The sequence below is a fragment of the Chiloscyllium punctatum genome, chromosome 44 (assembly GCF_047496795.1).
Source record: "Chiloscyllium punctatum isolate Juve2018m chromosome 44, sChiPun1.3, whole genome shotgun sequence".
Classification (NCBI taxonomy): domain Eukaryota; kingdom Metazoa; phylum Chordata; class Chondrichthyes; order Orectolobiformes; family Hemiscylliidae; genus Chiloscyllium; species Chiloscyllium punctatum.
Window position 1 is genome coordinate 6,900,930 of NC_092782.1, and position 262,428 is coordinate 7,163,357.

Consider the following 262,428-nt stretch of genomic DNA (forward strand, 5'->3'; position numbering starts at 1 on the left):
AACCACATAAGGTGCTATTAGTAAGGTTTTTCAAAGTTAAATGAGAAAAAGATATATTTTAAAGGAGCATCTTAAATGAGGAAAACAAATAGAGAGCTGGAGCGGCCTGTGGGTAACACCACTTCATTGAATGGTTAGTCTAATGTTTATTTACCACTGAGAACAAAATTTGGACCCATGAAGCAGACCAATACAAAATCGTAAATTTTTTTGAACTTTATTTTCCTTGGCTGTATAAAATAGATATGCCCCGAACTTATATCCCAATCAAGGAAATAAAAGGTTCCAACTGATGGAAACCTGAAGTTCATATTTTGTTTTCTGTCAGCCCACATAAACTGATCCAGCAATCATTCCTCAGAATAGGTTGCCAAAAGGAAAGTCTTACTATGAAATACTTAAATTCCATTAAGGTGAATAAATGAAACAAACATTAAAGCATTTCAATTCGAGGAACACTATATTGGTGCTCATGTACAAGATGCTCTGAATTGCCATTGTTTGGAGCTAAGGCTGCACTTGTTAAACTGGATGAATATTTGTTTTCAGTAATGACAAAAGCCTAATAGGCTTTGCTGGCTAGGCATTACTTGCATAATGTCATTGCTGATTATCATAATCATTACATACTTGAAAGCCAACTGTATTGCAGGCAGATAGCCATCATAATACCTTATCTGTACAAAGTGACATTCTGGGCAATGCGTATTTCAGAGCAATTTGTAGTTTTAAATCCATGTATTATTTTACAGTCGCTAAATGCAGCTGCTTATATTTGAATGGATTTTAACACCACAGTGCACATAGATGATCAATGTAAAACTCCTTAAATTGTAGAAAATTTTATCTGCAATTTAGATGTGTCAACAGTACTATAACACCCTTTATTACAGAATGCAGAGTGTATGTACTGTATTTAGCTAGTTTCCCTTCAGGGCTCAAATATTAACAGAGGCTCCATTTTTTTCCCACAAAAAGGGACAAGAATGTGAGTGAATGGTAATCATTGAGCTTCAGACACTGCGGTATAATAAGAATGGCTAAAAATATATCTATATTAATTCATGAACAGGGTGTGGGGACTGCTGGCTGAGCAATGGGGGCTGATTTATTACCCAGCCGTAATTGCTCTTGAGCAGCTGAGCTGCCTTATGGTAGCACTACAGTCCGTGTGGTGCAGATACATACAAAAAGATGTCAGGGAGGGAGAATATGTCATATAATCACTTTGCCTCCATGGTCATCTGTCTCCTGCAATGTCTCCTGTTCCGAATCTCTTTCTCACAATCTCTACTGTATGAGTATGTATCACATATCAGAATGTAACATTGATATCAGCAATTGTTAAGAAGAGACTGTGAAGAATGCACAGAATGGTCTGTTCTAGTGAGAGCTGTACTCCAATATATAACAGAAAGACTTTGCATAAACTGAAAAGAGTCAGACAGCAGTCACTCACCGTTGAGGAGAAACAATCACAGTCCACAAACTATCGAAAGACACAAGGGACAAGTGCAGAATGGAGCCACAAGTCATGAGCCTTGAGGAAACATAAACTTAACATCTCCAAGAAACTGGCTAAATAAAGAAAGGAAGGAAGAACTCATATTTATATCATGGTTGCCATGAGTGCAGGACATCCCAAAGTGTTGTTTAGCCAATGATGGCCTTTTGAAGTGCAGTCACTACTCGAGTACAGGAATGGCAGAAACTGATGCATGCACAGCAAGATCTTGCCATGCTACAGCAATGAGAGATAGTATGGAAAATAAAGAACATGAAAGTATGGGAAGGGTTAAAGCATGAAGACCACTGGCAATCTGTGGTCTGTGGAAGGCAGGATGGAATAAGAATAATGAAATGTTCTTACACCAATTAGCAGAGTAAGGTTAAGGCTGAAAGGTCACTATGGCGAGATGAGATAACTCAAGTAATAAAGCAAGTTTCTTTATTAAATGTTATTATGACAGGATTGGGACCATAAATATTTGGGACATGACATTAAAATATCTAATTAATAGTTAATAGAGTCAGCTTGAGACAGGAGACTATTGTAATAGATGGAATAGCTAAATATCTATCATGACAGGTTAGTCTGGAATAGAAGATCACTGTAGCAGAGTTAGCAATAAATATCTAACCATGACATTCGAATAGCATTAAGTAGAATGTACAACTAAAGAGATAATGGGAACTAACATCACTGGTTTATTGTGTAGCTAGAGTGAGGTACTTTGATTAATACAGTTGGACATGCTGATAAGCTAACAAAAAAATGATAAAAAAAATATAAAAATCCCCTGACCCTGATATTCATGGGCAATCGAAGCTGCTTTCTCAGTGTCATGGTTTTTTGTTGCAAACAAAGACCTACTTCTTGAGGAACTCTCTGCGTCTTCTGATGATTCTCTATATTTTCTCCACAACAAATTTGGCGCTGCGAGCAGGGTCGTGCAGAGACACACCTGGACAGAGGGTGGCAATAACAGGGTTCTTCTTGGTCCACTGGCGGCTCCCAAGACTGACAGAATAAGGGTACCCAACAAAAAAAGTTCGCGTTTTTGCTGTGAATTTGGACTATATTCTGTTGGCTTGGAGTAGTCCTTGGGGACTTGAAGGTGCAGTAACCTGCTGGAGAGTTTCTCCGATCCAAGATTAAAAGGCGAGGGGTTAATTGCTGCTGAAGGAGACGCGGAGAATTGGTCAAGAAAACTGCACAGTGGGGTAAGGAGTGAGTAAGAATAGAATGTAGCAATTGTCTGAGTTAAAAATTCCATGGTGGTGTATATAAGACCCTATAGATAGATAGGGCAGAATAAGTAAGAGGAAATTGTTTTACAATACCCTATAGATAGATAGGGCAGAATAAATAAGGGGAAATTGTTTTACTGGAAGCGCTGATCGACCTGTTTAGAAAGCCAGCAGATTGGTAGCGGATGATTAAAAGTAAAATAGTAGAGAATAGTCATAGTGTTATTGTGTTACTAGACTGTTAAATGTTTTAGATCAGGCCTGTAGGATAACAGGATTTTTGGAAATGAAGAAAGGATCTGTTTAAGTAATTCTCTGGCTGAGAGAGATTGATTTGAGTTCTTGTGTGCCTGTGAGTGAATGACAGAGAGAGAGTTTATAGTTTAATCACTGTGATCTGATTTTATGCATAATTGTTTGTTGGTGGTGAAATGTTTGTGTTTTGTTTCCCTGGAGCTCGAGATCCAGGGGTATTTTGATTATATTTTGCACTGTAAGAATTTAAGATAGTTTCTTTTTGAGAGAGAAATTTCTCAAGAAACCGTTAGTGATTGGTGCATTTTGAAGTTGCAGTGTTGGATTGGTTTAGGCTGAATGAATGAGAGTAGGTTGTTTGTATTAACTAGCTGCAATTGAGGAAGCTTAGGAATAGATGGATTGGTAAGGGACATTTGCAGGTTATAAAGTTAGGGATTGCCTATACTATTGACAAAGCACTACCGGACTTGAATGGTATGAGGAAGTGATTTATGACAGCAAAGATAATACGTTAGCTGGACTGAAATATATCGTAGGAAGGATAAAGGGACTGCAGTTGAGATACTGAGTAAGAAATTTCCAGTGGCAAGAAATGATATTGTAAAAATTTCTGAGAAATGGGAAAAAGGAACAAAGGATTTATTGACTAAATGGTCAACAGAAGGTACCTTTGATATACATATGTGCAATGAGATGGAAGGACTAATTAAGAACTATAAGCCAAAAGAAAAATCTAAGAATAGCAACCAAAAGAGGGATCAGGAGATGGAAATACTGAAACTTTTCAGGAAAGAGAGTGAGGAACTGAAGGTAGCTTGTCAGGCCCCTGTGGTGACTAGGAAAGCTGCAAAAGAACAAGCTCAGCAGTTTCAGCAAACAGAAAAGCAGGAATCAGCCTCCGCCAACCCTCGCCCCCCATACCCAGATGTGGAGGAGTTAAATAGACCTCCTCCCTACTCGAATGAAGCAGTGTCCAGTAATAAAGGGAACAGTAGAAATAGAGGGACAGTTAGAATGGAATGGTAAGCGGAAGACAAAAATGAACTGAGGGAAAGAAGAGAAAGAGAGAAAAGGGACAGGCAGGATCAAATAGAAGCAATACAACGAGAGCAAGAAAAGCTGAAACATGAGCTAAGTGTACTGCGTGGGCTAAGGGAACAAAAAGCAATTGAGGAATACTCATTGTGATACGAAAGAAGGGCTGAAGAGAAGCAGTGAAGGTGACGCAGAGCAAGCAGAAAGGGATGATGAGAGACACGGAAAGGAAAAGGCCCCAGCACCTAACGAATGGGAGGAATTAGAAATAGCATCGAACTCAGAGCCCGAGGGGGATTTATTGAGAAGTAGTGTCGGTAAAGGGAAAAAGGGCAAACAGGGAAGGATGCTACCGCTGCTTATAAAGGAGGGGAGAAACCGACAATACAATCCTTGGGGAACTCAGGATCTGGAAGGGCTGAAGAATGCGCTGCCCAGTTTACATGAGGGAGCAGGAAAGTGGATCAGGGCTTTTGAAGATGAAACCACCGGGCAATTGCTGGCTATAGGAGACTTGAAGGCACTGCTGGTGAGGTTGGTAGGGCTCCCGAAGTTAAAAACAAATAATGGTCCCAGCCCATTTGAAAAATGCAGCAGACAATCCAATGATTGATGGGGTCGGGTTTGATCAAGTGAGACAGAATGTACGGCAGGCCTCAAGAGACCGTTATCCACCCAAAATGGAACCCCAGGCTCTAAGAGGGGATCCACTGGGAGAAAGTGAAAACCCGGCTGCCTACTTGGAGAAACAGTTAAAGAAGTGGAGGCTGGAAACAGAGCAAGACATAGAGACTAATCAGTTGCTGACCACAATGTTCTGAAATTCTATCATTGAGGCAATGCCCTCCCAAGTCAGGTCAAGGCTGGAGGAGGTGGTGGGTCTGATATCACCAATGAGTCACCAGGAATTTAGAGATCATGTAGCTCATGCAGTTGAAAGGTTTCAAAAAGACAAAGAGAAACTGTCTGAACAGCAGGAGGAGGTGCAAAGGCGTATCTGAAGCAGGACAGATTTAAACAACAGCCTAAACAGAACCGCACTACCCCAAGGACAGGGACATAGGGATAGAGGACTAAGGTACATGATAAATAATCAGGCTCAAGGGGGTCCAGAAATGATGTGCTGGGGTTGCCATCAACCAGGAGAAAGTGAGGACTGCAGACGCTGGAGATCAGAGCTGAAAATGTGTTGCTGGAAAAGCGCAGCAGGTCAGGCAGCATCCAAGGAGCAGGAGAATCAACGTTTCGGGCATGAGCCTTCCTGCAGAAGGGCTGATGCCCGAAATGTCGATTCTCCTGTTCCTTCGATGCTGCCTGACCTGCTGCGCTTTTCCAGCAACACATTTTCAGCTCAGTTGCCATCAACCAGGACACTTTAGGAGGAATTGTGCTTATTGGACCAGGCCCTCTTTGCCCTACAATGAACCTGGATGGCGGGAATCCCCAGTGGCCACTTCCCAGACACCTACAGGCCCAGCAAGACCTGTTAACCCATATGGGATGTGCTAGGGATGCCCTGAAAATCTGGTTGGGAAGGGGCACTACCCTGTAGTAGCATGGGAGGCTGATCCAGAACCAGTAATAGAGGTTAATATAGAAGGGTGGCAGACACCGGTGGTGATAGACACTGACGCTACATACACTTGTGTACAGCCGCGATATGCCTCTCACCTTCCATGTCAAGTAAATTTGTTAAAACTTAAACTTAAAAAAAGGTTCTCAGGGAAACCACAGTTAACTCAATTTACAGCTCCAGTAAGATTAGAATTGGAAGGTAGGGAGATAATTCTGCCAATATTAGTGTATAAAGAGACGTCAATTAACTTGTTAGGTAGGGATGCTTTACCACAGTTAGAAGTAAGATTGGAGAGCATACAGCAGGGCTTGGTCATTGAAAAGATCAATACACAATTAGTGATGCAAGAAGTAAAAGATGTTAATGTCTGTCGGAAAGGGGATATAGCAAGTGATATTCAAGACATTTGAGGGATGTGGGAAGCAGAAGTGTTGACGATGTTAACTAAAGCAAGACGACCTAAGTCTGAGCTGCACTGTACAGTGATATTTGATGAGTCTCAGGGTGAGGTGTTAGAGAGGCAGTGACAGCAGGAAGTCACTGCTCCACAACATTTGAGAAGTGAAGCAATAGTGTTCGGGGAGCAGGGAGCGATCTTGCAAATAGAGAGAAATGCATTCCTGGAAAAGTGGTATAGTGTACCAGGCACCGCACCACATGTAACCTTACTGGTAAATAAAGGATATCAATCTAAAGACTTAGGACCTATGGCCAGGCATGTAGAAACAGTTAGGGAATGGCATATCCTCACGACAGGGGTTTGGGAATCCAGGGATGGCAGCTATATTAAAATCCTAGCATGCTGCAACTTGACAGGGAATCCGAAGAAAGTCAAGATAACACCCCAGCAGAGCATGACAGTGGAGGTAGGTGATCAATATGGTAATGAACAATTGGACGCATTACTAGCCACTTTGATACAGATGTGGGGAGAGAGAAAGCAGTTAGCCCAGTGGAAAGAAGGAAGAAACCAGGAGCTGGGACCATAGTGAAATATCTGACGAATGAAGTACCCTAAGGTTTGGTATACCGTCGGAAATTAGTTCAGACAATGGCTCTGCCTTCATTCAGAAAGTAGTTAAGTTGGTGTTGCAGTCTTTGAGAATCAAACAGAGGTTGGGTGCGTGTATCATTCCCAGTCCCAGGGTATGGTGGAAAGGATTAATGGGACATTGAAAGCCAAATTAAACAAGAATTGTGCAAGCACCAACCTTAATTGGTTTGATGCGCTGCCATTGGTGCTAATGAGTTATCGCATGCAGACTAATCGCATGACCAATCTAACACTGCATGAGATGCTCCCAGGTAGACCTATGCCAGTGCCCAGGTGGTGAGGCCCATACAAAGGACCTAGTTTGGAGCGGTTAAGCGTAGAACTTAAGCAAAAATGCAGCAGCTAACTATGATACATGAGACTATCCATCTGCAGGAGACACAAAGGGAACCGACACCTGTTAATGAGAAAGGACCTATTAACCCCAGGGATTGGGTGTACGTGCGGGTTTTTCGAAGACGCTGGAATGAGCTGAGGAGAGAGGGACCTCTCATAGTGACTAAGGCATCACCCACCGCCATCTAAATGGAAGGACGACACACATGGTACCACCCTAACCATTGTACTAAAGCACTCCCACCGGCTCAAACTAACTCTAACACTGAGGTAAGTGGAGCTGAGGCTGAGGAACTTGGACACGGGCAGGTCACACAGGAGGCTTGTACCCCTCAGCAGGGTTCCGAACAAGGTACAGGTGAAGTTCTTGGGATATTGATCATTCCAGAAATGATTGTGATGGAGATGTGGAGCATAGTTCTTCTAGCAGCAGGGATGGGGAAGACATGAGGGACGCCCATGATACCCCCCCTCTCTGATGGCAGGACTGCATACTCATACTTGGAGACCATTAACTTGGCAGACCTGGACTGGTATTGCCAGGGTCATTCAGGCTGGGAGGCCAAGACGTATTAGAATTGCAGACCTTACTGCCCTAACATGGTTACGCGCCCTTGACAATCACTGGCATCAATGTGCAAACTATACGGCCATAATGATGGCTAGACAGGGACTGTTTCCTGTGTACAAAGGCAACCCCCTCATACTATGTTGTCCATATACCTTAGAGCTTGACCACCTGTACTCAATGGCGTTTGCAGCACTCTAGCCGACCTCTTAATCCAGATGATTCATCAATTTCCAGGCAATCTCATTGCCCGTTTTGGTGCCTCCTACTTCAGGCCTCTACGTTTTATCAGCAAGATGATATGGGCAGGCAGCAACTCCAATGGTGGTGTGACTATAGTACCCCGTGGTCCACCAGTATGACTAATCGCACATTCCCCGTGGCTGCTTTTAGGATTCGGGAAGGGTTGAGTTTTAAATGCTTTAAGCAAAATGGTTCCACACCAGTAGGCTATTTTAAGGGTCTTTGAGGGAATACGATTGAATTAGAGGTGGACACCACATTTGGGACTGTTATAAATTCTCAACGTGTCCCACTGGCAGATACTTGATGGCTGTGTGGCAAGAAAGAAGGGTTGCACCCGACACTGTCCGCTGACTGGAGTGGCATCTGTGCCCATGTAATGCTCCTATACGAGGTAGTTATATCACCACACACGCAGCTTGATGCTACATTGCAGTCAGCTTTGTGCCAAACTAAGCGACGGTATGTCCCTGATCTGACGATTCAGATTGATTGCACAGGACAGCCAAGAGGTATTCCTAATGAGTTTAAGCCCGCAATGAGATTGCTGCGGGCTAGGAGGCTCTCATCCCAATGATAGGGGTTAGCAAGAATGCTGAATGGATTAATTACATTTATTACAACCAGCAGAGATTTAGTAATTATATTAATGATGCCCTTGTGGCCTTGGGAGAACAATTGGATGCTACTATTAAAATGACATGGCAAAGCAGACAGGCCTTATACTGGACGCTGGCAGAAGAAGGTGGGGTTTGTGTGATGTTTGGGGAACAATGCTGTACCTTTATACCTAACAACACTAGCCCTGAGGGATCTTTTACTAAAGCAATAGAATAACTAAAGAATCTAAGACAGGAGCTAAAAGACAATGCGGGGTTTGGTCATCAGGTTTTATAGCTGATTGGTTGAATAATATATAAAGGTCTTGGGGAGCATGGTTTATCAAGATTGGTCTTATTGTAGGTGCGGTTCTGCTTGATGTCGCCTTCGCCTTTTGTTGTGCTTTACCTTTTACTAAATCCTTTTTGTTCGCATCACTACACGGCAGCTTGTGGTCATTTCAGCTACCCCAGGAAGTATTTACTCCACTAACGGAACCCCACCGCTCTACTATTATCATCTAACAATTGCCACAGTGCAAGGAATATGTCCACATGGGGATGTCGATGATACTTCTGAAGAATATGAGTCCTAGATTGTGAGGGATCTTGGGTCTTTTTTCCTGTTCTGGTTATTGGAGGACAGGTTTTTGGCCCAAGGGACCCTAGGAATGGAGGAAGAACCCTTTAAATCTCAGACCCCAAAAATTATTTAGTCCGTGTTGGGACCAACATTGTTTGTATTGGGAACAAGAGGGGCTGAGCTTATTGCCTTATTTCTCTAGATGAGACCAGTAGTCTCAAAGGGGGGAATATGGGAAAGTTGTTGTGGTTCTGTTCGCCGAGCTGGGAAGTTGTGTTGCAAATGTTTCGTCCCCTGTCTAGGTGACATCCTCAGTGCTTGGGAGCCTCCTGTGAAGTGCTTCTGTGATGTTTCCTCCGGCATTTATAGTGGCTTGTCTCTGCCGCTTCCAGTTGTCAGTTCCAGCTGTCCGTTGCAGTGGTCGGTATATTGGATCCAGGTCGATGTGCTTATTGATTGAATCTGTGGATGAGTGCCATGCCTCTAGGAATTCCCTGGCTGTTCTCTGTTTGGCTTGTCCTACGATAATAGTGTTGTTCCAGTCGAATTCATGTTGCTTGTCATCTGCATGTGTGGCTACTAAGGATAGCTGGTCGTGTCGTTTCGTGGCTAGTTGGTGTTCATGGATGCGGATCGTTAGCTGTCTTCCTGTTTGTCTTATGTAGTGTTTTGTGCAGTCCTTGCATGGGATTTTGTACACTACATTGGTTTTGCTCATGTTGGGTATCGGGTCCTTCATTCTGGTGAGTTGTTGTCTGAGAGTGGCTGTTGGTTTGTGTGCTGCTATGAGTCCTAATGGTCGCAGTAGTCTGGCTGTCAGTTCGGAAATGCTCCTGATGTATTGTACTACTGCAACCACTTGGACCCAACAGCACAGAAACCAACAGCCACTCTCAGACAACAACTCACCAGAATGAAGGACCGATACCCAGCATGAGCAAAACCAATGTAGTGTACAAAATCCCATGCAAGGACTGCACAAAACACTACATAGGACAAACAGGACGACAGCTAACGATCCGCATCCATGAACACCAACTAGCCACGAAACGATACGACCAGCTATCCTTAGTAGCCACACACGCAGATGACAAGTAACATGAATTCAATGGGACAACACTACTATTATAGTACAAGCCAAACAGAGAACAGCCAGGGAATTCCTAGAGGCATGGCACTCATCCACAGATTCAATCAACAAACACATTGACCTGGACCCAATACACCAGCCACTACAGCGGACAGCTGGAACTGAAAACCGGAAGCGGCAGAGACAGGCCACTATAAATGCCGGAGGAAACAGCACAGAAGCGCTTCACAGGAGTCTCCCAAGCACAGAGGATGTCACCTAGACAGGGGACGAAATGTCTGCAACACAACTTCCCAGCTCGGTGAACAGAACCACAACAACGAGCACCCGAGCTACAAATCTTCTCCCAAACTTTGAATATGGGAAAGTATGGGAAGGGTTAAAGCATGAAGACCACTGGCAATCTGTGGTCTGTGGAAGGCAGGATGGGATATGAATAGTGAAATGTTCTTACACCAATTAGCAGAGTAAGGTTAAGGCTGAAAGGTCACTATGGCGAGATGAGATAACACAAGTAATAAAGCAAGTTTCTTTGTTAAGTGTTATTATGACAGGATTGGGACCATAAATATTTGGGACATGACATTAAAATATCTAATTAATAGTTAGTAGAGTCAGCTTGAGACAGGAGACTATTGTAATAGATGGAATAGCTAAATATCTATCATGACAGGTTAGTCTGGAATAGAAGATCACTGTAGCAGAGTTAGCAATAAATATCTAACCATGACATTCGAATAGCATTAAGTAGAATGTACAACTAAGGAGATAATGGGAACTAATATCACTGGTTTATTGTGTAGCTAGAGTGAGGTACTTTGATTAATATAGTTGGACATGCTGATAAGCTAACAGAGACATGATTTAAAAAAATATAAAAATCCACGGACCCTGAGGTTCGTGGGCATTCGAGGATCTGCTTTCTCAGTTTCTTGTTTGCAAATAAATGACCTACTTCTTGAGGAACTCTCTGTGTCTCCTGGTGATTCTCTATATTTTCTCCACAACAATGGCAAAGGGATGGAACACGTCTTTATCTAGTTTATCAGCCTGAGACCAGCATTGGTCTTCAATATCAACAGTAAGCAGATATCTAATCTGCATACAGAGAACAGAAATAAACCATTACATACCCTGACCCTAACATTTAAGGGGTGGAAATGAGAGAGTGTTTACACACTTAGGAATCTGGGAATACCTAAGGAATCAGGGAATCCTGGAAATGTAAAGCTTCGGCTGAATTTTAATGGAAAACAGCCATGAGTAATTCTTAGACGATTTCTACCCAGCATTTGTCACAGAGATAGAGATGTCCATCTTCCACAACACAGTTAACAATTGAGGCCAAACTAATATTGCCGTCCACCCACCCCGCCAGTGGTTCCTGACATTTGAAGAAGATTGGAGCCTTGTGGAATGCTTCTGAGTGGGACACAAGGAATGCTAGAGGGATCAAGGGAGGAGAGTTCACAAGAGAGGAGAGGTGAGAGGCTGAGATTGGAAGGCAAAAATCTTAAACGGAGAGGAGTTTAATGAGAGCTAGGCCACCAGAAGGCAGAGATTGTGAGCGGGAGATCACAAAGAGAAGAGATTGCTGGTTCAGAGTTCCAGAAGTGGAGAGAACCCAGGAGAGGAATGAGCAGAAGGAGGAAGAGGTGACTGGAGGCAGAGACAAGGAGGGGGGGAGTGGAATAGAGATTGCAGGAAGGAAGACAAAATGCGTGCCGTGTTTATCATCGGGAAGAGATCAAGGGTAGGGAGAGATCATTGGGAAAATATCACAGGGAAAAAAAGTTGTTGGGAGGAAGAAATTCCAAAGATGAGATCATCGAGATGAATGATGGCGGGGAGAGTTGCTGAGTCAGAAACAAAAGGGGGAGAGGTCACAGGGAAAAGATTAAGGAAAGCTGAGATTGCAAGGTGCTGATGTAACTTTATAAATCACCAGCACGCTTAGATACAAGTTATGATCAATTATTCAAATATAAACAGCGAATGCCAGACTTAAGCAGTTTAAGACAGTTCTCTGAAAAGTCACAAATGTTCGCTCCTTCATATGCAATTTTAGTTACATACTCATACCCTTTACTCAATTCTAATCTTGTCAATTTACAATAACATGTTGAACAGATGTCCTGACAAAAATGCATTAGCTCCTGCAGTGCATGCAACATGCAATCTTTTTTAATCCATCCAAGGTCCTCCATTATTCTTCGGATTGTACAGTCTAGGCAATGTTCTTGTTTCCATCACACACACTCCCTAATCCAGTCCTTTACCCTAATCTCATTCCTAATCCTCTCTACAGTGCAACTGCACACCTTCTGTTCCATTCTTTTCTGCTTCCACCTTATATTACAAAAAGACACTTCTAACTGAAAACTTGTTGTCCATCTTTCTGGCCCTTGGTCTAACCTAAGGTAGCCAACTAAGTGGTAATGTCACTTCCCTTGCAGTTCACCACCATAGATACTGGCAAGATATTGATATTGTGATTTGTAGAGGTACTTTGTTCTACAATCCGTACAGATTTCACAGGCACTTATCTCATCTGCCCAGCCCCTGCAGTCTCCTAATGCTTTTTCTGTGTCTTTTTGGTGCGATAAACCAAATATGCCAGGTATGGAACCACTATCAATGGAGCAATAACCAAAACATGGGAAATGATCCTAATTCATTTGAGCTCAAATTCCAAAGCTTCTTCCACCAGAAGAAGCATCTATTTGGCATCTATTTGGTTGACATTGTCGACCAATGCCCTGTCTTGTTGCAGTGTGTCTTATGCTCGAGACAATCCATACACTCGCGGCACCTCATCTCGAATACCTGTAAAATGGTCAAGCAACAGTGGGATTACATAGGAAAACTGGTTCAGGTACCTTCGTGGGTTTGCCTTCTTATGCCTGTATGTTAACTGCTACTCTACGGTAGATTTCCATCCATTCTACCTTGCCTATGCTATCTGGTATCTTTGGTTGTAAATAGGACAGAATGTAGATACAGACAAACCATTATGAACTGTCAGCATTCAACTCTACCAGTTAAAACTTGAACTACCTTATAAAACTCTCCTTCAGCATCCATGCACACGTAAACAGACACAAATAAAAGACATGGGCGATTGGCAGATGGAAAGATAGTTCAGCAGTCCCTGGCATGGGGTTCACTGAGATGGTGCCCTAGCTTGCCATGTCCTTGATCTTCCTCCTCCAGCCACTTTCACTTGCTTGCAGGAGACACTGGGTAACTGGTTCACGTTTATAACCTCTCTGTCTCATTGGTTTAGAACCACAGCTAACAGCAACTGATGAGGGAAAATAGATGGCTTTCTTTGGACTTCTGTTTTTTTTTAAGTGTGGAGAAAGATCAACACTTTCCATCCAGTGTTCTGATGGCTTCTTATGAATCATTCACACCCAAACGCTGTACAGCTAGCTGGAGTGAATGGCTGGCAGGCAAAGTGCTTTGGCATCAACAACTCATCATTCCCAAAAAGTTTGTTACCTGTTTGTGGCCACAACTCATTCATACTCACCCCTTGGTTCTAGTTCATCTACAACTCAACCCACCCTCAATGCCCACCACCACCGCCCCCCCCCCCCCCCCCCCCCCCACTTCCCATGCTTGAACAAACATCAGTGTAAACTACACTTAAAACAAGTGTTGGTACAGGTTGCTCTGCTATAATACACATTTGGTTAATGTTAATTCACTGTAACACAATTGATGAATTGGGGTCATTGTTTCTATAGCACAAGCTTTTAAAGCATGTATTGGTGATAACGTGATTCCGGACCCAGTAGTATATATGGTGTTACTATTACATGATTTTGTTATAAAAAGGGTTGCACGAGAACGGAACTACCGCATTATAGCAGAACTGACTGTAATTCGCTTTTAAAATGTGCAGTAGCCCCTCTGTAATCCTTGAATTTAAAGCAGTGTTGTTTTCAGCTCACAATCAACATTACAGAAAGATTAAGGGTTATGGTCCTTACATTGCACAGGTTCACATATCATGAATTGTGATTGTCTCATAAGGCCCCATCCATTTTGGCATGAATCCTGGCTTCATCAATGCAACATTTACCAAGGTGTTATCTCTTACACTGCTTTCCTCTTCTACAAACAATTTAGCTCTCTTCCTCTCATGGGTCCTATTTACCTCAGGACCAGTCACAACCTCCTCTGGCAATCTCATTTCCCTTCATTAGCTCCGACAGAATCAATCTAGTTGATATACTGTGGAAGGAGTCGGGGTTGGTAGGATAGACACATAGGACTGCGTCCCTTTACTAGGTAACAGACTGGACCATCCCTGCACTGCCTTTTGTTTGGCTTTAGCTAATGGTCTCTTTAATATTCTATTCATTTGCTTGCCATGCCTGAGTTCCCTAATTTGAATCTAATTGTAATAGCCTGGCCCAACTGGGGATTACCTCTTCTACGATTACTTGATCAGCAGTTGTGTTTGAATAATCTCATGTGGGATAGGCCCACCTTGTAAATTGACCAACAATGACCAAACAATGGGTCTTTCTGCAACTCAATGGAGGGTTCTGATGAAACCTATCAATCCACTGTCCCTATCTTACTTCCACTTTGTTAATCCAACCCTCGGGCAGGTACCATGAGTGAATCCATGAGGAAAGGCATCATCACCCTCGTCTACAAGCGGAAGGGGGAGAGGGAGGAAATTAGAAATTGGAGACCGATCTCACTGTTAAATGCAGACTACAAAATCTTGTCAAAGGTCATCGCCAACCGGGTCAGGTCTGCTTTGGGATCGGTGATCCACCCGGACCAAACCTGTGCTGTACCGGGCAGGAAGATCTCTGAGAGTCTCGCACTCCTCAGGGATACGATCGCCTACGTGCAGGACAGGGGGGTGGACACCTGCCTCATCAGCCTGGACCAGGAGAAAGCCTTTGACAGGATATCGCATACATATATGAGGGATGTCCTCTCCAAAATGGGCTTTGGGGAGGGAATCGGAAATTGGATCAGACTGCTCTACACCAACATTGTCAGTGCAGTCTCAATCAATGGGTGGGAATCAGATAGCTTCCCTGTAAGATCTGGAGTCAGGCAGGGATGCCCCCTCTCACCCACCTTGTTTGTGTGTTGCATAGAGCCATTTGCCGAATCCATCAGGAAGGATGCGAGCCTGAGAGGGGTGACTATTCCTGGCAGCGGGGGCCTGCAGGTTAAGGCCTCCCTGTACATGGATGACGTCGCTGTTTTCTGCTCGGATCCGCTGTCCGTGCACAGACTCGTATGCATCTGCGACCAGTTCGAACGGGCCTCGGGGGCCAAGGTAAACCGAGGCAAGAGCCAGGCCATGCTCTTCGGGAACTGGGCCGACCAATCCTCTATCCCCTTCACTGTCAGGACTGACCACCTGAAGGTGCTGGGTATTTGGTTCGGGGGGGCTGGGGCGTGCGCCAAGACCTGGGAGGAGCGGATCAGGAAGATGAGACAGAAACTAGGCAGATGGGGGCAACGGTCGCTCTCCATCGCGGGAAAAAACCTGGTCATCAGGTGTGAGGTACTCTCAGTATTGCTATATGTGGCACAGGTCTGGCCTATCCCCAGGACCTGTGCCGCCGCAGTCACCCGGGCCATCTTCCAATTCATTTGGAGATCAAAGATGGACCGGGTCCGAAGAGACTCTATGTACAAAGACCGGTGCAATGGGGGAAAAAAACACGCCCAATGCCACCCTCACCCTGATGGCCACCTTTGTGTGTGGCTGCATCAAGCTGTGCGTGGATCCCCGGTACGCAAACACCAAGTGTCACTACGTACTGAGGTTCTACCTGTCCCCGGTGTTGCGAAGGATGGGCCTGGCCTCGCTGCCGCGGAACGCTCCGAGTAGTTGGACCGTTCCGTATCACCTGTCCTTCGTGGAGAAATTTATGAGGAAAAACACCTTTGACCACAAGTCCATCAGGAAGTGGTCAGCACGTAGCGTCCTTGAGACCCTTCGGGAAAAGGAGAGGGCGGATCCTGTCGAGCGGTTCCCTGAGCAGACTGTCAAAGCCATTTGGCAGAATGCCTCATCGCCAGAACTTTCCAACAAGCACCAAGACGTGGCTTGGCTGGTGGTGAGAAGGGCTCTGCCTGTGAGATCCTTTATGCACGCCCGGACTCTCTGCCGCACCGCACGCTGCCCTCGAAGTGGCTGCGGGGGGGACGAGACTGTCACACACCTCCTTCTGGAATGTGCCTATGCAGAGGAAGTCTGGAGAGGAATGCAGTGGTGCTTGTCGAGGTTCGTCCCGAGCAGCGCCGTGACGCGGGACTCCGTGCTCTACGGCCTGTTCCCCGGGACTCACACCGAGACGAACATTAACTGCGCCTGGAGGATCATCAACTCGGTGAAGGACGCTCTCTGGGCGGTCCGAAACCTGTTGATCTTCCAGCTGAAGGAGTTGACCCCGACCGAGTGTTGCAGACTGGCACATTCCAAGGTCCAAGACTACGTGCTGAGGGATGCGCTGAAGCTTGGGGCAGCTGCCGCCAAGGCGCGGTGGGGAAAGACCACCGTGTAAAATCGGCCTGCCGAAAGAAGAACAGGGGGCCCATGCGGACGTTTTTTGGGCTCTGCTGATGCCTCAGCCAAATATATGTATATATACAAGATTGAAAAATGCACAGGATTGTAAATGCGAATGACAAGGATAAAGTCGAATCTGTGTTTGTAAATATGGACATATGTATGGCATGATCCAATGTACAGACCATCAAATCATTCTATGAATAAAGTATATTTTTGAAATAAAAAAAAACCCTGTAGCCAATTGCATAATATTTATGTAGCTACCATCCAATTCTAGAGACATACTTAACATCTTTTGGCATTTTGGTCCAAACCCCTAGTTCAACAGTTTTGAGTACATTTCGATCATCACATTTGGGAGCTTCCTCTCTTGAGGACTGCACATAGGCATCCCAATTTTGCTCTGCATAATTTACTACAGACGCACCCTTCTGGGAGATGGACACTGTACATCACCAATTGTTCCTCTCTTACCTAGTTTCTCCCCTCCCCCATTAATTCAAACATAATCCTATGTTAGTCATTGGTGCATTTTCCACCTCAGCTCTTTCCCCTGAATTGTGCTCAGCAGGTATTGTATCCCAAAGTTCTGACAGCCACTTAGCTTTTACTGGGACATGAGGAAGCTCTGCATCTCCCTCCATTTGGGTCACAACACTAGGTTATTGCTCCAGGGCTGGAGCTGGGGCAATTCTCTAAGCATTCTCTGCTTCTTCCCTGGATGAAGTAGAACATTTGTGATCTTTTCAGCCACATTGTCTGTCTCCCTTTCTTGTCTTCTATTGGTGACCTCCTCACCCTTAGGTGTCGTAGTCTTTCCTTTCAGTCGTTGTGGACATGGGGCTATTTCTTCCTCATACAGGGTACCAGGATTGCAGTGCTTTCAAATGGGTCTGGTTATTTCCTATTGCTGTTGCATCTTCTTCTAAACTTCCCCAATGAATTTTCTCCTCAGTGTCAGTGGCAGGGGACATTGCTGCACTACCTGATGGTTTCTTTCCCTTAGACTGTTGAATGTCAGCACTCACTTGTCTGCACGGAGGTAAATAGGAATGGTCATAATTGAGATAACTCCACAATGGCCAGTATCTCAACACCAAGTCACCCTTTATTAACATGTCGAGAGTCCTTGACATTGATCCAGCTCTGTCAGAGCCAGCTCTCAGAGTGAACAGAACCTCCGACACTCCTGTTCATATCTGTCAGCCAGGGCTCCCGGATTGGACCATGTTAACAGCCCTAATCAGGGAACTCATAATCTGGCTCACCTTGTTCCAATTACTACAATAATCATGATCCCATTTTGTTACTTTCTTTCTTTTAGGCTAATCCTCCTCTTTTTCTCTCTCATTATTGGGGGCGGGAGAGGGTGTAGGTGGAGTGGGTAGAGGGTGTGAAGGAGGTTTGGGTTCATTGCATTTTCCTACATTTTCTTAATTATCTTTTTCTGATGCTCCACTGAGAATCTCATTATGGATCCCTACAATCTCAAGTCAGGGGCACAGCAGCCTCCTTCTTCTGAAAATATCTTGAGTCTCTCTTCTAGACTTCTACCTTCTCTGGGCAGTCTTCGTACACCAAACTCCAAAACTTCAGCTGATCTGTTCCATTAATGGAACTAACCAATCTGTGTGGCTTCAGCCTCCTATCCTGCTCATGTCTTTCTGCCTCCTTCCCCTATACCTCCTATCCTGAGTCCTGTAGATTCTTCTGATATTACCCAGGCCAGTCCCTGATGCTAACAGCCCTAGCTATAGACATACTCACCAGTTTGCAATTCCAATCCCAGTAAGAAACTGCTTACTGCAGCAATATTGTTACACAGTGACATGCCAAAATTGGCAGGTGACTCTGGTAAAGGTTTTTAATAATTCATTTAAATCTACACAGGGACAGTCAGTCTTAGGTAGTACTCTGAAAAGCTGAAAGGGGAAATATTTAAAGGGGACCTTTTTCATGCAGAGGATAGTGCATGTATGGGATGAGCTGCCAGAGGAGGTGGTGGGGGCTGGTACAACTACAACATTTAAAAGGCATCTGGATGGGTACATGAATAGGAAGGGTTTAGAGGGATACGGGCCAAATGCTGGCAAATGGGACTAGATTAATGTGGGGTATCTGGTAGGCATGGACAAGTTGGACTAGAGGTTTTGTTTCCATGCTGTAAGTCTCTAGGACTCTATGACTCTATAAGTGTTCATGCAATCTCCACTGTTATAGACCATACCAGACCCCTCTCAAATATTTTAAGAAGGTATCCTAGACCCTAAATTTTTCTTACTTTAAAGTCAAATATAAAGTGTCTGTTGCAAATGCAATGTGATTAGTCAAACTACTCAATGTTAAACAAGACAATTTATTTAAATATTCAAGTTAAAATACCAACCAAAGACAGAGGAATTTAGAACGACAACTCATTAGAAACGTAAACAAATAATACATATAGTAACTATTCCTAATTAACCGTTCCGATATAGTAACATCCCATAAACACACCTCTTGGCAAAATAGGAAAATTCAGACATAGATTCTCACATTCAGATCTCCAGTCCAGGAGGAAAAAACATCAAGAGAAAATTCAAAGTGTTGCAGCTGGGAGACATTCACTGAAGCTTCCAACACTGTTGAGACCCCATAGTTTCTGGTGCAACGGAAAAACCAAAATTGTGATATCCCAATCTGTGAGAGCTGGCCACAACCATTCAGGCTGTTGACAAAAACCCCAAGGCCTCCCCAGCTGTTTGCACAAATGGTTTTAACTAGCCAGCTCGGACCCTCTGCCCTACAACTTTTCTTTAAAAGAAACCAGGACATAATAACCTCTTAAAGTGATAGCACTGTTGCAACACAAATTTATACACATACCATTACCAAATTCTAATCTTGTCAAATTAATAATCATGTTTTGAACAGATGTTGCAGCACCAGACGACTTAGTACCTACATTGGGAATTGTTCTCTCTACAATCCAAGATTCTCACTGTCTCATCCCACTGATTGTGCAGTCCATACTATGTCCTGCCTCTTATCACCCACTCCCTGACTGAACCCTTTGTCCTTTGCTCTAGTCTCATTCCTTGTCCTGTCTAATGTACACCTGTTGATCTTCTACTCTGTTCTTTTTCAATTACATCTTATTTTGCTGAATGATATTTCAAGCTGAAACCACTTCACCCTTTAAGAAGAAGAGAAATCGCAGGTAGCAGAGATGATTGATTAGGAAAGGTAGCAGGGAGTGAAGAGTCGCAACAAGTAACAGATCAAAGGGATGGGGTGATCATGAAAAAGAGGCAAATCATGAGAGGTGCATCTAAAAGCAGCACTATTTAAAACGCTGATACAATGAATCTGAAATCTTACCTTCCTTTGCTGACCAAGTTTCTTGAGGCCAAGGAAGCCTAACTCATAGTCCTAAAAGTCAAATGCCAAAATATGAGGAAATAAGCGAATTTTGCACATTATAATTAAGATCTCTGGAGCCAACAACTAATCTACTGTTGTTGAACTGCAAACAGGTTCTTTCACAATGTGCAGTATCATGTCACCAATTCCAAAACCCACTGACTGTTTTCAACTCATTCAGCAAGGTGTTAAATGTTACACAATAAATCGATGTTCAATAATGTAAATGCGTAGCATGGAATATTCTAGTACACAGTATAATTTCAGCATCAGAATTAAGCATTAAACAGCGGCATCTTGAAAAATGTCTGTATTACAGAGGAGGAGCTGCTGGACGCCTCAATACGCATAAAGGTGGATCAATCCCTGGATCCTGATCAGGTATATCTTAGAACTCTGTGAGAAATGAGGGAAGAGTATGTTGGGCCCCTGCTGAGATATTTGTATCGTCAATAGCCATAGGTGAAGGGCTGGAAGGCTGGAGGTTGCCTTACATGATGCTACTGTTTATGAAAGATGGTAAGGAAATGTCAGAGAACTATAGATCAGTAAGCCTGACATCGGTGGTGGGCATGTTGTTGGAGGGAGTAGTGAGGGATAGGATTTACATGCATTTGAAAGGCAAGGACTGATTAGTGATAGTCAACATGGCTTTGTTCAAAGGAAATCATGTCTCATTAACTTGATTGAGTTTTTTGAAGAAGTAACAAAGACAATTGATGAGGACAGAGCGGTGGACGTTATTTATATTAACTTCAGTAAAGCGTTCAACAAGGTTCCTCATGGTAGACTGATTAGCAAAGTTAGATCACATGGAATACAGGGAGGACTATCATTTGACTCAAAGGTAGAAGACAGAGGGTGGTGGTAGAGGGTTGCCTTTCAGACTGGACGCTTGTGACCAGTGGTGTCGGCTCCACAAGGATCGGTGCTGGGTCCACTGCTTTTCATCATTTATGTAAATTTGGATGTGAGTATAAGAGGTATAGTTAGTAAGTTTGCAGATGACACCAAAATTGGACAGCGAAGAAGGTGACCTTAGAGTAAAACAGGATGTTGATCAGATGGGCCCATGGGCCAAGGAGTGGCAGATAGAGTTTAATTTAGATAAATGCATTTTAGGAAAGCAAATCTTAGCCGGACTTATACACTTAATGGTAAGGTGCTGGGGGTGTTGCTGAGCAAAGAGACCTTGCAGTGCAGGTTCATAGTGGCTTGAAAATGGTGTTGCAGGTAGATAGGATAGTGAAGAAGCCGTTTGGTATGCTTTCCTTTATTGATCAATGCATTGAGTATATGTGTTGGGAGGTCATGTTGTGGCTTTACAGGACATGGGTTAAGCCGCTATTAGAATACTGCATGCAATTCTGGTCTCCCTTCTATAGGAAGGATGGTATAAAAGTTGAAAGAGTACAGAAAAGATTTTCAAGGTCATTGCCAGGGTTGGAGGACTTAAGCTATAGAGAGAGGTTGAACAGGCTGGGGCTGTTTTCCTTGGAGCATCGGAGGTTGATGGGTGACCTTATAGAGGTTTATAAAATCATAAGGGGCATGGATAGGATAAATGGACAAGGTGTTTTCTCTGGTGTGCTGGACTCTAAAACCAGAGGGCATAGCTTTAGGGTGAGAGGGAAAAAACTTAAAAGGGAGCTAAGGGGTAACATTTCCCACTCAGAGTGGTGCGTGTATGGAATGAGCTGCCATAGGAAGTGGTGGAGGCTGGTATATGTACAACATTTAAAAGGCATCTGGATGGGTATATGAATAGGAAGGGTTTCGAGGGATATGGCCAAATGCTGGCAAATGGGATTAGATTAATTTAGGATACCTGGTCAGCATGGACAAGTTGGATCAAAGGGTCTGTTCCTTGCTGTACATCTCTATGACTCTATAACATTGCTTCCAATGGGCAGCCTGCTTCCCTTGTCCATCTTTCTGTGCCCATGCCCATTACACTCCTGCCTCCGACCCTCAGTAATCATCTGGCCCAGGCATCTGAAGGCTATGGCCACCAGATGTTCAACCTTGGCCTGGCCTTACTGACAGCCTTTTCGTTTAATCCAGTGCAATCTATTTTATCTCCTAGTCATCGTTATACCACCTTGAGAGTGGAATTTTTTATTTCAATATTTGTTAAAATTTATAATGTATTTCTCTAAGTATTTGCCATTGCTTATTGATCATCAGGCCTATTGCAATTATCCTCTCCTCATCTTTTCCAGTTACAGCAAAGGGGGGGGTTACTGGTTCAGTGGCAGCCGTCCAACTTTCAGGCCAGAAGCTGCTGATTCAGGTCTGACCCAGACTGAATGGCTACAAAGACAAGGTAAAATGTAGCTATAACAGATTGATTCTCAAACAATCACAGAGAATCCTGGTCAAACTCAGCAGCTCTGAAATTCACAATCCTGATAATGGGTCATGCCAGACTCAAAACATTAACGATCTCCGCAGATGCTTCCACATCTGCTGAGTATCTCCCAGTATTCTCTGTTTGTTTCAGATTTCCAGCATCCACAGTATTTCCCCTTGTGTTAGGTTGATTCTCTACCTGTAAATCCTCCTGCTTTGCCTTTGGCAAGAGCTCAGAGAAGTAGGGTTTCCTGGTCAGCCAAAATAGTCAGGTGGCTGTGACACAACAAACTCCCCATGTCAAAAACAAAAACTCCACATATAGGTTACCATCAAAGGGAAACTTTGTTCAAAGGGATTACCACACCATCATTTTCCCTCCTCTATTTTTCTGTTCCCGAAGCCTGCAAACTGAGAAACTTCAGCACGTCAATAATTCTGAGTCTGGTCAACTGGTAAACTTCACTTTAGTCATAAGTGCACGCCTCTGGCTTCAAGGATTAGTAGTTCGAGTTTGTTTTCAGCTTACCGACTTTTAAATTGTGTGAAAGGATCCAGGCAATAAACACATTGGTCTAAAAATCCCTAAAGCTTAGCTGGTTTACACATTTGCAAAGGACCCTTTTCATTTCATCTCTCCATCATTTTATTTCTTCTCCTTGTCCACAGTGCAAGTCAGCCTCACCAAAGAAAAAGCTCCTAGTTACCAGATACCTTGATAGAAATGCCTGACACGTATACACCTTGTCAGCAACATCCCAGTGAACACAAAGTCTAATCTGTCCCCACGGTGTTGGCACATAGCTCATTGATGTGCATCACCCTTCCATGCTTGTCAGGAACAAAAAGAAATACTAAATGGGCTTATTAATTCATCACTTTCTGTATTTTAATCATGTCTACCAGGAATAGCCAGCAAGGAGAGAGAAAGTACATTTATTTTCCAATTAGGCTGTGATCTATGATCTGAAATCCATGTTGCATGGAGTCTAAAAAGAGTAAATTAACCTGTTACAGACTTATAAGTATGACAGGCTCCATAAATAAAAAATGCCTATCAGAACAACCTTGACCTGTTATAGCTTAATTCTTTGAATTGTCTTTAAACTGTATGGCCGTGGCTTGGGATAAACTAAAGTTAAAGAAGATTGGAGTTTAGGTTTAAAAACTATTGCAAACCCAGTGAATCCGTCATTATTCAGGGAAGCTGTTTTTGGTGAACTCGTATATCTGTTTCCCTCATTAATACCTACATTTGAACCTGGAGTTGATTACTTGGCAGTACACTGGAAGCAGATTCTACCAAAAAAATGAAATCACAAATGCAGGGCTTTGGGGACAGTGATAGTACAATGGGCCAAACAGCCTCTTTCCCTGAAACATGATTCAATTTTGTTGGACCGAAGGGCTTGTTTTCACACTGTAGGGATTCTATTAAAAAAATTATATTCTATCTTTGAGTTTGCTGCAAAATTATCAAGGGCTTCCTTTACATCTGAATAAACAATCACAGACAAAGTTTACAATTCAACACAGCTGATGAAAATTTTTATTTTCCTTTGAATAAATTGAAAACCATTACATTTAATATGATCAGTAAGACAGATTCATAGTTGTTAATGAAATTTTGCAATTAATCACATTGACAAGGAATGCTTGCATAGTAAGAACTAACATTAGGTTGGGTATTGTTATTTGTGAAATGAATGGTCCGCTGAGAATTCAGTACTGAAATAATGCCAGTTCTCAATAAAACACTACGTCCAGTTACTGTCTTTCATGTTTCCATTCATTCACATGTATGAGCAACACATGCACATTCTTGCATATCAATGACTTTATGTTGGAGCACGGTCCCATTCAGACATCGCAGTGGCACTAACAGTGGTGTTGATGCTGTCGCTGAACAGCAAGTACATTCATTCTGCACACCATCCTCCTGCATGGAATAGGCTGATTTGCTTGAACAGCGTCCCTGAAAATTAGAATGAGTTTGCAATTGGTTAATGACACGACAAGTACTTTCATATTGTGAAAACCGCTTCCAGTTTCATTACTTGACATGATCTGTACTTTTGAATAAATAGTGTTTTCTCCTTCTTGAGGTGAGAAATTCAACTTATTTGTGATATTGTAGAGGATGTGAATGATGCAGGAATGGACCATATATATGAAACAGGACAATTCTTCATGCAAAATGCCCACTATGAACCCATGGAGCATTATTCATTCAAAACTAGGTTTAGAAAGGATTGTATGAACTCTATCTCAAAAACACACCTTAACAAGATCTCAAAAATGACTTATATAGATTTCAGCAATGTACTTTATCTGTATTTATAACAAGATCATCATCATCATCACAGAATCATCAATACCTTAGTCAAAGTGATTTCAGAAGACTGACCGTCGTGCAAAGTATATTAGCTCAATTTCCACAAGCCAACAACCCTTGTGACATTGTCTAAGGTATTTGAATAGGTTAGATTCCCTACAGTACGGAAACAGGCTCTTTGGCCCAACAAGTCCGCACCGACCCTCCGAAGAGTAATCCAAACAGACCCATTCCCTTACTTCTTACTAATGCCCCTATCACTATGGGCAATTTAGCATAGCCAATTCATCTGAATTGCACAGCTTCAGGTGTGGAAGGAAACCCACACAGACACAGGAAAATGTGCAAACTCCATGCAGCTAGTTGCCCGAGGCTGGAATTGAACCCAGGTCCCTGGCACTGTTAGGCAGCAGTGCTAACCACCAAGCCACTGTGCTTCCCCTGTGTGTAGATAGTGCTGTGTGGTAAACCCGGCCTCTGAAAGTCACAACAAAAGGAATCCCAGTCAATTATATACAAATAGCAATCTTTTGAGCTGCACTTGAGACCAAATCTGAGGAGCGAAAGAGCAGTGCAAATTTTTTGCTGTCTTATCCACATCCTGGGAACAACACACATCAACAAGATGTCAAGAATTCAGGTGCGGACATCTGGAGTTTATTTTGCTGCAGTCATGAATTTCCCTCCATTAACTCCATGCACAAACTCCTCTATTTACTCTCATTGCACACAGTTTGGACTGGCCATGCACCATCACAAGATTACTAATACCTTGTTTCAGAGCATTGCTACAATTGCGAGGTTAAGGAGAAGGACAGTGTATCATGGTTTGGATCTTTAAATTTAGGGAAAACAAAGACTGTTGTGTGCCTTATTCTCAAACCTGACAGTAAGTCTGGATGATTTATTTGTGTCAGATTGAAGGAAGGCTGAGATTGTTTTACTGAAGTAAAGGGGCAAATCATTACACTTGGGACAGTAACAGCAGCCACTGCGCTCAGAATGGATAGACGATGAGCCTCCTGAAGTCCCAGAAAGGTGCTGTAGGTATCTGATTATTAACTGCTGAGTTACAAACTGTCCACTTACTTCTGCAATGAAAGAAAGGTAGGGTTCAAGGATAGCTAATTAGCATTTCTATCCAGACCGAAGTCTAACATATTTCATGTTGCCAATGGGAAGAGGCTAGAGCAAGTCATTGTTGAGATCAGTCACTACATGACTTTTTAGACATTTATTGCAGCAAAATTTTTAAAACATGAAATTTTGTTGCATCATTCTTTCAGCAATTTACTGCAAATTAAAACTCGTCAAACATTATTGGACTCTACAGGAATCATAATAATGACCAAATCTCTGTAAAGCAGAAGAAACTATTTTAAGTAACTTTCTGTTTACCGGGTTGGCCTCCCTCCGTTATAATATCCCAGATAGTTAAGGAGTTTTAAAGTGGACTCACTGTTATAATGTATAGAACACTGCCATCAGATAAATGACAACATAGTCCCTTTCAGTAATGCTAGTTGTGGGGTAAATATGTGGAAAGGGACACTGCACAGACCCTTCTGCATTATATAAAACCATAGCAACTCTTATGTCCATCTGTTCAAGGAATATTGTAAATGGTCTTCCCTCTCACCTAAAATGTGACCCATCTGATAGTCAGGGCAATTTACCCCAATGTGTTGAATTTCTGGCATGTGTTTGTCTGTATGAAAGTGAGTAGGAAGGGTAAGTCTTTCAAATAATTTGATCAAGTATTGAATAGATCCAACTTTATGATCTCAGTGACCTTGTGCAGCACCACCCTGTGGCAAAGTCTGGTAATGCTGCCACCATCATGCCTCTGGAATTGTATCTTGTCATCTTTACGGACCTGAATAATCACCAAGTGAAATATGCAGCACAGTCACAAGTCTGCTGAGAATAGCACACTTGAGACTTTTCATTAAAATAAAGTCATATTACAAGGTTAAGCAGTGCTTATGATGTGACTTTGAGACAATTCTAAGAATCCAGACCTCAATGCTGTGCAATAAGTCTTTCTACTGTGACTTTCATGTGTACATGTTCTGAATTGTATTAGTGGGACTGAAATAACTGCAGTACCCACCAAAGTTTTAATTCAAATTAATTTCAAAAACATAGAGAAACTGTTTGGTTCCATGCTAACATTTTTAACTTAATAATAGCCCCTAAAGTAAGAAAATAGTTGTGTGTATTAAAATTACTGAAAATATTCACACACAGCATTAACATATGTAGGTAAGTACACTGGTTCCAGGCACCGATTGTAGAAATATGTTTGAAGGGTGCACTGATTTTTGGATAGCCAATTCGTTGGAAATATCTCCTGGGTATTGTTGCAATCAAAAATTCATCGGACCCACAATCCAGAATATAGGAGGGCCATAGTGAATTTTCCCCCAGAACGCCAAGGGCAATTCAATCACAATAGCATTGGGCAAAGCTGCTCAGTTACAAGAGGAACAAGGGAATAGGGAGGCTGAAAATGGGGGGGGGGGGGGGGAAGGTGGAAAGCAGGTTGCAAGGGAGGGCAGGGAGAGGGAGAAAAAGTGGAGGAGGCTGGGAAAGTTGCAAGTGGGAAAGGGAGAGGTTGAAAGGTTGGGGGAGAGCGAAGGTCTACAGAGAGGTCAGCTGCAAAAGAAGGGGAAATAGGGAGGCTGCAAATTTGGAAAACAGCCTTAATGCCATCAATAAGGGAATACCCAGCTCACTAGGATGTGGGAGCTCACTGAGCTTACTGGGTTCGTTGCAAATCACTGTATAATCACCAACAGAGGGCACCATGTTTTGAAAAGCCACTATATGGGGAGAAATTGTCATGAATGCTTTTGTAATGATCACTGTGCCAACTGTTAAATTTTAATCTGAGATTGAGATCTGAGTTGCTGGAAAGATGGGAGTAACTGCCTAGCTATAGTTCGTTTTAAATTTATTCATAGAATGTGGGCTTCACTGGCAGGGCCAGCGCTTATCACCCATCTGTACCTGCCCTAGAGAAAGTGCCGATGAGCTGCCTTCTTAAAATACTGCTTCCATTTGATGTAGGTACAACCACACAGTGTTGTTAGATGCAAATTCCAGAATTTTGACCCAGTGTCTAGCAGCTTTGCCCTTTACGTCTTCACCATCCAGTCAGTCATTATGTTTTTCAACTACTCTTGATGACAGATATTAAAGTCACCCACTTACAGCACATTCTGTGCCCTTATCACCCTCATGGCTTCCTCCTGTCTTGTAGCTTTAAGTTTAATGGCAGTTGAAAATTATTGAGGAGACTGACAAATTCTTCTAACTGTTTTAACTGTTCTAGTTCTTCTGTATGAATTAAAATCTGCATATGTCAACAGGAGTGGAGAAGATATTGTTACAATATGCATTGTAAATATGTGTTAATGGCAACAAAAAAGGAGACTTGAAACGGCACGGTGGCTCAGTGGTTAGCACTGCTGCCTCACAGCACCAGCGTCCCAGGTTCTGTGACTGTCTGTGTGGAGTTTGCACATTCTCCCCGTGTCTGCGTGGGTTTCCTCCGGGTGCTCCGGTTTCCTCCCACAGTCCAAAGGTGTGCAGGTCAGGTGAATTGGCCATGCTAAGTTGCCCATAGTCAGAGGGAAATGGGTCTGGGTAGGTTACTCTTCGCTGGGTCGGTGTGGATTTGTTGGGCTGAAGGGCCTGTTTCCACGCTGTAGGGAATCTAATCTAAAAACACAACAAGTAGCCTGAAAATCAAACAGCAGTACTTGACAAAATCTCAAGAAGAACCTTCTAAAAACTTATTGGGTCCTGCTACACTCATGAAAAGACTTGCTTAAGCACTTTGATTTAGTTGTTAGTAAATAATTGAAGATGGTGAGAAAGCTGGTGGAATTGTTGGATGTGGTGGGTCATCCGCAGGCAAGAGGTCATGTAACAAAACTATAGGGATTCAGAATGTCGATCTCAGTTGATGTAGATAACTTTAGCCTGCAATTCTCTGACATTACCTTCAAACATTGATTTCTTCTGGGAGCTTGGGATGGATACAATTACTCCTCTGTCATTCTAAAAGCTATAATTTAAATGCAGATTTGCTCTATAACATCCACTGACCCCTAGTCCTTTCCCTAATGGTCAATGCAATGTCTTAAAGGGTCAAGTATTGCACAGTCACTGTGGATTAATATGGGTTTTACTGCCTGGGTTGACCATATTGATGCTGATTTGTGAGAATTCCAAATCAGTAACCGTGATTAGGTAGCCATGATGACAGCTGAGACCTGCTTTGGCCAGGAGTGACATTCTGAGTATCAGCTAATATTTTCCTTTAGTGATGATAATTGTATCATAAACCCATTCATTATATATAGGTCATCCTCACAGTTGAGATTCTTGTGATCGATAAACTTATGCCCCAAGTGATGCAGTTCACTGAAGCACAGACAAACCCCACAAAGGATGAACAAGAACAACTAACTGGCTTGGGATGGAATTTGCAAAAGACACAGTTCACCTTGTCCTACAATTGTGGGAATAATGAAAAGAATGGGACACTAATGGCATAAGAATATAGCACCAGGACTAAATGTATTTATGCATGAAAATACACATCTTTCAATTAAGACTACTCAAGGGAAATGATTGGAAGATGTTCTGCCATTAGAAGCTAGTCACTGAAGGAGGCATAACTATTCAACTTATAGCTGAAAAAATTCATTCATTACTAAAATACCATGCTTATTTATGGTTTTGACCATATTGTTGTCTTAAATATGCTAAGAAAATTATTGCAGGGAGGAAAAAAATAAAACACTTCTGTATGCATGATCCCAAACGCATTGCAAGCACTTTATCGTGATATGCATAGCATATGCATGGGCTACTTATTTTTATGCCTATTGCGTGCAATTTGTCCCAGTGCATTCTTCACGCACTTGCATGCGAAGCAGCTAGAGTTCAACATGTATCTGAGTGAACTGAGCTTCTTTGGGAAAAGTGATATGGAATAACAGTGTACTACAACTGATATGTTTTAGAAACTTGTAGATGAGAAGAGACTGGACATAAACATGAACACGAATTGATTTAAAAAGTTGAGAAAGTTGATATGGATATGGATTTCTTCTGGGCATAAATAAAGCAATAGAATATAAAAGCAAATAGAATGTACGTAACACTGCAATGCATTGACTCGGCCAGGAATATTCTGGACATTTCTCGGCTTATGGAAAAATATAAAGACCCTGATAAAGGTATGGAGGAGGATTACCAGGTGAGTGAGTCATTTTAGTTATGAAGAAAAATTGGATAACCAATACTTCACGGACATAAAAGAAAATATATTATAAAGGTACAAAAGACAAAAAATATGCTGAAAATCACACCAAGTCAGGCAGCATCCATGGAGAGACAGCAAAATAACGGTTCAAGTCTAGATGACCGTTCATCAGAGTTGATTCTGATGAAGAGTCACCTGGACTCGAAATGTTAGCTTACTCTCTCTCCGTGGATGCTGCTGACCTGCTCTGACCTCCAGCATTTTTTGTTTTCAGAACAGATCTCAGCATCTGAAGTACTTTGTTCCAATGTGTTGCTATAAGGGAGTTGGTTTTCCATTTCAATGCTATAAAGAGTGTCTTACCTTAGTTAAGAACACTGCCCACCCATCCCAGTATCTCTTCATCTATTGGGAAGTGCAAAGATGGAACACAGAAGAAAATAATTTATAAGAACACTCAAAAATGATCTTAAATTGTAATTAGTACCTCACAGTAATGCATGTAAACTTCTTTTTCAGTCACACAGTCGTCAATCCTAATATGTTTAATTATTCCAGTTATCTTTCTGCACTGTTGTGGCTTGTACTTGCCTGAAAGTAAAATAGAATTATAGAAACATATTAGGTAGATAAAGCCATGAGTTAGTTTATTTATGTGCTGTAGGGTGGAAATTTGAGGAATCCACTATCTCAGCTGAAAACATCACTCAAGTCTATCATCACTGGATGTGATTGACCATTAACTAAGTATTTATTGCTGGACCATTATTATGGTCCAGATCTTCCAACAGGGAGTCTCTGCTGCAAAGCAGAGTTAGGAAGCTCACGTTGGAGCCCTGCAGATGTCTCAATGCAGCTGACTCCACTTGCCTGGGAAATTGAAACTTCCAACTGGCAATTAACTGGATATTGTAGCCTTCCAAGATAGTCCCAGACTGGAGTGGTTCTAAGTTATTTACCTGAACAGATAGCGAGGAAACGTTGGAGAGATTAAGACCTGCTCAACCTCTTAGTTAGCTATAAAACTGAGCTGCCTGATCACATCCCTAAAGCCTTGCCATGGGCACGCAAATTCTCACCCCTGACCTCACCAAACCCAACTGGGCCCCTGAGCCAACAGCCAACAAAAGGTCTGGAATGTTCTGGATGGCATCCCACCCAGACTCCTAACATGGAGCAGACAACCCACAGACTCCCCCTTCCCAGTCCATCAGGAAGCCTCGTCAAAAGTGTCCGTTACTACAGCGGCCAGGAAGAATGCAGTACTCTCAAACCATTGCCTTGGTGAATCATGGACTCGGGAAGGGTTCAAGTGGAAGAACAGCACAAAATATTTTAAATACATCAAAAGCAAGTACAGGTGTCCCACTGTATCCATGGGTGATATGTTTCAAGACAGATAGTAGCAAACTCTATCATTTAAATGGGAAATTTACCTCCCTGGCAGCCCTCTGGAATTATTTCTGGAATGTTCCATGTAATATTTTTGCGTTGCAGTAAACTGCAGATAATTGAAACTATGGAAACCGAATCCACAGATATGGAGGTTCTATTGTATGTTGTAATCATGGAGAGACAATCAATTCCACTTGAGATTGAATAAGCTGCTCCAAAATGACACACTCAAACTGTCTTTTGATTGATAAGAGTTTGTAAGAGACCTAAGCTGAAAAGTTTGTATAGAAAGTTTGTGTAAATCAGGAACATCCCCAGACCCTTCCACTCGACGCTGGACGGTGGAGGATGTGCCCTCTCTCGATCACTGTGCAAAATGCCAGCAGAATTAGTTCTGTCGCAATGCCTTGAGCCCGCATTCCTGTCCAAAATGTCACAATTTAAAAAGCGGTTAACCCACATGTGAAAATTACTTTGGTCGTCCTCTCGTTATGCCCAATCTCATGCTCTTGTTTTCTGCCCCCCACACACTTTGTAATCTGCTTTATCAATGAAATAACTTTATATTAAAAGTATTTATCAACCCTGCTTCAACAATAGTTTCGAGCAGATAATTTTATATTTGCCTGCGTCACCTCCTCCGTAAAATTGTGAGCTCCTCTTCAATCTATTTCATGATTAACTTTACTCCCACTGTTCCCATCTTCTGCTGTGTAGCAAAATTAATCTAGCGCCATTTGCTTTAATAGAACTCTTCATAACTTTGAGGACAACAATAAGGTAATCTTTTCACTCCCTCTATTTCAGTATATAAAGCTCTAACTTTATAATTCCCTTTCCAATACATTAACCATCTGTTGCATTATATTAACCATTCATTACTTAATCCACCCACAAATTGCATTGGCATTTTACTGTTGACTTACACTGAATGCTCCATATTTTTAGGTGCACAACTTAAAATAATAGGACAGCATGACACGTTGTATAGTTACTCACAGGAGAAGCAACAGGAACTATCCACGCGGACAATTTCACCCTGCATATCGAAGGAAGGGGAAATATGTGAATTAAGGTTCATGTTAATACTTAAAAAGGTTTTCCTCATTTACAACTTCCAAAATGTAGTCAAGTTCACAGAAGGTACTCCCACTTTTCTCATATTAAAAATTCTCTCTGCACACAAACTAACAAATGCATCATATATACAGTCTTACCATGCACTACTTATGTTGGAGGGAAATGACTACGAACCAACGTTATTACCATCAAAGATTTCACTGTTGGAAAATACTGAGGCTGAAAATCCTTCTGACCAATATCCCTGCATAAAGACTGGCAGAGGCCCCTTGCTGATCTCACTGGCATTTATGCGGGTCCCTGGGAGCTTACCTTCCTTGGAAGGGATTAATGGGCAGCTAGGGTGGTTTCTCTTGGATGTCTGACTACTGAGTCCATAGGAACAATGTTAGTACTTGGGCGGGGTGGCAGGGTGCTTAGAGCAATCATTCCCCAAGTCAAAAATCCGCAAGCCTCCCAAGTGGCGGGGGGGAAAGGTGCATGCATGTGTATAAATGTTCATCTTAAAGAAATGTACAGGGGTCCAGGCTGAAATGCAATGCAAGAGCCTACAGTTAACACCATTTCAGCCGTGTCTGCACAGGGGTTGACATTGGAAAGATTGTCAACAACAATTGCCTGGAAGGAATGGGAACAAACTCTTTTGTCAACCCTGCAAGCACACTCAATGTAGATCTCAGCTGGTGTATTCATCTCCTGAGCTATTTCTTGGCCTTTGCAACTCTTGTATAAAGTAGTGGTTCTAAAAGAATTAATGCTGCAAACTGTCTTAAGCTCCACCCAAAAGGATGATTTCATACAGTCTTCATTAAAGAGTCAAGCATCAAACTCCCGATCCCAATGGGATCTCATCCCTGGCTTTTACAAGTCTCGGTTCTTGTGTCTAACTAGCTACTGTAACTTGTGGCTATTGCTATCATGCAAAAAACCACACCTTGTCATGAAGATTTGCTGTTAAGACTCACTTGCAGCCCATCCTCTATCCTTGCTAACTAAGTGACCCCTTAGGCCTAATATAGAAGGGAGAATTGGTGGCTTCTCTACTTTAACCATGAGCTGATAGTGGCTGGTTCCACAACATTTATGACATGTCAGCCTCCTGCCAGACAGTGCTGGGAGGGAGAGATGTTGTAAAGGCTGAGAAATGTCTTTGCTGCTACCTGAGTGGTCAACTACAAACATTTCAGAGCAGAGACTGCACTCAGATCACCATATTGCATTGATTACATTTTAGAGGTTTATCAATTTCATTCTGCACATGAGTTAAGTCAACAGGAAGAAAAATAATTGTTTTGGTGGACAGCCAGTTCCATAAATATAGGAGGATTACAGCTGAAGTCACACAAAATGCTGACAAAGTAGAACCACCTTCAGATAGGATACTTCAGGTTAAATCCTTAGAATCAAAAAAATAAAGAGACTGTGGTTTTGTTCTTGATGACTGTTCATGATGCCAAAAGTGACCTTTTTCATTTGTGCTTAGCTGGTGATCTTATGAGCCACCAGCAACACCACTGTGAAATAATTTTCAGCTTGAAAGATTCCAGTTTAATTTAACAGAAGTCCATCATTTAAAGACATTGAGCACATTGAGTCTTACCCCTCCAGATATGCATTCTTCCTTGTCAAGTGGAGTGCATTGGACTGTTCGTTTCTCTGTAGAAATTTCTCCATTTTCATTTACTTTACATCTGTATGAGTCACAGTCATCTTGTATACTTTCATCTGCCTGTTAAAACAAAACGTTCTTATTATACTCATGCTTCTTTCAAACCTATTTTTTAAAGACTTAAGACTTCATTTTTGCAATAATCTTATTGAACACTGGTGAGGCCACAGCTGGAATATTGGGCGCAGTTCTGGAAACCGCCTTGTAGGAGGGATGTGATTGCACTGGTGTGGGAAGAAGCGAGGCTACAAAACAGATTCACCAGAATGTTACCTGAGCTGGAGAGTTTTAGTTATGAAGGGAGATTGGATAAATGGGAGCTGCTTTCCTTGGAGCAGGGGTGACTGAGTGAGGACATGATTGAGATCTATAACATTTTGAGGGGGTTGGACAAGATAGATGCAAATAAAATGTTCCCTTTGATTGAGGGATCAATGGTCGGGAGCAAAGACTTAAGGTAAGGGGCAGAAGGTTTGGAAGGGGTGGTGAGGAAAACCTTTTTGCCCAGAGGGTGATGGGAATCTGGAACTCACTGCCTTAAAGGGTAGTAGAGGCAGAAACCCCCATAGCATTGAAGAAGTGTTTAGATTCACACTTCTGATCACAAGGCCTACAAGGGTAGGAGCTAAGTTCTGGAACATGGGATTAGAGTAGTTAGGTGGTTGTTTTTGACCAGCATAGACTTTTTTTTTTTTAATTTCAAAAATATACTTTATTCATAAATGATTTGATGGTCTGTACATTGGATCATGCCATACATATGTCCATATTTACAAACACAGATTCGACTTTATTCTTGTCCTTTACAATCCTGTGCATTTTTTCAATCTTGTATATATACATATATTTGGCTGAGGCATCAGCAGAGCCCAAAAAAACATCTGTATGGGCCCCCTGTTCTTCTTTCGGCAGGCCGATCTTACACAGTGGTCTTTCCCCACCGCGCCTTGGCGGCAGCTGCCCCAAGCTTCAGCGCGTCCCTCAACACGTAGTCTTGGACCTTGGAATGTGCCAGTCTGCAACACTCGGTCGGGGTCAACTCCTTCAGCTGGAAGATCAACAGGTTTCGGACCGCCCAGAGAGCGTCCTTCACCGAGTTGATGATCCTCCAGGCGCAGTTAATGTTCGTCTCGGTGTGAGTCCCGGGGAACAGGCCGTAGAGCACGGAGTCCCGCGTCACAGCGCTGCTCGGGACGAACCTCGACAAGCAGCACTGCATTCCTCTCCAGACTTCCTCTGCATAGGCACATTCCAGAAGGAGGTGTGTGACAGTCTCGTCCCCCCCGCAGCCACTTCGAGGGCAGCGTGCGGTGCGGCAGAGAGTCCGGGCGTGCATAAAGGATCTCACAGGCAGAGCCCTTCTCACCACCAGCCAAGCCACGTCTTGGTGCTTGTTGGAAAGTTCTGGCGATGAGGCATTCTGCCAAATGGCTTTGACAGTCTGCTCAGGGAACCGCTCGACAGGATCCGCCCTCTCCTTTTCCCGAAGGGTCTCAAGGACGCTACGTGCTGACCACTTCCTGATGGACTTGTGGTCAAAGGTGTTTTTCCTCATAAATTTCTCCACGAAGGACAGGTGATACGGAACGGTCCAACTACTCGGAGCGTTCCGCGGCAGCGAGGCCAGGCCCATCCTTCGCAACACCGGGGACAGGTAGAACCTCAGTACGTAGTGACACTTGGTGTTTGCGTACCGGGGATCCACGCACAGCTTGATGCAGCCACACACAAAGGTGGCCATCAGGGTGAGGGTGGCATTGGGCGTGTTTTTTCCCCCATTGCACCGGTCTTTGTACATTGAGTCTCTTCGGACCCGGTCCATCTTTGATCTCCAAATGAATTGGAAGATGGCCCGGGTGACTGCGGCGGCACAGGTCCTGGGGATAGGCCAGACCTGTGCCACATATAGCAATACTGAGAGTACCTCACACCTGATGACCAGGTTTTTTCCCGCGATGGAGAGCGACCGTTGCCCCCATCTGCCTAGTTTCTGTCTCATCTTCCTGATCCGCTCCTCCCAGGTCTTGGCGCACGCCCCAGCCCCCCCGAACCAAATACCCAGCACCTTCAGGTGGTCAGTCCTGACGGTGAAGGGGATAGAGGATTGGTCGGCCCAGTTCCCGAAGAGCATGGCCTCGCTCTTGCCTCGGTTTACCTTGGCCCCCGAGGCCCGTTCGAACTGGTCGCAGATGCACACGAGTCTGTGCACGGACAGCGGATCCGAGCAGAAAACAGCGACGTCATCCATGTACAGGGAGGCCTTAACCTGCAGGCCCCCGCTGCCAGGAATAGTCACCCCTCTCAGGCTCGCATCCTTCCTGATGGATTCGGCAAATGGCTCTATGCAACACACAAACAAGGCGGGTGAGAGGGGGCATCCCTGCCTGACTCCAGATCTTACAGGGAAGCTATCTGATTCCCACCCATTGATTGAGACTGCACTGACAATGTTGGTGTAGAGCAGTCTGATCCAATTTCCGATTCCCTCCCCAAAGCCCATTTTGGAGAGGACATCCCTCATATATGTATGCGATATCCTGTCAAAGGCTTTCTCCTGGTCCAGGCTGACCAGCATAGACTTAATGGGCTGAAAGGCCTTCTTTGTGCTATAGATCTCTACGACTAATCAGTGAACATTAATGAATTCTGTGTTCCTGTTTTCAATCGTTTGAAGTCATTCTGTTAGAAAGAAGGGAGAGGCAAAAAGAAAGAGAGAAAGTGAGGAAGAGCAAAAGTAATGTTGTATAATAAGATAGACTTTTCAACATATTCCAAAGTGTTGTCAGCTCAGTATTTTATGACATATATTCATAGTAGTAGCTGGGAAAATGTAATAGCCAATCAAAACACAACACAGACCACACTAGCAATAAGATATTTGACCAGAAAATGTATTTTTAGTGATACTGGTTATGCAAAAAGTACTGGCCAGGATATCAGATGAATATTCCAATCCTTCTTATATTGTGTCATAATATTATTTTACATACACAGGAGAGTGGGATCCAAGAGTGATGTTAATCTATGAGTGCAAACTTGGATTAACATCATGTCTGAAAGACAGTATCTCAGCCAGGCCATCATTCCCCAGGCATTGCACTTAATTATGAACTTGGATATGGGCAAAATTCTCCAGCATAGGGCCTAAACTCGAAATCTTCGGATTCATTCCTAAATGTGCTATTAGAGAGTCAAAAACTGTACCTCAGAGAGAGTAAAGAGTACCTGAGAGAGAGAGAGTAAAGATACTGCATTCAGTATCTAAATAATTTCAAAAGATACCTTTAACATGACCACCGTCCCATTTCCCAGATGGATAATGCACCTTGTGGCCAGGCATATTCCACAACAAGAACCCTTTTCCTTCTTCACTCTGTATCCCTGCAACAAACAGCAAAGCAGGCTCTAAATAAATACCTTAGACAATTCTTTTTTGGCAGTGTCACTGTTTAAGTCTATAGTCATGTGGCATGTCCTGTTTACCAATATTACTAAATGAATGCAGTGGCATTTTTACATTAATCACTATGTTTAATATTATTCCTTAATATTATTTTTATTCACTCATAGCTCATGGGTACCGTAAGTGAGCCACCATTTACTACCCATCCCGATCTGCCCTGGAGAAGATGGTGATAAACTGCCTCCTTGAACCACTGCAGGTAGGTAGAACCAGAATGTTGTTGCCGGGGGGGGGCGGGGAGGAATTCCAGGATTTTATCCCAGTGAGGAATATTTTTAAGACCTTTGGAACGTGTTTCAATGAAATCTAATCAATAAAATTATTCAAATCTATTTGTCACCACTCTTTCAACCAAGGGCAAGCTTCACTTTTCTTTAAACACAATGGCTTGTCTCCCATTCATTCTCATTGTATAGCAAGATCCAGTATAAAGAACATATGATTTTAGAGGTCACTGTTACACAGACCAGTTGCTTTGAATTTATTTTCAAGAGGTTATCTGCTGATAAGTATCATACCCAAAGTTTACTTCCTTATTGATTACGATCTAACCAATCATCAAAGTTAGAAAGTTAATAAACAACCCAACAAGTGGGAATTAAGCTTGAAGGAAAATATTTACTCCACAGAACAATATTTTCATCAACAGGTAGTGTTTGTAAATCAGGATTCATTAAAAAACACTCAACCATCAGCAGCAATCGCCTTGACACAATATTTTTGCCATTAATTTTAATATTGCACAAAATGCACCTTTTTAAAAAAAAATCTGTTCTCACAGAAGTGAGAAAATGAATGAAACAGGCAACCACGATACCTTTCATTGTGGTGGAAGGCTGACTTTGTCAGATAACGATCATTATTTGAACAACTTAACATTTCGAACCACCGTAAGTTGAGTCATGTAAGGTGACTCAATCTTACAAATACAACAAAATTGGCATGTACTCAGCAGATGCTATCTTCAGCCATACCATGCTTTGTCTGCATTAAAAGCCTCATTTTTCCCTCCACAAATGCACTTTAAATCACCTTATAAATGGGCATTCTAAAGTAAGGAAGTGATGTGAGCTATGTTGCGAACATGCTCAGGAGTTTACGACAGGTGGAAGCAGATGACATTTCAACTGGTAATCACTCAAACCCCGGGTCACAGTTTCACTTCAATACCCGTCATTTTTGGAGAAATTTTGAGGGGGGGGCCTTCTGTATCCCCACAACCACAGGTCCAGACCATGCACAAATGTTTCAGCAATTGAGTACTGCCGTGACACAGTTAATGAAAATTAACATCTGAAGAGGATCTTACATCAGGGCAATTTCTGCAACGTTTGGTGCTACACTGAAGTGAGTGTGTATTTGTCAATCTGTCCACTTCTTTTGAGCAACGGCACTCAGTGCAGTCATCTATTTTCAAAGTGTCTCCGGCCTTGGGAAAAACAAAAAGAGAAGTTAATTCGCTTCCAATATTCAGGTGAATATCCTATAAACTATTGAAACATAGGTGTACATTATCCTGGAAGTTTAAGGTGCATCACTGATTTTGCTTCCAATCCTATTTACTTCATGCATGTTTATATTTAGTGAATAATAGTTTTGTAAATCAGCTTCAAGTTTCCATAATCTTTATAGTTAGAGTTGAAAAGGGTGGCACGTGAAAAGCACCAGCAGGTCAGGCAGCATCTGAGGTGCAGGAGAAATTGAGGGCCACAGATGCTGGAGCTCAGAGTCAAAAAGGGTGGTGCTGGAAAAGCACAACCGGTCAGGCAGCATTCGAGGAGCAGGAGAGTCAACGTTTCAGACTCTCCTGCTCCTCGGATGCTGCTTGAGCTGCTGGTGCTTTTCACGCACCACCCCTTTTGACTTTGTCTCCCAGTCTATAGTCCTCATTTTCTCCAAATCTTTATAATTAGTCGATTGATGGCGCCACCTTTTGTGGCTGATGTGGCTGCTCAAACATTGGGAGCCTGAGTGGAAACTTACAGTAAAACACTGTAAAATATCCAAGGAGAGTGGAGCATGGTAGAGATTTACCAGGTGGAAAATTAGCTGTAAATTATTTTTAAACTTGCAATGATAAAATCAGAATCGTTAATTCTTCAATAAGAATGTCTGCCTGCAATTCTGACCATTAATAATGTGCTGACTCAAAGTCTCTGTCAGCAGAAAAATTGATCAAAGGCAAACCATCGAGGTTCAGAATGTAAATGAACACTCCCGATGATTCCAAGGACACGGTTAACTTTTGATTATGATTGGCAAAAGCTTTAATTTTGTGCATTTTTTGCTGTTTTCTGAACGTCTCCATTAAGTCAATTACTGTTCGTTTAAACACTCCAAAGTATCCATGATTCTTAAAATGAGGAATGGGAAACTAGAAATTATGTGGATGATATTCGAAGGTCTTTATTTTCATTGGGAATAAAACCTTTGTTAATCAAGCAGATAGATCAGTGTCTTCAGAGCCAATTGAGGATTTGTACTCTAATATTTACAAGCAACAACATAAATTATGAAAACTATGGCAGACGCGAATGAAGCATATTCCCACTATGAAGCGAGAGAGAGTTTTTTTTAAATTATATCTGTATTAAAGGATTCCAGACTCTGGAGAACACAATGGACATTTTATCATTCTGACTGCCTCAAAATATTCAGCAATGTCTAGATTCTGAATCAAAAACAGCAATTTGCTGGAAAAACTCAGCAGGCCTGATAGCATCTGTGAAGAGAAATCATAGTTAACAGTTCGGGTCCAGTTCTAAGGAAAGATCAATGGACTCAAAATATTAACTTTAATTTTTCTTCACATAACCTGCCAGACCTGCTGAGCTTTTCCACAACTTCTGTTTTTGATTCCGATTTACAGCATCGGCGGTTCTTTTGCTTTTTACCTCGATTCTGAGTGATTGCTTTATCATTAGCTGCCACAAGATGGAGGTAGCAACAACCAGAGAGTTAATCCTGAAAATCTGGCTCCTGAGTATCCAGTCTTTTCAAGGCTACATCTTGGATGCTAAATGGTATCTACCCTGCACACGTTTCTGGTGCAAGCCGTGCAGGATGTTATTTTCATGAGATTGTTATTGTGTGCAGGGAGTAGGCCCATTAGAACAGACAGATTGTGACAATCATCAGGGTGTATGGCTGTTTTGACGCCAGCATTATCAATTTGGAGTTCAACATTACAGCTAATGCTGGTCCTGGAGCATATGTTCAACAAAACACAAGATCCAATAGCAACGCTTTTTAAAAAAGATCATCAAAACTGCTTCCGCATTATTGATTCCTGGCTGCTGCTGCACTTGGTGGTTTTCAGAGTTGTTTAAGGTCATTGAAGTGTTTTTTAAAATTATTTGTCCCTGGGATGTGGGGAGAGTTCCTTGTTAAGAGTATTCATCTCTAACTGCCCTTGACAGGATGGTGAAGAGACATTGTCTCAAACCACTGCAGTCATTGGTGAGTAGGTATGATCACAGTGCTGTAGGGAAGCTGGGAGGTGCTAATGGACTATGCACTGATTTCAAAAATCCTGCACAAATGGCCTGCTGCGAGATATGGATAACTTTTCAGAACCCAGGTCATCAGTCATTAAGCCTATAAATACTGATTAACACAATTCGTTAGAACATAAGGTCATCAATCTAATACATTAACTATGCTTGTCCCTTCATAGATTCTATCTTACTTGCTGAAATTTTCCAATATTTTCTATAGATACAAAATTTTCTATAACTTTCTTGGACAAGGCTTATAGGGACGGGGGTCTTGTTCTTTATGTTCTCTCTCTCTCTCTCTTTAATCAACTTTACAATGGCCAGTACTCTTTTGCAGTTTTCTCTCTGAGTCTTTCTGCAAGCATATCAGTCTACAATAAATAAAAGCAAATTACTGCGGATGCTGGAATCTAAAACCAAAGAGAAAATGCTGGAAAATCTCAGCAGGTCTGGCAACATCTGTAAGGAGAGAAAAGAGCTGATGTTTCGAATCCAACTGACTCTTTGTCAAAGCTTAGCTGATAGCTAAGTTCGGTACCCTTAGGGAGGGCCTCAACCAGGACCTTGGGTTCATGTCACATTACAGGTGATCACCATTGCACTATACACACACACACACACACACACACACATACACATGCACACACACACACACACACACACACATACTCCTACACACACACACACTCACACACACACAGGCACTCCTATGCACACATACACATGGACACACATATACACAGACTCGCACACAGACACCCACACACACCCTTACAGACACACACATTCCCACACTCACACATGCACCCCCTCACAGACTTAAGACACTCTGCACTCACTCTACACATGCATGCATTCACTTTCTCACACTCACAACCCCCAACCCAGACAGATAGACAGACACACACACACACAAACACACACACACACGCACGCACAAAGATCCACATGCACACATATATTTTGTGGGGTGAATTTGTACTTGCAGGGTTACATTGTACTTTGCTCAAAAACTGCATGAATTTATGTAAAACTCAGTTATCTCACTTTTTAGATTAGAATCAATCTAAACATCACGTTATAGACAGAAAACACAGCGGGCCAACACCTTCAACATATTGTCTAGCTATCACCATTGTTGACAGCTAACCTGAGAATGAAACTTTTTTTTAAAAAGGTTTTGTGATTTACACATGAAGGAAGTGAAACTATCACTGTATTCTAACAGATGAAAGGCTTAACAGACAATCAATTTTTCAATGTATAATTTCAGTTACATCACACTGTAACTTTTTGCTATAAATTCAGTGTGTTAGGATCGAGCCCTCCACTATCACCCGATGAAGGAGTGACACTCCAAAAGCTAGTGTGCTTCCAATTAAACCTGTTGGACTATAACCTGGTGTTGTGTGATTTTTAACTTTAAACACAAGAGTTCTGCTGCCTGAATTAACCTTTTTTCTTGAGCCCGCTAGATGGCACTCTGCACCAGGCTGCTTGTCCATGCAATCTCAATTAAAGTGCAGGACTTGTTTCATAACATTTTACAGTGAAATGTAACAAAACATCCATTGTCTTACCCCAATGCTGGTTCCATTCAGTATGCAAACGTTTCCTGGAACTACAAAAAACATGTCGATTAATATTATTTGTACGATTAAGAGCTAATATAAAATCTTGAATGTCCCATTACGTTCATGCTCTACTGTAAGTTATAAAGCATGATTTAGTGGTTATCGTCCAATTCAAACATTAAATATCAAATTTTCACACAATTTATATTGGTTTCTAACTTTATGCCTCTTATGATTATTCTTGTTTCTACAATACTGATGTAGGAACATAAGACTTAGAAGCAGGAGTAGGCCATTTGGCCCATCAACCTGCTCCACCATTTAATAAGATCATGCCTAACTGGATTGCAGTCTCAGATCCACTTTTGAATCTCAGCTGCTTTGTCTATCAATAGTCCATCTTTGGTTTGATTTGATTTATTATTGTCATATGTGCCTGAGTACAGTGAAAAGTTCCTGTTTGGGCGCAGTACAGGTAGATCATACTGTACAAAGTGCATTAGGGTAATAGAACAGAGCGAGCAATACAATGTTATGGCTGCAAAGAATAAGATCAACATTAAATCTGAAATTTGACAGGTTCATTCAGACGTCTAATAACAGCGGGGAAGAAGTTGTTCTTGAATCTGTTGGTATATGTGTTCCGACTTTTGTATTTTCTGCCCAATGGAAGAGTTTGGAAGATATGACCTTACTCAGCATTGAGTATCATATCACAAGGGCAGGTTCCAAACCCAAGTGCAGAATTTCCACCTGGTGAGAATAGTGATGCAGTGGTATGAATGAGAGGTTCATTGAGGATCTGTTCATCTAATGGAGTAACATGTTAATTCTCTAACCAAGAATGCAATGTTCAATTAGCCCGTCAGAATAGGAATGAATTTGCTGACCCTCAAACAAGTGAGCACTTACAGCTGGCAGTGACATTTTTTATTGCCTCACTGTAATTCACAAAACAGACACTGACAGACAATTGTTTGTTTTCTTGGCATCGTTGTGGGCATGTTCGCTGAGCTGGGAAGTTGATTTGCTGACGTTTCGTCCCCTGTCTAGGTGACATCCTCAATGCTTTAGAGCCTCCTCAAAAGTGCTCCTGTACAGTGACTCTGGAATTTATTTGGTTTCATTTCTGCTGCTTTTGGTTCCAGTAGATTGTTGCAGTAGTCGATATATTGGGTCTGGGTCAATGTGTTTGTTAATGGAGTCCGTGGATGGTCGGTATATTGGTTCTGGATTAGTGGTGCTGGAAGAGCACAGCAGTTCAGGCAGCATCCAAGTAGCTTCGAAATCGACGTTTCGGGCAAAAGCCCTTCATCAGGAATAAAGGCAGTGAGCCTGAAGCATGGAGAGATAAGCTAGAGGAGGGTGGGGGTGGGGAGAAAGTAGCATAGAGTACAATGGGTGAGTAGGGGAGGGGATGAAGGTGATAGGTCAGGGAGGAGAAGGTGGAGTGGATAGATGGAAAAGAAGATAGGCAGGTAGGACAAGTCCGGACAAGTCATGGGAACAGTTACTGAGCTGGAAGTTTAGAACTAGGGTGAGGTGGGGGAAGGGGAAATGAGGAAACTGTTGAAGTCCACATTGATGCCCTGGGGTTGAAGTGTTCCGAGGCAGAAGATGAGGCGTTCTTCCTCCAGGCATCTGGTGGTGAGGGAGTGGCGGTGAAGGAGGCCCAGGACCTCCATGTCCTCGGCAGAGTGGGAGGGGGAGTTAAAATGTTGGGCCATGGGATGGTGTGGTTGATTGGTGCGGGTGTCCCGGAGATCTTCCCTAAAGCGCTCTGCTAGGAGGCGTCCAGTCTCCCCAATGTAGAGGAGACCGCATCGGGAGCAATGGATACAATAAATGATATTAGTGGATGTGCAGGTAAAACTTTGATGGATGTGGAAGGCTCCTTTAGGGCCTTGGATAGAGGTGATGGAGGAGGTGTGGGCACAGGTTTTACAGTTCCTGCGGTGGCAGGGGCAAGTGCCAGAATGGGAGGGTGGGTTGTTTGGGGGGCGTGGACCTGACCAGGTAGTCGCGGAGGGAACGGTCTTTGCGGAAGGCGGAAAGGGGTGGGGAGGGAAATATATCCCTGGTAGTGGGGTCTGTTTGGAGGTGGCGGAAATGTCGGCGGATGATTTAGTTTATGCGAAGGTTGGTAGGGTGGAAGGTGAGCACCAGGGGCGTTCTGTCCTTGTTACGGAAGTGTGTTTATAGATGGAGTCCGTGGATGGTCGGTATATTGGGTCAGGATCAATGTGTTTGTTAATGGAGTCCGTGGATGGTCGGTTATATTGGGTCAGGATCAATGTGTTTGTTAATGGAGTCCGTGGATGGTCGGTTATATTGGGTCTGGGTCAGTGTGTTTGTTAATGGAGTCCGTGGATGGTCGGTATATTGGGTCTGGGTCAATGTGTTTGTTAATGGAGTCCGTGGATGGTCGGTATGTTGGGTCTGGTTCAATGTGTTTGTTAATAGAGTCCGTGGATGGTCAATATGTTGGGTCTGGGTCAGTGCGTTTATAGATGGAGTCCGTGGATGGTCAGTATATTGGGTCTGGTTCAATGTGTTTGTTAATAGAGTCCGTGGATGGTCAGTATATTGGGTCTGGGTCAATGTGTTTGTTAATAGAGTCCGTGGATGGTCGGTATATTGGGTCTGGGTCAATGTGTTTGTTAATAGAGTCCGTGGATGGTCGATATATTGGGCCTGGGTCAGTGTGTTTGTTAATAGAGTCCGTGGATGGTCGATATGTTGGGTCTGGGTCAGTGCGTTTATAGATGGAGTCCGTGGATGGTCGGTACATTGGGTCTGGGTCAGTGCGTTTATAGATGGAGTCCGTGGATGGTCGGTATATTGGGTCTGGGTCAGTGCGTTTATAGATGGAGTCCGTGGATGGTCGGTATATTGGGTCTGGGTCAGTGCGTTTATAGATGGAGTCCGTGGATGGTCGGTATATTGGGTCTGGTTCAATGTGTTTGTTAATGGAGTCCGTGGATGGTCGGTATATTGGGTCTGGGTCAGTGCGTTTATAGATGGAGTCCGTGGATGGTCGGTATATTGGGTCTGGTTCAATGTGTTTGTTAATGGAGTCCGTGGATGGTCGGTATATTGGGTCTGGGTCAGTGCGTTTATAGATGGAGTCCGTGGATGGTCGGTATATTGGGTCTGGTTCAATGTGTTTGTTAATAGAGTCCGTGGATGGTCGGTATATTGGGTCTGGTTCAATGTGTTTGTTAATGGAGTCCGTGGATGGTCGGTATATTGGGTCTGGGTCAGTGCGTTTATAGATGGAGTCCGTGGATGGTCGGTATATTGGGTCTGGTTCAATGTGTTTGTTAATAGAGTCTGTGGATGGTCGGTATATTGGGTCTGGGTCAATGTGTTTATAGATGGAGTCCGTGGATGAGTGCCACGATTTTAGAAATCCTCTGGCTGTCCTTTGTTTAGCTTGTCCTATTGTTGGTGTGTTGCCCTCATTGAATTTGTGGTCCTTGTCATTTGTGTGTATGGCTACTAGGGACAGCTGGTCATGGTGTTTAGTGGCTAGTTGGTGTTCATGGATGTGGCTTGCTAGCTGTCTGCCTGTCTGTCTCATATAGTGCCCCATGCAGTCTCTAGCATGGAATGTTGTAAACTACTTTGTATTGCACGTGATTTGTATAGGGTCTTTTGTTCTAACTAGCCACTAAATGCCACAACCAGCTGTCCCTGGGAGCTATACACACAAATGACAAGAACCACAAATTCAACTGGAACAACACATTGATCATAGGACAAGCTAAACAGAGGACAGCCAGAGAATTTCTAGAAACATGACACTCATCCATGGGGTCCATCAATAAATACATTGACCCAGACCCAATATACCAACCACTGCAACAATAACCAGAACTGGCAACCAGGAGCAGCAAGAACGAAACAAAATAATTTCTAGAAGACATAGTACAACAGTGTTTAACAGGATGCTCCACAGCACTGAGGATGTCACCTAGACTGGGGACAAAATGTCTGCAGCTTGGCGAACTACGTCAACTGGCACCCGAGCTACAAATCTTTACGCAAACCTTGTTTGCTTACTTGTATGAGAGCTGGCTGCCATTTTTGTCCATTAAAATCCAGGCACATCTATTAGAGGAAAGGGAGGTCTGCAAGTGCTGGAGATCAAAGTCAAGGGTGTAGTGCTGGAGAAGAACAGCACGTCAGGCAGCATCTGAGGAGCAGGTGAGTCAACTTTTCGAGCATAAGCTCTTCATGTTTCCTGATGAAGGGCTTACGTGCAAAACTTTGATTCTCCTGTTCCTCAGATGCTGCCTGACCTGCTGTGCTTTTCAAGCACCATACTGTCGACATCTACTAGAGGGGGTTTGAAAGCAACCAGTTTCACAGCCTTCCCAATACTTCACAGTATGGCTATGTGCTGAACTCTGACCAATAGATAACACTGACAATTGACATGCCTTGTCACTGGCTGAGAAGAAAACCAAAAAAAAATCAAGCACGTGTGACTTTCAGTTCCTTTCATTGTTACCTCCTCGAAGATCAGAAACACTTGTTGAACTGCAGCTGCAGCAAACCAGTTAGAGTTGAGTATTTTCCCTGTGGGAAAACAAGCAACAAACCAGCACTTTCTCCCAAGTGCGAGGCATGGATGGTAACCAAATGAGTCTCAAGGCCCCTAAACATAATGACATAGTGTTTGTGAACCACAGGAGTTCATAATTAATGACCAGCCACAAGGGACCCATTCGATGAAAGCCCACTCCCCAGGCAGGGATTGCTTATTTTCAAGAAATGTTCTGTACATCTGCGAATTGAAAGAGGACCAGAGACAGAGTTTATTCTTCCTATCACCTATGGGAAACTGAGAGTTGACTAAACAATCATTAACCTCTAATTTCTCAACATTAACCGTTAATACCGATGCTGCACCCTAATAGGATGACTCTCAGTAAAGTAGCATCATTCACTTCAAAAGATTCTCACAGCTATCATAATCAACCAAAAGACATCTAAAATAGAGAAATTAATGCTAGGTCCAATTACTTTGGAATTGTATAGAAAAGGTACTTATTGTGACAACTATTCTGATGGGCATCAGGGCCAAACTTGCGGCCTGGAATTCTTAACTGGTAGTATCTCAAAAAGCTGAAGCTTGTGAGCTCCATTGATTTGTTTTAATTGACAGAAAATATATAGACTGTGTGTCCATTATGTATTACAATAAGCAGCTTGGAATATTGTACCATGTTAAAGATGGGATAGAAATGGAAATTGATGTTATGGTTCACACTGGGAATGAAGCGTCACTGTATTGTGTGTTTTTATGAAGCCCGAGTGCGCTACTTATTCCAAAAGAGGATAATGAGCTGCTATTTGTAAGAACTTACCACATTGGCACATGGGACAACAGTTTCTGACTCCATTGCACTTCAGCTCATAGCCGAGAGGACATTTGGGTACATCAATATGGGTACATGACTTGTTTAGTTCATGCACAATCACTTCCCCATTGAGCTCCAAGCATTCCATTGTGATACATGGATCGTCCAGGGATGGCCATCGTTCACCAGCCTACAAGATAACAGCAACTAGTTATACTTCACTAATACATGATACCAATTGAAAGCAGATATGTCTCTGATGGTTAAGTTTTGAATTTTCACACTTGGCCCTCCCATCCATTATCTACAATCAATTTGATTGCGCCATAATAAACTAAATGTGTTGTTTCTGTTTTTACCTTTCTCATAAATACGGATAGTTTGATCATTGCATCTGAAAATCGGAACCTGGTTAATCTAATTAGATCATCGAGCTATCAGACACAGGAGCAGAAGCAGGACATTTAGCCCACTAAAACTCATCAGCCATTCAGTGAGATTAGGGATGATCTGGTCATCCTCAACTCCACCTTCTTGCCCTTTCCTCAAAATCCTTGATTTTCTTACTGACTAAAAATCTGTCTGTCGCAGCCTCGAATATATTTAATGAGTCAGCTTCAACAACTCTCTGTAGCAATGAATTCCACACATACTCTACCCTTTGACTGAAAGAAAATACTCTTCATTCCTGTCCTAACTGGGAGATGTGAGACTACACCCTGTGGTCCTGGACTCTCCCACAAGGGGGAGCAATTGCTCTGCATCTACCCTGTGAAACTCACTAAGAATCTTACATACAATGTGTTTCAATGAGGTTGCCTCTGGTTCTTCTAAACTTTAATGAGTACAGGGCCAACCTACTCAATCTTTCCACATAAAATAAGCCCTCTCTAATCAGGATCAGCTTAGTGAACCTTCTCTGGATTGCCTCCCATGCCAGTATATCTCTCCTTAGACAAGGGGACCAAAACTGTTCAGAATATTCCAGTTGTGATCTAACTAGTGTCTTGTATAGTTTCAGAAATAACTTTCCATTTTAATATTCCATTCCATTTTGAAATAAAATGCAACATCGCATTTGCTTTCTCTATTACCTACTGAAATTGGATGCTAGCTTTCTGTGATTTATGTACGAGGACTCCCAAGTATCTCAGTGCCACAGCTTTCTATAGTCTTTCTCTATTTCATTAATATTGACCTCCTCTAATCTCCTTGCAAAGTGCATAATATCATATTTTCCCACTTTCCACACCATTTGCCTCCCCATCTATTTTTATGTCATCCACAAACTTGACTCTAGTACGTTCAACTCCCCCAGGAAAGTTATTAATATATATTGCAAATACCTGCAGCACTGATTCCTCTGCAAAGCCACTAGTTCCAGGTTGCTATCCTGAAAATGCCTCCTTTATCCCAACTGTCTGTCTTCTGTTATCCATGGTAATACACTACCTCACCGTCCTGAGCTCTTATCTTATTAAGTAGCCTAACACCTGCTACCTTATCAAATACTTCTGGAAATTGAAATACCTGTATATTATTTTCACTGCTTCCCTTTTATCTATCCTACTTGTAACGTCATCAAAGAATTTTCATAAATTTATCCCCTGCATGAAGCCATGCTGACTCAGATTGAATATCTTATGTATTTCTAAATGTTCTCCGATTACATCCATTCAACTATTGAAATGTAAGATTAAAATATTTTAATAACAGCTGTTACCTAATTAGCCTACTGTTAACTCTTGTTTTTCTCTGACTATTTTTGAATAAATGGGTTACATTGGCAGTTATCCAATTCTCTGTTCCTTTTTAGTTTTAAATATGGTCTTGCTGACAATCTTGATACTATTTGCTACTTTACCCTCAAAGTTTATTTCCGCTTTTTTTATTTTTTATGGATACCTTTTGTTCATTTTTAAAACTTCTCCAATCCTCTGGTTTACCACAAATATTCACCACTGATTTTTTTTTCAAATTAATGCTATCCTGAACTTCCCTGGTTAACGATGATCAGGGCACCATCTTCCTAGAATCTTTCTTTCTCAATGATGTGTATCTTTCCTGTGATACATGAACTATTTTCTTGAATATCTGGCATTGTCTCCAAGTACCTTTTCTTGTAAACTCCTTTCTTGTCACTCTGCCCTCATCCCTTCATAATTAACCTTGTTTAAGTCTAACATAGTTATTTCTGACCTACATTTCTCTGTCTCAAGCTGAATATAAATTCTACTATGGTATACTCTCATTTTTCCAGGAAATCTTTTATTAAATCTGCCCCCTAACAGATCACCAGATTCAAAACAACTGATGTTTGGTTGGATCCACAACACATTGTGCTAGGAACCTGTCTTGAATGGACTCTTCTTTAGGGTTATATCCTCCAATTGGACCATCCCAATTGACATAAAGATTAAAGTCTCCATGATGGCTTCTTTTACATACCCTAATTATCTCCTGATTTATTTTCTGTCCCATTGTATTGTCACCTCTAGGAGGGCTGTAGGCCACTCCCATTAGTGTCTTCTTCCCCATGATATTTCATACCTCCATCCATATAGATTTCACGTCTTCAGATTCAAGATTATTTCTGGCTATCTGGCCTATTTCATCATTACTAAAAAGCTACCCCACAGCCTAGTTAGTATCATTTTGACCTCTGATTCAAATGTTGCGATGAAGTCCCAAATCAATGACTTAATGTGAATGAATGTCAATTAATGCTGCAATGCTGTTGATTGTTCATGAGGGGGACATGCTAAACCATTTAATCATTGAGCAGATTGAAATTTTATTGGAAGTGATACTAAAAGTTCAGTTCACTTTATTATTTTAAAACAATTTAAGTCGCATTCTTATTTTCAACTTCTGAATCTACTGCATCTACACACATCATCTCATTTTCATTTAAATTTGACTTAATTCAGCCAGAATTATACAAATATTGGGATTGCATGGTTACACTAAGTAAGATATTCAATGTTTGCTACTATTTGTTTAAAATTGACGGAAATATCGGGCACATGTTCAGTTCAACACAGAAGTTGAGAAATTACTGTCTGTGGTATACTCTTCCTCTGTATAGTAAGCTGTTTAAAGATAGAAACAATTTTGGATGATCTGCTTTGATTTGCCAGCATTTCCCCCTCTTTTAATTTCAGGTTTAAAGGATTGAATCTTCCTAAACACAACCGAATAAAGTTCCCGCAGAAAACTTTGAGCTGAATGCAGACTAAATGGTTTCTTCGGTCAAAAAGATTGTAGCTACTCACTTGATAGACAGTCTTCTGTGGAAATGCATCACCTCTGTTGAAACCATCAACTTCACAAACTGCAAGTTTGCATTTTCCACAACATGCACCTTCCACATCTCTATAGATCTGCCCCTTTATAAGGAAAAAGACACTTTTAGTCGTATCATTCCAAGCTTTGACTCTTGTTTGTGACAAACCCTGGAAACACAATTGGTTTTGACTCAAATGTATTACTGCATTTCCTTCTGGATGTTCAAGCCACAGGCTCATTAGAAAACAAAATACAGCTGTTAGCTTTGTCCTTGTAGTAAGTAGAGAGTATAAAAAGCAATTAAAATCAAGATAGTTTGTTTTATTCGTTCGTAGTAGGTAAGAGTCACAGGAAAGTATAATATTTGTTGCCCACCCCTCATTGCCTTTGAGGATGGCAATTTTTAAACCGCTGCAGTCTTTCTAATGCAGGTTTTCCCACAGTGCAGTCAGGAAGAGAGTTTTGAGACAGTGACAATGAAGGAGCAGCAGTAATGAATCATGTCAGGGTGATATGCGACTTGGAGGGAAACCTGCAGGGCGTGGCCTTTCCATGTATTTACCAAACCAGTTCCTCGAAGTGGTAAATGCAGTGGATTTGGAAGGTGCTAGGAAAGGAGTCTTGGGAAGGCTTTACAGTGCACCTTGTATGTGTTGCACACTGCTGCCACTGTGTACCAGTCATGGAGGAAATGAGTTTAGATGATGATGAATGATGCAAGTTATGCAGATTGTTTCTTTTCTGAAGGGCATGACCTTCTTGAGTGCTGTTAGTGCTGCACTCCTCTGGGCAAGCGGAAATATTCGATCCCATTCTTGACTTTTTCCATTGGATAGAATTTGGGAGATTAACAATTGGGACACTCACCATAAAATTCCACCATATTCTGCCTTGCCTTGTAGCCAGAGTGTTTACCCGGCTCAACCCATGAATTTTCAGCTCAATGATAATCCTCAGGAAGTTGCTGCATAAGAGGCCAGAACTAAAAGGAGTGGGAAAGGCAGGGAGGGGAGGAGAGGGTAGTTATATGAGGTGGGGAGAGGTGAGATACTGAAAGAACTCAAAGAAAAGGATGTGCACTTTAAAGTCAAGGCACTGCCAGACAATGAGACAAAGTAGGCCTGCAGGACCAGTGGTGAAACAAGTTAGGTGATGACTTTGGAGATTGCTACAGAGTTTTGGATTAGTGAGTATTTGGCAGATATAGTCAAGTCTAGTGGTAATATAGGTGTGGATGAGGATTTCAGTGGTAGATAGATTAGGCAGGGTTAGGAGTGAGGATATTATAAAGATGGAATCATATAGTCTTGGTCAGCAGCTATGGAGTCAAAAGTCCTATCAGAGTGTGACAGGATGTTTCTCTTGTTGACAATCTGGTTCAATTTGAGGCAATGGCCAGGGAGATAGTGAGGCCAGAGACAGCGAGACCAAGGTTGTGGCAAAGTTCAATGGCAATGATTTTCCCGATAGAGGAAGTGCTTGTATACTACTGAATATCAGACAAGCAGTTTGACTAATAAAGGAGGAAACAAGGTGTGAGGTAAAGTTGGTCATTATCAGAGTATATATGGAACCTGTTGTTGTCTTTTTGGAGACTATAGATGAAACACAGAATTTTGGGGCACCAAAGACAATGGTAAGGGAGAAGGAAGGGAAGCCATTTCAGGTGATTCTCTGATCACACATGTGCTGTGTGTCTTTCCAGGGAAACAAACCTCACTTATTTAGCACCTCATCACATCTGCTGGATGCTCCACAGTGCTTTAAGATCAAGGACTTACATTTTGAGCTGTAGTCAGTTATTTAGGCAAGGTAAGATAAAGCTAATGGATTAGTTTTTCAACTTGAGTCATATATGATGGTTGGATATCTTATTCCTAAAACTTGAACTGTATTGAATTGCATATATTCAGTTGGGGGGGTCAGTGAGTTCAGTTGGCTGGACAGCAGGTTTGCGATGCAGAGTGATACCGACAGTGTAGATTTAATTCCTGCACTGACTGAGGTTTCCATGAAGGATTATCCTTCCTAACCTTACACTTTGCCTGGAGTATCGGTACCTTCAAGTTAAACCACCACCAGCTGTCTCTCTCTCTCTCTCCCTCTCTCTAATGAGAGAGCAGCCCTATATAGTCCAGTTGTACTAGGGTGACTTTATATATTAAGAATCTTATCTGACTGTCACAATGTAAACCATAAATATCCTCCACATTACATGAAATGTTTACAGCAATCTGAATCCAGTTGAGATTTGAGTTTTCCTTCTATTTCCTATTAAATAAAAAGTGTATCCAATCTTCTTTTACTTACATTTGGACAATCTTTCATGCAGGTTTTAGTGACACACTCCACTTCATGAAGTCCTGTGACAGTGTTCTTCCTGTCAGTGCAGGTGCATTGTTGGCAAGACTCCTCCCATGTCTTTCCAGTCATATAGACAACACCATTGTATACACAGACCTTCACATGGTAGGTATCAAATAATGTGCACATAAAACATTTTTGCATGTTAATATTATAATATTAATAATTTATCTCTTATATTAAGTTGATAGAGTAATATCCCTCATATCAACATACTCACACACTAATATACGTAAAAGTAACAAAACAAATTTAATTCAAACCAACACCTCATCTATAACTTAAGTGGCAGTCTATGTGATGTGTAAGATATATTGTCAACGTTACAAATTCACATAGCCATGTTCACACAGTAATTTAACATCACAATAGTATGTAAACAGCAATTTAATTTGGTCTTCACAGTACCATACCCTCCCAATGATACACCCTTGCTCTGACGTATCTTCACTCACACATCCATACCATTTCCTCGCAGTCATTAACATTTCAATTATAAACAAAATGAGGTTCACGACAATAACATGCACAGTTCTCAGTTACCTCATTAGGTTCACAGTAGGATGTGGTACAGTTGCAGTCATTTATAACTGACTTGACTGAATATCCAGCAGGACAGGTTGTGACCTCATTGCTACAACTGCAAGCACATTCGTATTTGTCACAACATTGTGTCTTTATAACAGACAGTGTTCGGTGAGGTGGGCATGTTATGGACTTGGCTTCACATTGGTTCCGGTTGCAGACTGAAAACAGTGGAATATGGATTAGTATTTATAAAGTGCCGTTTTAATCCTTTTAACATTAATTTTCTTAATTGTATCTCGGAGATGCTTGAACATTAAGCTGAAGGCTTTCCCTCAGCCTTGTAATCATGCTGCAGGGCTACATTGGGCAGATGGCTTTTCATTAGGAACCATCTGGTGCCATAAACCTTTTTCTTTACAACAATAACATTGAATTGGTAGAAATCAACACTTTTCCCAGTTAGCCAATCAACCATTAAAGTGTGAGTTTCATTAGAGTCTATGCAGCAGGGGTATTCTTGTGTAAGGTTCGCTTCCCAGTCCAAGTGAGCTCAACTCATTCTATTGCAATGGACAGGGCAGTGAAGTATATACTAGGATGGGCCATCCATAAGCTTATGAAGGAGTAGCTTGACACCAAAATTACCTGACAATGCTTATAAAGGATGGTGACTAATGTTTTGTATTAATGCTCCTCTGAACAGTGATAATCTCATTGTGGGTAAACAAGGCCACTTCAAGAACCACTTCAAGGGAGAGTCACTCCGTCATATTCAGTGTTGCTGGAGCTGGGATGAGAACCTCTGAAAACATCAAACGGCTTTCTAGGATGCTTTGTCAAAACTTCACCAACACTCGAATAACCTTCCCTGAAGATTTTACTTAAAATGATTTGAGAACCTCATAGGAATAAGCAACAGGAAGGGAGCTCTTTTGGGCATGTTCCTAGGAGACACCTTGGTCTGAATGATACATGGGAGATGAGTATGAGGCTACACAGCGAAGGATAAAGGGACAGGAGGATGACGTGGAGTCCTTCCCTTTGCAGGTCCAGGACATCTCACATCCCCTGGACCTTTTCCATCGCGATCTTCAGTAGCACATTCAAGATTGTCTGTATAAGTTCCCCCAAATCTCAGCCGTCCCACACATTTCACACCCTCAGTAGAACCGGGTGTGAAGACCTTCATATACAATGCACAAATTGTAACTGATTAGCACTTGAGTGTAAACCAGCAGGTTTCTGGTTTAGCATTTATAGTCAAGTCAAATTATAGTCATCAGTATCAGGACCAAAATTGCTTGCTAAACCTAGACTGATAAACAGACATTAACACAGCACCAATCAGTGATTCTTTTCATCTGAACAGCAAAATAACCCCACTACTCTTTAATTACTCAGACATAGTAGAAGAACAATCATGGGAAGGATTAGGCTCATCTCAAATGTTGTAACTGGTGTGTTCCAACTATTACATAAACATGTGGGTGGCACAGTGGTTAGCACCAGAGATCCGGGTACAATTCCCGCTTCAGGCGACTGACTGTGTGGAGTTGGCACATTCTCCCCGTGTCTGCATGCAGGTGCTCCGGTTTCCTCCCACAGTCCAAGAATGTGCAGGTAAGGTGAATTGGCCATGCTAAATTACCCGTAGTGTTAGATGAAGAGGTAAATGTAGGGGAATGGGTCTGGGCAGGTGGTGGGTCAATGTGGACTTGTTGGGCCAAAGGGCCTATTTCCACACTGTAAGTAATCTAATCTGCAGATAGCCATTTACCATTCAGTGCGAACAGCCATCTGATATAAATACATGTTCATTGTAGCCTTATCTACAAACCATGATTATTGGAAAATTGTGGATATTTGTCAACAAATTTCTCCCTATTCTGTGCACATCAATTGAATTGTGGGCACATATGCTCTGATCCTCACTTTCATGAACTAAGGTAGCAGATGTGAGAAAGTTACCTTCTGCAGTCCACATTAATAAAAATCTACACCATGTACAGTGTTGACAGAGAAGGTTTGTATCCATGCAAAGGTTAAATAATAGAAGTAATATTTCAAACTGGCTTGAAATCTCATAATTCTTCTAATCACTATATAGAATGACATCAACAAGCACTTAGAGTCATAGAGTCATAGAAACAGACCCTTCAGTCCAACCCGTCCATGCCGACCAGATATCCCAACCCAATCTAGCCCCACCTGCCAGCACCCGGCCCATATCCCTCCAAACCCTTCCTATTCATATACCCATCCAGATGCCTCTTAAATGTTGCAATTGTACCAGCCTCCACCACTTTGTCTGGCAGTTCATTCCATTCCCGTTCCACCCTCTGCGTGAAAAAGTTGCCCCTTAGATCCCTTTTATATCTTTCCCCTCTCACCCTAAACCTATGCCCTCTAGTTCTGGAATCCCCCACCCCAGGGAAAAGACTTTGCCGATTTATCCTATCCATGCCCCTCATAATCTTGTAAACCTCTATAAGGTCACCCCTCAGCCTCCGACACTCCAGGGAAAACAGCCCCAGCCTGTTCAGCCTCTCCCATAGCTCAAATCCTCCAACCCTGGCAACATCCTTGTAAATCTTTTCTGAACCCTTTCAAGTTTCACAACATCTTTCTGATAGGAAGGAGACCAGAATTGCATGCAATATTCCAACAGTGGCCTAACCAATGTCCTGTACAGCCGCAACATGACCTCCCAACTCCTGTACTCAATGCTCTGACCAATAAAGGAAAGCATACCAAACGCCTTCTTCGCTATCCTATCTACATGTGACTCCACTTTCAAGGAGATATGAATCTGCACTCCAAGGTCTCTTTGTTCAGCAACACTCCCTAGGACCTTACCATTAAGTGTATAGTTCCTTCTAAGATTTGCTTTCCCAAAATGCAGCACCTCGCATTTATCTGAATTAAACCCCATCTGCCCACTGGCCCATCTGGTCCAGATCCTGTTGTAATCTGAGGTAACCCTCTTTGCTTTCCACTACACCCCCAATTTTGGTGTCATCTGCAAACTTACTAATTGTACCTCTTATGCTCGCATCCAAATCATTTATGTGAAGATTTTCTCGATTTAAACTCTCTGATCAAATCAAAAAGCTGCAATAAACTTTGCAAAAATACCTACCATTTACTTTTGTGGGCTGCCTAATGTAGCCGGATATACAGATATATCAAATGAGAAGGGTTATTCATTCATGAATAATGGGCGTATTCAAAAACTTACCACATTCATAAATTGGTTTGCATTCGCCTGGATTTTTCAATGACAGAATAGTTCCACCTTCACATGTTGGGGTGGGTGGCTGATCACAGCTAAGCAAATCACAAACTAAGGAAATGGGAACAACCAAGACTAAATTATTCTCATAAACAAGCACTGTATGAAACATTGAACAAATAACACAACAATTTCAGCAGTAAAGTTTGCCAAGAGTATTTCCCCCTAGTCACGAGCATACCAATATGCCACATGAGCGGAAACAAATGCAGAGAATGCTGGAGAAACTCAGCCTGTAGAGGGAGAAACAGAGTTAATGCTTGGAGTCCAGTGTGACTCTTCTTCAGAACTGAAAGTTGAAAGACCAGAACTTTATAAAGTTTATTATAAAGTTGCCAAGTCCAGACAATACATCTTGCTAATGCTGTTAATGTTTAAATCCAAAATACACCTCTTTAATCAAAAGCATTCTCTAAATTTATCTCAGTAACTGAGGAAGGAAAATAATCCATTATGTAGATATTGACCAGCTCTTTTTAATGTACTATTCAGATACAAACTGCAGTGATCTCTTATTGCTCACTACAACAGAGTGTGGATTTTGGATTAGTGGTGCTGGGAAGAGCACAGCAGTTCAGGCAGCATCCGAGGAGCAGTAAAATCAACGTTTCGGGCAAAAGCCCTTCATCAGGAATAAAGGCAGAGAGCCTGAAGGGTGGAGATATAAGCTAGAGGAGGGTGGGGGTGGAGAGAAAGTAGCATAGAGTACAATAGATGAGTGGGGGAGGGGATGAAGGTGATAGGTCAGGGAGGAAGGTGGTGTGGATCGGTGGAAAAGAAGATAGGCAGGTAGGACAAGTCATGGGGACAGTACTGAGCTGAAAGTTTCGAACTAGGGTGAGGTGGGGGAAGGGAAAATGAGGAAACTTGAAGTCCACATTGATGCCCTGGGGTTGAAGTGTTCCGAGGCGGAAGATGAGGCATTCTTCCTTCAGGCGTCTGGTGGTGAGGGAGCGGAGGTGAAAGAGGCCCAGGACCTCCATGTCCTCGGCAGAGTGGGAGGGGGAGTTGAAATGTAGGGCCACAGAGTGGTGTGGTTGATTGGTGCGGGTGTCCCGGAGATGTTCCCTAAAGCGCTCTGCTAGGAGGCGTCCAGTCTCCCCAATGTAGAGGAGACCGCATCGGGAGCAACGGATACAATAAATGATATTAGTGGATGTGCAGGTAAAACTTTGATGGATGTGGAAGGTTACTTTAGGGCCTTGGACGGAGGTGAGTGTGGCTGGTGTCCATACTTACCACAAACATACCGTGGGCAGCACTCATCAGCGTTCCGTCGTAATGTTGGCTTTTCACAATCTCCACATGAGGGGACTATAAAGAAAGAGGAAAAGAACAGGTAACACCAATATTTGCAATCAACAATTGAAAGAAACTTTAAAGGCATGCAGATTGGACTTTGTGGACTATGACAAGTGTAAAATGTAGAAATGTCTGCCAGTTCTTTGAAGAATATGTTTGGAGTGTTGAGGTTATTGAGAATATGAGTTTCAACTTATTAAATCTTAGATTGGATCCATGCACACAAGTCTGCACTTTGCCTGTTTTCTACATGCCAGCTCTCTGCAAGAGGAACTCACTTAGTCCTACTCCCCTTCGTTATCCTTGCAATACTGCAATTTCATCTTTGTCTTCGGATAATCATCTAATTCTTTTTGAAGGTTTGGATTGAATCTGCCTCCACCCTCCTCTCGGGAAGTGCATTCTAAGTTCTAACCATTCACTATGTAATGACGGTTTTTTTTTTCTGCATAGCATCACTGGTGCTTTTATCATTTATCTTTTGGTTTATTCATTCATGGGATGTGAGGGCATCGCTGTCTGGCCAGCATTTATTGCCTGTACCTAGTTACCCGAGAGAAGGTGGGAGTGAGCTGCCTTCTTGAGATGCTGCAATCCACCTGCCCTGGATTGACCCACAATGCCTTACAGAGGGAATTTCAGGATTTTGACCCAGTGACAGTGAAGGAATGGCAATTTATTTCCAAGTCAGAATGGTGAGTGGCTTGTAGGCAACTTTCAAGTGGTGGTGTTCTCATGTATCTGCTGTCTTTGTCCTTCTAGATAGATGTGAACATGCATTTCGAAAGTGCTGTCTAAAGATCTTTGGTGAATTTTTGCAGTGCATCTTGTAGATATACATAGTGCTGCAACTGAGCAACGGTGACAGAAGGAATGGATGCTTGCAAATGTGGTGCCAATCAAGAGGACTGCTTTGTCCTGGATGGTGTCAAATTTCTGAAGTGCAGTTGGTGCTACATTTATCCAGGCAAGTGGGGAGTATTCCCTCACACTCCTGACTTGTGCCTTGTAGATGACAACAGGCCTTTTGGAGTCAGGCCTCCCGCAGTATTCCTAGCCTTTGACCTGCTCTTGTAGCTGCTGTGTTTACATGATGAGTCCAGTTGAGTTTCTGGTCAATAGTAGCCTTAACTCAGGGCTCTCTGTTTCTTGATCCCGTTCCTCTTTATCAAAATTTCTATACCAGACTCCTCAACTTTGTACATCGCAATCAAATGTTCTCTTAATCTTCTATTCTTGAAGGAAAACAGCCCCATCTTCTCCAGTCTATTGAATTGAATTGAATTGAATTTGTTGTCATGTGTATCAAGGCACAGTGAAAAGCATTGTCTTGTGAGCAATACAGCCAGATCACAGAGTTAGGTAACATAGATAGATAATGAGCATTGTGATTCATGACGGGAGTGTGTGGTTGCAATATTGAACATAGAACAAAAAACATAGAACATTACAGCGCAGTACAGGCCCTTCGGCCCTTGATGTTGAGCCGACCTGTCATACCAATCTGAAGCCCACCTAACCTACGCTATTCCATGTACGTCCATATGCTTGTCCAATGACGACTTAAATGTTCTTAAAGTTGGCGAATCTACTAACGTTGCAGGCAAAGCATTCCATACCCTTATTACTCTCTGAAGTTAGTGATGGTGTGAGCTTAGAGTGTTGAGTTTGGAGTGTTCATATTTTGAGGTGCAGGCACTGATAGCAAGGCATTAGTTGCCAATCCCTAATTGCCCTTGGAATGAATGGATCGTCCTTCAACTCCTATTTTTGAGGGCAATTAAGACTCAATCACATGATTCTGGGTCTGCCATCACATTGAATCAGATAGTTTTTACAACAATCAGTCACAGTGACTCTGAATTAGTAGATCCAGTGACATTAAGACTTTGCCACCTTCTCCCCAACACGAAAAGATCAGAAGTGATGCATAGCAGGATAAGTTGCTGAAAGAATTAAGGAAGAAGGCACACAGCCACTCTGGGTGTCCAGGAAACACTCTCCTACCTGAAGCTGGAGTGTGAAGTTAAATGGCAATGTTGGGAACAATAAGAGTATTGATCAGAGCGTGTTAAGGTTAATGACAATGCTATGGCTATTAATAGTGTGAAGTTGATGGGAATATGAGATTAGTGAGAGCACGAGATTAATTGCAAGTGATGCTAGAGTGTAGAACCTTGTGGCAGCATGATTCCCAGTTTAATGCATATTGTTTCACCATCTTGATCAAAGCATTTCATTTCACAATGTGTGAAGTAGTTTGGTGAGATAGCCGAGCATCTAATCATCAAAGAAGAATCTACCCAAGAAACTAGTGATAAATAAGCATATGCGTTGAATCGTAGAGCCCCTATAGTGCAGATTGAGGCCATTTGATTCTACTGTTTGTACCACCGCGCCAAGGCATATCCTGCCCAGACTCACACCCACAATCTTGCATTTGCTACGACTAACCGACCCGGACTACACATGCCTGGACAGTTTAGCATGGTGGGTCTATCCTAACCTGCACATCTTTGGATTGTGGGAGGAAACCGGAGCAGTCGGAGGAAACCCACGCAGACACGGGGAGAATGTGCAAACTCCACACAGTCAGTCGCCTGAGGAAGCAATCGAACACAGGTACTTGGTGTTGTCAAGCAGCAGTGTTGACCACTGAGTCACAATGCCAGCCCTTCAATTTGACCTCAATAAAATCATATCCACCAAAGTGCAGTGCACCCAAGGATGATAAAGAGTTTCGGGTAGTGTGAAGTGTCTCTTACCTGTGACAGTAGGACACAATCTGTTTGTGCAGTTAATCTGCCTGTTGTCTAAGCACGTGCAGAACTGGCAAGGTCGGTCATGTGGTATCCATGTATCCAAATGCTGAAAAAGAAAGGACAGTTACTAAAACCCCTGCCTTGTCCCAAATTGTTACATTGTATTTTTGAAGGGATTGCTATACTGTCAGCAGCATCTGTCACATCATTTTACTTTGATTTAGTTATTTTTTTCATGCTCTTGGTCCTTTACATTCAAATTGATTTCAAATGAATATAATTGGAACACTGCATGCAATTCTGGTCTCCCTACTATAGGAAGGATGTTGTGAAACTTGAAAGATGTACAAGGATTTTACCAGGGTTGAAGGGAGATGCTGAATAGGCAAGGGCTATTTTTCCCTGGAGCGTCGGGGGCTGAGGGGTGACCTTATAAAGGTTTGTAAAATGATGAGGAGAATGGATAAGGTAAGCAGACAAGGTTTTTTTTTCCCTAGGGTGAGGGAGTCCAGAACTAGAGGGCATTGGTTTAAGGTGAGAGGGGAAGGATTTAAAAGTAACCTAAGGGACAGTGTTTTCATGTAGAGGTTGGTGCGCTTATGGAATGAGCTGCCAAGAGGAAGTGGTGGAGGCTGGTACAATTATAACATTTAAAAGGCACCTGGATGGGTATATGAATAGGGAGGGTTTAGTGGGATATTGGCCAAATGCTGGCAAATGGAACTAGATTAATTTAGAATATCTGGTCGGCATGGATGAGTTAGACTGAAGGGTCTGTTTCAGTGCTGTACATCTCTATGAGTTTTTAAGAAATCTTGTAATAGAAGTGATTTGGCCCATTGAGTTGGTTCTTTTTAACAGTGCAATGTCCTCAGGATCACTTTCTCTTCCCCTCTCTGAAGGTCTGTTGTTAATTGCTGATTATTCTCCAGACAGATTTGTACATAATTTAACTTTATTTTTGTTTGTCTTGTCTAACATAGCATATATTATGAGGCCTAACTAATTATATGGCATCTGTTCTTTTTTTTTACTTTTAAAGTAGATTGAGGTGCTGCAATGTGTATTGGCACTTCCTCTTCTCCTGGTGCCTCAGTCTCTTCAGAGGCATTGAAAAATTACAATATAATGAACATCTCTCTGTCTGTCTGTCTGTCTCTCTCTCTCTCTCTCTACCCTTTCTACTCTCTCCATGGTTGTTGCCAAGGATTCACGGAGAACTGTGATCAGACTTCACACAATACCAAAATATCGAATCACTTTCATATTTGAGAACTAGATATTTTAAAGACTGAGTGCACCAGAAGCAGGACTTCTAAGTGAGCATCATTTTATTAGAGAAGAGTGTGCATCAAAGCTTCTGAAAATGTCATGTTTTACATTAGATAAACTTCAGATCTGACTTGGGATGATTTGCAATGTGATACTGTGGTCTCACGATGCATCAGTACACAGAATTGTATTGTGTTTTTAAAAGGGACTTTAATCTTGACCTTTTGAAGATTTCTGGCATATTAATTACAAAATGAGCCATTACTTTTTTTCCTGACTAATCTCTTCATATCCCTTTATTAGGTTCAACATTGCTTATAGGACATTTTAATGATGGGACTGCATCCCTAAATTTTACTCTCTAGCAAATTGGTGCTATTGAATTTGATTAAATCATTAAAGAATTCATAGCTAACATTGATTTAATAATGATAAAAGAGCATTAACTTGAATATTTGTTGATCAACTTGTTCAGACACATCCTAACATTCCTCCAAGACAAGACAGGAGGGGCTTGAACCTGATCTTTTGGCACACTGCTAAGAACACAGGTTTACTAATGGCCAAATTTAGGTTAAAATTGCCCACTAATAATTGTTCCTCCTTTGCTATTGTCTGAACTGCTGAGATTTTTTAAAATTCTTTTATATCAAATTTTCAGAATCAAGCCTATTACAGTTTTGCATACTTAAAAGGAGCAGGTTTGAAGTCTTTCAGTCTTACTACTTGACTTTAAATACCTGACGAGGAATTTGCTGATCATCAATACATTGACTGCAGACATCAGCTGTGACACATTTTCCTTCCAACAGCACTTTCCCTTCTGGACAGAAGCAGCCTTCAGTCGGAGAATCTAGGCAATATGTTGTGTTCTTTGTCGCAAGGTTATCGCAATGCTGGATGCAATTTGTCCCACAAGATTCGTAAACGAAGGAATCGGGGCACTGGATAGCTAAAGGCAAGGAATAACAATTTAGGCAGGAAGCCAATGCAAATTGTAAAACTGTGTTCAAACTGTCAAAGAACCATGGGAAATGTCCTTTCAGTGGTTAAAGGTTTAATACAGCTCTCTTCTGTATTTCCTTCCACTTATGCTAAGTGACCTGAATTGTGGTATGCATTTGTTAAGTTCAATATACACATCTACAATCAAATTTTACTGTCAATAACAAAACAGCAACAATTTAATTAAGTAGTAAATAGCCGTTTGCATGCATTTATGTTGACACATGCAAATACATTCTGTTCAACATGATGGGTCAAGCCTCAATGCTGCAGATCACTCCAAGTAGCTGGGCCGTCCTGTGGCCATCATTTGTCCTTCATGGAGAAATGTGCAAAGAAAACCACCTTTGACCACAATTCCATCAGGAAGTGGTCAGCATGTAGCGTCCTCAGGGTAAACGAGAGGGTAGATCCAGTTGGGGTGCTCTCTGAGCAGACAGTCAAAGTAATTTGGACGAATACCTCATCACCAGTACTTTCCAACAAGCACCAAGAATCCCTACAGTGTGGAAACTGGCTATTTGGCCCAACAAGCCCAAGAGGGCAGCATGGTGTCTCAGTGGTTAGCACTAATGTCTCACAGCACCAAGGACCCAGGTTTGATTCCAACCTTGGGTGACTGCCTGTGTGGAGTTTGCACGTTCTCCCTGTGTCTGCATAGGTTTCCTCTGGGTGCCCCAGTTTCCTCCCACAGTCCAAAGATATGCAGGTTAGGTGAGTTGGCTATGCTAAATTGCCCATAGTGTTCAGGGATATGTAGGTTAGGTGCATTAGTCAGGGGAAATGTAAGGGAATGGGTCTGAGTGGGATGTTCTTCAAAGCATCCGTGTGGACACGTTGGACCAAATGGCCATTTCCACACAGTAGGGATTCTATGAAGTCTACACCGGCCCTCTGAAGAGTATCCCAAACAGACTCATCCCCCTACCCTATCACTTTACATTTACCCCCGACTAATGCACCTAACCTACACATTCCTTAACACTATGGACAATTAGCATGGGCAGTTCATCTGATCTGCACGTCTTTGGATTGTGTGAGGAAACTGGAACACCCGGGGGAAACCCACACAGACACGGAAAGATTGTGCAAACTCCACACAAACAATTGCCCGAGCTGGAATCAAACCCGGGTCTCTGGCGCTGTTAGGCAGCAGTGCTAACCACTGAGCCACTATGACACTCAAGCGATCACTTGGCTGGTGGTGAGAACAGCACTGTCCGTCACATCCTTCTTACATGACCAGTCTCTGTGTACCACCTCACACTGCCCTGGAAGCAGCTGCTGGGGAGGGAGAAAGAGACAGTAACACATCTTCTGCTGGAATGTGCTTTTGGAAAGAAGATCTGGAAAGCGATGCAGTGGTTTCTATTGAAGTTCATTCTGAGCACCTCTGTGATGCAGGATTCTGTGTTCTACGGGCTGTTTCCTGGGGTGCACGCTGAGACAAGTATCAAATGCATTTCAAGAGCCATCAACCTCAGTGAAAGACACTATTTGGTCTGCCCAAAACCTATAAGCCCTTCAGTGTAAAAAATTGACCTTGACCGAGCGTTGCAGACTAGCATATTCTGAGGTCCAGGATTACATGCTGAGGGATGCACTGAAACTTGGGGGAAACTGCAATCAAGTCACAGTGGGAAAAGGTCTAAGGTCTTTCTACCAAAGTACAGTGGGGGTCCGCTCAGTTATCAGACCTTCTCAGTGCCTCAACTGAATGTAAATATAGCTCAGCATAAGTAAGAAGTGCCTTGGGATTTTTGGAACTGCAGGGAATGTCAAATTTCAATGTTTGTTTGTTCTTCTGTACAGGCTATACAGAACAGCTTCAGCAACTATGTACGTATATACAGATGTCTCTGTGAATAATTATATTTTTGCAATAAAAGAGCTCATCAGCCAATCCCAGTGAGCTGAGGGATGATATCTCTACTTATGGAAGTTTTAGAATTTGGGGTAAAGTTTAGATTAGATTCCCTACAGTGTGGAAACAGGTCCTTTGGCCCAACAAGTCCACAATAACCCTGCAAAAAGTAACCCACCCAGACCCACTCCCCTCTGACTAACACTATGGGCAATTTAGCATGGCCAATTCACCTAGCCTGGCACATCTTTGGACTGTGGGAGGAAACCGATGCAGACACAGGGAGAACATGCAAACTCCACACAGACAGTTGCCCAAGGCTGGAATTGAACCCGGGTCCCTAGTGCTATGAGGCTGCAGTGCTAACCATGCCACCCCACCCCACAAGTTCGGTGCTTCATTCAGCTTGGTCCTTCCTAATTACATGCAAAATATTTCTGCGAGCGAATGAGAATCAATCAGTTGCTTTGTGCATTTTTGCGAACCTGACTGACGGATTGATAATGCATAATTCGTACTGGTTTGGAGGCTTCAGACTGTCAATATTTGATGTGCTACACCTTAGTGTTCTTCACACCCTTTTCAGGAGTTAGCCCTGTGTACTAACTATCTGCAGTTCAGTAGCCAGCACTAACACTAAAACTAATGTAACAGTTTCAGGATTGTAGCTATCTTCAGTTTTGAACTGCATAAGACAGATGATGAGGCACATTCTTGAACAGAACTCTAAGAGGAATAGTGAGAGACACTGACAGAGAGAGGCTTCTCAACAGGGAAATGGAGAGAGGAAAACCAACTAAAGGTCTGCTGTACTCTACCAATGACCACAACCTGCAGTGCTGTGAAACAACAGAAGTTTAAATCCTCTAAGACCTTTCCTGCTCAGTCTACTGGTGGAAGCAAACTCTAACAATTCATTTAACCTGGCCATCATAGCTGCTGAATTCTGACTTCAATTTTCCAATCCCTTCACCTTGGAAAAATAAACATGCAATCGGCAACACTAATCGACTGTGATCTACTTTCATCTTTCTATCATTTTTCTGTACATTCTTATAACCTTGGGGAATCTCCTAACTGGTGTAGCCTTCATTTACCATTGCAGCGTTTGGTATCACTCAAATATCTTCCACCAGGATGACCACTGAGGATTACATTTTGTCCGGTTCCTCCCTCCACTTTTACTATCATGTGATCCTGCCAGGAATTGAGAACCCCCAATGGCATTGCTCTCTGGATCAAAGGAACACTCAAGCCTTGCACCACAGCAACGTGGCAATCCACAGAAAGGACCACCGCTCTATGGATATAGAAAAAGTGGCACAAACACCTGGCCTGAATCTCAACATTTATAACTGATTATTCTGGTTTCTCCACCTAAGGAAAGAGTTTGCCTCCAGCTATCTATGGAATCATCTTAATACTTCACTCACACATTTAACAGTTCAGTTTATGAGAAATAAGTCAAAATAAAATGTGTGTTGAGGTAACTTATTCCTATCACTGCATGTTAATTATCCAAAAAAACACTTGCAAGATCAATACAAAAAAAAGTCCACTTACAGCAAAAATCATTTGACCTCCAGTTAACACAGATGCCCATAAGATTGCATCGGAAGTTATATGCTGAAATGGAGTCACATATATCATTCTTGTTACAGGCTTCCTGTTCGCATTGTCTGAGATATGGTTGCACATCGACTACTTTCCTGCATTCATCAAATATTGCAGAATGCAAAATGCTACACTCATTTCCAGTTAATTTACAATCCGGGGATGTGTCGAGCACTTGTTCAAAGCAACCCTGTGACGATTCTTTCAGAGTCCAATCCTTTATAAATGTGAGACTGTTATTAGCAACAGAATGATCCTGGAGTTCAAAATCATTGAGTGGATTGTTGTCACATTTACCTTGAAGCAAACAAATAAAAAAAGTCACTAATTAGAATGTTAACCAAACAGTTAAGTATCACATTTCACATGACAATGCAACCCAAAGAGCATTACAGGCAACTTATCAGACAACATTCGATACATATTGAGATACTAAGATAGTTGACCAAAGGTTAGAGGTAGATTTTAAAAGTGCTTTTTAAGGTACAGAGAGAGGTAGAGACTTTAGAGAAGGAATTGCAGACCTTGAGGCCTGGGGTGGAACAACGAAAATCAGGGTCATGACTCCATATCCTCTTTACTTTCCTCATTAACTGAACAAAATTTCAAAGTTATTCAAATCCAACATATTATTCAGCACTGTTCAATAAGATCATTTCAGTGGTGGATCAAAATCAGAAGCACAGCCATGTAAACTTGTGGCATACTGGCTTAGTACATAGCACTATTGCCTTACAATAGCAGGGACCTGGGTTCAATTCCAGCCTAGGGCAAATGCCTTTGTGGAGTTTACACATTCTCCCTGCGTCTGTCTGGGCTTCCTCTCAAAGATATGCAGGTTAGGTGGATTGGCCTTGCTAACTTGCCCATATTGTGGATTGTCTGTGGGGATTAGGTGGGATGCTTAGCAGAGGACTAGAAGGGTTAAATAGTCACTTCCTACACTGTTGGGATTATGTTTATTTATTTAAGTCTACTGCACTCTACAATTCACCCTGGGATCTCAGCATATGTGATGAACTTCTGATTTCAGGATTGATTGCTCTCATTCAGTTCATGCAAGAGTCTTTCCCAGGGGAAGAATGGGCTGGTTTCAGATAGATCCTGTCAACTAGTCTACAAATGGCACTCAATTTTGGTACAATAAGGGTAGGTGGTGATATTCAGTGGTAATTTAATAAGTTCTCTCAAGTTAGAATATAAATGAGGATAGAAATGTTAGTTAACTTGAAAACAGAACATCGAAACGTAAGAAAATAAGGACAAGAAAACTTCATCCAATTGAATAGACTGTATAACCTTGTGAACACATGCATTAATGCTGTAATGATTAGATTACTTACAGTGTGGAAACAGGCCCTTCGGCCCAACAAGTCCACACCGCCCCGCCGAAGCGCAACCCACCCATACCCCTACATCTACCCCTTACCTAACACTATGGGCAATTTAGCATGGCCAATTCACCTGACCTGCACATCTTTGGACTGTGGGAGGAAACCGGAGCACCCGGAGGAAACCCACGCAGACAGGGAGAATGTGCAAACTCCACACAGTCAGTCGCCTGAGGTGGGAATTGAACCCAGGTCTCTGGCGCTGTGAGGCAGCAGTGCTAACCACTGTGCCACCGTGCCGCCCAAATTTATAATTATAAATTATAAATGTGAGACTGTTATTAGCAACAGAATGATCCTGGAGTTCAAAATTTATAATTTATAATTTATAATCTGGGTGAAGTAGAAGTAACAAGATAAAACTCTAAGAAGTATGCTCCTGACAGTCTGATATCACTAGAGTGGTGTTGGAAAAGCACAGCCAGTCAAGCAAAATCCGAGGAGCAGGAAAATCGACGTTTCAGGCAAAAGCCCGAAACGTCGATTTTCCTGCTCCTCGTACGCTGCCTGACCAGCTGTGCTTTTCCAGCACCACTCTATTCTAAACTCTGATTTCCAGCATCTGAAGCCCTCACTTTTGCCTAGTCTAATATGACTCCATACTTAGTCTGCTTCTAGGCCCAGCATTTTGTACAGCTAAAGGGGGGTCTCCATCTCAGTGAAAGTGGCATTGAAAGCTGAATCTGGAAGTACCACCTCTGAATCCAGTACCCACAATTTCACAGGGGCAAACAGGGGGATGTTGTTCATGGAAGCAACTGCACATGTTAATAGGGCAGTTGTCTTTAGTTAGATACGGGTTTTGCTATAGAGGTACCCAAAACATAACTTGTACATTTTACATCTACTGGAGAATATCTAAATTTACCAAGAATTCTTTAGAAAAATAAGTATCCTTTCAGTTATGGTCCCAGGATATGTTTGGGAGTGGTCAAATGCCCCTTAGGAAAGGTGGGATTCCCTCTACAAAACTTGTAATTGTTAAAATTAAATGTGAATGCTTACAAAATATGAACAAACTGATTGGAGTTGTCAGAGGAAACTATCAAACTGTTGAGGCATTTAACTCTCCTATCTCTTAAATATTTGAACAAGCTGCAGTGCTTTTTTAAATTCACTTGCCTGTTGATACAAACTTGAGGGCTATCATGCTGCATGATTGATTTCATAACCTATTCATATCACAGTGGAGTGCCGATCAGTGTGAAGTTTGAGAAAAAAGGTTTTAAGAGTTTATTAAGTCCAGAATTTGGGATGGAAATGCAAATGCTTGCTTTTGTAAAGGATTCAAGGTAATTAAATGTAGTTCATGGGTGTTTTTATAAATGAGATTTGAAATGAATTCTTCAATAGACTCAACTTTATTTTCATCTCGGTCCTGAGGCAATGATGGATACTGGGCAATTTGCCACGGAGAGTGTAAGGGGCAGAGTCTTAAGTAGGTGCTCATAAGTTGACATGTTTAAGTACTGAATTAGCATAAGGACTATAAAAAGGACAATAGGGATAGGGTAGAGGGGCATGGGGCTGAGGTGCCAATGGGCATGATAGGTGAGAAGCATAGATTGACATGGATAATTCATGGGGAGTGAATAGAGGATGGAATGAGGGAGGGAAGACTAGTTTTCCTTTTTTGTTTAAATCTAAGTTTGGTGAAGTGCAGGAGAAATAGACCAACTTCCTGATGAAGGGCTTTTGCCTGAAATGTCGATTTTCTGCTCCTCGGATGCTGCCTGAACTGCTGTGCTCTTCCAGCACCACTAATCCAGAATCTGGTTTCCAGCATCTGCAGTCATTGTTTTTACCAACTTGTTGTCCAGCCCATCTGCACTCCCCAGTGGTTGACTTGAACCCTTTCCAAGGGAGATTCCCAGTTCCTGAAATGAAAATCCAACTTTCTGGGACACTGCCTCACTGATTCGGGTTTGCAAAACTGGGAATCGTAGCAACTCTGCGTTCCTGACCCATAGGCCAACATTCAGGCTATCCTCCCAAAAGTCTGTTGTGTACCTGTTATAGGTCTGCTTTGTACTCCTACAACTTCCAGTCTACTGGAGCGATATCTTTAAATCAAAGATCACCCCATATTTCGATACCTTGGAATTCAGGCTTTCTTGCGAAAATATAACATTATATTGATTAACAAAATCTACAAAGGCCTTGGCAGAACATTGTTTATCCCACAATTCTTCACCACTCACCACAAAGCCCAGATACTCTGGAGAGGAACAGTGTTGGAGAAACCCAAAGAATGAAAAGGTTGCTAAATGGACTATAGACAAGGGCTATTCCCAAATCTGGAATATTTGCTACAAAGCCGTTGGACCCATGGTCAATGACATCCATATTCACGACAGTTAAAGGCAGAGAGACAAACTTTCCATTGACTGAAACCTAGTGGAAAGAAAGAGTACAGAATTGATTAAAATTCTGATGTACAAGAAATGCAAGATCACATCCTGAATTTGGTAATTATTAACTGAGCAGAGTAACACTTTCCTCAATAGTTAAAAAATACATATATATAAAGCACCTTTTCACAACTTTCAACCCTCCAAAAAATGTGGCATAGTTATGCTCTGTTAGTCACATCAGAAAGACTTGAATACACTTACTGTCATATCATCATTTAGCAGGGTTGCAATGTTGTATTGCTTTATTTCAATTGCTTTAAGGCAGTTTTCTTCGGTGTTTGAGTGACAGGGACTCTTATGAATGATGATTTTTGTTTCTTGATCAACAACTTGGAGCAACAAGTAAGAGCAGTTCCCGGTCAAGGAGAACTCACGTCCATCAAAAGTAGCAAACTGTGTTTTTGCAGTCACTGTGCATACACCTGTTAATAAAAGAAGGAAAGAGATGTAATTTATGTCAGATTGTACTTACACCACAGAAATAGATCATTTGACCAACTGGTTTATACCAGTGCTTATGTTCCTCGCAAGTCTCTACTTTAGCTGATTCTATCAATATATCCGTTCGACTACATTTGCTTATGCAGTGTCTCTTGAAAAACATCTATGTTATTCATCTTAACCACATCATATGGTAGTGAGTTTCCGGGTAAGGAATTGGTCCTAAATCATTTTTAGATTAATTAGTCACTTCCTTATATCGATTGCTGTTATTACTGGATTGCTCCAGAAGGGGAAATATTTTCTCTCAGTCCACCCTAGCAAATTCCACCACAGTTTTAAGGAACATGATGTATCTGAGGAAAGACTGTCAGATCATTTGTGATACAGTTTAACAGCAACTTTAACTTTTCAACAAATGCTATTCTCTTTTTCATCATTTTAGGACAGGTTATTGCTCTAAGTATCAAGATAGTAGGTTCATGACCTGCAAAGGAATGAGCGTCCAATTCATGTCAATGTTGTATTGTTACAGATGATTTCCTACTGTGCCTTTCATATCTTCAGTGCATCCTAATGTGTTTCATGACAAATTAATTTTTTTTAATGCTGGTAATAACATCAACCAGTTTGTTGACATCAATGTTTGAGGGGTCACAGAGAACACAAGCTTACAACATCCTCATTGACAAGAAAGGCCAAATCATTTTAGTTGATCTACTCAGAAAGATCCTGTTGTCTTCCAAATTCAGTCAGAAGTCACACAACACCAGGTTATAGTCCAACAGATTTATTTGAAATCACAAGCTTTTGGAGTACTGCTCCTTTGTCACGTCGTCACTTCACCTGATAAAGGAGCAACGGTCTGAAAGTTTGTGGTTTCAAAGAAACCTGGTGGACAATAACATGGTGTTGTGTGACTTCTGACTTGTTGGAAATTTACCCAGTGTAAGTCACGTCTTCTGACCATGGGGAGAAGGGGTAAGTAGGCCATATATGTGACAGAGCATTACAATGATGGGGGCACGGTGGCTCAGTGGTTAGCACTGTTGTCTCACCGCACCAGGGACCCAGGTTTGATTCCATCCTTCGGTGACTGTCTGTGTGGAGTTTGCGCATTCTGCTGATGTCTGCATGGGTTTCCTTCGGGTGCTGTGGTTTCCTCCCACAGTCCAAAGATGTGCAGGCTAGGTAGTTTAGCCATAGGGAATGCAGGGTCACAGGGATGGGGTGGAACTGGGTGGGATGCTCTTCACAGGGTCAGTGTGGACTCAATGGACCAAAGGGCCTGCTTTCACACTTTAAGGACTCTATGAATGCTCTGTCTCTCTCTCTCTCTCTTTCTCGCTCTCTCTCTCTTCCTTGAAAGGACATTGGAAACCATGGATCTCTGTGTTGGTCCAGAATCCTGCTTGGCAAACCATTGTAGCGGTGTGATAAGAATGCAAGAGAGTCAGTCAGCCATCTAGAGAAGGCACAGCACACTACTTCAAACAACAACAAAACAAAATGAATAGTAAAACAGAATAGAAACTGACATAATAAAGAAAAGTTTGAGACTTATTTTGATATTATTGTTTAATATCAGTTTGAAACATTTTTTAAAAATATCCTGGTTCTATTAAGGGTGAAGATATCTCCAAATTAGAAGATTCTGGATTTGTGGACAGCAACAAATGCTGAGCAGATAGTGTCGGTTCATTGTGCAATGCTATGTTACTTACATCCCAGTTTTTTGTTTGAGGTATTGAACTAATGATCTGTGAGTCAGTGTGGGTGGGTATAAAAGCAGCCCTGATACTTGTCTATGAAGAGGAGCAGGGAATATTTCCACTTTTCTTGCTAACATTCAACTTATCCATCCAAAAATAATCAGCAATAACCTTCAGGTAAAGTTGAGAATTGATTTCAGTTTAATTGCATAAAGAGAACAAAGAGATCCTGGAGTAAAGGGTTCATAACTTATTTATACAAAAATTGATAATATGTGGAGCAGTCGTTTTGGGAGTGTAATGGATGCATAAAGCCTGAACTTGTTAAATAAAAACAAATTGGGTGCTGAATTGGGCGGCCATGGTATGGAGATGCCAGTGTTGGACTGGAGTGAACAAAGTCAGAAGTCACACGACACCATGTCATAGTCCTCCAGGTTTCTTTGAAACCACAAACTTTCAGACTGTTGCTCCTTCATCAGGTGAAGTGACGACATGACGAAGGAGCAGTACTCCAAAAGCTTGTGATTTCAAATAAATCTGTAGGACTATAACCTGGTGTTGTGTGAATTCTGACTGAATTGAGAAGACCACAAGATCTTTCTGAGCAGATCAACTAAAATGATTTGGCCTTTCTTGTCAATCATAACTTTCACTTCATTAACACCAATGGCGTGAAACCGTATGAACCAACTACAGGCTGATGAAATTGATTCTGACAAATTACTGCTGTTATGGTGTAGTTGAGCAATCAACCCCAGTGCCTCTTGCCCTGCTTTTTACTAATATTTTAAATAGGTATCCAGCAGCTGCTGAAGTTCAGAATTTACTCCAGCCTGCATCAGTTTCCTGTAGTCATGGTTTTACCCCAGTGTGTCAAACCCTGTAACCAAATGGCAGAAAATGGACTCAGCTGCATGGACACTAGATGTCAGTGCACAGCTCCAAAAATCCAGACCTAAAGACCAACATCCAAATAACATGAAAGAGAAAGAGCAAGAGACAAATAAAACTGGTGTCATGAACACAGTATCAGTGAATGCACCTTCTTGACATCGCAAGCTCTGTGAAAGATTTTAAACAGCACTGTCAAGCTAGAGTTGATCCAGAGAGAAAAGAATGTCTTTTAACCAGTTCCAAATCAGCCTCTGTCCCTGCTCCCACAAAATACCTTCTGGAAATAATTCTCATTGTGCTACTTACAGGGGCATGCATTCCGACAGCCACACTTTTCCTCAATTTTGATGCTGGGTAGATTATTGCTGCAGGTGGGTTTCTGTAGCTTATCACAGTTTATTATATGATTTGTGGAAACCACTTCTCCATTTGCTTTGCACGTGAAACTGTGACATTTATCGTGCAACATCCACTTCTCTCCTGCCTGCAAACAATGCAATGGAAGCAGCATTAGGAATCAATAACTGCATTCAAATTTGGGCTGAATTTTAACAAACTGTTAGAGCTGGCTGGGAGGAACAGCCCTTGGAAAATGGTGTGGAAAATATTGAGAGGGAGCAGCTAATGTGGGATATTAGGTAAAAACAATGATTGCAGATGCTGGAAATCAGATTCTGGATTAGTGGTGCTGGAAGAGCACAGCAGTTCAGGCAGCATCCGAGGAGCAGTAAAATCGACGGTTCAGGCAAAAGCTCTTCATCAGGAATAAAGGCAGAGAGTCTGAAGCATGGAGAGATAAGCTAGAGGAGGGTGGGGGTGGGGAGAAAGTAGCATAGAGTACAATAGGTGAGTGGGGGAGGGGATGAAGGTGATAGGTTAGGGAGGAGAGGGTGGAGTGGATAGGTGGAAAAGAAGATAGGCAGGTAGGACAAGTCATGGGGACAGTGCTGAGCTGGGAGTTTGGAACTAGGGTGAGGTGGGGAAGGGGAAATGAGGAAACTGTTGAAGTCCACATTGATGCCCTGGGGTTGAAGTATTCCGAGGCGGAAGATGAGGCGTTCTTCCTCCAGGCGTCTGGTGGTGAGGGAGCGGCAGTGAAGGAGGCCCACGACCTCCATGTCCTCGACAGAGTGGAAGGGGGAGTTGAAATGTTGGGCCACAGGGCGGTGTGGTTGATTGGTGCAGGTGTCCCGGAGATGTTCCCTAAAGCGCTCTGCTAGGAGGCATCCAGTCTCCCCAATGTAGAGGAGACCGCATCGGGAGCAACAGATACAATAAACGATATTAGTGGATGTGCAGGTAAAACTTTGATGGGTGTAGAAGGTTCCTTTAGGACCTTGGATGGAGATGAGGGAGGAGGTGTGGGCGCAGGTTTTGCAGTTCCTGCGGTGGTAGGGAAGTTGCCAGGATGGGAGGGTGGGTTGTAGAGGGGCGTGGATCTGACCAGGTAGTCACGGAGAGAACGGTCTTTGAGGAAGGTGGAAAGGGGTGGGGAGGGAAATATATCCCTGGTGTTGGGGTCTTTTTGGAGGTGGCAGAAATGTCGTGGATGATTTGGTTTATATTGCCAATGGTGCAAAAGACAGACAAGAGCAAGCCCAGAGAATGAAGTAACTCTGAACTATTCAACTGCATTTATTTCAATGCAAGGGGTCTTACAGGTAAGGCTGATGAACTCAGGGCATGTATCAGAACATAGGACTGGGACATCATAGTTATTACAGAAACTTGGCTGAGGGAAGGACAGAACTGGCAGGTCAATGTTCAGCGTTTTAGATGCTGCACGAAACATAAAAATGGAGGAAAGAGAGGAGGGGAAGTGGCATTTTTGATTAAGGAAAACATTTCTACTATAATTAGAAAGAATATTTTTGAAAAATCATTCAGTGAAAATATATGGGTTGAAATTGGAAATAACAAAGGAATGATCATCTTGATGGGATTATACAATAGGTCCCCCAATTGTTAGCAGGAAATTGAGGAACAGATATATAGGGAGATTTCAGATATATGGAGGAACAATAGGGTTGTAATAGTTATGGATTTTTAATTTTCCAAACATTGACTGGAACTGCCATAGTGTTAAAGGCTTAGATGGTGAGGAGTTTGTTAAATCTGTTCAAGAAAAGTTTCTTTATCAATATGTAAATGTTCCTAACAGCAAAGAAGCAAAATCTGACCTTCTCTTAAGAAATAAGATGGGGCAGGTGACTGAAGTGTTAATAAGGAAACATTTTGGGACTAGTGATCATAATTGTACTAGGTTTAAAACAGTTATGGAAAAAGATAAGCCTTCCATTAAAAGTAAAGATCCTAACTGGAGTAAGGCAAATTTTAATGGTATGAGACAAGAATTTTCAAAAGTTGATTAGAGTAGATTGTTCGCCGGTAAAGCTGTGATGGACAACTGGAAGGTTTTCAGAAGTGTGTCAACAAGAGCTCAGAGGCATTGTGTTACTGTTAGACTAAAAGGTAATGCTGGTAAAATTAAGGAATAATTGATGAATAAAGATATTGAGGTTCTAGTCAAGAATTAAAATATATATATATTAATTGTAAATAACTGGGATCAAATGAATCTTTTGAGGTGTATAAAAGATGTAGAAGTATTCTTACAGGGAAATCAGAACAGCAAAAAGGAGATATGAGATAGCTTTGACAGATAAGGTTAAGGATAATATAAAGAGATTCTACAAGTGTGTTAAGAGCAACCAATGAGAGAGTAGGGTCCCTTAAAAAGCAACAAGGTCATCTTTGTGTTGAAACTCAGGAGAGGACAGAGATCTTAAATTAATATTTTACTGTGGAGAAAGAAATTGAGCTTAGTGAACTCAGGGAAATAAATATTGATGTTTTGAAAACAGTTCACATTACAGAACAGGAAGTGCTGGAAGTCTTAGCAAATATAAAGGTGGATAAATCTCTGGGACCAGATCAAGTATTTCCGTGGGTATTAGAGAGGATATTGTGGGGCCTCTAGAAGAAATTTTAGCATGATCTATAACCACAGGTGAGGTCCCAGAGGATTGGAGGGTAGCTAATGTTGTGCCTTTATTTAACAGACACTGTAAGGAGAACCTGGTAACTATAGAGCTGTGAGCCTGATATCGATGGTAGGTAGTTATTGGAGGTGATTCTGAAAGGTGGACTAGTTTCATTTGGGAACATGGTCAGCGTGGACTAGTTGAACTGAAGACATTGTTTCCATGCTGTATGCTTCTATGATTTATCAGCCAACCACCAGGTGGCCGATTACTGCAATTTTATTTTCCTTTCGAGTAGAGGTACTCTCTTCTCTGTGCAACCTCAGGAACAACCACCTGTATCAGGTCTTTGATTTGTCCAGAAAATTGGAGAGGCAAGCACATCCTCCTTCATTGTCTGGTGCTTCTGGGGCAGCCTCTTATTAGCAGTTGGCAACAAAACTCCCCTCTTGGATTTGCACCATCCGTCCATGTGGGCTCGGATTCAGATGACTTTGTGTAAGTCTATAATTTCCCTTAACCCCAACTGGAAACTTTTCTCCAATCAACACAAGCATCATAATTGGTCAGGGGTTAATATAGAGTAATCCTGTAGGGGAATGGGTTTGGGTGGGATACTCTTTGGAGGGTTGGTGTGGACTCGTTAGGCCAAAGGGCCTGTTTCCACACTATGGCTTCGAAGAAATTCCTAAGAAATTTCAACAATTTAAAAATGTAGCCTTTATTATTAAATAATGCAAATGTTGAAGTGCAATTGTGTGCTTGCAACTAATATCAGAATACCATTCAACATAAGGGAATGGACAATTTACACTCAAATTCAGCCTCAAAGTTGCCAAGGGAAAACTGAAGATATAAATTAAAAGAAGGTTGTAGACTTACTAACTGGCCAAGATGATATAAAGCAAGGCAAATATAATAGAAAATGATTCAGGAGAGAATTGGATAGATATATAAGGAGGAAGAAATTTTTTTGGTGATTGCTTAGAGGAACTCAACATGTTTTCTAATCTGGTAAAGGCAAATTCCAATTTATGGATGTCTGACTTGTTAATTCTCATACTTTACGAATGTTGTACCATATATGGATGTAATTTTAATAATTCAACATGCAAACATTTCCTGTACTTACGAACAGCTAATCTATTTTGTCCTGCATTGTGTTCTGACTTGCATTCAAATCAACTTGCGAACAGACTCCAGAATGGAACCCATTCATAACCTTTGTACTTCCCTACATTCTTAATCTTGATCCAGATCCAGACGTTCCTTGCTCCTTCTCCCAAATCACAATTTTGGCTTCATTGGAAGCCTCCTACAAAGGCTATTTCTCAACAGTTTCCACTGTATTTCTACCACGTGATGTTGGTGGTTTGGAAGTAATTCTGCAGAAATTCAGGTCTTGTGTATATTTAAACAGTGCAAATTATAGGGCAAATGGGCCTTGTTATATGTGAGCAAGTGGACCTGCAATTATGGGGCTGTAATACTCTGATGTATGAAGGCTTCTGAATAATAAATTATACCTGTCGCCGATTCCCCTTGTCATCAATGCATTCCTGAGGTAAAGTTGCTGTGAAAGAGAAATGGAAACTGGAATTACTCCTGTTTGTGCTACAGTTAATAACTAATCAAGGGAATTCATAATTTGATTTAATTTTTCTGATCTAAAGATTACTTACTAATATTGATTTATGAGACTTACCTGTACAGACTTTTTCCATAAAGTTATCACTAATTGTCATCATGATGGGAAGATTTTCTGTCTTAGCCACGTGAAAGACATTGTTTGGATTATGCCCAGCTAAGGTTAGAAGTTGTTCATCATCAAGTTTTTGACCTATGCCTATCGGAATCACTGTTACACCTAAAATAAAAGAGATTAAGAAAAAGGCAGTGATTTTAATATGAATGTTCATGTAGTGTCATAGAGTCATCGGGATGTGCAGCATGGAAACAGACCCTTTGGTCCAAAAGATATCCTAACCTAATCTAGTCTCATTTGCCAGCACTAGGCCCATATCCCTCTAAACCCATCCTATTCATAAACCCATATGGATTTCCTATAAATGCTGTAATTGTACCAGCCTCCACCACTTCCTCTGGCAGCGCATTCCATACACACACCACCCTCTGCAAGAAAAAGTTGCCCTTCAGGTCCCTTTTATGTCTTTTCCCCTCACTCTAAACGTATGCCCTCTAGTTCTGGACTCCCCCACCCCAGGGAATAGACCTTGTCTATTTATCCTTTCCATGCCCCTCATGATTTTTTAAACCTGTATAAGGTCATCCCTCAGCCTCCGATGCTCCAGGGAAAACAGCCTTCACCTATTTGGCCTCTCCCTATAGCTCAAATCCTCCAACCCTGGCAACATTCTTGTAAATCTTTTCTGAAACCTTTCAAGTTTCACAACATCCTTCCAATAGAATTTTGGATAAAATAAGCTCATTATGCTTGTCTGTTTTCTTTGTAAATGCCTTGAATAGTTTCTGATCATGACTACAATTTCACCACTTTGAACAGAAAAGCTCTGAGATCCAATAATCTGGTGCCAAACTTTCATTCAATTTTTCCCCTGTACTGCTGCACACTATACTCATCTGTACGTGGAATAGAAACATAGAAGTGAGTAGATACTAAATAAAATTTAAAAATAAATAATTGACATAGTTCACAGGGCCAATATCCAGTTTGACATTATTTTTGGTCAGGTTGCAAATAACTAAGATGAATCAAACAACATTGTATCAATATTGATAGCTGCAGATAGATAACTAATACTTCCAGCAGCTATTGAGATTATTTTAAATCAGAGGTGAAAGAAGAATTTGCAGATGTTATAGCCAATTAAATATTTTTTGACAAACAGCCATTGTTGCAATGTACAAAATGCCAGCCTGAGCTCAGCTGAACAGCCATATGATAATGACCAGTTATTTTCCTCTTGTGGTGTTGGTAGAAGGATGCCAATAGCATGGGTTCAATTCCCACACTGGCTGAGGTTACTATAAAAGGATAAACCACCACTAGTTGTCTCTCTGCAATGAGACAGCAGGCCTCTGGTCTGGTCAGACTATGTAACTTTTCTCTTTTACCTTTATTAATTGAGGTGTAATCATTGGGCAGAACACTGAAGAAGTACTCCCTTGCTCTTCTGCCAATTAGGGCAACAGGATCTTTTACATGTATCCATTAGGAAGGCAGTGCCACAGATTAGATAAAGATTGCAACCCCAACAGTGTGGCTCTTCCTAGGTACTGAACCTTTGAAAGGGCAATCTGGTTTCAGTGCAATTAATATTTGTGACATTGACTTACCTGTTATCACTGCTTCCTGCGCTGCCCGACCAACATCATCTTTAGAGGTGTCAGTCACTATCATCACAACAATCTTTGGAATACCAACTCTTCCCCCTTTTGCTTCCATTACCATATTCTGTACAGAGAAGGAGAGTGCTGATCCTGTAATAGATCATAGAGAAATTACAGGAATATATCTTTTTTTTGCTGGTGTAAAGAAATTATAAGAAAAAGGAAGAATAAAAAAAAATTTGTAGGACATGGGTGTCACTGGCTGGGCATTTATTGCTTGTCCCTAGTTGCCCTTGAAAGGATGGGGATGATCTGCCTTCTTGAACCACCGCAGTCCACCTGCTGGGGGTTGACCCACAATGCCATTAGGGAGGGAATTCCTGGACTTTGACTTTGACCCAGTGACAGTGAAGGAATGACAATATATTTCCAAGTCATAATGGTGAGTGGCTTGGAGGGGAATTTGAAGGCAGTGGTGTTCCCATTGTCATTCTAGACGGAGGGTGGTCAAGGATTTGGAAGGTGCTGTCTGAGCAACTTTGGTGAATTTCTGTAGGAATTCTTGGAGATGGTACACACCGCTGCTTCTGAGTGTCAGTGTTGGATGGAATAGATGCTTGTGGATGTGGCGCCAATCAAGAGGGCTGCTTTGTCCTAAATGGTGTTGAGATGCTTGAGTGTCCTTGGAGCTGCACCCATCCAGGCAATTGGGGAGTATTCCATCACATTCCTGACTTGTGCCTTGTAGATATTGGACAGGCTTTGAGGTGTCAGGAGCTGAGTTATTTGCCGCAGTACTCCGAGCCGCTGACCTGTTCTTGTAGCCACTGTGTTTATGTAAAATTGAATTTAAAAAATACACTTTAATATCAGAGAATCTTTACCTAGTTGACTTGGTCCTGATTCCCTTTGCTGAATTTGGTCAATCAACTTGAAAAGCTGTTCCTTTTCCTGGTTTTCATCGAAAGAAATTTCCTGTGTGATGTCCCTTCCATACTGCAGCACAGAGATATGAGTGGCATCTGTTCCTGCAGTAGAAAAAAACTGTTTAGTGGAAAAACACACATGACATTTCCTCTTATGTAGGTAAAGCAAAGCTCATATGGTAGGACGGAGCAGCGTGACAGGAATAATAAAGGGTCCTCAATATTCTAACTTAAATAGCAAAGGAATGTTTACCCTCACCAAAAACACAAGTGATTTTCAATCAGGTGGGAAGTTAACATTTTAAAACGTTAAAAATCTGTCACAAAATTGAACCTACCCGACTTCCCTGCTGAGTAAACTCATCTTTTAACAGAGTTGGTGATTATTCCTCTCTGGGGAATTAGGTTGACCATTAAAACCTTTTCAGGAGTGGTATGCCTTCATTCTAACAGTTACTCTATTTTTAATCGTTGCCGAGGCATTCCTGCTTTCAAGAAAATGTCAGGTAAAGCATGGGGATACAGGCTTGATCTATCGCTTTTACTACATTATTTATAGATCAGGAGGCAAGGAGTTTTGGGTCATGCCAGGCCCAACTAGTTGATCTAAAACTGTGTCTCTACCTTTATGGATTCCACATGCCACTCAGTAATTATAGAACTTCCCCCTTCTGCTTTCCAAAGCATTACCAACTCAGTTAATCTCTGACTCTGCTTTTAATCCTCCTACCTCTCATTCCACTCTCTGATTCAACAATGCAATGCCTTTCCGATTGTGGCCTAAAACTTTTCATGCCATTATCTCTGACTGCCAATTTGTACCTCTGACCTGCCTCTAACCATGCATTTTTGTCTCCAATCACTCTCCAATTGTCTACCATCTCACCTCTGAACTCACTCCTGTGTCCATCTTTGGTCTCACTGACCCTCCCAAAGTCTACCTCTGAATTCCTTCCAATCCCCTCAATCTCTGCCACTGAGCTCTCCCCAAATTGCAATCTCTGCTTCCAGTCTCTCTGTCTACCTCTACAATGAACGGTCACTCTGCTGTGATTTTGTTCTAATAAGTGCATGCTTGACTTGTTTTGGAGTCGTTTGCTGAGTAGTTTGGTGTTATTCATAATGTTGACATTTTTTTCACTAACCTGTTTGGATTTTACCAACAAAGATTTTCACGAATGTTTTCATTTCTTCAAACTGTGTCTCTCCAACTCTGTCAGTAGCATCGAGGAGTATGACAACATCCATTGGCTCAGTGCATGGAGCTATGTGAAAGAAATAGAATTATGCCTTAGCACACCTGCCTTCATAACTCAGAACTTTGAGTATAGGAGCTGGGATGTCATATTATGGTTGTACAGGATGTTAGTGGGGCCTTTTCTGGAGTACTATGTGTACAATTCTGGCCACCCTTCCCTATGGTGGGCGACTTCAAAACTAGGGGACTTATTTTTAAGGTGAGAGAAGAAAGTTTTAAAAAAAACACGAGGGGCAACATTTTTACATAGAGAGTGTGGTGTATGTGTGGAATGAACTGCCAGAGGAATCAGTGGATGCAGGCACATCTGAGGAATGTTTGAGGACTCTGGGTTTATACTTGATGGAGATTAGAAGGATGAGAGGGGAATCTAATTGAAACTTACAGAATGCTGAATAGTCTGGACAGAGTGGATGTTGGGAAGATGTTTCCATTGGTAACAGAGACTTGAACCTGAGAGCACAGCCTTAGAGTAAAGGGAAGACTTTTTAGAACGGAGGTAATTAGAAACTTATTCAGTCAGAGAGTGGGGAATCTATGGAATTCATTGCCACAGAAGGCTGTGGAGGCCAAGTCATTGAGTGTATTTAAGATGGCGACAGATAGGTTCTTGATTGTCAAGGGGAGAAAGCGAGAGAATGGGGTTGAGAAACTTACCAGCCAAGATTGGATGGCAGAGCAGACTCAATGGGCTGAATGGCCTAATTTCATCTCCTATGTCTTATGGTCAAATATAGTTTGAACATTTAAAAGACATTTAGACAAGTTCATGAATAGGGAGGGTTTGGATGGAAATGGCCCAAATGCAGACAATTGGGACTAGTTTAGTTTGGGAATACAGTTGGTGTGGACTAGTTGGGCCCAAGGGTCTGTTTTCATCCTGTATGACTCTACGACTTAATCAGCCATCCACGAATCGAAGATAGGTGGCCAATCTTATTTTTCTTTTGACTGGAGGTATTCTCTTCCCCCTGAAGGCTCAGTGGCCTGCTTCCACACGATAGGATGCTATGATTCTATGATTCTGGAAGTGGTGTGTGGACATTGATAAATGAAGGGAAAATAGATCTACGCCTTCTAGTAATATTCAGTTACCTGAGTGCAGGTGAGCACTGGAAAGCTTAAATCGTTTCAAATTTGTGAGATGGAAATTTCTCAAAACTTTTCAAACAAGTGCTTAAGATGTTTGGCAAATTGTCACTGTTTGGAATTCTCAGAAGATCATCAACCCTTTTAACAAACAAGTTGAAATAAAAATGCCAGCTGGACCAAATGACCTGCCTCTAAGCAACAAATATAATGTAACTCCATCTCAAAGTCCAAGTTATCCACAGTTCAAGTAAGCAGGGATTCTCACCTAATGGCAGTCGTGTTGTGGTGGTACTGGTGGTAGTGGCCAAAGTCGTAGGCATCGTTTCATCAGTGCCTGGTTGGCAACAAGTTTTGTAAACCTTGTTAACTATATCAGTAATATTGGCATAGGTAGTTTGCACAACTGGAAGCGGGAAATCAGCTATATCGATATCAGATCCAACAACAATTGGTATTAAGTCTACGTTGTTGTCTTTGACAGCCTTTATTGGATTTATGATACTGTCTGATGGAGGGTTGCTGGTTATCATGAACACTAAGTCAGGTGCTTCCTCCCTTGCACCATTCTGCAAGCTGAATGTTTCTTCAATGACATAACTTAGAGCACTGCCAGTGTTGGTCTGCTCTCCTCCATGAAACCGCATTTGTCTTATTCTTTCAATCACTTCCCAGGAACTCTGAGAGCTAACGAAAGTAAATTCATCGTTTATTTTATCAGAGAACTGGATGACAGATATACGCGTGGTTTTCTCTGTTACATGAAATTTTTCCACAGTTTTTATCATAAATTCTTTTGTCCTGTTAAAGTTAGCTTCCCCAACCTTATTTGAGTCTTCCACAAGGAACACAACATCCCATTTTTTACCTTCACTTGGCGGTGTGGTGGTGATCACTACCTGGGCGGTAAAGGGGGATGTGGTGGTTGTTGATGGTATTCCTGCTGGTACAGTTCCTGGGATGGTAGGAGGTGGTGGTGTTGCTCCACGACTGCACACATAATCTAAGATTGTACTTCTGTAGTCTTTAAGCTCACTGACATTCTTCAAAATAAATGACTTGCCATCACGTGATTTGGATGTTATCAAGTCTATTACTTTTTTATTTATATGTGGACCAATTCCAACTGTGATCATAGTGACTTTCCTCTTGACGATGAAAGGCAAGACCTTTGCAACACCTTTAGATGAGGCACTAGCTGTCACAAGTATGGCTACTCTGGGAACCTTTTTCCTTACATCCTTTCCAAACACAAGAATTGATGTGTGCTTCAGAGCTTCAGCTAGATTTGATTTAGAGTCGCCAATGTAATGCATTGTTTTCACTAATGCCTTCAGTTCTCTTACACTCTTCTTTTCCCACAAATCAAACAGTTTTGTGATGCGTGAATGAAACTGCAGGACAGAAACCCGTATGTTCGATTGGCCAATCTGCATCTGTTCCATCATTGCCAGCACAAACTTCTTCACTTCTTCAAATTCCTTCTTCGAAAATGACATACTACCATCAATCAAGAAAGCCAGCTCCATTACCCTATTGCAGCCACCAGAGATTATATCAGGGACTTCTGGTGATGGGGTCAAAGTTGGTGTTTTTTCCGATACCGGGCAATTTTGGCAATGCAAGAAAGTTCCAGTACATGAACTGAGGGGATGTAAAAGAGAGAAAATAGAGTAAATGATCCATTCCTATCATCTTTAACATGCTTCACAATATAGACCATGATAAAAAGTCATCAATATCCCGTAACCTTGAGCAGAAACCATAAGTGAACAGTGTCTTTAGACAGAACCAGAACTAGAACAGACTTGAGATGCTTCAGTGATAATCACTAAATAGATTACCATAGGGGGCCTATTTCAATAGCTCAATCATAGCAGCTGCCTTCTCCTCCTGCCTGAACTCAGAACTACATTGACCAAGGAGCTGCTGAGTCAGGCACAGGTTCGATTATTGTAAATAGTTCAAGGGGTGAAGGTGGGAGGTTAGAAGACAGGGTGTAAGACTCTATGAACTCTGTAGTAAATAACATTGGTAAGCTGTGTCTCAAAAAGTTGCAGCTGTGTGTCTTTCAAGCCCACACACAAAAATCAATGTGCTTGTATACAAACAAACTGGGACAAATCTAATGATGCAGTTGTTCTTCTGCTTACTTGCAGATTTTCTGTGAAGCACTTCTGCAAAACTGAAATGTGATTCAAAGAGGATTTGCAAGTGATTAAACTGTATCTTAAAATCATTGCTGTGCACATTTTGGATGTAGTTGCTAAGAATTTGCAAGATCCAAAGCATGAATTTAACAGAATTAAAACTCATCCTAAACCATAACCCAAACTCAAATGCATATGGGGTCTGGAAGGAATATTGGAACATAATGCAATATTACAAAAGCATACCAGGTCTGACAGTGTTCTGTTCCTTCATTAATAACGATTGTCTGTCCATCTGGAATACGTTGACCCTCATGGACACACACTGGACAAAGTGCAGGATCGATGCATTTTTGTGAACTCTCATCCAATATAGTTCCTAGATGTTATTGAAACAACAAAAAGTGAAGAATTTTCCTGTCAATGGTTTGTCAAACTATCCCATTCAATGGTTTAGAGATGTATCATCAAAGCCAGTACCTGTACTATTTATCTCAGAACTAAACAGATGCGTTCGAGTTCAATATCCTTTTATTTATTTCTGAATTTTGGTCGATTTGTAAAAAAAATCTTTCAAGAGATATCGGCAAGACCAGCATATTTTGCCCTTTCCTACTTGCTCTTGAAATGAGTGATTCACGAGGCCGCTTCAGTGGGTAATTAAGAGCCATTCACATTGCTGTGGCTTTCATTTAGGCTGGACCAATACTGGACAGCAGATTTCTTTCCCTACAAGGATGTTAATAAATTGCATGAATTTTTAACCTTCACTGAAGATAGTTTTATGGTCACCATTAATGATATTGGTTTTCATTTCCAGATGGTTAATTGAATTTAAGTTGGGCTTTGGACCCATGTCTCCAACGCATGGATTACCAGTCAATTCATATGACTATTTCTCTATCCTCTCGTCTGCAAGGAATCTGAACCATCGTAGATTATTTAAGATAAAACAAGGCCCTCTTATGATTACACCACATTATTGCCAGGGGGAATGAAAGATGGGAAGTAAACATGATCTGGTACATACTCTATGCCAGTTGTGAGAAAGTCTCATACCACCATACCACATGCGAAGATGTTCACAGAATCACTTGTTGTAATGAGAATAGAAACATAGCCCTCTCTACCTCTCTACTTCACGAATTTATTGAGATGCTGACAGAGAACAACTAAAAAGCGTGGAGGAGTTGGGAATCTTCATCCCTGTTTCCCACTGCCATTTCTCATAACCTTTTCACTAGCTGTGCTTGTCTGATGTCATTGCTAGGGTGAACTACAATCACCGGCAACCTTACCCACACATTTTATTACCTCATCAGCAATCCCTAACTGCTCTAAAGCGAGTGTTTCAAGCTGAGTTAGAAAGCTTGTTGCTTCAACATTGCATTTACCCCCAGTCTTAAAACGTCTCTCAATCATGAAAGGCTTCTAGTTCAACTCCAAAAAAACCGGATGTCCCTGCTCTATCTCAACCTGCCTACAGTTGAAACTCTCATACATCCCTAAGATTCCCTCAACCTGACCTATTCTAATACTTTGCTTGCTTCAGAGGGTCCAGTTCAGGTTGTGATGTAACTCCACCTCCCACCCCCACAAGACATTTATCAAGCAAAACCATTGCTTCTGTTTGGATTGAAGTGATTGCTTCACTATGCAAGTTGTTCCATTCACAAAAGGTGAGATTTTATTCACAATGAGCAGTTACTATCCTGTGTTTGGCGATGAACCTCCAAACTGTTCACTCTATTCCTCGCCAATAATAAGGAAATGCAGCTTTACACATTCACCAGTTTGTGAGTGAAGTCAATCAACTTAACAAGCACCAAACCTATCTAATAAAACCCAATAATGAAAAATAGGCACAGGCACAGAATAATTCGTGGAGGGATTTAATTTTATAAAAGGTAGGAAACGTTTTTTGAATTGCCTGTAATAACCAGGATACATAAAACAGCCAGCATGATCGGTAGTATTGGCCTGACGTGAGTGATTGAGTGTAGTAAGTGTTGACATTAAACAGTGGTAACAATATGCCAATATTTGAGACCAACCTGCATTTAATAAAGTTCTGGAATTATGAAATGTTCCCTTTGTGCTTTTTTCTTTCTACAAAACTAACCTGAAGGACAATGTGCATGGCAGCCCTCCACACACTTCACAGGGCAGTCTTCCTCTTCAAGGTGATGTTGGCAGGACTTCGGGCAAGCAGGAGCACACACATTGTATCGCCACTCACACACGTATTCTGCTTGTCCGGTGTTCAGTTCTTCACAGCTTATTGCTGCAGTGAACAGAGAAAGGATCTTTTAGTGACAAGGTTAGAGAAACTCAACCATGTACCAATGCATATGCTCATTTGGGGTGGTAAAAGTGATTGTGGCCTACCATTAGTGTTCACATGCAACATTGGTTAAATTTGGCAAATCTTTACTCCTAGGGCTTTTAGGAATCATGATGGAATGGCTTGTTGTTTCCTGTTCACGCCAGTCCATAAATTCCATGCACATATCACAAAGAAAACTCAGCACCAAAAATGCAGAATCAGACAATTAACCTCATTTGTTTTCTAAAAAAAAACCCTATCTTTCTGAGGTGAGGGAGTTTTGTAAATTAGCAGTGCTGGTTTCAGTGGGAAAGATATTAGATTAGATTACTTACAGTGTGGAAACAGGCCCTTCGGCCCAACAAGTCCACACCGACCAGCCGAAGCGCAACCCATCCATACCCCTAACCTAACACTACGGACAATTTAGCATGGCCAATTCACCTAACCTGCACATCTTTGGACTGTGGGAGGAAACCGGAGCACCCGGAGGAAACCCACGCAGACACAGGGAGAATGTGCAAACTCCACACAGTCAGTCGCCTGAGGCAGGAATTGAACCCGGGTCTCTGGCGCTGTGAGGCAGCAGTGCTAACCACTGTACCACCGTGCTGCCCATAAAAATACTTTGGCAAAAATGCTCTTCTTTCACATCTTTAAGAGGCATTGGGGTGAACAAAATTTTAATTGAAACATTTATCGCTAAAACTGTCCAGTCCACACCTGGATTAATAACCTCTTCAACATGTACATGAACCGAGTAGTCCACTACTTTCCAAATTCAGTATCACCACTGTAGATGCCTAATCTACATATTCAGCATGGTTGGTGCCCTTTGCTTAACCTGGGTGGATGGGTGCAATAACTGTTGATGCTAAAAATGGTGCAAACTCTTTTTTTTAAATCACGATAATGAGACCTATCAAGAACACATTTTACAACGGCATTTACCCACAACTTTACTGGAGTAAATTATTCACTTTGGCTTTTACATCAATCCAGAGCAGACTAACAAACCACATTTTCAATAATGAACAATCCTAATATTGAGTCGTAGAATCGCAGTGTTTTATAGCATGGAAAGAGGCACTTCAGCCCATCATAAAGTACCTATCTGCTCTAGTCCAACTTTCCAGCACCAATGCTCTTGAATGCTATGGCATTCATCTAAATACTTCTGAAAAGTGGTGATATTTTCTGCTTCTACCATCCTTTCAGACATTCACCACCCTTTGGGTGAAAAGAAAATCTTCCTGAGTCCCCTCTAAACTTCCTTCCCTTTATCTTAAATCTTTGCCTTCATGTTATTGAGCTCTCAGGTAAAGGGAAAAAGTTTCTTCCTATCTATCTTCGCTATGCCCCTCATAATTTTGTAAACCTCAATCAGGTCTCCCCTCTCAGGAAAACAACCCCGACCTATCGACTTTCTCTTTATAGGTGAAATGTTCCAGGCCAGGCAACCTCCTGGTGAATCTCCTTTGCATCCTCCAAACTGCAATCATGTCCTTTATATAGGGTGGCAACCAGACTGTATACAGTACTCCAGACATTGCCTAATTGATGTCTTATAATTGATCCATCATAATCTTTCTACTCTTGCAGTCAATGCCTTGACTAATAATAGCAGGTATCGTACATGTTTTCTTAACCACCGTATCTACCTGTTGACATGCACACCAAGGTCCCTCTTATCTTTCTAGGGTCTTACTATTGATCGTGTACGCCTCTGTCATGTTAGTCCCCCAGATACATCACTTCATACTTTTCAGGGTTAAGATCCATTTGCCATTGATCTGCCTTTCTGACCCGTCCACCCAATTTGCTCTGTAGTCTAAGGGTTATCTCCTTGTTATTTACCATAACACCAATTGTGGTGTCATCTGCAAATTTACAGATTATTCCTCTAGCATTCATTTCAAGATCATTAACTAGCCTTCCAACTAAAATCTCATTGCTATCAAGGTTACTTACGGCACAGATTAGCTGTTCTCCACTGGACAACGATGCCGAGTTGTGCACATTCGTGTGCATAGGCTGCTATAGCATTGCATAGACACAGACACTCTCCAGTAGAGTCACAAGAGCAGGTGTCATACACACAAATCTCCCAGAAAGGTTGAGGGTCAATCTAAGAAAAATGAGAAGTATTTATCCTTGCCCGACTCTTCTTGGTTCTTTTTACATGTTTGCTGCTTCATATATGCTGTATACATATCTTCCTTTAAGGAAGGTTAACATGCATTGCTTGTATACAATGGCACACCCCTGCCTGGCAGTTAGACTGCTGTAGGATTGTAACCTGCACGCAAAAAAATCACCTGGCTTGCTGTAATAACTGCTTCACAGATTGTAATGTTTTTAACTGTTTTTGATAAACTAGCCCACAGAGTTAATCAATCGCCAATGAGCAATTGATCACTAAACATTCTTTACAATATGATAATACCAGGATTCAGATTGAATGAACCTTATGTTCCTTTGAAGCCACAGGCAGTGGGGAAAACATTAGTTAGTATAGATCAAGTGAAACACTTATTATAAAATCTGTTTTTTATCTTTGGATACATAAGAAAGACCTCTTAATTATTTTCTGGAATCTGTCATTTATGACGTACAGGGGTTATCTGCTGACCAATCTGTTTTTCCTGGATCCCCCAGCAGACTAACATATCTATCTTACTGTCATGATTTGGAGATGCCGGTATTGGACTGGGGTGTATAAAGTTAAAAGTTACACAACACCAGGTTATAGTCCAACAGATTCAATTGGAAGCACCAGTTTTCGGAGCGCTGATCCTTCATCAGGTGGTTGTGGAATACACAATTGTAAGACACAGAATTTATAGCAAAAGTTTACAGTGTGATGTATCTGAAATTATACATTGAAAAATACCTTGTTTGTTAAGTCTCTCATCTGTTAGAATGACCACGATAGTTTCACTTCTTTCATATGTAAATCACAAAACTATTTTTAAAAGTTACATTCTCAGGTTAACTGTAACAATTGGTGTCAGGCCAGATAACATGTTAAAGGTGTTAGCCCCCTGTGTTCTGTTGTCTGTACCATAATGTTGGACTGATTCTAATCTAAAAAATGAGTTAACAGCGTCTTACACGGATTCATTATACAGAGTCTTGCTGTCAATCAGGTTCTCAGTTGAATCAATTATGAACGCTGAGGTTTTGCTGACACTGTTCCATTTGAGGTCAGACTCTTCCTATCCTTAGTACCCTCCTTCTGTAGCACCTACATCTTTCAGTGTGGATGATGTGCTCATACACATTATGGGTGATGTAAGTGATGTGCTGCATTATAAGCTGGTGCTTGATTCTGTGACATTGGTATGGTTAGGCTGCTCTTGTAACAATCTCCCATAAGCAGAAAAAGGACAAAGCATTTCGATGAAGGACATCCTTCAAACAGCACCAAATGGCAATTTTCTGCATGCCATTGTATTATGTGTGAAAGCTTCGACATTTGTATATATGAGCTGCAGTTCTGCTGACCAGACCAGGTAACCATGAAGAGTGGTCAGCTTTCACTTAATGTTTGCATATCATGTATAATATACCACTGTATTCTAGGGCTTTATTGGTCACATGGGGGTCATTTCAGATATTTCAGAATCTGGGAAGCCTAGTAGTACATGTGCATTTATTGCAATTTTGCCTTGAGAAAAAGCAGGAAGGATAAACGTTGCAAAAGAAACTGTTAACAGTATTGCTCCCTGTGACCTTTGCTTGGAAGCAGATTTCTGCTAATCCAGAGACTGAGGAAAGGGTTTCTTCTTGGCCCACGAAATAACTCAGATATAGTTAGAGATAGAATTGAGTGTGAGTGTGAGCATGTATGCATGTGCGCATGAGAGTGTGTGTGCTGCTACGAAAACAAGTCGTATTTTAATATATTTAACCATAAATTGTTCTGTGATAATTGTTTGTGATCCTTTAACAGCTTCTACTGTACATGTGGAAATGCCACTTGCCTGATCTGCTTTCAATGGGTATAATTAGTACTGGATAAGGAAGGAGGGCCTTCAGCTGAAATTGTCATTACAAGGTGTTCTATTGACATCTTTATGCAAAGGTAGAGCATAATGAAACAGTCACCTCATTTACTCAGGGAAAACATGGACTGACAACATATTATAAAGGGGGCATTTTCTGAATGGCAACCTGCAACTTGTAGAGTGCTTCAGGGGTCAGTGTTGGCACCGCAATTGTTTACAATATATCTGAACAATTTGGATTAGAGAAGTGAATGTATCTCTCTGAGTTCATGGATGACACAAACATTGGTGGGGAAGCAACTGGTGGGGATGACAAAAGGAGTACACAGTGTGGGTAAAAACTTGGAAGATGGAAGATAATATGGGAAGATGTGCATTTTTGTACTTTGGCAGGCAGAAAAGAGGAGCTGACTATTATTTAAATGGGGAAAGACTACAGCAAGCTACAGAACAGAGGGGATTGGGGGGGGGGGGGGTCCTCATCCATGAATAATACACGAAAAAGAAGTCTCAAATCTAATTGCAGCCTGAGGGCTCTGCATGTGAGCTTTTGGATTAGGACACAGTATGTTGACGTTTGCTCTGAAAGGACAGAGCTGTGAGCTTCCATGAGACAGCCCTGCATGTGCCCATAAAAAGAACTGAAATATCTCTCTTTTAAACAAAAACAGCCACCAGCCAAGCCACTGCTGAAGAAAGCAAGACAAACCCCTTACTGCAGAATTCAGAACTGGTTCACTACTAAAGTTAACATCACCAGAATCAGCCAGTTTAACAGACATAAATTTTCAAAATCTATTCAACTTGGACGAGCCAAATACCGGTTCTCTTCTTTTTACCTTTACTTTCCAGATTCACCTCTCATCTCTAATTTGTGTGTATGTGTGTCACATCTTATTATCTTTTCTTGCCTTGTACTAGCTAATAAACACCCTATTGTTTTTCTCAAGAAAGCCTGGTTAAAGTAACTCTTTATAAAATATACCTGCATTTGACCTGGCAAAAGGAGTTTGTGTAAATTAATCTTGCAGAAACTAACAGAGGGAAGAGCTGAATAAAGAAGGGGTGCCAGTTCATCCCTCCTCACCAGGAAGCATTACCATTCCGGGTATTCTATCCAGAATTGGAATAAACTGGGGATCCTCACCTGAGAACCAGTCACAGCAAGTATGTTAAAAGTTTTGGGGGAAGAAAAAAGTCTCACCAACTGTGCACATTCACTGAACAGGCCACTTTTGATGATGTCGCATGAATTTTCAACTAATGACTGCTTCAGGCTGTTTCCACTGCATGGAGAAGGTGTCTGAGAAATTGAATGCAATCAGAATTAATATTTAAAATGAGCAAAGAGTCTATTCTTCTGTGAAGACATTGTTACCAAACTAACGTGCATAGCATAGTTTAAGAAATTACCTCGTGGGCATCTGCACACAGATGCTTCACTGTCCATGAATTCCCAAAGTCAATGGGCTTAATCTCAAGTTGATTACCACTGCCAACTAAATCATTGTTTGCATTTCCATCAAAGTTGCCACACAATCCACAAACTTTACCCTGTTTCATGGGGTGGGTAGGGGCAGAATTGAAGAAGAAAAATTGTGATTATTTTTCCTCAAATAAAACATTAGGATGACGAATTTCATTTGAAACATCATGGTTTTTAAATATTTCTTTGAACTCTCACAGACTATCTGACAATCCATGCAGTGTGGAAGCAGGCCATTCAGCCAGTTGAGACCACACTGACCTTCCCAACAGCATCCCATCCTGACCCACCACCCAACCCTATTACCCCGCATTTCCCATGGCTAATACACCAAGCTGCACATTATGGACAATTTAGCATGACCAATCCACCTGACCCGCACATCTTTGGACTGTAGGAGGAAACCAGAGCACCCAGTGGCAACCTACACAGACTCGGGGAGAATGTGCAAGCTCTACACAGCCAGTTGCCTGAGAATGGAATTGAGCACAGATCCTGAGCCACTCCAATGCTGTGTGTCATTGTGCCATAATGATTAGACATTTATTAAACATCTATTGATAGGATTTACTGTTTGCAAAAAAATCAAAATGCAAAGGTTGTTCCAATTCTAAAATTATTTGAAAAGGGATAAAATGGTTTAGAAATATATAATGAATAGTCAAAGATAGGAAAATAATTAAAACAATTTAATATTTTATTTCTTTTGCAGGTAGTTTCTTCAGAACCACTGGATATAATGCAGTGAAACTATTAGCTATAAGAGCAGCAAAAGAGTGAGTTGTACTATTTCAGTCTTATTTATACCATCTTACCCTTGACATTGTTACAACAAATTTTATATGACGTACAGCATAGAAACAGGCTATTTGGCCCAACTGGTCTATGCTGCTGTTCATGTTACACATGAGCCTCCACACCCCACTTTATTTTATCCATCAGGACATCCTCTTATTCCATCTTGGTGTGGTAGCCATTGAACATTTCTCACAAAATAAGTCTATACTAACCATCTCCACCACTCTCATCAATAATGTGTTCCACATTGTTACCACTCTCTAAATGTCTGATTAGCTTACTTTGTGATTAACGTATATGTAGACCTCCTAATTTTGAACTCCTTCACAATTGGAAAAATGTTCTTCACGTTGATCCTATCAAACATTTTAATGACCCTTAAGTTAGTTTACCTCTTTGCTTTCTATTTTTTGAAGAAACAAATATTATTACTGTATCTACATCCAGAAAAAAGCTCTCAGGAATGACCTTCTTCCATGAAACCTTTCTGTATAATTCACAGCATAACTAATTAAAAGACCCTGTTTCCTTATGGCACTTAACTATTTTCCTGTCTGTTCCAATGTTGTGATCCCAATTCTACAGGAAATGGAAGGATGGAAGTGAAAAGGGAAAAAAATGAGGAGATGAGGAGATAGGGAAGAAAGGATGAGAAATGGAAAGAAGGAAGGTAGGATGAAACAAAAGTAACCCAAAGCCTATTTTAATTCTGAAAAACGAGGAAGGAAGAGTGAAGGCGACAGTGATGAAGGAAAAGAGTTGGGAAGAAATAGTGAAGAAATAGATCATTAAAAGTAACTCACCTTGTATTGGCCCTGAAGTTGAACGGAGATCCGAATGCCCTTGTCCCAGAGAATGGTAATCTTTTTGCCCAATATAATTACGTAGTAAAGACCAGATTTGAATATTTGCATGTCTCTTTCATTCTTAAGGTGCTTTTTGATAGTCACCTGGCACAAGAAGCAGATAAGTTAAAACTCAATATGAAAACGTGACATCATAAAAGAAAAGTCATCTTTAATAAATCCACCAATTACGATTTACTGCACAACTCCAAAAGTTCCAAGAGGATTGAAACAAAATGGCAAACATTCCAATATGCATTGGTATTCGTATGATTGGTGTTGTTATTACATACCTCTTTTCCAAACAGCTCAAGCTCTCCTCCGTCATAGAACACAGTGATGTCCTTCGAGCATTCTTCGCCTGGCAAACCACAGCCAGTGTGTTCTACTATAATGCGGAAAGTCCCTTCGGTCCCATCACAACTATCCTAAAAAAAATTTCAAAAGTGATCAAGGAAGCAAATAAATGTGTAAATAGTAGAGTACTTTGAGGTTTCCACAGGTAGGGAGTTTAACACACATGGGAACAAATTCCTCCTTGTGACCCCTGAAAATGCCTGGGAAAATTGCACACGGGGTAAATCTGGGAAAGATCGCTTTTTATGTGAGACAGATAGGATATATGAGGGGTTCTCCAATCATTGATTCTGTTTCTTTCATGCTCGTCCAATGTCAGGCTACGTTTTGACTGCATGTGCCACTGATTGACTGCATGTGCCACTGATTGGCTGACTAGTGACAGAATTAGCAGCAAATGCAGGAGAAAACCAGCCTGTGATTACAGAAGCAGCTGGAAAAATAAGTGGCTGTGGTGAGTGTGTGACTGGGATTGCCATGGGCCAAGTCTAAGCCTTGGTGAGAGGAGGTACCATAGCGCATGTCGGGGTGGGGGTGCCATCTGTGGTGGCAGGGGTTTGGAATGGACATGAAGAGGGGGGCCTGCATGGGTGAAATAAGGGAGAGTATGGGTGGGAGAAGGTCACACACAGCAAGGTTGGAATGAAAGGGGTGCTAGGGCAGGGAAAGAGTTGCAAAGTTGGACAGGGGGTGAAGAAGAAAAGTTGCGGGGAGGAGAAAAAAGATTGTAAATATGAGAACAATTTTAAACCCATGACAAAAGAATATTCACACAAAACTTGAAATCAGTGAGATAATGGATTTCTTTGAGATGAATGTGGAATCTCTCGCTTAAAGCTGAATAGCTTCAGGAGCTGTTTTGTGAGGGAAAATGTTGTGGTTGCTATTGTCAACATGATTGGAGTTCATGTCAATTGTTAATTTTAAATATGGACGTGAGATTTGATGTGCAATACACTTCCTGGTTAAAATGTTCTACCTTTGTGCATTTGAAATAGAAACATATTAATTGTTACCTCACTGTTCTATTTTATTTAGAATTAAGAATTTTTTGTGCAGAATGTCTGCCAGTTGTTTTACATAATCTTTTGTTGTTAATTTAGTCAGTTGCCTTGTGTCAATTTAAATAGTCCAGTGTCTCACTAATGAATGATTTCCTTGTGTGTTGTGGTATTAAGTTGAATTGAATGGTGTTAATTGTTGAGGATGTTGATGAATTTGTCTAATTCTGTTTCTGTGTGAGCCCACACACCCCATATATCAATTCTAATACAGAAGGTAAAGGTACTTTGGAACTGCATCATCTCATAAACGAATTATTGAGAATGAAACGGGAGAGTTGTGAACCAAAATGTAGCTTTCATAAATCAAAAAGTATTCCTTGAGAAAATCTCAAGAAAATCTCTGAAAAATAACAAAGTCTTGACCCCTGGTAAGGAAAGTTAGGTCCAAAAAGGTTCTTTAGTAAAACACAGTTCCAAGGAATAGTTGGCACGCTTAAGTGTATTGCAAGAAAATTAGAAATTTAGCATGCTTTTCTTTACATATGGGTGATTTTATTAAGAGGTTGCTTTAGGATTATAGAATAAAGCCTACAGAAAGGCCTGGTTCCTGTTAGAGAAAGCAGTATAGAAAGTATTATCACAGCAAAATATTGATTGGGTAGTTTGGGCTCAATGACAGGTCATAGACTGAAATGTTACCTCAGTTTTTCTCACTACAGATGCCTGCTACCTGATCTGCCAATACTTCTAGCACTTTTTCTTCTTATGGCCAGATGTGCAAATGGCTTCTCCGATACAAAACATTCCTACACTGCTCTGTTATTCAAAAACTTAGACATTTACTTTACAAAAATAAGAAGATGCAGTAAATTGTACAAAGATGCACAGCTAGTGTGGGGTCTTGCTGACAAAAACATGTTTTGGAAAGTCCACATTTGTCCATCTGTTTTGAAATGATTACAAAAAGCCACAACAGGGAATTCTTACCTGTACCAGGACATACTGACATTTCCCTGGGAATGTATACTTCAGTCCATCAAAAGTTATGTAGTGGGACTCGCCGACTCCAATGCAAGTTCCATCACAGACTTTGTCAGTGCAGTGCCACTTTCGATTGAAGCATTTACTTCAAAAACAAACAGCAACAACAATTAGCTCCTACTTTTCCAAAATATTGTCGGTCATTCAATCCAGAATGAACAGTTCGCATTTGATTTTGAGGCTGGAACAAAAGATCACTGAGTATATACCTTCTCACCTCCCAATAGGGATCATTGAAATCAGCTATTATGTCCCACCATTGCTTCAAGTTGCATCCAGTAACTCAGCATAAGTCTTGAATTTCCCAACATGGATTAGATCTAATTGTCTTCTCAAATACTGGAATGATGTAAGAAACAGCAGACTCCCATATATTAACTTGGATTTAATTTCTGCAAGCAATTCTCAATTGAACTAGTTGTACCTATTTAAGAAAACAATGATTTACATCTAAAATGTATGAGGTTGTGACATTCCAGCCTGAGCCAGAAGTAGCTATTTACCTCCAGTATTAGCACAAGCCACAATATTCAATGTAAAATGTCTGATTCCTTCCAGGTCAGAATTTAAGTAATTAAAGCTGAAACATTTCTGTTGACACATTTATGCTTATATCAAGAGGATTTGATTGTGTTTGGACTGGAACATGAACAGTTCCTCCATTTGCTTTCTGCAAACACAGCACTGTGCCTGAAAGTTAAGTCCTGCTATCTTGTCAGCGGGGATTTGTAATAGCAAGACCTCGAAATCACAGAATCAGTAAGCAATAATGGTGGTGCCTATAATATCCCTCCACTTTTACACACACACACACACACACACACACACACACACAATCTCTCAGATTCTTGTTCTCATTTCGATGCCAGATACTTTGTAAGCCGACGATCTTATTTTCAGTTCTTGGCTCTCACTGTATTTGATGGAAGGAAGTGAACAGGAGACTTTTTCCATATTATATTAATTGCATTGCTATGGTCCCTGTGGTAAATTAATATGCCATGTAAACAGAAAAGGATTCCACTCCATCAGTCTGCTGTTTTGAAATAAGCCACAATAAATCAAGTTGTTCATCCACTTTGAGTCAAATTTCATGACATTAGTTTAATTGTACCTTAATGCTAGTGCATAGGCTCTCCTGCTCTGCACATTCCTTCTTAGTATACTGAGGCTTGGGAGTTAGTTTAGCCCATTTGGTTGGATCATTGGTTTAAAGAGCAGTATGATGCCAACCATCACCGGCCTGAGGTTACTATGAAGGACTCTCCTTCTTAACCTCTTCCCTTGCCTGAGATCTGGTAGCCCTCAGGTTAAATAACCACCAGTTGCTTCTCTCTCTAATGAGAGAGCAGCCCCTATTGTCTGGTAAGACTGACGCAATGCAGCTGAGACTCACCTATACTGACAGCTCAAACACATTCCGCATGTGATTCCCTGCAATGGTTCTAATTGCTTTTGAAAGGTAGAAAAAAAATCATAGAATGCTTATTGCACAGAAAGAGGCTGCTTGGCTCTTTATATCTGCGGTGGCTGAAAACAGGACACCTCGTCCAATCCCTTAGACAGGATGAGAGGTGGCTCAGTGGTTTTCACTGCTGCCTCACAGCACCAGAGTCCCAGGTTCAATTCTAGCCTTGGCTGACTGTCTGTGTGGAGTTTGCACATTCTCACTGTGTCTGCGTGGGTTTCCTCCCACAGTCCCACAGATGTACTGGTTAGGTGAATTGGCCATGCTAAATTGCCCCATAGTGTTAGGTCAATTAGTAAGAGAGAAATGGGTCTGGAGGGGGGGGGGGGGGGGGTTAGTCTTCAGAGGGTCAGTGTGGACTGGTTGAGCTAAAGGGCCTGTTTACAAACTGTAGGGAATCTAATCTAAACCTGAGAGTTTTATGGGAAAAGGTATGGAAATGAAAATCTAAATGTGATGTTGAATCATTAAAAAGACTTCATGGGAGAGTTGGAGCTCAATACTAGTAATGACAAGAGGATATGATACACAATCACTACATACTGCCTGAAACAAGGAAAGAAAATGGGAAAACTTAAACTCAGGCTGTTTTAATTAGAACAGTTGAGGTTATTGTTCAATTTGATTGAAATGTTAAAAATATAAAATGATAGGTCAGAGCACACAGGTTGATAAGAGGTACAACAAACCATAACTCAGACATTCAGAGTTTAGATCAGAGTGTTGCTGGAAAAGCACAGCAGGTCAGGCAGCATCCGAGTCCTGCTCCTCAGCAACACTCTGATATAAACTCTGGTTTCCAGCATCTGCAGTCCTCACTTTTGCCTCAGACATTCAGAGTTAGTTTAAAGATTTAGAACACAACAAGAGAGGACAGTGTTTACGCAGGGATTACACAAGGCAGTGGATTAAGTGAGGCAATAGATTATGTGAGGCAATGGAATGCATGACTGAAGTTAGTAATTAAACTAAAGATGAAGAGTTCAATTGGAAATTTGTGCAGGTGAGTACATTTCGAATGGGGCAACATTGGACCCAATACAATCATTAAAGAATAAATTGCAGTTAAAAGAAATTGGGACTAGGGAACTTGGGAACAGCCTGAGCACATAGATAAACACCACATGGATCAGATGACCCACTTCTATGTTGAAAATTCTACATAATTTCATTGTGACATGTTTCAGATATAAATTGAGATTTGCTGTACAGTTACAGTTCAGATTATATGAGTGGATTGGATTGGGGTAACATTCATAGAGTAACAGGTTATGAAGGAAATATTGTGGCATTAAAAATTTGGGGTAGATATATTTAACATAGAAAGTAAATCCAGAAAAGACTTTGCAGTATTCTTCTATAATAATGAATTAAAGTCCCTTGCATATTAGCAGCAGACTTCACCTAACCAAGTATGTCTCAGGAGACTTTGGTGACATGGTTTTGATAAAGTGAAAATGAGTCCTTTGGTGCACAGAATCCTTCTATCCTATAGCCAGTACTGTTGCTATTGAGAACTCAATTGTGCAGATATTCCACCAGGGCAGCCTGATGTTCATGCTCATACTGAACAATCAAAATATATTGGGAAGAAATGAATATGTGTTCTCGGTCTGGGAAAGCTGAAAGATTGTACCATTTGCACCACATTTGTGTGCTAGCATGGTGAGTCTAACCATCCATAGAAAATAGCTACAGGGCAATTTTTTTTAAACTGCACATCCAGCAGAGAATCTCATCCACAGGGAATATCGTTTCGGAAGTCTGGCACGTGATCATTGCTATTTCCCATCTGTAAGCACAATAAATTACAGGAAGTGCATTTCCCGGAGTGGTTTTATGAAGTCTGCTGAATATATTTTCTTTTCCTGGCAAAGAAATTAAGACTTCAAATGAGGTACTTTTCAAACACTTTGTTACTTATCATTTTTAAATCCCCCATGGGCTACATATTGGAAGCAAGGTAACAAATCAACCTCTTATATTCACTACTTTGGAGACAATTGCTTGAGGTAAGTTTTTTCTTCCTGTCAGCTAAAAGGGACAACGGTGAAATTATGAGCAATTTGCATATTTTACGAAATCTGGTATGAAAAAGAATTTGGAGCTGATTTTGATAACTGCACACTTAATTCCATGTTATCCTCTGTGCTCGCATGTTAATAGAATTAAATTGTCATATAAGGTAATGATATTGAAAGGCTTAATGTTGAAGACCACTTTTAGCTCTATCCAATCTGAACATGCCATAAGGACTTGCATGGGGAAAGTCAAGACATCTTAGGATCTCAATAGTTTTTGTGACAATGTTCAACCTATTAATGTAATTTATACCTGATTACTATCACAGACTACCTCTTGTCTCATTAAAGACTTGATAGTTTTCACTGTAAACCAACTAGACCATTACCCTAGGCAAGGAAAAAAATGATGGTGGCAGAAAATTACATCAACCAGATTGCAGCACGTATAACAGAAATGGATTAATATCATATGTTGTGTCATTTAAGGTCTGCATTAAAATAGCAAAGATAATATTCACATGGTGATAACAGTAGAAAATGATTTCCAAACCCATGGTCAACAAGTCACTAGATATGGGGCAGTGTCATTTAAAGCGATAGCTAACCGCTAAGCATTGAAGTAAAAGTAGCCAGCAATTGCTCTCAGTCAATAAGAAGCGTGCACACAAGACTAGTATTTACAGGCAGATTAAACAATAGAAATGAATTTAATTCTTGGTAGTGATGCTGAAAGAATCCTTTGTTTATGAAACAGATGTCTTGTAGAGACAGGGAGTAATATAGGAGTTAGCTCTACGCAACGTAGGTAACCTTTTAGGAGAAGTTTGGTCAATAAATATTTGAATCTTGGTTTTGTTGAGAAATCTGCACATCAAGTATGCTTTGATTTTTCAGTTATTTTGAGACCATCCAATCATCTTATGAAAATTGGATATAGCCTATCAGCCACCTCTAGTTTGCACATGGCATTTATTTCAACTTGCCAAAATAAGTTTCAGTACAGAAGGTAGGAACAAATTACTGCAGATGCTGGAATCTGTACTGAAAACAACAAATGCTGGAGATCACAGCAGATCAGACAGCAATCGATGAGAAAGAGTTCAGTGCAACTTTATGCTTCCTTAACTATTATAATCCAATAAACAATGGACTGAAAATATCAATGTCTTGAAGTGTCACAAAACAGTTCTACAGATTTACACAACATGCTGACAGCCAATGGTCACAAGATAATGGCATGCCTTTTCCTTTGTTTTTTTGGGCTTGCTCTCTGTGATATAGCCCAATGCTCTCTCTGCATTTGGGCTCATCTTCTCTCACTGCTGGTGAGTTGGAGGTTGGAATGGCATTTAATTGCATGGAATGCTGATTTGCCTGAATCCTCACTGCCTTCCCATCACCATCAGGATTAAGGTCTGGGTGAGAAGGCCCGTCATTGACCTTCCCATCCCTCTGCCAATTGAAGCCCTTAAGTGGTCACCTCCTTTGCTGTTATCAGTCCAAGAATACGTCAGCATGTTGCAACATTGCATATAAGAAAGTTCAAGTTATGCAGGGCCACTCATCACCATAGTGTGGTGCAAAGGGGCATCTCTATCAAATGCTACCACTGCCTGATCAAGGGGATGGACCTCAGGACAAGGAGTCCAATAAGACCCATTCCCCATGAACCCTACCACAATCTCCCACATTACTTCTCTGTAGCCTGGGCCCGCCACAATCCTGGGATTCCAGGAGGCGCTCTTCCAGCAGCAGTCAAACCTCCCAGTGCAAAAGCTGTTAACTTCTGATTGGGCAGCGGCTTTCATCAGGGATTTCCAGTCCTGGGGTCTCGATTCTGTGGAACTTTCTACTGGTGTCTAATCCACTGCGTAACTGGAACATTGTCCGATGACTGTCTTGTAAGCTCTCCCTGAGCTGGCCGTTCACAACACAACAAGATTCTGGCCATTGTTTCTGATCATTGACCTTTTTGTGTTTGAAATTTGTAATCCCTGGTTTCAAACACTCAACTTCAAATGTCTGATTATGAAGTACAGCCTTATAAGGAATAACTTTGGGAATAAGTCCTCAATTTTAACTATCTCCTCCTGCTAGGTACAAGGCAGAAGATCAGCTAACTGAAGGTAAGAACAAACTTGGCAGCTTCCTACTCTATATAACTTAGCTCCTTGCTGCATAAACTGGATGTCAGAATTAGCACTGTAACAGGTACATGATCGAGATCCTAAATTTGTGCAACTAGATCATACAGGTTCAGGCAAGCATTGCTCATAAATATTCAGTCGTCAGAAAGCAGTGAGTAGCCAATAATTTAATGTACAATATGTTGTATATGGGTGAAGCCTCACACCAGACATGCTAATTCTAACATAAATGTGCACAGTAGATGTTTGCATCCAACATTTTTCTTATATTAAATTTACAACGACATGTGTATTTATTATCGTAAGAAAATAGCATTACCAGGTATTGCAGTCATGCCTGATAGACTCTCCAGGGCGATATTCCTTGCCATTGTGTAGACACGGGCACATTTCTGGAGAAATGCATGTGTTCTCTTCTTGTACCTGAAGAATAAATGACGTGTAAACTATACAGTAAGAGGTAAATACAGGGTGCTGTTTCATTGCACATTCGGATTTCTCACCTGCCCATGAGGACACATGCAACCTGATATGCATTTTGAGCTCACACAATCCAAATCGTAGTTCTGACACGTCTTTAGACACTCGGTGCCTTGGGCTGTAGGGTCATCTTCTGGGCAAGAAAATCTACTCATTGGTGGGTCACAACTTGTCTCTCGTTTGGCTGGAAGAAGGGAGTTTGGAATTCAGTATCAATTGGCTACATTTAAAATCAAGCTGAGATGGTAAATGTGACAGTTTAGGAGCACGAATTGTACAGTATTTATGCTACATGCGTCTTCAATCGATTGAAAACTATAATTGATGACTACTTAGATGTTTATAAAACTTATATGTTGAAGGAATATTACTTAGGAGTGAGGACACAATGAGTTAACTAAGACTTTGGTATTTCTGTTCAGAAACCTTGGTGTGAAAATAATGAGCAGTTCACAGAAAATGTCTTAGAATTGACACTAAGTTCAAAACAATTGTTATTCATTCATAGGATGTGGTTATTTCTGATGACTCCAGCAAATATTAGCTGTACTAAATAATTCTCCTAATTTAATGTTAATGTTTCTAGAGGAGTGATGATCGGGGATCAAATGTTCATTACTTGGAGCTTGGCATAATCAGCACACACAGAGAAAAGCATCTGTTATTGATTCTATGCACTCTGATTTGACGGAACCACTGTTGAAGCCATATCCACAACTTATAGTGAGCTGTGTTAAGTTACACTGTTCAGGATAAACAATTGATATCTGCTGTTCGAATAAAGAAGGCTGAAACTTATGTTCATCTGGTTTCAAAAGATATGTTATTGACTTATCTTCAGAATAGAGTTGATTTGGATCAGAGAAGAGGATTCCAGTGATGATCATGACAATAGCTGTGCATGTGTTGGTGGCATTGGGAGACAACTGGAATATGGCGTTGAGATAGAGGATCAGCCAAGATCATATGGAAAGGCAGACCAGGCTCAAAGGCCCAAATGGCTTACTCCTGCTCTTGATTTTTATGGCTACATGTCCCTTACCTGAATAGGCAGCTCTGTGATATCTGACAGTACTAATGTTCAAAAACCAGCAAATGTCTGGCTAACAAACGGAATTTGGAGTTGTAATCAAAGCAATTAATCTTGTATAATCTTTTCACATGTTCCAGTGGTGGTCTTGCTAGCCAATTCTATTGCAAGTCATGGTGTTGTTTGGAAGCTTAACAGTGAATTATAATGCCAGCCTGCATACTCTCAGCAAAATAGTTCCTGCACACATTTAGAAGCACCTAAACCTGTCTAAACTCTATGGGCTTACTGTGAACAGAGTCTACATGAGGGAACATGCATACATACTCCCATGTATTGGGAACTGCAATGATACTTGAAAGCATTTCTTCGTAGTTTAGTTTAGAGACTGTTAACATCCCAATAGGTTTTCAAGCATGCCAGGCAACTGGCAGATCAAAAAATTCATTGGAAAGTCTTGTGGAGTTAAATGTCCATGGGAACCTCTGGGGTCCAGAACAAAGATTCTCTTTGGCTCCTTAACCCTCCCCGCACCACCCACCTACCCCCCCCACCCCCCAACAACAATCCAATAAATATTCAGACTCTCACCTCTGCCACCCTCTTCTGTGTCTAAGAAAACGTTTGGTGGATAATGATGGGCTAAATTATTTGCACTGCAACGCATCACACCATTTTCACAGTAACTGCAAAAAGAAATACAAACAGGTTGTTTGAAACTTGTAAAGTTACCAAAACTTCGACTCAGTTGGCTACCTTGAAAGAAGAGGTTAGAAAGTGGCAGAACCTCACAGTTTAAACAATTAACTCGAATGCCTGTATTTTAATACACAAACAAGTCCTTGCTCATTTGAACTGGTTCTATTCACAAACAGAGTGATCATTCTTGAATTTAACAATAAACTCTAAACACTGAATACCTGTAAATTTTTAATTAAAATAAGCAAAAGCAATTGCATTCATGTGTAATCTGATTCATTGGTTCAGATCAGATCGGACTGAATTGAATTGGATTGACTTTATGTTGGAAGATTCCCACTTGAAGAGTCAGCCTGGCAACACTATTCAGGAAGTTACTGCCATACTGGGGCTGCCAGTGTAGTTTCATAACAGGCAGGATTGATTTAAAGTAGTGAGAAGGTGTGAAAATTAGGACAGTTTAGAGGCCTCCGCATAGTTAAGAGATAGTGGAACGCAATGTAGGAGCATTTGGATATGTAGGAATATATATATTTTACATTTACAGTGTAGAAAAGCACAGAGCCAGAAAAGGCTTTGTGCTGCATAAGGCAGTGTGCAACATAAATATTTCCCAATGTTCCACTGCCTTAGATTTCTATCCAATTCTTGTTTCCATTTTCCACACCTTTGTTTCCTCTGCCTCTCTGCACAGTATCCTGTAAAGAAATATGTATGTATGCATATACTTAAAGGTTTTATGGTTTGCTTTTCAAAGTAGTGGCATATGGGTGTTGGTTACTTTTACAAAGTTATTTTTTAGAAGAAACTAAGTTAGGCAGTCCTCCAGAGCTGAGCTCAGCCCATATGTGCCGGAGAACAGGTGATTGCAAATGCTTAGTGTGGTAATGGAAAATTGTTTTTAACTACAGGTGGTTTACAACAGGTGGAATAATCATTTAAGGTTATTAGCTTGTTTTACATTCACAATAATCAAGGATTGATTTTAGCTCTGGAAACTTTTTCTAGGGCAATTTCAAGGAGCCCAGACTGGAATTGGTTGTAAGTATTGTCTCTGTCCTAAAAAAAAGGAGGGATTTTTTTAGAGAAGTTAAGGGAATGGGTTACCTCAGTAGAATGGTTTAATCTGTTCAAATTTCAAGTCAAAAGTGTTTGGTTAGAATCTACAAGTCATTAGAAGCTGAAAAAAATCTAAGTTCTTGGTTTTGTGAGCGTTCATGTAAAAAGACTCCACAGTTTACAGGACAGAAAGTGAGAAGCATTAGTTAAGTCAAGCTTAAAGATTTGCTATAAAAATATAATTTATCTACATCTGAATCACTGTAAAGTGCTGATATTGCAATATAGGTTGAAACTTTCCTTTTGGCAGAAGTGGGTACTGCAGATGCTGGAGATTAGAGTCAAGATTAGAACGATGCTGGAAAAGCACAGAAGGTCAGGCAGCATCTTAGGAGCAGGAAAATCAATGTTTCGGGCTTTTACCTGAAACATCGATTTTCCTGCTCCTTGGTTGCTGCCTGATCTGCTGTGTTTTTCCAGCATCTCTCTAATCTTGAAACTTTCCTTTGCTGAGTGTTTTAAGATTTTTCTGACTACATTGTATATAAAGATCATTTCTGTTTAATTTTTGTCTTTTGTATAATGAACTTTTTTTTGTTCAAGGAACTCTTCAGCCTTGTGTGACAATGTTTCAGTGAATAACTATCATGTTATCTAAAATAAAAATAGATCTATCAAGCCATCTGGGATCTGACTTATCCAGTATTAACATCAACTGGAATTATAACAAAGAACTTGTTCATAATCAGCAACTTAAGCATTTTTTCTCTCCTGTCTCAGCCCACGTTCTCTTCTAGAGTTTAAAACAGTTTTGGACATGTCGTAAGGAGCAATTTATCTATTCCCTTCAAAATATTATATACAATGTATGGATATGATGACCTTGAATGCTACGTGCTCCAACATAACAATCCCAGGCTCTTCAAACTATCTTAAGTACTTTAAACCAGTGAACAGTTTGGTTGCACTACTTACAAAGCTTGAATTTTCTTGGTGTTATTTGTTGACCACCAATTAGGGGATTGAGTTGGATGATCAGCCATGACCATGTTGTATGACGAAGCAGGCTTAAAGGGCCAAATGAACTACTCCCACTCACATTTTCAATGTTCCTATGTCTACTGAATGTATCAATGTGCTACACAGGTATATTTAGAGGGTTTCAATTGCTCACCATGCATTGCTGAAAAAAAATTGGATCAGGCAAGCCCTGAAATAGGTGCTTGCCACTTCTAGCTAAAGTGGATCAGAGTCAACTAATCAGGTTTACAACCCTGCAAAAGGACCATGTTTACAAGAAGAGATGATGAAGGGGATGTGTGGTGCATGTCAATCCCATTTGTAGTGTATCACACCTGTTAAGGAAGGCCAAATCTAAGGTGGTTCAGACCTCCTGCATCCCCATTCCCATTCTGTGCCCAACCTGACAGTCCCCCTCAATATCACCACCAGAAATTTGCAATTGTCCACCTAAATGGAAATTTGCAGTGCAAGTTTCACACATCTCAAACTTTGTCAGGCACAGCGGTGATAAAATTATGTTTGAAATCTCCAGGAGATTTGGGGTGGCATGGTGGCTCAGTGGTTAGCACTGCTGCCTCATAGCACCTGGGTTTGATTCCAGCCTTGGGCAATTGTCTGTGTGGAGTTTGCACATTCTCCCCATGTCTGTGTGAGTTTCCTCCGGGTGCTCTGGTTTCCTCCCACAGTCCAAAGATGTGCAGGTCAGGTAAATTGCCCATAGTGTTAGGTGCATTAGTCAGAGGGAAATGGGTCGGGGTGGGTTACTCATCTGAGGGTCAGTATGGACTTGTTGGGCTGAAGGGCCTGTTTCCACACTGTAGAGAATCTAATCTAAATAGTGCGAACATCATGATTTTTTTTTAAAAACAGCTTGACAGGCATTCACTCCATTTAGATTACCAGATGGTGTAGTCAAATGTAATGTCCTCATGAGGTTTGTAGATTTCGCCATTGAAGTAGCAGGAGCATTTAGATTTGGGCACACACTTGCCATCTTCATTGGCAAAGTGATTGGGTGGACAGTAACATCCTTCTACACAGAATTCAGTGCAATCCTCATCTGGATTCGAGAGTGATCTGCAGCTCTGGTTACATGGTGTGCCACACTGTTCATATATCTGACCGTCAGGACAAGTCATTTCTGTCATAATAAAGTTTTCATAAAGAAAGTAAGAATATTAATACAGAATGCTATCGCACAATCTGTTTACAAATTACCGAACCATGAACACTGTCACATAGGCAAATGCAACAACCAAAATGCCATTCAAATCAATTAGCAATGCAATGAAAAGTCTGACAATTTGCCTTTAATGCTCATGCAAAAATGAAATACAGCATCTGCAGGAAATCTGCAATAACAGCAGAAAGTGCTGGATATACTTGTTTGGTTCTCGACTTTTTTCATGCAGAGTGTGGTGCATGTGTGGAATGAGCTGCCAGAGGAAGTGGTGGAGGCTGGTACACTTACAACATTTAAAAGGCATCTAGATGGGTATATGAATGGGAAGGGTTTAGTAGCATATGGACCAAATGCTGGCAAATTGGACAAGATTAATTTAAGATGTCTGGTCAGCTTGGAAGGGACTGTTTCCATGCTGTACAGCCCTATGATTCTATGACTCTAAGTCTGGTAGTTCCTGTGGAAAGAAAACAACAGACCTTGTACGTGATAAATTGCAGCTAAACTTACAGCTTTTTAATTCTTGTTTGCAATGTGCTGGTTAGGAGAAGAATTTTGACCAAGATAACTGGAGAAACTTCCCCAAAGGATCTTATAACCTCCACTGGACAGACAAGGGACCTTGCCCTTGGGAACAGTACCTCTGACAATGTAGCATTCCATTGATACTGAATAGTGAGTTAGCATTTGACCCTTCACTTGAAAAATAGGAAGTAAATGAAAGAGTGAAAACCACTTACCACAGAAGTCTGGGGACCTCCAGGTAATAAGTACCCCTTTCCTGGCACACATTTCAGCATAACTGGAAACAGCAGAACACAGGCATTCGTTGCCATTGGAGCATGCGCACACATCATAGTGACAGATCTTGAGGAATGGTGCAGGGTTCACCTCCCGGTGACACGGTTCAAACTCAGTTAGCAATAGAACAGAGCAAACCTCCTCGGCATAACTCACTGAAACACAAATGTTCTACTATGGTGACAATTCCCCAGTAAGATATGTTTCTAGATCAACAATTCTGAAACAAAACTAGTGTCAAATTTAATGTAACTCCCAATGCGATCATGTGGGGCACTAGTTGGCCAACCTTCCCAATGTCACACTTTTATTAAATGATGTGTAAAACCATCAGTTTACTCTCCAGTAAACTTTTTTTAAAAAGTCCTAACAGCATAAGACAAGGAGCAGAAATTAGGCCATTCAGCCCATCTGCACCATCTTTCAATTGTGGCTGATAAGTTACTCAACCTCTTCCCACAAGCTTTGATCTCCTTAACAATTACCACTATAAATAGACAAATGAAAAGAGATGGTAGTGATATTAAAAAAAAGAGAGCTAAACCATACAAATCATTTCTCCCAACTTCACCAAAGCATAAAAAGATTAGATATCTGTCTTTTTCTACTTCACATGGAGTATGTTCCAGCCCATATTTTAAGAACTGGTCTTCAGACATTAACTGATATCGCATATTGTGACATTACTCCATTATATACTTCCCATTTCAACATATTGTGGAAGAATTCAATGCTTAAAGGCTGAGGATGTTCTTTACTTATTATGAAATCAGAAAGAATCCCATAGAACCTGCAGGAAGCCAAAGTTTATTGAGACATTGTTAGATTTGCTTACAAGCATTGCCTTGATTGATGTGGTGTTTATTCAAAGCCTTTCCTTAATGTCCCATAGCAAGAAACATAATTGCAGTTACTTATAATTGAATATCAAGAAAACATCTGGATGACAAGAAACACCAACAGTAAAGGAACAATTTGGTTATTTACTCGAATATGAATTCTCCATAACTTCTCGGCTTTAAAAACAAAGATGCGGAATTCATATTTTTCATCAAGAAACCAGTGTGGGATTTTTTCTAATTGGTCAGTCAGGAACAGGTACACCCCAGTCACAAAAATATATCTTTGTAAGTTACATAGAAAGGTTCCCTTTACTGTGTTCCACATTGATATCTTAGCTCAAGTTAATGCCCTAGTGTGATTTCTTTCTATCATCTTCACCAGAAATTCTTGCAGCTCTGAATGAGATTAACAGTGTGTCTCAATCAGTTCCAGATCATGTCCAGTGAAAATGTGGTGAAGACTACATAAGTTCATTTCATAAGAAATATTTACATTGAAAGTATTGCCATCTCATCACTCGGGGTCAGCCGTGAATTAAAAACTCCGAAATGAAAAGGCACTGCGTCAGTTGACCTCCCTTCCATTTTGAATAATAATTAGAACAAATGCTTTAGCCACCATGAAGTGGTTAAAGCCTGTGGTAAAGCTAAGTATCGATCCTCCAGGGTAACGTTAGTGGTTGAGGCTGCAAAGGGGTTTGAAGTTTAACCATGCAGGTTATAACATGTGAACTAAAAGATGAAGGTTTCCTACAATATAGTGTTACTGTAAGCCTGTCACCACATGGACAACAATCTGGGAAAACAGGTAATCCATTCATTCTAGAAGTGGTCAGATGATCATTTTTTTGATTTCAATTTGGCAGGTTCTATGACCACCAATAAGATAACATTGTTCCCAATCTATCTGGAGCTGCATTCAATACTGTGCCCGCAGCAGCAGTACAGATTCCGTTAGACATGTATGACAGTGTATATAGGAACAATAGAATGTGATCAGGCCATTTTATCACTGGATTATATGTCATCATTCAATTGGATCATGGATAATTAGTTTAACTCAAAGTTTAACTGCTTTCACCATAGTGTTTGAATATTCTATTTAGTACATAAAGTGGAACTTGATAACAAGCAAATAGCAATGTATTTAAACATCAATATAACATTCCTCTAAGCTGGAGATTTATAATAATCACATGAAAAGCAAAAGTAAAGGCTGTGACAATTTTCCAGTCTCTGCTATTTTTGTGTGGTTCTGCATAGGTTGATGGTTTCAGCAGTACTTTCCTTTGACAGTGGCAAGGTAATAACAAGATGACATGACAGAGAAATTTGAGCAATTTTTTTTTCAAAACCTCAACTCATTTCAATGCTACAACAAACTAATATGATGACCATTTCATGACCTGAGTCATTGGAAATCTCTCGTCTCTTCATTAATTGTGATTCAGTCACATGACAGCAATTGTGAAAGTTTCAGGTCTACCATCCAACCTCTGTCAGTGTGACTCAGATTGTAACATTGAGCAGAGTGGGACTAAACATTTGTTTTCCACTAGAACTCCTGCATCATTCTTCTAGTCTTTCATAGGAGTTATCAGTTCCAATATTTAGCATCAGCACATGGTCAGTTTCAGACATATTTCCAATAAATAAAGACATCCCTAAAATATGCACACCCATCCAGAATCAGCAAGCCACACACACTGCAGCCAGAGTGAAGGCAATTGTAGGTGATAACTCAGGGTTAATGCTTGAGAGATTGAGAAACTTTATAAGCACAGGAATGGAATTTGGCAATGGGAGCAAGGAAAAGCTTAATTAAAAATTGCATCATTAAAGTCATTAAAATCCTGACTATCAGTTTGCTCCAGCATATCATTAAAAGGCTGAAAGAATATAAAGAGAAATGGGTTTTGGTAAATGCTTAGATTAGGGATACTGGTAGAAAGAAATTTGATGTTTAAACTTTCTTTCATGTAAGATGTCCCAAGGCCAAAGTGCCATACCTTGTGCTTTCAAGTTCCTGTACCTCAGAAAAAATGAGGATTCTAGTTTCCATTTCTCTGTAGAGAACAAAGTGAGAAACTACACTATTTGGTGAGAGAGGCTATTTAAAACCTATGTCATATTTACTACAGGCATGAAGATAATACAAATTATAAACTGTTTAAATAACTAATATTTTAAACTATTAAAATTCACTTAAAATATGACCATCACAGCCACTTACACAATTCATAAGTCCCTTTCTAAAATTGTCAACAAAGTAAGACTTTCTATATGAGCCAACCTTCCTTCCTATTTCACTCTGGTGCCACAGAGATGTCAAAATGCTTTTCTGAAAGGCATTTGAAAGTTTAATTTGAATTGAAGAAGGTCCTTCCACTACTTAATCCTGGATAACTGAAAGACTTTAGAAATAGGAAAGTCTGTAAAACAAGATGTGTAGTCCCAAACTGTGACCCGTTTTTTTTAGAAAACAGACTTAGATACACAATAGGCCAGTCTGTTTGTGACCCAAGACAAAAACAGAAATTGTTGGAAAAGCTCAGCAGAACAAATCTGAAGAAGGGTCACTTGTCCTGAAATGTTGACTCTGCTTTCTCTCCACAGGTGATGCTAGATCTGCTGAGATTTTCCAGCAATTTCTGGGGTTTTTTTAGATCACAAACAGGCTGTTTTGTTTCTGATTTCCAGCATCTACAGATCTTTTGGGTTTCAGTTTGTGACCTATCTTTTGAAAATAAAAGCAAAAATTCTCTGATCAGCAAATTCTCTGAGCAATATGACCGGAAACATCATCCAAATAGGCCATGGACCCTGCTACCAGCCAACTACACTAAAAAAGTAGAACAACTTTACATCAGAAGTAGAAGACATACTCAATCTCCCCCTTCAAGTTCACCTGAGAGCTACCTTTCTAGCTACTACAAGCAGCATCACAACTTACTGAGAATCTTTCACTTCACAACATCTCCACTCCATCTAAAGCATAATTCATCCTAGAAAGAGACAGTTCAGCACAAGAAAAAATCAAAATCATATTAGATCGTAACCATTTCTTGTGTCGGATCTTTTTGTGTGTGAGAGAGGTCACATTTAAATCTGCGAGACAAGTGTGTGTTAGTAAATTAACGTTTTTGTTTTAAATGCACAAATGACTTGCTGCTGCAATAAATGAAATTGAGACATGAGGCTACCGAACTTCACACTGAAAACATACTTTGATGTCAGACAATAAGAAAAGATAGATTCTGTCCACAACATTTGAGAATTATCAGTTTGGGTAAATTTAAGTGGCTTCCTCTACACTGAGGAGACAGGCCGCCTACTTGCGGAACGTTTCAGCGAACACTTCTGGGGCACCCACACCAACCAACCCAACCGCCCTGTGGCTGAACACTTTAACTCCCCCTCCCACTCAGCCAAGGTCATGCAGGTCCTTGGCCTCCTCCATCGCCAGACCATGGCAACACGACGCCTGGAGGAAGAGCGCCTCATCTTCCACCTAGGAGCCCTCCAACCACAAGGGATGAATGCAGATTTCTCCAGCTTCCTCATTTCCTCTCCCCCACCTTATCTCAGTCCCAACCCTCGAACTCCACACTGCCTTCTTGACCTGCAATCTTCTTCCCGACCTCTCCGCCCCCACCCCCATTCCGGCCTATCACCCTCACCTTAACCTCCTTCCACCTATCGCATTCCCAACGCCCCTCCCCCAAGTGCCTCCTCCCTACCTTTTATCTTAGCCTGCTTGGCACACCCTCCTCATTCCTGAAGAAGGGCTTATGCCCAAAACGTCGATTCTCCTGCTCCTTGGATGCTGCCTGACCTGCTGCGCTTTTCCAGCAACACATTTTTCAGCTCAATTTAAGTTAAGCCAAGTTAATTAATGGTTAATTCACTCAATGTCATTGTTGGTGAAACGTTTTAATTTAAATCTTATTTCTGATGTAGTCTTCACAATAACTGTGCAATAGATAGGCCAAGTCATGAGAGTAACACTAAGTCAGATTGTTGCTTGACTAGTCTGTGAGACAGTTCTCCCAACTCTGAATCTAGTTCCACATATTAATGAGAAGGACTTTACAGGTATTTGGGATTCATCCTGTCCTGATTCAATGCACACATTGCAGCAAAATAATTTTACTGGTTTTCATCCTGTAATTCTTTGCCACAGTTTGATATGACTCAATGGCGCTCCATTAAGCAGCAGTTGTGACTCCACCACAATGCTATCGAACTGCTGTCAAATTTAGGCCAAGCCAGGTAGGAAAGACAGGTTTACTTCACCAACTGAGTCATGCATTCAGTCACCAGTAACATCCAAACAATGAACACCACTGCTTGCAAAACCAAGGAAATTTTAGATTGTACAGGACTCTAGATTCTTGTCCAGTAATATGACGACTACATTATCATATGTTTGATGTATCACGATGGTATGTATAATTATGGAAAATATTTTTTAACCACATGAGATTGATGGTAAACAATGCTAATTGTTAATCTAAACTAATGAAATAGCTGTAAATGCTGAAAATAAGACATAGGAGCAGAATTAAGCCATTTGGCGCATTGGGACTGGTCTGCCATTCAATCATGGTTTCTCAACCCCATTCCACTCATTCTCTCCATTACCACTGGTGTCTTTACCAATCAAGAACCTATCTACTTCTGTCTTCAATACACTGAATGACTTGCCCTCCACAACCCTCTGTGGCAAGGACTTCCACAGATTCACTACTCACTGGCTGAAGAACTTCCTCCTCATCTCAGTTCTAAAGGGTCATGCCTTCAGTTTGAGCTGTGCCCTCAGGTCCTAGTGAGGGCAACACGGTGGCACAGTGGTTAGCACTGCTGCCTCACAGCGCCGGAGACCCAGGTTCAATTCCCACCTCAGGTGACTCTCTGTGTGGAGTTTGCACTGTCGGCGTGGGTTTCCTCCAGGTGCTCCGGTTTCCTCCCACAATCCAAAAATGTGCCTGGCTAAATTGCCCGTAGTGTTAGGTGAAGGGGTAAATGTAGGGGAATGGGTCTGGGTGGGTTGTGCTTCAGCGGGTCGGTGTGGACTTGTTGGGCCGAAGGGCCTGTTTCCACACTGTAAGTAATCTAATCTAATCTGAATCCCACTCTTGAAAGCATCTACTTCATGTCCACTCTACTCAGGCCTCTCAGTATTCTATAAGTTTCAAGAAGAACCCCCCCTCAGGCTTCTAAACTCCATCAATTACAGACCCAGGCTTCTCAAATGCTCCTCATATGACAAGCCTTTCATCCCTGGAATTAATTTTGTAAATCTTCTCAGTTCACCCTCCAACACCAGTACACCCTTCCTTAGATATGGGACCCAAATCTGAAATAAAAACAGAAAACGCTGGAAGTACAAAGCATATTAGTGAGCATTTGTGGAAGAAACAAGCCTCAGATAACAGCTAATTGTTGCTTCCACAGGCACTAACCAAGCAGCTGTGCATGACCAACTCTTTCTGGTTTACCTTTGTTTGATCATTTTATGGGCAGCTCTGGTATGCAAAGATGTAGAGAAGAAAGGATCTTAATTTCTGAGAAATGTGGTAATGATGTTGGGTCCGTGTTTAATCTGGAGTGACTGGCAGTACCTCTTTGAAGGCAGTTTGATGATAACTTACAGATGCTAGCTTTGCAGAGAATTATAATAGTTTTACTAAGATCTCATGAGGAAGAAACCTGATGTTGGTTATTAAGGATCACATTTGAAAGCTGTCTTTTTAATTAAAATGCAGAAATTGCCAGGAATAAATCAAGGATCATTCAACAATCTGTAGAACAAAGCCTTGCAGTACTGAGAAATATCCTCGACAGGGCTGTATTATTTCTTGTTCTTTGCCTTCTACCTCAATTGATTAAGAATAGCTTGCCTGGAGAGTAGATTTACACTCTAATGAAATGCCTGTAAATGCTAGAAATAAGGCATAGAAGCAGTATTAGGCCATTTGGCACATCGAGTCTGTTCTGCCATTCAATCAAAGTTAGCATGTTTCTCAATTGCATTCTCTTGTCTTCTCTTCATAACCCTGAACCGAATCAAGAATCTATCTATTTCTGTTTTAAATACACTCAATGACCTGCCTTCCACAGCCCTCTGCAGTAATGAGTTCCACAGATTTACAACCGTCTGACAGAAGAAATTCCTCCTCAGCTCAATTCTAATGGGTCATCCCTTCACTACCAGCTGGACAGCTAGAAGAATATTGATTTGGTGAATGGGACTATTGGTGCATGCAATAGGAGAACGAAACTTTGAATGGCTCTCCAGTCGATGTGACTTTCGTTCTCAGGTTCACTATCAATCTGTAAATGCTTCCGATAGGCCCCTGTCAGGCAGTAAGAGCAGAGACTCTCCTGATCTGCCTCAACTGTGAGGTAATGCAGCACAACAGACCTCCCATGTTTACAAGGAGGTCCCTGTCATATGGTAAGTGTCATCCTTGCTCCAAGTGCCCAACAGAAAAAGAAGATAAAAATTCTCATAGAGTATATTAACAGGAAGAACCTGCTGATCTGCATTCAGCGGATGAAGCCAGAGAGATAGGAGATGAAGAGACCAATCTTTAGAAACGCAGCCTAATCCAATGTGACTGATCTTACTAACAGCTTCCTGATGTCTTTTGGATTTGAAGAAAACTCTTCACTCTCTTTTGGCTCAAAAGACAACAGACTTTGACACTGTAGCGGATAGTTTTCCAGATAATATAACAACGGACATGTTACTAGAACTAGAGGCATACATCTCTCATACAAACTAATGAAAGTGGTGATCACTTGACAGAATAATTTTACAGGAGAAAGTGAGGACTGCAGATGCTGGAGATCAGAGCTTAAAAATCCTGAAGAAGGGCTTATGCCCGAAACGTCGATTCTCCTTCTCCTTTGATGCTGCCTGACCTGCTGCGCTTTTCCAGCAAAGAATAATTTTACAATGCACCCAGGGAACAAAATTAAAGAGACAGGATTAGAATTGGATAAAACACTTGCCTCCTTAAAATTTAAAGTTATGACCTCAAATGTAGGCTGCTTAATTTATGCAATTCAATGATATCTGCTGTTTAGTTAAATCGCTGAAAAATGGAAAAGCACCTCCACTTGTAGGTTTGTGTGAATGGTACTGGATCTGAGCAGCATGGTGCTCTGTCACAGGATGGCAACTTGGGTAACACAGTGCAGATAGATGCTAGTGAATAATCTAGATAGCTTTGTGTGCCAGGTTACCAAATTCAATGACATTGCAGTGCTAAAGCACACAGTGGAGGTCGGGGTCAGGATGTTGTGGTGTGTGTGGTTCCCTGTAGTGTTGGGTAGGCAATTGGAAAGGCATTTACCTCAGGATGCCCTTGTGCATGTTGGCTGAGTGGAGAATTAGGTACACGTGACATTGCTTGCCTTTAGTTTCAGGATTGACCACAGCAAGAAAAGTAGTTTAAGAAAGGCACATGATTAAAAAGAAACTCTGCTTCTCTATCTGAGATGTTCAAAGTTTAACTGTTAGTCATTCAAATCAAGCTCCTGTTTATTGATTCCTTTTTGCCCTCCTTTGGATACTGCTTTCCACCCAGTAGACAGGGTGTTACAACTGTGGAGCTCTATGAATCTTATCCCTTCTATAAATTCTACTTATTTACCAATGCTGAAACGCACTTATGCTGCGAAATTATAATGTTAATCCTATTCTGCTACATTTCAGTTATACTTAAAATAAACAGTGCAAGTCGCTGCATTGTTAAGGTGACCATGACATGCAGTTATCGGTAACACCAGAGGCCACAGTTTGATGGTTGCTGGCATTCCAGCATTTTATTCAAATGGGTCAAACATTACCTCAATGTTGTGTTGGAGAGCTGCACAATGATTTAAAAAAGACTCAATTTTCTTTTCGGACAATAAAATGGACTGGATACTTAACCTCTAAATAATAAGTCTAAGGAATGTGTCACATTTAAAACATAGAGTTTGTAACTCTTTCTTCCTTTAGTTGGTTATGGTGATTGCACAGCCGTTATTTCCAGACAGTACTTGTTTCAGTAAGCCCTGTGATTGTGTTTACATATGTCATCATAAATTAGCCATGATGGCATGTTTCCAACTGGCAGAAAATCAAGGGCAGCACTACGCAACTGAATGCTTCCTTTAAATTTTTTTTTCTTTTTGATTGTTTTAATTCTTAGAGTAAAAGAATAATTCACTTCAACAACATGTTAGAGCATTTAATCTTGGGCATCTTACCTTAAATTAAGCTTCCTTCAATATTCTGTTAACAATCATGCCTTGCATGAAAACACCTCCACAGGAAGTGAAGTAATGCAAACAAAAACGTTAGAAGCTAGAGTAGGCTATTTGGCCCCTTAATGTCGGCTCTGCCATTTGATGAACATCATGTCTGATCTGATTTGGCCTTCATTCCACTCTCCTCTATACCCCCATTCCCTTTGACTGTCTTTGCCAATCAAGAACTTACTTAACTCAGCCATAAAGACACTCAATAGTGTACCTCTGCTCCTCTCTAGGGAACAAAATTTCACAGATCAAAGACCCGCAGAGAGAAATAAAATTCTCTTCATCTTGATATAAAATGGGAGACCCCTTAATTTAAAACCGTAACCCATAATTTCTAGTGTCTCCCACAAGGGGAAACATCTTCTCAGCTTCCACCCTTCAGATTTCGTCTTAAGATCTTTAGGTTTCAATACAAACACCTCTTATTCTTTTCAACTCTTAAAATATCCGAGTAGATATCAAATGTTAATAACATTGAATAACCTTCAAAAATGTTTGGGCATGCTTCAAGTTATGTTGTTATAGTGCTGTGCCAAATTGAAGACTTGTTGATATTCTTTTTCGTGTGATGTACATCAAATAATATGGTTTTCTATGCCATACCAAATGTCTAAACTAATGATAGATCTAGCACTCAAAGCAAGAAGGGGCATTTTAAAACAGTGAATGGGCTGTGACACTTTTCCCTTCCTGTATGGGTCCCCAATGAAGACACAGGACTTATCAATTCATCCTTTGGATTGCTTACATGTTCTTATTTTTCATTCTGCATGTTGGGTGCAACAAGGCATATTGAAGATATTTCCAGGATGCACTGAAACTCAGTTACCTCTCTTTGGATTTAAATTGCATGGGTCAGTGTGGATCAGTTCCAGGTCAGCACAGCCACCATTCAGCTTCCAGGAGTTTCCAAAATTGACCATCTCTGTTTCAACAAGTCCAGATGGTGTGAGGAAGTCATCACCCTGGTTTCCATTGAAATTTCCACACAGACCACAAGTTGTCCCTGTGTATATGGCACCCAGCTGAAGAAAGAAGATTTAAAGTTAATGAAGTGCCTGAGCAACATAGAATCAAATATCCATCTGCAAGTTTCAGGGAGTACCTTCAGGTAAACCTTTCCATATCCATCCCAGTCAAGCTGAAAATCTTCATCATAATTCACCCGAACCGATAAGAGAACAGTGTGCTTAATACGAAGGGGATCTGCAAGGAATGTATGCCAAACAGGATGAATGTAAATCATCGAGCAACAATGCAGTTTTAAACAAATACTGCTGTGAAAAGCAATCAGCCTTCCTCCAATTCTTTAAGGGAGAATTATAATATCAGAAGTTACACACAGTCATTCAGCCACTCGTTCCTGAACTTGTGTTAACTGGGGTTAGCTTTTTTGGACTTGTTTGAGTGAGGAGGTTTATAGAAAATATTGAAACAATCACACATTGTAGAACCTGGAGGAATTTCATTACGCTAAAATGAAAATCAGGCCACATCTACAAAGAGTGTGTAAATTATTCCAACAGATTATATTCTCCTCCTTTTCCGGCAGAAAATTTACCTCAGTGAAAACTGAAAGAGCAAATATAAGTAATCATGTGTAATGCATATATGATAGTTACAACTTCAAAAAGGCTGTTGCAACAGAGTGACTTGAGGATGTTCATAGATAAGTTTCTGAAAACGGACAGAGAAGTGGTGACAACTATTATAATCATATTGAGTGCAACATGCTGTTTTGGGACAAATTTTTTTTACAAATTCTGTAATATTTGAATCAAGCCTTGTAATTTTTTCAAACATGTTTGTCTTTGAGACAAAGAGCTAGATGCCACTCCAAACTGGCACATTCAAAGTTCCAGGATGATATGCTGAGGAAGGCATCGAAGCTGGGAACAGACCAGAGACATAATAAGGGCAGGTTCTGTTCTAAGACACTTCATTGAGCAGCAATGTATACCTAACAAAGCATGCAGATTGTAAATTGAGAGTACCGAAAATATATTGAAGCACCTCAGAGTGGAATATCTGTCTAAATTTTTCTTCTATATACCATTTAGATCATGTCATTTCCAATTTGAAAGACTTTCCTCTCAGGCTGTTTACCTGATGCAGAATGAATTTTGCAAACATTAAGACTACTACAATTATATCAAGGAGAGCAACCTGTATGGGGACAAGTTGGATTTTCTTGCAACTATTGTAATGTTCAAGTTGAAATGTTTTGTAGCGTACTTTCTACAAATCTTATGTTAATAAGTAAAGTTTTGGGGAAAGTTGTGTAATGTTTGGCTTTGTAAACAGAGGCAGAACCTATTCAGTACACAAGCTAGGAAGCTATGGTAAACTTTATAAAGTGCTCGTCAAACTCCATCTGGAGTACTTTGGCCAATTTTGGGCCTCCAGGCCTTAGTAAGGATGGATAGCAGAAATAGTAGAGTGATACAATGCATGAAATAGATAGAAATTTCTGATGAAGGGCTTGTGCTGGAAACGTCGATTCACCTGCTCCTCGGATGCTGCCTGACCTGCTGTGCTTTTCCAGCAACACACTCTTGACTCATATTCCTAATAGCCAAAAAGGCTGAGGGGAGGTTTAACAGAGGTGTTCAAAATCATGAATGATTTCAATAGTGTAAATGATGAGAAATTCTTTCCAACTGGCACAACAGAGAAAACAGATTTAAGGAAATTGGGAAAAAGCAAACGAAACATGAGGGGGAAGAAAATATAGATGTGTCAGTACAAAATGGCTACACTAACCAAAAGAGGGGTGCCCACAAACTCGATAATAATTTTCTAAAGGGAGTTGAATAAGTAATTGAAGCGATAAATTTTCAGGGCTAAATGGAAAGAATAGCTTGATGACTAATTGTATAGACCTTTCCTAGAGTCAGCACAAGTTAGCATGAGCTGAATGTTTTTTTCTCTGTTTAGAATCATTTTGTGACTTTAAATACATATAGTTTGCATATGCATGGTTTTGTCAATGTTTTAAATACACAGCGAACATATGAAAATGTACAATACTGTACTAATTGTATGCAACAGTTAAGTGAACAAGTCTGCTTGTCCATGCATATTATGCTATTTGCTGTCTTCACAGGGCAAAGAAAATTCAATCGGACACTAAGCAAACTAAAAGAATTTGAGAAGTAGCTCTGATATTGAAGTTGGCATGAGTGCACATACTTAGTGATTTGTTGGCAAAATACACGATAAAGCATTGAGCATTTTTGCGGAATGGGTGACAATGACAGGTTGAAGAGGAGACCTCATTTAGACCTCGCTTATTAGATACAGATCAGTGCCCCACTTGCCAAGTTGTATTTACTTTAAAGTAAGGTTAATATAGAGACATCATATTAGGTAATGAATTTCCTTACTACAGATAATACAGGAGGACGACCTGGGAAGCCTAGAAGAGTCTAGCATCCAACTGTGTTCATGAGATATTGGGAAATACTAGTTTGCACACCAGTCAGTCAAGCAGCATGTGACAAGTGCAAAAGGTAGCCTGGGTACAGGCTTGTATAGCCTACAAGCATAAAATATTTTCCTTGATGGCCCCATGGCTTCTATGGAAGGTTTAATATCAGCCGGAGAATGTTTACACACAACAGTGACAGAAATATTTCAAACTGCCCACTGTCCGACACCCATCCCAATCAGTGAACATGGTACCTTATAAAGAGCACAACAGAAGCAGGAGGGTGGCACACGGTTTGGAAGACTCCTATCTAGTTGCTAATCAGCACCATCTTAGAAATCACTGAGGTCATTGTGGCTGCGGCAACAGACTTCTGGGTCAATCCAAAGCCCAGAATATGAGTCAATCAGCAGCCAGCACCATTACAGTTGATTAGTCAAATATAGCTTGGCATTCATTTGTCACAATGACTTGCCAGTTTCTATTAGTTGTTACATTCATCAGCAATCTCACACATCAATCTTCAAAAGAAACTCTGCAAGAGGAATATTTCCAAATACCTCAAGACAGTATCAGGAGTACTTGCTCATGCAAATTTTCTGACCCAGCAATCACAGAATGAGGCTGATTCTAACACTACCCAATTAGCAAGAACAAATTCAAAGTGACCCTTCCAATTTCCAATCCCTCAGCCCATTGCTTTTCTGCAAGTTACAAGCTGTACTAGCTTTTCTGAGGAGGCAAGTGAGAATTCAGTCAATATATAAATCAGACTTCAATGGCAACAGTGAAACCTACTGCCATTTTAACTTCCAGCTGCCAGCAAAAAGGATCACTCAATAAGTTGTTTTTAGTTCTACAATGTGTTTGGAAAGAGTAGGAGTGTCTGTTGAATCTAAAAATGAGATCAACTTGTTATCCCAACACCAAGTCACCCTTTATTTACATTTGGGACGTCCTTGTCATTGATCCAGCTCGCTCAGAGCCAGGGTGAACAAGATGTCTGACACACCTGTTTATATCTGCCAGCCAGGCCTCCCTGATTGGACCATGTTAACAACCCCAATCAGGGAACTCATATTCTATGATGTCTAGCTGGCTAAACTTGTTGCAAACAGTGCATCCCTCCCCCTCAGAGCCCAAGGTCATAGGCAGCTTCTTTTTTTGTAACTCCTCCAGGGGGTGTTTTAGCACTGGGTCAGGTTCCTCCAGCTCTACCTCTGATAAGGGTGGCATGCCTTCTGTGCTTGGAGCATCTCGGAAGAAATTCATTCTCCTGTTCAGGAGGTAAAGCTGTTGAGGCAGTGGCATCTGCTGTGCCCATCTCAGATTCTGCGGTATCTTTAACGCTTGAAGGAGAGGGAGAACTGTCGGAAAGGCTGTCAAGGAGCTGGGCACGTTTTGGCCCCACATTGTGTGCAAGTTGGAATTTCATGTGCTCTGTGTGCTTGTTCAGGATCATCACTCTGACCCAAAGTTTATATGTCACTGGGCCTGACCTCATGTCAACCATACCTCTTGCCCATACAAGACCTTTCCCATGGTTTCTATACTAAACTTTGTTTTCTGAAGTAAAATGTCTCTCTTGTTTAGTGAAGTTTTTGCGTCTGGCCTTGGTGTTCCTGATACTGTTTCACCCTCTTCCCCAAGTCTAGGAAGATCAGATTTAACCTGGTGTGGATTCTTCTCCCAGTCAGCAAAACACTTTTTGAGCTTTCCCTGTAGTTGCATAAGGTTTGATCCTATAATCAAATAGGAACTGGGAGTTGGTATCTAGTGAAGCCATAGGCCATTTCTTTAAGCCTGCCTGCAAAGTTTGGCAGAGTCTTTCTGCCAGACCATTGGATGATGGGTGGTATGAAGCTATCCTTATATGATGAATATCACATAACTTTAGGAAGTACGTAAACATCCCATTGGTAACCGATGGTCCATTAACTGTGAGCAACACTTCAGTAGTCTATGTATTACAAAAGATATTTGCAGCTTTTCCAATGTCAGCCCTGTGTTTGACAAATGAGTTGTATGCAGATCCAGTCATTATGGAATATGGAATCCCATATTATTGGAAACTGAGTTTGCCAAAATTCAAACAACCAATGAAAGCAATCCAGGCAAAGAGTAATAAATCAAAAAGACTACTCTTTATCCATTCACAGGATGTCAGCATCCCTAATTGTCAGAGGACAGTTAAGGAACTGGAGTTATGTGTAGGCCAGATGAGATGAGGATAGCAGTTTCATTCTCTAAAGGACATTAGTGAACCAGATGGGCTTTTCCTGACAGTTTCATAGTCATCGTTAGTGTCTTAATTCTAGATTTTAATTGAATTCAAATTCCACCATCTACCAAGATGGGATTCAAACCCAAGTCCCCAGAATATTACCTGGGTCTCTGAATTAATAGTCTAGATAATACCACTAGGCCATTGCCTTCCTGGGCAATTTGTGGCTCTATCTACTTTTCTTTTAACCAATTAATGAAACTGTACAGTAACTGAAAATGTTCCTTCCTTCAGAGCCTGTAACAACATCATGCACAGTTAGTATTGATAATAGTGAAGTGTGCACCTTGATACAGTGGTGGCTGCACATCCATGCCATTCACTGAAACTCTGCCGCCATGTTTAAGTTTAATCGTCATGTTGCCCAGCTCTTGGAACTTCAGCATAACTGATCTTATACAAACAGCATCTGGGTCATCTGCACACTAGGGAAGAGAGTTTAAAGCACTGAACATTGCTGCCAACCATAGACATTGTTTCACATTCAATAGAATACAATTGTTCATCTCCTATACCTGCACTTTCTCAATGAAGACTGCAAATGTGTTTTCTTCACAGTCCTTTGCTAGTAAGTACTGGCACATTCCAATGAAGGTGAAATACTTATCGTCAAAACTCTTAAAGTGTGACTGTCCAATGACAAAACATTCTCCTGAATGGAAAAAACACATAAAGATGTTATCCAATTTTGGGTTAGTACCAGCTTGCTGTGTTTCATCGGAAATCAAGCACGTTTTACTTCATTTACCTCAACAGCACTGACATGAAAATAGTGCAGTTCCTTCTTTATAACTTTCAGTTACTATAGCTGGCAGATTTGATAGACCAAGGTTGGTTACTTGACAATGGCTTCTTGCTTTCTCTCTTCTCAGTACTTTTATCTATCACTCAGTTTCTCTCATATGTTAGTATCTTCGCCATGGGTCAGAAATTGTGATTTCACATCAAGTCTGTGATTTTGGACTGCAAGACAGATATTCCAATGCAACGTTGCATTGCCAGAAATGCTGTTCTTTTGGATGAGATATTAAACCAATGCTCTATTTGCGTAAAAGATCCCAGAATAATATGTGAATATGAGTAGAATGTGTGAATGAGAGAGTGGAAATAAAGAAAGGTTTGCATTTATATCATGTTATCACAATCTCAGGAAAAGTCAAAACCCTTTAGAATCATTGAGGTGTTTTTGAAGTGAAGTCACTATTTTAATGTACCAAGTCCCACAAATTTGCTGCAGTGATGTTGACTGAGGTGATTTGGGGTGCAATTAAGACATGCAAGTTATTTCTTGGTGAAGCCTTGCATGAAGCTTTATCTCTTCAGCTTATGATTACTTCATTGTGTATGTAAATTCACAAGGGTAGGCATATTTGTGCAAAATGTATATTTTTTGCCAATCTATTTCTGTGTCACCATTGTGAAGAAATCAGCTGGAGGGATTTAGAACATTCCTGACCATGGAATTGGCTTTGTAGTGCAGTGGTAGTATCCTTACCTCTAAACCAGTGAGGCCTGGGTTCAAATCCCACCTGTTCCAGAGGTGTGTAATAATGTCCCTGAACAGGTTGATTAGAAAATAGTTTTTTTTTTCAGATCAGGACAGAATTCAACACATTCATTGCTGTTATTCTACATCTGGACATGTCTGCAGATGATTAAGGTGCAGGATAGGTAAAGTGCAGAGGTAAGAATTGGGAAAGTCATCCCAGCAGATTAACCTACTTTGTTCGAACTTCAAGTTATAATTTACATACTGTATTACTGGGTATCTTCAATTGTGAACTCTTGTAAACAGATCTGATTGTTATTGTTATGATTTCCACTTTATAGAGTACAGACCTGGACAGGCTTCATTGGTACACTCCCATTTTCCGTGCCTGCAAAAACTGTAAAATAAAAATATGAACATAGAAAAATACAGATTTGTTGAAAGAAACAAAAAGAAAAGATAGTTTTATTAAATTTGGATTTCCATATTAGTTGAATCAAAAGATCTGGTTCCAGTATCGTGCCACAGGAGATCAAAGGAAAATAATTGGGCAGTGCAATACAGCCTCCACATAGGCTTCATGTCATAGAGTCATAGAGATCTACAGCACGGAAACAGACCCTTCGGTCCAACTCATCCATGCCGAGCAGATATCCCAACTCAATTTAGTCCCACCTGGTTCATATCCCTCTAACCCCTCCTGTTCATATACCCATCCAGATGCCTTTTAAATGTTGCAAATGTACCAGCCTCCACCACACCCTCTGGCATCCCATTCCATACACGTACCACATTCTGTGTGAAAATGTTGCCCCTTAGGTCTCTTTTATACTTTTCCCCTCTCACCCTAAACCTATGCCCTCTAGTTCTGGAATCCCCGACCCCAGGGAAAAGCCTTTGTCTATTTACCCTATCCATGCCCCTCATGATTTTATAAACCTCTATAAGGTCACCCCTCAGCCTCTGACGCTCCAGGGAAAACAGCCTTAGCCTATTCAACTCTCCCTATAGGTCAAATTCTCCAACCCTGGCAACATCCTTGTAAATCTTTTTCTGAATCCTTTCAAGTTTCGCAACATCCTTCCAGTAAGAAGGAGACCAGAATTGCATGCAATATTCCGACAGTGGCCTAACCAATGTCCTGCACAGCCGCAACATGACCTCCCAACTCCTGCACTGAATACTCTGACCAATAAAGGAAAGCATACCAAACGCCTTCTTCACTATCCTACCTACCTGCGACTCCACTTTCAAGGAGCTACAAACCTGTACTCCAAGGTCTCTTTGTTCAGCAACCCTTGCCATTAAGTGTATAAGTCCTGCTAAGGTTTGCCTTCCCAAAATGCAGCACCTCACTTTTATCTAATTTAAACTCCATCTGCCACTCCTCAGTCCATTGGCCCATCCGATCAAGATCCCATTGTAATCTGAGGTAATCTTTTTCACTGTCCACTACACCTCCAATTTTGGTGTCATCTGCAAACTTACTAACTTTACCTCTTATCCTCACATCCAAATCATTTATGTAAATGACAAAAAGTAGAGGACCCAGCACCGATCCTTGTGGCACTGCACTGGTCACAGGCCTCCAGTCTGAAAAACAACCCTCCACCACCACCTTCTGTCTTCTACCTTTGAGCCAGTTCTGTATCCAAATGGCTAGTTCTCCCTGTATTCCATGAGATCTAACCTTGCTAATCAGTCTCCCACAGGGAAACTTGTCGAACACTTTACTGAAGTCCATATAGATCACATCCACTGCTCTGCCCTCATCAATCCTCTTTGTTACTTCTTCAAAAAACTGAATCAAGTTTGTGAGACATGATTTCCCATACACAAAGCCATGTTGACTATCTCTAATCAGTCCTTGCCTTTCCAAACACATGTATATCCTGTTCCTTAGGATTCCCTCCAATTACTTGCCCACTAACGACATCAGGTTCACTGTTGAATAGTTCCCAGGCTTGTCCTTACCACCCTTCTTAAACAATGGCACCATGTTTGCCAACCTCCAGTCTTCTGGCACCTCACCTGTGACTATCGATGATACAAATATTTCAGTAAGAGGCCCAGCAATCAGTTGTCTAGCTTCCCACAGAGTTCTAGGGTACACCTGATCAGATCCTGGGGATTTATCCACCTTTATGCGTTTCAAGACATACAGCACTTCCTCCTCTTTAATATGGACATTTTTCAAGATGTCACCATCTATTTCCCTACATTCTATATCTTCCATGTCTTTTTTCACAGTAAATACTGATGTAAAATACTTGTTTAGTATCTCCCACATCTCCTGTGCCTCTAATCAAAGAAAAACTTCTGAATAATTTCCTTGCATCCCAATCTTGAAAGCCAAGGCAAAATCTGGTCCTAACAGCTTTTGAATTTATAAACCTGCCAAAAAATGTGGATTTCTGTCCTTCCTTTATTGCTATGTTCACAATCAGCAAAAATGCTATCAATGCCAAACACTTGGAATTAGGAACATTGCAATGTAGTGGATTTGAGCCGATCATAGAATCCCTACAGTGTAGACACAGGCCATTCAGCCCATATTGACCCACAAAGAGCATCCCACCCTGAACCCTGCATTTCCATGGCTAATCAACCTAGCCTGTGTACTACAGCCAATTTAGCGTGGCCAATCCATCTAACCTGCACGTCTTCAGACTGTGAGAGGAAACCCGAGAGATTGTGCAAACTCCACACAGTCGCCTGAGGGTAGAATCGAACCAGGGTCCCTGGTACAGTGAGGCAGCAGTGCTAGCCACCAGCTCACCCTTCACTGACTATCAAATAATTACTGCATTCTTCATTCTCACAGTTATGGTAAAATATCCTCAATGTCAAATTTAATAACTTTTATTCTCAATTTATTCACTTTTTAACCTTTTTTAAGAGTACATTTTAAATATCATTTTCCAAATCTTTTGCGTGGATGCAATCTCTAATCTGTACCTGGCTCCAAAAGGCTATGCTAGCAAAGATAAAAATCTAATGAACAGAAGAGAGATTGAGCATGTTTTTCTAAGCTATACCCAGTGACGTTCCAAACAGTTAGCTCAATGTACCCCACAGTGAGCTTTCCATCACTGATCATTGAAGTTTAGTTTCAATACTAACCATGTGCGGCAGTCCTGGGAGATACTTGAATCAGGAGGGTACTGTTTACCCATATGCATGCAAGAACACTCTGAAGAAGCAACGCAAGTATCTCCATCTAACAGTCTCCCATCTGAAATCCAAACAAATATTGCATCATAATGTTTGGGGTCACGATGTAATACTGTGCTCTTGGTAAACTTTTAAGAGAGTGTGGCAAAAATGTAACAATCACCTCCGCAAGTGCAGCCATCCATGCATTGCTCATGACATAACTGATTGATATTTAAACTCCTGCATGTTTGTTCACAAGCTGGCACACAGGCTCGATACTCCATTCCAGTTGGACAACTCAGCGCTTGTTAAAACAAAATGTGTATTTACATCATTAGAAAAGAGGCATTTTGAAAAGCTGGAAAGTCATCACTCCTAACCATTACTTACCAAATGACTTTAAGGAAATGGTGTTTTGGTATGTTATCAGAAATCAAATAAAATGTGGCATTAATCTCAATAACTAATATATGAGATTTTTAGAATTAACACTAAAGATCTATTTTTTATTTGGATAATATTTTCTAGTAAAATCTATAGTTTGGAACTAAAGCTAACCTTTAATAACTTTTTTTTTGTTTTGCTGATTATACATATTCATTACTGTCAAAATACAGAAACTCTTAAAAACCAACAATCTCTGCTGTAATTGCTTTAATTTAGCTGTATCAGAATGATTTTAGTTTTCAAATCTATTTCATTTATTGCTTTTGTTTTTGTCACTGTCATTAATAAACACAATGAGTGTGAGTTTGTTGACCTTTAAAAGTTATATTATTGTATGTAAACAAGTCAAGGCAAACAGGAATGTCAAAGTAAAATCGAAAGCATGTAAGATCTCAGAAGGAATTAGTTAATAATTGCAGTACAGTTGTATGTTAAAATCCTAAGAAGTTTACAAGAGAAAATCAACTTTTTTCAACTTACTGCAATCACTTGCTGTAAACCAGTTATTGAGAAGTAAACCTTTCAGCATACAGGACCTTGCATATTCCAAAAATGCATGACAGTGACAATTTTTTTCTGGGCAGTGGCATATATCATCCTCACAAAGTGCAATGAATGGTTCTGGATCCAAATGGTCATGACAGCTTTGGAATACTTTGCTTGTTTTGAGCATTTTGCATTTCTCCATCATGTTCTATGTCCAAATAAACATTCAAGGTATTAGAAAGGTAACTTTTTCATGTTTTCCCACACAGATACACAAAAATACACACATAAACACACCAAATTTCCTTTTCATTTCAAGCTTTTATGCTTATCAGTGATTGATCAGTTTAGAATGCAGATATCATAGCATTGTGACGAAACACTTCAGTAAAATAGAAACTTTATCGCCACCAGGTTCTGTAACAATATTTAACTATCATTCAAAAATAATGTGGACCTTGAAAATATTGGGGACCAAAGTTTAGAAGCAATAATGAACTTGAAACAAAGAGTGCTCTTTCAATATTTCTACATTTATGTGTTTATATAGATCAGTATTTCTAAATGACAGACCAACAAGTTTATTGAAGGTGATTCCATGGATCATAAATGTCACTTTGAGGTAAGTAAGAACTGATTTCCACAGTATCAATTGGTATATTTAATTAGGGGAAAAAAAGTTAACTTGAGTAAATTTTGCTCAACATATTAAATCGCACACTTCTTGTTTATGTTTCAAGACAATACAATCCTTAACTGGCAATTAATAAACAAGCCTGATTCTTGTTATTGTATCATTTTCCAGTTGCATGGAACAAAATAAGCACAGGAAAATGCAATGGAATGGGTATAATCAGATCATCCTTTTAAAGAGCTGGCATGGGCACAATGGACCAAGGGTTTTGTGCTTGAAGGTTCTATATCTTTATTGAAAGGCTGAACTCACATTTTGTATTGCCTCAGAAGACATGTTGCAGGTCTTGCTTGGAGGTGATACTCTGTTGCACAGCTCCCCAACATCATGCATTGCCCAAGAGTTGGCAAAATCATAACTGTTCTCTATCTGGAAACCTGCAAATGTATCAGAATAAGAAGTTTAACTTCCCATGGCTGGGTGCTTCAGTCTCGGGCTGTTTACAAAGACCAATTAAATCTCCATTTAAAAATAACGCTAAATTTAATAATCTGATTTATATTTTTATAAACAACATTTACGACATGTTCAATGTTTCATGACTCCAAAAAGGCAACTCAAATAAATGCATTGGAGAGTGCAATTTAGTTTGGGTGACCCACACATATAAAGTTTAGCGGAAAGAGGATGATCAGAATTTTTTCAGTGATTCATTTCCATCCTTTTGAATTTCTCCTTTTGTTGTTGCAGTTTTTAATTATACATTCAATCTGAAACTGCCAACTTGCACAAACTAATATAATCTTAATTTACTTTATCTCACCTTTAGTTCATTTTTCCTCAAGGACAGAAGATTGTGTTATGGACCAGACCAGACCCCCTCAAAATATATTAAGAATGCAGCCTCGACCCTAACTTTTTCCTCATTTTTAAAGGTAAATGTGAGGTGCTGTGTTCCAGGTGCAATTTGATTGGTCAAACTACTCAATATTAAATAAAACACAATTTATTCAAACACTGTAGTTAAAATACAACAAAAGAAAGAGGAACTTGGAAAAACTTAACTCTATCGGAAAACTAAACAGAATAATTGATCATTTTACAACTAAACAGCAACTTTTCCAACATCGTATAAACGCACCCTTGGTAAAAGGCAAATTCAGAAAATAGAATTGTCTCACATGCACCTCCAGCAGCTCAGGAAGAAACATTGCAGAGAAAACTAAAAGAGTGAGAGTATAGCAGCCGGGAGAGAATCGCTGCTGAGGCGTGGGCAGCATCCGCTGAATGCTAAAACTAACATCCCTGGTTATGTGGGTGGAAGCTTGACCACACCCATTCAGGCCACTTCTACTGTTCCCACTTTAAGGAAAGCATCCAAGGCTTCACAAGTTGTTTATCATCTCATCAACTGCTTGTTACCTGTCCCCCATTCTCTCTCTCTCTAAAAGAAACCAGAACAAAACACACCTCTTAAAGCCACAGTGTTGTCTCAATAGAGTTCAATTAAAACTAGAAAATAGAATATGGTGGAGTTTTTAAGTGATGGCATCCCATTAGTGTCACCATTATCCAAATGGGGCACAGACCAATTTGACATTTTTTGTGGATACAAGTGATCTCATTATAAATTCAAAGAAGTGGAAGGAACCCCTTTATGTTTGGCTAGCATTTTCATTCAATCTACATCACCAAAAAAAACTGACTGATCATTTTCTCAGTGATTATTCATGGAATTTTGAGTTTATTTATCTGAATAATAAATTCAAAGTGCTCTCAGGTATAATAAGGTGTTAACTAAAATTTTGTTCCTTTCACAGTCTCATTAAGGCTGGATCCAAGTGCCCTAACATACATTATTAAAGTTAATTGGCCTAATCCTAACACAATCATTTCAACTGTGGTGAAACTGATTTTGAGATACTTTGCATTTAAACTTAACCTGCCTGTCATCAAATCTCAGTCTTGTTGTAGGAATCTGGGTTTATTGCTGGTCAAAATTACAATTTTAGTTGACTTGATAATTATCTTGATAATTAGTGTAATGTATGTTTGTTATAGAAAGAAAAAAAAACATGTGAAATAACTCCACAGAGACTGGTGTCCCACATCAAGTTACCTTTAGTTTACACTTGCATGGTGCCTAATACTGGTCCAGCTCCCACAGAGCCAGCTCTCAGAGTGATCAGAACCTCTGACATTCCTGTCCTTATCTGTCAGCCAGGGTTCCCCAATTCGACCAGATTACCAGCCCCAATCAAGGAACTCATATTCTATGAGGTCCACCTGGCTGGCCTCATTACAATCACTACAATATACATTTTAACATAGATTTTTTAATATGAAAAATTAAAGAAACAAATTAAAAAGTGCTGATAAATATGTTGTTTTAATATAGTAATACCACCAGAAGTGGTCAGCATGTTTAAAGATGAACAACAACATAACAATGTAGAAGGAGTAGAAAGAAAGCAGGATGTAGATGAGCATTATTAATGTTTATTCCCCTACAGGTTTTAAATTGTTGATTAGTTGTCCTTTAATTAGGGAGAGTGTAGAACCATGGTGTCTATTGACTAGAGTTTTGTTTTATCCACATCACTTATTTCAAATTAATTTTGGAGACCTGGTGAACTTAAATTCAGATGTCATTCAGATCATAGGTTTTCAAAGGCGGTGCCCGTAGGCTTTTTCAGGGGTTTCCTCTGGCTCTTCAACATTTATCAGACTCGTCTTTACATTTTTTATGCTTGACCGACGAACATTATATCCATGAATGCCCATGTCGTCAGGTGCCTCCAGGAAAATCAAAGTATTTATTATGAAAACAGTACCTTACCGTGTAGCTGACGTCTTTTGGAAAATCAATTATGGACCTCCCCAAGAGGATTCCAATATTTGCACTTGGGTTGGACTTTCAGAAGCGTGTGATTGCTTTCAGAGAACCCGAAGACCGTGTCAATATTTTCAAGGGATCCCAGGCAGCAATTATCTGCAATTATCCAATTAGTCTTAAGAATGTGCCAATTATTATTACCAAGGCACCTCGGAAGTATTCATGAGTGTCTCACTACTCTCAGGGGATACTTCAAAGCCTGTCTGTTTATACAGTGAATTTCAGGGAGCATGCCAATACTTGTAAAGATTCTCGTGTTGACGCCATCCACTGGCGGAGGGTCCCAGGACAATGCCAGTATTTACAGAAGAGTCCCAGAAACATCAATTAGTGCAGGGCCATTCCGGGGAATCTAATCAGTGTTTGCAAAGATCTCCAGGAGCATGCCAGATTTCGTAAAGGATAAGCGAAAAGGCAAGCCAACACTTCTAAGGGTTACTGAGAACCGTGCCAATATTTGTGAGGCATATTGGGGAAAACAACCGTTCGAAGAGTTCCCTAGAAACATGTAAATACTAGCAGTGGACTTTCACTCTCAAATCTTTGAAAATCAGATGACTGGCCATCAATGATTAGTATATTACCTTCTTGAGTTATGTAATCATCTTGCGGGAAATTATTGTAATTGCCACACAGTCCACATGTCCGACTAGCATATTTTTTCGACAGCATAATGAGCACATTTCCACTTGTGTCGATCCTAACTGTGAACCCATATTCATCACTGGATATGATATAGAAACCTGCTTCTGTTCCTATAAACACTCCATGGGATGCAAAAGGCAGCAAGACCCTAGCAAAACAGAACGAACACATTTAAAGGTATTACGTTGCATGAATGGTGTAGTTATACTTGAAACGGTCTCTGGAGTGCACTTCTACCCTTGTAATGCTATGCATTCAACATGGACTGAAGGGGAGGAATTTTAATCTAACCCACCCACATTTGAAAATAAATTAGAATGGATGCAATGCAAAATTACAGTCAAGACATAAAACACTTGCATTTACACAACATCTTTCATGGCTGCCAGATATCTCAAAGCACTTTACAGCCAATGAAGTTCTTTTTTAAAAGCGTAGCCATTGCTGTTGATATCAAAACATTGCCATCAGTTTGTGTTCCATAAATGTTCCCAAACTGCAGTGTGGTAATAGCCAGATAATCTGCTTATCTGATATTAATTTAGATGTAATTATGGGCCGGACACAACAGATAACTGTTTGAAATAGTGTAATGGGATCTGTTACATCTACAGAAAAAGGCAGAGGGTCATCTCAGTTTAATGTTTCATCCGAAAGATGACGCATCTGACAGTTCATCCTCTGCGCTGCAGATGGGTATCAACCTTAATGTTTGTGCTTGTGCCCTGGAGTGGAATGTAAACCCAAAATCTTTGACTCAGGACTGAGAGTGCAACCAGCTAAGCCACAACGGACAGTGAGAGTTGTCTCCAACATGAAATGTTAATTGTTTTCTTGCTGCAGATGCTGCCAGACCTGCTGACTACCCCCAGTGTTTTCTATTTTTATTCAACTGGGCACAGGCTTATATTGCTTGGCTCTGACTGGTTGGAATCTACATTTTTTGGACAGGTCAATGCACCTACAGGAACAGACAGAGCTTTATCTTTTAAAAGTCAGAACTATAGTTGTTTGCCTTCAGAGAGGAAAGACTCCCAGTTCTTTTAGCTCAAATAGTGTTTTCTTTAATCAAGGGGTCCAAGATCATGTTGCAAATGAGATTCAAGAGTCCATTGGCTTCATTGAGCCATACAAATTGAAATTTTGGATTCATTCTATATATATTTTTAAACTGAGTGTTTTGAGACTGTGCCCTTCAGAGAATTACGTTACAATTTCTTTCAGGCCTGTGGGAGATTAGAAATGTTGTTTTTGCAGGTGAGGTGAAGGGAAGGGGAACATTACACAAATGGTCATGGAATTCTTGTAGCATGCAGCATACTTAAGGCTAAGACTTTCATGAATATAGAGGGTCTTTTCAAGAAAATAGTTTTAAGCTAGGAAATAATTTTCATTTCACAGTAAAGCTTATAGTATGATAAGAGAAATTGGAATAAAGAACAAGCTGTAACAAACGAGGAACAAAGAATGCAGACAAGGACAGCAGGATGGCCAGATAAGAAAATAACTAACAAGTGAGGTAATTGGCTTATGATAGGATGGGAAAAGGGAGGCATGATTCCGCAACTTGTAAACTGAATAAGAATGCTTTAATGTGTTATTTTCGTGCGCATTTCTGTTAATTAGAGGAGCGTCCAGTTCTTGCGAGACTGTAATAAATAGTTCATTTCCAAGGCTTTGTCTCAGGCTGATTGATTTGTGAGTGAGTTCTGTTTCTCACAATTGGGGGCTCGTCTGGGATCCAAAACTCCGGCTGCTCGACACTCTTGGGACAACGGGGGAGGTGCACCTCACCGATTCCGGTGATCTCCGACTCCCTTGCTTATCGTTCGCGGTTTGGGCGAATACAATCCGAACTGGGAGACCATGGAAATAAGGCAGGCTGACGCGGCGGGTTCGGTCGGGCATCTCTTGTGCACAAGACCTGGGTAGGGAAAGGTCTTAAAGGATATATCCGGGTGACCAAGGGGCAGCGGTATTTGCTGCAGGAATTGCCGCAGGACGGGGTGCACCGAAATGACCAGGTAACTGTGCACAGACCAAGGTAAGGAAAGAGACCTTTAAGTATTGCCTTGGTGGTAGGGCGTACGAAAGTACGGGGAATTGGCGATATATAAAATTAAGCATATGTCCATGGAAAACAGCCCTTGTCAGAAGGGCTAGTAGCTGAAGGGCTACTGAGGGTGCACTTCATAACTAACTTATGGCCAGACGTCCAGAAAAATATTCAAAAGCTAGAGGAGTCATTGCGGGAAGCTCAAAGTGTTTGTGAGACACAATGTCTTTGTGTGTGTGAGAGAGAGAGAGAGAAAGAGCTGTACAGCAAGTAGAAAGTTTAACCCTTTGTGATTCGGTTTGAATGAACATTTGTTTGTTGGTGATTGAATGTTTGTGCTTTGTTCCCTGGAGCTTGAGATCCGGGACTGTTTTGAATCTGATTTCTACTATGGAAATTCTAACATGATTAAGGATTTTACAGATTATGAAATAAATGTTAACTCCTGTTCTTTTTACAGGTCATGACTACCTTACTATCAGTTTCTAACTAAGCTCTTTGAGCCTTACATAAAAGTGATTTATAAAGAACAGTTGAAGTCTTAAAAAAAAGTATATAATTGCTCAGATTAATTGGACGAATAAGGTGTCTAGTCAGGTCCCTGAAGGGGGTGTGGAAGAAGGTGACATCTGACCTCGTTAAGATTAATTAAATTAGGAACAATGGGAGGCACGGGGAGTTGCCTGTGTAACGATCAATCTGTAAATAATGTTAAAGGGGAATATATTCCGCCCGACAGTCCTTTGGGGAAAATGTTGGGTAATTGGGAATAACTCCCGGACGCGGGAGAAAGATAAGGCTACAATGATCAACTATTGTTGTTTTGTTTGGATTAGAGAAAGTATGAAGGCGCCTGGTATTTTTTGGCCCAAATATGGGTCCAATGAGGATTGGCTGTGTCAAGATCTTAATATATATGTCAATCGAAAAGAACCGTATGGTCAAAAAGAGTCTGATTATGCGGCTTGTTGGATAGGGAGCGCGGGAGTAAAATTATGTCCCATGAGTACGGAGGAATCAGGGAAAGAACAGAAAAAAAATGAAAAAGGGAAGCCTCAATGGGATCCCTTAACGTGTTTACCGCCCCCATATACTACTCTCCGGAACGAGCCTACAGCTCCCGAAGTAAAACCGAGTCCAGACACAGAAAATGGAACAGACTCTGAACTAAAAGATGCAGAACCTAGGGGGCTCAGAATCACTCGAGCCACCACACGTAGAGGAGGGGCAGAGATAATGGAAAATGTAAAATTTTGTTCCTTCCGAGAGGTTCCGATTGGGGAAGATGCAATCGGATATGTAAACACTCCCTTAACTAGCAGTGAAGTTAGGGTCTTTAAAAAGGAAATGAAAAGTTTAATAGAGGATCCGGTTGGACTAGCCGAACAATTAAATCAATTCCTAATTTATATACCTGGGGAGAACTGATGGCAATTTTAGGAACGTTATTTTCAGGGGAAGAACGAGGTATGATTAGGAGAGCGGCTTTACAGGAATGGGAAAACAAGCACCCAGTTGGGGAAGAAGGGGCCCCAGCAGAACAGAAATTCCCAAATGTTGACCCTCATTGGGAGAATAATGACAGAATAGACAGAGGGTCAATGCAGGATCTACGAGAAATGGTAATATTAGGAATTAAAGAGGCAGCACCTAGATCACAAAACTTTGTTAAGGCCTTTGAAGTACAACAAGAGAAGGATGAAACCCCTTCTGCATTTCTTAAAAGGCTCAAGGAGGCGACAAGGAAGTATTCGGGAACGGATCCCGATAATCAGATAGCACAGGGACTCTTAAAGGTCCAGTTTGTAACTAAATCATGGCCGGACGTACAAAAGAAATGACCGAAATTAGATGGATGGAGTGAAAGACAGATGGAAGAGCTGTTATGTGAGGCACAGAAAGTGTATGTGAAAAGGGAAGACGAGAAGCAGAAACAGAAAGCCAAAATGATGGTGGAGGCAGTAAAGGAAATAACAAAAAGGAGAATGGGATCAGGGAATAACAGGAAGGGTAGGGGAGGACACGAAAGACAAGGGTCAGATACCCGGGAAAGGAGGCAACAGGCAGAGGGCTACCATTGCAGGAAAGTGGGGCATTTTAAACGGGAATGCCCGGAATTAGCACGAGAGAGGGAAGCCGTTTCCCTAATGACTTTAGATGAAGATTAGGGGAGTCAGGGATTCCTTCCTCCTGAGACCCACCGGGAATCCTTGATAAATTTAAAGGTGGAACCTGAAGGGGAGGAGGCAGTATTTTTGGTGGACACGGGAGCGGCACGGTCATCCCTAAGTTTTAGACCTACCGGTGTTAAATTGACTAAGGAGTATCTTAAGGTTTCCGGAGTAAAAGGTGAAGAATTCTTGGTGCCTATTTTTGAACCAACCCTAATTAGAAGAAATGATGAAGAAGTGATAGGACAATTACTATATATTCCTGACATTGGAAGTAATCTATTAGGTAGGGATTTGATTATATTGCTGGGCTTAAAAATTGGGGTAGAGGATAGTGCAGTAACTGTAATGATGGCTATGTTAACACCTAGTGAAGAAAAACAAATCAGCCCTGACGTGTGGGCGAAAGTGGATCACACAGGGCATCTAAATATTACTCCGTTGGTGATTACGTTAACTCGAGAAGATGAGACGATTCGGGTTAGACAATACCCTGTATTGTTGGAATGCCGTAGAGGTCTGCAACCAGTTATAGATTCTTTGGTAAAAACTGAACTGTTAGAACCATGTATGTCACCCTTTAATACCCCAATACTGCCCACCTGCAAACCAGATGGAACCTATTGATTGGTGCAGGATCTTAGGGCATTGAACCGATTGGTTCAAACACAATACTCAATGGTACCTAATCCATATACTTTGCTAAGCAAAATACCGTGTAACCACCGCTGGTTTTGTGTAATAGATTTAAAAGATGCATTCTGGGCTTGCTCTCTGGCCCCAGAAAGCCGTGACATGTTTGCTTTTGAGTGGGAAAACCCATATACTGGTAGAAAACAACAGTTCCGATGGACGGTACTTCCCCAGGGACTCACAGAATCACCTAATCTATTCGGGCAAGTACTGGAACAGGTCCTGGAACAACATAAAATGCCTCGGGGAATGTCATTGTTACAATATGTGGACGATTTACTAGTGTCAGGACAAAAGAGAGATGACGTGAGTTTAGCCACCGATAGACTGCTAAATTTCCTAGGGCAACAGGGCTTAAGAGTATCTAGGAATAAACTGCAATATGTAGAGGAAGAGGTGAAATACTTGGGACACCTTATTAGTGAGGGCACTAGGCACATTAAACCTAAGAGAATTAAATGGATAGTAGAACTGCCCCTTCCGACCACCAAACGAGAATTACGGAAGTTCTTGGGGCTGGAGAGTTATTATAGATTGTGGATAGAAACATACTCCCAGAAAACAAAGGGGTTATATTACAAATTGACAGAATCTGAACATGAAAGACTGCACTGGACAGAAGAGGAAAGGGAAGGGTTACATGAGTTAAAGCGTAGTTTAATACAAGCTCTTGTATTTTAATACTTTTTAATACTTGTATTTTTATACTTTAATACAAGGTGTTGGCCCTTCCTTCTCTCGAGAAACCATTTCACCTTTTTGTGACAGTAAATGCTGGAGCAGCCTTAGGAGTGTTAACCGAGAAGGGAGGGGAAGGAGGCAGCCCGTAGCCTTCCTGGACCCTGTCTCGAGAGGATGGCCTGAACATATACAGGCAGTAGCAGCCACTGCCATACTGGTAGAGGAGAGCTGTAAACTTACTTTTGGAGGGGCGCTAGTCGTTAGTACCCCCCATCAAGTCAGAACTGTGTTAAACCAAAAGGCAGGGAGATGGTTAACAGACTCATGAATCTTAAAATATGAAGCCATCCTGATGGAGAGAGATGACCTTGTGTTAGCAACAGACACCTGTCTAAACCCAGCTACCTTCCTATGGAAGGGAGAACCTCTGGACAAACGAGAATGAGAACATGACTGTCTGGATATCATAGAGTATCAAACCAAAGTTAGACAGGACCTAAAGGATATGCCCTTACATGACGGGGACAGACTGTTTATAGACGGGTCATCAAGAGTAGTACAAGGAAAAAGACACAATGGATATACAGTAGTGGACGGTAACAAGAATCGAACGGTTGAGGCTGACCGGTTGCCTAACACATGGTCGGCCCAGACTTGTGAGTTGTATGCATTAAACCAAGATTTAAAACAATTAGAGAACCGACTTGGGACAATTTACACTGACTCTAAGTATGCCTATGGGGTGGTACGTACCTTTGGAAAAATATGGCAAGAACATGGACTGATCAATAGCCGGGGAAAGGAATTGATACATGAAGAGTTGGTAGGACAAGTGTTGAAAAATTTGGAATTACCCCGGGAAATAGCTATAGTCCATGTACCTGGGCACCAGAAGGTGAACACTTTAGAAGCAAGAGGGAATAGGCTAGCAGACGAGGCAGCCAAAGAGGCAGTTATGAGCCATACAGTAACAAACATACGGGTTCTCACGCCCATAGTGGAGTCCCCTTCTGTGAACCCCGTGTACACGGAAGAAGAGGAAAAGGAATTCCAGGAAATGGGGGCCACTAAGTCAACCCAAGGAAGATAGATCCTCCCGGATGGAAGGGAGTTATTAAGTAAACCAGTTATGAGAAACATCCTAACCACCTTACACCAAAGCACTGGGGCTCCCAAGCCATGTGTGACATCGTGTTAAGGAAGTACGGATGTAAAGGGATATACACATTAGCCAAGCAGGAATGCGCAGGATGCCCGACTTGCCAAAAGATTAATAAGAAAGTAATGAGAGGGGGGGCCAAGAGGTGGAAGAAACCCTGGGGTAAGACCTTTTCAAAGAATACAGGTAGATTACACAGAATTACCCCCAGTAGGGAAACAAAAGTACTTATTAGTCTTAATGGATCACCTAACTGGGTGGGTGGAGGCATTTCCAATGTCCTCAGCCACCTCGAAGGGAGTAATGAAAACTCTTTTAGAACATATAATTCCGCGATATGGAGTGGTGGAAAGTATAGATTCAGACCATGGTAGCCACTTTACCTCTAAGATCCTACAAGAAGTAATGGCAGGATTAGAAATCGCTTGGGAATTTCACACTCCTTGGCACCTGCCTTCCTCTGGACGGGTGGAATGAATGAATCAAACCTTAAAGAAGCAATTGTCTAAGCTAGTCCTAGAGACTCGATTACCATGGACAAAATGTTTACCTATCGCGTTGCTATGCATTAGGACTGCGCCTAGACGTGATATAGGCGTCTCTCCTTATGAGATGATGTTTGGATTACCTTTCTTGGGTGGAAGAGGGGAATTACCAACTGTAGAGTTCAATGATAAGTTTTTAAAGAACTATATTGTGGCGTTTGGCTCTTCTTTGTCTGTCCTTAGGAAGAAGGGTCTGTTGACCCAGACACCTCCACTTGAGTTCGGATACGACCAGGTGATTGGGTCCTGATAAAGACCTGGAAAGATACCAAACTGCACCCAAGCTGCGAGGGACCGTTCCTAACCCTCCTGACTACTGAAACAGCCGTCCGAACTGCTGAAAAAGGGTGGAGTCATCACACTCGTGTTAAGGGCCCGGTGGACTCTCCTTCCCCTCCAGCAGAGTGGCAAGCACATCCTACAGACAACCCTCTGAAAATCAAGCTGAGCAAAAAGAATGGACTGAGATAAGAGACTATTACGAATTGGTTAAAAAAAACTGTATCCCAAAACAATTGTAAGTGTTGCATGGACTCACTCCTCCCTGGTATACAAAGGGTTAGGGAATAGACAGATAGGGTTGTGAGCTGAAATGAATGGTCAGCTTTATGTTGTCATGATATTGGCGCTAGCTGCCAAGGGGGGGGGGGGGGGAAATCATTTTACCACTTTATGTCAGAATTATGCTAAACTAAAGGGGCATATCGACTGTTGGGTATGTGCGGAGATCCCACACCATGGGGAATCCGGAATTCCTCTCACGGTAATACCACTTACCAAAGAAGAAGTGTACGATGTGCAACAATTTGACTCGGGCTCAAATGATACAACTTGGAGATTTGAAAGGGGTAATTATAACTTTGCGGGATGGTTCCCTTGACCAGCCCCAAAAACTCTAGGTGCTATCGATGGCCTTCGAGTTTCCCCACCGAAAGGAGCAGTAAATACCACTTGTTTCTGTAATCAGAATGATACCACACCCTTCCGATTAGGGAAATCATCTTGTGTCTACACCAGCCAAGCCACTGCCACGACCATTCCCCAAGTATTGAATGGGACATATTGGGTGTGTGGCTTAAAGGCCTACCCATTTATTCCCGGCGAAAAGTACGTTTGGAGTGGCGGATGTAACGGGAATGGGTGCTGGGACCATCCAGTTCAGACACTACCTCAAAGCCAGAAAGGCTGGAGTGGCTGCTGCTACCTCGCCTATATAATTCCCCACTTGAGGATGTTAAAAAGAGCCCCAAAAATACCTCAGAATAAACAGGGAGGAAGGCGAGTAACCCGGAAAGTAACCGAAGGAGATCGCCTCCTCTGGGCTTTGATACATATGTCTGGGACCGCTCGAGCAGGAGTAGAAATACAAAAGTTAGCAGCTTCCCTGGAAGAGTTGGCCAACAATACTGCTGATGCGTTGGCTGAAACCCAATCCCAGGTAGCAGCCATAACGACCGAAATGATTGCCACTAGGTTAACGACCCTTCAGAAAAGGATTGCTCTGGATTATATTCTGACAAAGAAGGGTGGTACCTGTGCACTAATTGGAGAGGAATGTTGTACATACATACCTGAGGTCTCTCTAACATTACAGATATCTCCAAACATGTGCGAGACAAAATCACCAAGATAAGGGAGGCCGGTAATTGGTACCGGAATGAAAAGGATGGGAATGGGGGAATTGGGGATTGACTGGTTGGGGAAGGTGGTTAGTCAACCTAGCTATCTATGGATTATTGATATTAGTGGGTCTGGTGGTAGGGTTCAATGTCCTAAATTGGGTAATGAGCCAGCTGATGACATCCCTTGGGGAAGGAACCTAAATACATCATCAGATGCTTTTACAATCAGCAGGTGATATGCAACAAAGAGAAAGTCAAAGAATTCTTCTAGAGTTCGAGGGACGAACAACACAAATGTAAACTGTAAGATTGTGAACCTCATCGCCAAAAGGCGTAAGTGGGCAGAACATAAGAAAATGACTTAAAGGAGACTTAATAAGTGCAAAAACAACAGTTAGAGAAAAAGAAAAATGGGGAATTGTGGGAGATTAGAAATGTTGTTTTTGCAGGTGGGGGGAAGGGAAGGGGAACATTATACAAACAGTCATGGAATTCTCGTAGCATGTAGCATACTTAAGGCTAAGACTTTCATGAATATAGAGGGTCTTTTAAAGAAAATAGTTTTAAGCTAGGAAATAACTTTCATTTCACAGTAAAGCTTATAGTATGAAAAGAGAAATTGGAATAAAGAACAAGCTGTAATAAACAAGGAACAAAGAATGCAGACAAGGACAGCAGGATGGCCAGATAAGAAAATAACTAACAAGTGAGGTAATTGGCTTATGATAGGATGGGAAAAGGGAGGCATGATTCCGCAACTTGTAAACTGAATAAGAATGCTTTAATGTGTTATTTTCGCGCGCATTTCTGTTTGATTACAGGAGCGTCCAGTTCTTGCGAGACTGTAATAAATTGTTCTTGTTTACAAGGCTTTGTCTCAGGCTGATTGATTTGTGAGTGAGTTCTGTTTCTCACAGGCCCTTAACACTTTGCTTCATGAAGGACACAGAGCAAGACGAAAACAAATATTTTTTAAAATGCTGGGAGAAACTCAGCAATCTGACAGCATCTGTGGAGAGAGAACCAGAGGTGGTGTTCCAAGTCTGATCTGACTTCTTCAGAAACAATGCTAAATTGGCTGAGGGAGCAGAAATATATTCAAAAAAAAGTTAAGGGAATTGCATGCCCTCTCACCAGGCAGGGTCACTGTGCCTACAGAAAGGGCAAAGTATCAAAGTCAAGGGCACTGCACCCGAGGGCGGATCATAGTCATAGACACATACAGCTTGGAAACAGACCCTTCTGCCCAACTCATCCATGCTGACTCGGTTCAGAACTCTGAACACAGAAGGTGCACCTTTGCACTAGTATTCAGTTATCTATGGCTATTACCTTTTCTTCCTCACAGATGCTTCTCCTTCCAAAGACAGAGTGACTTCAAAGAATTCTCCCAGATACAAAGAAATGCTTGTGCGTTTTCCGCTCTGGAAATTACCTGAAAAGTGCAGGGACTTTGTCACTTCTCCAACATTACCACACGACAATTATCAATTGCACATTAAACTGAAATGAACTGCTAATGTCAGCGAGTGATGGAAATACCTAAAATACTGAATGTTCGCTTCAAGCAGTCGCCTGCCAGTTTGTAACTGCAGTGTCCTGGAAACTCATAGAAGTTCCCATCGAAAGTCTGGATGCGATACTCCCCGAACAGGCTGCAGCGAGCTTCCCTGTTGGGTTTGTTCTTGCCTTCAGTGAGTGACGGATTCCCCTGTCCTGAACGACAGACATAAAATCATACAACACGGAAACAGATTCTTCAGTCCAACCTGTCCATGCCGACCATAATCCCAAACTAAAATAGTCCTACCTACCTGCTCCCTGACCATGCCCTTTCAAACCTCTCCTATTCACCTATATATGAAAGTGTCTTTTAAACATTGCAACCGTGCCCCCATCCACTACTTCCTCAGGAAGTTCATTCCACACGTAAACCACCCTCTATGTAAAAAAGTTGTCCCTCATGTCTTTTTAAAATCTCTCTTCTCTCACCTTAAAAAAATGTCCCTTAATCTTGAAATCCTCAGGAAAAGACATCTATCATTAACCATATCTATACCTCTCACAATTTTATAAACCTTGGTAAGGGCAGCTTTCAACCTCCTACCCCCCAGTGAGAAAGTTCCAGCCTATTCAGCCTTTCTTTAAAACTTAAACTTTCCATATGTTAAAGAACAACTTGTCTCACCTTCTCACAGGGGTGTTTTAGACTTTTTACACATTAAACTCTCCAGAAACTTTAAAAGGTGCTTTTTCTGTTTGAAATATGTCTTTAAAAAATAGTCTTAGCCCACTGCACCCAAGGAATGAGGAATAAACTGGAATCAGTTAATTCAATACCCCCAGTGATAGAGCCCAATGATTGGTTGACAGTGCCAAAATAATGTTCATATTGCTGCAGATTATTGATCTCGTGAAATCAAGCTTACAATACCTTGAGAGCAGGACATCAAAGTGAAGAGGAGAAGCAAAGACAGACAATTGCTTGCCATCTGTGAAAACCAGAAAGGAAGACACTTAACAAAACGCTGTGCAGAATGATTGTCATTTCCACTTCTCTCCCATCCTGCAAAATCGCAGACAAAATTACAGAACGCATAACTAGAACAAGTAATCTCGTATACTTGCCTTTTGACTCGCTAGTCTGCCCAACTCCTTCAAAGTTGCAGCTTTGAATAATGCTCGAATATTCCACTCAAGCCCCCAAGGACATGGGGGGGCTTTGCTGCTGTGGACAGAGACAAGAAACAAATAGCACTTACCTTGGCTCCTGCTTTTGGGGAGACAGACCAAGTCTAGAGCTAAACTGACTTCAAAACAACATGCTCTGAACTTCAGCAGGGTGAACTCTAAGACGTGATAAGTGCCTTCTGGGGAAAACAGTCCAATTTATACAGGACAGGAACTGTAGAATAATCAACGTTTTCAGGGGGTGGGCCAAACTTTGCATGTTATATCCTTTAGTGAATTCACGGTATCAGATTCAATAGAATCACTACCCAAAGGAAACAATGGAAGGAAACTGGATAAAAAACACTGACAGATTTACCAGAAGTGAAAGAACAACTTTCGAAAGGCTAGGTTTCTTTTTAATCCACCAATGAGACTATAAAGTAATTAACACTCCAAATAATCTCTCTCAGGAACTGAGTTTATTTGGCAAATGCTTCCACAAGACAGAAACAAAATACTCACAGCTCATGCATAACATCCACTGAATCATCTTCTGAACTTCTAATTGGATTGCAGTACTGATAACAAGAATTTTCATCTTTTATAACATTGATCATTTCCACAATATTGAAAGTAACTTTCATCACACCACCCATTTAAAAAAAAAGCAGTATCTCATTCCTTGGCCTTGTATATCTGGCAGGAGTGTTCTGAAGCAGGGTCACTAGACCGGAAGCGTTAACTCTGCTTTTTCTCTACGGAAATGTAGTATTTGTTGTTTGTTTCTGATTTCCAATTGTCACGGTTATTTGATTCTTTGCTGTTTTCCTTTAGCTTACAATAAGTTTGGAAACAAGGACATATTTTCTCAAAGGGATGGTATTCACTTGAACCAGATCATGTCACTGTCCTTGTAGAAGTGGGAACAAGAGCATTTAGAAAGTAAGCACAGGACTGGGCTATTTAAGCCTACTCCACCAGTCAATATGTTCATGGCTGATCATCCAACTCAGTGCCTGTTCCCACTTTCTCCCCATACACCTTGCTCTCTTCAGTCTTAAGAATTATATCTAACCCCTTTTTGAAACCATTCAATGGTTTAGACATCAATTGATTTCTGTGGCAGGGAATTCTACGGTTCACCACTCTCTTGATGAAGAAATTTCTCCTCATCTCAGTCCTAAGTAGTCTACCCAATATTTTTAGACTGTCATTCTTGGTTCTGAACTCCTGGGTAATTGGGAACATCTCCCTGTGTTTACCTTGTCTAGACTTTTTTAGAATTTTATAGCTTTCTTTGAGGTCATCACGCTTCACCCACTCCCTGCACCCCCCTGCACACACTCCCACCTCCCCCCCCCCATCCTCACCACACCCCCCAGCAATTCTTCTGCACTCTAATGAATATGGTCTTAATCCAACTCAATATCTCTTCATACACCAGTCCTGCCATGCCAGGAATCAGTTTGGTAAATCTTTATTGCATTCCCTCTATAGTCAGAACATCCTTCCTCAGACAAGGAGATCAAAATTGCACACAACACATCAGATATGGCCTCACTAAGGCTCTGTACAATTACAGCAAGACCTGGTTATCCCTGTACTCTAATCCTCTCACTGACGGCCAATATACCATTTGCCTTCTTCACTACAGGTTGGACCTACTTTCAGGAACTGATGTACAAGGACATCCAGGCCTCATCACACCTTCCTATTTCACAAGCACTGGCCATTCAAAAAGTAATCTGCCTCATGTTTCTGTTGCCAAATTGGATAACTTTACATTTCTCCACATTATACTTCATATACTGTACATTTGCCCATTTACTCAACTTATCCAATCATACTGAAGTATCTGCATCTTTCATACAGTTCACTATCTGACCCAGCTTTATCTGTAAAACTGAAGATATTATATTTAGTTCCCTCTTTTAAGTCATTAATACATATTGTGAATAGCCAGGGTTCAAGCACCACCCTGCTGCATCACACTAGTCATTGCTCACCACTTGGATAATGTTTATTCCTACTCTTTGTTTCCTGTCTGTATCCATATCAGCACACTACCCCAATCCCCCCATGTGCTTCAATTTTACATGGTAATATCTTATATGAAGCAAAGCCTTCTGATAGTTCAGGTAAACAACAGCCACTGGCTCCCCTCTTCAACTCTACTCTAGTTGCATCCACTCAAAGTTTCAACAGATTTGTCAAGCATGATTTCCTTTTCGTAAATCCAGCTAACTATCTGATTCTGACATTGTTTTCCAAGTGCTCTGCTACTAAATCTTTTATGATGAACTCCAACATTTTCTCCACTGCTTATGTCAGGTGAACCAGTCTATAATTTGTGGTGTTACCTCTATCTCCTTTTGTAAACATAGGTGATACATTGGCCACCCTCCAATCTGTAGGGACTGTCCTAAAGTCTTTGGAATCTTGAAAGCCGACCACCAACATATCCATTATTTTAGTGCCACTTCCTTCTTGGATAGAGATTATTTGGCACTGGGGATGTTTTAGCCTCTAATTCCATCAATTTCCCCAGTACCAATTCTCTACTGATACTGATTTCCTTCAGTTACTCCCTCTCACTAGACTCTGTATTCCCCCAATGTTTTTAGAGACATTATGTCAGTCCTACGAACCCTGCGTTTCCAGGAGCAGCAGGTGGAGATACTTCCTGTGTATGTTCTGATTCCAGACACAGAAGGAGCATACCACTGCAATGAACTTTCCTTCCAAGGCTTACGCCTTCAGACACTTAGATTTCCCTCAAAATTAAATTATATTGAATACTCTGGAGCACTTCTTCTGTGGACCTCTGCACTATGCCCTTACAAACTGTAAAGATATCACAAACGATGAGTGATAAACATAGTTTAAACATTTCCTCAATCTTACTCACCCAAGCATCTGCTAGATTTTGGCCCCCATGGCAACATTTTTCAACCTGACATAACCTCAGGAGATCCACCTCTAGATTTTGTGAAGGTTCCCTTCCGTTCCCATTGCTGCACTGACTGGGCTCGATTTGGGCATCACCCTCAGGCTTTTAACAGGAGACTCTGCAACCAACGTTTATTTCTTAGCTTGTGCCACTCCTGCTGTTAATCCAACTGTGATGACAACTGCAGGACACACTTCCCAGACTCAGTATCACAAGGAGTGTTGCAATACTTGTGCCCAAGGAGCTGGAGTGGTTGGTTAATAAAGTTGTTGGAATGGGAATCACTGGCTTGATTGAGAGTACTAATGAGGAAACCTAAACAGAGGAAAAAGAAGTCAAGAGATGTTGGGAAACAGATGCACTCTTGTAGAAAAGACAAGGACATTGAAACAGAGTGGAGAAAAGCAGGAAGAAGAATAAAGGCCAAAACACAAAACAAACTGCACACTAAAATGGAGCAATATGTACATGAATGCAAAAAATATTTGAAGCAACATTGGAAGCTTTGATGTATTAGTAACTAAGGAGGAATATGACATAATATCCACAGTGATATGGCTTAGGAGTACATTTGATGAATTATGATTTGTAGGAAAGACAAGGGAAGGAGAATGCAATGTAATTGCATCATTTCTGAATCATCACTACACAAGAATAGGAGATTGTTTTGGGGCAGTATTAAGATATGATGTATGATATGATGTAGATATGAACTGGGGAGGTACAAGAACATCTAGGCAATAATTTTGGGTGATTTGCAACATCTCAACAGACTGGAGTAAAGATAAAGATGTCTCAGGGTGCTTTCTAGATCATTATATTCTGGGAGAAGAACCTGAATGTGAGAAAGCAACAACAAAAATAATGAATGAACTGAAACCTAAGAACTGAATTCAGTTTAATACAAAAATAGAAGTGTACAAGTCTCAAGAATCAAGGTGCTGAGCTAAGAAAAGACCAAATTATTTCATTTAATAAAGGGTGTGGCCCAAATGAAGTGGCCATTGATTAATCTAGGATTGTCAGTGTGGCTTTGCTAAATCAGAACTATGTTTGACAACTTTCGTAGAAATTTTAAAGAATCAACTGTGAATTGATAGAAAATATTCAATTGATGGAATGTATATATATATATATATATATATATATTTGATCATGATGTGGAGCAGCCAGTGTTGGACTGGGATAGACAAAATTAAAAATCACACAACACCAGGTTATAGTCGAGAGTGTAGTGCTGGAAAAGCACAGCAGGTCAGGCAGCATCTGAGGAACAGGAGAATCGACATTTCGGGCATAAGCTGTTCATCAGGTTATAGTCCAACAGGTTTATTTGGAAGCACGAGCTTTCAGAGTGCTGCGTCATCATCAGCTGGTTGTGCTTGGTGTTTGATAAACCAACTTACAGAAGGTGCACTGAAATAAATCACTGTGGGATGCAAAAGGAAATGTAGCAATAGGGTTGAAGCGCGACTTGACTGATAGGAACAAAAGGATAGGATAAATAGATGTTCCTAGATTGGAGAAATGCAAGACATGGTATACCTCAATGACCTGTGATTCTTGGTATTCAGAGATGATTTGCGTTGGGTTCTAGAACCTGTCTTGAAATTTGCAGATGACTTTGCAATGGAAAAAAGTTTCAAACAGGAAGGAGAGTTATAAAAGACTTCAGGAAGGTTTGGATTTACAGACTTGTCATTCAGGTAGAATAAAACCATTCAACATGGATAAGAATGAGTTGATGTAATTTGGGACTGAAAACAAGATTTAAGAGATTGTACTTTAATGGAAAGAATCTAAAGCAAGTCAGAGGCAGGAAAAGAGATAGAAAAGGAACAGAGGTGCTTGAAAGTTAAATTATATTTTTCTGAAAGCGTGAATGCACATATATAATACTGCGTCAAAGCTCCAAAGGCATTTTCAGCTTTAATAAGAAGGAATGTAGAATCTAAAGGTAAAGAAACAATGATACCTCTCTACAAAATAATAGTTAGTTACAACACTTTATGCAGGTTTAGGCATACTGTATGGAAAGGATATTGAAACATTGACAACTTAGAATATACATTCACCAGGATATGGTCTAGATGAGAAGTTATGATCATGACAAGAGATTTGAAACTTTCCTCACTGGAACAGTGAAGCTAGGAGGACTTCTCAATTGGGGATTCTGAAATAGTTATAAAATTTCATAGGTTGACCAGAGAAAGACTATCTCTTTTGATTTGGTAGTCAAAGATGATCACTAATCGAACACAAAGTAGAGAATGACCAGGGGAGTATTTCTCTTCAACAGAGAAATGTTGAAGTGTGAAAGTGTTTTCCCAGAACTGAGGCTGAGACCATAGCATCTCTTCAGGAAAACCTGAACAGCTATTTGTCGGAGAGGAAGGTTGGAAGGTTTCTGAAGGAGATAGAACAATGGGATTAGTTTGGATTGTTAACAAAGTGCTATCAAGAATGCCATCGGCTGAATAAATTTGCATTGTACATTCTTTCTGTTCTATAGAAAGATTGTAAGGGAGGAAGAGATCATCACCTGTCACAATTATTACTGTTTATTTCTCATTTTCAACTTTGACTTTGGTTTCATTTAAAGGCATCGTAAGTACTCCAACCACAAGGTTAGCGTCGAGAAAATGTATCAGCTGTATACCATAGTATCAAAATATTCTGCTTTCTGTGCAAGAATGTGCATATGAAAATCACTTAGTTGATCTTTAATGTGATAAGAAAGAATAGAACACACAAACAGGGGTAGACCCTTAGCGTCTCCAGCCAGCTGTAACTTATGAAAAACTTGGTGAAACAGAATATACCAATTATGATAGATTACTGAATAAATAATATCTATATTTGCTGCAAAGATATCTTACCAGACAGTGTACTAGGAGAATGGCCATTAAGATTTTCTTAGGTTGAGAGTTTGTCATTCCAAATTGGGTAGAACTGTAAACTTAAATGTCTTGTCAAAAATATAGATACAGTGGCATAAATAACAAGTGCTGAACATTGTCACTAGGACATAATTCAAGGTCTATAAATAGAACTACTCATTCAGCAACATCACGCACACAGATATTTGTCTCTGTGGACCACGCATAACTGTCATGAAATTTTGAGTGCCATGTATTAAGTCACTGAAATTAATCGATCATGATAGTTTAGTTTCTGTTTCATCCATATTTCAGTAACAGCATCAAGCTGATGATTCTTTCCAAAGCATCAAGCTCACAAAAATCTAACTGCATGAAATTAACAAGTGAAAGATACAAAATAAAGGGATATTGAAAGACATGGGCTTTGTAAGATAGATTTTGAGGCTGTGTTGGTTTCTCTGAATTTCTTTGTATGATATAACAACATTACCACCGAAATGCATGAAGTAAGATATTATTCTGCAGATAGACATAATGAATTTCCCTTTCTTATAGGTGCAATGAATGAGAAGTCTCAATTAAACAGATGTATTTCGTGAACATCACAATCCAATAGGCCTTACTGATTCCATAGATTATTTAATGTTATTTTCTGCTGTATAAAATCAATCTACTTTTACCTGCTATAAAACTATATTGCAAAGTAAAGAGGAACTTAAACTATGGAAAATTAAATAAATCCTGAAAATAGGCTTTGTCATGTGTAGTTACATCAAGTGATAAACCCAGCAAAGCAGGTAAGAATGCTAATTTAAGTATTAATGCCATGCATCAAAGTGTGAAACTCCGAGTGTTAAATTCGCTGTTGAGAGGCCGACCATCCCTGTGAGGGGATCAAGCTTTGTGTGAGGCGAGCACCACAGAAAGCCGCAATCTGCATGACATAAAGGGGAGGTGGATTTGGGAAGCAGCAGGGACTGGAAATGGCTGGGGAAGAGATTCTGACCTGCAAGAAAAGTGATTAATAGCACAACAGGGCAGAGGTAGTGGAGAGGCTCCAAATTCTCTGGTGCCTCAGTTCAGGAAATAGTATGAGGAAAGATCTATGTACTGTCAACTGAAGACAGAAATGGAGAAGGAAGCCAAGCTGATAGTCATCAGCTCTGTGTGTGTACGTGTGTGTGTGTTGCACATTATCTACAGACACATTAATTATGCTGTTCCTCCAGATCCCAGACTATTCCACCAGCTCGACCGTTCTCTTTATTCCAATGTATTGGGGCTTGATTTTATGGCTCTCCATTGGTACATTTTAATGCTGGGGCCCATAAAATGCAGTGAAGGCCTGTCTCAAGCACGCCCATTGTCTAACCACTGAAAGGAAGCAATGAAGGCATCGGATGACACACCTACTAGCCATCCTTAGGTGACCAATTAATGAACATTTAAGTGCCTCATCCAACCCTTGCCACTAACATAGGCACATTGGAGGAGACCTGCACCCTGTTAGCCTGGTAGGTATTATTGGCCTAGCTAGTGTCAAGCCAGTGGGGTGGGGGTTCTCCCTTGAGACACCACAGGAGGACATCTTGACAGAGAGTAGTTAAGTCTTCAACAGTTGAACTAATCTGTTCTCTTCAGAGGTTCTCCTGAGTTTTCCACTGATCTGCCATGTTTCCCCCATTCCATGAGTGTTCTGCCTGGAGCTAGGTCACTGACTTGTTATTTGGTGATGTTTCATCCTGAGCTGTTTTACTTGGCATTTGCTGTTGCTGTTCTCACTCAGGGAGCAGGGTGAGGATGCAGGTTTCAGGTCAACCTTGGGCAGAACAGGAAATCAAACCCACACTAGGGCGCCATTGTTCTGAACCTAACCACCTAGCCAACTGAATGAACTGGCTGCCCCTTTCTTAGTCATATCTTGGGCAAAATTACAACATTCTGTAGTGACCAACCAATATAAGTTTGGATTTTTTTCCAAAATACTATTTGTGATGTGGCCAAAATAAGAAGGGAATAAATATTACGTTTGAGTGTGAGAGCTTGGAATAAAACTTTAAATGCTTTTTTTGGGTGGATGCTAAAATAGTTTTGAAACTGTAAGACATGTTTGTGGACTTCCCAAAATCTGAACTCTTGATGGTTGGAATTTGGTGGAAAAATAGAAGCAGGCTGGATGACTAAATGTTTAGCTGATTGATGGGCAGGAAAGGTATCTGCTCATGTATATTAAGGAAAAAATAGGAATTATTTATAACTCAAAAAGGTTAGAATTTTCTCCCAGGAAGCTCTTATGAAGGCAGCAAGAGAAGAAGATGATCAGGTGGGTTGGTGTTGGGGAGATACTTGTAAATACAAGCATTTTATTCTGGGCAGTAAATGTTAAACTTCATTTTGCTACCGCAGTGCCCAAATGCCAATGGTACCCCAGCCTAGCTTTCATAACTTCCTCTCCCTAAGGTCTAGCTGTGATGCCAGAAATGGCTTTCGCACAAACCTAGCGCTGCTGGAACCATGGGGGTAGAAGTCCCAGACTGAGCCAATTTACCCTCCCCTAACAAACATAAAATGACTCTGAGCTGTATATGGTTCTGAGAAGGTTAATACATGGTTGAAATGCTGTAAGCAGCACTCACTGTAATGTTCCAGCAACCTGGGAAATAGTAAAGAAGGAGCTTGTGAGAGACTGACCTGGGGCTAGTATGCTACAAGGTAAATGTGAGGTCTGCAGATGCTGGAAACCAGAGCCTAGAGCAGGGAGCCTCCAGAGTGGAGAGATATCTCTCTGCCTCCCTACCTCCATTCCTGATGAAGGGCTTTTGCCCAAAACGTCGATTTTCCTGCTCCTCGGATGCTGCCTAACCTGCTGTGCTTTTCCAGCACCACCCTAATCTAGTATGCTACAAGACTAGTTTTCAAACCTGAGGTACCCAGAGGTATCATTTTTTTCTGGGATTAATCAACTGAAAAAAATTGTTTTATGGTCACCTTCTCCAACCTTGTAAGTCATAGCTATAAAATTATGAATTGTTTAATTGAGTAACATTTGATTTCAAGTAGGTTCTAAGCTGCATGTCATAAAGCATTGATTCATAAACAAAGAAATACTTAGCATTTGTACAGCATCCATTTTCAAACAAGCTGTGAGCCAATTAAGAGTGGACTGTAATCATTGTTGTAACACAATGCAGAAAGCCAACTCCATAAAACAGCAACAAAATAAATGGTCAAATAACAGGATTTTGTTTGGTGATGGTGGAACAAATAATGTCCAGAAAAGTATGAAGATTTAAAAATAATTACTTAGTGGATCCATCGATCTGAAGTTGTGCTTTGTTGATCCATTATCACTGCAATCAATTAGCTTTCTTTGTAAAATAAAGTAAGACATTTCCTGGTGTATTGTGATGGACAATTAATCTGTTAGTGTGGATCACAGAGGTCCACATATATTATTTTTTGATCCCCTTGTGTGAATATTTGCCAAGTCTGCTGAGGTAAGGAAAGCTATTAACTTGACTTTTAAGAAAAAAGCTTACTGTGGCTTCATCTCGCCACAAGGTTGCAAAAGAGAGCAAGATCATGTGATATTGCATCACTTCCTGTGATGATGGTGTGCTACAAACCTGTGGTAGTTGCAAATATCAGTCCACGCTGAGAATAATAAATTGCAAAATCTAACTTCTGGTAACCTTCTCCAATCTTGTAAATCTCACCTATAACGTTATAAAGGATTTTACTGAGTAATATTTGATTGAAAGGTATCTAATTAGTGAACTACATGGTCAGATGTATTAACTTATATTACATATTCACTGTAGGCTATTCATTGTAGAAATTGAAAAACTGATTATACTATCCCATACAGATAGGCCTTAATGAAAGAACTCAATGCCAACAGATTTCCATACTTCATGTTTTAGCTAATGGTAGGTTTGCAGCATGGCTAATATTCAACGCTAATTCCTAAAAGATATTTGATGAGTGTGGGTTGAATGGTGATGTTTTGTAGAATAGCAGAAGAAAGACCATGATCATATGAGTCTATTGAAGAAAAAATTGACTTGAGGTGCAAGCTATAGATTCAAGAACATGGCTGTGTTAGGGGAAGGAATGTACTAATATGAACCGAATGACCACAAAATCATATTTGATTATCATCAAGTAAGGTGGTTCTTCAGGTTATTGGCATCCTAATATCAGATAGTCTCAAATGAATTGTGATATGAGACTGGAAGAAGTTTCCCAAGTTAATGCTTTTCCAGATGGGATATCCCAAGTTGTAGGATAAGGAGGGATGAACTAGCTTCCCTTCTTTATTCATCTATAATACGGTTAACTTACCAAGTGACCACTCCCTTAAAGATACCTTTCTTACAAATGGAATGGAGTTTTGTGTTAAAAGATACAATTTAATCAGACTTTCTTTAGTTAATAAACTTATTAGTTACTCAGTGCAAGAAAAAAAAACACATATATACAGACTAGAAATGAGAGGATATTCCCAAAAAAAGTTAAATAGATATATGAGGTTTAGTTCCTAAGGGCCAGATATGAAGAATAGGCAGTGGGAATGTTAATAATTGAACTGAGGATTTGGAGTTCATAGTATGTTAGTTGAAATCCTTTTGGCATGTTTCCTTTTGAGAGTGGTTCACTGGCAGCACTCAGAGCTCAACAGTCCTTCTCTTGCTCTGTTTCCTCTGACTAGCTTGCTGGCTTCCAGCACTCAAAGCAAGAGAATCATTTACCTACAATACAAGGGTGATCAGAGGGTGATTCTTTAATTGTCACCTTCACAGTACATTAGCGTTTGAACTCAGGCTAGTTAACACAAGTAGCTGCCTCCACTAGCGCACTTTTTTCCTTGAGCTATTTGTAGACTAAGGTTGAACTGGCTTTTAACCCATTTTTGTTCATTCTCAAAAGGGGAAGACACAAAATATATCTCTTTCCCAAGCTGCTTCCCTTGCTCCCATCATGGTTACAATTCAAGGTAACTCCCAGGCAGTTACAGTTCAGATTGTTGTGCATTTCTCCACGTTTAATTCTATCACTTTAAAGTCTCTTGAACCTCAGTTGTGACATTCCAGGGTCTCTCTTTTTCCAGATGGCCACTGAATTTACATATGTAATCAGTCTTTGACTGTATGCCCTTTTTGAAAATAAAACTCAAATTGGAATTAAAGTTCGATATGTCCATATGTGATCCATGGCTATGATTCATGGTCCTGACAATATACTGGTGTGAAGAATTTGTACGGCAAATTTTTGTTTTTGTATCAATTATAGCATGGGATTTTACTTCCATGAGGAGTATGACCTTGTACTTATGCAGTCTTTATGAAGTCGCCAGAAGCCATGGAAGTACGCAGCATAAAGTTTTATTTTACCTGAACTGTGCACATATTCTGCATAAATTAATAAATATACACCTAATTTACTGCATGGCAAAGAACTCTCTAGTTGCAACACCAAATTCAGTGCAGGACAAAGTGACAGCAGTCAACACAAGCTGCATTCAGAGCTGGGATGAAGATGAATGCGAAAGATTCAACAATATTTTGTTAATTGGCATGCAGCAAGATTATGTTTGGCACATACACAATTGAACAAATACTGTTCCAATAGATGTGAGACACACTCTTGATGAACCAGATACATCACCATCTAAGTGTAGATTTAAGCCCTTGCACTTGTTTTGATAATGCAGTAATAACAGTTTACATTTCCTTTGATATTTTCACTTGCAGGAAGATCTATCACAGAGCTTCAGATTAAGGACAAAGATGGTCCCAACTGTGATTAAAAGGGCACAAAAACAGAAAGATCTACATTTTAAAGCAAAAGTCCAAAGAGTGAAGCACCAAAAAATAAAAGGGAAAACCAAAACAGGAATGCTGCATATCTGCAATGTACAGGGAAAATCAGAACAACAGACTCAAGGTTTCAGAACTGGAAGTAGTTAGAGATCTATAATTTGTCAGTATGTGCAGAGTCAATGAAGTGACCAGATTTGGAGATGAAATTACAAATGGGAAGGTCTGTGATGGAGGGCAACTGTGATTGAAGTGTTGATGGCGCAAGGGTAAAGAAGGTAATAAGGTGACAAGTAAAGAGCCAAAGCTGTAAATGGTCACGGCACAACCATTAGCAGCACACATCTAAGGGAATGGCCCTGGAGTTATGATCTTTCCCCGATAGTTGCTTCTTAATTGTTAAATTTTTAACTTCTTCTACTCATTAACCTGAAATATTAACTCAGTTCCTCTTTTCACAAATGTTGCCTGGCATGAGAGTGCTTCTAATATTTTCCAATGTTGAAACATTAGTCGGGAATCCATCCGATTTATTCTTTAATCATTTATTTCTCTGCCTTTGCAACAGTAACTTTAGTTGAAAGCCATTTCTTTTTGCGAAATATACATTTTGAGTTGTGATAAAGGATTCTTTATTTTCATGGCATTTTCCTAATCTCCTGCCTAAACATGTTGGTGAAAGCCTCATCAAAACATCATAAATACTCTTCTTTAACCAATGCTTCTCTAATGATTCTGCCAATATGCCACTTGGGATGCTCAAAGAAATTCCAGAAAAAGCATTAACCATCTAAGATGTGACTATTTTGGGACGTTGGGTTTGCAATCTTGTTGGGTGAACCATAAGATCAGAAGATACAGGATCAGAATTAAGCCATTTGGCCCAGCAAGTCTGCTCTACCATTCGATCATGGCTGGTATGTTTTTCAATCCCATTCTCTTGACTTCTCCCTGTAATCTTTGACCTCCTTACTAATCAAAAACCTGTCTATCTCTGCCTTATGTACACTCAATGACTTAGCCTTCACACTTAGCCTTCTGTGGTAATATGTTTCACAGATTCACCACCCTCATCCTGAAGAAATTCCTCATTATCTCAATTCCAGAAGGACATCCCTTCACTCCCAAGCTCTGCCCTCAGGTCCCAGTCTCTCTTACAAGTGGAAACATTTTCTCCATGTCCATCTTTTCCAAGCCTCTTGGTATCCAGTAGGTTTTGATGTGGTGGGACTGAACAGAGACATGAAGGAAAAAGACGTTCTTTCTTTTGCCAAATGTTGATGAAAAGTCACTTCAAGATACTTGAGGAATTTTCTCAGTTGATTGGGGACTATCTTAGATTTTAGCTGAATGTGATTGAACGTTTGGAATATAGGGACATAGAGGGACAACAGGAATGACTATTTTGTGTAACTAGTTATCACAACACAGAAATAAGTCATTCCATCCACTGAGCCCAGATTTTCACACTGCAAGATCAATTTAGTCAGTCTCACTCCCTGCTCCAGCCTGTGGCCCGAAATTTCTTTGCCCCTTCAGGTGTTTATCCGATCTCCTTTAAAAAGCCACAACTAAATTTATCCTCATCTCCCTTTCAGGCAGTGCACTCCAGTGTAATCATTCAATGCAGAAAACAAATGTTCTGAAGTCACATTTGATTGTTTTTCCAATTACCTTAAATCTAAGCCCTTTGGTTCTTGATCCCACTGCCTGTTGGAACTGGCTTTTTCCATATACTCTGTTCAGACCCTACATGGTTTTGAATGTGATAGCACCAGAATTTTAGATATGGATAACATGGTATTGAAAGATCCAACAGACGTACATTACAGTTTAATAAAAAATAAAATGTTGCACTCACAAGCACTTCAGTGTTTGAGTTAATGTTTGATTAAAAAGAGTAGCATGTTTCCATCAGCATGTCTTGCTTCAAATGCCTTAAGTCAAGAAGGAGTATGAGACCTTTATACCCTCAGGTCATAATAATATAAAGATGATATTATGAGCATGACTCTTCAAGGTAGATAGTCAAGATGTGAGTCATAAAAGCTGCAAGTATAACAGTAAAAGGAGGATAATAATAGGGATATTGAGGAAGACAAAAATATAAGTTGGCAGTACTCAGAGTTGAGGAACGTCTTGTGGTGTGGTGGGCAGATTATCTCTGACCCAGAAACTCTGAGCTGAGAATGTGTTGCTGGAAAAGTGCAGCAGGTCAGGCAGCATCCAAGGAGCAGGAGAATCGACGTTTCGGGCATGAGCCCTTCTTCAGGAAAAGCAGCTCATGCCCGAAACGTCGATTCTCCTGCTCCTTGGATGCAGCCTGACCTGCTGCGCTTTTCCAGCAACACATTTTCAGCTCTGATCTCCAGCATCTGCAGTCCTCACTTTCTCCCAGAAACTCTGAGCTCAAGTCCCACCTCAGGACTTGATAACCACAGAACATGCATCATAACACGGTGTAGGAGTATTAAGGAGATTGCAGTTCCACAATTGGCTTAGTTTACTTAAAATCACTTATAGTGTACTCCTCAAACCTAATAATCTCATGTTCTACCCAATTGTAATCATTAATATCATCTGACTCTGCTTAACTTCATTTAGGGAAAAGAACTGCAAGATATTGAATAGAATGACTGTAACACGTGAAAGAGTTAATTGGAAGACACGTATCAAGAGGCTTATTTCAGTTCACAGAACTATAATATGAGAACTTGCAACCTTCAAGGTTGAACAAACTCACATACTCATGACACATTAAACCCTTATCAAAAAAATCAAATGTTATCAATAAAGGAAGGCTGGAAGGCATCTTGTTGCCTGAATAGAGGACAAAAAGAAAATAGCGCCTGTGTTCCGGATAAGAACTAGGATCAGCCAGATGGAATTTAGCCCCGAGAGCCTTCTCCATCATTTGATACAATCATCATTGATCTCATCTCAGCATCAACTCTACTTTCAGCTCCTGCTCTCCAAATGATTACTTCTTAAAAATCCTCCTATCTCCTCCTAAATCTTACTCAGTATCCCAGCTTCCACCCCACTCTGGGCTAGTGAATTCCCTTTATCCTAAGACTATTACTTTTCATCCTACATTGCCCCATGTGAGGAAACATCTTTGATACGTGTGCTTTGTCAATTTCCTTCAGCTCAATCAGATCTCATCTCATTCTTCTAAACACCAGAGGATAGGCTTAAACTATACAATCCCTCTTGATCAGCTAAACCTCTAATTTCAGGAATCAATCTGGTGAATCTCCTCTGAACTGCTGCCAATGCAACTACATCCCTCCTCAAGTCAAAGCACCAAAATTGTACGTAATACTCCAGATGCCATCTCACTCATGCCTTATAAAGCTAAATCAAACCTTCCCAAAAGGGCGCCTACTCAGTCCCCTCCTTATACACTCATAACTGTCTGGCCAAATGCTGCCCCAAATCCATTTACAAATTTGCTGATGATACCACTGTTGTAGGTATCAAAGAAATAAGACAGAGTACAGGGAAGAGATTCAGTGTTTAATGGTACAGTGTAAAGACATCAATCTCTCCAACAACATCAGCAAAATGAAGGAGCTGATCATTGGCTTCAGGAAGTGGAGGGGGGCACATCCCTGTCAGCAACAATGAGGTGGAGATGGTCAAGAGCATCACGTTCCTGGGAGTGATAGTCACTAACAGTCTGTCCTGGTTTGGACACAGAGTTTGAAATGCTGTGTTGAACATGGAGTTATAGTCAATAAGACGGAGCTTGACATATGCATCTTTGTTGTCCAGAAGTTCCAGGGAAATCTGTAGGGCCAAGGAGATGGTGTCTGTCATGGGCCAGTCAGCAAATTGCAAAGTATCAATGCAATTTGTTAGCCTGGGGTTGATGTGAGCCATGATGAACCTCTTAAAGCACTTCACAATTATGGAGGTCAGAGCAACCAGGCGATTGTCATTGAGGCACACTGCATGAGTGTCTCTTCAAATAGCTATCTCTGTTCATCAACTGCCTAACATTTAGTCTGAGGTAAAAACAAAGATGAGTATGATGCAGCCTGAACTGCTGTGCTTTTCCAGCACCACTCTAATCTAGAATAACATTTAGTCTTCCTCCGCAGTCCACTGGAGTCAGATCAGTATTCATGCCTCTGTCATTACCTTTGTTTTACTCCAGCTTAGTTTTGAACTTACTCAGCTTTATATTAATCCATTACGATTTAGAAGATAAGCAATTCCATTTGACTAAATGTATATTTGTTCTAGAGCTAACTTTGTAACAATCTGTGTTTAGATTTGTAAGTGCTGAAACCTCTAGACCTTTACCACTCAAGACCATGTAATGACAATTTAAAAATATCTTGCTATCTCATCTTTGATACAGTTTATTATACAATATTTACACAATTACACTTTACACACACTCTGCACTATCGACTTTGTAATTTGTCTGTATCAATACTTTGTTATCTTTTGTTTTACTTCTGTGTAGATTTACAAGCAACTTTACCACAATATTCTTGGTCTTAAATGTCAAAGCAGCTTATTCTATGCACCAACAACGGAGGGAAAAGAAACACATAACAAATGGCCTTTAAAAGCAAATAATCATTGCTAGATATTTGATTTCAGGAACTGATTCTATTTAAGCAACAACTGAGATGAAGAGTTAAGAATAACAGCATACATCTCCCTATTCTAAAGACATGGGCAATATCAGAAAATGTCCTTTTATTGTATCAAGGAGTCATAAAGAATCAGAGACTAACTCGAATGGGAAACATGGTTTTATGTGTGATTAGTAGTAAAGGGAAAGGATAAGGATATAGTGGGAGGTGACATTAGTTAGTGTCCATCACCCTTAAGGACTAGTTAGAGATTAATTAAATCAGTTAGAAACGAGCCTTGCCTCACCTTGACTAATCAGGGTGTAACATAATTGATGATGCTGTGTGCAGTGGCTTGGAAAGATTTAATGAACAGCAGCTTTAATACACATCATTGTTGTACAGTAATAGGGAGGGGGATTTTAAAAAGAATAAACAAGAGATGCAGAATCTCCTTAGTGCAGGAACTGACTCTGAGCTGGCTGGCCACAGTCAGTTTATTGTACATATGTAAATAAAGGGGACGGGATACCAGCTGCTGCACAGTTATTTCATTTACAATAACGTATTTTCTTACTTTAAAATAAACAGCAGCTTTCACTGACCAAGGTGTGCAGCAAGTTTGAAAGCAGAGTGTAGTGGTGAATGTTTTTCATTTGGAGGCAAATGCAACGCTATTCCCTAGGGGTCAGTGTTGCAATAAATAACATGAAACTCAGAAACCAAGCAAACAAGATGAATATAGCAAATGAGAGTAATAAGAGACTTAGGTGGACAGAGAGGGACGAGTGAAATGGGCATAATTGACAGAACTTCATATACATCAATCGTCAGAGTATCGAGTACAGGAGTTGGGAGGTCATGTTGTGGTTGTGCAGGACATTGGTTAGGCCACTTTTGGAATATTGCATGCAATTCTGGTCCGACCGAAAGGATGTTGTGAAACTTGAAAGGGTTCAGAAAAGATTTACAAGGATGTTGCCAGAGTTGGAGGATTTGAGCTATAGGGAGAGGTTGAATAGATTCAGGCTGTGTTCCCTGGAGCGTTGGAGGCTGAGGGGTGACCTTATAGAGGTTTATAAAATCATGAGGGATATGGATAGGGTTAACAGACAGGGTCTTTTCCCTGGGGTGTGGGAGTCTAGAACTAGAGGGCATAGGTTTAGGGTGAGAGGGAAAAGATATAAAAGAGACCTAAGGGGCACCTTAAGGGGTGGTGCGTGTGTGGAATGGGCTGCCAGAGGAAGTGGTGGAGGCTAGTACAATTGTAACATTTAAAGGGCATCTGAATGGGTTTGGAAAGAGATGGAGTGGGTGCTGGCAGGTGGGACTAGATTGGGTTGGGATAACTGGTTGGCATGGATGAGTTAGATCAAAGGATCTGTTTCCATGCTGTACATCTCTATGACTCTAAAGTTATGCATTTTAGTAGGAAAAGTAAGGTGAGGCAAGATGGGTACGGTTTTAAAGAGATGCAGGAACAGAGCAAGCATAAGCGCTGAAGGTAGTGGGACAAGTACAAAGGATGTTAACAAGAAAGATGGAGTAGTTGACTTCAATTGTACAGTCATAGAGTACAAGAGTAGGTGGTGATATGTGTAAATAAGGTTAAGTGAAGTCACATATGGAGTAAAATCTTATTCTGTCATGAGATGTTTTTGTCATGTAGACTGATTTCAGTGGAATACAAAACAGTTAATCTTCATACAACTCTGTTTAGTGCAGTGTTGCTGGAGTAGTATTCACCCCTGTGCTCTGCGGTTTATAAAATATGTCACAGCTCTTAAAAATAATATAGGAGAGATAGAGGGATTCAGTTACATGAAGAGGAGGGAGGATGGAGGTATTTTACTTGGAACATAAACGGTTAAGAGGAGATTCAGTGGAAATGTTCAAAAGAAGAACTGTCAAAGGGGAGTGATTTAATGTACTGGCAGGAGAACTCGAGTTGACAGGAGGTCATGTTATTTGTGCAACCTGCTATGTTCTGAAACACAGCACCTGAAAGGATGGTGGCTTTAATAGCAATGTTTTAAAAAGGCATGCAAGTGAATTGAAGAGAATAAAGTTTTCTGACTATGGAAGTAGTACTGAAGTTTTGGACAAGCTGAATGCCTCTTTTGAAGAACTAACACAGATGTGATGCATGAATGACATTTTTTGTGTAAGATTCATTTCCCTTGAACTGGACACTTTGAATATTAGGGTTTTGATAATTGCATTGATAAGAAATCACAGTGTGTGCTAATTTACTGCTACAGCTTATCTGTTAACAATGAACACAAAATAATTTCTTGCAGACATGTTTATTATTTATATATGACTTAGAGGTGCCGGTGTGGGCCTGGGTGGACAAAGTTAAAAATCACACAACAGCAGATTATCTTCTAAAAGGTTTATTTGAAAGCATTAGCTTTTGGAACGCCACTCCTTCATTGGATATTTGTGGAGAATAGGATCGTGATCACAGAATTTATAGCCAAAGGAATCCAGTGTCATGGAGATGTGATACTGTAACAATTTTAGATCAAATCTTTCATCTTTTAGAATGGGATATGCTGGTTTACATTCTTTGATGTGTAAATCTCAGAACTTCTTATAACTTACATTCTGAAGATAGCTTGGATTTTCCAACAATGGGTATGAAGTCTGTCTGTGTCCCAATGTTGAGTCAGACTGACAAGCCCTCTCCAGAGTTTTACATGGATTCAGCAGATTTTTGAGGAATGGCCTCAAACCGGGACATTGGGTACATGTCACACGACAGGTGACCCCACTGCATGACACACACACACCTACATACCCACACACTCATGCAGACCATCTCTCATACACAAGCTCTCTCTCATATGCACGCACACACACCCACACACGCACCCTCTCACAGACACATACCCATCACACTCACACACACTTAGCTAAGCTTATACACACACTCTCTATCATGTGCACTCATGAACACCACACATTCACAGTCACTCCTACACATGCACACCTATAGGTTTATGGGATGAATTTTTTTTTGCAGAATTACATTTTAGTTTGCTCAAAAACTACATGAATCCTTGTAAAACTATGCAGAGGATTTGTCAGTCTGACACAGCATTAAGACATAAACAAACTTCACACCTGTTGTTAGAAAAGCCAAGCTACTTTTTTTTTGAGGGAATCAAATGTAATATTTGTATATCTAGATTAGATTAGATTCCCTACAGTGTGGAAACAGGCCCTTTGGCCCAACCAGTCCACACCAACCCTCCAAAGAGTAAACCACCCAGACTCATTTCGCTCTGACTAATGCAGCTAACACTATGGGGAATTTAGCATGGCCAATTCACCTGACCTGCACATCTTTTGACTGTGGGAGGAAACTGGAGCACCCGGCGGATCAGAATATAAGTTAGAAGTTCTGGGATTTACATATCAAAGAGCAGAAACCAGCATATCCCATTCTAAAAGATGAAAGATTTGATCTAAAATTGTTTAATGCATCATATCTCAATGACACTGGACTTCTTTGGCTATGAATTCTGTGATCATTATCTTATTCTCCACAACCACGTGATGAAGGAGTGGTGCTCTGAAAGCTAATGCTTCCAAATAAACCTGGTGCTGTGTGATTATTTAAATAGTTACTAAAGTTGCCAGTAGATGGTGGTATGTGTAAATAAAGTTCAATGAACAGTTACATATGGAGTGAGGTCTTCCTCTGTCATGTGATGTTATTGTCATGTGGAATGATTTCAGCTTCACTCAGCAGTACAGCTCTTTGACTCGGGGTTAGAAAGTTGGAGATTTATCCCCAGAACAGGACATAAACAACGCAGTCCTGAGGGTGTGCTGTGCTGTCAGATTAGCTGATCAGGCACCTTATATTAGTGCAAGAAGAATCTCAGCACATTATGTACATTACCCTCTTATGTCAACTTTTATTTCAGTATGTGATTTGTGTACTCTGTCACTTTATAACAATAACTTTTTTGATATGACAGATAAATATGATTTTCATTTATTTCTGAGGTGTATACATTTTAATATATGGGCCAATGGGCTGAGACGTGGCAGATGGCATTTAATTTAGATAGATGTGAGTGCCGCATTTTGGGAATGCAAATCTTAGCAGGACTTATACACTTAATGGTAAGGTCCTAGGGAGTGTTGCTGAACAAAGGAACCTTGGAGTGCAGGTTCATAGTTCCTTGAAAGGAGAGCCGCAGGACGCTAGGATAGTGAAGGAGGCGTTTGGTATGCTTTCCTTTATCTGTCAGAGTACTGAGTACAGGAGTTGGGAGGTCATGTTGTGGCTGTACAGGGCATTGGTTAGGCCACTGTTGGAATATTACGTGCAATTCTGGTCTCCTTCCTGTTGGAAAGATGTTGTGAAACTTGAAAGGGTTCAGAAAAGCTTTACAATGATTTGCCAGGATTGGAGGATTTGAGCTATAGGGAGAGGCTGAACAGGCTGGGGCTGTTTTCCCTGGAGCTTTGAAGGCTGAGGGGTGACCTTATAAAGCTTTATAAAATCATGAGGGGCATGGATAGGGTAAATAGATTTTTTTTTCCTGGGGTGTGAGAGTCCAGAACTAGAGGGCATAGGTTTATGGTGAGAGGGGAAAGATATAAAAGAGACCTAAGGGGGAATTGTTTCGCACAGAGGGTGGTATGTGTATGGAATGAGCTGCCAGTGAAGTGGTGGAACTCATACAATTGCAACATTTAAGAGACATTTGGATGGGGATAGGAATAGGAAGTGTTTGGAGGGATATGGGCTGGGTGCAGGCAGGTGGGACTAGATTGGGTTGGGATATCTGGTCAGCATGGATGGGTTGGACCGAAGGGTGTTTCCATGCTGTACGTTTCTATGACTCTGTATCAAAGCTGATAATTGGATGTTTTGGAAGTATTTCTTGAAATCAGGTAACACTTATAACTCTGATTATGTGAGTAAATTATTTTCTTCAGCTCAGCGTCTCAGGTAATGAATTCCCATGGCACTAATAGTCAGATAAACAACTATCATCTTCCCACAAAAGAACATTTTGCAATTTTTTTTATTGAAGGGAATATGTAGTCTGTTGAGTTTCTTCATAATTCTGAAAATCATAAAGGGTGTAGAATGATAGAACTGCCGCTTCTAGATAACATAGGAGCAGATTGGTATTTTCTGATGAGTAGAAACCTGTATGAAGTCAAGATAACAGACTACCAGAAGATCGCAATCATCATTATATGCTCGCACTGATATTGCCTTTAATTTTTTTTGATTGTGTACAGATTGTTGCATCATTTCTTAGTGAGAATCTATTCTGAGGAAGGATCACTGGACCTGTAACATTAACTCTGATTTCTCTCCACAGAAGCTACCTGACCTGCTGAGCTTTTCCAACAATTTCTGGGTTGTTTCATCAGTTCTTAGTCTATTTAAACATTTTTGTATGAAACTTATCATGGAGAAAGGGGTATTTTACAAGTTGCTACGAGACTGCACACTCATACAGTTTAAGAACAACATTGCATTGAAATTCAATTAGCCTTCTACATCTCCATTGGTTTCATCATTCCTTCCAAAAATATGTCCTTCTTCTTTTACTTGTCTTTTACAACTGTGCGAAGCCTCATTCCATCCAAGGCTTGAACTCTACTTCCAGATTTGGGGAATATCATCTACTAACTCTCTCAGAGTCTCAGACAGAGAGCAAGACAATGTTTATTGCCAGATGATCATTTACTCTTACAACATCAACCTGCTCTGATTTCCATTGCTAATTAAAATCAATGGTCCCATGAGGATTTTGTTTTTAATTCCTTCTTTGAAGCTGCAAATGTTCATATCCCCATACTTCATTTTCAATTTATTATCAGCCAAGGAGACCAAACGTGCACATGATATACCAAGTGTGGTCTCACCTGGATTCTATATTATTGCAGTAGGATACCTTTTAAAAATGCACACACAACAAAGATATGAGCACATAATCAAGGCTGGAACTCTGACACAGTTCTGAGAGAAGAGTGCACTGTTAACTATTAGTTGTGGCTCAGTTGATAATGCTCATAGAGAAAAGAGAAGTTTTACTCTGGGGTGAGCTTTGAAGTCTGTGCAAAATAAACTTACAAGACAGAACTGGATCCAGGATCCATCGGATTCCTAGTACAATATCTTCTCTTACCATCCTCTGTACATAGCCATGAAGGTACATATAAACATACAAATGGGGAGCAGGAGTAGGCTATCCATTTCCTTGAGCTTGTTCAGTCATTCAATGGGAACATGGTTGATCTGATGACTCCACATTCACATCTACTCCCAGTAACCTTTCACCAACGTGGTTATCATGAATCTATATTCTTCTGCCTTAAAAATGTTCAAACACTTGGTTTCTATCATCTTTTGAGGAAAAGCCTCACAATCATCTGTGAGAAGAGAATTGTCACTTTTCTATTAAATGGACAACCCCTTAATTCAACAATATTTAATGGTCAATAAAGTTGATGTTGACTCACATCAGACACATAACAGTTAGAAGCAGGAGTAGGCCATTCAGCCCTTCGGGCCTGCTCTGCCACTCAATTGGATCATAAGTGATCTTCTACTTCACCACCATTTTAATTTTGCGCTATTCCAACATCCTCTAAAGAGATTAATATATTCCAATCTACCAACCTAAGACGTGAATGTAACCAACAACTAAGCCTCCACAGTCTTGTAGGGCAGACAATTCCAAGGTTTGCCACCCTCTGTGTAAACGAATTGCTCCTCACCTCAGTCCTAAATGGCTTGCTCTTAATCAGAGACTGGTCCCTGATTCGAGACTTCACAGCCAGTGGAATTTTGTATTTTTGAATGAGATCAGCTCTCATCCTTCTAAACTCCAGAGAACATAGTCAGGTCTATTTAACTTTCTCTCACAGGAAATTCCAATCCCCTCTCCTCCAAATGGACCCCCACACCTCTAGGTATGTTTAAGGAAACTTCATTGCACTCACTCTCTGAAAAGTTTATCTTTTCTCAGGTAAGGAGGCAAAATGTGCACACAATATACCAAATGTGATCTCACCAAGGTTCTATATTATTGCAGTAGGACATCTTCATTTCAATACTCAAATCCTCTTGTAATTAAAAGCCAATTGAATGTTTGTCTTCTCAATTCCTTGTGTTAACTTTCAATGACTCATGAACAAGGACACCCAAGTCTCATTGAACTTCAACACTTCCCAGCCTTGAACCATTTAAGATCTACTTTGTATGTGTTGTTTCTCATGCCAAAGTGGCCAATTTCACATTGCTCCACTTTGTATTTCACCTGCTAAATTTTTGCCTACTCACTTAAGTTTCTCCAAATCTTCTTGAATTGTCTTTGAGTCCTCCTTTATAACCCACATTTCTACCTGGTTTTTGTTCATTTCTAAATGTAATGTTCCCAAATTTAATCTCCATATCCAAATCATTGATATAGATTGAGAATAGCGAGGTCCAGCACCAATCCTTCTGGTACCCCACCAATCACAGCCTGACAACCTGAAAATGACCCATTTATTCCCATTCTCTGTTATCTTGTCATTAACCAATTCTCAACGTAAGCAATAAATTCCACCGAAAACCTATTTTTATTTATTAGTCTCCTGTGTGGGAACTTGTTGAACACCTTTTGAAAACTGACCACATCCACTGGTTCTCCCTTATCTGCTTTGCTTGTTACATCTTCAAATATGATTTTTATTTAGGAAACTCATATTAACTCTACCCAATGCTACCAGTATTTTCTAAGTCCTGTTATTGAATCCTTTGTTATAGATTCTGGAATTTTTTTTCTTTGATGGATGTTTGATTAACAGGTTGATAGTTCCCTGTTTCCTCTCTTTGCTTTTATTTAGTAGTAGGGTTACATTTTCTACCTTCCAAGCTGCAGGACCCTCCAGACTCTACTGAATTTTGAAAGATGACTGACAACAGATTTCTAATCTCTACAGCTACCTCTTTCAATACTCTGTGATGTTGACCATCAGGACAGGGAATTTATCCAGTTTAAGTCAGTGAAAAATTCTGGCATTTTTAGTAATATTAATATCTAACAGAGCCATGTTTGTATAAGTGTCTAGATTATCCAGTATTTCAGAGAAGTTTTCATTATTTTCTTCTCTGAAGACAGACACAAAATATTTGTTAAGTTTCTCTGCCATTTTTCTAATTTCTCAAAATAAGTTCTCCTGAATCTGTTTATATTGGACCTATATTTGTTTTTGTTCACTTTTTCTTTTTTACATATATATAAATATTTTGCAGTTCATGTTTGTGTTTTGAGATAGTTTTCTTTCATATTCTATTTTCTCCTTCTTAATCAATTTCTTGGTTGTCCTTTGTCACATTCAACAGGCTCCCATTGTTGGGCTAAAGATTTTATTTTACAACTTTATAGACATCTGCCTTTAATCTAATGTAATCCTTGATTCATTCTTTAGCCTGACTGGAATACCTTCTTTGCTAAGTTTTTGTACATTAAAGGAATGCATTTTTATGGTAAGCTATGTTTTATTTTTCAAAATTGTCTGCCGACCATCATCATTTTAATGTAGTTCCCCAATTTGCAATTATCTATTCGCCCCTCATAGCTTCTTAATTTCCTTTGTGCAGATTTAAGACCCTACTTCGAAATTCAATGTGAAATACTACCTTTCCTAACCATCCCATCATAATTATTAATTATTCCTTTCTCATTAAACATTGCTAGATCTAGAATAGTTAGTTCCCTAGTTCATTCTTAAATGTACTCTGTTAGAAAACTACCTCACACACATTCCAAGAGTTTGTCTTCCACAACCTATGTTCCCTCTAGAGTGTGCAGCCATATAGCTGCTCGGAGTGTCCGCACACAACAGTCAGCGTGCAGAAATACTCCAGACATTGCTACCATGCATGGACATCAGAGATCCACACAGCAGAAGGCAAAATGATGACAATCATAATCCACAACATCAGTACTTTTAAACTTACCCAGTCTATATGTAGATTGAAACCTCTCATAGAACATAGAACATGACAGCACAGTACAGGCCCTTCAGCCCTCAATGTTGCGCCGACATGTCATACCAATCTGAAGCCCATCTAACCTACACTATTCCATGTATGCTTGTCCAATGACGACTTAAATGTACTTAAAGTTGGTAAATCTACTACTGTTGCAGGCAAAGCATTCCATATCCTTACTACTTTCTGAGTAAAGAAACTACCTCTGACACCTGTCCTATATCTATCACCACTCAATTTAAAGCTATGCCCCCTCGTGCTCACCGTCACTGTACTTGGAAAAAAGGCTCTCCCTGTCCACCCTATCTAACCCTCTGATTCTCTTATATGTCTCTATTAAGTCCCCTCTCAACCTTCTTCTCTCTAACGAGAACAGCCTCAAGTGCCTTAGCCTTTCCTCGTAAGATCTTCCCTCCATACCAGGTAACATCCTAGCAAATTTCCTCTGCACCCTTTCCAAAGCTTCCGTATCCTTCTTATAATGCGGTGACCAGAACTGTACACAATACTCCAAGTGTGGCTGCACCAGAGTTTTGTACAGCTGCAGCGTAACCTCATGGTTCCGGAACTCAATCCCTCTATTAATAAAAGCTAAAACACTGTATGCCTTCTTAACAACCCTGTCAACCTGGGTGGCAACTTTTAAGGATCTGTGTACATGGACACCAAGATCTCTCTGCTCATCTATACTACCAAGAATCTTACTATTAGCCCAGTACTTTGCATTCCAGTTACTCCGACCAAAGTGAATCACCTCACACTTGTCCGCATTAAACTCCATTTGCCACCTCTCAGCCCAGCTCTGCAGCTTATCTATGTCTCTCTGTAACCTACAACATCCTTTGTCACTATCCAAACTCCACTGACCTTAGTGTCATCTGCAAATTTACTAACCCACCCTTCTACGCCCTCATCCAGGTCATTTATGAAAATGACGAACAGCAGTGGACCCAACACCGACCCTTGTGGTACACCACTAGTAACTGGACTCCAGGATGAACATTTCCCATCAACCACCACCCTCTGTCTTCTTTCAGCAAGCCAATTACTAATCCAAACTGCTATATCTCCCACAATCCCATTCCTCCTCATTTTGTACAATAGCCTACCGTGGGGAACCTTATCGAACGCCTTGCTGAAATCCATACACACCACATCAACCGGTTTACTCTCATCTACCTGTTTGGTCACCTTCTCAAAGAATAATTACTCATTATTACTGTTTACTGTACTTTTGTTAAACACAACTTCAGTTTCCCTGATTTATGTTATCACTGCTGTTTTATGGCTTATAAGCAAGGTTTCTCAGCTCCTCCTCTTCACTGTGAATGTACAATCCCTCACCATGTCCATCTTCATCAGGATAGTCTGACATATTTCCATTTCTTTCTTGAAAGGCGGACTGAATAGTCACATCCACCACAGCCCTTCCTTTCTTGGCTGAGCTTATTCTCACTTAAAGCAATTTCTTCTTTAATCCACCCACTTTCTCCAAGGTGTGGCTATGTGTAATTGCATGATCTCAGTTATGCCTATCTTTTTATGGGGTTTGTGAAATATTCCTTGCTCCAGTCCAACTTGCACCCCCATCCACAACCTTCTCTTTGATACATCAGTGTTACTTCCTGTTTTTGTCAGGATTTGGAAACAACGGATTTCAGCAAGGCCTTTGATAAGGTTCCACATGGTAGGCTACTCCGGAAAGTTAGATCTCTGGGAGGTTACATCTGGGGAAGCTGGCAAGTTGGATGCACAATTGGCTTGATGGTAGGAAACAGAGGGTAATAGTGGAAGGATACTTGTCAGACTGGAGGCCTGTGACTAGTGGTGTGACTCAGGGTTCGGTGTTGGGCCCGTTGCTGTTTGTTATCTGTATCAATGATTTAGATGAGAATATACAAGGCACAATTAGTAAGTTTGCAGAAAACATTAAAATAGGCGGTCATGTGGACAATGAGGAAGGTCATCAGAAATTGCAGCAGGACCTTGATCAGCTGGGGAAGTGGGCTGAGAAATGGCAAATGGAGTTTAATATAGATACGTGTGAGGTCTTACATTTTGGAAAGTCAACTCAAGGTAGGAGCTTCATGATGAATGGTAGGGCCCTAAGATGTGTAGTTCAACAGAGGGACCATGGACTTCAGGTGCACGGTTCTCTGAAAGTGGAACCACAGATACACAGGGCAGGGAAGAAGGCTTTTGGCACACTGGCCTTCATCAGTCAATGCACTGAGCTTAGAAGTTGGGAAGTTATGTTGCAGTTATACAGGATTTTGGTGGGGCCGCACTTGGGGTACTGTGTTCAGTTTTGGTCACCTTGTTACAGGAAGAATGTTATTAAACTGGAAAGCGTGTTGAAGAAATTTACAAGGATGTTGCCAGGACACAAGGGTCTGAGTAATAGGGAGAGGTTGGACAAGTAGGACTTTTTTCTTCAGAGTGTAGGAGACTGAGGGAGAATCTTATAGAAGTGCATAAGATCATGAGAGGCATGGATAGGATGAGCGCTCTGTCTTTTTCTCAGGGTTAGAGACTCAAGGACTAGACTGCATCAGTTTAAGGTTAGAGGGGAAAGAACAAAATGGATTGTGAAGGGCAACATTTTTACAAAGAATACTCATTTGGAATGAGCTGCCAGCAGAAGGGGTTGAGGCAGGTTCATAAACAACATTTAAAAGGCATTTGGACAAATACATGGATAGAAAAGGTTTAGAAGGATATGGGCCAAGTGCAGGGAAATGGTGTTGGTATTGATGGACATTTGGGTCAGCATGGACCAGTTTGGGCCAAAGGGCCTGTCTCTGTCCTGCAGGACTCTATGACAATTAATCACTTTAGCATCAATTTCCATCCTTCTCTCTGGTCCATCTTTGCTCCTCTCTTTTCTTCCTTGAGTTCTCTGAATCCATTTCTGAGGATTCGTTTTGCGTTAAAAGCTCACCCACTCCAGCCTACATCTTCACAACCTGCTTCCACTCATACATTCATCGAGGTGTACAACATTGAAACAGATCCTTCGGTCCAACCTGTCCATGCCAACCAGATATCCCAACCCAATCTAGTCCCACCTGCCAGCACCCAACCCATATCCCTCTAAACCCTTCTTATTTAGAAATCCATCTAAATGCCTTTTAAATGTTGTAATTGTACCAGCCTCCACCACTTCCTCTGGCAGCTCATTCCTTACACATACCATCCTCTGCGCGAAAATGTTGCCCTCATTCCACTCTGACAGATTCTCCCATTCTTATGCATCTGTTTCAATGAGGCCACATTCCAGTGGCAGCCTCCATCACGTCCTCTTTTATCTTCATCAAGGATTCCTGCATATACCCACAGGCTGTGGTTGACAAGGCCCTCACCCTTCCTCCTTCCTTCCAGAACAATAGGATTTCCCTTGTCCTCACTTTCCACACCGCCACCCTTTCCATTCAAAGGACCATCTTTCACCATTTTCACCACCTCCAGCAGGGTGCCACCACTAAACATACTCTGTCCTACCAATATCAGCATTTGACAGAAACTCTTCCCTCCACAACACTCTGGCCCACTCCTCCATCACTCCCTACACTTCCTCACCCTAGCTCCATTGCACTTGCCCTTGCATTTACAGAAAATGTAACACTTGCCCATTTGGTCCCTCCCTCGTTATTGTCCAAGGTCCAAACACACCTTCCAGGTGAAGTAACGATTTACTTGTTCATTTTTCAAACAGGTCTACAGTATTACCTGTTCAGAACATTGTCTCTCCGATATTGGTGAGACTAACCCAACACTGCATGATGATTTATGATAATATTTCTGCTCTGTCCATGAGAGTGACCCTGATATTCCAATCGTTTGCCATTTCTGTGAATCTGACTCTCATGCTAACATTTCCATCTGAGGTCTGCTGTACCAGTGAAGCCCAGTGCAAGCTGGAAGAATAGCACCTCCTTTTCCACTTTTTACAGCCTTCAGTGCTTAACTGTGAACAACTTCAGAACTTGAACTTTGTCCTCTACTTTGATTACACCCAGTGTCATGTTTTCTCTCAAAAAAGCCAACCTATTTTCAACTATTCACACCCATCATTAGCTCATTTTTCACATCCATTCCCTTTATCTTATACATTGGATACACTCACAATCTCTTCTCCTCACCACTCCTCCATCTTCGTCAACACCATAAAAGCCATCACTTTCTTTCCCTCTTCAATTCCGAAGAAAAGCTTGAAATTATTAAGTCCCTTCCTCTCTCCACAGATGCTGCCAAACCTGCTATGTTTCTCCAATACTTTTTTGTTTTTATTTAAGATTTCCTAGTTTCACCCACACTGAAAGGCAGACAAAGGCAGAAGGCAGAAAGCACATGGTCTGTAAGGGAGAGAGAGAAAGAAACCCACACTGCTAACTGACATAACAGTGAATCTGTGCAGTTACTGCCTTTGCTGTTTGAATTCTTGTATCACTGGACATCGGAGTGTGTCAAGGAAAACTTAACAAACAGCAAAATTCACAACTGATCTTGGAGGAACCTGATTGGGAGAGGTCACCGCACAGAAACAGATAAGTGAATAGTCTTAAGCATAGCCTTGTTGTAAATCTACAAGAGCAAGTTGAGTGGATTCCTTCATGGTTGTATGTTTTCATTCAGATCTGTCTCTTGAATAAATTTTAAAAGTAAAAATCAAATGTATTACGCTATCCTGGAGCAGTGTTTTGAAGAGCAGTAAGATGGTGCTATTTTCTGGGTCTATGGATTGGAAGGAGAAAAATTGCCTTTAGTAGAATGATATGCTCTTCTTGTCAAATGTGGGAGTTTTGAGAGAATTTAAGGATTACTGAGGATTATATCTGCAATAAATGTCATTGGTTGCGAATCCTGTCAGATCAAATGGATCAGTTGGAGCAACAGTTAGAGGCAATGAGGAATTTACAAGAGCCAGGGAGTGAGATGGATGGCAGTTATAGGAAGGGAGAAAAGCCACAGATACAGTCAGGTAAATGAGTTAACTCCAAGAAAGATAGGAGGGATAGACAGTTAGTACAGGAGTTTTCTGTGGCTATCCTCATTTCAAACAAGTATGCTGTTTTGGAAAATGTAGGAGTGATGGATTTTCAGGGGAATGTAACACAAACAGCCAAGTTTCTGGTATCAAGATTCTGGATGTAATGAAGGGTACATTGGGTTCCAGGCAATCAATGGTATTAAGAGTCTTACTAGTCAGAGACACAGACAGATGTTTCTGCGGCTAGCAGTGAAAAATCAGAATGATTTGTTGCCTTCCTGGTGTCAGGATCAAGGATATCTCAAAGACGGTGCAGAATGTTCTTAAAGGGGAGAGGGACCAGCAAGACATCATTGTGCACATTGGTACCAACAACATAGGAAGGGAGAATATTGAATGTTTGGCAGGAATTACTATCCTCAAGGATAGTAATATCTGGATTACTCCTGGTGCTACGAGCTAGTGAGGGTAGGAATAGGAGGATAGAGCAGACGAATGTGTGGCTGGAGCGCTGGTGTTTGGGAGAAGGATTCACATTTTTGGATCAATGGAATCTTTTCTGGGATAGAAGTGACCGGTACAAGAAGGATGGATTGCACCTGAATTGGAAGGGAACAAATATACTGTCAGGGATATTTGCTAGAGCTGCTGAGAAGGATTTAAACTAGTAAGTGTATGTGTGTGTATGTGTGTGTGTGGTGGTGGGGGGTGGGGGGGGGGGGGGGTGCGAGGGAGGTTGGGGGGTGGGGGGGGGCTGTTCAGGAGCCCAGTGAGTTACTGAGGAAAGAGATCAATCTGAGACCGGTACAGTTGAGATAAGAAGCGAGTCAAATAGTCAGGACAGGCTGGGACAAGGTAGGCCTAATAAATCTGCATTTATTTCAATGCAAGAGGCCTAACAGGGAAGACAGATGAACTCAGGGCACGGTTAGGACCATGTGACTGGGATATCATAGCAATTACAGAAACATGGCTCAGGGACAACACAGACTAAGCTAGGTAACATCATCAGTGGCAACCTCCAAGTGAAGCGAAGCTGTTGTCTCCTGCTTTCTATTTATATGTTTGTCCTGGATGGGGTTCCTGGGGTTTGTGGTGATGTCATTTCCTGTTCATTTTCTGAGGGGTTGATAGATGGTATCTAGATCTATGTGTTTCTTTATGGCGTTGTGGTTGGAGTGCAAGGCCTCTAGGAATTCTCTAGCATGTCTCTGCTTAGCCTGTCCCAGGATAGCTGTGTTGTCCCAGTCGAAATGATGTTTTTTTTTCATCCGTGTAGGGCTACGAGGGAGAGAGGGTCATGTCTTTTTGTGGCTAGCTGGTGTTCGTGTATCCTGGTGGCTAACTTTCTTCCTGTTTGTCCTACGTTGTGTTTGTGGCAGTCCTTGCATGGAATTTTGTAGACGACGTTGGTTTTGCCCTTGGGTTGTACTGGGTCTTTTAAATTTTGAAGTCTTTTAAGTTAGGTGACACCTTTGTCATCACAAAAACGAAACAAGATAGAAAAGACATATAACATCATCAGCAACACCCTCACAGGCATAAAGTTCACCAAGGAGGAAGAAACCGACAACAAACATCACAGTTGAAAGAACGAACAACGGAGAACTACAAACCTGCGTATACAGAAAACCGACAAACACTGACCAAATACTTAACTACACCAGCAACCATCCCAAAACACACAAACAAAGCTGTATCAAAACACTATTCCAACGAGCCACCACACACTGCAGCACAGACGAACTTCGGAAAACAGAGGAGAACCACCTATACAGCGTATTCCTGACACCAGGATACACGAACACCAGCTAGCCACAAAAAGACACGACCCTCTCTCCCTCGTAGCCCTACACGGATGAAAAGAAAAACACCATTTTGACTGGGACAACACAGCTATCCTGGGACAGGCTAAGCAAAGACATGCCAGAGAATTCCTAGAGGCCTGGCACTCCAACCACAACGCCATAAAGAAACACATAGATCTAGATACCATCTATCAACCCCTCAGAAAACGAACAGGAAATGACATCACCACAAACCCCAGGAACCCCATCCAGGACAAACATATAAATAGAAAGCAGGAGACAACAGTTTCGCTTCACTTGGAGGTCGCCACTGATGATGTTACCTAGCCAGGTAATGAAACATCTGGATATCAAACCTACAGCTCAGCGAGCAAACCTACACCCTAAAGGGCTGAGAAGTGGCAGATGGAGTTTAATTTAGATAAATGAGAGATCTGTATTTTGGGAAAACAAATCTTAGCAGGACTTATACACTTGATGGTAAAGTCCTAGTGAGTGTTACTGAACAAAGAGACCTTGGAGTGCAGGTTCATAGCTCCTTGAAAATAGATAGTGAAAATAGATAGCAGGTAAATAGGATAGTGAAGAAGGCTTTTGGTATGTTATCCTTTATTGGTCAGAGTATTGAGTACAGGAGCTGGGAAATCATGTTCTGGATGTACAGGACATTGGTTAGGCCACTTTTGAAATATTTCGTGCAATTCAAGTCTCCTTCCTATCGGAAGGATGTTGTGAAACTAGAAAGGGTTCAGAAAATATTTACAAGGATGTTGCCAGAGTTGGAGGATTTGAGCTACAGGGAGAGGCTGAACAGGCTGGGGCTGTTTTCCCTGAAGTGTCAAAGGCTGAGGGTTGACCTTATAGAGATTTATAAAATCACGAGGGACATGGATAGGATAACTAGACAAGGTCTTTTTTCCCTGGGGTGAGGGAGTCCAGAACTAGAGGCCATATGTTTAGGGTATGAGGGGATTGATACAAAAGGGACCTAAAGCACATCTTTTTCATGCAGAGGGTGATCGGTGTGTGGAATGAGCTGCCAGAAGAAATGGTGGAGGCGGGTACATTTAAAAGGCATCTGGATGGATACATGAATAGGAAGGGTTTGGAGGGATATGGGCCAAGTGTTGGCAAACGGAACTAGATTAGGTTAGAATATCTGGTCGGCATGGATGGGTAGGACCAAAGGGTCTATTTCCGTGTTGTACAGCTCTATGATCTTGAACTTTAGAACAAAGGTTGTCCCTAATTGCAGAATGAAGGTACTCTCCAATTAAGAAAGCTATCCCACCATCCATTCCCTGCTTCTTGTCCTTACTCAAAGTTCCAAACATTGGATACTCATCTCCTCTCATACATATGCTGATCTCACAATGCTACAATACTTTCATACCTGAATCCAACCATTTTGAATAAGAGGGCCGTCATAAAACCCAAAGCTGATACAATGCTCTGAAGAGATGTTTCAGAATATTGCAAGTTATGGAAGGATTAACCAAAACAAAAGGTTGGATATGCTGGGACTATTTTTCACTAGTGTGTAGGAGGTTGAGAGGCAGCCGTATAGAAGTTTATTAACTCATGAGAGGGAGAGATGGAGTTAATAGTATTTGTTTACTTTTCCCTTGAATTGGTGATTTCTCAAGGAGGGGGCACATTTTTAAGGTGAGAGGATAGAGATTTAAAAAGACATGAGGGGCAATTTGTTTTTACACAGAGGGTGGTTCACGTGTGGAATGAACTTTGAGGAAGTGGTGGATGTGGGTACAATTACAATATTTAAAAAACATTTAGTTAAGTTCATGAAGAGGAAAGGTTTGGAGGGACATGAGCCTGGAGCAGTCAGGTGGGATTAGTTTAGTTTGGGATTATGTTTGGTGTGGACTGGTTGGACCGAAGGGTCTATTTCTGTGCTGTATGACTCTGTATGGTGTTAAACCTGTCCACACTCTCAGATGGATACACAATAGACCATCGCTCTATTGTGAAGTGGAGCAGGGAAGCTATCATTGAAGTCCACATCCCTATTCCATGATCTTTGTGAATACGATCATCCAGGTTTTCAGTCAGCATTCAGTTCCCGCTTTGTTTAATGATAAATAATTTGTGTGACAGTGTGTTGCAAAACTAATTCTTCTTATGTGCAGTAATCAGTAAACTCATGCTTTCTTAATTCAAGACAGCTTGGTTAAATTAGCTTCTTTTAAAACACAAGTTCATTTGGGTTTCTGAGAAAATTATCCACAAGAGAAACGATCCTTTTGAGTGTGAGTCACCATAGTCTAACTAGGCCATAGGACTACTCTCTCATTACAGAGAGAGAGAGAGAGAGAGAGAGATGACTGGTGGTGATTTAGCTGAGGACCACCTCAGGCAAGGGGAAGAGGTTGAGAAGGAGAGTTCTCCACGGTAATCTCAGCCGGTGATAGGAACTGAACCTATATTGTTGTCATCACACTGCTTTGCAAGCCAATCATCTGGCCAATGAGTGAAACTCACCCCCACTTACTAAAGTAACCTTGCTGCGACCTGAAAAGGGTGGGATATTAACCAAAGAAAAGGAACCAATACAACCCTCCTCACCCAGGAGCAAAACACATTGGGATGTCTGGAACTGTCATGAATTTAGGAACCTCAGCCAGGGGTCTGAATTTAAGTTACTAATGCCTGCCAGCCATTTTTTTCCCATGGTTTGCCTTCCCTCAGAAGCATAAAGCAACCAAAAGCTGGATTCACAGTTATGGTTGTCATCTGTTTTCCGTCTTGAGTGCTCATTTATCATAATTCCTGTAACGTGACTGTTCAGGGAAATGATTATTTCTTTGGCCTCACTGCGATCAAAAACAATTGTAATTACTGTACGTTGTCATTACTGCTCTTTTGTATTTAACAAACAGCATTACGTCCTTTACTTGGTGGTGCACTGCCTGTGCTGCCTCTCAGCCAAAACCCTAGGTTTGAGCTTTGCTCTACATCCTGATGGTCAAGGAAGGAACGTACATGACACAAACAACTTGAGTATCAGCCTTCGAATCCTTCCAAAGCACACAAATGGCAGGAGGTCAATGTATAGGTCTAACCCTAGTCAGCTACATGATGCAAACAAACTTCGAGCCTCACTGTCTGCAGTTGCAGATGCCTATATGCAACAAAAAGTCATGTTGTCATCAGACTTCCTGTGTGAACTACCGGTCGATGTCACCGTTTCCTGGTTGATGCAACTTTCAACTCAGAATTACTAACTGGATGATGCAAAAGTTCCATGGTATCTGTGTGTGTAAATGTTTAATTAAATGGAAATTATATCAAATTCATTTGAACAAGGGTCTTGTGGTTTGTGATGTGTTATTCAAACATAAATCTAAAGGTGAGATCAGAAAAGAAACTGTTTAACAGGATTCTCAATCTGCTGAGAGTTAGTAGGCTGCCACCATTGTTTTCTGGTGATGTACACTTCACATGTAAATACTAATCTGTATTCACTTGTTCATGCTTGAGACAGGAATCGATATGTAATTTTTTAACTTCAAGACTGATTGTCCTTTTGTTTTGTTTCAAGGACTCTCTAATACTTGAGTGTGGCCGAACATTGTAACAATTGGTTTGTGTTGTCAGGGATTTCCTGAATATTCTGATGAATTTTTAAATTATTTTTTTTTTTGAAAAAGGAAGATCATACACTGCTCTATCTCATGCTGGAAGCTAATCCTGCTTCCTGCACATTGGGATGTTGGCTTGGCATATCTCTGGGCTGTGGATATCTGTGCATACACTCTCCCTGAGGCTAATGGCTCCTTCTCCATAAGTGTGGCTCTTCAACTGTTTATTGTAACACTCCCTAATATACATCTTAGAATCATAGAACCCCTACAGTGCATTTGGTCCAACACATCTGCACCAACCCACTGAACGGCATCCCATCCAGACCCTTGCCCTCAAACACCATAACCCCATAACCCTACATTTACCACAATTAATCCACCCAGCCTACACATCCCTGGACCCTATAGGGTAATTTACATTACAAATTTGCAAGTTGTATTGGCAATAGTCTTAATACAAGATCATAAGTCATAGGAGTGGAAATAAGGCCATTTAGCCTATCGAGTCCACACTGCCATTTAATCATGGCTGATGGGCATTTCAACTCCACTTCAACTCTCCCCATAGCCCTTAATTCCTTGCAAGATCAAGAATTTATCAATCTCTGCCTTGAAGACATTTAACGTCCCGGCCTCCACTGCATTCCATGGCAATGAATTCCACAGGCTTACCGCTCTCTGGCTGAAGAAATGTCTCCTCATTTCCATTCTAAATTGAGCCCCTCTAATTTTAAGGCTGTGCCCACAGGCCCTAGTCTCCCTGTCTAACGGAAACAACTTCCCAGCGTCCACTCTTTCTAAGTCATGCATTATCTTCTAAGTTTCTATTAGATCTCCCTTCAACCTTCTAAACTCTAATAAGTACAATCCCAGGATCCTCAGCTGTTCATCACAATGTGGCCTGCCATTTCAGGGATCATCTGTGTGAATCTCCACTGGACACACTCCAGTGCTAGTATGTTCTTCCTGAGGTGTGGGGCCCAAACTTGGACACAGTATTCTAAATGGGGCCTAACTAGAACTTTATAATGTCTCAGAAGCACATTGCTGCTTTTATATTCCAACCTTCTTGAGATAAATGACAACATTACATTTGCTTTCTGAATCATGGACTCAACCTGCAAGTTAACCTTTAGAGAATCCTGGACTAGCACTCCCAGATCCCTTTGCACTTCAGTTTTATGAATTTTCTCACCACTTAAAATAGTCTATGCCTGTATTTTTTTTTCCAAAGTGTAAGACCTTGCATTTCCTCACATTGAATTTCATCAGCCATTTCCTGGACCACTCTCCTAAACTGTCTGCGGCTTCCCCACCTCCTCAATACTTCCTGCCTGCCCACTTAACTTCGCATCACTGGCAAACTTCGCCAGAATTACCCCAGTTCCTTCACCCAGATCATTAATATATAAAGTGAACAGCTGCAACCCCAATATTGTACCCTAGGGGACACCACTTGTCACTGGCTGCCATTCTGAAGAAGAACCTTTTATCCCAACTCCCTGCCTTCTGTCAGACAGCCAATCCTCAATCCATGCCAGTAGCTCACCTTGAACACCATGGGCCCTCACCTTACTCAGCAGCCTCCCGTGAGGCACCTTATCAAAGGCCTTTTAGAAGTCTAGATAGATAACATCGACTGGTTTCCCTGGTCTACCCTACTTGTTACCTCTTCAAAGAATTCTAACAGATTTGTCAGGCACAACCTTCCCTTACTAAATCCATGCTGACTTGTTCTAATCCGACCATGCACTTCCAAGAATTTAGAAATCTCGTCCTTAACGATGGATTCTAGAATTTTACCAATAACCAAAGTTAGGCTAATCGGCCTATAATTTTCCATCTTTTGTCTTGATCCTTTCGTGAACAAGGGGGTTACAACAGTGATTTTCCAACCACCTGGGACTTTCCCTGACTCGAGTGACTTTTCGAAAGATCACAACCAACACCTCCGCTATTTCCTCAGCCACTGCCCTCAGAACTCTAGGATGTAGCCCATCGGGGCCAGGAGATTTATCAATTTTTAGACCTTTTAGCTTTTCTAGCACTTTCTCTTTTGTAATATCTGCCATACTCAACTCTACCCCCTGACTCTCCATAATTGTTGGGATATTACTCATGTCTTCCACTGTGAAGACTGGGGCAAAGTACTTATTAAGTTCTTCAGTTGTTTCCATATCTCCCAGCACTAGCCTTCCAGCATCAATTTAGAGCGGTCCACTGTCTACTTTTGTAATTTCTCTTGTTTGTTTCTTATGTATTGAAAGAAATTATTACTCTAATTTCTAATATTACTGGCTAGCCTACCTTCATATTTGATCCACTCCTTCCTTATTTCTCTCTTTGTTATCCTCTGTTTATCTTTGTAGCCTTCCCAATCTTCTGATTTCCCACTTGGCTACTTTATAGGCTGTCCCTTTTCCTTTGATACATTTCCTGACTTCCTTTGTCAGCCATGGATGTCTAGTCACTACCCCATTTCCCCCACCCCTCCCCAAATCTGGAATATGCTTGTGTGTTGAGAATTGAGAAATTCCACACAGGTCCCCAGTGGATTCTTGGAAGGAATCAGTTGCATAACGATTGAAGTACTGCTGCCACCTTGATAGATATGGGCGACCAACCATTCCCTCATGTCATGCCCCATTCCAGCAGTTGGCATAGTTCTGTGACAGGGTACCAGGGCATCCTCCGTCTGTGGCAGCAATGTAACGTGTTCATCTGGAGGAAATCTCATCAAGGACAACACACTCTTGCTCTACTTCCTCCCTGGACTTGAGGTGACCTTCAGCTGTAACCTCTTCCTGTGGAGGCTGCTCAGCAGCCATTGGAGTTACTGCTGTCCTTGACCTGGTTGCTACATCACATCCTGTTCTAGTTCTCTGCACTGAGGTCACAACAACAATGACCTCTGCTGTTCCTGGAATCAACTGCCTTCACTCATACCTCCTCCATTTCCTCGAATCCCACCCCACCCCCAACCAGGCCAAAATCCTCCTTGTCCTCACATTCCACCCTACCAATCTCCAAATCCAATGCATCATCCTCCACCATGTTTGCCATCTACAGTTGGACCCCACCACCAAAATATATATTTCCCTCCCTACTTCTGTCTGCATTCCGTAGGGACCATTCCCTCCATGACTCCCTTGTTAGGTCCACACTCCCCAACAACCCCCTCTCCATACCTGCCATCTCCCTCTGCAGCCATAAAAGGCACAAAACCGGAGCCCACACCACCCCCCCTCACCTCTGTCCAAGGTCCCAAAGGGCCATTCCTAATCAGCCAGAGATTTACTAGCATATCCTCGAACATCATTTACTTCATCTGTTGCTTTTGATGTGGTCTCCTCTACATCAGAGAGACCAAGTGCAAACTCACAGAAGGTTTGAGTGAACATCTCTGGGATGCAAGCACCAATCAACCCCACCTTCCTGTGGCCATCCTCCTTCCACTCCTGTGAGGACATGCCCATTCTGGACGTCCTCCTCCGCCTACATTAGGCCACCCGCAAACTGGAAGAGGAACACTTCATCTTCCACCTTGGGAGCCTACAACCACACGGCCTCAACATTGAATTCACCAGTTTCCAAATCCACATACCCCCATCCCAGATCTAACCCTCCAACTTGACATTGCCCTCTTGACCTGACCTACCTAGCCATCTTCCTTCCCACCTATCTGCCCCACTCTCCCCATCGATCTATCACAATCATCTCCTACCTGCATCCACCTATGGCCATCCTGCCTACCTTTCCTGTAGCCCCACCCCCCATTTGTCTCTCAGCCCCATTCCCCCTCCTCAGTCCTAATGAAGAATCCTGCTAGAAACATCAACTCTCCTGCTCCTCAGATGCTGTCTGATCCGCTGTGCTTTTTCCAGGGACACACTTTATTGACTCTGGCACTGCAGCACCTGCAGTCCTTACTATCACCTAGATGCTTCCAATGAACAAAATAGTTTCTTCATGATATATACAGTCAACATTTGCATCAGACACAAATGGCAGTTTAGCCTAGGTCTAGTAGGACATGGAGGACTCCAACAAGGAGGAACCTTTGAGATAGGGACTTTATTCCGACATATGTAACAAAGGCTGTGTCTTGTATACTATTTACAATAGAAGATTGTATATTCAGTAGCATTATTGAAACTATGTCTCCTTATTGCCATCCCCCCGCACCCCCCCCCCCCCTCCCATCACCACAAAAAGGCAGCATTGCATGTAAGAGTCTGTTCAGGGGGAGACAAAATCAGCTCTAATCAGCAGGGCGGCATGGTTCAGTGGTTAGCATTGCTGCCTCATGTTGCTGGGGATCTGGGTTCAATTCCAGTCTTGGGCAACTGTCAGTGTGGAGTTTGCATGTTCCCCTCATGTTTACATGGGCTTCCTCCCATAATCCAAAGATGTGCAGGTCAGGTGAATTAGCCATGCTAAATTGCCTGGCGGGTTCCGGGATGTGTATTGGTTAGGAGTTAATTTTGAGTAACACGTTTGGGGAAGGGGTCTGGTTGGGTTACTCTTCAGAGTATTTCCTGATGAAGGGCTTTTGCCCAAAACATTGTTTTTCCTGCTCCTCGGATTCTGCCTGACCTGCTGTGCTTTTCCAGCACCACTCTGATCTAAAATCTGGTTTCCAGCATCTGCAGTCCCCACTTTTGCCTAGTTACTCTTCGGAGGGTCCGTGTGGACTTGTTGGGCTGAAGGGCCTTTTTCCACATTGTTTTGATTCCATGAAAGTGGAGATTCTATGCCCTGTGCCGTCTATGAGACAATGGACTGACTTTGAGAAGTGCATCTGGTGGGGGTGGTGGTATAACGGTAACATCACAGGATTAGTAGACTAGAATGTAGGCTACTGTTCTGAAGATACAGGCACAAATCCCACCATGTCAGATACAACTGACTTTTTAAAAATCTGGAATTATAACTAGTCGAACAGCAATCCTGTAACCATTATCAATTTTGTAAAAATACCACCTGTTTCTTTTTTTTCCCTTTGTGGGATGGAAACTGCCATCTTTACTTGATCTGGCCTACATTCCAGAGCTTCCAGACCTACAGCAATGTGGTTGACTCTCAACTACCCTCTGGGCAATGAGGATTGGGCAATAAATGCTGACTTAGCCTGCCATGCCATCATCCATGAACAAATGATAAGAGAAATATAAATGAAGGTAGACTGCAGAAAACTGAAGCATAGAGGGACTTGTAAGTCCTCATGCATAAATCACATAAAACTAGCATCCAAGTTCAGTGAATTTTGGCCTTTATTTCAAAGGGGAATAGAGTATAAAAATAGGAAAGTCTTGCTAAAATGATACAAGGCTCAATTTCGACCAATCTCTAATATTATTTTGGTCCCTTTATCGAAGGAAAGATATACTGGCATTTCAGACAGTCCCGCATCAGTTTTCTCCATTAATTCCAGGTATAGAGGAATCGTCTTATTAGGAGAAGATCTTGGGCCTGTACTCATTGGAGTTTAGGGGAATGAGGTGATCTTGAAGCATACAGGGTCGAGATGGATTCTGCTTGTGGGAATGTCTAGGACCAGATGAGACAATCTCAGAACGTGGGAGATTATTTAAAACTTGCTTGTTTGAAACAGAGATAAAGAGGAATTAATTCTCTCAGTGGTTAGTGAATCTATGAAATTCTTTACCATACAGGGCTGTGGTTGCAGGGTCATTTGTCTATATTCAAAGCTGAGATAGACAGATTTTAATCAGTAAGGGAACCAGTGGTTATGGGGAACTTGCGGTAAAGTAGAGTTGAGGATTATCCGTTCAGCCATGAACCCATTGAATGGTGGAGCAGATTCGATGGATCGAATGGCTTGCATCTGTTCCTAAGCCTTATAATTGACTTTCCCAGCTTCCCTATCACAACAATGGCCTCTGATAACCATCCTGTCCCTGCCTTGACTTTCTATGAGCACATCCTCAGGTCTGACAATGGTCTGCACCCTAACCAACTTGGACAGATGGCCCCAGTTGAGGAGCGAACAGACCCCTGATTGATCTCAGTGAAACTTCATGACCTACTGACCACAAATTCCTAGATATGTTGCACTGGAACTTGAGGGATGATCACAGCCTATTTCCTGCATTGTAATCATGTTCACCTCTGAACCCTAACTACCTTAAGTGGTCAACTGCCCATGTCCAATCTCGTGAAGTAAGATCAGAGGTCCCCCTTCTGACTGACAAGAATTCTCATTGACTTGACTGAGATCTGCTCCCCATATATTTTGACACATGGTCATTAAGCGGAAATAGATGCAGAGTGTTGGCCAAATAAACTGCTCGTTAATGACATAGGTGTGAGACCAATGTAATACAGTGTTATACAGCAACATGGCCACACCTTAACTTGTTGACAAACAAGACAAGCTACTCAGCTTTGTGTTTGCACTATTTGGCAAAACAAGACGGAACAACTCTGAGTCTTTAAGTTCTGAATGAGGTGACAAGGCAAAAAATGGCATGGCAAAGTAAAGATTCTGTGAGCATCCAAGTAGATGCAAAGTGAGTGAGCTCTAGGAAAGCAAGTGAAGAGCTCTGAGGTACACCTTGTTTGAATTCATAAGATGGTTGTTTGTCCCTGTGTCCCTGGCAGCACCATAAAAATGCAAGGTGTCAGTGCACTCCAAAGTGCAACATTGAAGTGGAGATCTGTATTCTAAGTGGGTCAGAGATGTACCATCATGTTGTGGCAGTGCTGGTACATTTCTGATCCCTATCCCCATGGAATAGGATTGTGGATGGTCACTGTCCATGTAGTGGTCATGGGATGCTGGGAGCAGCTGTTCAAGATGAAAGCCTGGAGGAGCCAGGGATTTACGCTGATGTTCATTTCAGGAATTGTCACCAATTTGTTTCTCTCAGGAGTGTGGAAGAAAAGGAAACTGCAAACAGTGGAGAAGGTTTCTTCAGAACATTATTAAACCCACTTTACAAAATACATGTGTATGATGTCAAAGCACAAATAGGACAAAGCAAACCAAGCTCAAATCTGTATTCCAGAGTTCTTGGGATTGATTTTCAGAATGCCTAATCAGAAAGCAGCATGTCATGGAAATTCGAGCAGGAGTTCTTCATATATTACTGCCCAATAATATTAATATGTTGTAAAGTTGTGGATTGTGAGCTTTCTAATATATACCCACAGAAGGACAAACTTGAATACTTCCTCCAATTTTAGCCGCTCGCTTTGGTATACAGGGAACCTCAATTATCCGAACATGTGATGGGCGGACACTATTTCATTCGGATTATCGATTATTCGGTTAATTGATTAAATGCCTTTCCATTGGGGCTCGGAGTTTTTAAAGTCTGCTCCCAGTTCAGGAGACTGTAGCAGTGCACAGCATGTGAGGCCCCGCCCCCAACACTGGCCCACGCCCCCAACCCCATGCAACACCACCCTCCACCCCCAACACCATTCCCCCCTGCCCCCAACCCCCAACCCCCGTGCAACACTTGCCCTCTCCCAACCCTTGGCAACACCGCACTCCTGCCCCCAACACTGCCCCCCTCCCCCCCGCTCCCAACCCCGTACACACCCACCCCTTCTCTGGGGCAGTTGGACTAGACACCAACAACAAGACTGCTGCAGTTGCCTTTGTGGGGTAAGTCTCCAAATAGTACACACACACACACAAACACACACACACACACACAAACACACACACACACACACACACACACACAACTTTTTACTGCAACACTTTGACAGGTTCGACCTTTGCCCTGTACAGGACAATGTTGGAGAGATTATCTGGGGAAGGGGGTTTAGGGTACACCCCTCTGTAGAACTTCAGGGAAATTGTGGGGGGGGAGAGAGAGAGAGAGGGTGGGCAGTTAGTCATTTGGAGACGGTGCCTGTTTAATCACTGTAAACAAAAGACCCGATCACTCTTGAAAACATGTCTTTGATGTAATGTTTCCATTGGGACCTCAAGATCTCCTTTGGAAAATCTGATTTTCGGATAATTGGTATTCAGATAATCGAGGTTCCTCTATATATGAGATGCTCAGCAAAAATGATATGGATTGGAGAGGCTCGGTACTTTAACTTGGTTCAGCTTTGTGGAATATTTTTCAGTGGGGAAAACAAAGACTTCAAACAAAAGCTGCACTCGGAGTCAAAGGATTCAAGGTGGGCCTGTGGAATTCATTGCCGCGGAGCACAGTGGAGGCTGGGATGTTAAATGTATTCAAGGCGGAGATTGATAAATTCTTGATCTCGCAAGGAATTATGGGCTACGGGAGAGCACGGGTAAGTGGAGTTGAAATGCCCATCAGCCATGATTAAATGGCGGAGTGGACCCGATGGACCGAATGGCCTTACTTCCATTCCTATGTCTTATGGTCTTATAGTCTTATGATCAGGAAGTTTGCTTAATGGGTTACCATATCTGAGAAGATCAGGCTTCTGAATCAGGATGAATATCAGGCTCTCTTCGGAGAAAATACTGCAAAACATGAAGGAAACCGCAGAACATATATAAAATGCTACTTCTAACTCACAGGAAAAAACAAGTTGGCTGGAAATTTGCAAACAACGTAAATGTACCATGAAACAGTTAAAAGGAAAATCCATCAAATGTGAAAAACTGCATGAGGATCGCACACTTATATTCAATGCAGATTACTTGAGATAATAACTGGTGGTCATTGTTGCTGATCTAGGAAGATTCCTCAGCCTGAGGGCTTAAGAATGTATGGAGGAAGGAGGGACAAACTTTGAAGAGCTTACATGGGATTTGGTGAAACTTAATTAGTGATTCAGAGTCTCAAGTGCAGCAAAGAGTGGTTGAGAAGAAAGATATAATCAAGGGAGAAGAACAGTGAGAAACATTATCTGTAACAATAGGTTTCTCAGCAAATTTCAATCCAATATGTCGTGTCGTCGTATGGGTGGGAAGGTCAAAGGGCAATCATCACTATTGGCTTTGATGAAAGACAATTTCTATGATGTAGGAGGAAAATTACATATTTACTGTCGTAGGAATTATACTGCATTTTCCTTAAGATGGGAATGTGATGTTAATGTTTCAATGTACATAACATTCGGACTTATGAACAATAGTTGTGTCATTTCAGTGCCTTTTAGGAGTGACAAAGTCCAGTCATGCTGTTGAGATTTAGCCAGTTAAGATCACAAATGGAAATATTGATAAGATCAAAACTAAATTAAACAGCCGATGGTGTATCAAGAACAACATAATCAGAATTGGAATCTTCAATTGACTGTCGAAACGTGTACAGGATTATCATATGAAGTATCAATCACAGCATTGCCAAAACAATATAACCTTGTTCATTAATTTAAAAATGCTGCATATCTCAGTTTTGTAGCAAATACAAAGTGCTTGAAATCTGGACCTTCTCCCACAAAACCTGTTGAAGTTCAATTAGTTGAAAAGTTCAAAGTTGAGTTTGATTGTATTTTTGAGAATAAGGATAGTAAGAGATGTGAACCTCTCTATGTGTGCTGCCATTCATTTCCTCCTGGCCCATTCCCTATACTGTAAATGATATGCACCCCTGACTGTATAATGTATTGCACTGAGACCCACTGACTGATGACAGTGCCCCCTAACCTGACTGAGGACTACTGCCGTTAGTGACTGGGGCAAAATCATTTGATTGAAGTAGATGTTTAGTGCATTAGCTCCTGGCACATGCTGCAGGTGTGAGATTGACAAGGTACGTAGCTTACAGCAACATGTTTGCCCCTTTACCTGATCACTGCTGACAACCATGACAAGATACCTGGCTTCATGAATGCACTGAGCAACAAGTCAAGACAGAAGTAATGAGTGTTCAAGGTCTGGCTGAGGGGCAATGCGCACAATAGGCAAGAGAAGGCAAGACAACGCAGGAATCCTGTTAGTATTGAAGAAGGTGAGAGAGCACTATGAAAACACGCAAGCAGATCGGAGTTTTTCCCTGCAGTAATCCATGAGAATGCTGCCTGTCCCTGTGCACAAAGTGTCCTGGTAGTAGCAGCTCCGTGAAAGGACCTTGTATTCTCCAAAGAAAACTGGTCAAGTACAAAACCATTTTACAAGAGACATCTCAGAGATGTCCCATGATTATGATGTGAGGCTTCAACATGTTGAATGCTAATGCCTGCAGATGGGGGATGTCACAGGGTGTGTAATCCATACATGGTACAGTTGCTGTCCATTGAGTGTCCCCTGAGATGTCATTGTCTGATGTCCAAAATGGAGGTGAGCAGGGTTGCCAAGTTACTGCTCTGACTGTCACATTGGGAATTGTTGCCACCTAGTTTCCATCTGACAAGTGGGGGAACGGAAACTGCATTTGAACGAGGGGAGATTAGGCAATACTGAATAGTTAATACACGTAAATAGGTTCCTCACCACTCACCAGTAAGAATTTCAATGAGAGCCATTCAACATATGATTGAGAAAAGGGACTTTTTGCTCTTGGTGTTGAGAGCTCCTCACTGGACATCTCTCTTGGTTTTCCTACCTTTCTTGCCAATGCCAATGTCATTCATTGCCTGAGACATTTTCGTCTTTCTGAACAAGAGCTTGGGGCACATTTTTAAGGTGAGATGAGAGAGCTTTTAAAAAGACATAGGGCAAAGATTTTACACAGAGACTAGTTTGCATATGGAATGAACTTCCTCAGGATGTGGCCACAAATCCAATGTTTAAAAGATACTTGAATAAGTACATGAATCAGAAAGGTTTGGAAGAATATGGGCCAGGTGCAGGGAGGTGGGACTGGAAGAGTTTGGGATTATAGTCAGCATGGACTGATTGGACAAATACGTCTGTTTCCATGCTGTGTTACTCCATAAGAGTCATATCAGACTTTGCTAACTCTGTTTCACTCTTCACAGATGCTGCCAGCATTTTCTTTTGTTTTTATTTAAAATTCCACCCATTGTGTTCTGTCAACCAAGGATCATAATCTGATCATATTGTGACACTCGCTCCCATGTCGAACTTGAAATTAATGAGATGTTCATTGATATAAATGTCAGCTTGCCAAAATGTTTGGTTAGGCTGCCTGATTTCCCAAAGGAAAACACTGGGTTTAAAGTTTGTGAGAAGATTTGTAGCTCGGGTGCTCGTTGTTGTGGTTCTGTTCGCCGAGCTGGGAATTTGTGTTGCAGACGTTTCGTCCCCTGTCTAGGTGACATCCTCAGTGCTTGGGAGCCTCCTGTGAAGCGCTTTTGTGATGTTTCCTCCGGCATTTATAGTGATTTGTCTCTGCCGCTTCCGGTTGTCAGTTCCAGCTGTCCGTTGCAGTGGCTGGTATATTGGGTCCAGGTCGATGTGGATGAGTGCCATGCCTCTAGGAATTCCCTGGCTGTTCTCTGTTAGGCTTGTCCTATAATAGTAGTGTTGTCCCAGTCGAATTCATGTTGCTTGTCATCTGCATGTGTGGCTACTAAGGATAGCTGGTCATGTCGTTTTGTGGCTAGTTGTTGCTCATGAATGCGGATCGTTAACTGTCTTCCTGTTTGTCCTATGTAGTGTTTTGTGCAGTCCTTGCATGGGATTTTGTACACTACATTGGTTTTGCTCATGCTGGGTATCGGGTCCTTCGTTCTGGTGAGTTGTTGTCTGAGCGTGGCTGTTGGATTGTGTGCTGCTATGAGTCCTAGTGGTTGCAGTAGTCTGGCTGTCAGTTCAGAAATGCTTTTGATGTATGGTAGTGTGGCTAGTCCTTTGGGTTGCGGCATGTCCTCGTTCCGTTGTCTTTCCCTTAGGCATCTGTTGAAGAAATTGCGCGGGTATCCGTTTTTGGCGAATACATTGTATAGGTGTTCTTCTTCCTCTTTTTGTAGTTCTGGTGTACTGCAGTGTATTGTGGCCCTTTTGAATAGTGTCTTGATGCAACTTCTTTTGTGTGTGTTGGGGTGATTGCTTTCGTAGTTCAGGACTTGGTTTGGGTGTGTGGCTTTCCTGTATACCTTTGTGGTGAAGTTGCATCAAGACACTATTCAAAAGGGCCACAGCACACTGCAGTACACCAGAACTGTAAAAAGAGGAAGAGGAACACCTATACAATGTATTCGCCAAAAACGGATACTCGCACAATTTCATCAACAGATGCCTAAGGGAAAGACAACGGAACGAGGACATGCCGCAACTCAAAGGACTAGCCACACTACCATACATCAGGAGCATTTCCGAACTGACAGCCAGACTACTGCGACCACTAGGACTCATAGCAGCACACAAACCAACAGCCACTCTCAGACAACAACTCACCAGAACGAAGGGCCCGATACCCAGCATGAGCAAAACCAATGTAGTGTACAAAATCCCATGCAAGGACTGCACAAAACACTACATAGGACAAACAGGAAGACAGCTAACGATCCGCATCCATGAATACCAACTAGCCACGAAAGGACACGACCAGCTATCCTTAGTAGCCACACACGCAGTTGACAAGCAATATGAATTCGACTGGAACAACACTACTGTTATAGGACAAGCCAAACAGAGAACAGCCAGGGAATTCCTAGAGGCATGGCACTCATCCACAGATTCAATCAATAAGCACACTGACCTGGACCCAATATACCGGCCACTGCAACGGACAGCTGGAACTGACAACTGGAAGCGGCAGGTACAAATCACTATAAATGCCGGAGGACACAACACAGAAGTGCTTCACAGGAGGCTCCCCAGCACTGAGGATGTCACCTAGACAGGGGACGAAACGTCTGCAACACAAATTCCCAACTCGGCGAACAGAACCACAACAAACATTGGGGTTTTCTACTCCTGAAGATTCTTCAATCTCATTTATCTCATTGTGTAGCTCATTCTTTGTTTTTTGCTTTTCTGTGGCTCTGTCCTGCTTCAGCACATTTTTCTGAAAGTGATCTATTGTTTTACAATAAAACCAGCCAGCTGGACATGTGAGATTCCTTTATTCCACAGCATTGGTGCAGACTGTTAGTATCCACTGTCTGCCCTAACGATTGTGTTTTTTTATTGCCTCTGCCTTTTATGGATCTGAACCTAAAGAATTGAATAAATTCCAAAGGTCTTCTGTGCCAAATTCTTAAAATGAGTTGTATTGCTTCTGGATGTTTGCTTCACACACCATGTCAATGACCTTGTCTAGAGTTAGGCCTTTTTTTTGGTCCACAATACAAGATGTACTTTATTACATTTCTACAACTATTTACAGATTACATGAATAGGCTCTACATTAGTGCAAAGACCTTCCAGAGGACCTAACCTTAGGTTTGTCTCCCACAAGATCCTATTTCACTCTCCCACCCAGTCCTCATGAATCATTAAACTGGGCAATATTTAGTGTATCTTTGCAGATCCTTCCAGGCCCATATACAAGAGAACAAAACTGGGTAGATTGAATTAAAATAAGTATCAACCAAATATCTTATTGTTTAGGTAAACAAACTTGAGGCGTTGAATGACCTCGTCCTGTCTCTGAAAATAATAACGCTGTCTTATTGTTAATTGTTTTCTGGTTTTCAACAAGATCTACAAATTTGAAATAAAGGAGCTGTATTCTGAGGTGGTAGCAATGAATTGCAGAATTGGAAACAATGACTTCATTATAGAATGATAAAGACTCCATTTTAGTTATTGGAACAATCAGGGATCACACACTGGCTCCTGATGATGGCCCAGACAGTTGAGGAGATGTTCCCATGTTTTAAGTCGGACTTTGGGAAGTCCTTCACAAGTGGAAGACTAACACTTTCTCCAAAGCATAAACCTTCCTTCCAAGTTTGCATCCACCATTACAAAAAAGTGGGATATTTGAGATATTATGTTATTATTATACTTATGAGGTGTACCCTGCTCTCTGACTCATTTGGAGAATATGTATTGATCCACACCAGGAGAATGTTGCTGTGGGTAAACCGATGCCAGCAAGGGATATCAAAGTTCAGAAAACAGCTGTACAACAAAAGAAAAAATAAACTGACCACAGAGTGTGAAATACTGTTTCACATATTGTATGTGTTATGAGCAGGTGTGGAGGGGTCACGAATTCTCTCTTTTCTAAATCCCTTCATTGGTCAGTCACAAAAAGGACTTTTTTTTAAAAATGTATTTCTTTTCAGCTTATAGCCATCACACTTTAATTAAAGTTTGTTAACCAGCTTAAAAATGGATCACCAATATCAAAGATTTCTTGAGAGACAGTACCTGAAAAATGAATAAAACATGACAACAAATACTCACAAAGAAGGTGTGGTAGGAGAGGTCTCCTAGAAAGTGGAGATGGTTGTAGTTTACAGTTTTTAAGAGTCTTGGCATGGCAAGAGTTAGACACGATAGCTTAGCTGTTGTTTTGTTTCTTCAGTTTGTACATGCCCTTGATTTCTCAGTTAGTGGAAGCTCTTCCAAGCTTCCCTTTCACCAGCACTAGTGTCCTGAAGTTGGACTAGGGAAAGGGAGGGAGAGAGCGAGACTGAGTGAGAAGGACAGAGCAACTAATCATACCCTTCCTGTGATCTGCTCCTGTCGCTTTCTCTCTCATTCGTTGTTGAAAGCAAGCTACTGAAATCTGGTTCACTTGTAGACTTCCACTCCACTTTTTCAAACTGAACATTCCGAAGGTAACTTTTCATTTTCAACATGCAGTTATCACGCAAGTAGAACAAGAGACACAAATTTCTCAACATCACACTGAGGTTCATAATTTCTTGATTAAAATGGTAATTATGGGCCAACTTTTGGTGCATCTCAGTGGACTTGCCTTGGATGGTCAGTCAATCACAGCACTAACCTTTTTACAGCAATTTCAAGCCCATAAATTTCAATGATGTTTACGTCAAATGATGAACATTTGGCATTGATAGTTCCTTTAATGTACAATCATAACAATAAGGCTGAAATGTTGACATGTTACCAAATTACATCCATCAGGACAAAGGTGAGAATGTGAAAATATTAAATAATCACCAACTTATACTCCAGGGTAAGGGGTGCTGATCAGTTCGCAAATTGACTCAACTGAATCTAAGCCATGGAGAAAGCAATAGAGAGCCATAGATTCCCTAAATTCCCAGATATTTCACAGAAGAGGCAAGACTTGAACAATTCCCTTTTTTGTTTGCACAGAATGGTTAATGTGCGTGAAAATACATTGGTGAGCATAAATAAACCACCTGAAATGCTCAACTGATTGTCAAAAATGAGTTGTTAGTCTGACCAGCAGCACACTCAGGATCATTTAATAAGTGCCAATAGCAGAACCACATCTAGCAGTCGACATTTTGCGTTGGGTTTTGAAAGTGCAGGTCTCTTGAGGACGGTCTGTACTTGGTATATTCCCGACAATTACAGAAGCAACCAGTTTGACTTAAGCAGTCAGTCACTGGGATAAATGACCTAGGTGCTTGGCATTAAATTGGCAATGAAATTTAAAAGGCATTATTACTTGATTGTACAGTAGATAGAACATCTTTTTGGAATAACAGCAGCATCCCATAGGTGAAAAATTTCAGTTACATAGTCACTGCATAGCAACATGAATTGATCCACTCGACTTGAGATATTTTACCTTCCCAGGGTAATATAAGGCAAATTAATCATTTTTCACATCTGAAAAGTGGTGACCCTTGTTCCAGTTGTGAGTTTGTGCAATAAACAGCAAACTTTAACTTGTTCAGCAGGTCTGGCAGCATCTGTGAATAGAAAACAGACTTAACGGTTTTGGAACCAGTGAGTTCTGAGGAAAGATCGCCGGACCCGAAACCATTAACTCTGATTTCTCTTCTCAGATGCTGCCAGACCTGCTGAGCTTTTCCAGCAACTTCCGTTTTGTTCTTGATTTACAGCATCTACAGCTCTTTTGGTTTTCATAGCTCGTTCTGAATAGACATTGTCCCATAGGATCATTTTGACATGCTCTACTTATTCTCAGGTTGTAAGGTGAACAAATGGGTATGGCCCTATTTACAAAACACTGATGAGGCCACTCATACACTTCATGGAGCTCTAACCAATCCCGTCATTTATATTGATTGGTGAACAAAGAAAATGTTTACTCCATTAGTCATTCAGACTTCAAACATTAGAGGAAGGAGTGGTGAGGGTGTGAGACCGTGGTTTTAATGATCTCTGCCCAAAAGGAATTAGGCCAGTGGACTGTTACAATGTCCATTTATCTCGTTAGCCTGGAAATGCCTGGAACAGAAACATTTATTTCATCATTCTTTGTCCTGAACAGGATTCAAGGCCATGTGACCTGAGACAGTGAGGTTGTTTTAGGAAGTGTTATTTTATAATATGAATGTGAACATTGCAATCTATATTAAAGATGTGGCATGATATCTAAAGAGTATTTTAGAGTGTGAAAAGAATGGCCTTAGTTATATAGTGTGGTATACATCTCAATGTCAATGTAACATGTAGCACAAGCACTAACTAATGAGGATATCTCTATGGAGAGTGCAGAGATGGGGACAGGGAGGCTTGGGGCTGTATTCAGCTCTAATTAGACAAAATTAAACTTAATGTCAAGTGCCTGTCATCACTGCAATCCCTACATGAGCAGCTAAACTCAGCTGATACAGTTATCGCTGATCCCAAAATACACAAAGGTGGAATTCAAAGTGCCGGGGCAGAGCTGCAGAACATATCGTTCTGGGCTGTGAGTATCTGTAAATGAGAGGTAACCAAACTTTCCTTTCCATATCAGTGCAGAGAAATCGCTACACTAGCTTAAAGAAAGCTACTTGAGGAAAGCATGAGCACAGCAGGCATCCATCAGTCACGGGTTTAAAAATAAATGATTGTACGTGGACCAATCTCAATAGCATCTCTGTGAAGATCCCACTCAGCTGCTGCAAGGGAACACAATTGCTTCCACCACATAACTCACACCCACACCTTATCGAAAATCCCTTCCTGATCATGATACTTTTAAGCATCAGAAAAATGTAGTCTATGGCAAAAATTCATGAATTGCAATACAACTCTGGATTTTTAAAATTCCTACAATTATTGCAGTCAGCTCATGGAATTGCAAAGCTCTTATCATAAACTGCAGCGATTAGTAAACAAGTCTTTCCTCTCAGAGTACGTCTTAGTGGTGAAAAGGTTAATTGGATCCCATCTAAAATCTCTTAAATCCTGTGCCCGTAAATCTAAGAACTGGCATGTGAAATTCCAGTCAATGTTGATACCTAATGGTATTAGTAGTCTCGGCCTAATCCATCTCTTTGGCACTAAGGTTAACAGGTCGAAGGGATACTGAATTATCATGCAGGAGGTGAAAATAAACAGTACCGTGCTGTGAGCAGGTTAAGCAGTGCGTGCAATTCACCAAGGTATGAGGATCATACTCAATCTTGTAAGCTTAATGTCAGAGGATAGAGTAATAACAAAGAACTAGGTGAAATTGGAGCTGTAATATTTCACAAAGGTAACTGAAAGAACCTGACCGAGGTTATCAAAACGACACACTGTGTAGCAATAGGAAGCCAGAGCTCAACAAGTTGCTGCAAATTAATGAAGTCAAAATGTGTTTCATTGTTATAAAATCATACAGTCTCTACAGTGTGGAAGCAGGCCATTCGGGCCATCAAGTCCACACTGACTGTCTGAACAGCATCCCACCCAGACCCCCACCTTGCATTTCCCATGTCTAACTCACCTAGCTTGCACATCCCTAGAAACTATAGGCAATTTAGCATGGCCAATCCACCTAACCTGCACATCTTTGGACTGTGGGAGGAAACCAGAGCACCCAGAGGAAGCCCACGCAGACTCGGGGAGAATGTGCAAACTCCACACAGTCAGTCACCCAGGGATGGAATCAAACCCAGGTCTCTGACACTGTGAAGCAGCACTGTGCTGTCCTGAACAAGTGTTCGGAACAAGTGTTACTGGGAATGGTTCCTGGGTCAGGACAATGCAGACAAAAGCATAACCTTGGAATCATAGTTAAACATAGATGATGGAGAGCAGCATATTTTCTTCTGAACTGGATGGGCTGACTGATACTCTTTATTTAATATTTATGATCACATGGTCTGTGGTAAAGTAGGGTTCATCCGAGAAAAGGATTGTATCAAGATCAGATGGAGTAGGTTTAGACAAATTGGTCAAATTGCAGACGTGTTGGCTGCCTCGTGTTGCAATAATCACATTTAATCACAATGGGTTTACAGACATTTGTATTTTAACTTTATTAATTCATAATACATATCAGGGAACAAGATTTGCATTTAAAGTATTCCCTTTAGGAACTGATAAACAATTCATTGACTAGTTTCCAGGAACGCAAGGTCTCATGGTCCATTAATTAAAATAGGCTGCAAATGGAAATAAACAATCTATTTTCATAAACAGTTGCAGAACATTAGAAGGAGAGAGTTGTATTTATGTAGCACCGAATAAAATAATGAGCAGTTCCTCCAAATTGCTTTTGAATTGCAGTCACTACCATCTAGGTTAACATGCCAAGCAATCTGCACATAGAATGGTGCTTGGGGGAAGGGAAATATAAGTTTACAAAACAAGAGGATAAGGTGCATTTCAGGGGAATTATTTGGATTGCCAGTGCTGGACCGGAAGGGACAGAATGTACAAATACAGGAAAACAGCAGCAAATGGAGTCAAATGGAGAAAAAAAGGTAACATTAATGGCTCGTTATTTGAATGCATGTAGCACTAAAGAGCAAAAGAAATTAGTGAACGGAACGAATGCAATTATTCAAGAGATTGTACTTTTTTTTTGAAAGAACGGTCAGGAAGGAAAGGGAGTTGGGATAGCTTTGTTGGTAAAGGATGGGATAAATAGATAGTAAGAAAAAGTCTTAGATTGGAAAGTGTAGAATGCATACAGAGATAAGAAATGAAAAAGGGACAGAAAATACTGGTAAAAGTAGTTTACAGGCCTTCTAATAGTAGCCATATGGAGGGAAAGAATGAAGCAGGAGAGAATGAGGACATGTTAAATAAAACACTGCATTAATCATGAGTGACTTTAACATTCATGCAGATTGGTGATAATCAGCTCGACAGAGGTAGGCACAAAAAAGCGCTCTGCATTCTGGACATCTTCCTAGAACACACATTATGGAACCAATCAGGGATCTGGTGATATGTATTAAAGCAGGTTTAATAAATGACCTCTGGATAAAAGGATCCATAAGAAAACAATGACCAGAATGTGATAGTATTTCACATTCAATTTGAGAAGAAGGAACCAAAACAAAAATTTCTGGAAAGCTCAACAGGTCTGGCAGCATCTGTGGAGAGAAATCATATTTAGCATTTTGGGTCCAGTGACCCTTTCTCTCCAACTGAAAGGGAGGAACTTGGGTTGGATACAAATGTGTTCAGATTAAATATGTGTAATGACAGAGGAGCAGGGGCGAAGTTGACTGAAGTGGAATTGGAAAGAAATTTAGCAGCAAAGATAGTTAACAAACAATGACAGAGCCATACAACACAGAAACAGACCCTTCGGTCCAACAAGACCATGCCGAGCAAAATCCCAGATTAAACTAGTCCCACCTGCCTGTATTTAGTCCAAATCCCTCCTAACATTTCTTATTCATGTACTTATCCAAATGTCTTTTAAACATTATAACTGTACCCAATTGCTCCACTTCATCTGGAAGTTCATTTTACACATGAATTACTCTGTAAAAAAAAATTACCTCTTATATCTTTTTAAAATCTTTTTCCTGTATCTTAAAAATATGCTCCCGAGTCTTGAAATCCCCACCATAGAGAAAAGACACTTGCCATTCACTTTATTATTTTATAAACCTTTCATCCTCTCATCCTCCGACACTCCAGTGAAAAAAGTCCTAGCCTTTCTTTATAATTTAAACTCTCCATTCCTGGTAACATCCTAATAAATCTCTTCTGAACCCTCTCTATGTTTAAGAAAAGTCTGTTGCGTAATGCTGCCTCTGTAAGTGTACCAAGGAGGAAGCAGGAAAAGTGATTGCAAGGTAATGGAGGAATAGTTGTAGATGAGCCATTATAGGGGAGGAGATTGGAACAGTGAAGAACATAGGAATCACAAGAAATGGGGCTTAGCCAAGTGTAGTGTCTGATTTACTTGTTTAACCTTGAAGAAATATTTCTGCTCCTTCTGGTCTAAAACAAGTGCTACAAATACACTGGCCTTATAGATCTAGTCCTATTCACCTTTCCTTACCTGAAAGGCTTATTGAAAAGTGAGAAAGTCTAAGCTCAGTCATGCAAATCCTCAAAAAAGAGATTATTGCACTCTCAAGATAAGGAATTGAAAGTAACAGTTAAGTCAAATCTATTAATGTGATAGACAACAAATTCTCTGTGCTGTTTGAGGACTGTGAAATCTCAGTTTTGGAATAGATATGATTGTATTTATATTGGATGTTTTGAAAGTTTAAAAGATTGGTTTATTCTATTTATCTTTTCTTTTGCATAATAAACTTTTGTTTCTTCGTTAAAATCAGATCTGCAGCATTGTGCACTTATATTTCTGTGAAAAACTACCTTGTTCAATAATAAAGTAGAACAAAATATGACTTATCAGCTAGACTTTGGTTTGGGGATCTAACTTGTTCAGCAATAACATCATCATACCATCCATTCCTGGGTTTAACAACATCCCCTTAAGATGAATGAAAAATTCATTAAGCAACAATAGTGACATCAAGTAAGATCATAACTATTATAAAGTGGAAAACAGTAATGAAAGATTTGTTTCTTAAAGTAACTATTATAAACTTCATTAATTTCACAGTTTCATTTAGTTATCAGAAATGTTCCTGTTTTCCTGAAGCAATGGGTTAAATCTATGAAGGGGTTGAAGTTCCATGTGGGTTCTCAAAATTTAGATACAATACTCTGGCCAAAGGGCTGCAGAGAAAACTGGGGAATAGCCTTCTAAGTAAGTGGAAACGTGCTCGCAGAGATCCAACTCGCAGTGTAAGTTACAGAGGAACATTACTCATATTTGCCCAGGATATGGTTGGACAATAATGAGGAGATTTTTGTTTGTTTTTAGACTCTGAACAGCCTGGCAATTTGTGGTGAAGAAGGGCTATGCCATAAGTTGTGAGTCACCACAAGTTGCTCAATAATTTGTGCTACTCCACCTCGAGCCCCAAGAAAACGACAGCTTTCATTTCAAAGAATTGCCCCATTTCAGCTGATAAATCAAATTTAATTTGTTGTGGTAAATTATCCTCATACTTAAAGGTGTAAGGAAATCTTTATGTCAAGAGTGCTCTTTGTGTGCCTTTTTATTATTTATTTCAAATATATAATTTATCCAAATTAAATTCTGGCATCTCTACAGTTGGTGCTGCAATTCAGATGTATACATACAGAGAACAGACTGAGTCATTGGTGCTTACAATTCTGTATATTAACCATCCAGCTTCTTTGTATTTAGCTGAGGCATTCAGTGCAGTCCAAAACCTGAGTGGCCCCCCATTATTCTTCAGCAGAAGGATCTTATACAGTGGTCCTTCCCCATCGTGTCTTGGCAGCAGCGCGTCCCTCAGCACGTAGCCCTGGACCATGGAATGTGCCAATTCGCACCATTCAGTCAGGGTCAACTCCTTCAAGTGGAAAACCAGCAAGTTTCGGGCAGACCAAAGAGCATCTTTCACCGAGTTGATGATTCTCCAGGCGCAGCTGATGATTCTCCATGTGCAGTTGATGTTCATCTCAGTGTGTATCCCAGGAACAGACCGTCGAACACAGAGTCCCCATGTCACGGAGCTGCTTGGGACGAAGACTGATGTGTCTATAATGTAAATCAATCTCACCACCCCTAATGGGAGACAATTTAAACAAAGGAAACTCATTCAATTGGGTAATAAATTGTACTTTTTAAAATTGTGTTACACATTTTTAATTTTTCTGAACCTTTCCTTCCACTTATTTTTCTCTTTCAGTTGATCCCGCTTTATTTCTCTGTACCTAATTTGACTTGAATTCACTTTTATTTCCCTTTTCAGTTATCCTCTGTTTTTTTTTCTGCATCCTTACATCTCATTGGTATAGGAAAAAGAGCGTTGGCCCGTCAGTGACTGAGTTTCCAGATGCCTCATTGATGTCACTGTCAATTCACATGATAAAACCACAAGTTGTTTTGTTAAATATCCAAGACTGAACTTCTGCTCCCAGCACGGAGGTGGGACAATTTTTGGCTCTGTAAACCTAACATAGGAAATGTTTTGCTGGAAATTTGGATTTTGTTTCTGGAGTGGTCAGGTTTTATGGGAGTCGAAGCTGCCACTTCCTGTGTTGCTTGATTGGAGAGGGACAAGACAAATGACTGGCCCCATTGCTCCAGCACTTTGTTGCAAGTGCATAGAAAAATAAAAACAGTCCTCAATTCTTACACCCCAATGCCCCCAATACTAAACTTCACATGAGAAACCAACCCCATAGTCCTTCACATTCCACATCAATATACGTCCATCTACCCACCATAGTGTCCCATTACAGTTCTTCTGCCAACCTGATGCCAATTCATCTCAACTCAGACCCCACCAAAACCCTTTGCCCTTACACCCTCTATATAACTCTCAATGAAATTAAATAAAGTTCTTAAGTGTCTAGTGATGAATTCGAAGAAACACTCAATTAATTTAAAACCCATTCACTGCATTTACTCTTCTTATAAAAACATGCATTTCAATTCATGGACCCACTTTTCAGAAAGTTTATAAATATTTCCAGTTGTCACCCAAACCATAAATAGATACGCACCCACTGTGATAATAAAACATTCTGAAATTAATTATGCAGTGGTAAACCTGTAATGATAGCCGTCAACAGTTAAATAGCAACCACCATCCTTATTGAATACTGCAGACAGTTTTACAAATATTTAAAGGACATATGATGTAAGCGAGTTGACAGCTTGACAGCCCATTTTGACAGTTCCAATAGGTTCATCCATTTTATATGCACATCCATGTCTGCATTTAAAAATGTCAGGACAAATTACCACTTTCAACAGTATACTAGGACCATATCCTAAAAGATACTTTAGCTCTCCAAAGGTCTCCAGTAAATTTAGACTTTCTTCTGCAGTTCTAAAGTTCACAAGCCATGTTTTGGAACTCCCATAAATGAAAGTTTGATCTAAACTGAAGGCAGCTGCACTTGTGCCTCCATGAAATTCACATTTGCAAATTACAGCCCATACATCCCCTCCCACCTCCCTTGCAAAAGTGACAGGGACTGGGCTCAGGGGCAGGGCCTCTAGATTTGTACCTCCTGCTTCATTTTCACTAAGCCACAAAACATCAGGTTCCAGTTTTGTGTTGAAACACACCTAAACATAAACAGTTTAAACTGAGACCACAAAAACTGCAGTACAGCAAAAGCTGGAGTAGTTTTGGAGTAACTGAGCGTTTCTTTGCATCTGGAAAACAAAACTTGGGGATGTACAACAATAACCATTCAAAGAACTCTTTCAAAGCTAGATTTTTAAAAGCTGAGTTGCTATTCCATACAACTTATAAATGGTTGCAATTTAATCCCTTTTTAATAAATCAAGCTGTAGGTTTTGAGTATTGTGCAGAGAATGGTAGGGAAAAGTGGTACAATAGTATGGGGAATGTACATTTGGAGCATTTTGGCAAGTAGGGAGCCAAAAGGTCTTCCCTGGGAGCCAACAATGACAGCATAATGGGTATCCATGAGAGGAAAGGCGAGAGTAGGTTGGGAAGCATTGCACAGCGGGTGAGATCTTGAGAAAAATGAAAGACATTGTGGAGTTCAGAAGACAGTGTGCTGGCCAGTTATGGAGGGAGCTGTGCCCAGAGTTTTCAAATGAGTTGAGAGAAGTAGTGGTTCATTTTTTAAAAACACAGAACATCAATAATGTAGCTAATAATCAAGGGTCCGCATTCAAATCAACTGTGTCAGCTAGAAGAAGCAAGGGAAGGTGGCAGATGAGAATGCCACTGCCTGCCAAGTCACATACCACCCTGACTTGGAACTGATATAACCAGTCCATTACTACTACTGGGTCAAAATCACCTTCCAAAGAGCACTGTACATCACAAAGACCATAGCAACTCAAGAAGGCAGCTCGTCCGGAGCTTCTCAGGGGAAATTAGGAATGTTACATAAAGACTGATCTTGGCAGTGATGCCCACATCTTAAGATCGAATTAAAATAAGATAAAGGATGATATACTCAAAGAAACTTTGTCTCTTCAGACATGATGCAGGATGGTATACTTCAGGATTCATTCTCCCCTTAGGCGTGATTTGCCATCAGAAAGCCTTATCTATGTTTGGGCTCTTCAATTACAAAATCTCAGAACAATGTTTCCAATGATACAACACTTGATCACTTATAAAGGCAACCATCGCTTCTTGTTTGTGAACACCAACTTTGCTTTTTGTAGTGCCCAGATTGTGAATAAAACAGGTAGGATAAGTAACAAATTGCAATTCCCCAACTTCTAACATATATATAAGTACAGAGATATTCATGAAAACAAATACAGGCATTACTGGTGAGTTTAATAACTTTCTAAAATGTCTTTCATATGTTAGAAACTTTGCAGAAAATTTCTACTGGAATCTTTATGATATCCTACCATAATTTTGCTGGAAGCCCTGGGGACATTGTTTTACCTTCTTTTGCAGTTGTCTTCTAGAGACAACCACCTGATGAAGGAGCAGTGCTCCAAAAGCTAGTGCTTCCAAATAAACCTGTTGGACTATAACCTGGTGTTGTGTCATTTTTAACATAAATAGTAGATCATTTAACTAGCTTGTGAGTTGTGATGGTGAATTGCAAGGGCACTAAAGTGGGCAATATTCATCGGAAAATCTGTGCTGTTATTTCTTGTCTCTCAATTTAAACACTAATGGACAGAACCACATTATGTATCAAGAAAGTCCTTTTGCAATGCAAGGATCAAACATCTTGGGCAAAATATCTTATGACACCTTAATAATTTGGTGATGCAGAAATGAGATAGGCATTGCACACTACAATGTGTTCTACATTGTACTAACAAGAACTGTGAAGGGAGTAAAGATTGAAGAGAATTAAACTGGTTGCCCCTAAAAACAAGTGCAGGGATCACAATGCACAAATAGCCCACAGCCATTCAGCTTGATTTTGAGATGCTCCTTTGTGCACTTTGGCTTGCCATTGTTATGTAATCTCATTTGCCAAACTGCGTATAAAGGATTGACCATAAGCCACCTAATTCACCTTTTGTAATATGGAATCTCCTGAAATTGAGTGGATTATGATATCTGTAAAAGAGCTAGTCCCTGTCAGAGAAGAATTAACACTTGAACCTGTGATTTTTTGTGGGACTTTGACTTCTGTTTGAATCATTTTGGATTTGAACATTCCAGTATTTTATAGAAAGAAAAGAAGATTTGCAAATGAATTAGAAATTCTTTCAGTCCCATGACAGAACTGTAAAATTGCCACAGAGTTAAATAAGAAAACTGAACAAATAAGAGTAGCATCTCTTCAATCAACGCTGGGGAAAGACTGCCACAAACTTTATTGTACCCTAGACCTCACTGAGGACGATTCTATCAAAAAGTCAAACATTCTATCAAAGTATGCAAAGATTCCCCAATTTGCTTATCTGTTTAGACCCAGCTTAACAAAAAAGCACAGATCATGTTTCAGTGCTTAACAAAATTACTATTCATTACAAATAAATAGACTCTAGTTACAGGAAAACAATAATGGATTGTTGACATATAACTCCAATAGTTAAAACTCTGATGCCTTACAAAGTTCCCCCTACACACATACAGATAGAAAATATGAAACAATTGATGTTGGGGGTGGACCAAAAATCTGGGAAGCTGGTTTGTTGATCTCTCTTTTCATCACAGATTTCGGTGGTGGCCTCTTTGGTGAAGTGAATACCTTAAGAGTTGGTTGTCGCTCGTATTTCAGGTCGGAGCACCGCCCGTTAATCTCTTAAATGAGCATGATCGCCTGATTAGAGCATGACTTACTCTCGCCATCCTTGGTCTTCCAGCAGGTTGTTCTGTTTTACCCAGCCTCCCTTCATTCTTACTCAATGGTAAGAGGAAGACTCTCTCAATTGTTCATGTGTGGGAATCACTGAGTTGTACAGAAACATTAAGTCAACAATAAAATACTTATTGCATCACTCCCTGAGCACTGTTGGGATTTGTAATCAAATACAGAAAGCAGACAAACCTGTACAGTTATAGAGATATATAGCATGGAAACAGGCCCTTCGGTCCAACTAGTCCAGGCTGACCAGATATCTTATGTAAGTCTAGTCCCATTTGCCAGCATTTGGCCCATATCCCTCTGAACCCTTACTAATCATATACCCATTCAGATGCCATTTAAATGTTGTAATTGTCTACACCACTTCCTGTGGCAGCTCATTCCATACACAGACCACCCTCTGTGTGAAAAATGTCCCTCTTAAATCTTTCCCCTCTCACCTTAAACCTATGCTCTCTAGTTATGGAACCCCACCCCCTCGTCCCGGAGAAAAGACCTTGTCTATTTATCCTATCTGTGCCCTTCAAGATTTTATAAACTTCTATAAGGTCAACCCTCGGCCTCCAGTGCTTCAGGGAAAATAACCCAGTCTATTCAGCCTCTCCTTACAGCTCAAACCTGCCAACACCCTTGTAAATCTTGTCTGAATTCTTTCAAGTTTCACAATATCCTTCCTATTGTCTGAACACCAGAATTGCATGCAATACTCATGCAAAGTGGCCTAACCAATGTCCTGTTCAGCCGGAAAATGACCTCCCAGCTCAATAGTCTGACCAATAAAGGAAAGCATACCAAATGCCTTCTTCACTATCCTATCTAGCTATGACTCCACTTTCAAGGAGTTATGAACCTGCACTCCTAGGTCCCTTTGTTCAGCAATAGCCCCCAGAACCTTACCATTAAGTGTATAAGTCCTGCCCTCATTTGCCTTTCCAAAATGCAGCACCTCACATTTATCAAAATATCTGCCATTCCTTGGCCCAATGGCCCATCTGATTAAGATCCTGTTGTAATCTGAGGTAACCTTCTTCACTGTCCACTACACCTCCAATATTAGAGTCATCTGCAAACTTATTAACCATACTTCCTATCTTCACATGCAAGTCATTATATAAATGACAATAAGCAGCAGACCCAGCACCGATCCTTGTGGCACCACATGCTTCCAGTCTAAAAAGCAGCCCTCCACCACTCCCCACTGTCTTTTACTTTTGAGCCAATTCTGTATCCAAACAGCTGGTTCTCTATTCTATGTGATATAATCTTGCTAACCAATCTACATGAGGAACCTTGTCGAATGTATTATTGAAGTCCATATAGATCACATCCACTGTTCTGCCCTCAATCCTCTTTATTACTTCTTCAAAAAACTCAATCAAGTTAGTGAGACACAATTTTCCACACTGAAAGCTATATTGACTATCTCTAATCAGTCCTTGCCTTTCCAAATTCCTGATGAATGGCTTATGCCAGAAACATTGATTCTCCTGTTCCTCGGATGCTGCCTGACCTGCTGTGCTTTTCCAGTGCCACACTTTTTGACTCTGATCTCCAGCATCTCAGTCCTTACTTTCTCCTTTCCAAATACATGTAAATCCTGTTCCTCAGTCTTCCTTCCAAACACTTGCCCAATGTCAGGCTCACAAGTCTATAGTTCCCTGACTTTTCTTTACCAACTTTCTTAAATATCTTCACGCTCACTGGAACATACCATCTTTGGACTCTTGTTATCTCATTTTTGAAGGCTTCCCATTTTCCAGCCATCCCTTTACCTGCAAACGTCGGCCCCCAGTAAACCTTTTATAGTTCTTGCCTAATACTGTCAATATTAGGCACAATATTAGATAACCTTCAGTCTTCTGGCACCTCACCTGTGGCTATAGATGATACAAATATCTCAGCAAGGGGCCCAGCAATCTCTTACCTAGCTTCTCAGAGTTCTAGGTACCCCGATCAGGTCCCAGGGATTTATCCACCTTTATGTGCTTTAAGACATCCAGCACCACCGCCTCCATAATATGGACATTTTTCAAGATGTCGCTATTTATTTTCCCATGCTCTCTGTCTTCCATGTCCTTCTCCACAATAAGCACTGATGCAAAATACTCATTTAGTGTCTCCCCCATCTCCTGCGTTTCCACACAGAAGTGCTCTTGCTGATCTTTAAGGGGCCTCATTCTCTTCCTAGTTACTTTTTTGTCCTTAATGTACTTATTGAATCTCTTCGGATTCTTCTTCACTTTATTTTCCAAAGCTATTTTATGTCATAGAGTCCTAGAGATATACTACACAGAAACAAACCCCTCGGTCTAACTTGTCCATGCTAACCAGATATCCTAACCTAATTAGATTAGATTACTTACAGTGTGGAAACAGGCCCTCCGGCCCAACAAGTCCACACCGGCCCGCCGGAGCGTAACCCACCCATACCCCTACATCTACATCTACCCCTTACCTAACACTACGGGCAATTTAGCATGGCCAATTCACCTGACCTGCACATCTTTGGACTGTGGGAGGAAACCGGAGCACCCGGAGGAAACCCATGCAGACACGGGGAGAACGTGCAAACTCCACACAGTCAGTCGCCTGAGGCGGGAATTGAACCCGGGTCTCCGGCGCTGCGAGGCAGCAGTGCTAACCACTGTGCCACCGTGCCGCCCAAATCTAGCCTAATCTAGTCCGATTTACCAGTACTTGGCCCATATCCCTCTAAACCATTCCTATTCATATACCCATCCAGATGGCATTTAAATGTTGTCAATGCCCTCCTGCTTTCCCTTTTAAGTATAGTCCTACTGCCGTTATACCCTTCTAGAGATTCACTTGATCTCTGCTGTCTATACCTTAATATGTTTCCTTCTTTTTCTTGATCAAAACCTCAATTTCTCTAGTCATTCATCATTTTCTACATCTACCAGCCTTGATCTTCACGCTCACTGGAACATACCATCTTTGGACTCTTGTTATCTCATTTTTGAAGGCTTCCCATTTTCCAGCCGTCCCTTTACCTGCAAACGTCGGCCCCCAGTCAACCTTTTATAGTTCTTGCCTAATACAGTCAAAATTTGCCTTCCTCCAATTTAGGAGAAAGTGAGGACTGCAGATGCTGGAGATCAGAGCTGAAAATGTGTTGCTGGAAAAGCGCAACAGGTCAGGCAGTATCCAAGGAGCAGGAGAATCGACGTTTCGGGCATAAGCCCTTCTTCAGGAATGAGGAGGGTGTGCCAAGCAGGCTAAGATAAAAGGTAGGGAGGGGGGACTTGGGGGAGGGGCGTTGAAAATGTGATAGGTGGAAGGAGGTTCAGGTGAGGGTGATAAGGTGAGGGTGATAGGCTGGAGTGGGGGTGGGGGCGGAGAGGTCAGGAAGAAGATTGCAGGTTAGGAAGGTGGTGCTGAGTTCGAAGGTTGGGACTGAGACAAGGTGGGGGGAGGGGAAATGAGGAAACTGGAGAAATCTGAGTTCATCCCACTTCCTCCAAACCAAAGGAGTAGCCATGGGCACCCGCATGGGCCTCAGCTATGCCTGCCTCTTCATAGGCTATGTGGAACAGTCCATCTTCTGCAGCTACACTGGCACCACCCCCCACCTTTTCCTCTGCTACATCGATGACTGTATTGGCACTGCCTCATGCTCCCACGAGGAGGTTGAACAGTTCATCCACTTTACCAACACCTTCCACCCCGACCTCAAATTCACCTGGACCATCTCAGACTCCTCCCTCCCCTTCCTAGACTTCTCCATTTCTATCTCAGGCGACCGAATCAACACGAACATTTACTATAAATCGACCGACTCCCACAGCTACCTAGACTACACCTCCTCCCACCCTGCCACCTGTAAAAATGCCATCCCATATTCCCAATTCCTTCATCTCCGCCGCATCTGCTCCCATGAGGACCAGTTCCAATACTGAACAACCCAGATGGCCTCCCTCTTCAAAGACTGCAATTTCCCCCCAGACATGGTCGACGATGCTCTCCACCGCATCTCCTCCACTTCCCGCTCCTCCGCCCTTGAGCCCTGCCCCTCCAATCGACACCAGGACAGAACCCCACTGGTCCTCACCTACCACCCCACCAACCTTCATATACATCGTATCATCCGTCGTCATTTACGCCACCTCCAAACGGACCCCACCACCAGGTATATATTTCCCTCCCCTCCCCCATCAGCATTCTGAAAAGACCACTCCCTCCGTGACTCCCTCATCAGGTCCACACCCCCCCACCAACCCAACCTCCACTCCCGGCACCTTCCCCTGCAACCGCAAGCAATGCAAAACTTGCGCCCACACCTCCCCCCTTACTTCCCTCCAAGGCCCCAAGGGATCTTTCCATATCCACCACAAATTCACCTGCACCTCCACACACATCATTTACTGCATCCGCTGCACCCGATGTGGTCTCCTCTATATTGAGGAGGCAGGCCACCTACTTGCGGAACGTTTCAGAGAACACCTCTGGGACACCCGGACCAACCATCCTAACCACCCCGTGGCTCAACACTTCAACTCCCCCTCCCACTCCACCAAGGACATGCAGGTCCTTGGACTCCTCCATCGCCAGACCATAGCAACACGATGGCTGGAGGAAGAGCGCCTCATATTCCACCTAGAAACCCTCCAACCACAAGGGATGAACTCAGATTTTTCCAGTTTCCTCACTTCCCCTCCCCCCACCTTGTCTTAGTCCCAACCCTCAACTCAGCACCACCTTCCTAACCTGCAATCTTCTTCCTGACCTCTCTGCCCCCCACCCCCACTTCGGACTATCACCCCCACCTTAACCTCCTTCCACCTATTGCATTTCCAATGCCCCTCCCCCAAGTCCCTCCCTCCCTACCTTATATCTTAGCCTGCTTGGCACACTTTCCTCATTCCTGAAGAAGGGCTCATGCCCGAAACGTCGATTACCCTTCCTCCAATTTAGAACAATTTAGAAGTGTTGTCCCACTAAGACACGAGTCACCTGCCTTGCCTTACTTCCCAAGAGTAGGTCAAGTTTTGCACCTTCTTTAGTAGGTACGCCCACATACTGAATCAGAAAATTTTCTTTGCAGCAGCAGAAGGAAACAGCAAGCCACCAGTCAATGTACAAGTAATTGATATTACCTACAAATAATGACACTGGTCCTTCCTGTTGTTTAACTTCAATGATCAGCTGTGCAAGGTTATGGGAGACAGTATCCTGAAGCAAGGCATTTCAAAATAGCAATGCTGGCATCAAGTCAGCATGCAGTCATAACTTGATCAATCTGTGTTCTGCTGCTGGATAGCAGGAATGTATATGTTAACCCCTTTACAAATATGGCGTCTGATTTGCATCCTATTGGAAGTGTGCACATGTGCTGTGGGTGAAATTTCACAAACTGAGGAATCCAAATATGGGGACAGAAGAGCTCAAGCCCATCCTGAAAACGTTGAAAGAAATTTCTAACTAGTGAAGCTCTTAAAGTCTCTTGTCCAACTATTTTCATATGCTCACTTTGTGATCAACAAACTTAAAACTTGCAAACTTAGAGAATCTCTCTCAAAACTGAAGACTGCTAAAAAGCCATTGGGAGATTCAAATTTCATTTTCCTGATTCAGCATAATCATTTGTGAATAAGTTTCCAAGGACTAGCCTGTAATTTTGGAATATCTTGTGGTTCCTTACAATTTATTTTGCGACCCGCCCTGCACAACATATTTGACTTTCCACAAAAAGTACAGATGACATCTCCAATGAGTCATTGCACTTTCAAACATTTAATTATAAGAGCCAAAAGCTTTATAGGTTTCATGGCTCATCACAAATCTCCCTGGAATTTATTTTAAGAAAAAACTTGTTAATGATCATTGGATTTGAAGATTTATTAATTTCACAGATATTTTCTTTTTTTATTATTTCTTAACTCCTTCATCAGTAGCATATTGTCTTAAATTGTCTCAGTCCCACATTTTGGAATTTTTTCCCTCAACTTTATCCCCAATTGCTCCTTCATTAAAATTAACATCGTTGACATTGTTTGGACCTTTTTCTTCCTTTTGCCTTATGTGGCTCAGCATCAAATGTTGCTTCACAATGTTCCCCTGAAATATTTTGATATGCTTTATTCCATTATAGGCACTGCACATGTGCAGGTCCTTTGCAAAAATAATGGCCTGTCATTTTAAAGTTCCAATGCTAATCCTCTGGTAAACAAAGCCTCAAATTATATTTTTGCAATTAGCAATGTTTATAGTCCTTGAATTTAAGTCTCTGTACATTATATTTGTGCAAAGATTAATCCATTTAATCTAAAAGTGTAGATTTGCATGAAAACAGGATAGTAGTGAGAATAGGAAGGGCCTATGAGAAAAGTACGTTAACAAAGACATCTGGACACTGAATCAGTAGAAAGTGGGCTGGTGTAATTAGGATGAGAATGGGTTTTGGGATTAGAACATGGGAGCAAGGAAAAGAAAACTCAATGCTTGAGGGAGCATTGGAGAAGCCATCCATTATAGGAACATTGTCGTCTATCACAAGGAGATGACTTTTCAGTCTGAATCAACCTTGAGGACTATTGAATTCAGTGAGGTGTTGAGCCACAGGAGTACTCCTGAGTGGGCTATGAAACCAGTGCACACTAGTACATGAGTTTGTGACTGGGTAGTTGAGGTGGGAGCACTCCAAATTGAGACTCAGGGTGCAAATTGTCAGGGATCTGAGCGAATTGACAGTGCCTTGGGTTTTGTTAAGGTATTGGGGTGATTAAGGAAGGATCTGGAGCATGGAAATCTATAGACTCAGCTGTGGGTCGAATGGGGATGTTAAGGTACATTTCACAGTGCTGAAATGGGTTTGAAATTATGTTACAGTCGGTTCGGATGTAATGGCTCTGTTCACATGTGATCTCGTGTTATAAGAAAATCACGCAATAGCCATGCCATTTAAACTGATGGTGCCGGAATCATGTTATACCCTCCCACTTCTGATGTCATCAATACATAGTAACAACATTATAGATTTTTTGTAAATAAAGGTCATCTGTCCCTAAAATGGATACAGGAAAACTTACAAAATGGCTCCCAGAAGTCACATAACTGCCCTTGAGGAGTCAGCTGGTGTTAGGACCAGTATGTATTTTCTCAACAAGAGCTCACTAAAGACCTTTCACAATTCAATGAACATGTCCGAGGAGGAACAGAAACATGTTGTCAATGCTTTTGCAAGAACTGTGAATACCATTTCTCGTATCAGCAAAACATGAGACAGAGGTCATCCATGCTAATTGCAGAAACATTTAAAAGTTAATATTTCTACTAATAAACATAAGGTTTGCCTAGATCTTGAACTCAGATCAAACCAACACCTAAAATAGAAGCATAATTCGACAGTTTTGATTTGATTTATTATTGTCACTTGTACCAAGATATAGTGAAAATTATTGTTTGTGTGCTATACCTACAAATCATACCTGACATAAGTATATCAGGGTAAAGGAACAGAATATAGTGTTACAGCTGCAGAGGAAATGCAGAGAAAGATCAACTCTAACATATCAGAGGTCCATTCATAAGTTTGATAATAGCAGGGAGGAAGCCATTCTTAAACCTGCTAATACGTGTTTTCAAAGTTTTGAATCTTCTGCTCAATGGAAGGGGTTAGAAGAGAGTATAACCGGGGTGGGTGGGCGGGTGTTGACTGTCTTCCTAAGGCAGTGAGAAGTACAGATAAAGCCAATAGAAGGAGGGCTGGTTTACATGATGGATTGGGCTGCGTTCACAATTCTCTCAGTCTTGGGAAGGAACAGTTGCCATATCACACTGATGCATTTGAATAGGATGCTTTCTGTGGCACGTCTAAAAATTGATAAGAAACTTTGTAGATTGCAAAGTTTTCTTAGCCTTCTGAGGAAATAGAGGCGTTGGTGTGTTTTCTTGGCTCCAGCGTCAACACTAGTTTAGAGATATTAGCCATCTTAAGCCATTTTGCACAACATTAAGTTTTTATGTAGAAAATATGAGTGATCCATTTTGAAGCAAAACAGTCATTGATTCTTAACAGGGGAAAGGAGAAAATTATCCAAGGCTGCTGTACTAAATCAGGTGACTGAAAGGCACAAGGTGCAGCACCATAAAAGTGAAACAAAGCAGACATCACTCACCCTCAGGACCAGCTCTTGTTAGTCCTCCTATGGGAGCAACCTACAACTATTCAACTGCACAAGCCATCGCAACTGTTATGTTCTAATATCATGTTTAAAAACCCTTCACTGCGGGAAGAGAAACTTCAAGCAAGACAGGCCTGCAACAATATTAGAGACTGGTTTTATTCTTGTCATCCTTGCTTGCTTCCATAATTTCATCACTCTTTACTTAAATTAGTTTGAGCAATAGTTGTGGAATAAACGAACATTTTATCTTGTCTAAAGCATAAAGCATATTTTTAAATTGAAACACTCTAAAAGGGAACTACATTTAAAAGTGCACAAATTCTCATGTCCTGGGCTGCTCTGAGGACGTGTCTCATTTCAGATTGCGGCACCACTGATGGGCCCTCTTTCAGGTTTCCTGCTAGGCCCATTTTTGTTTCACCCACTACCTGACTCACCGAGACTCATTTGACAGCACCGACCAAACCCAACATCTCACACAGCTAGCAAAACAAGGGCAGGCAATGGGCAGGAGCACCACTATTTGCAGGTTCCCTTCCAAGCATCACACCATCCTTACTTGGAACTATATCACAGTAGTTTCACTGGTGCTGGATCAATATTCTCAAATTCCCTTTCTAACTGCATTGGGAGTGTACCCACATCACATGGACTGCTGCAGCTCAAGAAGGTAGCTTGGCACCACAATTTGCAGGGCCATTAGCGATTGACAGTAAATGGTGGCCTAATCAGCAACACCCGCCCCAATACAGTACAAAAAGAAGAACCGAGCAAATTACTGCACATGCTGGAAAATATATACTGAAAACAAAAAATGTTGGAAATCACAGTGGGTCAGGCAGCATTCATGGACAGCAAGCTAATGACTTGAATCGAGATGACTCATCAGGGCTGATGTGAAGTGTGGAGGGGACAGCATTAATGAAATAGTTTGGAGGGTGGGGAAGAAAGGATGTTGATAGTTCAGATTAAGTGATCGGAATATGAAAATGGCAGAACAATGGTGTGTCTAACTGCCAGACTGGAAAGAACAGACAGTCCCATTGGAACTGGGTGGGGGAGAGGGAAATGAAATCGTGACAGAGAATGTAATAATTAAAGCTAAAAGAAAGGGAAGTATTGAGAGTGGGTTCACAATTCGAAGGTGTTGAACTCAATATTAAGTTCAGAAACCTGTAAAGCACCTACTCTGACGATGAGATGTTGTTCCTCCAGTTTGCACTGTGATTCACTGGAACACTGAAGCATGCCAAGGACAGACACGTGGGCATGTGAGCAGGACACTGTGTTAAAATGACCGGCTATGGGAAGGTCGGGGTCATGCTTGCACACAGACCAGAGGTGTTCTCCAAAGCAGTCTCCCAATCTGCGTTTGGTTTCTCCAATGTAGAGTCAGCCACATTGGGTGCAGCAAATGCAACAAACTAGGTTGGAGGGGGTACAGGTGAAATGCTGCTTCACTTGGAAAGACTGTTTCTGTCCTTGGATGACAAGTAGGGAGGCGGTGAAGGGGCACGTGTTGTACCTTCTGCAGTTACGCGGGAATGTGCTGTGGGAAGAACTGACCTGATATGCTAGCTGGTTCAGTGTGAGAATTACCAACGATTCTGCAATTGATAGCTGTACTGAGATATTTTCTACTCACAGCTCACTGGTGATGCGTAAGTAAGACTTCTTGACCTACTTCGGACAATGTGTAGACATTCTGCCAATTTCACAGGCGCTTCAGAGGGAAGTGACCAATCATACAATCATTTTGAATTCTTAGGCATTTTTGAACAGTTCCAGTTCTGTTACTTCTAATGGTTAATTTTTCGACAAACCATAGCTGCAGTGATGAGGTATGTTAATCTTTTAGAATGTAGCTGATCATAATGTGTGATGCTTTAAATGTTAAAAGCAGGAAAGACAATGTTGACCTCTGTGTGAAACAGGCATCGTCAATGGCAAAGAATATGATTTTAAGGATGTCTTTAATTATCGACACTATGAAAATACATGAGTGTTTTCAAGTTTTGATGAACATAGAAAGCTTATTTTTGATTCTGGATTCTGAAATTATAAGTGAAAAAAACAACAATCAGCTGTTATTAATTCAACACTTTTTTAAAAGACAGCTTTGTTTGGTGCTAGGTTTTGCGAATTCTTGAAAATTTGATTTGCTGTTTTGTTTTATTTAATGGCAATCAAAATCTGTGACAGCAAAGATCAAAGTGCAAGTGTGATGAACACAAAATGTCAACCAAATATTTTGACAATCGATAGATTGAAACTATGTAATCGGCTGCTTTGTGTACATTGAGGCAGCAGCTTCATTTGAAGTTTATGAACTAATCCTGTACTTAGTGCTCGTGTTGCTCTCAAACTGATTTATTTTTTCAGCCAACATTCCAGTAAATAATTTTTACAACAGTGACTGACTAGCATGTTGGGCTTGACCCAGTTGAATTAAGTGTAATCACCAAATTGGAACAATGTGGAAAGATCTTAAATGGTCCATTGTGTCTGCAAGACAACTGAGCATTTCCTCTGTGTCCTCATATGTGAAAAGTGTGTTGCTGGAAAGGCGCAGCAGGCCAGGCAGCATCCGAGGAGCAGGAGAGTCAACGTTTCAGGCATAAGTCCTGTAGGAGGGCTTATGCCCGAAATGTCAATTCTCCTGCTCCTCGGATGCTGCCTGACCTGCTGCGCCTTTCCAGCACCACACTTTTCAACTCTGGTCTCCAGCATCTGCAGTCCTCACTTTCTCCCTGTGCATCCTCATAGTCTTGTCTCTCTTCTAATAATCAACTCACATCCTCTTACTCATCTCCATTACACCCAGACAGTGAATTTCAGACTCAAACTACGCATTGTGTGATAAAGCTTCTCTCACATCGCATTTGTTAATTTTGCAAATCACTAGGCAATGGCCTGGTGGTGTTATCACTGGAACATTAATCCAGACATCCAGGTTCAAACCCCACTGCAGTGGTTGGCGGAATTTGAATTTATCAAAAATCTGGAATTGAGAATCTAATGAATACCATGAATCCATTGTCGATTGTTGGAGAAAACCCATTGGTTCACTGATGTCCTTTCGGGAAGGAAATCTGCCAACCTTACCAGGTCTAGCCTACACAGGGCTGCAGACACACAACAATGTGGTTGACTCTCAGTTGCCCTCTGGGCAATTAGGGATAGTCAATAAATGCTGACCTAATCTGTGACGCTTTCATTGTGTAAATAATTTTTAAAAAAATTTAGATCTGTGCCCTCTCATTCCCAAAGTCTATGAGAGAGAACAGTTTCTCGCTATCCACACCATAAAGTTAGAGTCATTGAGTCATAGTGTCCTACAGCACAGAGACAGGCCCTTGGCCCAAACTGGTCCATCAATGCTAACCCCATTTCTCTATTCATGTATTTCTCCAAATGTCTTTTAAATGTTATTAATGTACTCGCCTCAACTACTTCCACTGGCAGCTCATTCTGTTTGAGTACTCAATGCTCTATCTGATGCAGGCCACTGCACCAAAAGCCTTCTTCATTGCCCAATCTACCTATGATTCCACTTTCAGAAAACTGTGAATCTAAATTCACAATCCCTTTGTTATACTACACTCCTTAAGGCACTACCGTTCACCATGAAACTCCTACCTTGATTTGACTTTCCAAAAGCAAGACCTCACACGTATCTATATTAAACTCCAATTACCATTTCTCGAGCCACTTCCCCAGCTGATCAAGGTCCTGCTGCAATTTCTTATAACCTTCCTCACCTTACATGACATTGCCTATTTTAGTGTCATCAGCAAACTTGCTAATCATGCCTTGCATATTCTCATCCAAATCATTGATATAGATAATAAACAGCAATGGGCCCATCACTCTCCCCTGAGGCACCCCACTTGTCACAGGCCTCCAGTCTGACAAGCATCCTTCCACTATTACCCACTGCTTCCTACCATCAAGCCAATTTAATATCCAATCTGCCAGCTCATCCTGGATTCCATACAATCTAAACTTCCAGAGGAGCCTACCATGTGGAACCTTATCAAAGGCCTTATTGAAATCCATATACAATACATCTACTGCCCTGCCCTTAACAACCTTTCTGGTCACTTCAGCAAAGCACTCTAACAAATTTGTGAGTATGATCTCCCACTCACAAAGCCATGCTGACTACTCCTATTCAAACCCTGTCTTTCCAAATGCATGCATACCCTATCCCTCAGAATCTTCTCAACTTCCCTACCACAGATATTAAATGTATTAGTCTATAGTTCTCAAGTTTTTCTTTGCAGCCCTTCTTGATTAAGGGGACAACATTTGCTACCCTCCAGTCGTCTGGGACCTCACCCATGGTTAATGATGATGTAAAAATATCAGTCAATTTCTTCTCTAGCCTTTTGCAGTATTCTTGGATATATCTGCTCAGATCAGATTTATCCACCTTCATGCATTCTAATGCATTCAACATATTCTCAACTGTGATATGGATTACCCCCAAGGTGTCAGAACTAACTTCCCCAGGTTCCCAAGTCTTCATGTCTTTCTCCATGGAAAACAGGGGAAATATTCATTGAGAACCTCGCCAATCTCCTGCGGTTTTATACATGTCCATTTTTGTCCTTGAGAGCCCTATTCTCTCTCTAGTTACTCTTTTTCCTTTAATATACTTAAAGTACCTCTGGATTCACCCTAATCTTCTCAGTCAAGGCTATCTCATGCTCCCTTTTCACTCTCCTGATTTCCTTCTTTAGTAAACTCCTGTATACCTCCAGGGATTCCTTGATTCTAGCTGCCTGTACCTGAACCATGCCTCCTTCTTTTCTGCCTTATTCCTGCCATCCTTGCCCTTCACCCTCACAGGAAATATAGACCATGAACAGCAAGCTCCTCTCTAATTCCACCAAAATTTGTCTTACCCCAATTTAGAACTTGAACTATGGACTAATTTTGTCCCTTTCCATAACTACTTTAAATTTAACAGAACTTGGGTCACCAGTCCCAAAGTGCTCCCCCACTGTCACCTCCATCACCTGGCCTGCCTTACTTCCCAAGAGTAGGTCAAGTTTTGCTCCTTCCGAGTAGGACCCTCTGTATACTGGTTGAGGAAACTTTCCTGAACGCACTTAAATTCCACTCCATCTGAGTCCTCAACACTATGGCAATCCCAGTCCATGTTGGGAAAATTAGAATCCCCTACTATGACAACCCTTTTGCTCCTGCAAGTCTCCCCAATCTCCCTGCGTAGTTTTTCCTCTAATTCCCATTAACTATTGGGGGGGGTTACAATACAACCCCAATAATGTCACCATTCCCTTCTTATTTCTTAGCTCCACCCACAAAGCCTCACTGGATGATCCTTCAGTTATTTCATCTCTGACTACTGCCATGATACTCACCTGAATCAAAAAAGCAACTCACCCTCCCCTCCTTCCACTACCTCTGTCCGGCCTAAAGCACCTGTACCCTGGTACATTTAGCTACTAGTCCTGACCCTCCTTTAGCCATGTTTTTGTAATGGCTATAATAGCCCAGACCCACGCACCTATCCATGCCCATCAGCCTCTCCTATCAACTCTCTTGCATTGAAACAGATGAAGTTTAATGCAACTGGCATTCCATGCTCGCTGTCGTGTCCCAGCCTGACCTGTCTCTTTACTATTTCTGATTACTGTATCTCCTTTGAGCTTCACATTTGCTGTTGAGGATCCCACCCCTCTGCTAATCTAGTTTAAACACTCCCTTGCAGCACTTAGCAAACCTGGCCACCAAGATATTGGACTCCTCAGTTCAGATGTAACCCGTACCTCTTCAACAGGTCACCTGTGTCCTTGAAAAGATCCCAATGATCTGAAAATCTGAATCCCTACCCCCTACACCAAATCTTTAGCCGTGCATACATTGCCATTTCTTCTTGTTCTTACCCTCACTAGCACATATTAGGAATCTCGACCAAATTTCCTCTTAGCCTTCTTCTCTCCAAACGCCAAAAGTCCCAATTCCTCCCTTCTATTTTCCTAACTGAAATGACTCATCTCTGAAACCATAACCTGCTTCTGCACGGTCTCCAATGTGTTCACATCCTTCCTAAAGTGTGAAGCCCAGATCTGAGCACAGTACTCCAGTTGAGGTCTAATCAGTAAATTCTACAATATCAGCATAACCTCCATGCTCTTACTCTCAATACTCTGATTAATAAAGCTAATGATACTGTAAACTTTAACTGTTCTCTCCATCTGTCCTACTAACTTCAATGACTTATGTACATTGACAGCCAGATCCCTCTGCTGCTACAACTCTTTGACAATTGTACCCCTTACTTTGTATTGTCGCTTCATACCAAAATTAAGCATCTCACACATCTCAGAGAACTTCAAAACCACAACCTGAATGATGTCTGACAGGTTACTTGTTGTATACCATATTGTGGTGGGCCACAGCCATGAATCCATGTTTGTTCTGTTGTGACTTTTGACATGCAAAGATCCAAAGGCACATTCAAGTTTAGAAGAAAATTAATTTTAAAAAAGGTACTCAAAAAAGAAATGCAATTCTTTGCATATTTACTGTGAATTCAATTGCTGCACTGTTTCCTGATTGTTTTATTTCCTGGAGCCTTCCTGGGCATTTCCGTCATCAATATTGAAAGAACAAAGTCAATAAAAGTAAATTAATCAGCATTTAGGGAAATTCCTATGCAGCCCAAGGAGATAGAGAGCAAAAAATGGGTTCAACTGGATTGCTGTACAGAGCACTAGCATTGATTTGATGGGCAAATAACCTTCTTCTGTGCTATAAAAATATGACAATATAAATTGAAATAATATAAAGCTTTTGTACAGCCACATACACATTAAGAACTGCCAGATTTTAATGATGCTGTTCATAAGTAATTCAAAGGAGATAGGAGACTAAAGATGACAGTTCAAATACTGTACACTTATTGGGTGTCAGCTGTGACTCAGTAGGTTCTTGATATGTCAATGCCTACATTCTAGGATTTGGCTAGTGAATCACTTTTGAATGACCTCCAATTCCAGTCCAGTAGTTCCCCCCACCGTGTCCATGGCTAATAAATTCCAAGACCTACCACAGATACTTGAAACCATAGATAATAGCAAAGTCTATCATTTAAACCGGAAATTTACCTCCTCGGTCCCTGGTTCTGGAATGTTCCATGTAATATTTTCGAGCCATGGTAAATTACAGAAACTGATTCTGCGGATGCAGGGAGCTTCTACTGTATATTTTTTCTTAAATGCAGGAACCAAAACTGCACACAGTGCTCCAGGTATGCTCTCACTAACACCCTACAAAGTGGTCATCAGACTTTTCCAGGGGTGACACAGTGGAGGGGTGGCACGGTGGCACAGTGGTTAGCACTGCTGCATCATAGCACCATATACCTAGGTTCAATTCCCACCTCAGGCAACGGTCTGTGTAGAGTTTGTACATTCTCCCTGTGTCTACATGGGTTTCCTCTGGTTTCCTCCCACAGTCCAAAGAAGTGCAGGTTAAGTGAATTGGCCATGCTAAATTGCTCATAGTGTTAGGTGCAGGGGAATGAGTCTGGGTGGATTCCTCTTTGGAGGGTCGGTATGGACTTGTTGGGCTGAAGGGCCTGTTTCCACACTGTAAGTAATCTAATCATTTGCAAACTCCAACCCCTTAGCAATAAAGGCCAAAATTCTAGTTGGTTTTTTAACTACAGTACGTGGTGCACCAGAATGCTAACTTTGTGTTTTATGCACACCGACACCCAGATCCATCTGTGCTGTACCTTTTTGCATCTCTCTTCAATTAAATAGCAAACTGCTTTTTGATTCTTCCTACCACTAGAGCCATTTCCCTGTCCTGTTATTAATTTCACAGTCACATCCTCCAAAAGGTTCCACACTAATTTTAGCTACTCCCTCTCTTTTTAGAAAGCTGTCAAAGCCCTGGCAGTTTGTTTTTATATTTCTTGCCAGTTTATTTTCATAATTAATTTTCTCCCTGTTTATTAGCTTTTAGTCATCCACTGATTATTTCTAAAAGCTTTCCAATCCTCTTATTTATCACTTGTTTGCCATTTTGTGTTCAATTGAATACTCTTCTTGACCACCTTAGTTACTACAGGTTGTTCATCCTTCCCATCGAGACCTTTCTCACAGGAATAACATTTTGGAGAGTGTTGCATAATATTTATCTCTGCTTACCTATTGAATTTCCCTTTGCTAGCCCTCTTGAGGCGATTCTTTCTTTGTGGCCTGATAATTGCATTTATTTGAGTTTGGGGGCATTGTTTTAAGATCCAAGTTGCTATCCCTCAAACAGCATTCAAAATTTGAGAAAGTTAGGAGTGAAAGATCCACTTCGGAGCCTTCAGCACAGAATCGAGGCTGACAATCCAAGATAATGCTGAAGGAGGGTTACACTGTCAGAGATGCAGATGCTAAGGCTACACCCTGTCTTTGCTGCAATGTACATACAAGATCAAGTAGTATTATCCTAAAAAAGAACAAGTGAATTTATTACAAGAGTCTTGGCCAATATTTAACTTCTCAACCAACATCACTGATAGTTGATCAGATAATTATCTTGCTGTATCTAACACATTTCCTGTGTTCTAATGTTGACTATACTTGAAACTTATGTAATCAACAGGAAAGAGATTTGGAACATTCTGAAGTCATGAAAAGTGCTTGTAAATCTTTGTTTCTTTGGCGTTCAGGTTGATGGTGAGAGGCAATTACTACAACACTTGTTTTTTTTTACTGCAGCTTAAATATAATAAAATGACAGAGCTATTGTGAAATCAAGCCACGCAAGGAGATATTGGCCCGTTGACCAAAAGCTTGGTAAAAAGAGGCAGTCTGACAGTTTAGAGAGGGAAGGAGATGAGAGAGGTGATAGTGAGGCAAAGCTGAGTGTCGTCAATCTATGTGTGGAAACTGGTGTCTGTTCAGATGATATTGCAACTGGGCAGCATGTGGGTGAGCAATTGAATGCATTCAAAGATAAATGCTTCAGCAACACAAGAGTCAATTTTGCAGAAATGGATAGAGAAGCCTATTTTCTAAACAGGATTAGATAAGTAAGAACCATTTTGTAATTTTAATGGGAAGAAAGCCGATTGAAGGAATCCAAATATGGATACCAGAAAGAAAAAAAAGGCAGGGAAAGAAGAATCATTTAGTGGGATTAAACAATACTGTGCACTCAATACCTGGAAACATTCTATATCTGGCTTTTCTGTTCATCATATTTTAATTTTAAACACATCCACTGGATTACTCAAACCCACTATATCCAATGAAAAATTCTCCCAATTGTCAAACACTCACTTTCCTTGCATTCATTCATAGAGTTATAGAGTCATAGAGATGCACAGATGCATGGAAACAGATCCTTCGGTCCAACCCGTCCATGCCAACCAGATATCCCAACCCAATCTAGTCTCACCTGCCAGCACCTGGCCCATATCCCTCCAAACCCTTCCTATTCATATACTCATCCAAATGCCACTTAAATATTGCAATTGTACCAGCCTCCACCACTTCCTCTGGCAGCTCATTCCATACACATACCACCCTCTGCATGAAAAAGTTGCCCCTTAGGTCACTTTTATATCTTTCCCTTCTCACCCTAAACCTATGCCCTCTAGTTCTGGACTCCGCGACCCCAGGGAAAAGACTTTGCCTATTTACCCAATCCATGCCCCTCATAATTTTGTAAACCTCTATAAGGTCACCCCTCAGCCTCCGATGCTCCAGGGAAAACAGCCCCAGCCTGTTCAGCCTCTCCCTGTAGCTCAGATCCTCCAACCCTGGCAACATCCTTGTAAATTTTTTCTGAATCCTATCAAGTTTCACAACATCTTCCCAATAGGAAGGAGACCAGAATTGCATGCAATATTCCAACAGTGGCCTAACCAATGTCCTGTACAGCTGCAACATGACCTCCCAACTCCTGTACTCAATACTCTGACCAATAAACGAAAGCATACCAAACGCCTTCTTCACTATCCTATCTCCCTGTGACTCCACTTTCAAGGAGCTATGAACCTACACTCCAAGGTCACTTTGTTCAGCAACACACCCTAGGACCTTACCATTAAGTGTATAAGTCCTGCTAAGATTTGCTTTCCCAAAATGCAGCACCTCATATTTATTTGAATTACACTCCATCTGCCACTTCTCAGCCCATTGGCCCATCTGGTCCAGATCCTGTTGTAATCTGAGGTCACCCTCTTCGCTGTCCACTACACCTCCAATTTTGATGTCATCTGCAAACTTGCTAACGGTACCTCTTATGCTCACATCCAAATCATTTATGTAAATGACAAAAAGTAGAGGACCCAGCACCGATCCTTGTGGCACTCCACTGGTCTCAGGCCTCCAGTCTGAAAAACAACGCTCCACCTTCTACCTTCTACCTTCTACCAAAGGTTTTCTACCATTGAGCCAGTTCTGTCTCCAAATGGCTAGTTCTCCCTGTATTCCTGAGACTTGCTAATCAGTCTCCCATGGGGAACCTTGTCAAATGCCTTACTGAAGTCCATATAGATCACATCTACTGCTTTGCCTTAACCAATCCTCTTTGTTACTTCTTCAAAAAACTCAATCAAGTTTGTGAGACATGATTTCCCACGCACAAAGCCATGTTGACTATCCCGAATCAGTACTTGCCTTTCCAAATACATGTACATCCTGTCCCTCAGGACTCCCTCCAACAACTTTCCACCACCGAGGTCAGGCTCACCGGTCTATAGTTCCCTGGCTTGTCTTTACCGCCCTTCTTAAACAGTGGCACCATGTTTGTCAACCTCCAGTGTTCCGGCACCTCACCTGTGACTATCGATGATAAAAATATCTCAGCAAGAGACCCAGCAATCACTTCTCTGGCTTCCCACAGAGTTCTCGGGTACACCTGATCAGGTCCTGGCGACTTATCCATCTTTACTTGTTTCAAGACTTCCTTCTCTATAATTTGGACATATTGCAAGATGTCACCATCTATTTCCCTACAGCCTATATCTTCCATATCCTTTTCCACAGTAAATACTGATGCAAAATATTCATTTAGTATCTCCCCCATCATCTGTGGCCCCACACAAAGGCCGCCTTGCTTATCTTTGAGGGGCCCTATTTTCTCCCTAGTTACCCTTTTGTCCTTAATATATTTGTAAAAACCTTTTGGATTCTCCTTAATTCTATTTGCCAAAGCTATCGCATGTCCCCTTCTTGCCCTCCTGATTTCCCTCTTATGTATACTCCTACTTCCTTTGTACTCTTCCAAGGATTCACTTGATCTATCCTGTCTATACCTGATATATGCTTCCTTCTTTCTCTTAACCAAACCCTCAATTTCTTTAGTCACCCAGCATTCCCTATACCTACCAGCCATTCCTTTCACCCTGACAGGAATATACTTTCTCTGGATTCTTGTTATCTCATTTCTGAAGGCTTCCCATTTTCCAGCCGTCCCTTTACCTACGAACATCTGCCTCCAATCAGCTTTCGAAAATTCTTGCCTAATACCATCAAAATTGGCCTTTCTCCAATTTAGAACATCAACTTTTAGCTCTGGTCTATCCTTTTCCATCACTATTTTAAAAAGAATAGAATTATGGTTGCTGGCCCCAAAGTGCTCCCTCACTGACACCTCAGTCACCTGCCCTGCCTTATTTCCCAAGAGTAGGTCAAGTTTTGCACCTTCTTGAGTAGGTACATCCACATACTGAATCAGAAAATTGTCTTGTACGTACTTAAGAAATTCCTCTCCATCTAAACCTTTAACACTATGGCTGTCCCAGTCTATGTTTGGAAAGTTAAAATCCCCGACCATAACCACCCTGTTATTCTTACTGATAGCTCATGGTAAGTGACTATCCATAGAATATTTGCTGTTTCTTTTCTATTGCCACAACATCCTACTTGTATTGTTGAGGCAGTATACTACACATGAAATGTACAGTCAATGCCAGCATGTTAACCTTTGGGTATGTTCTCCTACATTATACCTGCCCTCCCATGTAGTGATCACACAAATTACCATCCTGTTTCAGCCTAGGTTTAGTTTTTAATGTATTCTCAGGCAACATCAACTCTGGAACTGCTGTCAGATGATTCTGAAGTCCTCCTTCCCCATAGTGTATCATGGAATCAGAAGCTCTCTTTAACTAATACAGCAGTCTGACAAAGAGTTAACTGTATAGTCAGCCATTTCTTACAAAGAAGTGAGAAATGGCTTTCACCACAGTGCCAGAGGCTGAGGGGCAACCTATTACAAATATATAAAATTGAGAGGCATGGACTAGGTGGATCGTTGGAGTATTTTTCTCAGTGAGGCAATGTCAAATATCTGTGTGCATTGGTTTAAGATGAGAGGGTTAAGTTTAAAGGAGATGTGCAAGACAAGTTCTTTACACAAATGGTGGTAGGTGCATGGAACACGCTACCATGGGAGGTGGAAAAAGCAGATGTGATAACAACATTAAGAGGCATTGAGACAAACATGAAGAGGCAGGGAATTGTGGGATATGGACCATGTGTATATTAGTTTAGACTGGCATCATGGTCAGCACAGACATGATGGGCCAAAGACCTGTTCCTGTGCTGTACTGTCCCATATTTTGTGCAACCACTCTCACAATCTGACAGTCTAACAGAAACTATCATGCAAGGAAGCCAGTGTAAGGTCGGGTTCTCATAGCTGTAAATATATTACAATACCATTAAATTGTTTTATACTTAGTATTCTTCGCTAGTTGTTGAAACTTCTCCGTCTTAAAACCCGACAATAACTTTGCTAATGTCACCAAACAGCATGGACCAAGTTATCAAAAGCTGGTGTCCACAGTGGTGCTAAAAAGCGGATAAGTTTGCAAAATAAAAAGAATATTGTCTTCTTCCGGCACAAAGGTAAGTACTTTAATTGTTATTGTCAATCACAAATAGGCATATATATTTGTAATTCATCAGCCAGATAATCCTCTGCCCTTGAAGCGACCACTTCAACTCCCTCTCCCACTCTGCCAGGTACAGGCAAGTCCTGGGCCTTTTCCACTGCCAAATCCTTGCCACCTGACGCTTGGAGGAAGAATGTCTTATCTTCCACCTTGGGACCCTCCAACCCCACTATATCAATGTCAATTTCACCACTTTCCTCAACTCCCCTCCCCCTACCTCATCCCAGATCCAACTCCCCAACCAGCACCATCCTCTTGATCTGCCTCACCAGTTAATCTGCCTTCCCATCTATTCACTCCACCCTCTGCTCTGACCTATCACTATCACCCCCCAACTGCATTTAACTATCGCCTTGCAACTTCAACAAGGATAGAATGCCCCAATCCTCACATTCCACCCCAATTTCCAGATACAACACATCATCCTCCACCATTCTGCCACCTACAATCAGACCCCCCACCAGAGGTATATTTCCCTCCCCACCTCTTTCAGCATTCCGCAGAGACCACTCCCTCTGCGACTCCCTCGTTAGGTCCATGCCCCACACCAACCCACCCTCCACTCCTGGCACCTTCCCTTGCCACCACTACCTGTGCCCACACCTCCCCCCTCACTTCCATCTGAGGGCCCAAAGGATGCTTCCATATTCAGCAGAGATTTTCCTGCACCTCCAAACACCTCATCCATTATGTCCATTGCTCTCGATGTGGTCTCCTCTAGATAGGGGAGACAGGATGCCAACTTGTGGAGCATTTGGGATGGCACAGTAGCTCAGTGGTTAGCTCTGCTGCCTCACAGCACCAGGGTCCCAGGTTCGATTCCAGCCTCGGGTGAATGTCTGTGTGAGTTTGCACGTTCTCCCTGTGTCTGCGTGGGTTTCCTCCAGGTGCTCCGGTTTCCTCCCACAGTCCAAAGATGTGCAGGTCAGGTCAATTGGCCATGCTAAATTGCCCATAGTGTTAGGTGCAGTAGTCAGAGGGAAATGGGTCTGGTTGGTTACTCTTCAGAGGGTCGGTGTGCACTTGTTGGGCCGAAGGGCCTGTTTCCACACTGTAGGGAATAAGAAAAAAAAATTTCAAGAAACATCTCTCGGAAACTCGCACCAAACAACACCTCCACCCAGTGATCGACCACTTCAACTCCCTCTCCCATTCCACTAAGGACATGCAAGTCCTGGGCTTCCTCCATCACCAAATCCTAGCCATCTGATGCCTGGAGGAAGAATGCCTCATCTTCTACCATGGGACCCTCCAACCACATGGCATCAATGTCGATTTCACCAATTTCCTCATCTCCCCACCGCCCACCTCATCCCAGATCCAACTCCCCAACCCAGCATCGTCTTCTTGAACTGCCTCATCAGTTAGTCTTCCTTCCCATCTATCCACTCCACCCTCAACTCTGACCTATCCACATCACCCCCCGCTTGCATCTACCTATTGCCTTCCAAGCTACCTTCACACCAGAACTACACACCCTCCAATTTATCTCTCAGCCCACATCCCCCTACTCCCACATTCCTGATGAAGAGCTTATGCTCAAAACATTGATTCTCCTGCTCCTCTGAATACTGCCTGACCTACTGTGCTGTTCCAGCACCACACTCTTCGACTCTGATCTGCAGTCCTCACTTTCTCCTGTAGATAATCTCCTAAATTAGTTAATATTTGCATGGGCTATTTCTAGATAGCAAATTGCTTTGTTACAGGCATTCAAGACTCAAAACAAAACTATTGAATTGAATAAAGTACACATAAGAAAGGAAAGCATTTACATATTTATGTTGTAGCTTCAGATTACATGCTGTTCGGAAGCACTTGATCAATTCTTTCCTTGTGAAATCTGGTTACTATTCCATATAGGGATGCACAGCAGCCAAATTGCGCAGCAAAGCACAACCAGCATTGACACAAATGACCATAGCTAATGCTGTTGTTTGAGAGATTAAGACTGGCATAAATACTGATCTTTTTGCAACAGTGCCATGTGATTTTCATGTCCACCTGTGAGGGTACACAGAGCCTCAGTTTAATGTTTGATCCAAAATATAGCAGCTCTGCAAAGCCTAAATGATGTGCTCTTTGATCTAAAAAGGGGCTTGCAGCCATAATTATCTGACTCAGAAGATAGTTTTACCTTTGACCAAATTCCTCAGGCAGCTGAGGAAATTTGGCATGCCGGCAAACACCCTTGCCAACTTTTATAGGTGCGACATCGAGAGCATTCTGTCTGGATGTATCACTACCTGGTGTGGCAACTGTACCATTCAGGATTGGAGACAGTTACAGAGGGTGGTGAACTGGCCCAGACAATCACGAAGACCAACCTCCCATCTATAGAATCCATCTACCAGGCCCGCTGTCAAGGAAAGGCCGCCAGCATTCTCAAAGATCCATCCCACCCTGGCAATGTTTTTCTACAACCTCTACCATCAGGGAAAAGGTACAGAAGCCTAAACACACACATCAGGGTCGAGATTAGAGTGGTGCTGGAAAAGCACAGCAATTCAGGCAGCATCCGAGGAGCAGTAAAATCGATGTTTCAGGCAAAAGCCCTTCATCAGGAACCCGATGAAGAGCTTTTGCTCGAAACTTCGATTTTACTGATCCTCAGATGCTGCCTGAATTGCTGTGCTTTTCCAGCACCACTCTAATCTAGGCTCTGGTTTCCAGCAACCGCAGTCATTGTTTTTACCTAAACACATACATCAGCCTCGGTAAAAACAATGACTGCAGATGCTGGAAACCAGATTCTGGATTAGTGGTGCTGGAAGAGCACAGCAGTTCAGGCAGCATCCAAGTAGCTTCGAAGTCGACGTTTCGGGCAAAAGCCCTTCATCAGGAATAAAGGCAGTGAGCCTGAAGCGTGGAGAGATAAGCTAGAGGAGGGTGGGGGTGGGGAGAGAGTAGCATAGAGTACAATGGGTGAGTGGGGGAGGGGATGAAGGTGATAGGTCAAGGAGGAGAGGGTGGAGTGGATAGGTGGAAAAGGAGAAGAGCTTCAGTGCAGAGGAAATGACCTGGGAGTTGCAGTGGGAGAGGGACTCCCTGTGATTCTTGTAGAGAGAGGAGGAAAACTTCTTCAAGGCAGGCATCCTGGCAAGAGGTTTACAACAGTTTCTACCCTACTATTGTTAGAATACTGAATGAAATCACAAACTCATAACATTCATCTGTACCTGTGTTTTTGTTTTTACCGTTGTTTACCTATTATTTACTATCTATGCTACTTGACTCTGTGATCTGCCTGTATTGCTTGCAAGACAAAGCTTTTCACTGTGTCTCGGTATACGTGACAATGAATTCAATTCAACTCAATTCAATTCAAACTGTAGAGCATTATTCACAGTGAAATACCCCTGATTAATTTATCATGTCACTTAAGAAAAGAAAAGTTTCATTTGTCATGAAATGTCTGCCTTGCAATGGAAGAGTTCTGACAGGCAATTTGCCAATCTTCATTCCAGAATGAACGATAGTGTGACCTGATGAGAAAGTGAGCTGATTTCAGCAGACCCTCAAATTTTCTTTCAGGCTGGAGTTGAAGCCAGAAGCCTGTGCTGACTGCATTCTCTGTTATCAAACAAACTCGTCATCTCAAAGTAGTCTGCGCCCAAAACTCTATTTGGTGTTAACAAGTGGGATTCTTTGATAAAGACTTTCACTAAGGTAACACCACTAATTAGTGTTCCGACAACTGGTCAGAATATTGAGTAAAGGAGTTGGGACATCATGTTGCAGATACACAGGACATTAGTGAGGCCATTAACACTGCATTCAATTCTGGTTGCCCTTCGGGAGGAAGGATGGTATTAAACTTGCAAGGATGCTAAAAAGGTTTTCAAGGAGGTTGCTGCGACTGGAGGGTTTGAGTTATAGGGAGAGGCTGAATAAACTGGGGCTTTTTTTGCCCTGAAGCATCGGAGGCTAAAGGGTGACCTTATAGAGGTTTACACAAACATGAGGCCTATGGATGGGGTGAATTGCCAAGCTCCTTTTCCTAGGATGGGGCAAATCCAAAACTGGATGGCATAGGTTTAAGGTGAGAAAGGAAGGATTTTAAAAAGGACCAGAGGGGTAACTATTTTATACAGAGGGTATTGCATGTATGGAATGAGCTGCCAGAGGAAGTGGTGGAAGCTGGTACAACTGCAACATTTAAAAGACATCTGGATGGGAACATGAAGAGGAATGTTTTAGAAGAATACTGGGGCCTAAATGCTGGAAAATCGGACAAGATCAGATTGGAATGCCTGGTTTGCGTGGACGAGTTAGACCCAAAAGGGTCTGTTTCTGTGCTGTATGACTCTGACTCTATAACAGGAAAATGCTATTCAAAATTAATTGAGCCTGTTCCACTTCTCAGTTCGACCATGGATGATCTGATTACCTAATTATGTTCTGTCACATGAAGATTGGATGTTACAGTTCATGAACTCACGGCCAGTGTTATTACCGTAACAAATTCATCAGAGCTAATGCACATGGGTAAGTTGTTGTTAGTATTTATTTCCAAACATGCCAATGAGATAAAGCATCGAGAGTTATGATATATTTATAACATTTTATGTTGGCATTATCCTGCAGTAGTAGGCTATTCAAGCCTGTTTCCCCAGTCATTATGATCGTGGCTGATCATTCAACTCAATTGCTCTTCCTGCTCTTCCCTTATTCAAACTGAAGCAGTCCTGGAAACAAAATTGCAATGCTAAATACTTCTTTCCAGGGTGAGCCAATATCTAAAGATGACTTCTCTACTTCAAGCCAAGAAAGTCATTGATAACACACCTAACTTATAACTCTGCACTCAGTTGCACCAAATTTGGGAATCGTAGTAGGGTCCCTGATGTAAAGTCTCACTGTCAGTTATTTGTATTCAATCACAACAATAAACAGCCATCTGCAACCTATTCTCACATTTCAAATGTGCACACTGATCGAATAAATTCAAGCCTGAGTTAGAAAGGGTTTTTGTGTCAAGTGAAGGGCAGGCAGATCAGACCAGACCTGACTGGCAGAGCAGGCTCTAGGGGCTGAATGGACTATTTGTAATCCTATTTCATACAATCTTATGAAAACGCCACTATTTCTGAGCAAAGTCATTTCTTTAAAGACACAAGTCGTTTAAACATAATCCGGCCAGATTGAACTTTGATTAAATGCTGTCTAAATTTCGGCCTTCTTCATTACTAGAGTTAACATATAGTTCAGGTTGAAGAGTGTGAAAAAAAACAAATCAACAATGTGCCATTTAGATAAAACAAACCTAGAGATTTAAAAATATTTTATGTGAATGTTGAATGAAAAGTTCGATAAGTTTGAGTTTTATGGTTAGGAGAAGGAATTAAAGGAAGGGCTGGTGCCATAAGGGTTGATTTCAACATATTTGTATTTATATACCTCAGCAGGAAAAAGGAAGGAAAGTTTAGAGGATAAATTAACATGGTGGCAGTGATGAAAGTAAGGAAAAATGACAATGCTGAGTCAATAATTGTTTATTAAACTGACGTGTTTACCTTTATCAAAAAGAGGTACGAGAGAAGCCTCTCAATTATGGGAAGGTCTATGCAGGTTGCAAGTGGACTTCAGATTATTGACATCTGGGATTCGGTTTCAATTCACATCCTAACGAAAAACACACAGTCACAACAGACAGAAAACTAGTGTCAGTTTACTCACAGCTTTATCAGTTTTTCAACTTAATCAACAGAAATCCTGTATACATCATAAACATACAGTGTACAATGGCAAGGTCATGATAACTATTTGACTCTCGAGTGTGCTTGGATGGAGAGAGATTACAGAAATATCTCGAAGCACAGGTCTGTCTGTACACAGTTAAAGCTGCTGCTGACATTGAGTGTACATTAAACTGTTCAAGAATCTGTTTTTGACATTGCATAAAATTCTAAGTGACGCATGTGTGAAATGTGACGCACAGTCACACACTCAATTACTTTAACCCCTATTCATCCAGCAAAAAGTAAATTTAGCCAGTTTAGAAGAAAGGCTTTAAATTGCTAAATCAGTTAAATGTACTATGAGGATACTTGCAGCAAAGTGACAAGAGATACCTTGTGAAATGACTCCACAGAGACTAGTATCCCATCACCAAATCACCTTTTATTTACATGTGCAGTGTCTTTGACACTAATTCAATCCCTCAAAGCAGCTCTCAGAATGAGCAGAACCCCTGCCAGTCCTGTTCTTATCTGTCAGTCCAGACTCACTGATTGAACCAGGTTAATAGCCCCAGTCAGGAACTCATATTAGAATAGATTCCCTACAACATGGAAACAGGCCCTTCGGCCCAACAAATCCACACCAACCCTCCGAAGAGTAATCCACCTGGACACATTCCCCTACCCTATATTTACCCCTGACTAATACATCTAACACTATGGACAATTTATCATGACCAATTCACCTCTCCTGCACATCTTTGGATTGTGGGGAGAAAATGGAGCACCTGGAGGAAACCCACGCAGACACGGTGAGAATGTGCAAACTCCACACAGACAGTAGTCCAAGGCAGGGATCAAACCCAGGTCCCTGGCGGTGTGCTAACCACTGAGCCACCGTGCCATATTCTATGGCATTCACTTGGCTGATCTCATTACAATCACAACACCTTGAATTTAGAGAGCAATTGGTCAGAAGAAATGTAAAATGAGCATATATATGCTATCCCTGTGTGTCTCAGAGTTAGTTTGAACAGTTTTCTGAAGTGATTTTGAATGTTTTTACAATGAACTAACTCAAGATAAGCATTTTTCAATCTGAATAGTGATAAATTCTGCTCAGGTGGTTCAGTCTTGGAATTTGGTTAATATCAGTCAATGTGTAGCAATTCCTGGTATCAAAACCAATCGCAACATTAGAACAAATGTTCTGGAAAGTGGTGCCTAAATGTCACCAAATACTAGGGGCACAATTACTGTGGAAGAGTCCACAACAATATTATCGGTGATCTCTCAAAAGGATATTCACTTAGAAGTCTGGGATATCTTCTTGGAACCACAGAGACGGTTTTTTTTCTGTTAAATGAGTCACGCCCAAAAGATAATCTGAAACCAGATACTGGTGTTGTGTGACACAAGAACGGAGTTGCATACAGAATGGACATTGAGTTCAATAAGCTTAGCACCAGTCAGTGAAATTGACATCAGTGTAATTTCTCTTCTCATTATTCAGCTGGCACTGACTTAGAAGGACTTATTTCTCTAATAGTGATTTGGGAGGTATAATGAATCCCTACATCAGAGATTCTGTGCAGACATGTAAACATTTTGTCACTGGAGTAGATACTAAAGTAACCTCCCCAGAGTGCCATTCTCTCATCTGAAAGAGATGCCTGGTGGTGGTTTAACCAGACGGTGACCACACATCAGACAAGGGCAGAGTTTAAGAAGGGGAAGCCTGCATGGTAAGCTCTGCAGTGGGGAGAATTAAACTCACGTCATTGAGATCATTCCGCATTACAACTAGCCATCCAGCCAACTGACCCCAGCTATGATACATCTAGGGTACTTACAGAAACAAAGGATTAATTGATTGATTTATTGTCATATGTACAAAAGTACAGTGAAAATCATTTTTTACGAGCAGTACAGGCAGATTACAGTAAGCATGGATGTGCAGATCAGAGGTTGTAAAAATTCTTAGACGGAGGCACACAGGTTACATTGCACAGGATGTGCACTAGGTGAGATCAGCACTAGCAAGATCAGCATTATTTGATGCTAAAGAGTTCATTCATCAGTCTAATAATGGCTGGGAAGAAGCTGTTCCTGAATCTGCTGGTGCATGTGTTCAGGCTTCTGCATCTTCTGTCTGATGGAAGAAGTTGCAGGAAATCATTACCAGGGTGTGACGGGTCTTTGATGATGTTGGCAGTCTTTCTGCAGCAGCGAGTTGTGTAAATGGAGTCCGTGGATGGAAGGTTGGCTTCTGTGATTGTCTGGGCTGTGCACACCACCTGCTATAGTTTGTACAGTCCTGGGCAGAATCTTCACTGATTGCGGTCTGTGGGTAGGAAGGCTGAGGATCTAGCTGCAGAGAGCGGAACTGAGACTGAGGTCACAGAGTTTTAGAAATGTAACTGTACATTCTTAAATTATAAATTTAAGTTGATAAGGCTTTAAAGCAAAATTAATCAAAAATGCTGAATCAGAGATTAATAGGTTTGCTTTGGAATGGCTACAAATCAAACAAAGATAGATACCGATCAACCACAGTTTAATTTAATAGTTGAAAATTCATATATATGCTTTTACATCAGTTTTCAGCTTCAATTCAGTGGCTGAAACATTTTAGTCAATGAATTTTATTTTTAGATTCAATCAGTGGTTAAACATTCAAGAGAGTGAAATGGTCCTTGTCTATTTCTGGATGGCTTAGATCAAACAACAGCTGCACCTTGGTCAAACGAAGAAAAAAACCACAAACAACCCCTACGATTGGGTGGCATGGTGGCTCAGTGGTTCACAGTGCTGTCCCACAGCACCAGGGACCCGGGTTTGATTCCACTCTTGGGCACCTGTGTGGAGTTTGTACATTCTTCCCATGTCTGCATGGGTTTCAGAGAACAAAGAAAAGTACAGCACAGGAACAGGTCCTTCGGGCTCCAATCATCATGCCCTAACTAAACTAAAAAGCAAACCTTCTGCCCACATCCCACTATTCCCTCCCTATTCATATGACCATCCAGAAGCCTCTTAAATTTCAGCAATGTGCCAGCTTCCAACATCTCTTCTGGTAGTGAGTTCCAGGCTCCTACCACTCTCTGTGTGAAAAACTTCCTTCGCACATCTCCCTTACACTTTCCCCCTGTCACCTTGAATCTGTGACCCCTTGTATTTGAAGCTTCAACCCTGGGAAAAAGCCTCTAACTATATCTATGCCTCTCATAGTTTTGTAGATCTCTATTAGGTCTCCTCTCAGCCGCCATCTTTCCAGTGTAAACAATCCTAGTTGTTCTAACCTTTCCTCATAGCCAATGCCCTCAAGACCAGGCAACATCCTGATGAACCTTCTCTGTACTCTCTCCAAAGCTTCCATGTCCTCCTGATAATGGGGCAACCAAAACTGCACGAATCACTCCAAATGTGGCCTAACAGGAGCTTTATATAGGTGCAACATCTTTTGCCAACTCTTGTATTCCATGACTTAGCCACTACCATATGCCTTCTCAAGTCATCTCGGTTCCCTGTTTTGCCACTTTTAGGGAACTGTGGGTCTGCATGCCCAGATCCGTCTGTATGTTAATGTTCCGTTGGGTTCTGCCATTTACAGTATAATTCACGTCTAAATTTGGTCCTCCAAAATGCATCACTTCACATTTGCCAGGATTAAATTCCATCTGCCATTTTTGTGCCCAATTTACCAATTTATCTATATCCTGTGATTCCTTTCACTATTGTCGGCACTGTCAGCAACTCCATCAATCTGCATGTCATCTGCAAACTTACTAATCAGACCAGTCCCATTTCCCTCATTTATATATACTATAAACAAGAGAGGACTGAAGACTGGATCCATTTGGAACACCACTAGTTATTGGTCTCCATTCTGAAAAACACCCTTCCACCACTACCATCTGTCTTCTATGACCAAGCCAGTTTTGTATCCATCTAGCCAGCCCACCACGAATCCCATGTGATTTTTATTTTGTACTAATTTCCATGTGGGACTTTATAAAGTGCCTTAGTAGAGCCTGTATAAACTACATCTACCACCCTTCCGTCATCAATTATCCTTGTTACCTCTTCAAAGAATTCAGTCAGGTTGGTGAGACATTACTTTCCCATACATAATCTTGCTGCCTGTCTCTAACTAATCCACTTTCTTCAAAACCTTGCATATATCTTATCCCTCAGTATCTTCTCTAAAAGCTTCCCCACCACAGATATCAGGCTAACTAGCCCATAATTTCCTGGATTATCCCTGCTTCCTTTCTTGAACAAGAGAACAACATTGACTAATCTCCAGACCTCTGGAACATTGCATGTGGTCAAAGACATGTGAAGATATCTGCTAATGCCCCAGATATTTCTTCCCTTGTCTCTCGTAGTAACCTGGGATCGATCCTATCTGGTCCTGGGGACCTGTCTACCTTAATGCAATTTAGGATAGCCAAAACTTCCTCCTTCAACACATTGACATTCTCGAGTGCATTCATACACTCTTCTCTGATCTCAACATCAGTCGTGTCTTTCTCCTTGGTGAATGCCAATACAAAACATTCATTAAGGATCTCTCCCACTTCCTGTCACTCCACGCATAATTTCCCTCCTTTACCCTTTACCCTTTACTCCTTTACCCTTGAGTGGGCCGACTCTTTCCCTTGCTACCCTTTTTCTTTGAATACATGCATAAAAAGCCTTGGGGTTCTCATTGATCCTATTTCATGGCCCCTTTTAGCCTTCTTAATTTCACATTTAAGTTCCTTCCTAATTTTCCGATACTCCACAATGACTTTGTCAGTTTGTAGCTGCCTAGACTTACTTCCCTTTCCCTTTTTACTAAGCTTACAATTTACCTTGTCATCCATGGTTCCTGAATCACACCATTCCTATCCTTCTGTTTTGCAGGGGCATGCATGTCCTGCACTTTAATCAACTGGTCTTAAGAAGCCTCCCACATACCAGATGTAGGTTTTCCCTCAAATAACTGCTCCCCATCCACATTCCCAGTTCCTGTCTAATTTGGGTCTTTCTTGGCCATGATCTCCCATGCAGAGGCAGGGAGAATGTGCAAACTCCACACAGTCACCAAGGCTGGTAGCGAAACCGCCCTACTGCTATGGATTACGTGCGGTGGATAATGGGTTAGGTGGATAGGTTAGACAGACAGCAGCACAGTGGCTTAGTGTTCAGCCCTGCCGCCTCACAGCACCCAGGGCGGTTTCGCTACCAGCCTTGGTGACTGTGTGGAGTTTGCACATTCTCCCTGCGTCTGCAAGGGTTTCCTACCATAGTCCAATATATGCAGATTAGATGGATTGACCGTACTAAATTGCCCATAATGTCCAGGGATTTGCAGGCTAGGTGGATTTGCCATGGAGATGCAAGGTTACAAGGATAGGGATGGGGTAGGTGGGTGGGTGTCAGTGGAATGCTCTTTGGAGGGGCGGTGTGGACTTGGTGAGCCGAATCGTCTGCTTTCTCACTCTAGGGATTCTATGAATTGGCAACATTTTACCTTGAAGATGAAATCCAGAATCTTATAAATTGTAACAATAGAAGTTCCAGTACATTCTATACTTGATGGTGGAGGTAGTGTCTACAGCTACTGAGTGATCTAAACAACAGTACAGCCCTTAACAATTCAGCAATTTCAATGTAGGGTTAATGATTGAAAATGCAGAAGTTAGCTTACTTTTGTAACAGAACACGCTTCATTCTCTTTTAATAATGCTGATATTGTGGACTGTTGCACTATAAACACCTACTGTAATATGTTTGCCACTTGTTAAGCAATAATGGAACTTTTTTTCTGCTTTCCAAAATCAAAGTAAGAGTAGGAAAATGCACAGTAAAATATGAACTAATCTGAAGTCTGCCTGACAATAAGCGTTGGTGGTTTGATTATTGATATTAAAGGATACCCAATTTTTTTTTACTGAGAAGAAATTTCAAGATGCCTACATATTGAGACAATGGCAGCAGCCAATGAATTGACTAAACTCTCTAAAGTTCCAGAAAATTGTTGAGAATGCCAGATTGTAAACAACCATGCTTTAAACTGGTCGTTCCCCCCAAGAGGAAAGACAGTGGAATCTCAGTCATAATTGACCAGCGTCTCTACTTGGATGCCTGACCCATGTGATTCATGGTGATGGGCTTTGGTACAGACAGAATCATTGGGATATTGAGCTATAGGGTTTTCTACAGCATGACCGAACATCACAGACAGGTTAGTCTTCCAAGTTCCAAGAGAGTGAATGTACCTTGAAGCTAAAGGTCTCTATGGTTCATGCTAGAATAGGGGGAAACTCATGTTTAGATTGAATGAACCAAATCCATCAGGAGTTAAAACAACGCTGGATGTTATGCCTAGCTTGTGCTAGAGAAAGGGTCTCCAGTAATTCTGTCACCAGGAAGACAGCTCTGGTATTAGAAGTTACATGGCTGATAAAGGACAAGAACAGCAGAAAACCCTCAAGCACTATTTCTTTTGGACAATCTTTTACAGAATTCGATGTCTACTAAAAGGGTAGTGGAATATAGACCCGTGAAGAGGTTTACTTCTGTTATGCTGAAAATATGAAGGGCAGCGTTTCATGTTATGGTTTAAAGCATACAAAGTTGCATACAAAGATACAAAGTTAAAAATCACACAACACCAGGTTATAGTCCAACACATTTATTTGGAAGCACTAGCTTTCGGAGCGCTGCTCCTTCATCAGGTGATTGTAGAGAATAAGATTGTAAGACACAGAATTTATAGCAAAAGTTTACAGTGTGATATAACTGAAATTATATATTGAAAAAGACCCAGATTGTTTGTTATGTCCCTCATCTTTTAGATAGACCATGTTGGTTTCAGTTCTTTCATATGTAAATTGCAAAATCATTTTTAAAAATTACTTTATCAAGTGCACTTTAACAATTGGTGTCATGTCAACCCAGATAATGTATTGAAGTTGTTAACTCCCTGTGTGAGGCTATCTGTGCCACAATGATCAGACTGACTCTAATCTAAAAAATGGATTTACAGACTCTTACATGGATTCATGTAAGCAGTGTTTCACTTGTACCTCTTTCAAGTTCGTCTATTGCATTCGTTGCTCCCAACATGTTCTCCTCTATATTGGAGAGACAAAACGCCAACTGGGTGATCGCTTTGCTGAGCACCTCCGGCCTGTACGCAATCAGGTCTTGGACCTTCCCGTGGCTTGCCACTTCAACACCCAATCCTGCTCCAATACCCACATGTCTGTCCTTGGCCTGCTGCAATGTTTCGGTGAAGCTCAACGCAAACTGGAGGGACAGCTTCTCATCTTCCGACTAGGCACGTTACAGCCCGCCAGTCTCAACATTGAATTCAACAACTTCAGATGATTATCCCATCTCGACCCCTCTGTTTTCATTCTGTTCTGTAATTTTATTTCTTTTATTTAAATTTTTTTTTCACTGTTCTGTACCTCTTATTTCTTGATTGTCTCTATTTCTCTTGCTCCCCACTCTCTCATCACCTTTTTCCTCTCCTCTTGCCCCTTTGCTACCCTTCTCCCCTGTTTTCCATTTTGCCTCTGCTTCACCCATCCCCCCCATTCCCCACATATTTTGTCACATAGCACTGGCTTCAGCCTTGGTCATTCGCAACTCCTAATCTCCCTGTAATCTCTCTATGCACTGTCATTATCACCTCTGTTTTGCTACCTTTGCTTCTGGAGCCATGACTCCATGACCTTCTCTCAGCCTAGTATAAATACCTCCCTATTTCTCCCTTTTTTTTTAGCTTTGACAAAGGGTCAGTTAGACTCGAAACGTTAGCTCTTTTCTCTTCTTACAGGTCATTATGGTTCCTCACTGTGGCACGTCTGAACTGGCGGTCAATGAGTTGAGCATCTTACCCCAGTCCAATACCATCATCTCCAAATTACAAAGGCACAGTTTATTTAATAGTGCATCCAGTCTTTTGTTGCAGTAAGCATTTAAAAATCTTGTTGGGTCCTCATTTCAGTACTAAATACAAGTTCAATTTCCTTCTGAAAAGTTAGTCTCTACTGTGATTGTAAAACAGTACAAGGAAAGACAAGGGATTTGTGTACTAAGTTTGAACTAGTACATGGATGGTGGAGATGTTCCCAACTTGAGGGTTACCCAATGCAGTTAGACTTTGCAGGAGCTATTTTAAGGAGTAGCTAACTTTGCCTCTTTTCTCATGCCAGCAGCTTTATTTATTTGGGGTTAAATGGCAACGTAATATTCTAGGAGCAAATTACTGGAATATATCCTGAAAACAAAAAAAAAACGCTGGAGATCACAACAGGTCTGGCAGCATCCATGGAGAGAAAGCCAGCTAAGGTTTTGAGTCGAGCTGGCCCTTCATTTAGATTTGAAATGTTAGCTTGCTTTCTCTCTGTGGATGCTACCTGACCTGCTATGATCTCCAGCATTTTTTTGTTTTCAGCTGTAATTCTCCACATAGTTTGGTTGTTATGCATTTACTGACGGGTGATTTTCAGCCTCAAGCTAAGACCCCAAGTGTACTGCATCACATAGCTACAGCATCAATTCTAAGGCACCATCTTGAACAATTAATTATCTTCTCCTTCAATGGTGAGCTTCAACTCTTTTATGAATTCACTTGCTGTATTTTGTTTTGTTTGTTCAAGTGATGTGGGCATCACTGATTAGGCTAACAATCTACCCATCCATATTTGCTCGGAGGGTACTTAAGAGTCAACAACATTGCTTTCCATCTGTAGTCAACTGCAGATAGGCCAGATCAGGTAAGATAGTGTCATAGAGTTATAGAGATGTACAACATGGAAACAGACCCTTTGGTCCAACCCATCCATGCCGACCAGATATCCCAACCCAATCTACTCTCACCTGCCAGCGCCGGCCCATATCCCTCCAAATCCTTCCTATTTAAGAGACATCCAAATGCCTCTTAAATGTTGCAATTGTACCAGACTCTACCACTTCCTCTGGCAGCTCATTCCATACAAGTACCACCCTCTGCATGAAAAAGTTGCCCCTTAGGTCACTTTTATATCTTTCCCCTCTCCCCCTAAACCTATGCCCTCTAGTTCTCGACTCCCCGACCCCAGGGAAAATACTTTGTCTATTTACCCTATCCATGCCCCTCATAATTTTGTAAACCTCTATATGGTCACCCCTCAACCTCCGACGCTCCAGGGAAAACAGCCCCAGCCTGTTCAGCCTCTCCCTGTAGCTCAGATCCTCCAACCCTGGCGACATCCTTGTAAATCTTTTCTGAATCCTTTCAAGTTTCACAACATCTTTCCGATAGGAAGGAGACCAGAATTGCATGCAATATTCCAACAGTGGCCTAACCAATGTCCTGTACAGCTGCAACATGACCTCCCAACTCCTGTACTCAATACTCTGACCAATAAACGAAAGCATACCAAACGCCTTCTTCACTATCCTATCTACCTGTGACTCCACTTTCAAGGAGCTATGAACCTGCACTCCAAATTCTCTTTGTTCAGCAATACTCCCTAGGACCTTACCATTAAGTGTATAAGTCCTGCTAAGGTTTGCTTTCCCAAAATGCAGCACTTCGCATTTATTTGAATTAAAATCCATCTGCCACTTCTCAGCCCATTGGCCCATCTGGTCCAGATCCTGTTGTAATCTGAGGTCACCCTCTTCGCTGTCCACTACACCTCCAATTTTGATGTCATCTGCAAACTTGCTAACGGTACCTCTTATGCTCACATCCAAATCATTTATGTAAATGACAAAAAGTAGAGGACCCAGCACCGATCCTTGTGGCACTCCACTGGTCACAGGCCTCCAGTCTGAAAAACAAGCTTCCACCACCACCCTCTGTCTTCTACCTTTGAGCCAGTTCTGTATCCAAATGGCTAGTTCTCCCTGTATTCCATGAGATCTAACCTTGCTAATCAGTCTCCCATGGGGAACCTTGTCAAACGCCTTACTGAAGTCCATATAGATCACATCTATTGCTCTGCCCGCATCAATCTTCTTTGTTACTTCTTCAAAAAACTCAATCAAGTTTGTGAGACATGATTTCCCACGCACAAAGCCATGTTGCCTTTGCCAGATTTCCAACTTTAAAAGATAATGGTCAACCGAAGGTGTGTTTTCAGGAATTGAGTGATTTACAAGTTGGCTAGATTTTGTATATTCCAAATTTTTACTGAATTCAAATTTCACTATTTGCTATGGTTGTATTTGAACCCATGTCCCTAGAGCAGTAGGTGAGAGTGCTGTCACTGGTTACCACTACATCACTGACCCTCACCTGGTCAGTTGCATTTTTCTATTAGAGAATATTGATTGTACTTCTTTGTTACTTGAACCACAAACAATAAGACCTTCATTTCTTGATGCTAACAATGCCTCAACCTAAAAGCAATAATTCATCTTATAGTCACATGTCAAATCAACGCAAGGAAACAAACTGTCCTAAAAGTAGTTGATATTCAGAATCTGTATGCTGTCATTGTATACGGCAGGAACATGGATTGATTTAATCTGCATGTACCAATGAAAGAAATAAAAACATTTTTAAAACACTGGATCTGCTCAGATAACCTCTCAATTTCAGTGTCACCTGCCTGTTTCACAACATGATCCTTCTTCACGTGTGATCAGGTACTTACCTTAATTTCTTAACGCCTCGCTCGACAATAACATGATGTGGGTTGGAACAATGAAAGCCATCTGCCATCTGAACTTGACACTAAGATCTTGCACAGGCTAAAAGTTCTGCAATCTTTTGAAAGTTGATCAAATGAACACTTTGCTGAAGCCAAATCAGATAATAAGTTAACAGGTTAATGATAATATAGAAAATCAAAGTACAACAAGCTCCCATTCCCACAGGGGATAACAGAACAGACTTTGGGGGTGACTGAGCTAGCTGGGTCCCTTTGTTGCGTTAACAGATCTTTATAATTACAAGTTGCTGTCATTGCTGACCTTACTGTCAGTGAATCAAAATCACCTCAAACGTAAACATGCAAATTGAATTATTTTAATTCACCCATTCAGCAATTACTTGGTGCTCTTCTGGAGCAGTGGTAATGTCCCTACCTCTGAGCCAGGAGACCTCGGTTCAAATCGCACCTCTTCCAAAGATGTGTAATAATTTATCTGGACAGAAAGCAGATATATTATTACAGATGCTGGAGTTCTGTAAAAGCAGGGTTTTCTCAAGAAAAACAGCACCAGAAAGCTCTGATATCTCTCCACAGACCTGCTGAGTTTCTCCAGCAATTTTTTTTTATTTAACATCTCTGAACATGCTGATTAAGAAAATATCTCCAACAACTATTATTAACCTGCAGTGACTTAATATGTTAAAAATGTACCCAGTTTACAGCAGTTTTCAGTGTTCTGAAACACTGGTGGCATGCCTCACAGCACCAGGGATCTGGGTTCAATTCCAGCCTCAGGTGACAGTCTGTGTGGAGTTTGCACGTTCTCCTTGTGTCTGTGTGGGTTCCCTCCGGGTGCCCCGGCTTCCTCCCACAGTCCAAAGATATACAGGTTAGGTGAATTGGCCATGCTAAATTGCCCATAGTGTTAGATGCATTAGTCAGAGGGAAATGGGTCTGGGTGGGTCACTTCCGATTAGTCGTTGTGGACTTGTTGGGCCAAATGGCTAGTTTCTACACTGTAGGGAATCTAATAAATTCTGCAGGCAACATAAAATATGGGTACCGCTCTAGTGTAACTCTCCCATGTACCATGAAGGACGTGTGATCAGACTGGAGAAAGGGAGGCAATGGCCTAGTGGTATCATCACTAGGTTATTTATCCAGCATCCCAGGTTATGTTCTGTGGACCTGGGTTCGAATCCCACCAGAGCAGATATGGACTTTGAAGTCTATAAAAATCAAGATTGTAAATAGGATCGTGAAACCACTATCAGAAAAACCCATCTGGTTCACTAATGCTCTTTGGGAAAGGAAACTGTCATCCTTACCTAATCTGGCCTACATGTGACTCCAGCAATGTAGTTGACTCTTAATTGTGGACAATCAGGGAATAAATACTGGCCTGGCCAGCAATGCCCTAATCTGGTGAATGAATGAAAGATTAGATGAGGTGTGGGCCAAATTCACAAGTACACAGGCCTGTGGGTACTGCGGATGCTGGAAATCTGAATTACAAGCAGAAAGTACTTGAGAAACTCAGCAGGTCTGGCAGCATCTCAGGAGACTGCAATAGAGTTATTGATTGGAATCTGATATAGTTGATAGACACTTGAAGCAAAGAGGATTATGAAGAAGCTGCAGGTGATGCCTTTTAACACAGAGAAGGTGTTCTGACAAGGAAACCGCCCCCACCCACTTTTATTGTCTACCTCAGGTATATTGAAAGGATTTACAGATTGATGGTCAATCTTTTTTTTTTAACCAGGTCATGAAAGCACCTTCCTTGGCCACTAGCTCCTAGAGTGGAACTCAAACCATGTGCTCTAGCTCTCAGATTACAGCATTTCCCACTATGCTATAAGGCATCTCACAGATGACTGCAGATGCTGGAGATCTGAAACAAAACAGCAAAAGATGCCTGTCTCTGTAACTTTCCTGGTCAATAACCTCTCTGAGATTGATCAGCAACAAGAGTAAAGAAGAGGACTTTCAGTTGCTGCATCTGGTACCCGAGCCAGATTTTCAAAACTATCAGCAAATCTGTTTTCTTTATTTCCCAGCTGGAGAGGAAACCAAAGCCTTGACCTCTGAACTTCGACCAGCTCTCAGTATTCAGGCTAAACCATTAACCAAACACCAATGTGCTTCTGGGTGCAACTTGCTACCAACCCCTGCTAAGTTCAAGTAAATGAGACACTCCAAGACCTCAATGCATAAATTTTACTCAGATGCTATTACCAAGCCTCAGTCGCAAGCAATCTGAATTAGTATTCCATCAGAATAGAATTTGTACTTTCTGAAAGATGTGTTTTGTAATTAACTTCTTAGAAGCTGAATCAAATTTAATACAATAAAACCTTGGACAGTAGAGTCACGGAGCTCTGTGTCAGGTTGTGAAAACCTTGCCAATACACCCCCAAACAAGGCAACTGACAGGGAAGGTTAGGAATCGAGCACAGAGTCTTAAACCACGTGTTTTCTTCCTCTGAGTATATTTGGATGTAACTTCACTGAGGTGAGACAGAGTGCACCCAATTCCCTCACCAATGGGCTCCAAGTGGAAGGTGGATGGGAAAGCTTACTCATCAGACCTTCTCAACACAGGAGGCAAACTAGAAAAACTGTACTTTTCTGGATGCCCAACTCACACCTTTATCAGGCTGCTGTGACCTTACCATAATATTTCAGGAATCTATGGTGGTAGTTTTGGGGAGTAAATGGTAAAGGACTATACTAAAAGCTGCCCATCCCTGAATTGATTAACTTTAATGGGGTCAGCCATTGTGTCCCATAGCGAGTGTGATGTCAGGCATTAGAACTATAGGCAATCTCTCTGGGCACACATTCCAAGAGATGGAAATCAATTTAAATTTGGGAGAGGATTCGTATTCACGCGTTCAGTTACAACTTGCCCTTTTGTTATTTCAATTCAACTTTTGCCAGTTTTAAAACAAATTGAGGCCAACAGGTAAATATCGAGGGAAATTCATGAATACGGAGGACATTTTGTTTTGGACACTCAGTTGACAGAGTTGTAACCCTACTCTCTCCATTTTAATAAAGATTTAGAACATAGAACATAGAACATTACAGCGCAGTACAGGCCCTTCAGCCCTCGATGTTGCACCAACCTATGGAACCAATCTGAAGCCTATCTATCCTACACTATACCATCTTCATCCATATCTTCATCCAACAACCATTTAAATGCCCTTAATTTTGGCAAGTCTATTACTGTTGAAAAATGTGGTGCTGGAAAAACACCACAGGCCAGGCAGCATCCAAGGAGCAGGAGAATTGACGTTTCGGGCATAAGCCCTTCTTCCTGCTGTGTATTTCCAGCACCACATTTTTCAACTCTGGTACTCAGCATCTGCAGTCCTCACTTTCTCCTCTTCTACTACTTTCACAGGCAGTGCATTCTACACCCCTACTACTCTCTGAGTAAAGAAACTACCTCTGACATCTGTCCAATATCTATCACCCCTCAATTTAAAGTTATGTCCCCTCATACTAGCCATCACCATCAGCAAGGAAAAAGGCTCTCACTGTCCACTCTATCTAACCCTCTTATTATCTTATATATCTCAATTAAGTCATCTCTCAATCTTTTTAATGAAACAGCCTCATTCCCACAGCCTTTCCTCAAAAGACCTTCCCTCCATACCAGGCAACATTCTAGTAAATTTCCTTTGCAACCTTTCCAAAACTTCCATATCCTTCCTATAATGTGGTGACCAGAACTGTATGCAATACTCCAAGTGCGCCCGTACCAGGATTTTGTACAGCTGCAGCATGACCTCGTGGCTCCGAAACTCAATCCCTCTACCAATAAAAGCTATGCCTTCTTAACAACCCTACCAACCTGGGTGGCAACTTTCAAGGATCTATGTACTTGGACACCAAGATCTCTTCGCCCATCCACACTACCAAAAACTTTGCCATTAGCCCAGTACTCTTCATTCCTGATGCTCCTTTCAAAGTGATTCACCTCACACTTTTCCTCATTAAACTCCATTTGCCATCTCTCTGCCCAGCTCTGCAGCTTATCTATGTCCCTCTGTAACCTGCAACATCTTTCAGCACTATCCACAACTCCACTGAATTTAGTTTCATCCGCAAATTTATTAACCCATCCTCTATGCCCACCTCCAGATCATTTATAAAAATGACAAACAGCAGTGGCCCCAAAACAGATCCTTGTGGTTCACCACTAGTAACTGACTTCCAGGAAGAACATTTCCCACTAACCACCACCCTCTGTCTTCTTTCAGCTAGCCAATTTCTGATTCAAACCGCTAAATCACCATCAATCCCTTGCCTCCGTATTTTGTGCAATAGCCCACCATGGGGAACATTATCAAATGCCGTAATGATATCCATATACACCACATCAACCGATTTACCCTCATCCACCTGTTCGGTCACCATCTCAAAGAACTCAATAAGGTTTGTGAGGCACGACCTATGCTTCACAAAACCGTGTTGACTATCCCTAATCAACTTATTCCTCTCTAGATGATTATAAATCCTATCTCTCATAACCTTTTCCAATACTTTACCCACAACTGGAGTAAGGCTCATTGGTCTATAATTACCAGGGTTGTCTCTACTCACTTTCTTGAACAAGGGGAGAACATTTGGCCCTAGTCTTTCTCTGATCGTTCTTTTATTCCTGATATACCTATAGAAAGCTTTCTGGCTTTCCTTGATCCTATCTGCCAATGACCTCTCATGTCCCCTCCTGGCTCTTCTTAGCTCTCTCTTTAGGTCTTTCCTGGCTAACTTGTGACGCTCAAGCCCCCTAACTCAGCCTTCGTGTCTCATCCTAACAAAAGCCTTCTTCTTCCTCTTGACAAGAGATTCAACTTCTCTAGTAAACTATGACTCCCTCACTCGACCACTTCCTCCCTGCCTGACAGGCACATATTTATCAAGGACATGCAGTAGCTGTTCTTTGAATAAGCTCCACCTTTTATTTATGCATTTATCACAAACTTGCATTTTGTCACAATTCCAGACTCGACCAGTAATTCACTTTTTAGGAAAAAAATCGAAAGTTCTATTTACTGAAAAAATGAAGAAGCTACAAGATTTCACAGTTTAAAACAGAAACATTTTTACTAGCATGAAGGGAACTATGGTTTCTAACAAACAGATCAAAGTTAACGACTGTAGAATCTCTCCCACCCTTATTCTAGTTGATTAAATACACAATGGAAAATAACAGTGTTGTCATGTAAACTGAGAACTCAGTACAAGTGAACACAAAGTTTCCACAAAATTCAGTTATATTTGTTAGGCTAAGAGTTTGGGAGAACTCACATTTTAAAATGGATGTGGAAATGTGCTGCTTAGATTTAAATTCAAGTTTCTCCTAAAATTGATTTGCGCAATTACAAGCAGAAAGTCTTAGAGAATCTGGACGATCAGACAGCAAGTTTGAGCTTAATATTTTTCTTTTCCCACCTTTTTCAATTATAGAGCATCCATTGCAGAGAGAAACTGTGTTAATACACAGAATCTTACTAGAATTCAGCTAAATGTCATTTTTGGTGAGTTTCAAGGAGGCTTAATCTCTATGAGTCCCAACTAATTTACATGTGTCTTTACTGGAAATGTCGAATGCTTTCTTTCCCATATTTGCCTGTTTACCACATCCTTCTGGCCTGAAGTGGGCTTCCCCCTTTAAAATAAATATCTTCACAATGTGAATCAAGTTGAGTGATAGCATTAATCATACATGAATCATCTGATTAATATGTTTAGGGAGATTACTCAAAAATGTTAAGCAGACTTGCCCGATTTCAAGCTAACACACCACATAATTACAAAATGAATCATTCAGTTGCCAGCACTAGTAAGTTATAAATGTGTTCTAGCTAGTCTTGCTTTTAGTCTACTGAATTTCTAGAAGCTGATTGAGCTTTACTCTGTGTTTCAAGACACATTGGGACACATATCTTCCAGTCAAAGAATCCCTACATTGTGGAGGCAGGCCCTTCAGCCCATCAAGTCCACACTAACCCTCTGAAGAGCAGCCCACCGAGACTCACCCTATCCCTGAAATTCCCATGGCTAATCCACCGAGCCTACACATCTCTTGCACACCATGGGGCAATTTAGCATGGTCGATCCACCTAACCTGCACATCTTTAGACTGTGGAAGGTAACCCATGCAGACACAAGGAGAAAGTGTAAACTTCACACAGACAGTCATCCGAGGCTAGGATTGAACCTGGGTCCCTGGTGCTGTGAGACAGCAGTGCTAACCACTGAGCCACTGTGCCACCAATGTCTCAGAACACTGAAACCTGCTGCAAACTGGATAAGTTTTTAATATATTAAGTCGCCGCATGCCAACAATAATTGTTGGAGATGTTTTCTTAATCAGCATATTCAGAGATGTTAACCAAAACAAAAGATCACTAGAGAAACTCAGCAGGTTTGGCAGCATCTGTGGAGAGAAATCAGAGCTTTCTGGTGCTGTTTTTCTCCAGAAAATTCTGCTTTTGCATGGTTCAGAACTCCAGCATCTGTAGTTCTTTACTTTCTATTCAGACAAATTATTACACATCTTTGAAAGAGGTGTGATTTGAACCTGGGCCTCCTGCCTCAGAGGTATGGACATTACCACTGCTCCGGAAAAGCACCAAATAGTTGCTGTATGGGTGCTTTCCACTCACTTATAAGTGATTTCCACTCACTTATAGTAAGGTCAGCAATGACAGCAACTTGTTATTATAAAGAACTGTTAATGCAACTAAGGAACCCAGCCAGCTCGATTAGATGGTCAACATGTGGTGCAGAAAAATGTACAACTTGATTCCCATTCCAGCTGAGGTAGGCTTAGGACCTACCTCCTCACCCTGCAGCTGAGAGAACACATGACAAACCATCACTGCCAAGATAATCAGCTTGAGATGAAGCCTCAGCAGACAGTGACCTGAGGACCTATTTTCAGGCAGGCCAGTAATGGAATGGAATGCACTAAAACTTCACAAGCTGTCTTACAGGAATTTTATAAAACAATGTTTGGCACTAAGTCACATAAGGAGATATGAGACCAAGATGAGACAGTACAGGAAGGAGATAGACAGCTTAGTGGCATGGTGTAAGGATAACACAAACTCTCCCTCAATGTCAGCAAAACAAAGGAGTTGTTATCAACTTTAGGAATCAGAGTGAAGGACACTCCTCCATCTGTATCAATGATGCTGGGATGGAGATAATCAAGAACGTCAAGTTCCCAGGAGTAAAAATCACCAACAGTCTATACTGGTCCATCCACATCAATGCTACAGTCAAGAAAGCACACCAATGTCTCTATTTCCTCAGAAGGCTGAGGAAATTCAGCATGTAAACAATGCCTCTTTCCAATTTTTATAGATGCATCATAGAAAGCATCCTTTCCAGATGCATCACAGCTTAGTATGGCAAGTGTTCTGCCCAAGACCACAAGAAATTACAGAGAATTGTGAATGCGGCCCAGTCCATCATGAAAACCAGCCTTCCTTCCATTGACTCTGTCTACACTTCCCACTGCCTCGGGAAAGCAACCAACATGATCAAAGAACCCCCCCTTATACCTGGTTATACCCTCTTCCACCCCCTTTCATCAGGCAGAAGACACAAAAGTTTGAAAATATGCATCAACAGATTTAAGAACAGCTTCTTCCCGGCAGACTTATGAATGGACCCCTCGTATATTAGAATTGGATCTTTTTCTGCACCTTTTCTTGCTGAAACACTATTGAAATAATTGTACAGAGGCTAGTATCTCATCACCAAGTCACCCTGTTTTTCCATGTGCCCAGTATATCAGCTGTGGCCAGCCAACTCGGAGTCAGTCTCTTCAGTGAGGAGACTCTGAATTCCCGAGTTCTGTGTCAGCCAGGGCACCCTGATTGGCCCAGGTTAACAATCCCAATCAAGGATCTCATCATCAATAAAACTCGCCTGGTTCTAATCACTACAACTATTCTCTGCATTCTGTTCTATTACAGTACTTATTTCTGGGCGGACGGTGGCATGGTGGTTAGCACTGCTGCCTCACAGCGCCAGAGACCCGGGTTCAATTCCTGCCTCAGGCAACTGACTGTGTGGAGTTTGCACATTCTCCCTGTGTCTGCGTGGGTTTCCTCCGGGTGCTCCAGTTTCCTCCCACAGTCCAAAAATGTGCAGATTAGGTGAATTGCCCGTAGTGTTAGGTGAATGGGGTAAATGTATGGGAATGGGTCTGGGTGGGTTGCACTTCGGCAGGTCGGTGTGGACTTGTTGGGCCAAAGGGTCTGTTTCCATACTGTAAGTAATCTAATCTAATCTAATTATGTAAGGTAACATTTGTCTAGTTAGTATGCAAAACAATAATTTTCACTGTATCTCAGTACATATGACAATAATAAATGAAATCAAAATCACAACAAATGACCCAATGCTTGGCCAAAACACTGGGTTTTAAGGAGCATGATAAAGGAGGAGACAAAGAAAAAGAGTTAGGTTGGAGGAATTCCAGAGCTTAGGGGTAAAAACAATAACTGCAGATGCTGGAAAGCAAATACTGGATTAATGGTGCTGGAAGAGCACAGCAGTTCAGGCAGCATCCAACGAGCAGCGTCTAGAATTCTGGAATTCTGGAGGATTTCCAGAGCTTGTCAGGAGAACTGGCCTCCAAGCTATTCCTAGTGAACTTCGCCATGGGGGATCCAGCACGACGTCACCAGTAACCAGAGTATTAAGCACTTCAGTATTCATGTGAAGCCTTGCCGAGTGAAAGAGTTTCATATCAGTTTGGAAATGCAGGTAAACACCTGTATCTGAGTCACTGAAACTGTACAATAGCATCATGGAAATAAATACTGTATGCCAAATAGAGTTGACACCATAATGCAGTTCTGCTTTATCCTGCTGCTGATCACAAAAATGTCCAATGTTTGCTGCACTGTAACTGATGCATCAATGCATATTCTTGTGGAAAGAAGAAACAATGGGAAGGGATTCAGTTGGGCAACCTATTTATCATAGTAATCCATCTCTGCTGATAAGCTCCAAGCTCTTGGTGAAATCTATAAAAACATTGTATGTGTTATTTGCAGCACTTCACTCTATCATTGACAAAGTGAGCAAATCATGTGAATGATTGGCCTGTCAGTTCTAAAACTTCACTTAGGGTGGAAGCATAATGTCAGAGTCTGCCATTTGGTAGAGCAAACATGGGCAAACACCTATCCCACAACAGTTAATCAAGAGATGCCTTGACAATTGTTATAGCTATTGAGTTCACTATTTGTTGTTCTACAACATGGTTTTGTTTTCTCCATTTGTGGAACGTGGGCATTGCTGGCTGGTCAAAATTTGTTGTCCATCCCTAGCTGCCTTTGAGAAGGTGATGGTGAGCTGTCTCCCTGAAGCGCTGCAGTCCACCTGCTGTGGGTTAACCTACAATGCCCTTCGGGAGGGAATTCAAGGATTTTGTTCCAGTGACAGTGAACAAACATCAATATATTTCCAAGTCAGGATGGTGAGTGGCTTGGACGGGAACTTGCAGGTAGTGGTGTTCCCATAAATCTGCTGCCCTCGTCCCTCTAGACAGATGTCATCATGGGTTTGGAAGATGCTAATCAAGGTCTTAGGTGAATTTCTGCAGTGCATCTTTTTAGATTAGATTCCCTACAGCGTGGAAAAAGGGCCCTTCAGCTCAACAACAACCCTCTGATGAGTAACCCAACCAGACTCATTCCCCTACATTTACCCTTGCCTAATGCACCTAATACTATGGGTAATTTGGCATGGCCAATTCACCTGACCTGCATATGCTCGGACTGTGGGAGGAAACCCATGCAGACACAAAGAGATTATGCAAACTCCGCATAGACAGTCAACTCAGGTTGGAATCGAACCCAGGCCCCTGGCGCTGTGAGGCAGCAGTACTACCACTGAGCCACCCATAACCACTGAGCCACCGTGCCACCACATAATCACTGAGCCACTATATCTTGTATATAGTACATGCAGCTGTGACTAAGCATCAGTGTTGGAGGGAGTGGATGTGATGCCCATCAATGGAAGGTGTAAAGCTTCTTGAGCGCTGTTGGAGCTGCATTCAATCAAGTAAATGGACAGTATTCCATCACGCTCCTGACTTGTGCCTTGTAGATGGTGGACAGGCTTTGGGGAGTCAGGAGGTGAGTTAGTCCTCACTGAATTCCTAGCCTCTGATCTGCTCTGGCAGGCATTGTACTTATGTGTTTTTGGGTTTGGTTTCCAGTCAATGGTAGTCCCAAAGATGTTAGTAGTGAGATATTCAGTTATGGTAATACCATTGAGTCTCAAGGAACAGTGGTTAGCTTGCCTCTTATTAGAGGTGGCCATTACCTGGCATTTGTATGGCACGGATGTTATTTGGCACATGTCAGGCCAAGCCTGGAAATTATCCAGATCTTGTTGCATTTGAACATGGACTGCTTCAGTATCTGAGGAGTCATGAATGGTGCTGAACATAATGTGTTCATACTTGATTCACACATCATGAGACTGAAGTCTTTTCCTCCAGCAAACACAAAAGAAAAGTTTAAGGAGTTGCTGCAATAATGCCAGTTCTCCATTTTTCATAATCTCTGGTGGAATGCTATTGTTTTACCAATGGCAAGATGGTCTTGTTGAACTCCACTTCTTTGATGATAGCAAGGTCCATTATGCTACATTATGCTTCAGGGACAATGTTCCCCATTGTGTAGATTTGAACGTCATGATCCAAGCATTTTTCCAAATGATTGTTACGTTCAGTGATAATCATCACTGTCTTAGTCTTCAAAGTAGCTAATTTGTTTGCCACTAAGCTTGATGGCCCAGAGACACCTAGTGAGATAGATTTATTTGAAAGTAGCTGTTGATGACACTTAGCCCAATACAATAGCAAAACTCCATCCGCCTTTGCACTTTTTTTGGTCATCTTGTCAATTCTCTGATGACCTACGTACATGTAAATAGTACTCATTCTTGCATTGACATGTTCTATAAGCTACCATCCTTTGATGCTGAGAATTCTGCTGGTGGCAACATCAAGTACCTTAAGGAATTGATTTTTGACACTTAGGGAAGAGATGAGTATTGGGGTGAGACGTACATGAATTTAAATTGTTGTCAAGTCTCTCAGCCTTGTGTGAGGTGTTCAACCATCACAAGAAGGATTTTTTTTTTCAAAGCACATTTTCACCTACTAGCTCTTGCTTTCTCTGCTGCCAGTTATGGTGTTTCTCGTTAAGGAACCCATTTGAACAAGCCTAGCTTAGTGCAGTGCAGCAATCTTCACACTGAGATTTGATATGCTTTGTTGATCACAGCCATCTTGCTTACATCATTAATCTGCAGACAGTCATCCAAAAGTCAAAGACACAGGATCTGAACATTTCAGGTTGTAATGTTAAAGATTGGAGTCATTGTTGTAAAAGACTAGAGTCATCATTTTTAAGGTTGTCTTGCCTGATACATAGATTAGTGACTGACTATCAAGAGATGATCCCCTAAGCTCCAAGCATTCAGCAGGCAATGACATGGCATCACCTAATTAAGTGGGGACTGCCTGGTATAAGATAGGTGATAGCTGTCCAATGAGGTGTGATAATCTCTCCCACTATCACAAGTAACCCCTAGCATTTGTGCCCTATGTTAATCAAGAAAGAGTTTATCACCTGTAAAACTGTTTCTTTTTGTGCTATGCCAACCTAAAACACCCTGCATTGTTCAAACATCTGGACCTTAATATTGCTAATATTGTCCAAAGCAAAGATTTATTCCAATTCTGGTTGGCACCAACCCAGCTGCAGGAGTGGCTGAAAAGCTACCTGAAAGATGACATTTTGCAGTCCACAGGGCATCATTCTGGATTTTCTAGCTTTCATCTCTCTGTTGAAAAACCCACAAGACAGTGAGGCTACTGCCCCAAAACTGGACATCTTACTTATGGACACAAGAGTGTCATCACCACCAGTTGGCCCTCATGCCACCCGTCTGGGTGCCAAGCCCCCTACAAGTCAGCTACAGTTAGGCCGTTACTGGGTCAGCTAAGTTCCAGAGTTCTGAAGAAATGTCCGAATCAGACTCAAAACATTAACTCTACTTCTCTCTCCACAGATGCTGCCAGGCATGGTGAGTTATAGTGTCATAGAGATCTTTGTCTATTTATTTCAGCAAGGTACCCAGTTCAGTTATGTCACCGGTGGGAGGCATTACATAAGACTTAATGAAGTGGCACAGGGTCATGCATTTAGCTCCTATCACAATATTTGTAATGCTGAGCACGAAAGCAAGAGTTGACAAACAGACTAACCACCATGCACTACCAATGACACTAACACACTTGGTGCAGTGGTGAGAGTGAAAGAAAGACCTGACCCACAACCCAACCACTATGCACCACCCATGACATTGATATATGATATCAACTGCAGGTACACAATGCTTGACACAGTGCAGTTTATTAAGCAGTTTGAGTTTCTGGTTAAGCACTGATATTACAAAAATGGACAAAAAGAAACAGTTGTGCTAAAAAGCTGTAAAATTCTGTAAACAACATGAAATTTCTAATTTTGTCAAGAATTTTGTTGCTTACTGAAGGTTTCCTTTTTGCATCACGTTTTCCATTTTTTTGGATTGGAGAAGTCTACACCTCCTTCCCTTTTGTTGGAATCAATGAGAATATTCTTCAGCAATCTTCATCCACTGCTTTCAACTAATTTATTTCCACAAATCATTGAACATTTTTATGCAGTCATGTGGAGGCTGAGCTAATGGAAGTATAAGTAGGGAAGTGAGGAAGTCTAGAATATCTCAAACTGAGAACTGTTGGTTACTTTAGTCCTATTCTAATGTGATAATTAAACAATTGCAGTCATGTAAATGTCCAAGTAAGTCAAATAGGGAAGGATTAATTATCGATCCTAATTAAGTATATCACATAATTCTGTGATGTATACTGGGATTCAAAATGTCCTGAATTTTCAATTACTTTGAATTGTGAGGGGAACTGAATGCAAGAGTAGGAGGTTATCCATTCAGTTATACAGGCCAAAGGTGATACTGCATTTGGAGTACTGTGCCCAACACTTGTTGCTGTACTTACTGAAGGATGTTAATGCATTAGAAACTGCTCAGAGAAGGTTTACAAGACTAGTACCAGGAATGAATGGATTGTCTTTTGAGTAAAGGATAGACAGGCTAGGCCTGTACTGTCTGAAGTTTTAGAAGGATCAGAGGTAACTTAATTGTAACAATAAGATCTTGAGGGGACTTGATTGGGAGAGGATACTTCCTCTTGGGGGAGAATCTAGAACTAGGGTTCACAATTGAAAAATAAGGAATTTAAGACCAAGATGAGGACTTTTTTTCCCTCTCAGATGGTTGAGAGTCTTTGGAATTCCCTTCCTCAAAAGGCAATGGATAAAGAATATATAAATATATTTAAGAGAGAAGTAGATAGATTCTTGATGACCAAGGGGATGAAAGATTTTCAGGGATATGCAGGAAAGTAGAGTTGAGATTAAAATCTGATCAGCCATGACCTTTTTGAATGGTGGAGCACACTTAAAGGGCTAGGTGGCATATTCTTGGTCCTTGTCAGGTTTGTTTTTGCTGTTGGAAATGAATAACCACTGATGTTGAAACAGAGGTTACAATGTAGCCAATTTCCTGTACATTGATAAACTGATTGGCAAGCTGAATGTGTGGACCCAATGTATATAATGTGCACTTCTTTATTCTTATTTACAAACACCTGTTTGTGCAGGCCACATCGTTTTTAATAGTCTTTCATATGATGTGGGCACCACTGATAAGATCAGCACTTGCTGAATTGCCCTTGAGAATCTAAACTAATGCTGGCCTTCTCAACAATGCCACACCCCACTTGAAAGTCCAACTCATTATAATCTAATTTTAAAAAGGGGAAAGAAATGACATTAACATAATGCCTGTCATGGCTTTAGCTGAGTCAAAGTGCTAACTTTAAAGTGCAGTTCCTGTCCTTATGCAAACAAATGCGATGGTACTTAAAGTCTAAAACTTGTGGCTTCTTCCCTTTTGGAGTTGTCCTTTTCTCCAAAATTATACTAAAGTCATAAGACATATAATATATATTATATTACGGTGCAAAATGAATATCGCATCAAGTGCAAAACAGGAAGCTATCTTCCAATCCTACATTATTGGCAATGATAACAATTACAGTCAAAGGCTGGGATTTTGTCGAGCTGACAGACAGCTGGCCTTCATATCTGTGGGGGACACCCCACTGCATCGGGTGTTTTCAGGCGCATAAGTGGTTGCCATCAAGAACAAAGGCTAATTCTTTGTAATCTCCTGATTGACTTTTTCACCTCTTGTGTGCAAGGGCACATGGGAGACAGGAATAAGGCAGAGGATGAAAACAATGTAGTTAATGTGAATTGTGCTTTTTATGATGATGAAACAAATAAGAATTCTAACCCACAAAAACAAAATCATTGCCCTCATAAATGTCCACAAAAGAAACTTCAAAGGAAGCACAGCAGACTTCCAAGAAAGTCACTAATCTGAACTATAAACAGCAACTGAGTTTTAAACTTAAGACTACATAATATAAATCCATAAAACTTCCAAATCTGGTCTCCTATCACACAATTCAAAATTGATGTTTAACAAATGAGGGCCAACTTTCAATATGAGTTGATATCAGTCAGATGCCGAGTGTAACAATCAGCTTGCTTGCCTGATATATTTAGCAAAGGGCTCAGATCACTTTTATTTGAGATTGACCAGAAAGCTGGCTTCGGGCTTCACTCATGCAAAGGGTTGGAGGTGGAGGAAGAAGTCCATTATTTGCAAAAATATGGATCCAAGTTTGTAGAGGCACTTCAACCAGCCTTTGGTGATAGGGGATGAGGAAGGGTAGAGAGTGAGGCAGCCAAGAGGATTGAGTGAAGGAACATTCATGCTTATCCTGCCCCTCAAAACTTGTCCCAATACCATTTGTGCAATGTTTTCAGAGCAGCATCTCTGTTCAATTTCTCTGGGCAAGGTTCTTGCAGTGATCCCACAATAAGCCTAAATTGCACCAAGGCTATATTTATTTCTAACAATCCTAACTTACATGGAATTCTATCCTCTTTGAGCAGAGATGATGCTCACTTCATTCCCAACCCACTTCAAAGTTGTGACAGGTCAAATGTTATCTGAAATAAAGCAGTAGGTGCTGCTGCATCACAACTTTTATTTCTGCTACTGTTCAATTCCTGTTCAGTGCAGGTGAGGAAATAGGACCCACAGTTCGAAATAGTTCCCAATTCTAGTGTGAAATTCTAACTAAAAATAATTTAACATGCTAATTATACTTCCCAACAGCTCAATCTTCTGACCTGATCAAGGCTACTAAGTGAGTTGAAAGATAACAGGAGTTTCAGCCACACAGCTCATGCATTACTCACAAAGGCTCCTTTGACAGCATCTTCTAAACCCATGACCTCTGCCATCTAGAAAGACAAGGACAGCAAATCCATGGAAACACCACCTGCAAGTTCCCCTCCAAGTCACACACTATTCTGACTTGAATTAATGTCACAGTTCCATTGTTGTCACTGGGGTCAGGGTATTGAAGCCCACTTCCTCACAGCGCTGTGGTGTGTAATGGAAAGACTACAGCAGTTCAAGAAAGCAGCTCAGCACCAACTCCTCCAGCATAATAAGTGATGGGCAATAATTGCTGGCCTGACCTAGCCGTAAATGATTTTTCAAAAGTATACACACACAAACCCTTATGAATCTGTTCATTACAGGACGTTTTCTTTTACAAGGGAAAGAAAGACTTGCATTTATATAACTCCTTTCACAATCTCAGAACACCCCAAAACATGATATAGCCAATGAAGCACTTTTGAAGTATATTTAATGTTGTAATGCAGTTCAACAGCAATATAGTAACCAGATAACATGTCTTTAATGAAGTTCACAAAGAAAGCAATAGTATATTATTCCGTTTCTAAAGTGTAACTGGGTGCGAAACAAAGTTCCATTCAATAATCAGCTCTTGTCCACGAAGGTGCAAGAGTATTTTGATTCAGATTGGAGGTCTGACACAGGTTTCATTTGTGAAAGGATCTGTTAATGGTTGAAGGCAATGTGGTTCCTGTACTTTCTGTTCCCGGTGAATTATCTTTGCCGCATAAGTAGTCACTCTTGTTTCCTTATTTCTGCTTTTGTAAGTATGATGCATAAGTTCCGATGAGATACATCATAGCTGACAGGCAGAGCTCAATTCTGCTGGAACAGTGATGGGGGAGGGGCCGTACAATAAAAGAGAACTGTACCAATCTTTCTAGCAGTAAGCTAGAAGGTAAATTGGGGGGGCTATTCAGGCACGATGGTAGTACCCTTACCTCTGAACCTGTTCCTGAAGTACGTTTAGAATTTCTGAACAGGTTGACTAGAAAGTTCTGCTGTGAAAACAAGCAAGGTGAACTAGAACCTTCCACGAGGAGGCAGGCAAATATATACATTGACAAAGCCTCCCCCCCCCCATTTTACGGGACAGTTAGCATTTCTCTGATGGTGGAGACCATTCCCACACATAGCTTCACGGAGGAAACAGCTCTTGCATTCAGCTGGAGGGCAAGAGTGGGGGGGGGGGGGGGGGGGGAGCAGAGTCAGCCTGTAATTCCATAGCACAAAGAGTTTAATGTGGGTATGAAAGAAAGCTCTGTTGTTGCCCCAGCGATCCGCCTGGATAGATTCACCGTTGTCCTGACTGGAACCAGTTGGATCTTACTGATTGAGATCCTTGACTGGGGTTGTTAACTGGGGTCAATCAGGTAGTCCTGGCTGACCTATATTAACAGGGGATTCTGAGTCTACCTCAGTTCAGGGACTTGGTGCTGGGATACCAGCCTCTATGCAGTTAGTTCAACCATAAACCTGTGGAACTGTTGCCCTCGCCACCCTCCCAAATTATAATTTACACAGATCTGTCAGAGGGCTTGCCCATTTGGAGATGCCCTCTTCTCTAGTCTCCCAATCTGCTTCTGCAGAAAGTATAATAAAACTGCAAATCATGTACGTAACACATAATGATCTCACCCATCTTGCATGTTTCCAGTGCACCCAGTAAGTACATCTCTAACTACTGCTGGGTATTTTACCTGGCTTTCCCCTTTGTCTCAGTCAGGTGATTCAGGAGAATTGGTACTGTTAAAGCTCCATTAAAGCATCAGGAGCCATATAATTGAGTAGTGGGCTTGCAGGCAGCACACTAGGATGTTGAATGCAGTAAAGACGCTAAGCCAATTTCACACCTGCAAGCGTGGCCTGGAGACTGGCTTAGCAAACTGAAGTTGGGTCTTGAGGAACTGTTTCCACCAACATAAATCAATAA

At 41.3% G+C, this 262,428-nt stretch overlaps 1 protein-coding gene and 1 long non-coding RNA gene across 2 annotated transcripts; one reads left to right on the forward strand and one right to left on the reverse strand.

Moving 5' to 3' along the window:
* Positions 1-23,946: 23,946 nt before the first annotated feature.
* On the reverse strand, positions 23,947-146,134 carry vwf (von Willebrand factor). The gene is made up of 52 exons (XM_072562153.1): positions 146,033-146,134; positions 145,705-145,762; positions 144,813-144,986; positions 144,603-144,705; positions 134,283-134,491; positions 131,115-131,239; positions 130,163-130,376; positions 129,417-129,539; positions 129,203-129,314; positions 126,430-126,476; positions 125,106-125,242; positions 124,877-125,015; positions 119,982-120,082; positions 119,706-119,901; positions 109,658-109,873; positions 108,635-108,875; positions 105,545-105,639; positions 103,947-104,107; positions 103,763-103,866; positions 97,751-97,889; positions 95,696-95,830; positions 95,361-95,507; positions 93,687-93,827; positions 93,478-93,576; positions 90,235-90,391; positions 88,060-88,221; positions 86,184-86,316; positions 84,056-85,431; positions 82,586-82,705; positions 81,399-81,542; positions 80,521-80,664; positions 78,908-79,069; positions 78,729-78,775; positions 74,525-74,702; positions 71,370-71,590; positions 70,956-71,148; positions 67,313-67,660; positions 63,621-63,832; positions 61,612-61,714; positions 58,784-58,858; positions 57,491-57,595; positions 54,268-54,470; positions 53,671-53,820; positions 51,348-51,461; positions 48,079-48,262; positions 42,710-42,750; positions 38,942-39,061; positions 37,452-37,550; positions 34,101-34,229; positions 32,420-32,459; positions 30,513-30,616; positions 23,947-24,384 (listed from the first exon to the last, which is right to left on the reverse strand). The coding sequence occupies exons 2-52, from the start codon at positions 145,760-145,762 to the stop codon at positions 24,199-24,201; spliced, it is 8,466 nt and encodes a 2,821-aa protein (XP_072418254.1). The 5' UTR covers positions 146,033-146,134; the 3' UTR covers positions 23,947-24,198.
* Positions 126,227-131,710, forward strand: LOC140466690 (uncharacterized). Its single transcript, XR_011955260.1, has 3 exons — positions 126,227-126,274; positions 130,719-130,790; positions 131,632-131,710. It is a non-coding gene; the product is annotated as an uncharacterized lncRNA (long non-coding RNA).
* Positions 146,135-262,428: the final 116,294 nt, after the last annotated feature.

Excerpts from the sequence above, each read along its gene's own strand:
- vwf (XM_072562153.1), bottom strand. The coding sequence starts at position 145,762 with ATGGCAAGCAATTGTCTGTCTTTGCTTCTCCTCTTCACTTTGATGTCC. Across the intron at positions 119,902-119,981 it reads ATGGAAAGGTTTACCTGAAG|CTGGGTGCCATATACACAGG; the intron begins GTACTCCCTGAA and ends TTCTTTCTTCAG. Across the intron at positions 103,867-103,946 it reads GCATGTGTCCTCATGGGCAG|GTACAAGAAGAGAACACATG; the intron begins GTGAGAAATCCG and ends TTTATTCTTCAG.